This window comes from Zonotrichia leucophrys, chromosome 6, assembly GCF_028769735.1.
Source record: "Zonotrichia leucophrys gambelii isolate GWCS_2022_RI chromosome 6, RI_Zleu_2.0, whole genome shotgun sequence".
NCBI classification, from domain to species: domain Eukaryota; kingdom Metazoa; phylum Chordata; class Aves; order Passeriformes; family Passerellidae; genus Zonotrichia; species Zonotrichia leucophrys.
The window spans coordinates 35,262,751-35,531,702 of NC_088176.1; the positions used below are offsets into that span (position 1 = coordinate 35,262,751).

The following is a 268,952-nucleotide window of genomic DNA, read 5'->3' on the forward strand; positions in this document are numbered from 1 at the left end:
GTGCCATGAGGAAAGGCTGGGAGAGCTGGGATTGTTCACCTGGAGAGAAACTCCAGGGTGACTCACGTGGCCTCACTGGATGGGACATTGGGAGAGTGGGCAGGCCCTGGCACAGAGTTCCCAGAGCAGCTGGGGCTGCCCCTGGATCCCTGGCAGTGCCCAAGGCCAGGCTGGATGGGATTGGAGCAGCCTGGGACAGTGGGAGGGGTCCCTGGCCATGGCAGGGGTGGCACTGGATGGGATTTAAGGCCCCTTCCCACCCAAACCATTGTAGGATTCCATGGTTCACACAGGAATATTGATCCTGATCACCCCACCCTCTCCCCCCCATTTCCCTGGCTGTTTTGGGGTGGTTTGTGTGTGGGTCCCTGTGCTGTCACTCACCTCACACCCACAGACCTTCCTGCCTCTCCTGCCTGCTCCCCACAGGATCTGTCACGGTCTCTGAATTCTCTGTTGGGATGAAGGTTGTTCCTGCCATCCCTGCTGTGACTGAATGTGAAACAATGTGTCACAGCCCTAATCTCGGGTTTTGCCTTGCTGAAATGGGTCCCAAGTATTAAAGAGTCTTTTTCCCAGCTCCACGACGGAAGAAGAAGTTGAGATTCCTCAGTTCTGCTTTTCAAGGTTGTTTATTTTCTATTATCTGTTCCATTCTCTCTCTGACCTGCTGAGGTCTGTCCAGCAGGTTGGGTTGTGGCACAGTCACTGCCCTTGGGGTGGTGTTGGCTTTTTATACTAAAAACTACGTGTACTTTATTTACAATAATTTTCCAATACCTATCACCTGTGTTAGACAGTCTGTCTCTACTCTAAACCAATCCAGAAGTGTCACCATCACAGCAGAAGGTGGAGGACAAGAAGAAGGACAGGACATGCTCAGATTCCTCCATCTTGCCTCTTGTACCCCCCTTCTAAATCCCCAATATTCTACTTTTTCACACTGTGACAAGTTAGCTATCATTCAACTCAAACCCTTGTGGCTTGTAACTCCTCACACAAAGTTGGTAATTGTTTCCAGGGGCTAAAATCCAAGGCACAGGTGTTTGTGACTCCGTGCCAAGGTCTCTGAGCCCCGTGCCAGGGTCTGGAATCACCCAGGGCAGCCAGAGGGATGTCCCGGGTCCCGACACCCGAGCAGCCTCACCCTCCTCAGGGTGCCCTCAGCCCGTGCCGGGGGCGGTCCCTGCAGCCAGGCCCTGTTCCGAGGGCAGAACTCCATGAGGAGGAGGCTCTAATGAGGAGTTGTTAATAATCCACCCTGAGCAGGATCCCGGGCTGCCCTCTGGCGTCCCCTCCCCTGTTGGGGGCCGGCTGGGTCCCCGCACGTCTCGACCCCGGTGAATCCCGCAGAGTCCCGCCGCCTCGCCGGCCCCGGAGCCGGGCCCGCCCGCCTGAGGGCAGGGCTCCGTGACGTCATCCGTCCGCGCCCGGCCCCGCCCCTCCGCCCCCCCGCCCGGCCGCCGCCGCCATGGAGTCGAACCGGGACGAGGCGGAGCGGTGCATTGGCATTGCGCTGGCCGCTATCAAAGCCAACCAGCCCGACAAGGCCCGCCGCTTCCTGGAGAAGGCGCAGCGCTTGTACCCCTCGCAGCGGGTCCGCGGTGAGCGCCGGGCCGGGGGCGCGGCGGGGGGCCCGGGGGTGCGCGGCCTGCGCGGCCGCTGCCGGGCCTGACCTCTCACCCTCACGGCGCCTGCGCGGTGCGCGCGGGGCACGCCGGGAAAGCGAGTTCATCGGGGGGCCCGGGGCGTGTCCGGGGGTCTGGGGCTGCGGTGCCGGCCGGGACCGGGCACCGATGGGCCGGGATCGGGATCGGGACCGGGTACCGACGGCCCGCGGCCGCTGTCTTTAGTGAGGAGGGCGCTGGGAAGGGGAGCCGGCTCCGCGCTGCTGTGGCAGCCCTGAGGCGCGGGCACAGCCCCCGCTGCTGCCGGGGCAGCGCTGAGGGGAGGCAAGGGGCTCGGCAAGGCGAGGGGAAAGTTCTCGGGGAGCTGTGAAAAGCCCTTCTCCTCCTCCGACTCCTCCTTTCCTATTCCTCTATTCTTTTTCCTGTTACACTTTTCCTGCTTGTCTCCTCCTTATATTCCTCCTTTTCCTCTACTGTTCCTCCTCTCCTTCTATTCCTTTCCTCCTGTTTCTGCCCCTCTTCTCCTTCTGTTATTTTCCTCCTCCTCCTGTTCCTCTCCTCTTCCTGTTTTTCTCCTCCTCCTCCTCTTTTTCCTGTTCCTCTCCTCCTCCCATTCCTCCCCTCCCTCTCCCGTTCCTCTCCTCCCTGTTCCTGCATTCCCCCTCGTGTTCCTTCTCTCCTCCTGTTCCTCCTCATCTCTTCCTCTTATCCGTCCTCTCCTCCTCATCCTTCTCCATTCCTCCTCCTCTCCTCTTGCTGTTCCTCCCGTTTCCATCGTATTCCTGCTCTCCCTGCCCTGTTCCTGCTCTGTTTGCAGACAGACAGACAGGCCGTGGCTGAGCCCATGCTCTCACACGTGTAACAAAACAAGACTCCTCCCCAAGACTTTGTGCCACATTTTTGTTTGTTTCCATCATTTCCTGAAAGCTTTAATTCATATGGGAAGTGGTTTATGAAATCAGCCTAACTCTGCTCTTTCCCTGCGTGTTCTTACATGGCAGAATATTGTGTAAAAAGCTGTAGATTTAATTTTTTTTTATTTGTCCTCACTGAGTTTGGATTGTTTGGCTGAGCTTTGCAGCTTGTTTGCCCCGAGGCTTCCTGTAATCCTGGTTTTGGTTGCAGCAGGGCTCTCCCCTCTGCCTCAAACACAGTGTGTGCTGTGCTGTGGTTTCCCTCCCCTCCTTTTCCTCTGGAATTTATACTTTGGTGAAATTACTGGGTAGGAAAAGTGACTTCTGGAGGAAGGCAGAGGCAGCAGGGCAGGTTAATGTTAAACACAACATTTGTGCTGATTTATGGCCAAACCCAACCAAGTTTCTCATCCAAGGACCCTTTGGTCCATGTCCTGCTGGCTCTGGGTTGGGAAATGCTGCCAGAGATGCCCTGGTGGTCCCTGAGCCTCTGAGCAGCTCCTGGGAAATCTCTAAATCTCCTCCCCAGGAATTCCCCAGGGTTTGGCAACACTCTGCAAACTCTGACCCTGGCTGGGCTTTTTGGGATCAGGGGAGGGTTTTGCAAGGGGATTGCAGCAGAAATCTCCTGTGTCAGAGCACGTTGGCTGAGACACATTCACACTCTGGTCACCTTTCAGGGAGAGATGGGGAAATTTATGGGAAGTTGGGCAAATGTTGGCTAATAAGGGAAGAAAAGTGCCCCATGGCACGTGCTGGGGAGGAGCTGGGTTGGCAGAGCTGCAGTTTAATTCTGCACTCTCTGAGTTTGTGCTGTGCTGGGGCTGCAGAGGGTGCAGAAAGCAGCAGGTGTGGGGCTGTACAGCAAAATGGGACTGAGCTGTGGCCAGCTGGGGGTTTCTGTGCTTGGCTTGGGGAAATGCACCCTGGGCAGCAGAGACAGGGGGATTCTGCCCCTGTGCCCCTGGGCTCAGGTGAGACCCCACCTGCAGAGCTGCCCCAGCACAGGAAGGACCTGGAGCTGCTGCAGAGCCCAGGGGAGGCACCAGCATGGGCAGAGGGATGGAGCAGCTCTGCTGGGAGGAAAGGCTGGCACAGCTGGGGCTGTGGAAGGGTATGGGGAGACCTCACAGCTCCTTCCAGAGCCTGAAGGGGCTGCAAGAAAAATTTGAAAGGAATTTCATCAGGAACTGGAATGGCAGGACAAGGGGAATGGCTTCCACTGCCAGAAAGCAAGGATGGATGGGATATTGGGAATTAGGAATTGTTCCCTGGCAGGGTGGGCAGGCCCTGGCACAGGGTGCCCAGAGCAGCTGGGGCTGCCCCTGGATCCCTGGCAGTGCCCAAGGCCAGGCTGGATGGGATTGGAGCAGCCTGGGACAGGGGAAGGTGTCCCTGCCCATGGCAGGGTGGCACTGGATGTGCTCTAAGGCCCCTTCCAACCCAAACCATTCTGGGATCAGAATCTCCTGGCAAGCTGTAGGGAATGAAGCCCAAAGCAGCAAGAAGGGGGTAGGTGGGGAACAGCCTTGTGAGGGGAAATTTAAAATCACCTGGCAGATTGCTCCAGGTTTGGAAGGAGCAGAACCAAAGGTTATCATTCAGTGAGCACTGAAGCACTGGAAATATGAGTGAGGGAAAAGTTTACTTGTCTAAAATAAATTTATTTTAAATTTGTGTAGGTCCCAAGCCCAAAAGCTCATCCAGTTACTGCTCCCTAGCCCACTGGCCTTGGCATCCCTCATCTTCTATTGGCTTTTGGATTCCTGAGTGGATTTTCCTGCCCCCTCTGAGCACTATCCCAGATAGGATATCTTGGCTCAGCTCTTGGCCTACCAGTGTTGTTTGCACTTGCCTGAAGAAGGTGATGCCCCACAGTGCAAGGTCTGTGCTGTGCAATCCATAGGAGGAGGTGGAACATCCCTCCCAGTTCTGGGGTCTGGATAAGGGACTGCAAGCTCAGGACACTGGGGCTGTGTAAATATCCCTGGCTGGGTTTCACTGCAGCATGTGTGCCTGTTCTTTTGAGTGGGGGTGAAGAAATCAGTCTGATGTTGGGTCAAAAAGCAGATTTAAACGATGGTGCTGTGCAGCTGCACGATGGAAGGATGCTTGGAGCCTCCCTCCATTGTGTCACCTGGGTGGTTGGGCCAGGCCTGCATGTTGGAGAGGATGGAAAACAGTGCCTGAGCCTTGCAAGGAGGAGGAGGAAGAGGAAGGTGAATTTGTCCCCCCAGTAACTGAGGCAGGATGGGTTTCACAGCTGCTCCCAGCCCCCAGGCAGTGACAGGAGAACAAAGCACCTGAGTGAGGAGCTGGCAGCCAGCAGTGCTGCAGCTCTGTCCCCAGAAGGGGAGTGTCCCCATGGGATTGGCAGCCCACAGAGTTGTTTTCTAAGCTCTCTAAAGATATGGCATTGTCACATCACTTCCCCAACACTGTAGGCTCTGAAAAGCAGGAGATAAAGAAGAATAATAGACTTTATAATGTGCTAGAGGACACATTTGGACATGGTTTGCTGTCAAGGACAGATGGAAGGGAACAAAGGACAGGGAGACACTGCTTTGCTGATCTGCTGTGGCTCCTGGACTGTCTGTCTGGGTGGTGCTGGGGTTTTTGTGGAGGGTGTGTGTGCTGGGAGCAGCAGAACATCTTCAGGAGTGGCCCTCACACCTGGGTGAGAAGCAGCAGGAGCTGAGAGATTACCTGGCAGGAAAGGTGAGGCTTTTCCTGGGGAAGGATGGATGGGGGGCCTTGGGAAGGTGGCAGAGATGGAGAGGAATCTCTCCATGGGACAGCTGGAAGGGCAGGCTGAGCTTGGTGCTTTGCTCCTTATGTTTTTGTTTCTCTCCTTTCAGTTCTGCTTGAGTCACTCAACAAGAACGAGCAGTCAGCCAATGGGCAGTCCCAGCCCAGGGAATCCACCAACCCTCAGTTCAGGAAAATGAGTGGAGATTTCCCATCAGCCAACGGAGAGGCTGGGGGGGAGGCCCCCAAGGGCTACACTCAGGACCAGCTGGATGCAGTGAAGAGGTTTGTGCACAGCTCTCTGGGGCATTTGTTTGACTTTACCACATGGTACCCGTCTGCTTTTCACAGTACTTTAAAGATTTCAGCTTTGAACCACTTGGAATAGTGTTAAGAGCATGCCCAGGAGGATCTATAGCTGCAGCAGCCCTGGTGGGCAGCTGGCTTGGGTCTGCTCATTTTCCAAACCCTGTTTCAGGCTTCCTTTGTCCCATTTGCCCATCCTGGCAGCTGAAGGACTGAGCTGCAGGTGCAGTCACTTGGTAAACTTTGTTTAAGGTTATGGGCACGGCCTGAATTGTGCAAGAACCACTTCAAGGGACTTGTAGGAATGTTTGTTACATCATCCACCTCTCCAAAAACCCAGCCTGCTGGATTCTGTCTCCTCATGTGAGCAGCTGAAGCCTTGGCTGGGCTGAGTGTGCCCAGGCAGGATGGGCTGCCCACCCTGGGCTGCTCCCTCCTTCCTTCTCTGCAATTCAGCTGATGCAAGTTTTACATCTGGGAATTAGCTGAGGAGAGAGTGAGGTGGGGAGGGAAAGGCCAACATCCTTCAGGTGCTGCAGTCCTTCCCAAGCAGCCTCCATCGCAGGGACATGATGAATGTGAAATTTATTTGCCAATCACGTTCCTGTGTGGGTCTGAGGGAGGCCCTTCCTCCTGCGCTGGCCCAACTCGTTCTGTGCTGGGTCACCCTCTGAGAGCAGGGGCTGAGTAATGCACAGATCCCTGAGCAGCACCCTGAAACTGCTGCCTGAGGAGGCTCAGAGCTGACAGGTATCCAAGACAAAGGGGTTTTTACTCCTGGAACTCAGTGCTTGCTCCCCTCTCCCCTGGCAGGGTAAAGCAGTGCAAAGATTACTATGAAATTCTGGGAGTCAGCAGAGAAGCTTCTGATGAGGATCTGAAAAAGGCCTACAGGAAGCTGGCCCTGAAGTTCCACCCAGACAAGAACCACGCACCAGGGGCCACAGAGGCATTCAAAGGTAAAGCCAGCTCCACATTTGTGCTTTGCCCCCAACTCTCATTGGGTTGGGCTTGTGAGAACCCTTAAAAACAGCCCCACAAGTCAGGCAGTGACATAAAGCTGCTCTTTGTGAAGCTGCCTCCCTTCAGAGCTGCTCATGTCATGACCAAAGCATGAGCTTAAAATAATAAACACAGGCTGGCAAGGTAGGACTCACCTCTGTTGGCTGGGTAAGGAGGAGCCTTTCTTCTCTTTCCCCAGCAGCCCTTCCCTTCCCTTCCCTTCCCTTCCCTTCCCTTCCCTTCCCTTCCCTTCCCTTCCCTTCCCTTCCCTTCCCTTCCCTTCCCTTCCCTTCCCTTCCCTTCCCTTCCCTTCCCTTCCCTTCCCTTCCCTTCCCTTCCCTTCCCTTCCCTTCCCTTCCCTTCCCTTCCCTTCCCATGTTACTCCAAGCTCCTGTCTCACTGCTCAGGAGGGAATTCTGTCAGGATTAACCCAGTTACACCAGAAGCAGACTCAGGGCTCAAAAACCCCTCAGGAGAAACATTCCAGGAAGCACCCAGCTGTTTGTGGATGGAACTGGTGGATACAAATCCCAAGTGGAAGTTTCTAGGGTGGGACTGCAGCAGCCATACAAGTGAGCCCAGCCAGAACTCAGAAAAGGAGCTCTGGTTCTGCTGCAAAGAGCCCAATTCTCAGAGCCTCTCTGTAAATGCAGCAGGGATGTTTCCTGGGTAATGAGACGCCTTAAGATTGGAGAAATTTTCCAAGAGAGATGCTGTGGTTTGGAACATATAATCCCATTTTCCCCTGCAAGCTGTGGAAGTTTGATTATTGTCATTGAGCTAAACACAGTCATACAGCACTGGTTTGGAAGCCAAATAATCTGATTCTGGCCACTTTTTAGAAAGAAATTCTTTACTCAAGACAGTGCTGAGGCCCTGGCACAGGCTGCCCAGAGGAGCTGTGGCTGCCCCTGGATTCCCTGGAAGTTTTCTAGGCCAGGTGGGACATAGTTTGGAGCAACCTGGGATATTGGAAGGTGTCCTGCCCATGGCAGGGGGTGGAATGAGAGGGTCTTTAAGGCACCTTCCACGCCAGAGCAGCCAGATTTTGGGAGTGAAATGCATGAGCCCTGTGCTGGAGCAGGGAGCAGGGCTGGCCTGATGTCAGTGCACTGGTACACTATCCAGGTGAGCTCCTCACAGACGCACATTCAGCAGTAAAAGTCTTGGGTAAGGTTTGTTCAAGCCCTTTAAGACTTAAATCCTTCCCTGATAAGAGTTAGCAAATAGTGACTGAGCCCCAGCTACCTGGGAGAGCCCCTGCTGGTGTGGGGGCAGATGGAAGGGCATCTGCACACAGCTCTCAGCTCTGCCTGTGCAGTGCTCCTGCTGCACAGCTCATCCCTGGATCCCTCAGTGGCCAAAGGCAGGTTTCCTCACCTGTAATCTTGAATAATGATGTTTGCCCAAGGCTTTGGCAGGAGCTACGTGCCAGAAGTGGAGCGTTAAGCAAAGTGCCCTTTATCCCCCACTGCAGGGTTATCTCCTCCAGGCCTTGCCTCCATGGCTTCCTGTCCTTCAGCCCCTGGGCTGAGCTGAAGTCCAGCTGCTTGCTTCCAGAGGGTGAAGGGGGAAACGTGCCCTGCTGTGAGGATATGAGTTAATTTTTCCTTATGTTGATGGATCAGCTGAAGTCTTGGCATTTGCCTTCCCAGTGACACTGATAAGGTGCTGAGCCCGTGCCTCAGTGTGCAGTTCCAGCTGGCTGCAGGTTGCCTTGTGGCAGATCTGCCTCACTGCCTGCCTGCTCCTGGGAAAAGCCTTCAGCCTGGCTACTTGGAGCTAAAATCCTGCCTTGGAATGAGGCATTTCATGGGCTTTGTCAGCACTAAGTCAGATAGTGAAGAAACCCTGAACCACTCCGTTGTCATTGCTTCCCTTGTTCTTTCCAGCTGTGTGGTTGATGCACTCTGAGTCACTCCTTGTCCACCAGCTTCCCTGCCTGGCTCTAGAAATGTTTGCTCTGGGTGCACTAATTATAACCAAGAAGGAGAGGGAGTGTATTGACATTACATCCTCTGCCCTCCAAATCTCCACTCCAAGAAGAAACCGTACACCTCCATCTGACCATGGGGAAATGCTGAATCTTGGAGCTGATCTCCTCCAAATGGGCCCATCATCCCCCTTTTCCCCCTTTTCCATCCCTTCTGCCCCTGCCTTTTACACACCAGGCAGCTGCTCCCATGGGCATTTTGGGTCCTTGTGGCACAGGCAAGCCTGGGGTGGCTGGGTACAGAGGGAAGCTGGAATGTGCAGAGAGGTGAGTGCAGAAACAGGAGGGTGGCAGGCAGACATTCTGGGAAAGGGGCTCAAACTCCTGAGGCTGGAAGGAGAGGGACCAGGTACCTGGCAGGGGTTTAGTTCCAGTACATTTCCAGCTTCAGGCACTGGTTAACAGTCCTTGTAATTATGCACCTTGCATGTGGCATCTGCAAGTGCTGAAACTCTTAGCTGATGGATGCAACTTCTGGCTAATGTTTCCTTAGCAGCTTCTATGGAAAGTTTTAAAGTCCCTTTCAGGGATTTAGCCCATATTTAAATTCTTTGCTGTGTGGTGTTCACAGGGGTCTTAGGGTGAGGGAAGAGACAGATATCTGACTTTATATTTCAGAAGGCTTGATTTATTATTTTATGAGGTATATTACATTAAAACTATACTAAAAGAATAGAAGAAAAGGTTTCATCTCAGAAAGCCAGCTAAGCTAAGAAAAGGAAAGAATGATAACAAAGACAGCTGCCTCAGACTCTGTCTGAGCCAGCTGGGCTGTGATTGGCCATTAATTACAAACATCCAAGATGGGCCAATCAAAGATCTACTTGTTGCATTCTACAGCAGCAGATAACCATTGTTTACTTTATGTTCTTGAGGCTTCTTAGCTTCTCAGGAGGAAAAAATCTGAAGGAAAGGATTTTCATGAAAAGATGTCTGTGACACTTTGCAGTTCTAGTTGTAGAATAAATTCCCTTAGTGCCACTTTTGAATAAAATTTGTCAACTAAAATTTGATTTCCCTGCACAGCTGAAGGGTTTCCCTGGGGATATGCACCAAACCCTTATCATTTGAATGAATGAAGGAGTTTTTCCCTGTGTGGTTTCCTCCTGCCTGGATTTGCCCGGGTGCCCGTTGCAAAGACGTGGGGGCAGTCAGCCCGTGGCTTTGCCCAATGAGGAAGGCAATGGTGGCACTGTGCAGGGCTGCAGGGGAGGAGGGAGCCGGCTGAGCTGATTGTGCCCTGTGTGCCGCAGCCATCGGGAACGCGTACGCCGTGCTGAGCAGCCCCGAGAAGAGGAAGCAGTACGACCAGTTCGGGGACGAGAAGCTCAGCGCCGCCCGCCACGGCCACGGCCACGCCGACTTCCACCGCGGCTTCGAGGCCGACATCTCCCCCGAGGACCTCTTCAACATGTTCTTTGGGGGTGGCTTCCCTTCCAGTAAGCACCTTCAGCCCTATGTTCCTTCTCCTCCTTTCGGTGCAGCTGGGGCTCTTGAGGCTGCGCTGGGTTCCGTGAGGGGGAGTTCTCCCTCACGTGTGGCCTCAAAGTTTTTTAAATGGTTCATCCTTGGAGAGCTCAGCAGCCATCAGAGCTGGACTCCTTCCCAGCCTCAGGTGTTTGCTTGCATGCTGGCAACATCAGCTGCTGTTAGGTTGGGTTGAATGCTAGAACAAAAAGGGACTTGTTTTAAGGGTTGTTGTGGAAATAATCCTGGTTTTGAGGAAGGCTTTTCTGCCTGGTGGTTTTGGAATTTAAATCTTCTTATCAGAGCAAACTGTGGTAACACCTGGGCCTTGTTCTTGATCTCTGCTTCACCATGTAGCTAAACAGGTTCTCCAGGATCAGTGGTCACTTCCTTCTCTCCCCTGTGCCCCAAAAAAAAAAGGAAAATAATATTTCTACAGCATAACTTAGACCTTGTGAATTGAAAAATAAGTCTGCATCCTGTCTGTCCTCAGTGCTCACCATGGCTTGGGGAGCAGGAAAGAATCTGTTCCTTTACTTGCTCAAAAGACACAGATTCCATGTCAGGAGAAGAGTATTTTGGAGGACTCCTTTGTATTTGTTCCACTCATATCTGACTGGAAGTGGACACAGGGCTTCTTGACCTCTGTGGACCAACTTGAAAAAAAAATTGGTTTCATTTAAAAAAATTCACTCTGGTCGCTCTTTTCTGTCTGGAATCTGAGCACTAGCACCCCAGCACCCCAGCTCAAAAGCATCTGGAAGCTTTTTGCAGCATTTGTGCTGTGCCTGGCAGAGAGGCCAAGAAGCTGCTCCTGCAAAAACAGCATGTTGCTATTTCAGCTCAGTCTCTTTTTCCCTTTCCTCGCTGTCCCGAGAGAATTGAGGGCTGCTCTCTCAGCCTGGAAACCTTTGCAGCTGTAGCTTTGACATTTAAAACAGGACATGGGAGAGCTTTGTTGGCAGGGTGGGAAGAAGCCCAGAATGATTTCTGTTTGTGACTGGTTTTAATCTATTCCATCAGAAGGGAGAAGGCCTGTGCAAGCTGTTCTCTCTCTGTGGCTGACCCTGCTCTGGGCAGGAGGTTGAACTTCCTGAGGTCACTTCCAAGCTAAGTTTTCATACAATCCTGCAAAATCTTACAGAAGGAGCTCTGTGCCCACCCTGCACTCAAACCCCCTCAGGAATGTCCTGTTTCAGCCTGGAAGCAGGTGAAACATGGATCATGTTCATCTTTCATGGTCCCTCCCTCGCCAGGCAGCAGCACCCTCCACTCCGCACCGTGACTTTGGGGTAAGAGTTTTCTTCTCCCTGCAGGCAATGTGCACGTGTACAGCAATGGCAGGATGAGGTACACCTACCACCAGAGGCAGGACAGGAGGGAGCACCAGGGGGATGTAAGTGGAAAACACCTGGGGTCTGGGGGGCTGCAGGTTTTCCCAGCACAGCACTGGGAGCTGGTTCCTGGGCCTGGCTTGTGAACAGTCCTGCTTGTTGCCCCCCTCCCAAACAGAAAGCTGGAGTCAGGGTTATTATGGCTGTTGTCTGGGCAGAGCCAATTTTATTGTAAAAAAACAAACAAGAACTTCCTGGATATTTTTATCTCAAGCTTGAAGGTGGAACTGAAGGGGGTGAGGGAGGTGAGGGAGAGGGGGAATTATCTTCATCTGTCCAGCCCTGAAAAGGGGAGAAGCCATCCATAAAACCAGTCCTGGTCACTGGTTTGCTCTAGAAAAACGAGTTGTGGGCATGAGGCTTTTGGAATTCCCTGCCAGGGCTCCCCCTGTCACATCCCATTGTCACATCAGAGAAGAGCCAGGGGGTTTGGACCTTCAGAGTCACACTGTCCTGTGGTTTGGGTTACTCCCTGTGCAAAGCAGGAGAGAGAGGTTGTGTTGGAGCACTGGGAGGGAGGGAAGGAGGGAGGGAGGTGCCATGGGATCCTTGTCCAGCTGGGTGGGTGGCACTGCACTGTGTGTTTGTGTTCCCTCAGGGCGGCCTGGGGCTGTTTGTCCAGCTGATGCCCATCCTCATCCTCATCATCGTGTCAGCTCTCAGCCAGATGATGGTCTCCAGCCCACCCTACAGTTTGAGCCACAGGCTGTTAGTACCCATTCCTCTAAACCTTATCCACGTGGGGAGGGGGTGGGCTCTGGAGGGTGTGGTGGGGCAGGGGTCTTGCTTTGGGTTTCTTTGCTTTATCCTCTGACCCCATGGCTCCTGCTGCCAGTGAAGTCTTTGTGGTTGTCACACAGGTGTGAGATATGAGGTGCAGGGAGAGTTGGAGGGTGCTCACTGCCCTGATGGAGAGAGTTCCTTGCCAGGGACCTTCTGCAGTCCATACCCACGGCTGTGTCTGTCATGGAAAGGGATAAAATGGTCTGGGGAGGCTGCAGCCCAGCACTGAGATCCCATATGGAGCAAATTGAGGTGCAGAGTATGTAAGACAAAAGCCATGTTCTCCATGAAAGCCTTAGCACAGTGCAGTAGAGGAAGAGGATAAGGAATAAAAGTCACTCCCAGAGAAATCCCCTTTCTGAACTCTCATCTTGCCATGAAACAGCTTTGGCCAGACACTGAGGATGTGAAAGTGAAACTGCTCTGTGCTAGGTCCTGTGGAAATGCCCCCATCTGCTCCCTCTGGTGACTAATGGAACATGTCCTCATTCTTAGTCACTGTGCAGTGCTAACAAAGAGTGGGGAAACAGGCTTGATTTCTGCTGCTTGCATCATTCCTGGCAAAGGCTTGGTGCCTGTTCAGTGTGAGCTCTTATGTGCATTTAGAGAGGGCAGGCCTGGTTCCAGCCTGGTGTCCCTGCCTATTTTCACAGGTAGCAATGTTTGCCATTGATCACAGGATCCCAGAGGGCTTTGGATTGGAAGGAACCTTTAAGTTACCTTGTTCCACCCCCTGCCATGGCCATGGACACCTCCCACGAGCCCAGGCTGCTCCAAGCCCCATCTAACCAGGCCTTGAGCAATTCCAGGGGAGGGGCATGATGTTAAATACTGCAAAACCCAGCTTAGCTTTCAGATTCAGAGCAAAGACTGACATTGGTGCTTGGGACCAAAAGATGGGATGGATGGTTTTGGCACAGTTAAGGGTTATTCTGAGAGGGTGAAGGTTGTTGAGCTGTGATTTCCACAGCTGGCATTAGCATTGTAAAACTAAGCACTGTACACATGCACCAGTTTGGTTTATACTGGTCAAGAGTCTGTGGGGTGAGAAGACACAGAAGGGAGGGAGCATTTAAATGGGCAGGGATTTGCTCCCAGCCTTGCCAGAGGAAGCCATCCCTGAGCCCCAGATGTTTCTCTGCTGCCCCATTCCCTGCTCCCTGTGCTGTCCCTGTCTCTGCACACTCAGGTAGCAGCGAGCAGCCCAATTTCCAAGGCTGGATTTGGACAGGGGTGGGAAGTGAGCTCCTGCAGCCCTGCCGGAGGCTTCCCGAGCTGGAGGGTGTTTGAGCTGCTTTGAGGTGCTGCAGGGCCGGCAGGAGGAGCTGCTGCATCACTCACTGGGAAGGGAAAGCTGTGCCCCAGCTCAGGAGCAGGGGAGCAGAAGCTTTGAACCCACAGATTTAAATGCCTCTCCTCCATAGCGGAGGTGTCACTGAGGAGAGCAGAGTCCTAAAGAACCACTGTCACCTTTGTAAATCCCTTCCCAAAAGGATCTTCCTGCTGGAAGAGCTGCCTGGCTGTGGGCCTGATTGGTACTGCTCAGTAACACCTCCTGGAATTGGCCTGAGTTAATTGCATGTCTGACTGCAGGTGACAGGTTTCTGTGCCCTGATTTTCCTGCTTCACACCCCAGTGTGCTGCTGCAACCTGCCATTCCCAGTCCTTCTCCTCTGAGGGCACACTCTGTAGTCCATCTTTATCCAGGAGAGGAATATGAGCTTTGGGAGAGCTCAGGGCTCTGTCTTGACAGAGAATATAGTGAACTTGGCTTTTTCCAGGCTGCACCTCTGCCTTGAGAAATCCCAGCAGAGCTCTGTGCTCCTGTTCAGTCCCTTCAGTTACCCAGCACTGGGATCCCACCTGTATCCTCTGATGCAGACTGAAGGCTGGGCTGGATGAGTTCATGTTTAGAGCTGGCTCAAGAGCCAGGCTGCTCCCAGTGCAGCAGCAGCTGGTATTTATCTCAGGAACTTTGGGCACGTCTCCAGGTGGAGCTGTCCTGGCAAATCCAGCGTTTGGGCCCAGCTCCTGTGCTACAGCTCACACACATGCCCTAGGGAGGGTCTCTGGGTTTGCTGGGCTGTCAGGGGAAGCAGAGCAGGGCTTTGTCTGAAATGCAAATCCACTGGGCCAGGAGAGGAAGAGATTTCCTTCTGGAAAGTGCTTTCTGTGCTGGTTGATGCAGGCTGGGGCACCGAGCGGGTCCCATCTTGCGAATGGAGGAAATCACTGATTTAATAAATTAATGAAAATTCCAGGGAACATTTTATTTTAATTAATAGGCAATGTGTCTTGGAGTTATGTGTGTATTCAGAGCTCTGCCCACCTAGCTGGAGGCCTGGCAGCTTCTCTCTCCCTGTGCTGGTGGTTGGTTTCCACCTAGAAATGCTGCTCCCTCCCACCCTCCAAGCCAGTGGCTGGATGGGGTGAGGGATGTTTCCTTCTGTTTGGAATCACATCACCCAAGCTGGGGGCTTTGCTGTGCCCTTGAAACATGTCCCACACTGTTGTGCTTTTGTCCCTGCACCAGGTCTGTGGGTCACACACACAGGAGGGTCACAGAGCACTTGAAAGTCCCCTACTACGTGTCCGAGAGCTTTGCTGAGGAGTACACGGGCACGAACCTGAAGAACGTGGAGCGGAGCGTGGAGGACGACTACATAGCAAACCTTAGGAACAACTGCTGGAGGGAGAAGCAGCAGAGTGAGTAGTGAGGGGTCCATGGGCTGCCTTTGGAATGTCTGACTGAGGACTAAGTCGTGCTCAAGTTATACTTTAACACGGTGCCAGCACATTTCCTGTGTCGTTGGCTTTGTTTTTTCCAGTCTGTGACTTCATGACAGGCCCGGTATGTGGGGGTTTTTTGTTTTGTTTTGCTTTTTAATGCTGCTGCAGAACTGGTCAGACAGGAGCTGTGCCCCAGAGGTTCCCCTGCCGTGTCAGCAGGATACCTCTGATTTCCAGTGGAGGGGGAAGGTAGAACCTCTGGGATCCCTGCTAGCCCCGTGTCATATTTCAGCTGTTCAAGGACGGTGCTGGAAAGTCTGCTGCCCATGGTGTCGTGGTCCCACATCCCACCCCTGCTCCCAGGGGGCTGCCCAGGCAGCTGATCCAGCCAGACATGCTGGCAGCAGAGGGTGGTGAGGGCAGCGAGTCCAGGGGCAGCCTGTGTGCTCTGGCTGCTGTGCTGGTCACGGCTCTGGGAGCAGTGGCTGGGGTAGGATTTCAGCTCTGGAATGCCAGAGGGGCTGTGATCATCCCTGGGCGGTGCCAAACTCACAGAGCCCTGCTGGGGTAACCTTTGTGTGGGCTGTCCCTGCATGTCCTGGGACTGGAGCTGGGTTCTCCTGGCTTTTCCCAGGATGGATGAGCTGTCAGCAGCTCTTACGCCCATCCTGTCCCAAAGGGCGCGGGGCATTTCCTCATCCTCATCCTCACCCTTTGCTCCACCTTGGACAGCTGGAGGTGCCTCCTGTTCCCAGCAGAGCCTGTGGAGGAGCAGGGCCTGGCAGGGGAGTCCCTTCCAGAGGGCATTCCTGACGCTGAGCTTTTCCCTTTGCAGAGGAAGGCTTGTTGTACCGGGCACGCTACTTCGGGGACTCGGACCTGTACCAGCGGGCACAGAAGATGGGCACCCCCAGCTGTAGCAGACTGTCAGACGTCCAGGCCTCCCTGCACGGATAGTGCCAGCCCAAGTACGAGCTGGGAGCAGGGAACCCCAGTGCTTTGATCACTGAGAGCCCTGAGTGAGACACAGCCCTCCAGGAGTGTCCTCGGGGTGCACACCGCAGCCTCCCCTCCGACGGCGCTCCGCGTTAATCAGGAATCCATTGGGTTTAGTTTGCATGTCGGCACCCCCGGCTCTCTCCAGGCTCCCTCTTTTCTGTGGCCTCTAGGAGCAGGGCACAATCCCTTGGGGAGGTTGGGAGTTTCTTAGGTGCTGTGGCATTCAGCCCCCACATTTTAATGAGCGCTTGGTTTTGGTTGCTTTGTTGTCTGTTTTGCTGGGAAAGCTGTTGGCCCTGGCATGTGACAGGGAATGGAGTCCCACCCAACAGATGTTCCTTGTCCCCCCTCCTGTTGCCTTCCCATTCAAGGAGAACAAAGCAAATGTTCCCAGCAGGTTGTAGAAGTAACTTACTGGGTTAAACTGGCAATCAAAGCAAGAGCAGCTGGGGGGGAGGTCTGGAAGATTTGGGGGTTGGAGAGCTTGGATTAAGGAGAGCCCGGATAACACATGTGAGATCAGATCTGCTGGGAGAACTGCACCAAAATAATGAAAAAAAATTGCCACGGGCTTTGGAGTCCTTTTTCTGCATAAATTTTTGGGCTGATTTCACCTACCAGGTACTGCTGGGCTGCCTGTGAAATCTGCAGATCCCCAAAATTGTCCGAGCACAAGATTTCTATAGAAAAACTCCTGGGTGAAGCTTGTTCCAGGTGTTGTATGGACACCGTTCCAGCTCACAGGGACTCCTTGAGGATGCTGGCTGCTGAGCTGCTTGATTTGCACTTTTGGGGGTTGTTTTCCTCAGCATCTGAAAGTTTGGCCTTTAAAGCAAATCCTTTGGGGCACATGGGGCTTTTCCTTGGGTGTATCCTGGTTTTGGATCCGTTCCTACCTTGATCCTCCCGCTCTCTCCTTTGGATGACTGCGCCTCTTCTGGTGTTAATTACCTGCTTTTCTTTAATTCCCTCCCTGCACCCGTGGTCTGGAAGGAGCCTGGAAAAGCTGCTGCCTGTGCTGTGGGGTGGGAAGCGAGGGGGAGTCCCAGCCTGGCCTCAGACTGACACCGCTGCCGCTTTTGTTCCCAGAGCGTCCAAACGCCCGAAGACTTTGGGGAAGTGCACTGAGCCGAGGTGACAGACTTTGCTCTTTAAAAAGAATCAAACCTTATCTTAAACATGGAATTGGAGAATTAGCAACGCACAACTGCCCCTCTTTCTTCTCTCTGCCTCTCTCTGATGATGGCAGGCAGCGCTTGGGACAGGAAATCCAGCTCTCTGTCTTCCTCCTCCCCTCCCAACGCTGCTGGCGTGCTCCCAGGATCCCACAAGGATCCCACAGCCCCTGGAACAGACACACCGAGTGTGAAATAACCCAAACTAACTGCAGAAGCCTGAAGCAGGAGACCCTTCGCTGCTGCCAATGGAGAGAGAAGTGGGATTTGACACTAAAGAAAAGAAAAGAAAGAAGACACTAAAAGAAGACACTAAAGAAAAGAAAATATAATCTATTTAGCATTAATTTATAGCTGTATATATGTTGTACTTTTAAACTATGCAGGGGTTGGATGATTAAATTATTTTGGTTTTTGCCCATTTTGGGGAGCAGAGCAGCAGGAAGCCTCTTCCAGCGTGTCTCTGTCCACAGCACTTTCCTGCCTGGAAAACAGGAATCCCTTTGCAGCTGCTGTCCTTTGCTCCTGGGAGGACATTCTGTGGATGGGGACATGCATACACCTGCTCTTGGGGTTCTGATCACAGCAAACCCAAAGGTGCAGGGCTCCCAGAGAAGGGGGAGCCCGTGCAGAGCCGTGGATCTGCAGCGTCGGCGGAGCCGGGGTCAGCTGAGCCGCTCACCAGGGAAGGATTGTCCTGGATGGATTTTGCTCGTCAGTCTTTGGGTGATTTGTGCATGTAACTCCTTTTTCTGCCGAGTCTGCTGGAATTGTGCCTGGTAATCAGCGTGCTCCGTGCAGAGAGGGCTTTCCAACAGCCCTTTGTTGGGAGGTTTTGTGCTCGTCCCTCCAGGCGGGTGCAGCCTGGCCCTGCCCTCACACCCACCTCGTGTTTCCTGCAGGACACCTGAAAAGGCCACAGATCCATAAGGAACAAAGCATTCTGCTGGGGGAGATCAGGGTGTCTGATCTGCCCTGTGCCTGCCCCACCACGGGCAGGAGCAGCGTGAGCTGCCCCAGGTGCGGAGCCATCTCTTGGAAGCGAAGCCAGCACGAGCAGAGCCACCTCCCATGGAATAAACTGGATTATTTAAATTTTTGGGTTTTTTTTTTTTTTTTTTTGCTGCTCTGCAGCTCATTTGTGTCTAAAGACATTTCCAGTGCAAACCATCCCCTGGCACAGTCAGGGGAGTGAGCTGGGAGCACGGCAGCTCCCGGGTGGGCTGGCAGAGGAGGTTTTATCCCGTTGTCCTTAGGAATCCATGCGCTCTCTCTTGGCTGTTTGTTTATTTTGTGAAATCTCAGCCTCCCGTTGGCTGCAGGCCCTGTTATCCCACAGCCACCATGGCTTGGACCTGATTTTAAAGGGTTTTATTATTTCTTTTTTTTTTAATGGTTCCTCCACCTTCAGAAGAAATTGGGTGGAAGTTCAGGATTGGAAATGGCGCTCGATAGAGGCACAGGGATGATGGGGACGGGGTTAAACCAAAATCCTGCTCACAGAAGGAGCTGGATGTGTTGCCCAGTGCCATTCCCTGCCTGGAGCCTGCCTGCCAAAACCTTCAGGTTCTTTTTCCTGGTAGATACCCACGGATCACAAGGAGGGAGAAGGCATCGCTCCCAGTGGATGCTCACAGAGGCTGTATCTCTTGATTTAGTTAATTATACAATTGTACATCTATAAATAAATGTTTATAATGTGAAAGGCTCCAGCTGGGTTGGTGTCCTGTGGATTCCCTGCTCCAGCCAGCTCTGATTTTGCAGCTCCTCGGTGGTGGATGGAGTTTGGGGTCTTTGCCATCCCAAAGGTCCTGTGGGGGCTGCAGAGGGAAGGACAGGAAGGGGATGGAGAGGACGTGGTGCCCCTGGCACAGTGGCACCAAACACCCAGCAGGGCACCTTTGCTTCAGACCCGTTCTGCTGGGATGTTCCCAGAAGGGCCTTCCTCCCAATGGCCCCTCATCCTCTGGCTGAGCCTTATTCTCACCCTAGGATGCCACCTGGCAGCTTTATCCTGGCACTGGAAGGAGCCCTGTGGGCACCATCCCCATCAGGTGGGCAGGAACACTCTGGGCTGCCTTTGTTCCAGCAGAGCCACTGCCCTGGGTGCCCTTCCTGCAGGCAGTGGCTGGAATCTGCTGGCCCCAGAGCCTTGGGATGGATTTGGGATGGGTCTCTTTTCCTCCCCAGTGGAGGAAGTGGTGGAAGTACTTTTGGTACACCAAAGTGCTGGAAGCTCTGTGTGGGAATTTCCCCCTTTTCCTCCTTCTCTCAGAGGCCAAGAGTGGGAATTTCTCCCCTTTCCCTTATTTCCCTGCTCTCAGAGGCCGAGGGTCACATCCCTGCCATTTCCCCTCTGGGGTGAGTCAGCCCTGCTGGCACAGGGCACCCAGCCCAGGTTCTGGGGAGGTTTTGCTGCATTTTGGGTCATTCCCAGCCTGGAGCAATGGGAGACACTCTTGAATTTCAGGGTGTGCTGGTCCCTGCCCACTCACCAAAGCTGTGGGTGGTTTGAGCTGCCCATTAGCTCATTAACCCAAGCTTTTAATTGGAGCAGCTGCCAAAGGCAGGGAGGCACCAAAGGCAGGCAGGTGCTCCAGGAACGTCTTCCTCTGGCAGGTGGGGAGCCAAGGTGACCCCTCTTCCCCCATCACTGTTTTTGGTAGCAAAACCACGAGGGTGTAGCACTATCCTGGGATGTAAACCCTCACTTGCATTATTGCTGCTGATGCCCCCAAAAATCTCCCTTTCCTCTGCTGGCACCTGGGATCCCTGGGCTGATGCTGGTGCCACAAATAGCCCAACTCTTCCCAGGTCCCAAAATATCCCTCTGTGTAACCCCTGCCGTGGGAGACATCTGATCCAGCCTCGCTGGAAGCTTCTGCACCTCCCAGGGAGCTGCCAAACCCCAGGGACCTTGAGGCTCCCCCAAATTTCTCAGGGAAAGGCCATTTTGCTATAAATAAAAGCAAAGTTTCACCTTCATAGCTGGGGCTGTGGCTGGGTGGTGCCACACAGAATGTTTTGGTGGGCACCCCCAGGACAGAGGCTGTGCCATCGCTCTGTGTTGGCTTTTGGGAGTTTTGGTGGGGTTTTCTTTTTGTTTTCTTGGTGTGATCATTTCAAAAATTAGATGTGGAGCCCTTTGCCTTCCCTGAGAGTGGCTGGTGGGGGTGACGAGCAGGGTCACGCTGCTGTGGCAGCACAGGGGCAGGGCCGCCCCTTCAGGAGCTGGGTGTTTAAAACTCCCCGTGTTTCTGGAGCTGTAAATTCACTGCCAGAGCCAGGGGCAGGGCTGGCTGTGCTGCCAATCTCCTGCTGTGCCCTCCCCGGGATCGGCGCTGCCTCCGGCCCGGGCTGCCCCGGGAACGGCGGCTTTGGAGCTCCCTTTCCGCCCCTCCCGTGTCCCCAGGGGTGGCTTTGTGCTGGGTGACCCCACAGGGGCTGCCCCGCACGTGAAGGGGGCATGCTCTAGCATGAGATCCTTTGAGAAATGCTCCAAACCCCAGCATTTCAGGGGAAATCCTCCCCTCTTTGCACAGGTGGATGTCTGTGTAAAGGTGCATTCCCAGCTGTGTGAGCCTGGCTCTGCTCGTTGCCCTGACTGCTGCGAGGTGATATTTACACCAGTGAGCAATCTCTGCTCCAAAACTCCAGTTATGGGTCATTCATGTCAAAAACAAGGTTTTTGTGGTGAAAACGCTCATCAAAAAGTCACTGTTTGTCTGTCCACAGTGATACAGTTTGTCTGCAGGGGTATTAAAAATAAAAATCCAAACAAAAATCAACCCAAGGCTGAGCCAGGAGGAGCTCACATGTGAATGGAAATGGCTTTCCAGGCTGGTGTTATCCCCCCACACCTTCCACGGGCTCCTCGTGTGCCAAGCAGCTCAATTATCCTAGAGTGAAAGCCTCTTCCCCGAGGCCTCTAATTGCAGGTTTGGGTAATTGGCCTCGGTGTTGCAGAGGGTGTTTGGGCTGGGCCGTGCTCCCCCTCCCCGCCAGGTGTGACCCTCCTCCTCCTCCTCCTCCTCAGTCCCAGTTTGAGCCCGTTCTCCTGGGTTTCTGCCCCAATGAGGCTGCCAGGGAGGAGCAGCAGCCCCTCGCTGGGTGTTGGGGGCTCCTGGAGCAGCTCGGGGTCCTGACTCAGCCCCTGAGTCACAGCCCCGTGGCTCCCATGGGTGCACTGGGATTCCCCACCATTCCCAAAACACCCAGCTCCCACCGCAGGGCTGCCCTGCCAGGGAAAGGCTGGGAATTTCAGAGCAGGGGTTGCATCATCCCTCCCCCAGCAGAGGTGACAACAGCGAGACAGACGGCAGCTTATTAATCAAGACAAGTTTTATTAGAAAAGTAAAAAAAAACACCCGACACGATTGCATAGGAATTGTCGCACTTGAACATCAAGTGTATGAGTGTAAACTGTAACCAACGGAGCGCCCCCAGCGTGCCGGGGCCAGGGTCCTGCCCTCCGGCCCCTCTCCCGATCAAAGACACAATTCCAGCCGGGCTCGGCCTTTGATCCAGACCCTCTCGGCCGCCGCGCTCCCCTCCCCGAGACCCCATTGATTACAATCCTGGTTTACAAAAAAAACCCCATGATTGATTGATCAGGCATCGGGGGACCGGCACCCCTCCAGCAGCCCCGCTGCCGCCTCCGGAGCGCCGGGATCACCCCGCAATCACCGACGGCGGGGAGCGACCTCCGCCAGGGATGTCCCGGCTGCTCCACGGCAGGGATGTCCCGGCTCGGGCAGGGCCATGGGGAGCTCGGCCCGCCCCAGCTACTTCCACCTACAGCCCTACTCCAGCCTAACTAAACTACAGCGGCTGCAGGAGCCGCCACGCTCTGCCCGGCTCTTCCGAAGCACTCGGCAAGTGGCTCCTCCGGCGCCTCAGCACTCCTCGATCAGCAGCTGCTCGGAGCTGTACAGCTTCTTCTTCATCACCCTGAAGCCCGTGCTCAGCTTCAGCGGCGCAAAGGCCGGCCCCGAGGCGAAGAGTCCCTGGATCTTGGGCCATAGGCGGGAGTCCAGGCGGAGCACCAGGGTGAGCTGGAAGGTGGGCACCACGCCGGGGTCGGCGGCGATGTGCCCCACGTCGTGGCAGGCCTTGCCGTGCTCCACGCACAGGTCCAGGAGGGCCCCGCGCAGCCCGCAGGGTTCGCTGCACGCCAGGCGCAGCAGCTCCGCCCGCACCTGCGCCTGCAGCTGGGCCGGCATCAGGAGCCGCCAGCAGCGCTTGGAGCCCAGCGGGGCCCGGCCCAGCGCGGCCCGCACCTCGTCCAGCAGGCTGGCGCACAGCAGCTCGTCCTCGGGGTCGTGCAGCAGCTCCAGGTCCATGTCCGGCAGGGAGACACCCTCGGCGTACTCGGCATCTGCGGAGGGGACAAGGCGGGTCAGCGCCGGAGGTCTCCGAACCCCGAGACACCGATGGCAGCGGCTCAGGGCTGTACCAGGGGTGCTCTGGGACACACCGACCCACGGCTTTGGGGGCTCGGCACAGCACCTCCACCCCTCCGCCAAGGGACCCTCATCCATCCATCCATCCTCCGGCCCTTGAGGGGCCCGCACTCACCTCCCTCCGAGCCGGAGGCGCTGCCCACAGACTCGCAGTCGGAGGTCTCCAGGCGGCCCCGCTCGCCGCCCGCCAGCCGCTCCCACAGCCCGGGCATGGCTCCGGACACAGCACCACCCGCTCGGGCCCGGCTCCGCCGCCTCTCTGCCCGCACCGCCCGAGCCCCACCTTTATATAGCCGCGGCGAGCCTGGCCACGCCCCCCTCCTCACGCCCGCCAATGGGAGCGCGGGGCACGTCCGCGGCGTCTCTCCTGCCCGGTGACAGCGGAGAGGCCACGCCCCCTCCACAGGCCACGCCCCCCCGCGGCCGGGCGGCCCCGGGCGCTGCAAACGGGAGCCGTGGTTGCGTCAGGGCCGGCCCGGGTACTGGGGCTGCCCCGCACCCACCCCGGGTCCGCACAGCACCCCCGACACCCCCAGTGCCCGGGATCACCCCCGGGCCAGCCCACCGCCCGGGCACACCATCACGGTCCGGTGGGGAGGGGGACACCCGCCGCGTCCCCGCGGTCCCCGATCCTCCGTGGGCCGGGAAGCCGATGAGGGTTCCCCCATGGGTTATTGGGGTTCGATCCGCCCCGTCTGCCAGGGACGTGCTGCTGCCCTGGCACGGATGGAGCTGAGCCCTGCAGCCCCGCTCCGGGACCAGTCCCACCGGGAGAACACCGGGGTCCCGTTCCTGGCCTTGTCCCGCTTTCCTAAGGCAGGAACGGACGGTGGAGTGAACCTTGTTGGAGATCAAGGGGTGCGGGGGCAGGGCACGGCCAGGCTGGGATGGGGTTCTGTTACTGAGCAGGGCACTGGCCAGGCTCTGGTACCCCCATCTGCCATCCCTGGGGTGTCCTAAATAAGGGATGGGGTTCACTCACTGCCAGACTGGGGTAACCCCATTTGCTTTCCCTGGTGTCCCCTAAATGTGGGATAGAGTTCTGCTCAGTGCCAGGCTGTGGTCACCCCATCTGCCCCCCTACCTCCCGCCGGACACAGCCGAGCCCCGGTGTGTGCGCCGCTGTCCCCCGCGGCCGTGCCGGTCCTCCCGTCCGTGACCTTTCCCTTTCCCAGGGCAGCCCCTGCGGAGCGAAGGAGGCGGTGGCAGATAAGGGGCTTTGTTTGTCCTCCCGCCGCGCTGCCCGCGGCTTTATCGGAGGGGCTGAGCAGCCTCCGAAGGCAGCCCGGGCTCTATCTGGGCCGCTGTCCTTGCCGAGCCCGCGGGGATCAGAGCCCGGCGATAAACACGGAGCGGAGCGGGGCACACGGGGCAGAGAGGGGCACACGGGGCTCACGGGGAACACGGGACACACGGGGCACACGGAGCGGAGCGGGGCACACGGGACTCACGGGGCACACGGGGCAGAGCGGGGCACACGGGGCACAGCGGGGCACACGGGTCTCCACCCGCTGCCACCCAAAGGGGCACAAAGGGCTCCGGGCACCCCACCGACAGCTGCTGCTGCTTTTGGAGGGTCACAGCTTGAATCCATCTGCATTCTGGGCGTGGAAGTCCGGGTTGGGGAGTGGGTAGCATCCCAGGGAGCACAGGAGAGGTGTGGGGAGTTGGGAACAAGTCCTGGCTTGCACCCACAGCTTGCAGAGATACTCCCTCGGTTATTGGGACAAAAAAAATGAACAATCCCCCAGCCCCCAGCTGTTAAAAATACACCCCATTATTTGCACACTCAGCAGGATGCTGCTTGGGATCCTGTTTTTCACAAAATGCACCTCGTGGGTTATTTCTTCCCACAGCCACCAAGTCATTGGTACGAATGTCTGCTGGCTGAGGCTGAAAATAGATGAGGATCTGCTGGTTTGGGGGGTCAAAACAGGGGGGAAGCAGCAAACAAACAAAAAAGAGGTACAGGACCACAGGGAAGGCGCCCTGCTAAAAATAAGCTGGAATTCTAGAGCCAAGCATAAATATTTTTCTTTCTTTGCCATAACATCTCCTAGTAGGCAGCAGAGCAAGCAGCTCTGGTGCGATGGCAAGTTTTAAAGGGAAATGTAATTTTTGATCCCTGCAATAACCCAGCTGGGAGGGGAGGGCAGGCAATGTGGGGCTGGCAGCTCCTTCTGCTTCCCAAAAGAAGCTGGGATCCAGGCCACTCCTCTGCAGCAGGGCCTCTAGGAACGGTTTTGGGCTGGAAAGCAAAGTTTCAGCCTTGGTAATCCCTGCACTTCCCCTCCCCTGGTGCTGCTACTGGCAGCGCACCCGGCGTGGTTTCTGGGGAGGAGCAGCGTGTGTTTCCCCCTGACCTGCTGTCCTTTCTGGGAGAGCAGGGATTGAGGCTTTCTGGACAGCCTGTTCCCAGCCTGTTCCCAGCCAGCCGTGCCTGCCCCCTGTGTCCGGGCTGGGACTGACTCCCTCGCTCTGATTCCCAGCCCGGCAGTGCAAAGGGTTAAGCAGGAGCCGGGGGAGCGGCTGGCACTGGGGAGGGTCCTTGGCCGGGCCCCTGCCCCGATGTGCTGAGCTCAGCGCTTTGCAGGCTGCAGGGGAGGGGGCTGGGAAGGAGGAGTTGGAGGAGGAGGAAGGGAGATGTACTGAGGGGCTCAGCGAGTGCTCTGGCTCACGTCGCTGCACACTGTGCAGTGGGGAGCAAACTCCTGCCCCATGGGCTACTGCTATGAAGGAAACCCTGGCTTCGTTTTTTTCCCAAAAAATCGCTTTTAGTTAAATTTACACCCTGTTTTGTCACACTGGGCTGGCACTGACACCGCTGGGATCCTTTGTGTCCAAGCAACAGAGGGGCTGAGGCCATGGCTTTTTCTGTGCCGGTGGGGTGGGTGTCCCTCACAGCGGGTCCCTGGTGGTGGCTGGGGTGACAGGCACCGAGGGGTGACCCTGCACCCCCGAGCCCCTGGCCAGCCCGGCAGGTGAGCTCTGCCTGCGTGGGCCGCGGCGGCAGGTCCCGGCGTGCCGCCGGCCGGGCAGGCCTGTGCCACAGCCAAACGCTCGCCCCGGGACAGGCAGCGGCAGGAGCCGGTCGGGGAACGGGGAACGTGCAGCCATGAGGGTGGTGGCCGGGCTTTGGCAGCCGGGACGCCGAGCTGAGTGCTGGGTTGAGTGCCGGGCCGGGACCGTGTCCTTGGCAGGGTGTGGGCTGTGAAACTCCTCTCGCCGTGGGTGCTTCTGGGGGAGAAGATGGCAGAGGGTGTTTCTGGGGGTGCTGCCCCACACTGCAGCATCCTGGATGCTGGGAGAGGCCCTCCCTGCGGGCGGCCTGCCCGGGCAGCGAGGCGAGCGCGTGCCTTGGCTCCATGGCCGGCGCTGGGGCTTGGCCAGCGGCGAGAGGAGCCGGGGAGGGGAGGTGTGAGCGGGGCCTGTGCCGGTACATAACGTTCTGCTGCGAGCACCCACAGGAAAACCAACAGCAGCTCTGAACGAGGCTCTTTGTTCGGCTCTTTTTTTATTTCCCCTCCCCTCCCCGCATCAACTTTTTCTGGCAGCTGCCGGGCTCGCTCCCCCCTGCGGCCCCCCGAGCTCCTGGGACCCCGGGCCAGGGGGACGTGGGGCTTCCACACCCCAAGGAGAAATACCCACCACTGGCTCAGCCCCACCGATCTGCAAGGCAGGAAATAGGCTGGTCTGGGAGTTTCCAGCTGCCAGGGAAAACCTGGGTTTGGAGGAGGGGGAGCGTGGCAGGCTTTGCCCGTACGGATCCCTCCAGTTCTCCCTGCCTTACATAAAGTGTTTACTGAGAGGGAGGAGGGAACGGCCAACAACATGTTTTTGCATTCGTAGTACTGTACAGGGTGAACTTTTCACTTCCTCTCAATGGCTCTCACACATGTGTCTATTTTGGTGTTGGGCACACATACAAACACACCATGTACAGCACAGAGCTGGGGACGTTCCCTGCTCCTGCTCTGTCCCAGCACAAGAAACTGCTGCAAAACAAGCAATGGGAGGAGGGTGAGGGGGATAAATCTCAGCCCCGCCGTGTTCTGGATCTGGATGGGGAAGTCTGGGCAATGCTGGGGCACTGCATCCCCTGGGTAGAACTGCAGGCACGGAGCCCCTGGCATCCCAGGAGGGCTGGCAGGGTGGAAAAGTTTCCCAAGTAGAGCAGTGAAAAGGAAAAGCTCTTTCTGTGCCTGACTGCGCTGGGTCAGCGAGAGGGGTTACCGGGTGTGGGTGAGGGAGTTGGGGGGATCTGCTGCTCCACTCCCGAACCCCACAATGATATGGGGTGAGGATTTTGGCAGGTTTGGCCAAGGTAGATGTAGGTGGCTGGAGTGAGCAGGATTAAAAATAGATGCTACCGAGCAAATAAAAGTGGAGGGCTGAAGCGCTCCCTCCTTTCCCGAGCAAGCCCATCTGGGATGGATGGAGTGTGAATCCCGCCTGCCGTCACGTTTGAGCCGCTGAGTGTGCAGGAGGCCCCCGCAGAGCAGGGCCTGGCAGTTCTCCAAGGCTGGGGAGGAGGTTTTCCGGGCTGGGGCCGGGGCTGGGGCTCAGGCAGCGTGGGACAGTCTCAGCTGAGCTCAGCCCTACGTGAGAACGGCCCTGTGCCGCTCCCACAGCCGCGCGGTGAATTTCCACGGAGCTCGAATTGCGGCTTCACCCAGGCTCAGGCAGCGTGGGGCTTGGCATTGCCCACAGCTGGCTCTGGCACTGCAACTGATTTATGCACAGCAACACACACAGAAGGTGGCTGTGTGCTTTCCCCCCTCAGTTTTAGCTAATTGCTGGTGATCTGAAATGGGAACGGATCCCAGTTAATCTGTTTCAATGCAGATGCGGCTGGGCTGAAATAGTGAGTAAAAAATACAATCATCTCGTAAGTGAGATGTTGAAAATGGAAAAATTAGGCATCTGGAGCAGTAAATCAAATAATTGTTTGCATACGGTGCTGCTCCTACCCCCTGCTGGCCAGCAGAGCCATGGGGCGAAGGCTCTCATCCATGGAAAATCAACATGTTGAAATGGTTACGCCAGAACATGGAAATCCAGTTCCCTCCAAGAACAGAAGTGAAGTACAACCGAAAAACAAGACGATTAAAATAGATGGTTTTAAACCAGGGTCTTCTCCTCTGACTGAGTTAAACCTGGATTCAAATCTGACTTAAACCAAGCCAATTTTGAGTATAGTTTGGTTCCTCTCACATCGAACTTCAGTCTCCATCATGACAGTCGATCTGCCTCTGAGCTTCACTAAACCTCCTTAACTTCCAAACAGCCAATTGTTTCCCTCATCAGACCAGACAAAGAGTTTCAAAGACAGTTATTTTATTGTCACAGAGAAATCTAATACAGAACTAAGAGGACAAAGTTTCAGGGTATTAAAAGACCGAGCAGTGTCCTGCCAGCGCTACCAGAGAAACGGCGATGAGGAGGGAAGGGCTTGGGCAGTGGCCGAGGCACTGCTGCAGGAGGTGACACCGTTGTCCCCTCACCCAGCACTGGGACAGTCTGTGTCCATCCCCCAGAAGGACGGCAGGGGCCGAGGAATGCCTCTGGCACTTGCTCCAGAGGGTTTCCCCGCTCACCCAGCGCTCCGGCTGCGCTCCAGCGGCAACCCGGGCCGAGTTACGAGGCCGCCCACCCCACACTGTCCCTGTGCCCCCCTCTGTAAACAACACAGAGATTATCCAGGGGCTGTACAGCTGATCCTGCCTTCTAACTTACAGAAACCAAGCCCTGCCAGCCTGGAAGGACCTACAGAATCTTGTCATTTCCGTTTATTGGCAGCTCTACTGGGGATCCCCACTCTCAAAAAAAAACCCAAAGCCCCATCCTGCTGATGCAGCTGCCAGCATCTGATAGATGGGGGGTGTTTTGGAGCCAAGCCAGGGAACGTTTTTCTTCTGCTCCCTGACAGCAGCGATCCAGACACGCTCAGCCTGAGGAGGGAGTGAATCCCAGGAGCTGCTCTATTGGCTTGTACCTCCACTCATCTGCCTCCAGCTCTTCCACCAGACCAGCAAGTTTTTCCATCCTTGCGACTTGTTGATCTGCGAGGAGTTCAAAGGTAACTGTGGTTTGCAATGGCAGTGCAATTAAACCTTTCAATTAGATGCAAATTCCCAGCTGTCAGTGGGGAGCAGGGCAGAATGAAACCCACAGAGCCCATTTGAATTGAAACCCACTCTGTGCAAACAGTGAGGAGAAAGCAGGGACAGGCTTTTCTGCCCCAGTGTGTGTTTACCCATCCCTGCCCGTGCTACGTACATTCAAGTCCCAACAGGGAAACATTAGGCCCATTAGTGTACGGGGGTGAAAACAGGATGAAGCTCATTTCATAAAGCATAAATATTTATAGTGCAGAAGAACAGAGAAGTTCAGAGAGGGCTTGGTCAGCCCACGGTAGAGCTGGGTGCAGCAGAAGGAACTGTGCTTTTGATGAAGGTCCTTGCAGGAGGACCTGGATGAGGGTGGCAGAGAGGCTCTGCAACCAGAGCCTGCTGGTGAGAGGAAGGTCCCCAGACAACATCTTCCTCTCAGGTTTATTTATAACCAGTTGGGCACACAGGGTCCATTTCCAGTTAGATATGCTGCAGTGGTGCAGAGATGGGAACATCCCTTCTCCCAGCTCTGCTGAGGTCTAACAGTGCTGTAAGCTCACTGCAGCCTCTTGGGGAGATGGCCCAGAGCTAGCAAGAGGCGTAACATAAACTGTGTGTGATTTGTGCTGACTGCAGCAGTGGGTGCTTTAAGAGGGACTGTTCTCACCCCACCTCCTGCACCCTTTTGGAAACTGTCAAACAAACAAGCCAAAAAATTATGACCTCGATCTTTTTTTTTAAGCCCTCCACCTTTCTTACAGGGAGCAAACAGGGAGGTGCTCCACACTTCCAAAGGCTGGTGTCTGTTGGGGTGCCAGGCTGTGTAGCAGCCCCTGGTATCTACAGCCACAGCAGAGCTCTGGAAACAATGGCTCTGGAGCTCAGCTGTGCTTTCTGGTGCAGAAATACAGGATCACTGCCTTGCAAGCTGCTGCACACCCCCACAGGCGGAGGAGGACAGGAAACCTCTCCACTCAGAGACAACAGGTGGAAGTACCATTCTGGCTGACAGAGGTGGGGACCAGAGAGGATGTGACCCTCGGGCAGCAGACAGGATCTGCTGCTGGGCTCTGTGAGAACCGAAGCTGTGACACAGCCCAGCCCATGGCTGGGTCACAGGCACCTGGGCGAGGGCAAAGGGCCTGCCAGGGAAGCAGAGGCTCAAACAGGACGTCAGGCTGCTCCTTGGGGAGGCAGGGAGTGTTCTCCGCCTGTCACGCCACGCCACGCCACGCGCAGCCGCCTCCCCAGTGACTGGGGAAACCTCACCTGACCCTGCCAGGCCACGAGGGCTCAGCAGAGAAACAAAGGTGCAGTGGAGCGTCCCCGTGCCCCAGGCAGAGACACTCAGCGCCGGGCCGAGATCAGAGCGTGGGCGTTTCCTGCCCAGAGCCTCCTCCTCCTCCTCCAGCCTCACCTTGTGCTGCCACACAGCCAGGCATAAACAAGCATCGGGAGGCACAGCCTGTTCCCACCCCGCCTCTGCGGGCTCCCAGCACTTTGCATAGGGCTGGCAAAAGGACTCAGTGGTGGCCTGACTGAGCACTCACGCTGCTTTCTTGTGGCTGACAGCCCGGAGCAGGGCAGGCTTTGCCCCCGCCGCCCTCCCCGAGCCTCACGCTTACCGTGCTTCACTTGCTTCAGCGTGGATGCAACCTGAAAGCTGAACACAGACTCACACAGGAACCTCTCAGAGCCATCTGTAAACAGAATAAGGAGATGGTTGAACCCCAGTTTGAGGCTGAGCAGCCTTCAGAGCCCCTGACCTCCTGTTTTTATGTTTGAGGTGTGGGTTGACTCTTGCCTTGTTCTGACACTTTCCCCTGTGCTGAATACAGACCCTGCACAGGGCTTTGGCTGCTTCCTGATGCTGCCTGGGAAGACATCCCAGGAGGAATTCTGTTACATTCCCTCTGACAAGCAATTTTAGTCCATCTTAAATAGAAATTAAGCTAAGGAGAAGCCAGGTAATGTTATGGCAGTCTCTGATTCCCTCAGGGCTCAGACGCTCGTGTCCTTAGAATGCTTTAGGATTTCCCATGGGTTCAGACCATAACCCTACACAGAGTTTCAAATAATGTGTATCTTGCCATCCAAGTCAGTAATTGATCATGCAAGTGACTCAGAAATAAAACAATCTGGAAAACATAGCTAATTGTGTACCAAGAACTGACATAGTTTATACTGCCTCCTTCTAAAAAACCCCAAAATACCAACGGGTTTATTTAGAAACAAGTGAGATAGCCAAAGCAGCAATAAAAATCAGTCAGACAGTGGGAATTTTTGAAGAGGAAACTGCAGCTTCTCCCCTGGCAGCTGCCTGATGAAAGAATGAATGTATCACCTTTGGTGTCAGAAATTCAAAAGCCAGCCTAGAGCTTCCTGCAACAGGGACAGTGTTTGGCTGCTGCTGCCACCCAGAGCAGGTGAACTGCTGTGATCCTGGTAAAGAGGTCAGCCCAAAGCACAACCCATTTAAAGCTCTCTGCCACAACAATTAGAGAGCAGTTTCAAAGACAAAAATCTGGAAATATCTAATCCAAAGCTGAACCCCAGGAAAGAGCTGGAGTTTCACTGTGTTCAGAGCTTCCTCTCACAAGTGCTGCCCCAAATACATTGTGGAGATATCAGCAAGAACTTTTTCAGGGAAAAACACTGGAAGGGGCTGTCCAGGTATGTGGTGGAGTCACTGTCCCTGGAGGTGTGCAAGGAACAACTGGATATGGCACTCAGTGCTCTGGTGCTGCTGGCAAGGTGGGGATTGGTCACAGGCTGGACTGGATGGTCTTGGAGGCCTTTTCCAACCTAAATGTTGAATTCTCTCCTCCAATTCCCTGTCTGTCCTGCTGAGTGGCTCTCAGGAGGAACAGCTGCCTGTCTATTTGGTAACACGAGGTGCTTCATTACTTTAATTTGTTTTGAGGGCTTGTTAAGTTCTGTGAGCAAACCTTTAGTCATAATTACTTCAATAGCCTGGCATATGGGCTCTAATGTGTAATAAAAACAACCCTTCAACGGCACAGCCAGCAGCTCCCAGCTGCCCTGGGCTGCCACAGGGACACTCCAGCCGTGCCACGGTGACAAGGGAAGTTCAAGGGGAGCAGACACTGGTCTAACCCTGTCACCTGGAGGACCTGCCCTTCCTCCCTCACCCAGAGCTTCTCCTTCCACGATCCCAATGAAGCTGGGCTCGGGCACCCAGATGCAGGCTGGCAGGGAGACAAGCTGCCTCCTGGACTAACCCAGTCAAATCCAACCCAAACCAAGAAAATTACTACTTCTGCCAAGAAAAATATTCCTGTCTCAGCTATCCCCGCCGCAACCCCTGCCTGACATCAAAGGATTGGCTAACAATGAGCAATTAACACCGTCATGTTCCCTTTCAGGTAGATACTTCCTGGTCTGAAGTGTTGTCATGGAGATAAAAAGGAGGTGACAGCCAGAAAAATCCCTTCTTCATGGACTGGTGGGAAAGCCGGGACCAACCAAACCCTGGTGCTTCCTTTCTACCTCCAGCTTTTGCCAGCGAGGTGGGAAGTTCAGCAGCTGAAGGAGGAGCGGGGAAGGAGAAGGGCAGGAGCAATCACCTTCCAGCATCTCCCCAGCTCCTTTGGGGTAAGTGAAGAGGGTTTTGCGGGGCGGCGCCAGGTCCGACACGCTGAACCCCGAGCCCGTCACGGAGCTGCCGCTGACTCCGCCGGCCGAGGAGGATGAGGAGGAGGCTGCCATGGCACCCCGGGCCAGCCTGCGGGACACAGAGCAGGAGTTAGGAGGGATGAAGGCAGCGAGGGGCAGGATGAAGCCACCCCCGCTGCCCAGGCTGCCCTGTGTACGTGGGAGCTGCCTGTGCTGTCACACCCCGAAACTGAAGGCAACCCCCGCTCCGACCCCTCGGAATTCCCCTGGGAATTCATCCAGAGCGTGCACAGAGTAACGAGGTGCAGGCTGCTGGCCTGAATTCACCAGCCTTCAGCTGCCCTGGCGCCTGTCCCGCTGCCCAGGGCCATAAAAGGCGGGGTTGCTTTCCTTTTTTCCCTCCCCGTTTCCAGGAGCACAAACACAGAAGCGCTGCTGCCTCATAAAACCTGGAAGGCTGCGGGACTGCCAGTTCCAGCAGCACATCCTGCAGGGAGCCACGCCGTGCCTAACCCGCAGCAGCTGCTTTCTGCATCACTCCAGACGCGCTTTTGCCTTTAAAACATTGCTTTTGCCTTAAACTGGCAGTGCCTGAGGGTCCAGCACTGTGCAGCACAATTCCAGCTGCCTCTCGCACGCTCTCAGCCATGTTTTTAAGAGGTACTGGGTTTGTCACAACGTGGGAATTAAAACTCCTCATGTCCCTCTCTGATAGTACAAAAGGTGTCACTTGGCCCTTATCAGTAACAGCACTTGCTGCTCCTCCAAATACTTATAAGCACTTCCAAATTATCCTGCCCATTTAATTAATTTCTGTTATCGTATTTAGTACACTGCTGCAGGCTCTGTAGGGTACACACACAGTGCCCTTGGAAAGCACTCAAGGGTTTTGTGGACAAAATGGGATTTTAAGACCTTAAAGCTCATCTCATTCAACCCCCTGCCATGGACACCTTCCACTATCCCAGGGTGCTCCAAGCCCCATCCAGCCTGGCCTTGGGCACTGCCAGGGATGAGACAGCCACAGCTCCTCTGGGCACCCTGTGCCAGGGGCTCACAGGGAATCATTTCCCTTGTGCCAGGGGCTCACAGAGAATAATTTTCCAATATCCCACCTAACCCTCCCCTCTGCCAGTGGGAAGCCATTCCCTTTGTCCAGTTTCTCCATTCTTGTAAATAAGTTTCTCAAGAGTGCCCAATGTTACTGTGTGCACCACAGAAAACAGCAGCTCACAGGAGCCTGGGGGCTTAGGGGCCGTGACGAAAAACGCCTGCATAAAGCAAACTTTTATTTCTGCCACGCTACCCCCAGCAACACCTCCCTCAGCAAACCCTCAGGCTCAGCTCCCTGCTCGCAAGGGAGGTGCGACGATCGTTTGCGCTGAAACGATGCCAGCCGGGGCTCGCAGACCCGACAGATCCCCAAGTGTGGCTGCAGGGGGTTTATTTTAAACAAACACAGAGGAGAAGAGGCGGCAGGTCAGGGCGATGCCTGGGCCTGTTACAGGAACCTCCAGCCAACGCCTCAGGCGCCTCAGGAACCGCCATCTTGGGGGGGCGGAGAGCCCCGCGCTCCCGCCCCACAGACCACGCCCATATCGCTATTTGAACACCCCCAACGCTCATAGCCACGCCCCCACACAGGACACGCCTCCTCCCCGCCCTCCCGCCCATGGCCCCTCCGAGCCGCTTCCCGGTGAGTGCGGGGCCCACGCGCTGCCGCAGCCTCTGCCCTCCCCGCGCGCTCATGCCATCGTCCTTTACCTTCCGGGCCGCCGCCGCCTCCTGGCGCTCCCCAGTCCCGTTGCCGAACCCTCTCTCCTTCACCCGGGAGCCCGGACAGCGGCTCGGTGCGGGCGGCGCGCGTGGCCGCGCTCGCGGTGCATGATGGGGCGGGGCGCGCGCCACTTCCGGCGGGGGGGGGAGCGGGGACAATATGGCGGCGAAGGGAACAGGGACGGTTCGCTGCTCCCGCCGCCTTCCCGCAGCGGTGTCAGCGTAAAGCCGAGGGATTCTGCTGCTGCAGTACCCGCGGGGCCCCGGGGATTTGCGCGGTGCGGGGCCTGCCGCCCTCCCCGGCTGGCCCGGAGCCGGTTCCCGCGGAGCCCCTCTGGATGTTGCCTCAGGAGCAGCCCCTGCTGCGCTCTGCCTCCCGCTGTCGGAGGCTTTGCAGAAGTCCTTGTGTCAAAAAATTGTGACATTAAAGTATTAAAAACAACCCCCCTCCCTCCCGCCCCCGAAAACAAGCCTGTAAGCAAAAGCCCCAGCGACTGATTTTTCATGACTTTTCCCGTCATTGTGCACAGTTGACCTCTTCACTTGTTCCCTTGAGCCACAGGAATTATTACTTTTATTGAAGTGTAATGATTTTTATTGTCCTGTAAGTTCACATGATTGTGAGTCATTTCAAAAGGTGGGGCTCGAACTGAAGGGAGAAGTATTAACATTAACCTTCTCAGCCTGATGTCACTCTGTGATAAATGCTAGTTGCTTCTGTGGCCGGCTCTTGTTTTTTTCCTGTTCTGTTGCAGTGGACAGGTAATCCTTCTGATAAAGGTGAATTTTTGGGTGGAAACTTTATTTTCTGAGTAACAGATTCTGGTTAAAAATTGAGATCCAATATTAAATTAACCATGCCAGTGAATATAGAAATTTAATGCTGGGGATGTGAGGTCTCTGACAGAACACTGCTGGCTCTTTGTTTTAGCACCATTAAATGTTCTCCACTCTAAACATTTTTAACTCAGTGCCAGCTAAAGCCCAAAGAAACTATGAAATGTCACATTGCCTGAGGTTACAGTGACTTTTAGCTGAAACCTGTGAGTTTCAGAGTTACATAGCTCACACTGCTTAAATTTCCTGCTTCCACTTGATTGTGCTTTATGTACTTGTGATTTCTCATCAAATTGCTCTGTGATTGAGACACGTAAGGTTTGAGGAGGTGTTGCCTTTCTGAAGAGTCTACATGGAGGACCTTTTAGCTCAAGGAGGGGAGGCTGAGATTGAATATTAGAAAGAAATTGTTCTCTTGTGAGGATGGCAAGGCCCTGGCACAGGGTGCTCACAGAATCCCCATCAGAGCACCTGGGATAGTGGAAGGTGCCCATGGCAGGGCATTGGAATGAGCTGAGCTTTAAGGTCCCCACCAACCCAGTGTGCAAGGAGACACTGAAAGGAGCTTTTCCTTGGCCTGGGTTGGCAGAGCTGTCTGTGTTGTTGCAGTAGGAGGAGCAGGAGCAGGATGGATGTGCTGAGGCCGCCCTTGATAAGGATCGGGGGCCGAGTGTACCGCAAAAACCTCATCCAGGAGCAGCCCGTCCCACACGAGGAGGAGGAGGACTTCTGTGCAGGTAAGGGGTGATGCTCAGGGGGTGTAAACATCAGCAGTGGGGACCTGGGGCGCTCTCAGAGTCACCTCTGATGCCTTTGTGGGCAGAGACATGCCCGTGTGGTGGATTGAGGTGTTCAAGAGGGAGAGGAAGGCTTTGTGTTGGTCCCTGATGATCCTGCTGCCCAAAGTGGAAGCAGTCCCAGCTATCCCAGGTGGGTTGGCTGACTGTGCTGCTGACTGTTCTGTTTTCCTGCTGACTGTGGAAGAACTGCAGGAAAAGGGGAAGCCAGATGAGCTGTGTAGATCTGTTTTTCCCAGGTTTCTTTCTTTCCCTTACCATCTTCATTTGCAGACATGTCAGCTGCTTGCTAAAGACCCTCTGTCCTTACAATGTTTGTGCCTTTAAAACTGGCCTTTTGGTGACAAAATTCTTCCTGTCCTGGTGTATTCTTTTTTCTTTCTGCCTGTATCTTTGCTGTAGTTGTGTGTGAGTTGTCGTGGGCACAGAAGAGCTCCAGTGTTACTTTTCAGGTGGGGATGTGGCAGTTGTGTTCTGTTTCTCCTCCCACCGTGCCTTCCAGTGGATTGCACTAAGCTTTATAACCAGGTGCTTTCCATTCAAATCCTTCCCTGCTTGTGTTGGAAAGGGAATAGGCAGCATGGATTCTTCCAGGGTGTTCTGTTTGATCTGAGAACAGCCCAACGGCCTGCGGATGAAAGGCGCATCTGTTTCTAAATCACTGGCTTGAATCCTCAGACCAAAACTCTCCTCACCTTTCCTCTGTCTTCTTCTGCAGCCTTAAGTTTCTGAATTGGCTGCCAGAAGAGGCCATTCTCACTGTGTGGGAATTACACAAACTCCAGCTGAGAAAAAACCTGGCCTGTAACTACCTGCTTCCTGCGCTTCCCTCCCACCAGCTGCATTTAGAAGCTGTCATTTCTGGTAGTGAGGTGATAAATACAAAGCAGTTACCCACAGCAGAGAGAAGCCCATTCCTTCCTTCATTTCACCTTGAGAGAAGGCTGGAAGGAGACTGCTGTCCTCCATAAAGCCCTGCCAAAGGTGGCAGAGGTCTGGTTCTGATGTGGTTTTCCCGGCAGGCCCCGGTGAGGGCGCGGACGAGCCCTGCGATGCCTTTGTGGTGGAGGAGACCGAGCGAGGCTTCCAGAGCCGCCTGGAGGTTCCCAGCCCCCTGTACAAGTGAGCCTGTGGCTTATTGGGGAAGAAGTTGAGCACAGAATATTTATTTTTGGAGATTTGGATCTCTGGGATGTGCTCGGGGTTGGAGCGCTGGGGAAGGGGAAATTGGCAACGCCTTGAAGTGCGGTTGGGCCTCGCTTGACTCCTCACCGGCCCCGTGGGAGGGACAGCAGGTGGTGCTTGCTGGCTGGCAGGAGAGGCTTTGAACGTCTCTTCCCTTGAACGTAAAAGCATCAAGGAGGCTGGGAGAAGGAAGGGGAGGAAGAGCTGGAGCGAGCAGCCTGGCAGGGGGAAGTTTGTGGGAGCTTTCAGAGAAGGCACACATGACTGGAATTGGCTATTGACTCCAGTCCCTTGTTCACTGGGGAACCTGTGGTGTTCAAAGTTTTATCTAGTTATTTTTGACAGTTTTATTACTTAGATAGTTTTGCTGATATAGAGAAGGAAAAGTGGTCCATTGTGTATTTGGATGCTGGCAAATGACTACCTTGAGCAAAGCAAAAAGCAGAAAAAGAGCCCTTATTTCTTCCTCAGCTGGGATAATGGGAAAAGAGAGAACCCAGCTGAGGGAGAGGATGTGGTGGGCAGAGCTGTTGTGGCCCTACCAACTTATTTTGACTTAAACCAGTTGTGAGCCATAGCTCAGCATTGTCCCAGGCTGGACATGCGTGAGGTCCTGGGGATCACCTCTGTGCCTGCACAGGAGCTGGGTGTGTGCTTCCCTCCAGCACAGAGGCTCCAGGGCTGGACACACGTGATGGAGAGTGCCCAGTGTCACTGAGGGAAACTCCTGCACTTTCTGCCTCCAGGTACATCATTGGGAAGAAAGGGGAAACCAAGAAGAGGCTAGAAACAGAGACTCGAACCTCCATCAGCATTCCCAAGCCTGGAGTGGAGGGAGAAATTGGTGAGTAAATCCACATCCACAAAATGGATGTGCTTTTGTCTGCTCTTGCACAAGCACAGTTTAAGCAGGGAGGGAGTACTGGAGGTGTTTTCCTTTAATTCCTACTTCTTACACAGCCCTGACTCACTTTTTGGCCCTGGGAAAGTTACTTCACTTTTCTCCTCAGCTTATTTTTATTGTCTATAAATCCTTATTAAACAATGTCAGGTTTGGTTTTGTTTTTTTTTAAAGTCACTTCTAGGCATTAAATGGCTCAAGAACTTGGGTCCTGAATGTGTTGTATTTTTTGTTTTTAGTTTTGCTTTTAAAGTAGTATTCCATCAATAAGAAACTGAAATAAGCATTCAGAGAAATGCTTGTTTATCTGTGTGCAAAGTAAACATCTGCACATGCTTTAATATGAGAAGGGTTGGGATGACATTCGTGACTTTCTGCTGCTGGCACTAGAGCCCAGCAGTAAGAGCAGGGCTTCTTGTACCATATGTTCCCTCTCATCACTTCCAGGGATTTAAAGGAGACCTTGCTCATCAGGGCTGACCCTTGTGGGTTCTGCCAGAATGGGTAATTGGAGGGTTCCTTAGGCATGCTCCAGAGATTTCTGGCACAGGGATGTTTGTGACTGAGCTCTGAGGAGGAAATGCTGGGAGGATCCCACTGTGATGCTGCACAGGAACACGGTGCTGCTTCTCAAGGAGTGGGTCTTGACTTCTTCCCAAGAACTGTGAAGGACTGTTAGGAAGGTTGAGAGATGTTGAAAACATGGCATAATAGGAAGCCAAGGAAATTTTGCTCCTTGCTGTTCTTTCCTTTTGAGCTCAAGTGTTCTCTGTTTGGTGCCTTGAAGTGTGTGCACAAATAACAGAGGACAGTTATTTGATCCTTGATGGATTTCCATGGCATTCTCACTCTGTCTGCCTATCTGAAAACTTGAAATGATGCTCTAGAAATCTGAAGAGTCCCTGAATTGGTGGGTCTCAGTGTTTTTTAGGCCCTCAGAGCAGAGGGATGCTTCTGATGGCATCACCCTGTCTTTACTGAGCAAACCACAGCCGCGTCAGGCATTTTAAGCCAAGCAGGGAGTCTGGCAGGTTTCTCAGTGCATGGTTGGGGGTTTTGATTCCTGCTGCTTCTTTGGGAGGCTGGGACTAACAGCAGAGAGCTTCAGGGAAGCAGAGGGGCTGTTTTTGCTGTGTTTGCCTGCAGTGATCACGGGGCAGCAGCGGAGCGGGGTCATCTCTGCGCGGACGCGGCTCGAGGTGCTCCTGGACAGCTTCCGCAGGAGACAGCCCTTCACACACTTCCTGTCCCTGCCCCTCAACCAGCCTGCCATCCAGCAGAGCTTCCTGCACTTCAAGGAGGAGGTGCTGCACAAATGCTCTAAGGTAGGGATCCCCATGGAACAGCACTCTAATCCTGTTTCATTTATTGCGAGAGCTCTTTGGCATTTTTCTTGAAGACTTTAAGTCAATGGATCTGCTGTGAGTTTGTTGAGTGCTGTTGTGAAATTTTCTGAAAAGTTGAATGGTTTACTTAGATATCCTCCCATCTAGAAAAGTCTCTACTAACAATTCACTAAGTTTCAAGAGGGTTGGAGTTTTTTGTTTTTAATAGGAAAGTCACTAAATAATGTAGTGGACCTGTCTACATTTTATATGATTTCTACATAACCATGAAATTAGGTAAGAAGTTACAAATTTGCTGCTGCTTCTGTTTTACTTTCCTTTTGGCTCCTGCCAGTGCAGGAAGATGGGTGTCATTGCCAGAGCTGAGTGAGAATGACTTGGTAGCACATGCCATCCTGCAAATCTCATCACTTCCCTTCTTCCCCAGGAGACTTCGTGCTGACAGCACTCCTACTTGCCTTCAGATCTTGTGTTGGGAGGAGCAGGAAATAGTTAGGCATAGGGAAATGAGGAAGAAAATGAAGGGAAAGCTCTGCATTGCCTGGTTTATTTTAGTGCTTCTGGGCTGGCAGAAGTGGTGTGTCAGTGCACAGGGCTGGGCTGAGGAGAGGGAATGGTGTTATTAAATTGCCATGTTCTCTCTGTCTGCTGCAGGACATCTCTAGGCAGGAGAGAGGTCTCTCTGTGGCTGCTGCAGGTTGCATTGCAGACACACTGCAGGGCTCTGTGGCTGATACTCTTCACTTTCATCTCCATCACTTCTTCTGGTGCCTTGCTAAGGGGAAAATACAATCTTGCAGATAACACAGCTTAAGAAGTTAAGTTTCCTATGTCTTCATGCCATGGGTGTGAATTATCTGACATCTGGGGAGATAGGAGTTCTTGCTCAAGTTCTCATCGTCACTTGCACGTCAGCTGTTTCATCTCCAAGAGCAGAAATGAGCTGTCTTTGCAGTCTTGTCTTTCCTGGCAGTCGGGATTTAAGCCCCTGTTCTCCTCCCAGCTGCTTAATTCCTTGACACCTTAGGAGCTTTCTATCACCTGACATTAAACACAGCTGAAATTGGCCAGCAGTTCCAGGGATTAGCCAGTGCAGTGCCAGGAGAACCTTTCCCTCAGGCTAGGAGGATGATCTCTCTTCATTAGCCAGCAGCACTACCTTTATTAAAGCTCACCTTGATTAAAGGAATGCCCTGCAGGCAGGGGCATGGAAACATTAGCCTGGGAAGGTGTGGGCTGGACAGAGACTTGGGACCTGGGGCTGGAATCAGTGATGGCCTGGCTCCCTCTGTTGGTTTCTGCTTTGTGTGGGACACAGCAGGGTACAGTGAGAGAGGGGCTGGTGACCTGCACAGGGCTCTGTAGGGGCTGCCTGTGCCATTTGCTCTGGAATGAGGCTGTTCATCTCAGCATGGGCTTTCTCTTGCCCTTTATCCCCTTCTGCCTGGGCTTATGGCTGCTGCAGTCCTTTCACCTGGCCTTCCTGGTGATCTGGCACTGCTGTGCCTGAAGGCTTGGCATCCTGGACTCCATGTATTTGATTCTCCTCCTCCTCCAGCTGTCTGCCAGCAGGTCCTGTGGATCTCTGTGGTCCCTCCCTGTGGCCTTGCCTGCTGCAGTAACCTCAGTCTGTCCCATACCACCTACTGGCTTCTGGCTGCTCTAGTGTTGGATGAGTGTTACAAGGATCTTTCTAAGTCCTTTCAGTTTCTAAGATGTGTGTTTTGTCCACCTTTGCAGGCAGTGCTGTTGTTTGTGCTCCCCTCCAGTGTTTTCAGTCCTGCAGCACACCAGGCTCATCCAGGCCCAGCCCTTCTCCCTGCAGAACACTCATTTTCCTGCCTCCTTGGTGGGTTGCATCTCTGCAGCCCTCCTGCACTGGTGATCCTGCTTGCTCTCCAAACCCCTCCTGGTCTTGTCTGTGACATTGTGTCTCTTGTTTACTCTTAAATGTCAGTTTGCATCTCTGGGGGGAGAGGATTTGTCTGCCATCTCTTACAAACATGTTCACAGACTTTGTGCATTCCTCAAGTGCTGTCAGTCGCGTTTGGAAGGAGCTGCCTGCAAACCTTCACATGCTCCTTGTCTCAGAAAACTGCAGCAATCCAGCCTTGGTCAGGGAAGTGCTGAGACCAAGCACTGGCTATGTTCATCTTTCCTACTCCTGCCTGTCCTTCTGTCTGTCCTGCAGGTTTTGTCCTGTGTCTAGACAGCTCCAAGTCCCATAAGGGCCTGAAATGTTCCTGGCACTGCTTACATCAGCTCTAGAGTCGCAATTTTGAGTTTGAATTGTGGAACTCAGTCAGTAACAGGTATTCAGGGGGTTGCATATGCTTGGCCTAGGAATATATAGTGCTTTATTTTCCTGCTCTTCCTTCTCCTGGTATTAGCAGAAGGGTTTCTGGATATATTTATTGCTTCCTGTTAGTTGTGGAGTGCAGTGCAGCCCTGTGCCTCCCTCAATCACTCCTGCAGCCAGTAATGCCACTCTAATACCACTTTATCTCACAGCAGGGTCTGCTAGAAAGCACATCAGTAATGAAAAACAGTAATTCAAAACTGTGCCTCACAGAGCAATAAAAGAGCTTATAGATTTGTCCAAAGCAATGGGATTTCTCGGAATACTTGGGGAAATCTGAATAGGTTTCAGTGACAGAAGTGGGGTGTTTCTCTACCTGGTGCAAAACATCACAGAATGAGGTGAACTTCAGCTTTTGAATGAGGGATAATAATGGCAAGGAAGGGAAAGGAGCAGGGGTGTGTGTGTATGTTGTGTGTGTGAGAATCTCTTCTGGCCATTGAGCATTTGTGAGGGACTCTGTTTCTCTCTGAAGCAGTTACCATGACAACCATTCATTTATATTTTATAGCATTTTGTTGGTAGGTATTTGCTTTCTAAGTTTTTTTTGTGTGTGTGTCTTTAAATGCTTTTAGAAGATAAACCTTGTGCTGAAATACAGAACCCTTCAGGTGTTGTTCATGCTGTGCAGTCAGGGCTGGCAGGGAAATGAAGCAGGGCTGAGGGGAGGTTCTTTTAGGTTAATTTAATGTAAATATGGGGAGGTGGCTCACCTGGACAGGCTCATCACTGATGTGGTGCAGTGGGAGGTCTGGACAGCTGGATGACCTTGGAAGTGTCCTCTCTCTCACAGTCAGAGTGAGGAGAGCTGAGATGTCTGTCTGAGCATGCAGGTGGAAAAGGGAAGAGACTTTGCAGTGAAAAATCACAGTTGGGTCTTGGAGAGCTGTGCAGCGTTTGCAGACTGAACAGGCTGCAGCTGTAGCAGGGAAAGAAACATGATTGCTCTCATATATGGCAACCTGTAAATACCAAACATTGCTAATGAGATGTTTTATCTCAGAGTGGAAGGGACAGAAAGTGGGAGAGGTTTTTGAGCCTGTAGCTCTCCAGTCAGTCCTGTGCAAATACTGTTTTCCTGGCTCACTCCTTTGTTTGTGCATCAGGATGGCACAGGGCACAGAGGTGGCATGCAGCATCCTGCTCTTAAGGAAAAAAATCCTGAAAAACATAAATCTGTCTGCAAACATTGGGAGCTCTTAAAAGAGTAGAGAGGGCAGGGCCAGGGTGGAAGAGCTAAGGAGCTTGATCCCTGGGCTGAAGTGTGTTGTAAGTTAGGGTTTCCCTGCTACAGGGCCTTAAATTTGGAGGGACAACATGCTTGGGCTTTGCAAGGAGTTGGAGACCCCAAATAAAACTGTTTCTGTGTCCTTTCTAAAGAAGGAGAGCAGAGGGTAGCAGGGGGATGAAAAAATGACTGAGTGGAAATGAGTTGAGTTTTTTTGACCATGACAGGGCAGTGTTAGGGAGAGGCATAAGCTAAAAAGGACAGTCACCACATATGGGTGGTGCATAAAGGGATTATTCTTCCTGCCTCTCAATACATCCTAAAGAGCCCAGGTTTGAACAGTAAATTTTTGCAGAGACAACAGGGCATATTCCCCTCAGGTGACTCAGTGATTGCTGATCACACATCATGATCTGGGGTTGGAGAATTGAGTTCCAGCCTTTTTGCATCCTGGTGAGCAGCATCCAGCCAGGAAGGGCTGCTCAGACACCCCAGGAACGTTGGCTGCTCCAGGGAGAGCCAGCTCTGACGCAGCATCTCTTTTCTGTGTGGGAGAAGTGGGATCTGCTGGCCTGTGAAAGAGTAGGGAGTGCAAGCAGGGTTTTGAGGAGCTGCCTGAAATACTAGGGAGTAAAGCAGGAGGATTATCTAGGTCTGGGCCTGCTCACTGTGCGCTGCCCTTCCCTGCTGAGCTCCCCAGCAGCAGCAGTGTGGCTCATGGAGGTGACGTGCCATCCTTTGTCAGCTCAGCCCACACTCAGGTGTTGAAAACCTCAGGGGAAAATGCTGCTTTTGAGGCAGGGTCATGTTTACAGCACAAATTGTGCTGGGGCAGAAAATGAGGGCAGGCTTTGGCTTTCTGAGCTGCAGAGGGCTGTGTTGCTGTACCTCATCTGTGCACTCTGTGACCTCGGCTGGTTATCAGTGGCAAGGTTAAATCAAACCTTCTTCCAGTTTCTGCTACCCAAGCTGGTTTTTTGTGAAGGGCCAAATATTCTCTGACTGCAGATATCACTGGAGAAAAAAGGCTGACAGAGAGGAATCATGTCCTGTCATGCATGTGAACAGCAGCATGATTTAAAGAAGCCACAAAGCTTTTACTGCAGGGAGGGGAAGGCAGGAGGAAGTGAGATGGGGCCATCCCTGGTGTTTGCCAGGCTGTGGCTGCTGGAGCAAGCCCCTGGCTTCTGTTTTGCAGCCTGCCTTGTCCCTAATCCAGCCCAAAAACTGTGCTGTAGAGAAGGGTCTGCATGTGGTCATTAGGCATGAAAAATGCTGAGTGAGATGTGGGGCATGAAACTCTTGACAGGCTGAGATACTGCAGCATTTAAACGTCTGAAAGGTTTTATTTCAAACTCTGGAGCACAGTAGAAACTTGAAAGCTATTGTTCTCAGCTGGTGCACTCTTTTCAGATGCAGAAAGGCTTCCATGGCCTGGCAGGTTGGCTTCTTCTGGAGTTAAAATTGGAGGTTATTTAATGCGCTGATGGGAAGTGGCCACTAAGTGGAAATAATTGTTTTAATATGGGCGTGTTAACCATCCTTGAGGTATTTTTATAAGTATCCTAGAACAGAATTGCTCGTTTCTTAAAGCTGGATGTAACCACTGCTCCACCTGGGAGCAGTTCCTCCCCAGCAACAACACACAGCTCTTCTTATAAAGGGAATTTAAACTTAATTCACCTCAGCAAACTATAGGGTGTATGGGAAGCAGAAAAGTATAATTATCAGAGCTGGTATTAGCTGTGCTTCTGTTGTGAGGTGTAACCTGTGTTTAGACAGGATTTAGAGACCATTTAGAGCTTGTCACTACAGCTGGTCTCAGTTTTATTGCACAAGAAATGGATTGAAGTTTTAAATCTGAGCTGGCTTGTGTTGAGTTCATTGCTGGTAGCAGAAGCTGTGTCAACACTGTGGAAGTCTCCTCCCAAAAAACCCCATCCAAGTGAGTGTTGCAGGTCCTGGGTACCAAGTTACAGCCTGCTGTCCTGATCTTCAGGCTGCTGTTGAGCAGCTCTGATGGAAGAGCAGGCAGGGAGCTGTGGTGGGACTGCAGCTCATCTGCCAGGCTGAGAAATTTTCAACTTGGAGTCATTACCAACCCAACCAGAGATAAAGGGATTGATGCCAGTGACTTGGTACCTGCTTTCTGTGGTGTTTATCCCTGTGGTGGAGCAGGGTGTGTGTGGATGAGGTGAGACACCTCTGTGTGATGGATTGATTTGTAGGATCACGGGGTCAGCAGCAGCCTGTTCCAGAACCCTGCAAAGCTCCACCTGACTATCGGGACGCTGGTGCTCCTGAACGAACAAGAGATCCAGAGAGCCTGTGACCTCCTGCAGCAGTGCAAAGAGGACTTTGTGGAGTAAGTGATGGGGGAGGGATGTCATCACCAAAGCCTGGAGGGTGGGGAAAGCAGCACTCTGTCTTGATGAGGAACAGTGAAGAGAAGAGCAGCTCAGTAGTGTTCTCTCAACTCTACAAATTGAGAAAAATTTAGAAATGTTTTGAAACATTTAGAAATGTTTCAAATGGAGCAGTAGAAATCACTGAGCAGCCCCAGAGAGCCTTACAGCATCTGTAGCTCAGCTCAGACCCTCAGCATTCCCTGAAAACCTGCTCTGCTCCCTTCTCCTCCTCATGTGCATCCCTGTTCTTTGTGCCTGAGCAGTTTTTGCTGCTGTCCCCTGCCTGCAGCAGAGGGAGGGCTGAGCTCCCTTACCTTTGCTGCCTGCAGTGGGCTCTGGCTCTGGCACTCCCCTCCTGCCTCAGAGCAGATGCTGAGGTGTCCTTGACACACATTCCTGGCGAGGGGAGCCATCAGGAGCCCTGTGAGTGATCAGCCTGAAAGCGCCCGCGCTGCTCTGGGAGCGCGGCTGCCTCGCTGCCTCTTAACACCCAGCTGCAGATGTTGGGGCTTTGGCTGCAAGTGTGCTCCAGTGACACCTTAATTAGCTTATCTCTGGTCAGCTTAGTAATTGGAGATGGCCTGAGGGGGTGGTTTATTTATTTATTTATTTCTGCAACGCCTTTGCACACAGAGCACGGATCCTTTGCATTCATTCATTTGCTGCCTCAGTGCATGAAGAATTGGCCACGCTGTGCCAGCTAATATCTGTGGGAATTAATGCATGGCCAGAATTCATACCTCTGCCTTTAAAAGGATGGCTTCAGTTCAGCTGTTGAACAGAAATGCAAGTGTGTTTCCAGGGGGAGGTTCTGAATGCAATATTTGGAAAGTGCCAGCTTCCACATAAGTGGATTGAACTGATGCCGAGAAAATCATTGCTCCCTGTTTCCTTTAGTGAACGGGGAATCAACACCTGAAGGTAACTTTTAGTTTATTTCCCCTTCCACACCCAAGTAAATATACTTGGAAAATTAATTAGGCTCCCTTCCACCTACATAAACCTTCATTAGCTTTCATTTCCTTTTCTAAAGTGCAGCCAGTGCCCTCTGAAGGTAGCTGTGACCATTCTGACCGTTTTTAGAATATGTGACCTTTAGTGCTGTTAGTTTGGTGTCCATAATAGTACATTTGTGCTGTTTCCCTCCCAGTAACTATACTGGGAAGGGAAATCACGCTGCTTATTTCACTTGGGAATCTTTGCTGAGCACCTCAAAAGCTGAACAGGAGTGAGCAAGGTCAGAGCAAAGTCATATTTGCCTCGTTACCTTGTGTTAGTTACATCTGCCTGCCCAGACACTCCCTGTTCTTTGCACGAGCCCTGGGTGTTAAACAAGGCATCACTTACTCACAGGGAGCACTGGCTGTGGCACCAACCTCCCCAGGATGCTCTGCTGGGAAAGGCAAGGAGGCAGAGTGCTGGGAAGCAGGTACACTCTGCAGGGTGTTTGCAGGTGTGGGAGTGCATATTATATCCTGCATGAAGAGCTGGAGCTGATTTCAAACCAGCTCTGTTTCCTGCTGGATGGTGCACTCAGAGCTGTGTTCTGTATCAAGTGCCTTTCACAGCAAAAATCAGAGACTTTATGGTTGCTCTTTTCACAGGGAGGCAGGAGCCTCTCTGGAATGAGAACTTGGACCTTTTCCTTCTGCTGGGTTTTCTGACATGTGGATGGAGATCTCCATGTTGGCCTGGCCTGTGAACACTGACCAGTTGATTTAATGTGTGTCTGAAACACCAAATGTATGAACTCAAATTTTTTTACCACTCAGGGTGACAAGGCAACAGCAGCCATAGGCTTTTGAGTTTTAGGAATTAGGGAGACTTTTTGAGTTTGGGTTTTTGCAGTGCTAACAAGCTGAAAAATAGGGGACAGAGAAGAACTTCTGGGTGGAGTTCACTGCCCCATAGGCTCTGTATAACATTTAAGTCCCACTGTGGCAAAAGGAATATCTAATCTCATTCTCCTAGTAAGCCCAAATATTTGGTATATGCACAAGGAGCACTATGTGTTACATTTCAAGAGCTGGTGTGATGTTTTGCTTTTTAACATCAGGAATTTCTTGAATTTTAGCCAAATTACTGGAGGCCAGCCCCTGACAGTGGAGGTGGCAGGAGTGGAGTACATGAACGATGACCCTGCCATGACAGATGTCCTTTATGCCAAAGTCCACATGAAGGATGGCTCAGACAGGTGAGTTTCCTCTGCTCCTGTGTTCCCTTCTCCCCAGAGTACCAGGGAAACCCTCTGGAGCTGGTGGGTGTTCTGGCAGTCCTCAGGCCAGCAGTCACCAAGATGAAGTCATCCTTGCTTCCTGAAGCAGTCAAGGCAGTGATGTGTTTGCTCTTTAACTCACTCACTGCAGCTGAAGGATGTTATTTGTTTCTGCAGCAGTCTGTCAGGGTGAGTGATGGAGTCACAGCTCACACAGGGATGAGATGGCCAAGGAGATGCTCCTGAGAGGACTTAGAAGGCAGGAGGATTTGGCCTCTGCTGTCTGGTTCAGATTAACCTGGACAGCCTGGTGTGTTCCATTCTGCAGTACTTAATTATTCTTTAAACCCAGTTAGCCCAGAAGGTCCTCAGAAGAGCATGACCTGATTGCAGAGCTGGTTTGTGTGCCTGCAGCAGCCTGGAATGGGTGCTGGCTGTGAAATGTCTTTTGGAGCTGCTGCTGCAGGATCCTGAGGCCTGGTTGCTGTCATCTCCAGTGTTTGTGCTGGTCCCCACTGTGGCTGATGGCTTCAGCTCCAGAAACAGCCCTGCCCAGGATGTGCCAGTGTCTGGACAACTTTCCTTCATCTTGTTTTTGACAAGGACAGTGTCACCAGTGGCAGCACCAGCTTTTCTCTTGGTGCTTTCTGGCAGACTGAGGAAGCACAGGTGGGGCTTGGAGCACCCTGGTCTGGTGGAAGGTGTCTCTGCCCATGGCAGGGTTTGGAAGCAGCTGATCTGTAACACCTCTTCCAACCAAACCACTGTAGATTCTGTGATTAACACAAGAGCTGTTGTGCTCAGTGCTGCTGGGTGCCAGAACCAGGGAAGGGGAGTAGCCAAAAGAGCTTTACCTGCTGTCTCTGAGCCTCAGCCCTCTCTGCCTGCCAGCACTGCCCTTTGTTGTGTGTTCCCATTGCCAGAGGAGCATGGAGCAGTGCAGCTGGAGGAGGGAGGCAGTGAGCAGGGACTGGCTCAGGGAGGAAGGGATGTGTTCTGGCATATCCTTTCCCTGAGGGCTGAGGAGATGCTGAGGGGGGGCCCTGCTAAAGCCACACTTTGGAGGCTGTGTTGGAGTCAGAGATTGGAAGCGGGATAAGGAAATGAGGGGGAAAATGAAAAATGCAAGAGCTGCTGGGAGACAGTAGGAATTGAAGTCTTTTCTTGGCTCTTCCACTTTGAAGTCTGTCCTACCCTGGAAGAGGTGAGAGAAAAACAAATGGGGCAGGTGGGGAAGCAGGGCAAGGCAGAGATCAGCCAGGGCCAGAACACAGGGAGAAAGAGCAGAAGTGATTGGAAAGATGAGATGGAGACAGACACTGCGTGACCCAAATGTCCTTTGGTGGGTTTGCTGTAGAAAGCATCTAAAATACCAGCTCTGGGCCTCTCCTCCTGAGTCACCAAGCTCTGGCTCTCTCTGAGGTGCAAGGCTTGCCAGTCTGGTTGCATCTGAAAATAAATCTGCTGCGGCCTCAGGAGCTGGGAGAGGAATCCTGCAGAGCATAAAGCAGGGCCTGAATTGACAGTGATGTCTGCCTGCCTCTGGGGACAGCTGGAATTGTTGGCACTTGCACCCTGCTCTGTTTCAGATGCCAGCTGTGCCCTGTGTGGTGAGAACACACTTGGGCATAATGCTGGAGAAAGTGCTGATGTGCATCAGGGCTGGCAGAGCTGCTTTGGGCAGAGGAGGGAAGTGAGGTCTTCAAACCCACCTGGCCTTGAAACTGAAAACAGCACACCCACCCCCCCAAAAGGGACTGATGCCTCCACTCTCCTTCTCAGAGATCAAAACCAGACCTTGTTCTTTGCATGGCACCTGGAAACTGCCAGGCTTCTCTTCCACAGCAACTGATTTGCTTTTTGCATAGCAGCAGGCTCAGAGAGGGCCAAGCAATTTGAAGTTCTAATCCTTGGCTCAGGCTGGGGCTGCCCTCACCTGCAGGTTAATTCCCAGAATCACAGAACAGGCTGAGTTGGAAGGGAGCAATCAGGGTCATTGTGTCCAGCTCCTTGCTCTGGCCAGGACACCCCAACAACACCACTCTGTCCCTGAGAGTGGTGTCCAAGTGCTCCTGGAGCTCTGGCAGCCCTGAGGCCAGTGCCAATTCCCTGTTCAGTGCCCCATGACTATCTGGGTGAAGCACCTTCTCCTGATACCATTTACCTTGCACTTCTCCCCTTATATAGTCCTTAGCTATTAGCAAGCATCCAGAAAAACATTTAGCTTTGCAGAGGGGGAAAAAAGGATTTTTTGTATTGATGGAGAGCAGCTTTTCCTTCCTTTGAGATTCCAGCAGTCACTGTGTGGGACCAGCAGTGATTATAAAGAGAGGACAAATGGTGATGCCTCCAGAAAGCCCTGCTTTGTTTTCTGGCCGGTGACACAGGTCGTTGCTGAGCAGCTCCCTGAACCTGCTGTGCCTTGCTGAGGGAAATGGGGAAGCAGTTTCTGAGCTGCAAGGCCAATGCCAGAGGAGAGCAGCAGCCACGTGGCTTCCTGTGCTGGATCAGAGTGCTGCAGCCTGTGCTGAGAGAGGTGTGTGCCTTCCTGTCTCATGCAAGATGTCCTGTTAGCTCTGTGGAGTTCCTGGCATGGCTGAGGGGTGGAGTTCCTTCCTGATCTTTGGATGATCTTGATCAGCTTAAGCTGTAAAGCAGGAGATTTGATTTATCCTGACTTAGCTTGCATAACTGCAGACAGAATTAGGGGTTGGCAAGCCCTTCTGCACATATAATGGCTCAGATTGAAAGAGGGATCATGCTCTGATGCCTCCCACATGGCAAATAATTTCCATTATAATTCATTCTAATTTGTTTTATTTCCTTGATTAACTTTATAACGTAATAAAGCACCATTTTCACTTGAGCTATTCTCTGTTAATTTGTTTTAGTATTGTCTGTAATGATATTCATTTAATCTTTGTCATTGCTTAATTTTAAAAATCACTGAAGTAAAGCCAGAAAATAGTAAAAAGCCATGACAATTGGTAGTTTGAGAGTCTTGGTATGGTCACATGGGGGCTGGCAGCCTGTGAGGGGCAGCCCAGAGGCAGCAGTGGGGTCAGAGCTGGCAGCCCCAGGCTCTGGGGACAGGCCATGCTCTGCCACAGCTGAAACACCATGGTGGGACCTCAGAGCAGAAAGCTTCTGATCCCTGGGATGTGCTGGGGGAGGCTCAGATTCTTCTGCACAGACTGAATACCCTCTGGCCTTGTTGTCAGAGATGGGAAGCTCTCATTGTGGCATATCCTCTCCACCTTTGGTAAGAATCAGGCACTGCAGAGATTTTTGGGCACAGCAGCAGCCTGGAAGCTCCTTCAGCTCCTTAGACATGAGCACAGTGCTCTGATCCCTGTCCTAGGATGGGTCTGCCCTCAGATCCTGAGAGTCAGGGCCAGGCACAAAGGTGGGAATGAGTCCTTGGATTTTGCTTGCTCAGTAGCTCCAAAGCTGGAGTGCTCACCAGGATGTGCTGGCAGGGTTTGTGGCCCTGTCACCGCATTCCCAGACAGCAAGCCCAGGGCTGGGTTGGTTATTTGGGGCAGAGAGGAGCCAGGCTCAGCAATCCCTGAGCATATCCTGGGAGCCAAGGTGCCCAGGCCCCTGCGGGTGTGCAGATTTTAGCATTTGCAAGGAGAGTCACATTGTGTTTCCTGGCAGTAGGAAGATGCATCCTTCAGCTCCCAGTAACATCTGTCACTGTGAGTGAGCTCTGTGCTGTGCTAAATCTACCCTTCCTCCTGGAATATTTGCAGCAGAAGCGATCACAGAGGAAGCTTTGTGCAACACTCAGAACTTTTTGCATTAGAGCTGAATGCTGATGCCTCTGCTCGCTTTCCATTGGGGACTGGCTGCCTTTCCTGTGTGCAGGCAGAGACTTCATTTCACACTTGCTGCCCTTCTGGCTGGAAAGCCCAGAGCTGGTGCTGCAGAGGCTCCTTGTTTCACATGGCCCTGTTCTTTCCCTTTGCTTCCCAGGTTGCAGATGCTGGCTGATCAGCTGGTGGAGCGCTTTGTGGCCTCTGGCCTGATGCTTAAAGAGTGGGACAGGGTGAAGCTGCATGCCACAGTCATGAACACTCTCTTCAGGAAAGATCCAAGTACGTACAGAGCCTTCATCCTTGCTGCTCAATGCATTTAAAGTAGTCCTTTTGCTTAGCAGATGCTTTTGTTTGCTTTTTCAGTGTGGTTTTTCTTACTTACAGGGCTGAGGGGGAGATGTCTGCAGGTAAAACCCAGAAGAAAATAAAGCAATGAACAAAAGTCATAGATTCAAAACCTTGGCATCCTGTAGCACTCACAGGATCAGGGAAAAATACATTCAAGTAGAATCATAGAATGTCCTGAGTGGGAAGGGATCATCCAGCCCAGCTCCTGGCCCTGCCCAGGACACCCCAACAATCTCACCCTGTGCCTGAGAGCGTTGCCAAACACTCCTGGAGCTCTGACCATTTCCTGGGGAGCCTGGGCAGTGTTCCCTCTGGGCAAGGAACCTTTTCCCAATATCCAGCCTCCCCTGGCACAGCTCCAGCAGTGCCCCTGGGTCCTGTCCCTGGTCACAGAGATCAGAGCTGCTCTGCACTGCCCTTGTGAGGAAGCTGCAGACCCTGATGAGTCTGGGTCCCCTCAGTCTCCTTCAGGCTGAACAGAGCAGGTGACCTCAGCCACTCCTCATGGAGGTGAGATCTTGGGCACTCTGTATCCCAGTGTTAAATTGAAACTGGGTAACAACTCCATGTGTTGTGCTGACCTTCAAACAAGATGAAAACATAATCCTCTCTGGTTAACTTAGAGACTGCCCATTTCTTTAGGAAAGTGATGCCATTGTCTTTCTCCTTAAATCAGATGCAGACAGATGAATGTGATGCGAAGCTGAATGTGAGCTATTCTTGAGTGTATGGCGTCTGCTGTCTCTGCCAAAAGATTGTCTGCTCTGAGCTGTCTCTAGCATCACTCTGATCACATTACTTTCTAAAGCAGCCCTAAAAGCATCATCCTTGGGGAGGGGCAGTGTGTTACAGCCTGGTTCTCCATGTGCAAACGTGTGCTCTGGCCCCTGTGCACTGCAATAGGTTGTGTCAGGAATTCTTTAGTTGTTGCCTCTCTGAATCTCTGCAGGGACACTGATAACAGCAGGTGATTTGTGCCATTGTCTTCTGGGCAGATTTGGCTCTGACTGCTGCTGGAGTCAAACAAGCACACCCAGGGTGTAGAAACCCTGTAAAGAGAGGGCTCAGTTTGAGAGCCCTGGAAATGTGACCCCAGAGTGCTGCTGTGGCCCTGCACATGGGCAGCTGGTCTGGCATCCTCAGTCTATATTCTGCACAGCCCTATGAGACACGAGAGGCATTCAGACACAATGGGGAGAGCATTCCACAGGCAGCCATAGGAGTCTCTTTGTATTCCATACAGGATTTGAACAGCAAGCTGGATGTTCACAGTTAATGATGGAGATGAAAAAGAAATACTGAATATATTCACTGAGGGAGGCAGAGGTGCTGTGGAAGGCACAGATCATGTACTTGGGGATTATATAAAAACCCAGCCGTGCTCTGGGGAAATGGATCTCACATGTAGGCTTTTGGCAGCTGCTGTAGGCCTGGGTTGCTGTTCTGAATGTGTGTGTGTGGCTGTGTGCCCACCCCACAGAGGCATCCACAGCACATGTAGGGTGCAGGCAGCACAGGTTTGTGTCAGGGCTGTCCCCATCCCGCCTGGCACTGTGCTGGCACGCTCAGCCTGGGATCTGGGGCTGTTCCAGGCCATGCAAGTGCTGTCTCACACCCTGCCATGGCAGGATGAGGGATGAAAACGAGCCAGGGAGAAGCAGGTGTGTTACACTGAGCAGTCAGCCCTACAGAGTCACCACGGCAGGAGCTGTGATTTGGGGCCTTTCCTCCAGGTAATAACAGAGGTGATCCCCATAGGGACACCAGCTCCAGCCCTTTTCCTCCTAAAATCCAAGTGGAAATGGTTTTTATTTGCACTGAGAACAAGTTTAAAGATGGTTTATTAGCTGGCAGCTGACTTTAGGGAGGGACAGAGTGGGGGGTGAAGTACAGCACACAGAGTTCTCCCATCTGAAGCTCATTCTGCTGGTGGCTTTTCTCTCTACAGCTGAAGAACGAAGCAACACAATGCCTGGTAAATCATCTTTCAAGGAGCGGGAGTCATTTAATGGCCAGAATATCCTCAAGGTCAGTATGAAACAATTAGGGAAATGGAGCCAGCCATGGATATTGTATAGCCAGAAGAGGTCGAAACACCTCTTCTAAACTGCTTTTGTCTTGGGCTTATGGGATCTCCTGGGGCTTGGGAGGGGGGTAGGGGGGAAGGGGGGAATCTGTTTAGAAAATAACCAGTCCAGATCACTGGTATCTGGGAGCATTAGAGTGTTTAACAGGAGCATTCCTGGAGCTGCTGAGGCTCAGAGCAGGGATATGAAGCACGAATGCTAAGTGGGTGTTCGTGTTGTCGTTTACTTCGCTCCTGTTTTACCCTGGAGACTCAGGCTCGAGTTGATTCTCAGCCCACCAGAAAGAAGCACTTTGTTGCTCTTGTTCTACTCATATATATTTATGAAACTAAACCCCACTCTCATTTCACTTACTCTTTCCTTTTTGGGTTTTAATTTCTGCTATTGATTTGCTCCAGAAAGATACTGGGTAGTGGTAGAGAGTCCCACCAGGATCCAAGGGCTTTGGCAGTGATCAGAGGTTAGAAAACACAATCCCCCAGACTGTGCAGGTTGGGAAAGGCTCAAAGGGGAGCACACTGCAGACTCCCAGGCTTTGCCAGCCAGGGTTGGGGCTGCAGGCAGCCTCTGCTGCTCATCCAGATGGCTGTGGCAGACTGATGCTGTGCTGCTTGACCCCTGCAAGTGTCCAGAGAGAAAAGAGATGCACACAGGAGCAGAAATGGAGAACAGCACCAGCATGTAAGCAAATCTGCAATCCTCATTGTGTGAGAGGATTTGTTGCAGGCAGCTCTGATAAGAGGGAGCGAGGACAATGCATGGGTACATTTGGGAAGGGTAAGAAGATAGTCTGGCAATGAAGATACATGAGAGAGGATGCAGGCTGGGTGGGAGCTGGATGACCCAGAAGGACTTTGGAGCCCTCCCAGAGGAGGGGAAGAGTGAGCTTTATTTGTATTTATAGTCTTAATAATGTATCAGGCACTGGATGCAGGGGGGTGTGAAGGCAGGGAGTGGAACTGATTGATCTGTGTGCAGAGGACAAACAAAGGGACAAAATTAGGTTAAGCTCTCATTGTCCTCAAACGGTCTGTGCAAGCGTGGTGTCATGACTCAGCGTCACCACGTGTTGAGTGTGCAGTGTGAGACTGCAGTATTGCAAGCTGGAGCAGGGAAGCCACAGCCCTGGTCCTTTTCTTGATGTGATCTGCAGTTTTGGATAGCTCCCAGTGTTGGGAGGGGCAGCTCTGGAAGGGGGAAATTTGTGTCAGGAGCCCGGAGTGCCTGCAGGACTCCCCTTTTTCCACATTCACCTTCAGTCCTTTCTCACTTCTGTTGAACTTGTCCTCAGGCTTTAGAGACACAAAATCAAACTGTGGGTCTTCCTCCGTGCTCTCATCCCAAAGCGGGCGTGATTGGGACGGTACTAACGATGCTCCCTCTGCTGGTCACACCGTTTGTGGGGTCTGAGGATCTGGGGAAGGGTCATAGGGTGCATGGTGCTTGGAAATGCAACCGCGCTCCTTCCGAGGCTACTTCTTATTCTTGATGCTCTCGGGAATAAGAGCCCGATGCATTTTTAAAGCTCCTAATTGATTTTGTTCTGACGTAGCCAAAAGAGCTGCTGGCTGTTTGGACTGCTGGTAATTACTTCAAAGCATGTCTTGCCACAAGAAATGTCATCCTTCTCTCCCACCTCCACTACATTTCCTAACCTGCCCGCTTCGTATTTCCCTTTGGTCTCCCACGTGCCTGCAGCAGAAGGCCCGTTGGCATTAATTAATTACATGAGTCATAAATAGCTGCAGGCTCCTTACCGGAGCAGCCCAGCCTCGGTGAGGCACTGATGCATTCCAGCATGACCTTGCAGGGATGCGCCAGCTCCCTCCCAGCCTGCTTTTATATCCATTATTTATCTTCTGCTGGGGAGGCTGCCCTCTCACAAAGTGGCTTCATTAACTTTTGCACCAGGATCTAAAGGAAGGGCTGTTAATGAATATGGCTGCACTTAGGCAGGCTGGTGGGAGGGAGGGCCATGTGCCCTGCATGTGATTCCAGGTGGTGGGACTCTGTGAGAGCTCTGCTGAGTGGCTGTGTTCCCACTTGGAACGCTAACAAAGCATGGCTGCTGGTAGGAGGGGAAGTGGGAAAACTCAGGTTTCATCACTCTCACTGCCATTGTGCAGCCCTGTGGGGCCAAAGGCTCAGGGCAGGGCTGGAGCTGTTGGGGCACAGAGCAGGATGGGAGTGCTGTGGCTCTGCTGTTCCATGGTCAGAGCTGGGCTGTGTGTCTGTCTGTGTCTGTCTGTGTGTGCGTGCAGATGCGCTGGCAGCACATGTTTGCTGATAACATGCCTGTGCTACACCAGGCTCCAGCTGGTATTTTGCTTTCAGCTGAACTAATCAGAATTTTATTTAATAATCCTTTGTTCTACCCATTCCACGGAGTTAAACATACACTCCTATTTGTGCTAATAAATGGTTGTGCAGGCCGGTACCTTCCCACACTGCTCAGAAAATAGATCCTGTAGGATGACTTGCGTTTGGGAGTTTAAATTACTTCTGTCTTGAAGAATATCCCTGAAAAAGGTTTCCTGGCATAGGTGGGGCTGAGAGCCCAAGGGACTGTGTGAGATTTGTGTCCAGCAGAGCTTTGGGCATGCCAAAAAGCTGGAGATGCTTCATGGACATGGAGCCATACGTATTCCCTCTAGGCTGGCTTTGAACATCCCAGCCGTGCGCCAAAAGCGTTCTCTGGTCAGGAGAGTGGAGGGAGGAGGCAGGAAAGAGTCAGGAGAGCAGAGGGAGGAGGCAGGAAAGAGTCAGGAGAGCGGAGGGAGGAGGCAGCAATTCCTGCTGGAAGGCCCCAGCAGCACAGGCCTGGGGGAGATGCTGGGTTGGCAGAGCCCTGCCGTGTCCCTGTGCTGCAGCTGGCACCGAGGCACCCAGGGCAGCTGCTGGCATCTCCGGAGAGACGAGGCTGCGCTGCCTCCGGGCTTTTATTTGTTTTTGTTTAGGGGGAAAAAATCCAGCTAAGGCTGCAGTGAATAAATGAAAAGGAAAAGAAACGCAGAAAGGCCGGCTGGCCAAAAATTTCTGTGACACGTTTAAGGGAAAGGAAGAAAACCACCTGGACTCTCACTGGGTCAAAATTGAATGAATTTTGGCTTGAGTTGGGGTCTGAGAAGTAAATGAATGGCCTTTGCCATGCTCAGACAAGAAGGAAGCAAATTCTGAGTGCAGAAAAAGCTGAACTCTGCTGCTTAGCACAGATCCGTGCATTAACAGCTTACAAGATTAAATATTGAGGGAACAGCTACTGAGGTACATCAGCAGAAAGCTGCACATCTTATGTCTTTAGGGCATTAGGGGAGACTTTAAGCTGGGATGGAAGACTGGGAATGGGATCAGCCAAGGTGGTGACACATGCTGCTGTGCCCTAGTCCAGCAGCAGGGCTGCAAGAGTGCCCAAGGAAGGCTTCTAGGTCAAATAAAGCATTATTTGATGAGGCTCCTTCTCTTTTGAGGCCTGCATCAGTGTACTGAGTTCTGGCACTGAACCTGCCTCCACTGGGAGCAGGGGAAAGTGCATTTACTGTCTGATACTCTGGAGAGCCAGTGGTGTTCCTGCCAGCCTGTCTGTCCTGCTGGGTAGGAGCAGTGTGGTGGCTGGGGCATGCAGCAGTTCAGTTTAAAACATTGATGCAATGCCACACGGAGAGGTGCAATAGAAAAGAAAAACCTTGGCCTGAATAAACCCCTGACCCCTCAAAATACCCCAAGCCCACCAAGCTCTAAACAAATGAAGGTGTGCAGAGCCAGCTCCACTTGCAGATGAGGAGGGTGTCTTGTGTTCTGCAGCAGTTGGAACCCAGGCCTTTTGTGTAAATTTTGTTTGTGGATTTAAGGAGGCTGAGTCTTTTCCTGATCTATTTCTAAGCTGAGGTGAATCAAAGAGCCAAAGAACCGGCGTTAGGTGGGGATAAAGACTGCCTGGTTTTCAGAAAGGGTAAAAACATCTTGTTATCCTCAGCAAGGTGGTAAAGATGTAGATCCAAAGTAGGACTGACAGCTGGAACAAACACCTCACAGGAGGTGGCTGCTTGGAAAGTTTAGAGTTAAAAATACCAAACAAAGAATCCACTGAGGTGAGGGGAGACTGAGTAACAGATTGTGGTGCAACATCAGGATCTCAGAAATAAGGCAGTGCTTTCCTCACCTCGTTTTTAGAGAAGAATCAAAAGCAGAAATGAAAGGCTGTGCTGGCACTTTGCAGAGGGGAGAATTCCTGCCATTACCCAGAGGTACCGGAACAATCGAGGGGGCTCAGCAGTGTGCAATTAGAGCAACAGTGGGATGGGAGGATGTGACAGTTGAGCAGATGAGACTGGAGATCAGTTTGTATAATCACGGGGAAAAAAAGAAGGAGATTAAATTGGGGTTGCTGTGAAAATGCTTTCCTGTGAATTATATTCTTCAGGGGGAGAAAAAGCCATATTCATGTTATTTGCATTTGATGAAACAGGAATCTGAAGTGGCATTTGAAAAATCAGAGCAGACAAAGGAGGGAAGATATCTTTGTTGGAGTGTTCAGGCCTTGGAGGCAGTGTTGGAGGTTCTGGGTGAAGGCTGAGCCACAGCGCTGAGGAGAGCGCAGTGCAGAAGGTTTGTGCTGCCTTTGCATGACAGAGATCTCTTTGGTGACCTTACCAAGAAAAGGAAAAGCCTTTTTTTTTCCTCTCAGAGGTGCTCGACACCCCTCTGACTAATTTTAGCAGGATCTGTGAGAGCTGGAGGATGGTTTGGGGAGAAAAGAGCTCTGAATGCTCTTTCCCCTGCACCTCTGCGCGCCCACCCAGGCCAGCAGCTGAGCCCGTTGGAGGTTCTGTGGGTGCCCCTGCCTCCCACCCAGTGAGCATCCCCCTCCTCACTCCCCTGAGCTCCCTGCTGTGCCACCAGCCAGCCAGGGCAGTGTCACCTCTCTGATCTTAAGAGGACAGTTTTTCTCCGTGGAGCTGGCAGGGGTTGAATTACAGCAGTGCCTTAATAGAAGGCAAGGACCCAGCACATTAAATGCAAAAAAACCCCAACCCACTGATTAGCAAAAGTAGACAGTTCATCCCTAAGGTGCCATGACCCTTCTGCTGGATAATTTTCTGTGTCTGTCTGAATTAATTTCCTGGCTCTGTAGCTAGACTCCTCCTCTGGTGCTCGGTGGGCGTAGTGAGAGGTCACAGTGACGGCAGCTCCGTGTCCCTCCCCGGCCTCCTGCCATCCCTGCAGCAAAGGCAGAGCCCAGCTCTCAGAAACTGTGGCTGCATTTGCTGTAATAGGAGCCATGGGGATGAGGCTTCTGTGGAGAAATGCACTGTTTGATTATTAATTTCCTTAAGTTGTACTGCCAATCTTTCACGTTGGAGGTGTAGGTCTGGGATCTTATCAGAGCCTTTAATTTGCCGAAAGGGTTTTTATTCTTGTCTGAAAGACGTGCAAAAATCTGGTAACCTCCAAATGTCCCACTTGTATTTGTTTCTTAGTTTGCAGAATGCCTTTCACCATAGCAACTGGGGTTTGATTTCCTGAAGCACATGAATTTTCATGGATTTGTGATGGGGGGAACAGACCCAAAACTGTGAGCTAAAGCAAAGGTTTTGCAGCGTGGAAGTGGCAGGAGCACCACTAGGTTTGGCTTGTGGGGAGGGGGGATCCTGGAGGGAGGGGATCTCAGCTGAACAAAGGCCTGCACCCAGCCCTGAACAGTTCTGTTTGAAAGAAATCCAGCCTGACAGATTAATTTAGACTATTGCTGAATGTCACCCTCCCCACTGCTGCATCACCCTCTGGCAGCTGGGGTGGCTTTGCTCCAGTTTTATCAAGAGCTGAGCTGAGGTTTCACATGGCAGCAGTCACAGAAGGATCAGCTGCTTCCCTATTCACAGAGCTGGAAACCTCATGCTCATCCCACCCGTGGAGGTCAGGAGGGTGTTGAGGGCAGCATGAAATGCACTCTGAGCTCTGCAGGTGAAACCCAGCTGGGCAGAGGCAGGGATGTTGCACACGTGAGCAGGAGGGAACAGAGCTCCAAACAGTGTTGTGAAATCAGGCAGAAACAACAGGCAGCTGCAAACAAGGACAGGTCCAGGAGGGAGCTGTGGCACCGGTGTGGGATGGAGAAGTTCCTCAATACCAGCCCAACAGGCCAGGGTTTGGCTTATGGCGGGCTGCTCCTGACAGAGTCACCCCATGGAAATTAAAAAAAAAGGCAAATGTCCTTAAAGTGAACTTCTTACTATGCTTAGCTGAAGGATTTGTCCAGTTTTGGGTACCATGGATGGGTGCAAAGAGCCCAGGGGACAACAGTAAGATCCTTGGAGGGGTAGAAAATGTCTGCAAGCTGGGGATGAAAGAGTTCTTTCAAGGATAACAAAGGGAAGGAGAGCAGCATGTAGGAAAAACTCTTGAAGCTTAGAAATGCTTTTGCCAGTAATGGACGATAAAGTGATAAATAATGGGCTTAAATTGCAGCAAGGGATCAGGATAGCCTTTGTAAAGGGGAGGATAAGGAAGCACTGCTCTAGAGGAGCTGAGGAAAGGGGGTCCTGATTGTTTTGAGGGAGCAGAGGTGTTGATCCAGGATCTGCCACCACCAAGCTCCTCGTGCCTTGGAGAAGGGGAGGATGGTGGAGCTGATGACCTTCACTGGTCCTTTCTTCAGTTTGTCCCTTCATGATTCCTCCATGGAATGTGTGCAGAGCACCAATGAGATGGCATCTGGGAATCTACCAAGAGCTTCTTGGCGTTTATGTGGCATTTGCTTTGGCTCAGGAAACAAAAATACAAAAAAGAAACCTCCCATCATGTGCTTTGGATCTTTCTCCATGCACTCGCTGCTGCTTTTTATGTTGGCAGCACTTTGCCAGAGAGAGATGGTTATGTTGTTTCCAAGGGACTGCACCAGGGGTGTAATTGTAAGGGATTTTCCTGTGTCACAGAGGAGATAGCCCTGCCTTGGGTATCTCCCAAGAGAGAGGCCACTGGGACTCCTATGACACAAGATTTTCTCCCTCCTGAAGTCTGCCTGCTTTATTCTTCCTGAGGGAGATGAGGTGAAAAGGTCTCTGCTGCTGCCTTTTAAATCTTGCCAGAGGCTGGAAGAAAAGGAGAGGGGAAGGGCTGTTCCTTGTGGAAGCACTGGATGCTATATTGGGGATGGAGAGACACTCCAGAGCCAGCTGCACACTTGCAGAACAAACCAATCTGCAGCCTTGTGCTGGTGCTGCTGGGGACAGCCCAGGTGACAACTGCCCTCTCTGTCCTTCCCACCCCTCTTCCACCCTTGTGACTCTGCACAACATTCTCCAGGACTGTAACACCTGAACAGCCTTGGGAAGTGTTGCATGGCCAGCCAGCCTTCCTTTAAAAAGCCATGGAAGGGAAGCAGTTGCTAATTTGGGGAGGAGGTTGGGAATGCTGGGAAGAGCTGCCTCTCTGGGTGAATGTCTGCCTGCCTTCCCTATGCTTCCTGTGCGTTATTGCTGGCAAGCTTCCAAGCACAATTAAACCTCTGACAGATAATCATTGGTGGAGTGCTGTCCAGGGTGAATAACACAGGAATCAGGTATTTCCTTTTTTGGCACCAAATTGTTGCAGAAAATTTTGAAAGTCAAAAACAGAAGGAAAAATAATCTACTCATTTGACAAGCTCCCCAGGTTTTGACAGTTTGGCTGGTTGTGTCTCATCTTCTGGGAGCCACCAGGGGCTTTGGTTTGGGGTTTGTCTGTCATAGTTTGGGGGAGTTTGGGTCATAGCTGGGATGGGGTTTGGTGAATTTTTTGGGATGAGGAAGAAGGAGCTCTGCCAGCACATACTGCAGCCTGGGAGCTGTGACAGGTGTGGAGATAACAGATAACAGCCTTGTGGAGAGGTCCTGGCAGGCCTGTGTGGGAGGTTGCAGGACTGAGGTGCATTAAACAAGTAGGTGGGATCCCAAAAGCAAATTGGAGGCTGTGCTTTGTGCAGCACAGGAGATCAATCAGAGAAGCTCGGATGGACAGTGTTTGCTGGAGTTCAGTGGACTCTCTTAGAGTCCATCAGTGTTTCTGAGTGTTGCATTCTGTTATATTCACATTTCAGGATTTAATTTTTCAAGATTTTTAATCTTTCCATGTTTTTGCCATTTCCTCCATCAGTCCTTTTTGCCTGGTGGAGTCAGCACCTTCCTGCTGTGTCTGGCATGGGATCTGCCCTTGTGCTTTGGCCAGATGATTTGGAAGAGTGATTGTTCTCTGCTTTTCTCCAGTGTTTTCCATCCCAAGCTGTGGACATGTTATACAAACTTTAATTCAAATATATCATCCCTTAGCAGGTGGAAAGATTTCCGGGGGGAGCACAGAAATTCTGCAGACAGACTGGTTTTGTTGCTCTGTGTTGAGGCACCTCTTCAGAAACGCTGTTTAATTTTTCTCCATGCTTGTCAGTGGGTGCCTGGCGTTTGGTTTGTTCCTTCCCCAGAGGGGATAGCAGCACCATGACATGCTGATTTCCAACAGAGAGCTCCTGGCTCTCCAAGCCTGTGCCCTCATTCACCACTGCTGCCCATGGGGACACGCTGGGGCTGTGCTGCTGAGCGTTGTCATTCTGGGCAGAGCAGCTGAAGCTGTAAAGGCTGCAGATCCTCCAAAGCCTCCCTTTCATCTCTTTGGAGCTGTCCATGCACTGGGTTGTCTGTCAGCATGGTCCTCCTGCACGTGCTCTACCATGGAGGCACAGCCCAGTGGTGCTCAGGCTGTTCACACCCTTTCTGAGTGGGATCCTGGGGTGGATAAACGTCTTCCACCCAGGAGAAACAGCAGAGGAGGGATTGCTGGTGTCCCATCCTCAGCGTGGACCACGCAGCAGGAATGATGGTGAGATCATCCACAGCCATAGCTCCTGGAGCCCAGCCTCCCAGCCTCTTCCTCCCAGCCTCTCTGAAGCTGCTAATTTCTGTATTCATTCCAGACATGGAAAACAGGACCCTCCCTCAGCTCCCTGCCGAGGGCAGTGGGGTTTGTGAGGTGGATTGTCACAGGCTAATGACATTACAGTGCTGAGTCACCAGGGACAGTTTTGTGCTGTTGATCTGTAGTAGCCCAGCCCTCAGGCACTGCTTTCTGGGCTGGAGTTCACAGCAGAACTGCCTGCAGTCCAGGGAGAGGTGTGTGTGCACATCCGTTTTGTCCCAAGGTATCCCTGCTTGTGAGTGGGAATTTTTAATTGCCAGCATCGCAGTGAGTTGTTGCTCCCTCGGCATTTCCAAGGCTCTCAGCAGAGCTGCTTGGACTTTTTCATTAATTCAGGGTGGGTCTTTTTTTGGCTGCCTACTGTAAACGACGTAAGGCTTTAAAAACTGATCAATAATCCTGATGGTAGTAGCAAAATCCAGGCCAAGGCAGCATGAATGCGAGCCACAGATTACGTGAAGGAAGTTTTAAACACCTCTGACTCCCTTCCCTTCCCTGGACTTGCTTTGTCCTCCCACCTCCCCGTGCTCCTCCAGCTGGATCCATTCACATTTCTCATGCTTGTTGAGCCCATGACAGGTGATTTAAAAGCCCCAGTTTGCGTTGGCACCTCCGCTCTTCATAACCAGAGCCGAAACACATCGCTGCTGTCCTGCTGTGGATTGGCTGTGATTTATTGCTGTTGCTGGCAGGCTGGAGCACAGAGGTGCTGGCTCATTCCAGGAGGGATGGATGTCTGTGGGAAGTGAGCCCCCCGAGGAGGACAGCTTGACAAACACCCGCACTTGGGAACGCGACGTCGTTAAGGCGCCTGTTTTAACTTCTTCATTGAGGAGGCATCCTCCTCCTTGCCTCAGCAAAACTTACTTCACAGGCTTGAAAAGGGGAAGAAAATGTGGCAGAGAGGCATCCCGGGTTGATCTGTTGCTCTGCCTTTGATAAGGAAGTTGTTGTGGTTTAGGGGTTGAAGTTTGTACAAGCAGTTTTGGCTCAGGTTTGCAAGGAAAGAGCGGTTTGATGTGTGATTCTCTCTCTCTCCCAAAACAAGTCTTCAGCCTCTTGTCTTCCTTCAGAAAATGGTTGTCTCATCCCAAGGGAGGTCTGCTGGGTAATTTGTGGGTAATGGAGGGGAACAGACCTCAGAGGAAGAAGGGTTTCCAGCATCTGAACAGAATTGTCTTTAGGGAGAAAATGTGGTGTCAGAAATGACAGTGGTGCTGCTGGCTTTTCCTGGCTCAGGATAAATGACTTTGGGGGGAGAAGTGGAGGAAAACCTGCTTTCTGGGAGCTACCACAGGGCTGCCTGCCTTTCATCACGGCCTGAGTGGTGTGTCCTTGGACCCAGTCCCCAGGATGGGAGAGGGAGAGAGAGGAGCACTTGGACCTACAGTAGTTTGCAGGCTGACCTGTGAAATATGGGTTATCCATCGTGCAGTTCTCTCCTTCTCTTGAGAGCTCATGGCTTTTGGGGAGGGCAGTGTGGCTGTAGTCTGTGCCATCCCCCACAGATCCTGGGATGCTGCTGCTGCCGCTCTCCAGACACCTGCTCTGTCCCCATGGGAGATGCAGGCATCCTCTCTGAGCACTGCCCAAACCTTTGGCTGTGGCTTGAAAGGCAGGGCACATCCCTGGAGCCAGCTTGGAGGTGCTGGGTCTGGGGTTAAAAGTTAACAGTGCTCTTTCCTTATTCCATTCTAATTCAATTTGGGAAGGCAGCAGGGAGATGGAGGGCACTTAGTCCTCTAAGTGCTATTCCCTTGATGGGAGTTAGTAGCTTGCACTGCATGTGTGGTGTTGATTCTGTAAGCTGACCTTTACCTCCATCAGGTTCATTCTCATTTATAATACTTAAAAAAAAAAAATCCCGGCCTCCATCCTCTTATTTATTCCTTGGGCATCGAGGACATAAATCCTTTGGCATGTTTGGATTTATAGAATTACTGTGCTTTTGCTGAGCCTCACGTCCCACTCCAATCAAATGACACGGCTCTGCGGGTGATTGCATTTCTCCTCCCCTGCCTCCCTCCTGGCTGCTCCTGATCCACATCTCCTCATGCTCCCTGCAGCCTTTCCAGGGAAAGGTGGGCCCTTGGCAGCCACAGGGAAGGATGGGAAAGGGAGTCAGCCAGTCTTGGGGTTATCAGTGGTTGCTTCTGAAGGGCAACAACCTCCAGGTACCTCCTTCCCTGGTGCAGAATGAAAATGCTGAGATGCTTTCCCAGGAGGCATTTCATCAGCTCTGCTCCAGGGCTCCTCCAAAACCAGAGCGTTTCCGTGGTGGCTGGGGAGAGGGGGGAGTTATAAATATCTTTCTTGGCTCTGCTTGGCTTCTCCTCAAGATAAATAGAAGTGAAAGTCAAAAGCAGAGGCTTGGCTCTCTGCAATCTCTTCCCGAGTCCCCAGGGACCTGAGCGCAGGATGCTTTTGTGATGGGAAGCCACTTCCTGGTGTTCCAGAGGTGTTGGAGGGTTCCTGGTGTTCCAGAGGTGTTGAGGATGACGTTTGAGGGGCCTCTCTCCACACTGCCTGAGGCAGGTCTCAGCTGTGCTGTGATCTCCGTGCCTGGAGTCCGGTGGTTTCTGTCATGGGAAGCCTCAGGGAGCACAAGGAGCATCAGTGAGAAGCCAGCCTGAAACAAGAGCAGAAAAAAGTGTCTGTGGTTGTCCTCTAAATCTTGTAGCATGTTTACTCTCAGAAAGTACAGCTACATTACCAAAAATCAATAGTTCTAGCTGCGTTCCTCCCTGGGAAACACACAGCTGCTCGAACACACGGGAGGTGGTGAATCTTAAAAAAGCCAAGGGAATACAAAGTGCTTTGCTACAATAGCTTTGCTGCACTTTTAGCAGTGTACAAATGGAGGGCCTTTGACCTGGGCAGTGTCTTCTGGGGCTCCCCAGTCATCCTTCTGCTGTGACATGCCTGAGGCTATGTGAGGCAAGAGGGGCTTGGGGAGGGTTTGTCTCATTAACTTAGTTTTGCTTTGAAGTACATGTGTTTAGTGAGAAAAACAGGTTGTGGTGTTCAGCAACAGCATAAACAAAACTCTTCCTTTGTTATTTTGTGGAAAGGTGTGACTTCTAGCACTGCTGATGGGTCTGGCACATCCCAGCATTTAATTTGTTTTCTTCATGGAATCCTGGAATGGTTTGTGTTGGAAGGGACCTTAAAGTCCACCTTGTTCCATTGCCATGGGCAGAGACACCTTAGATCAGAGTGCTCCAAGGTCCTTCTAACCTGGCATTGCAAACTTCTAGGGATCCAGGGGCAGCCACAGATTCTCTGGGCACCCTGTGCCAGGCCTGCCCACCTCACAGGGAGGAGTTTCTTCCCGGTATCTGAATCATGCTCAGGCAGTGGGAAGCCATTCCTCTTTGTCCCATGACTCCATGCCCTTGTCCAAAGTCCCTGTCCAGCTCCCTTGGAGCCCCTTTAGGCACTGGAGGTGGCTCTTGTCAAGCCTTAGTACTCCTTGCTTCCCAGCACACCTGCCACTCCCTCTGTCAGGAATCCAGAGAGAGGTAATTTCTGTTTTTCCTGGGTGGAGAGGGCTCTGTGATGGGAAGGAGTGAACAGTGTGAGCAGCCACTGTGACAGGGACAGGTGTGAAGGATTGGGGTGAGTGGGCACAGTGCATTGCAGGCAGCCCCAAAGACCACCATCCTCCCTTCTGAGGTCAGCCAAAACAAAGAGAAAGGTGACCAACCCCTTTTTACTGCCATCTCTTATTAATGAGACATTTTATCCTAAGTCCTCCAACATGAACGGCGCAGGCTTTTGGGAACATAATTAATCTTTCTTGTATAAATCTTTAATTGTGTGAAATGGAGTTTGTGTGGCTGTCATCATTTCTCTTCCTCTCTTTTCCTCCTCTCCTGGTTTGAGATGCTTCCTTAGCACAGCTTTTTTATGCAGGCTGCTCTTCCTTAGGGCACTGACCACTCACAGTGTCCCTTGAGGCCACCACGCTGCCCTGGGGTCTCTTGCTCTGCCCCCAGATGGGCAGGGAATCACTTTCCCTATGGCTCTTCTCCTTTGTGGAGTGACAGCAAACCCAGGAATTGTCCTGAAAGAAAACTAACTGGTCTCCTCTGGAAAAAAGGGTACAGAATACTCTTGGGACAAACAACAAAAGAGCGGTTGTGCCCAAATCAGTGCCAGGCAGAGCCAAATGCCTCTTTGGAGGAGGCGAAGTGCAGCCTTTCAGATGCTAAGTAGTTATTTGGGATTTCAGTCAGTCCCTCTATGGAGGAATTGATGCACCATTGGCTCCAGGAGGATTAATGTGTTGGCTTTCCTTCTTGCCTTCTGTAAAGGGCAGCGAGGGCTGGGGGACTGTCTCAATCCCACGCCTGCAGGGACAGATACAAAACTGAATAGGAGACAGATGTAATGGACATTTTGGAGATCTCCAAGGTGGGGAGAAGCCACTGCTCAGGTTCTCGGTGACTCACAGCTCTCCTGTTAAACAGAGCTTTCCAAATTAGCATTTCCACCGAGAAGCTTTTCCTGAGGCACAGCTGATGTTCCCAGGTAGAGCAATTTCCTGCTGCTTAATGGAACGGGAGGAGCACTTTGTGCTTGGATGCGACGATGCTTTTCCAGCAGTAACTTCTTGTAAGGAATTCTGATGTCATTTTTCTTGGTCTGCTCGGTGGGTTGGATTAATGGGCAGGGCCACACCCCCTGGGCTCCGGAGCTGGCTTGCTTTCCTTAATTTGCACTCAAGTCTTTGCGGAACAAAGACGGATTTGTTGAACAAAGCGGGGTCAGTGCTGGGATGAGGAGCCCTGTGCCTCCAGCCTGCTACTTTGAATTAGGACTGAGCTGTGGCTGTTAAGTCCTGCATCCTGTGGCCTGGATTGGTGCAAACCTGCTGGCCTCAAACCTTGCTGCTGCAGAGCCTGTGACCTCGAGAGCCATCCTGGGTGGTGCCTCCAGAGCAGCGGTGCCTCCCCACGCTCCCTCAGTGACACAGGCAGCAAAACAGGGCAGGTTTCAGCAGCTGCTGCTGTAGATAAAAAGAGTTCAAGTGCTGTCTTTAGTGGGAAAAATAACCTAAAGAACACTTTGATATAAAGGCAAAGCCAATCTGTGAGGAGAGGCTTTTGACAGGGCCAGCTCCTGTGAGAGAGCCGTGGGCCAGCTGCAGGCTCCATCCCTCTGGTGCCCTTCAAGTGTTTTTTTTTCTTCTTCCTTTCAGCTCTTTGAGAACTTCCACTTCGGGGAGGTGCAGCTGGACTCGGTGCGTCTCTCCCAGAGGTTCTCCTCGGACGCCTCTGGCTACTACGCCACATCTGGGCAGCTGTGCTTCTCTTGAGGCGGCCATGGCGGGTCTGCTGTGGGCATGATCCCTCAGTGAAAGGTTTTATAGGACATGAATCTTCGATGGAAACCTGGGAACTCCAAGCTGGGATGCCTTGTGACTCCTCCAAAGCATGGGAACCATGGTATTTCCCTGCAGCTTTTTCTGCTGCCCTCTTCTTTGAGGCTGCCTTCCTCCTTCTTCCCCCAAACATCACAAAGTTTCCTCTTTGATGTCTGTGGATTGCTGGTTTTCTAAGGAAACGACTAGAACTGGGGCTTTTGGGGCATCACTGGTGTTTAAATGTGGGGTTTTTTATAGAAGAGGGAAGTTTGTTCTTAAAATAAGTATTTAAAATCCAGGAGAGCTTCACCGGAGCACGATTTAATGATATTGAGGTCAGGCATTGCTTGGATCTCCAGCAGCGTGCCTGTGTGATGTGGATCTCCAAATAAATTAATTCCCTTCAAAAGCAAAGTGTTTATCTCCTGTTGCATTGATAGTTTCTGTAATTAAACTTCCAGCACAGCACATAACTATGATAATAAGAAAGCACTGACGGTTAGAGCTCTTTCCAGTGACCGTTTCAGAGCGTGTCAAAAAACATATGCCTTGTAGGTGGTTTCTCCATTAAAAGCAGCACCAAGCTCTTTGATTCCATTGTGAATCCTTCAGAGATCTCAAGACAAAGTTGTTTTTTTCCTGTAAATCTCCACATTTGGTAAAAATAGCGACACAGGATTTCGACTTGCCCTAAGATGAACGCTTTGGAAAGTGGAAGGTGCTGGTGCTTGGGTGTTTTGTAACACACAGGTGCTGCTGCCCATTCCTAGTTGCTTCCATGGATATGGAATCATGCTGTGGTAGAGGTGGAGAGTGTCTCAGCCAGGGATAGGGGTGCTCCAGCAGCACCCACATGTCCTAGTGATCATTTCTAAGAGACCTTCACCCCTTTTCCTCCCTCCAGAGTGAGCTGGCTGCTTGGCCATGCACAAACAGCAGTGGGAGTCATTCAGGACCTGGGATTGCTTTGCTTTTTCCCTCCAAATGTATTGCTGTTTATGTTTCCCAGACCAAATTGCCTGTCTGCTTTCAAGCCTGCCTGTCAGGCAATCAAATCATCTGTGCTTTTGCTGGGTGCCCTTGCTTGTCCCCAGCCAGAGCCGTTGGGCTGTTTGTGTCCCTTTCCTTGGCGTCAGAACGCCTCTGTGCTCTCCAAAAGCCGCCTTGCAAGCGGTTCCCTCGGGGAGCAGAGCACAGCACGCACTCACGGGGAGGTGCTGAGAGCACTTAACACCAGTTGCTGTCATCTTTCCGCCAGCCTGAAGAGGTACTTGGCAAATCTCTCTGGAACAGACCCGGGAGCTGCTCACGCAGCCACCAGGAAAGGGGAGGTGCACCTTGGGAAGCTTCTGCCTGATGAGTTTTTAACAACTCTCAATGAGAAGTTGAGGCAAACACGGGTTTTTGACAATTGGAGCATGCTCCTCCCCTTCTCACTTATGTAAACATGTTTTAGTGACAATTCTTTGGGAAGTTGGTTGAATTTCGCTGGTAAGCAGCTTATCCCGCTGCTCTAGCCTGGCACAGCAAAATTCATTTCACACCTCCTTCCCCAGGCAGAATTAAGGATTCTGATCTTTTGCCTGACATCACTGGGGTTTGCTGGCAGTTTTCCTTCCCGTCCCGAGCATCCTGGCAGGGAGAGGAGAAGCTGGATGTGTGCTGTGGCATCCCCAGCTGAAGCTGTGAAGGAGCTGCAGCTGGGGTGAGTTGTCACTTGTTGCCTACCCAGATTTCCCCCTGCTCAGAAGAGGGGAAAATCCAGAAGCGAAACCTTGGGATAGGGGAGGATTCTTCCCTGGGGCCCTAAAATGCTGTGGTGGGATGGCCAAGGAATGGGAACCACAGTGTGGGCATTGCAGGGAGAGAGGTTGGAGGATGGGAGATGCCAGGGACGGGGGGCTGTGGAATGGGGGTGGGAATGGGACTGGGAATGCAGGATAGGGTGTGCAGGTGGGGATGTGGAAGGAATGGGGGATGTGTGATGGATCCATGGTAAGAGTGAGAGATGTGGGATGTCTGGTGCTGGATGGGGATGTGGCAGGGGATGCAGGATGGGGGATGTGAGATGGGCGCCTGGCAGGGACCAGGGCTGCTGGGTGAAGGATGCAGGATGAGAACATGGCAGGGACCAAGGGATGCAGGACATTGGATGTGGGATGGAGACTGGGTAGGGACCAAGGCTGCAGGATGGGGGATGCAGAATGGAGATGTGATGGGGATGGGGGATGCAGGATGGGGACTGGGTAAGGACCAGGGATGAGGGGTGCAGGATGGGGGTGTGGAATGGAGACGGGATAAAGACCAGGAATGCAGGATAGAGGATGCGGGAGGGGGTGTGTCAGGGATGGAGGATGAGGACGCGGTGGGCACCGGCAGTGCAAGACGAGAACTTCAGGATGAGGGTGTGGCAGGAGATGCGGGGCGCACGATGGGGGACGCGGGACGGGAGCAGGTCAAGGACGAGGGTGCAGGACGGTGACGGAAAGGGCCCGGTGCTGCGGCCGTGCCGAGCCGTGCCGAGCCGTGCCGGCGGCTCCCCCGCCCCGGTGTCGGCGCGCAGGTGCGGCGGGCGCGGCGGAGGCCCCGCCCCGGCCCTCCCGCCGGTGCCGCCCGGTGCCGCCCCGCGGCCGCACTCGCCGGCGGCGCCTCCCCGTGCGCACCGCACCGCTCCGCACCGCGCCCGCTCCCCCCGGCGCTGCGGCAGCATGCGGGGCTGCGGCGGGCGCCGCGCCCTGCTGGCCCTGCTGGCCCTGCTCCTGCCCGCCGCCGCCGCCGGCCCCGGGCCCGCCACCGGCCCCGCCACCGGCCCCGGGCCCGCCGCGGCGGGGGAGAGCCCCGGCAATTTCATGGAGGACGAGCAGTGGCTCTCGTCCATCTCCCAGTACGGCGGCAGGATCAAGCACTGGAACCGCTTCCGAGACGTGAGTCCGCGCCGGCGGCGGGGCGGGGGGGACGGGACGCGCTGCCGGGCACCGGGAGCCCCCTCCCCGCCTCCCCGCGCTCCCCGCCCGCCGCTGCGGCTGCCGCAGAGCGACCCTCCCCGGCCTCGGCCCCACGGCGGTGCCCGCATCCCGCCGCGGCCGTGGGCGGCTGCCGGCCCCGGTGCCCGGTGATGCTCCGCGGCCCCGGTACCCGGGGGATGCTCACCGGCTCCGGCAGCGCCGCCGCCTCCCTGCCCGACGCCAAAGCTGCGTGGCCAGGGCTTGATGCCAAAGCGACCGTCTCCGGTGACCGGGGGTGCTGTCTGCGCCCCGCACCCTCTGCCCGTGCCCCACATGGGGGTGCAGGCGGGGCTGCGCTGTGGCCTGGAGCCCTCGGTGAGAGCGCAGGGCACGGGCATCCCCCGGGACTGCGCTCCCCGAGCCCTCCGGGTGCCTCCGGAGCCCGCGCGGTGCCGCAGCCGGGGCCGGCGCTGCCTCGGCGGGTGGTGACCCCTGGGGATGGGGGGGACGCCAGAAGGGAGGATGGGGATGCAGGCAGTGCTGGAGGAGCGCTGGCACACTTGGCACAGCGGGCTCGGGATCCTGTCACCCCTCGCTGCTCCACAGCCCTTGCGAGCAGCCTCGATGGCATTCAGCTGCAGCATGCTGCTATGGAGCAGTCGGGGTTTTTCCTGGGCTCGTTTTACACCTGCTTGTGTCCCCCGGGTGGGGGACGCGGTGCTGCAGCCCCATCCTGGGGAGCCCCAGGGCACCTGCAGCAGCCGGGCGGGGAGGGGGCACAGCCCGAGCCAGCCCCCGTGGTCTTTGTTCAGATGCACACCCGGGTTCACCTTGGCATCCAGGAGGGGATGGATGGATGGATGGATGGATGGATGGATGGATGGATGGATGGATGGATGGATGGATGGCAGCAAGGGAGATGTGCCCACCGCAGGGCAGGGCAGGGGGCACCACCCCCGAAATAAACCATTTGGGGGGCAGAGCACGGGTGAGCGTGCCAAGGTGTAAATTCCTCCCCTGGAGAGCCCTGCCCACAACACCCCCGCCGGCAATGCCAGCCCCGGGCACCTCGCTGGCTGCGGTGCCCGAGGGGAGGGAGCCTTGTGGACGTGCCCCCCTGGCCCTGAGCATCCCGGGGTTCGGGGGGATGCCCGGTGCCCATCCCCAGCACACGTGGGGCCCACCCTGCCGGGGCTCGGCTGCCGTGCCGCGGGGCTGCAGCCCTCCTGGCGGTTAGCTTGGATTAATAAGCAAATCCATGGATTTGTGGGGTTTTCCGCTGAGCAGCGCCGGCGGGGGGATGCAGGGGAGGAGGCCGGGGCCGCAGGGAGCTGCCGGGCGCCGCAGCGTTACCAATCACGGCACGGGAGCGCGGCTATCGATTGCGGTGCAAACACCGCCGTGCTGGAGCGACACATCCCCTCCGGAGCTGCCTCCCGTGCCGCCGCTCCCTGCTGCCACCCCAGAGCCTGCCCGCCCTCCCCAGGCGGCGGGGATGCTCCTGCCTTGGCGCAGAGCTCAGCCCGAGCATCCCGTGGGGCGGGCGGTGCTGCTGCGGGAGGGGTCGATCCCTGCTGTCCCCCGCACCCCCGGGATGCTCTCGGGTCCTGGGGGAGCAGCTCTGCCTCCCCAGGCTGCGACATCCACCTCGGTCCCCTCCTCCTGGGCTCACCACTGTGGCAGCGCCGTGGGGATCCCCCGAGCTCCTCACTGGGCTCCCAAGGGCTCCCCTCCTCCGCCCGATGCCATTTCCATCCCCATTCCCTGGCTCTCCCAGCTGGCTGATGGGGGAAGGCGTTATCCTGTGTGGAGGCTCTCCAGGATCACAGGTCTAGAGCCAGAGATGGGGAGGCCGTTGGTGTTGGTGCCAGTGATAGCCAGGGCTGGTGGTGAGGGCTTTGGAAAGTCGGGCTGCCCCGCTGGCACAGGGTGCCTGTCACTGTGGGTTGGGGCCGGGAGCAGCGCTCTGGCTGCCCCAGAGCTGACGGTGGCACTCTTTTTTTCTTTTGTCGGTGCCGGCTGGGCCGTGTCGCTGCCGTGCCGCCAGGAGGTGGAGGTGAGCCTCGAGGGGATGGCACCCGCTCCTGGGGTCCCTGCTCCCCGTCCCTGCCCCGCGGGGGTGCCCTGGGGTGTGTGCCGATGGCCCCGAGCCGGGGGATGGCACGCCCGGCCCGGTGTCACCGTCCCCGCCACCTGCACTCATGCGGGCTCTCCCCGATTCGCAGGATGACTACATCAAGAGCTGGGAGGACAACCAGCCCGGGGATGAAGGTACCGCTGGGATGGGTTTGGGATGGAGCACTGTGGGCTCCGTGCCAGCCAGTATGGCGGGAAGGGGGCGTCGCACTCTCTGCTTGCACCCCCGGGCTTTCCCTTCCGCTCGGAGCGGTGCTGAGCTCGCTGCGGGCCAGGAGCAGCAGCTGGAGCCGGGGCTGCGGTCAGTGGCGCTTTGTGCCGGCGCTGCCGGGCTCCCCGGGGCGCCCCCCGCCCCAGCGCCTCTGTGCCCGCAGCCCTGGACACCACCAAGGACCCGTGCCAGAAGGTGAAGTGCAGCCGGCACAAGGTGTGCGTGGCGCAGGGTTACCAGCGCGCCATGTGCATCAGCCGCAAGAAGCTGGAGCACAGGTAGGAGCGGGGCAGGAGCCGGGCAGAGGGAAGGGGGCCCAGGCGGGCGCTCAGCGCCTCTCCCCCTGCAGGATCAAGCCGCTGGGCCCCAAGGCGCACGGCGGCTGCAAGCCCTGCCACGCCGCCCCGCTGGCCGCCGTCTGCGGCTCCGACGGCCACACGTACAGCTCGGCGGTAAGGACGGGGTGGCGCAGCGGGGACGGGGCCGCGGGTCCCCCCGTGTGCCCCCGCCGATATCCCGGTGCCGCCCCGCAGTGCAAGCTGGAGCAGCAGGCGTGCCTGGCCAGCAAGCAGCTAACGGTGCGCTGCGAGGGGCAGTGCCCCTGCCCGACCCCGCACAGCCCCGCCGGCGACACCAAACAAGGTGAGCGCGGTGCGGGGCGCCGGGGGAGCGTCCCGAGCTGGGCCCGGCCTGACGCTGCCCCGCTGCACCCCCAGAACTGTGCACCGGGCAGGACCTGGCCGACCTGGGCGACCGCCTGCGCGACTGGTTCCAGCTGCTGCGGGAGAACGCCAAGCAGAACGGCACCGCGGGGCTCCCCGCCAGCCCCAGCTCCGGTACCGGTCCCTGCCACACGGGGAGGGCGCGGGGGCTGCTGTCCCGGGGGGACCGGGCAGCCACGGGCTCCATCCTGCCCCGCAGCGCTGGAGAGGAGCGTGGCAGCCGCCTGCAAGGAGGCGGTGGGGTGGATGTTCGCCCGGCTGGACACCAGTGGGGACCTGTTCCTGGAGGCGGCCGAGTTGGCCGCCATCAACCTGGACAAGTACGAGGTGTGCATCCGCGCCTTCTTCAACTCCTGCGACACCTCCAAGGACGGCCGCGTGTCCGCCCCCGAGTGGTGCTTCTGCTTCTGGAGGGAAAGTGCGTCAGGACAGGGGGACACGGCGCTGAGGGCTGGGGATGGACACCACGGGGTCAGGGGGAGGCACTCCGGGCGCTGGGGGATCTGTGTCCTGTGGGATGCATGCCATGGAATGGGGAATCACTGCTGCGGGATTGGGGTTGTGCCTCGTGGGGCTGTGGGGGATCCAAGGGGTGGTAGGTGCATCACGGGGGGATGTATGTGGTGGGGTAGTGGGCAATCCTTGCTGTGGGTTTGGGATGTTTGCTTTCGGGGGAGAGGTACACCACAGAGTTTGGAGGGGCTGGAAACCATGCAGGGATGCATGCTGTGGGTCATGGGGAAGAACGGCTTGGGTGCAGGGGGATGTGCATCATGAGGGATGCACAGTGTGGGCTGGAGGGACACACACTGTGGAGCTGGGGGATGTTATCCATGGGGGATGCACACTTTGGAGTTAGGGGATGTTATCCTTGGGGGATGCACACTGTGGAGTTGGGGGATGTTATCCTTGGGGGATGCACACTGTGGAGTTGAGGGATGCACACTGTGGAGCTGGGGATGTACTCCATGGGCCAGGCTGGGTGCACACCATGGGGATGCACACAATGGGTAATGCACAATGTGGGGTCTGGGGGATTGCACTCCATGGGGAATGTGGAGTTCTGGGTGATGCACACCACAGGGACGAATGCTGTGGGTTTGGGGGCGCACACTGTGTGGGGTGAGGGGTTGCCCGCTCTAAGAGCAGCATGTGGCCTTGCTGCAGAGCCGCCCTGTCTGAGGGAGCTGGAGAAGATCCAGATCCAAGAAGCGACCAAAAAAAAGCTGGGTGAGTGGGGCAGCCCAGGGCCCTTTCCCCAGCAGTGCCCGCGCAGCCGGGCCGGGATGAGGATGGGGCCCTGCCTGGGGGTTTGGCACTGCACGTGTTTGGGGGGGTGGGGGGCCGTGGCTTCCCTGCAGGCACCTTCATCCCCAGCTGCGATGAGGATGGCTACTACCGGCGGGCGCAGTGCGAGCCGGGCGGCGGCGAGTGCTGGTGCGTGGATCAGCACGGGGCCGAGCTGACGGGCACCCGCGGGCACGGCAGCCCCGACTGCGGTGAGAGCTGCGGGGGAGCCCCCGGGGCACGGGGCTGCAGCGCGGGGCCGCCCCGAGCCTCTGCCCCTCGTCCCTGCAGATGAAGCGACGGGGTTTTCGGGAGACTTCGGCAGCAGCGTGGGCTGGGAGGACGAGGAGGAGAAGGAGCCGGAGGAGGCGGGCGAGGAAGGCGAGGAAGAGGAGGGCGAAGCAGGCGAGGGCGACGACGGCGGCTACATCTGGTAGAGGAGCAGGAGAGCCCGGTGGGCGGCACGGCCGGGAGGCAGCCCCCCAGCCGGGGGTCCCCGTGACGCCCCCGCTGCCGGTGTGGCATGGGGTGGGTGCTCCCGCTCCGGTCCCGCGTGGGACGGGGACACGGGGCGCTCGCGGGGCGGGGGGGGCCGCTCTTATGCGAATTTGAGCTTTTTTTTTTTTTTTTTGGGTAGAGCCTTGTAGGCCTAGTGTGCTGCTGCGTGGTCTTCAACCGGGCAAATGGCGCTAATAAAAGTGGGAAAAAAAGGAAAAAACAAAAAAACCCCAACATACCCCCTTATAGATAAGCTGCCCCCACTTCCTCCCCGCATCCCCCCTCATGTTGTGCTTGCGTGGCTGCCCCGGCCCCGGCGTTGTGTAGCGGCTGTGAAATAAATACCCCGTGCTGTGTCAAACGCTGGCCCGCCCGTTCCTGCCCTGTCCCGTCCTGGGGAGGGGGTGCTGCGGGGCCGTGCCCCCCGTGAGCGGGCTGGGAGCAGGTTGGGGTGGGGGTGCCCCTGTCAGTGCCCGGGTTTGGCTCCTGCACTCTGCTGCCGTAAGCTGGAATGGCCTCCCTCCCCAGGGACATGGTCCCTCCCCAGGGACATGGCCCTCTCCATGACCCCACACCTTCCCTTTCCACGGGCTCCAGAGCCATGGAATGGCTCAGAACTGTCCCCCCTCCCCCATCTTTACCCCAGCCCCAAACAAGACCCCAACCCAATCCTGCCCCTGACCCAGAGGATCCCTCACAGGACCAACCTGCCCCCTAACCCACCCCAGCCCTGGCGAGGGCCTCCACCACCCCCAGCAGCCACTGAGCACACGGGACACCAGGGCCTCAACTCACAGCATTTATGGCCCCGGGGAGAAAATAAAACAATCGTACAGACCCCAGACCTCCCCACCTGGGGCTGTCAGCAGCTGTCCAAGGCACTGTGCCATATCCCCTGCCCCGGGGTGCCCGTGCCCCACCGGCTCCGTGCAGTGCAGGCGCCTGGGCCCCGCAGCACCGGGGCTGCAGAGGGGATGGCAGCGCCACCCCCGGCACCTCGGTCCCTGCCACAGGTCCCCGGGAGGGGGCTCAGAGCTTGCTGGGGGGCCCTGGCCGCTGCTGGAGCTGCCAAGCCGCTCTCACGCCGTCCCCCGCCCGGTTGAGCCCCGCGAAGGCGGCGGGGTCGCGGGTGCGGCGGTATCGCGCCACGAGCGGCTGCAGGACCGTGATGGGGATGCAGAAGTTGAGGTGCGGGTAGGTGGCCCCCGCACTGGTGTCCCGCGTGTTGCTGGCCACGATGCCTGACGGGGAGGGAGCGACACCCGCGTCAGTGGGCCCGGCCGGGGGACACCCACCCATGGGACACCCCCGGTACGGGGACAGCCCGGGCTCACCCATGAGGCTCCCGCTGCCGGAGGACACGAGGGGGCCGCCGCTGGAGCCGCCGTGCACGGCGCAGGTGGTTTGCAGCATGACGGGGCGCCCGGCCACCGCCAGCACGGCCGAGAGGATCCCCGCGGTCACCGAGGGGCCGCACGCCCGCCCCAGCGCCCCGAAGCCCAGCACGGTCACCTCTTCCCCTGGCACGGGAGAGGCAGCAGGTGGGGACACGGGGGCGAGGCAGCCCCGATGGAACACCCCGTGTGCCCCCGGGCGTACCTGGGAGGAAGGTGCTGGCCAGGCACGGCGGGACAAAGTCTGGCACGCTCTCCTCCAGCTCCACCACGGCCACGTCGAAGGGGGACGACTCCTCGGTGGCGAACACCACACGGCCCCAGAGCACGGCGGCGGCATCCCTAAGGACACGGTTAACGGGATGTGAGGGCGGGGGACACGCAGGTTTGGGGGGTTGAGGTTTGGGGGGGCACAGCTGCACTCACTGCCCGGCGCCGGCCGCCGGTGTCACTCGGAGCGGGGCTCTGGCCTCCACCACGTGCCGGCAGGTGAGAAGCAGCCTCGGCGCCAGCAGCACCCCGGAGCCCCAGGTGGCCCCGCACTCCACCAGCGCCGTCCAGCCCAGCGGGTCCCGCCCGCCGCTCGCCGGCACCGCGGCCACCCAGGCGGGCACGGGCGGCACCGCGACCCCGGCCTCGCCCAGGACAGCGGCGCTGCAGCGCAGGATGGCGGCGAGGGAGCAGAGCAGCGTGAGCCCGACCCACTCGGCGCCCTTCCAACACAGCGAGGCGGCGATCACGGCCACGGCGCGGGGCCCGGTGGGCGAGGGCACGAAGGCGGCGCCGCCCTCGGTGCCGGGCAGGCAGCGGGCATCAGTGAGCACCAGCGCGTTCTCCTCGCCCGCCAGGTTGCTGACCACGCCGCGGCTCAGCGTATTGAGGAAGAGCTCGGGGCACAGGTCTCCGAACGGGGACCCGCAGGCCAGCAGCGCCTGTCCCTTGCGCAGGCAGCCGGCGCTGGCCCGCGCCGCCCAGCCGCCCTCGGCCGCGTCCAGCCCGGGCACCCGCAGCCAGGCGAACCAGGGCAGCGCCCGCGGGTCCGTGCCCGCCGCCTCCTCCTCGGCCCCGAACCGCCAGCGCTCCGCCCGCCCGAGACCGCGCTCCAGCGCCCGCCGGAACGGCGCGCACGGCACCAGCGCCAGCAGCCGCGCCCCGAGCTCCCGCAGCCCGCCGGCCTCGCCGCGCAGCACCACGCTGAGCCGCGGGCATGGCCGCAGCGCGGAGGGCGGCAGGGCGGAGGGCCGCGCCCAGGCGGCGGGGCCGGTGCGCAGGAACGGGGTGAAGACGGCGGCGTGGCAGAGCACCAGCCCGGGGCGGCGGCTGAGCACCAGCCCGCTACCGCCGCCATCGCCATCGCTGCCGCCCGCGCCCCGCACCCGCACCGCGCAGCACGGCGGCGCCGCCGCCATCACCGCCACGGCCGCGCCCCGCCCCCGGGCCCGCCCCGCGCGCCCATTGGCTGCGGCCCCGCCGCGCGCCCTCCCCATTGGCCGGGGCGGGGCGCGCACGTGGCGGACACGCCCCCGCGGGGCCCTCACGGGTTCCGAGGCCCGGCCCGGCCTCGCTTGCCGGGACCGCCGGGCCAGGCCGGCCCCGGGCCCGCTCCCGGGACATCAGGGGTGCCCGCTCGGAGCCCTCCCTCGGCCTCTGCGAGAAGGGGGATCACGGGCCCGCAGCCGCCCCTCCGCCCCCAGGGCCCAGCCCTGCCTCTCGGGACACCGGCAAAGCCCCCCCTTCCCCGGGACCCTTGGCCCGGACACCCCACGGCCCCGCTCGGTTCCCACCTCACCCGCAGCACGAACGAATACCAAACCTTTATTTCCAACAGAGGTACCGGGACCGGGAGAATCCCTTTGGGAGAGCTAAAATCGCCCTGGATACCGGGAGGCAGAGCCAAAGCCTCCCTGCCCCGATTCCCCCCAGCCCCTTCCTGGCTGCCTGGGCTCGGTGTGGGTTCGTCACACCAAGCGCAAAGCCCCTGCAAGCCATGAGCTCTCTCTGCTTGCCAGCCCAGAGGCAAGCAGCTCTTCCATCCTGCCTGTTTCCCTCTCTGGCTGCACCACGCAGATCACAAAACCATGGAATCACTGAATGAATATCCTGATTGGAAGCGACTAGGATTGAGTCCAGCTCCTGGCCTTGCACAGGACAGCCCCAAGAATCCCACCCTGTGCCTGAGAGCGTTGTCCAAAGGCTCCTGGAACTCTGTGGCTGGTGTTTTGATGGCCCCAAGGCCCAGCAAACACCAAGCCAGACTGAGGCTCGTTGCCCCTTCGGAGGAGAAAGACGTGTCTTTATTGAACTGAAAATGAGTGCCAGACAGCAATGAAACTTCAGACAAAAAAAAAAAAAAGTCCGTTGAGAGTATAAAAGAAACCGGTTTAGTCTACATTAATCACCTCATGATATGCAAATGTCAAACACTTCCATGCTACAGCCACCAAACAGCTCCATGGTTCGTACTGTGATGGCGTGGCCAGAGGAGCCTCGACGGAGGGTCTGGCCTGAGGGGATCCAGGCAGCCCCTTCCCACTGCACACCACCCCAACACCTGCACCAGGTGCTCCTCCCCAACTAGGAAAAAAAATAAAATAAAATTAAAATCCCTGTAAACTAAAGAAGCTGGGATTGCACACCTCAGTCCCAACGGCAGCTCGCCGTCGTCGGTCAGCGTGACACAGCACAGCCACCCTACAGCTCAGTTAAGCCCAAATGCTATGTTTATTGAGGACTTCTAATATCGTGATACCTTGCTTCAGTAATTTGTGAAATACCTAAATACTGTTAAATATATTCTTAAAAAACCCTAAACCAGACTCTGGACTAAACAAGATGAACGTTAAACTAAAAAGTTAGAAGGGACGCCATTTACATTAACACTTTCTTTAAAAAATATAATTGCTTTTTTCCTTTTCTGTTTGTTTGTTTGTTTGTTTGTTTGTTTTTGAAGTCAATTGACCACAGTGGTGAGACGTGCTCTCTTTTTCAGCTGTTACACTGCAGCGTGCAGAGTTTTGCCTTCCCAGGCTGGAGCAGCCCCGCTGTCACCCCACTGGCAGGGACAACCCAGGGACGGCGCTGCCTCCGGAAAAGAGCGGTGTCACCACTGTGCCATAGGGGCAGCTGGAAACCAGGAGTCTCTTGGACAACGCCAGGAAAGCCTTCCATGTTCTAATAGAAAAGTCCATAGGAAGCTGAAGTGAACAGGATCAGTCCAGAGGAGTTGACTCTCGCGGCCGTGGGCGTCAGTCGATGTACTGCGATAGCCAGCGGAAGCCCTCGCCGTAGCCTTGCCTCTTGAGCACGCTGCACATGAACACCTCCATGGGGCGCGCGTTCAGCTCCTTCAGTGGCACGTTTCCCTGGGGAAATCCAAACTGGAGTCACATCTGCACCCTGCTGCCCTTGGGGGAGCGCCCAGCGAGCCACAGCCATCAGGGGAGCTCCTCTCACCAGCCCTGTGTGTGCGCTGCATTCTGGACAATCCAATCCCGGCAGCCTCAGGGCAGCATCACCAAAGGGCAGCTTTGAGTGGGCAGGGACCTTAAAAATCGCCTCATTCCACCCCACTGCCTGGTCCCACTATCCCAGGGTGCTCCAAGCCCTGTCCAACCTGGCCTTGAACACTGCCAGGGATCCAGGGGCAGCCCCAGCTTCTGTGCCAGGGTATCACCGGCCAGGGGTATATGTACAAATCACAAACGGGACGGGACTGCTGTGGAACGTGCCTTGAGCTCTTTTTCTGCTGACCTATCTCATGGCTACTGCTTAGCTCTAATCACAGTTCTACTGTCTCTGAGGCCTGCCTTTTGCAGCATTCCCAAAACCCTCTGCTTTTGTGGATTCCGACACCAGGGCCTGCCCACGCTCACAGGAAGAATCTCTTCCCAATTTCCCATCTGAGCCTGCCCTCTGGCAGTGGGAAACCAGTCCCTCTTGTCCCACCACTCCATGGCTTTTAAACAGTCCCTCTCTCCTAGCCTCCCTTCAGGCACACCATCATTATTATCATTGATTAACCTGGACCAATTAATGGACAAATTCCCATCAATCCCAGCTGGATCGGGGCTCAATCCAAGGAAGCAGCCAAGGCAAGGTGTGGACGGCTCCTACCTTGCCTGTGGTCTGTCCGTAGAGCCCGAAGATCTCCCGCAGTTTCTCCTCGCTGATGGCCTCTGGTCTGTCGATTTTGTTTCCCAGGATAAGGATTGGCACGTTGGATATTGTCTCGTCTGTCATCAATGCCTGTGTGCAAGAGCCAACAAGAGTTGAGCAGAGAGGTGGAAAAAGGAGTCCTTGCCTGAAGGAAATGGTTTTGTTTAAGCTCTGGGACCAACAAGGGCTCGTTTCTGGGGCTTCCAGACTCCACAGGATCCCTGAGGCTGGAAAATCCCTCCCAGCCCATGGAGTCCCAGCTGTGCCCAACCCAGAGCACTCAGTGCCACCTCCATCCCCTCCTTGGACACCCCCAAAGCTCCCTGGGCAGCCCCTGCCAAGGCCTGAGCACCCTTTCCATGCAGGAATTCCTGCTGCTGTCCAGGCTGAGCCTCCCCTGAACCCAATGGCCAGAGCAAGGACACTCAGGCCTCTCCAGCTCTGTGAGAGATGGCTGTTATCCGTAATTCAGCTGATCAGAGGGGCTGGAGAAGGGAAAGAAGGGAAGTGGAATTACATTAAGCTCAACTTTGGATTCCATAAGCCGTGAGTGATCTGCACAGTCCACCAGGAACACAATCCCATTGATGGCAGGCAGGTAGTTCTTCCAGACCCGGCGAGCTGGAAAACACAGGGGACAAACACAGCCCTGTGAAATCCCCACACAGGGAAAAATCCACCAAACCTCAGCAAGCACGGCTGCCTTTTTAGCCAGGCTGCCTTCCTTCCAGTAGTTTTCTGTATAAAAGGGCAAAAACCCTGTGTTTAAAACTTCTAGAAAGTGCAGAAATAAAAATCCAGCAATTATCCAAACTAAATTATATCTGAGTCCTCCACAGCTAAAAATACTTCAGGCAGCAGGGCAAGAACTGGCAGCATTTCCTTCCAAGCAATCCTACAGCCAGGAGGCTGCTTCCACGTGTTGTTCCATAAATAAATCCAGGCAACAAACAATTAGGCACTGCTAATTGCTGACACCCTCAGGATCAATTTTTGGTCATTTTTTTCCTTACCTTGTTCATGTCCACCCAGATCAAAAGTCGTGAAAGTCATTCCAGCAATCGTCAGCTCCTCTGATGCTGAAATGGAAAGCACAGGTGGGATCCAGGAAAACAGGGAAGTTGTGACAGACAGAATTTCTTGGGTATCACACACACTCCTCTAGCAAGGAATTCCCTGAACTTTCTGGAGAATTCAGGAGCAGTTTCCCAAAATCACAAGCAGCAGAAAATAATTCTTCCTGCTTCCCTGTGAAGCTTCAATTATTATCCTTCTTTTCACTAGGAAAATCTTCCCTTTCTATCAATAGAACCACACCAGTTGCTGGGCATTTCTAGAGAGGAAAACACAGAACTTGAGCTGCACTGTGGTTCCCCAAGCTGAAGTGGATCTGAGACCCTCAAATCCCCCAGGCAGAGCTCCCTCCTCCACTGTGCCCCCCAATTCCAGAGGGAAAGCCACACCAGGAGGCTTTTCCCGGGACACTTACTGGGATGTAGCGTGGGGACGTGCTGGCCCAGCCTGTCATCCTTGAGCATGTGCAGCAGAGTGGTTTTCCCTGCATTATCCAAGCCCAGGAACACCAGCTTTCCAGACTTCTTGTACAAACCTGCCAGGAGGAGGAAGGAAGCAAGAGGAGAACTCCAGCGGGCTCACCCGGAATGCCACGCTGCTTTTTTTTGGGAAGGCCTTTCCCAGAGCTCTGCTGCCACCTGTGCACACTCCAGGGGCAGCAGGGAACACACACACAGCTCAAACAGCCTTTTTCCAGGGCATGTTTACAGCAATGGGCATCTCCTGAGCTCCTGCTCCATTCTTTCCTCCATCCCAGCAGTGTGCAGCACAGCATTATGGATCAGTCTGTCCCCTCAAACTGAACAAACTCGTAAAAGACAGCAGTGAGCTGTCCAGGAAAATGTGCAAAGCAGGGAACAGTGAGCTGTCTTCTTGGCATAAACTGATTTTTGTCATGTGTGCCAGAGGAAAGCTCCCAGAGGTTTCCAACATGGCTTTTTCTCACCCCATCTCTCATCCTCCCTTCAAGAGGGGATCAGGAGAATGTGCACCCCATCCTCCAGCAGGGAGTTCCACTGGAATCCAGGACTCTGGAAGGAGGATGAGGAGGATGGGGTTCCCTCCCTGGTGAGGCAGCACCTCTGCCTGGGGCTGGACAGGCCTCCAAAGGGCAACAGAAACACTGAGTGGGAACCCAACACCCCTAAATACCCCCAAAGTTTCTCTGCACCGGTGTAAAAGCCCCTTTATAGATAGAGAGCTGCCTCAGCACACTGTGCATGGCCAGAGCTGCTGCTCACCCCCAGCCCCGGCTCTTATGGGGTGCAGGCAGCGGGAGAGGCCAAACCCACCCCGAGGGGGCTGCCGGGCATTACCTAGGAACTGCAAGACGCTGCTGAAGCCGTTGTAGAGCCATTCGAAGATGAAAGACATCTCTGGAAACAAAATGCCTGCGGGGGACAAACCCCAAAGCCCGAGTTACGAAGGGTCCGTGCCCAAAGGGAGCCACGGGCAGGGGGTGCGGGACGGGGATCGGGGGTGCCGGGAGCGGGAGGGATCGGGGGGTGGAGGAGACGGGGGATGGGGGGCACCGGGTGAGGGGCACCGGCCTCAAGGGCGGGCGGCGCGGCCTGGCCCCCGCCCCGCCCCCGCTCTGCCTGCGTGTCACCCCCCGCGCCGCCGCCGCCCCTCTCCCGGGCCCGCCAGGCGGCCGCCGCCCCGCCGAGCGCCCCGCCGGGCCCGCACGGCCCGCACGGCCGCCGCCGCCGCTCACCCCCGGCTGCCCCCGGGCCGCCGCCGCCGCCGCCACCGAGTCCCGTCCGCGGCCGCCGCCAGCGCCCCGCCGGAAACGCGTCAGCGCGCGCCCCGCCCGCTTCCGGCCCCGCTGGCCCCGCGCGCCGGGGGCTGCGACGGGCGGCCCCGGGAGGCCGCGGGTTCGAGAGCGGCCCCGGGCGGGAGGAACGCGGTGTCCGCTGCTCCCGGGAGCTCCCGGCTGGACACGAGCAGGGATTTATCCGTGGAAAGGCTGATGGGACACCGAGTGGGCAGCGAGCAGCCCCGGAGCGCTCGGTACCAAGGTGGGGTAACCATCACAGGACGGACTCCATCATCTCTGAGGTCTTTCCAGCCTCAGTGGTTCTGTGATTCTGTGAGCCCTCAGCTCCAGAGAGGGAAAGGAGAGCGTGAAAAATGCGTATTTTATGATTGCCTTTTTGCAAATATTAAAATGAATATTATGTGTGTTATGTTAGAAAGTTATGCTGTATTAATTTTCTTAAGTAGTGTGTTAAATCTAGTTTTAGGTTATAACATAATGTTAAAATAGAAACTATGCTATGTAAGATACTTTTTTTAAAGGGCTTGCACTGAGATAGCAGCCACAGGACACCTGAATCTTTCAGAGAAAGAGAATTTATTGCTCCATTATCGAAGCTCTTCCTGCCTGGCTCAGCCCTGAAGACACTGTCAGGATTCAGAGGCAGGAGCTGACACTGCCCAGACAGAATCCTGTGTTTGAATGGAATTTATGCATCATGGATGAGGTGTATGAATATGCAACGGGCTGTTGCTTTTAAGGGTTAATCCTCTGTTAACGTGGGGCCTTTTTGGGGCTTATTTTGCCCAGAGGCACCCGGACTGTCTGTAACTCTTTGTTTTTATTGTCTTATATTGTCCTAATCCAAATTGTCCAAATTATTATTACTCTAATTATATTACTATTTTTATAACCATTTCATTACTATTAAACTTGTAAAATTTTAAAACCAAGTGATTGGTGTTTTTCACAGAGAGGCAGCCCCACAGCACTGGGTTCCAGTAGTTTTTTATTTCTAGATCCATACACACCCCAGGTGAGGGATCTCCTGTCACGACTTAGAGCACACCACATGACTGTGCACAAAGCAGGGTGTTTGGATTTCATAAATTATTTCTTCCAGCCTCCACCAGGCCTCAGCAGACACGTCACTGCGAGGTATGGAATTCTAATCAGCAAAGTTACAGGCAAGGTCTTCTTGCTGACAGTGAAGCTATTTTTCTGGTCTATTCCTGCGTGAGGCAGCTCCTCGGTGGGAAGGACACAGCTGTCTCACCACCATCCTCAGGACTTAGTTCTTCTGGTAGTAGAACCATTTGTCAACTGTGTGGGGCAGAGAAAAGGAGGGGGTTAGTCCCTGTGGGCCACCCAGTTATTAAGCAGTTACGTGGCAGTGTCTGTGTGTGTCACCTCCAGCTCAGGGCCTTCCCCTGCTCCTGGCAGCAGCTCCTCAGCACAGCAAACAGGTTCTGGCACAACCCTGTTTGTGTGGATTTGTTTTCCCAGGGCAGTCAGCCTTGCTCAGGCTGCCATCAGGAGCATCCATGACTTGGTGCAGGCAAGGACAGCAAGCCAGGCTTCCCTCTGGCTCAGCTGAGTCAAGGAGGCAAAGCCTCCAACTCCCATGCCCACATGCGAGACACACATTTTTAATAAAATAATAAACCTCCGCAGGTTTATTCCCCATGAAGGGATTGGAAGAGTCAGCCCAGCTCCTCTTTCTGCTCCCAACACCACCCTCAGCTGCAGCACTATCCAGGTTTAGTTCAGCCCCTCGTTTTCCTGGCTGCAGCACCATCCAGGTTTAGTTCAGACCCTCATTTTCCCAAGGACAGCTTCCCTAAGGAAGCCCCTCCTCCATGCTGGGGTCTCAGGGGGGTTTTGGGCTCACCTTCAGGTGGGATGGGGCTGGCAGTTTTACACGGCGGCGTCTGAAACAAGAAGGGTGTTTATCATCAGAGACCAGAGGTGTCCTTCACTCTCCACACAGCACTTAGGGCTGCACAAATCTTTCCTGAGCACCCTCTGAGCCCTGTGGCAGCTGTGGGGGAACAACTGAGCTCCCATGCAGTGTCCTGTCATTCCTGGAGCCTCCCCATTCCAGGGATGCCCCAGGGGCTCTGCTCCAGGGCCACTCCCAGCACAAGCAGTTCCCACTCCAGACCCTGCACAGGTGCAGGCAGCTGCTTTATGTTAACCTGCAACATTGGTTTAAAAAATATGGGGAAATAGAGGCACAAAGGCTCTTCAGAGGAGTTTCCAGAGGCTTTCTGAAAACTCCTCTGAAGAGCTTTCCCTGGTATTCAACAACCCAAGACAGAGAAAATCCCTGTCTGGTGACACAACCTCCATGAGGGCTTTCAAAAACCTCACTGAGACCCCTAATTGGGATAGCAGCACTTAAGAAAAATACACAATTGCTTTAAAGGTCTTTCCAAGGCTACAGAGAGACTCAGGTTTCCAGTTATGGAAGGGATCCAAGATTTGCATTTTGATTTTCCTGTCCCCTCCCTCTAAGCCCTTTCAGGTTGCCAACATCAGTACTCTTCAAGCCCAGGGAGACAATTAATTCCTGAGCCTGGACAGGAGAACTACACCAGGAATGTCAAGCTCTTCATCGTGAAGCTGCAAAATCCCTGGGGAATTGGACTCTCTTTTCTCAGAGGGAGACCTGCACTGTGAAGCTCTTGGAAGCCTAAACATGAAAACCCTCTCAGAACAGCTGACAGCCAAGCTACAGCTCAGAAGTTTAGCCCTCCATGCAAACTCCATTTGGGATTCCATCTCTTGGGTGACTAAGGGCAGGGAGAAGCCTCTGGGGGAATGTCTGGTTGGCTCCACATCCATCCTGTTTAACCAGAAGCAGGTGTTCAGCCACACAAAACACTCTGAGCATGCCATCCACACAGACAGGACAGCTCACCACACAAATTGCACCGTTTTCCCTGATAATAACACCAGGATCTGGCCACTCAAACTGGTACTCACTGCATCCACAGTAGCTTTTGCACAGTCTTGACTACAGCAGAAGGGGCTCTCAGACACTGTCAGGTTGGTGCTGGAAGACATTGGGTGCTTGTGAGAAGGTGCAAGCCCAGCCTCCCCCCAGGAGCAGGAAATAATGGAATATGAAGGGTCTCAGCTGCCAGGTGGAGGGGGAAGGCAGCCAGCAGCTCACAGAAAGCATGGCACCCCATCAGGAAGGGATGTTCCAGGGGTTTTAGCTCAGGGAAGAGGAAGGGGCACACAAGCATTGACCTACCAGTTGATCTCCCCTCCATCAGTTTTCTTTGTTATTAAAGCTTTCCAGTGTTCGTGGGTGCCTTTGATGACATCCAGGGCAAAATCCTGAAGTTGGAGATGAGAACAAACATCATGTCATATGGAAGCACCAGACCACCTTCTCCAGACCCTCACTCACAAGGAGCTGATTTTAGGCAGCTCTGGAAGGGGCTGGAAGAAACCTCTTCCCCTCCAGTGCTGCTCAGGAAGAGCAGAAACTCCCAGCACACAACAGCTGAAACAACCAGGACTGTGCAGCAGAATTGTTTTGCTTTCAAGATGGGAGGATCTGCCAAGGTCACAGAGTGAACTTGGGGCCAAAAGAAACTGAACAGAGTCTGGGGCCAGTGCTCCATTCTAGAAGCACCTCCACCCTGCTGCTCCTCCCACTGGCTTTGTCTCCAGCAGCTGCTGATCCAGGCCTGGCCAGGAGCTCCCTGCACTCCAGCAAACAATTCAGAGCAGCAGGAAGAGACATGAAACTGAGCTGGCTTTGCAACTACTTAAAACTCCATTTGTTTCCAGGCAGATCAAGCTCTTCCCTTAAAAAGGAGCAATATATGCTCAAGCATTAACCTGTCAGCTGGAGAAGGGAACACACAAGTTCATTGTTGGTGTGAACACCAGCACTAAATATCCTGGTTTGATACCAAAGAGAGCCAAACAAAACACTGCAGAGCATGTCTGAGGTTCTTTATCCTGATTTTCCAGTTTCCTTGATGAGTTTTACCCATCCTGAGGGGCAGCAAGGTGTTCCATCCTGACCAGCCTAGTGCTGTGCTACAGCCAAAGGGGACAAGTCCTTCATGGCTTCCATTTTCTGTTCCAGAGGGCTTTGGGAAGAGCTCCCCTCCTCTGCAGCACCTCTGGAGCCCTGGGAGTTGAGTCACCTCACTAAACCCCTCCTGGCACTCCAGGAAGGGCAGGAGTGAGGACACCAGAACAGGATTTCACCTGCTCAGGAGCAGTAACTTATCTGATCCAACCCAGAGAAGAGGCAGAGCGCTGCCAAGGCAGAGCCTTACTCACAGGGTGTGAGGGAACACTTCATGCCTGAAGGAAGAAGTGTTTTAACTCCTCAGTTAACTTTAACTTGCACCAGGTTGCAGTGGAACAAAGCCAATGGGTAAGGGAGGCAAAGGGTGATGCCAAGCTGCCTTTGCTACAGAGCTGGAGCAAACAAACCTGGTGTTTTCCACCTGGTCCTGACACCAAGGCTCCCAGCCCTGAAGTGATCCCACATGAAAAAAATATTCAACAACACCACGGTGATAAACCCGGGCATTTTTTCTGGTATTCCTGCACTCATTAGGCTGGAAAAAAACCAGCAGGATGAACTGAAAATCAACTCTCAGCACTCCATTAAAATCCATTCTCTCAGCACCTCACTCGTGTTCCCACCCAGCCTGAGCTCAGCTTTGGGACTCTGTGCACAGGAAGGTGATCCTACCTTGCCTTTGAATTCCCCATTAAAGGCAAACTGGTTTTCTGGCTTTCCATCAGGTACTTTGTATCTTCTGAACCAGTCCACGGTAGCTTCTAAGTATCCAGGCTTCATCCTTCTGACATCCTCGATGTCTGGCAGGGGACGGGGTTTGTTAGCCAGAAACAGTCACAGCATGCAGTGAATTACAGAATTTAAGTGGCTCTGCTGAGTTGTTCTGGGCTGTGCCTCTTTCAGCCCGTCCCCAGGCAGCCTTAGCCATATTTCAGACGGGTTCCCTGAGGTCCCAGTGAGTATCTCCTCAGGGAAATGAGTGTATCATCCCCAGGGTGTGCATCCCGTGTCCCCAGGAGCCTGGACACATTTAAACAGCCTGGATTAGGGGCTTGGGGGACAATCCCTTCCCTTGCCCTGTGCTGGAATGCCAGGCTGTGCAGAGGATTGGCCACATAAGACAAACAGCAGTGAAATATTTTGCTCCAGTGTCAGAGGCATCTTTTTATGAAAAATCCTTTCCTTAGGATTTCTTCCTCCTGAGAATCTGAGAAGTCTCAGGAACAAAATGTAAACAATGATTATCTGCAGCTGTGGAATGCAACAGGTGGATCTGGGATTGGTCTCATGTGGTTGTTTATTATTAATGGCCAATCACAGTCAGCTGGCTCGGACTCTCTGAGCCACAAACCTTTGTTATCATTCTTTCTTTTTCTATTCTTAGCTTAGCCATCCTTCTGAGATGAAACCTTTTCTTCTATTCTTTTAGTATAGTTTTAATGTAATATATATAATAAAATAATAAATCAAGCCTTCTGAAACATGGAGTCAGATCCTCATCTCTTCCTTCAACATAAGACCCCTGTGAACACCGTCACACTCCAGGATGGCCCTTCCAGCATCACACCTGATTGCCAGCAGGGCACAGAAGGAGCAAACCCTGTCCCCAGCTCCTGCAGGCTCCCAGGGGAGGAAGGGAAGCACTGGAACACCCCCAGAACTCACCATTGTAGCTGGCTGCCTCGGGGTCCTCAACGTTGATAGCAATGACCTTCCAGTCTGTCTCTCCTTCATCGATCAGGGCCAGCGTGCCCAGCACCTTCACTTGGATCACTTCTCCCCTGGAGCACACCTGCCAGGACAAAGGCCCTGCTGTCCATCCTGCACCCAGGGAGAGCAGGACAGGGACAAAGGCCCTGCTGCACGCAGGGAGAGCAGGACAGGGACAAAGGCCCTGCTGCACGCAGGGAGGGCAGGACAGGAGGCTGTGCAGGGGCTCAGCAGCAGGCAGCCACCATGAAATGAGCTCTGGCTGTCAGCAGCTCAGCAGCCCTGCCTCATCTCAGCAGCAATCTCCAGAGGCAGCCGAGGGAAACAGCACATTGTTAAGGGAGGGGAGGTAGGAAATGAATAATGGCCCTGGATAATTGGCTTTGCAGACATTAATTACACGTTTCAGGAGTTGTTGAGGATGTGTTACCTTGCTTCCAATCTCACACACATCAATGGGATCGTTATCTCCACAGCAACCAGTATTTTCATCCTTGTGACTTGGGTCTTCCCAAGTCTGAAAAACAAACCCCAAACCAACACCAAAATCAACCACACATAAGAATAAGAACACAGAGATTTAAAGAGATAGTAAAAAGCAGGTTTATTTTGGGCATGCAGCTGCCTGGAATAAACAGAGCATGGCCCACTTCACACCTGCTGCCAGGTCAGGTATTTGGGCTGCTGCTTCCCTTGGGCCTGGGAAGTTGGAATTCGAGTTAAAAGCTCTCATCTTCCACAAGGTAAGCAGCCCCTTCCTACCCACAAACCCCCTTCCAACAACTTTCCAGACTTCCTCCTCTGTCCCACAGCTGCATAAAGGTGAAGTTCACATCTATAAAGGGCAATTGTTGATTTGGCTTCCTGCTTGTTCCTCTCCCTATTCATTCCTTAGCAGAAGTTTCCTGAACTCCAGATAGCAGCCCAGCAGAGGTGGAAGACAGGCAGGGTGTATTGTTTCCCTTTAATTAAACAATTAAAGACACTGTTAACCCTGGAGAAGTGATAAGAATGTGAAGTCCCACTGTGCTCCCCAGTGCATCTCACCCACAGTGGTGAATGCACATTGAAGGACACGACTCCAGAGGCCAATTAATTGACTCCAAGAACAAGAGCTGTTTGAAACATGCTCCTGATCAGGAGTGAAAAGCACTCCATGCCCACTTCCATCATAAGGAAGTACTCCCTAAGGAGGCTGAGATATAAAAAGGCATATTCTTCCCAAACTTCTGTATACCAGGACAAGCCCAGTATAGTCAGGACCTTGTGATGTTCAGGAAGTGTTCAGGGAGATGTTCTGACACCTGGGTGGTGCTGTGGGGCCACAAACACAGTCACACTTCTCTAGCAGGAAGCGTTAAGCTCTTGATGCATAAACACCTTTGATCCACAAATACATGACAGGCTTCAAAAGACACAAAGAAACAGGCACCAGAACCCATTCAAGCAGGAAACAACTCAACCTGTAAAGCCACGTGGGGAAAGGACTCGACATGTGCTGCTGTCAGGAGCACAAACACCAAACTCAGAGTGTTTGCCTGTGATCTGACACTCACAGCTAATTTCTCTGCAGGAAACCCCAGCCTCAGAAAACATCACAGGCAAACAGCCTGGTTTGAAGTCCCTCTTTATCTGGCAGCCCCCAGCCATTTAGGAGCACGTGTGCAGATGTCACTATCGTGGTGCCACCCTGCCAGCTGTTTCTGGAAAGCACATCTGTGCAGTGCTGGGCGTTGGCAAGAAGAGTTTCCCATAAGGATTCAGCCTCAATCCTGCAGCCTCAGGATAAAGCCTCGTGCTCTGCCAGGCAGGAACTGAAGGCACTGCATGGCCACATGCACCATGACAGCTCCCTCCAGCCACAGAAGGAGCTGCCTGCTCCTGCCCAGCCGAGCTCCAGCAGCTGGGGGTGAGCAGCAGCAGCTCATCCTCAGGGAGCTTGTTTTTAACATCAGACAGAAGCCTAAAACCTGGAATTTCTGCTTAAAAATACCCCTGTTTTCCTTCCTGACAGGTTCTCTCCCTCAGCAGGACAACACATCCAGCTGCAAACACCACGCTCCAGACCAGACTCTCTCCTGACCTTTTTGCTCATTAATACAGGCACAGAAACCCTTCCTCCTCCCCACCAGGAGGGATGAGCCACTGGGATAAACCACAGCACCTGTGGGATGGCACCATAATTCCAGATGTAGCCCTTGTGGGGAAACACGTTCGCTACGAAGCGCAGCTTCCCCTTCTTCACATCTTGCTTAATTGGGTTCAAGGGTTCCTTGGTGGAAATCTGAAAGAAGAGTTACAAATAAATAAATAAAAAAACATTTATAAATATATAATTGCTATAATATAAATTAATATGATATAATATAAATTAATATAATATAATGTAATATAATTTAATACTGTATTACTATACTGCATTAATATACTGTATTACATTATATTACATTATGTTATGTTATATTTTTAATTATTATAATATACTCTGCCATACTATTATATTATATCATATTATAGCATAGTATAGCATATATTTAATTATTTTAATATAATATATATATACGTTTATGTAATTATATGGTATTATACACTATTATATAATTATATACTATTATACACTATATATAATAGTATATATTTAGATAATAAAATATAATATAATAATATATATAATATAATATGTATATTATGTTATATATAATATAACAATATATAATATATTTATATATTATAATATATATAATATTAAAATATATAATATGTATATTATGTTATATTATATTACATTACATTATATTATATTATATTCATAATAATGATATAAATTATTATAATATACTATTGTATTATTTATATTACTATAATTATTACTACATTATATTATATTGATATAGCTATAAATAAATCCCTATGCTTTACCCTTTTTGAATAATAAAGTAATTCTTTTTTAATGGAATTGACAAGCCAAGAGACCAGGAGATGATGCTGATGCCAGCAGCAGACATTGGACACCTCCTGTTGCAATGCCATCCCTTGGGATAGGGTTTCCAGCAGACTTACAAGCCTTGGAACCCCATGGGGCTTAGAGCCATAAAACATTGCTTTAATCAGAAGGGAGAACCCCATGGCATTCCAACATCTGCAACCTCAGCCTCCACACCAGACCTCCAGCACCAAGCACGGGCTGAGAGGAGAAGTTAGAAAGCACTCTGATTCTGGAGGTGGATCTGAGGAGGGACTGGCAAAGCCAAGGATTGGGATGGAGCTGTAAATTACCTCCATTTTAGCATTTGTCCATCGAGGCACCTCCACAACCATGTTGAACACATTCTGAAGGAAGCAGAAGAGCAGTGAGTGGGAAGGAATCTTTTAAACTAGGGAACACATACAGTGAGCAGAAAAACCAGCCAGCTCACCTGAAACCATGGTTGTTTTCTGCTTTTTTTTTTCAGTCCTAATTTTGAGACTTTTGATAAAAGTCCTGCAGCCCAGTCACCTGCCATCACTCCAAGCTGAATCCCACAGAAAATCCCAAAGTCCAGATGGAGGTTCCCACATGTTCTCCATCAGTTACCACCTACAAACATCCCCATCCCATTCCTAGGCTACAGGAACAGGTTAAATCAATGGCAAACAGCTGCACACAAACTACCCTGGACATAACAAAATGGGGTTTGGGCCATATTTATTAAATACAAAGAGCCACTCTGGCCACCCAGAAAAGACAAGACCAACACGACAAGCCATCTCTTTAATAGTGTGGGTATCCATGACAGCCCTGAATGAGTGAGACCATCACTCCCAAATATTTCAGCTATAATGTAGGGAAGAATGCCCTTTCTCCAGGTTGACACTCCTGTAACAGCAGACCTTGCTAGTGGCATGGAGTGAGGATGAAAACATGGGAGAGAAGTGCAGAACCACATCTCACTGTATCACATTTACAGGTGACACCTGAAAACATCTCCTGTTTATCCACCTGGGATGAGAGTTCAATGTCAGCCTCCTCTCCAGGAAAACAGGCTTTTCCACACCTGAACCTTCACATCTGCTGTTTGAAGAGATTATGGCTTTTTAACAAAAAGTCAAACCTTGCTCCCTGGCCTGGGCAAGGTTTCTAATCTCCACCTTAAGCAGTATTAGCATGGCAAAGTCCCTGGAACCTGTATTGCCCCATAATTGGATTGATATTGTGCAACAAGCGCTGTTACATCACTGCCTTTGCCCACACCCTTCCCCAGCAGAGCTTTATCACAGCCCCTTAATTGCAGGGGGTCACTGCTCACTTGCATTTTGCAGAAAGGCCCACAACTGGGTTTATTCCTAACTCCAGGGAAGGAATGAGGCCACTGGAACAGGCTGGGCTGGGAGCTTATGGCTTTGCAGGCAGGGAAAGATGACTTGGGGCTGCATCTTTGTAAGGACTGAAGCTCCTCCATGGTCCAGCTTGGTCAAAGACAGAGAGCAGCTCAAGGTCATCCCTTTGCAATGACACAGGTCTGGGTAAGGTCAGCACAGCCCAGCCTGAGCTGAAAAAAACACCCTGCAATCCTCTCAGCGTCTTAGGAGTCTGAGGATAAAGATCAAGGAGCCCAGACAGAGTGGGACAACCTTTTGCTCTGCACTGTGGCTGGCAGCCCACCTGCTAAGTGATGGGTAAAACTCAGTGCTGAGGCACTCCAGCCACAGAGAGAGAGCCCCGTGGGAGGGAGCAGCACTATTGTGTAACTGCAGGGACTGCGACCTTCAGCTATTGGGACTATTTTCTCTGAATGACTTGGCACAGAGGTGCTGGCAGCAGCACTGCATGCCTGAGGGCACACCAGCTTCCCCTGTGAAGCACTACCAGGTCAAGGAACTCCCCCTCACCTCTGTACTCATTCCCCTGCTCTTTCCTCCTCTGTTCTGCAGGCACCTGCAAGGTGTGGCATTATCTGGATTTTCCTTGTCTGGGTTACCTGCACTAGGAATTCCTTCCCTACTGAGTCCTGCATGACCACAATCCATTTTTCTCCTCTGTGAAGGCAAAAGCCACTACAGACTTCCCAAAGCGCCTCAGGCAGCTCCATCACCTTCACCACAGCAGCTCAATCAGCTGCTTTCTTGAGGTTCATCTCTCAGATTTTTTTCCCTTTTTCCTTTCCAGAACCACTCCCCACCTCTGAATTTCAGCTCTCTCCAACAAGTAGTAGCTGCTCCACTGCATTTCCCAAGCTGCATAGATTTATAGCCAGAGAAAGGAACAAGCTACATCAGTAAAGGAAACAGAGAGCCTGAGGCACCACTGAAAATACATTAAATGAAAACTGAAACACAACCATTTTGATTTCCTGAAGCTGGGGCATTTTTTACTCAGAACAGCCTGATTTCCCTAACCACTGGCTGCTAGAAGGATGTGAAAGCCCTGCAGCACTGCAAGGGGCAGGTTCTGCCAGGCAAGAGCTCCCAGGAGATGCTCCAGCAAGAATTTAACCTGCTCATCTTCACCCTCAGTTCTTTGCTGGATTTTACTGCAGCCAAACCCCAAGCTTGAAATACCATGCAGCACCCATAGGAATGGGGGTAGGCATTGCAAAAAAAGCATTTTCTGCTTAGCTAACCCAAAATGCCTGCATCGATGAGCTCAAGCCAGCCACTCACATCTCTGACGCAGGAAATGGGAATGAGATCATCCATTCTCTTCTCCTGGATTGCTCCACCCGAGGCCAGGATGGAGAGAAACCCATTCCTTGTAGGGTGAGCCTGCCCCAGGGGTCTCAGGCTGCAGGACCTCCCAAGTCCCTGGATGTTTCAAAACCCCTGATCCCTGTGTGTTTCCAGATCCCCTGGATGTTCCCAGATCCCCATGTCCCTTGGATGTTTCAGGACCCCCGAGCTCCTGGATGTTCCCAGATTCCCTGGTCTCCTGGATGTTTCAGGACCCCTGGACCCCTCTGTGTTCCCAGATCCCCTGAACTCCTGTGTGTTCCCAGATCCCCTGAACTCCTGTGTGTTCCTAGATCCCCTGGTTCCCTGTGTGTTCCTAGATCCCCTGGTGCCCTGTGTGTTCCTAGATTCCCTGGACTCTGGGATGTTCCCAGATCCCCTGGTCCCCAGGAGGTTCCCAGATCCCCTTGACCATGGGATGTTCTCAGATCCCCTGATCCCTTGGATATTCCAGGACCCCCTGATCTCCTGGATGGTTCAGGATCCCTGATTCCCTCTGTGTTCCCAGATCCCCTGTATGCTCTCAGATCCCCATGTCCCTTGGATGTTCCAGGACCCCTGATCCCCTGCATGTTCCCAGATCCCCTGATCCCTTGGATGTTTCAGGACTCCTGATCCCCTGTGTGTTCCCAGATCCCCTGGTCCCCTGTGTGTTCCCAGATTCCCTGGACCCTGGGATGTTCCCAGATCTCCTGATCGCCTGTGTGTTCCTAGATCTCCTGGACGTTTCCAGATCCCCTGGTTCCCTGTGTGTTCCCAGATCCCCTGGGCCCCAGGATGTTCCAGATCCCCTGATCCTCTGCGTGTCCCCAGATCCCCCGCGTGTTCCCAGACCCCCCGATCCCTCGGATGTTCCTGGACCCCGCATCTCCCGGTTGTTTCAGGACTCCCCGACGCCCTGCGTGTCTCCGGACCCGCTCTTACCTTCCCGGCGTCCGCGTACATGGGGATATCGTGGAAGGGGGAGATGTAGCGCCCGGCGCCATCCTCTGCAAGGCAAGGGGAGGGAGTCCAGTCACACACCGCGGGCACACCTGGGCGGGCTCAGGCGGGCGCCGGCGGGGTGTGAGGGGCCGCGGGGGCGGTGGGGAGCAGCGGGGAGCGGCGGGGGCGGCACTCACTGAAGAAGAGCCGGTACTCGGGGCTGTGGGGCCCGGCGCGCTCCTCCACGCCGTACCCCGACATCGCCGCGCACGCGCCCGCGCTCGCCGCCGCCGCCGCCGGGAGGGGGTGTGTGGCGGGGGCACAGTGCGCATGCGGCGCCCGCGCAGCCGGCCCGCCCCGCCCCGCGCCACGCGGCGCCGCAGGGAGTGGGAATGGTCGGTCCCGGTTGGGAATGGTAATTCCCGGTTTGGAATGGTTCTTCCCGGCTGGGAATGGTTCTTCCCGGCTGGGAATGGTCGGTCCCGGTTGGGAATGGTAATTCCCGGTTTGGAATGGTTCTTCCCGGCTGGGAATGGTTATTCCTGGCTGGGAATGGTCCGCCCTGGTTGAGAATGGCCCGGCCCGAATAGGAGTGGTCGGTCCTGGTTGGGAATGGTAATTCCTGGTTTGGAATGGTTCTTCCCGGCTGGGAATGATCCACCCTGGTTGGGAATGGCCCTGCCCGAATAGGAATGGTCGGTCCTGGTTGGGAATGGTAATTCCCGGTTTGGAATGGTTCTTCCCGGCTGGGAATGGTTATTCCTGATTTGGGAATGGTTATTCCCGGCTGGGAATGGTCATTCCTGGTTGGGAATGGCCCTGCCTGGTTTGAAATGGTTCTTCCTGGCTGGGAATGGTCCTGCCTGGCTGGGAATGGTTCTTCCCAGCTTGGAATGGTTATTCCAGGCTGGGAATGGTTCTTCCTGGTTTGGAATGGTTCCTCCTGGTTTGGAATGGTACTTCCCAGCTGGGAATGGTCATTCCTTGTTTGGAATGGTTTGTCCCAGCTGGGAATGGATCTTCCTGGTTGGGAATGGATCTTCCCGGTTGGGAATGGTTCTTCCCAGCTTGGAATGGTTCTTCCGGGCTTGGAATGGCCCTGCCTGGCTGAGAATGGTTATTCCTGGTTGGGAATGATGCTGCCCAGCTTGGAATGGTTCTGCCTGGCTTGGAATTGTCCTGCCTGGCTAGAATGGTTATTCCTGGTTTGGAATGGTTCTTCCCAGTTGGGAATGGTTCTTCCTGGAATGTAATGGCCCTGCTAGCTTGGAACGGTCCTGCTCACCATGGCCACAGCAGCCTGGGCTATCATGGACCCACACAGAGCAGTCCCAGCCCAGCATGGTTCAGCATGGCCACAGTAGCAAGGCCCAGCACAGTGTGATCCTGCCTGGCATGGCCACACAAGGGTGGGCTGGCACAATCTGGCATGGCATGGTTCGGCCCAGCATGGGTGTAACAGCATGGGGTGGCATGGACTGGCATGGCATGGGCACTGCAGTGTGGTGGGATGTGGTCAGGAATGGCCACAAATGCAAGGAGTGGCATTGTCCTGCATGGCATGGTTTGGTCTAGAAGGGTCACAACAGCATGAGATGGCTTGGTCCAGCATGGGATGGCTTGGTACAACACAGCCCCAGCATTGCCCATCCATGGAATGATCCATTCCCCATGGCCATGGAGTAGCATGGAGTGGCATGGCACAGCATGGTGCAGCACAATCCGGCTTGGTCCTGCCTGGCACAGCCATGGCAGCATGGCTTGGCACGGTCCCGCATGGCATGGTTTGGTCCAGCACAGCATGGTGCTGCATGCCTCTCCATGGCATGGCCAAGCAAGGCCAGGACAGCCCATTCTCCCACACTTCTCCTGGATCCCTGCCTTCCTTGGCCCCGTGCCTGGACTGGGCTGGATCAGGGGGGCTCTGGCAGGGCCTGGGGGCTCAGTGAGGGAAGTGGAGGAGCCTAGCCAGGAACAAGGCATCAGTCGGACACACCTTTATTTCCATGTCTCGTGGCCAATCCCCACTCCCCACCCCGCAGTCCCTCGGTGCAGAGGGGTTTGGAGGCCTCAGCCGTCCCACGCAGGGACGCCGGCGCGGCGCGGGGCCAGCGGCCCTGATTCGGACACGGCTGGCGAGGCGCTGGCCCGCGCCTGGCTGAGGATGCGGTTACGGGGGCCAAAGAGCGTCCCGGGGCCATGGCTCTGGGGGGTGTAGGGCCGGCGCTGGCAGTGCCATGAGCAGAGCGGGGCCCTGAACACCTCCTGGAAGGCACGTCGGAAGTTCTCGTTGAAGTAGCCGTAGATGATGGGGTTGGCGCTGCTGTTGAAGAAGGCCAGCCAGTGCGCCAGCGGGTACACGTAGACGGTGAGCAGGCGCAGCTGGGCCTCGCTCAGCCGCCCGTAGTCCGTCAGCAGCATCAGCGTCCAGAGGGGCAGCCAGGAGACGCTGAAGAAGAGGGCGACGATGATGAGCATGTTGATGACCTTGGCCTTCCTCCGGGAGATCCTCCTCCCCTCCGGCTCCTCTCCGCTCTGGGTGGGTGCCACCGACTTGAAGAGCTTGAAGGCGATGCGGGCGTACATGACGACGATGAGGGTGAGGGGAGCCACGTAGATGTGGGAGAAGAGGATGGTGGTATAGATCCTCCTCATGCCCGTCTCGGGCCAGGCCTCCCAGCAGGAGTAGAGAGGGTAGGAGTTGTTGTAGGTGTCCACCATGAAGTGGTGCTCCTCCCTGGTGACGGTCAGGGTGACAGCGGCCGGGCACATGATGAGCAGGGCCAGCACCCAGATGACGGCGATGGTCAGCAGGGCTTTCCTCAGCGTCAGCTTCTGCCGGAAGGGGTGGACGATGCAGCGAAACCTGGGGGGGAGAACAGCTCATGGTGGCTTTGGGCACCTGGTGGGAACATCCCTGGGGAAGGAGGGCACCAGGACCCAGGGGTGGGAATGGAGGGTGAGGTGGATGTGTCTTTACACGTGTCTTTTGGTGGCAGAGCTGGGTTGGTGTGTTCATCCCGGCGTGGGGAAGGACACCTTGCTGGAATGGCCCAGCTTTGTGGTGCTGCTGGAGAGCTATGACAGGCTCCTGACATTCCCAGAACTTTCACACAATGGGAATGGCACTGGGCACCTGGACCTGATGGAGATGGTTTGGTCCCCATGTCCCCACGTCCACACGTCCCCATGTCCCCATGCCAACGTACCTCTCCACAGCGATGGCCACCAGCGTGAAAACCGAGGCGGAGACGGACATGCCCTGCACCAGCCCACTCATTTTGCACATGGTGTTGTCAAAGGGCCAACCTGTGAGGGGACACCACGCAGGCTGTGGTTGCCTCTGGCCCACCCAGCTCCCTTCAGGTGTCCCCCCCCACTGGGTTGCTGCTGGGGGATGCTAAGTCCTGCTCCCAGCTGGTGTGGAGATAGCCTTTAGCAGCATGGATCCTTGAAGAGTAACCCCAAAATTGGTAAAAAAGATACACTTGACACTTAGAGACTCAAGGAACATGGTGGCTGTCATTTTTCCTACCGACTTTGGGACCCTCAATCAGAAGGACTTTCATCTTGTTTCTTGACCCCAATACCAATAAATACATAAATCACACCCCAAAATCAATAAATACAAACCCTGCCCTATGGCCTGGCTGCTGCTGCTGCAGCTGAACCCTTCCAACTCCCTTATCTTTGGAAAGGTAAACAGGCAGAGCTGAGCCAGCACAGGAGAAAGTGAATGCAGAAAGGAGTTTTTTTAATGTTGCTTCAAACAAATATGCAAATGCAGCATTAGGGCCAAACTTATTTTACCACAAATGGCCTGAACCTCAAATAAAAATTAAAAAAAAAGTCTTTTCCCTTCCTCTGCCCTGCTCACCTGTGATGAGGTTGTCCACCAGGGTGGTGGGCATGCAGAAGATGCCCACCAGCAGGTCGCTGATGGCCAGGTTGAGGAGAAACATGTTGGTGACCGTGCGCATCTGGCGGTTCTTCACCACCACGAAGCACACCAGGACGTTGCCGACCACGCACATGAGGAAGATGAAGGTGTAGGCCAGGATGAACATGAGGGCCACGGGGGAGGAATGCTGGTAGTACGCCAGGAAGGTGTAGTTCTCCCTCAGGAGGTGGCTGGCGCTGGAGTTGGGCCACCACCAGGTGCCATTGGAAGGGCCTGGGGAAGGGAAGGCAGGAAAATGAAGCTGGGAGAGAATAAAGCAATAATTCCCTTAATTTCTTAATGCCTCCAGAGGGGGATTTTCATATTTATTCCAGTGCCCAGACTGGCTGGGACATGTCCTGCTGGACTCTTCTTTGTGCCCCAACAAGTCTCCTCCTCCTTGGGTTACTCAGCTCCAGGCTCTGCAGCACCTCTGCTGAATTATTATTTTACGTCATTATTGTTTGATACCATCAATTTCATTATTGTTTGATAAAATCAATATCATTATTATTAGATACAATTATTGTTTGATATTGTTATTACTGGATATCATTATTATTTGCATCATTCTTTTAGAATTAGAACGGCCCAGAAGACATCCTGATCTCGTCGGCCTTTTTTTTACTTAGGGGATGATGCAAGGAAGGCAAATCCACATCCTGACACTCCAGTGCTCTGGCCTTATGGGAGCAGCATCCGCGTGGTCCCAGCCACGGCTGCCCTGGGAGCATCCCTGCTTCTCCTTGTGCTTCCAAGGTTTACAATTCCATATTCCACAAAATCTTATTCTGCCCGGCGAAGCTGCAAAAACCCGGGGAGAGGAGCTGGGGCAGAGGACCCCCTCCCCTCCCATCTAGAGCGATAATTGTCATTCTGGTCATTATCTGGTGGAGGCGGGGGTGGTATTTTGTCACTGGGGACTGAGCGGGGAGCGGGGCTCGGCAGCTCCCACCCTCGGGCTTCCCCAGCCGCTCGGGGATGCGGGAGGATGCGGGGCGTGGGCAGGAGCTGCCTGCAGCGCTGACGGGACCGGCTCCGGGAGGATCCGGGCTGCAGTGCTGAGCCCAGGAAAGGCACATCTGGGCTTTAAGCTCAGCCTGAGCGCCTGCAGGTCAGCTCTGAGCGGCTGGAGCATCCCCCATCGCTGTGCCCATGACGGTGGTCAGCTCTCCAGCCTAGATGCTTTTCCAGCCCCCGGGACCAGCGGCTTCCTCAGGGTTCGGGCAGGCAGGAGGGCCCGATCCAGCCCCTGATACCCCAGTCCTGGGCGCAGTATTTAGGCAACGCTTTTCCATTGGGCATTCAGAAAGCCGCTGGGGGGATTTACAGCCGACACGGGAGAAGGAGTCTCTTGGAGAGGCAAGGGAGTAGCGGGATGGAGGGGGCAAGATTCTCCAGATAATCAGTATCAGATCTGTGAAACAGCTTTTTAAGCAGTAGCAATAGCAAAGACTGCAATGAGATTGCCCAAAACCTGTGATATTAAGCCTGAAACTTTGCTAGACTTTATCCTTTGGGGCTGCAGTGCAGCATGAGCAGGAGGTTGGTGTCCTGTGGATTTGGATGTGGTTTTAAAGCAAGGTGGAAGATGGGGAAAGGAAAATAAGGAGCTGCTGAGCAGCCGGGTGAGTGCTGGATGGATGAGTGAGTGGATAGATGGATGAATGGGTGGAGGATGAATGGGGGGATGAATGGGTGGGTGGATGGATGGATGCAGGCGTCCTCAGGACTCACTGACACATCGGACGTGGTGACAGGGATGGGGGGACTGCACGGGGGGAATGGACCATCCGCATTCCCTGCCCAGCTGTGGGAAAGCACCGCGGGGAAAGGCTGGTCTGATGGAACAGGGGTGGGATGAGGGGCGGATCGCTTTTTGGGGGATAAAATCAATCAGGTCTCGGCACTCACCTCCGCCGGGCCGGGCCGGCTCCGGGGGCTGCATCGCTGCCGTGCAGGGGATGCGCTGCCAGGGGAGGGGGCACGGCTCGCCCTCTCCGTGCCTCGCTCCGTGCCTCCCGCCAGCTCCGGAGCCCCGGTGCCGCTTGGCGCCGCTTGCGGCTGCTCGGCGGCTGCAGCGGAGGCGGGGAGGGGGCGCGGGGGGAAACACCTCCCTCCCATCGCCATGGATACCGGGGGACCCGCACGCTGCCCCCCGGGAGAGAGGCGCGGGGGCGGGCAGCCCACGCCGGGCACGGAGACGGAGGGAAGGAGCAGGTTCACTCCCATGGCAGGTCCCGGTCTGTGTCCCCCGCGGCCGCCGAGGTCCCCGCAGTGATCTGGCAGCTGATGGACGGTGTCCCCCAGCAGCGCTCCTGGCCATCGCGGGAGGAAAATGAGCCTCAAGACGAGTGGGGGGATCCCCCATGCATCAATCCACCAGAGGGAGAAGCAGCGCGATGTTCAGGGATGCTGGTCCTGGCTTCAGGCTGCTCCGCTCAACCCAGCTCCTCCAGCATGCCCAACGTCTCTTACCATAATCTTGTACCAAAGTTTGGCAAATCTAAAAGTCAAATATTTACAGGATTTACCATTCCTGGCTGTCCCCAGCCCGCACACAGCATTGGGAAGTGTTTGTCCCTTAAATACCCAAAGGAACAAACAAGGGAGATGTTTAAACAAGGTGTTTGGAGATAACACCTGGGGTTTCTCCCAGGAAGTTTTTGAGTTTTTTTGCAGGCAGCCAGCTGCTAAGGGACATGGGTGTGCTTGGCAGAGTCCTGCCTGCCTCCAAGAAGCCGCCCTCTCCAGGACATTTCTTCCTGGGAAGGGATCAGCATAACTTGAGGACCCACAGCTCCAGAGAGGTGGGCACACACCTCTGGGGACAGCCACTGGCTTTGGGTCACTTTGGCTTCCACGGTGACACAACATGAGGGAAGAAAAGTTCCTTGGAAAACAAGGATTTTTCCAGGGAAGTACAGCTTGGGTCTGGGAGAATCCAGCCTGGAGGCTGCAGAGAGTAGCTGTGCAAAGGGGTTTCTCCAAGGACAAGGCTGGGAATTGGAATTTAATCAGACACAAACCCCCCGAGGTAACAGGAAAGCATTTAATCAGGCACTTGGCACACCACCACCGTGTCAGCAATTCCAGGGAGAACCCTTCCAGCTGCAGGGATGTCCTCCACCATCCCGATGCTCTCGGGTGGGAGGGTGCACATCCAGATCCCCCCACTCCACCCCAACCTCCCACCCCATGTGTTGCAGCTCCTCTGTACCCCCAAAACGCATAAGCAGAAGGTTGCCTGGCTCGGGATTTGGCAGAACCATCCCTCCATGGGAGAGCCCCGCTGCTTGCTTTGAATTTGGGAAAAACGAGGCACTGGCTCGGGTTTGGGACCCGCTTTGGGGCAGAAACGGGGGCGCAGCAGGGACTGAGCCAAACCAAACCCCTGTGTGGGCAGCTCCCCCTGGGGACAGCTCGGGCACCCGGGAATGCTGCCGGGATTCAGGGATGGATGGGCTCCTCTGGAGACAGCAGCAGCTCGAAGGGAACCAGGGGCCGGACCAGCAGCCGCACCTCGGGGCCCACGGGGTTGGCTCGCAGGTTGAGGCTCCGCAGCAGCGCCATGGAGGCCAATTTGTCCGTGGGCACCTCTGGAAAGAGAGCAGCGAGGTGAGAATCCGTCCTGGGGGGGTGGAGGGATGAAAGCTCCTCTTGATGGACAGCCTGAAGCAAACCTGATACAGGATGTATTTATATTTATATTTATATTTATATTTATATTTATATTTATAATTATATCTATATCTATATCTATATCTATATCTATATCTATAACTATATCTATATCTGTATCTGTATCTATTTGTCACAATTATAGTTATAATAGATATATAATATATAATTAATATAGTGTAATGTAATGTAATATAATGTAATATAATATAATTAACATCTATAATATATAATATATAATATATAATATATAATATATATCTATAAGTATATCTATATCTATATCTAACCCAAATTATTGGGTTAAAACGTGAGAAATTATAGTGACATCTGCATTAGTATTTGGTATGTTTGTAATGTAAATTGTTTTAGTACGGTGAGTTAGGTTGTAAGTTAATTTCGGTTGGTTGTGTTTTGAAACATTTTGTTTAAAAGATTTTAGGATTTGAGATTTTAGGATTTAGGCACAGACATAATTGAGTTTTTTGGAAAGTTGTTTTGTTTGGGTGTGTTTATGGGTAAAAGAAATGTAATAGTTATACGTGGTTTTGATGGAATTACTATAGGAATATAAATGTAAGAGATAAAATTATGAATTTTTTAATAATTTATTGAAATAATGGTGGGAAGGATTGAAAGTTTAAGAATTCTGCTGTTGGCTTTGCTTAGAATTAAAAAAAATCGGTTTTGTTGAAAAAAATTGGCAATTTTGGTGGGAATGCTTTTATAACAAAAATTATTTAAAAGGTGTATTAATTTTGAGGAGGCTAATTCGAATTTTGAATTTGACGGTATTGAGTTGGGATTATTTGAGGAATGGTTGATTGAGGGATAAATGATTGAGGTATTAATATTATTTGATTGGGTAATTGATTGTAAGGAGGTAATACTACTTGTGTTGAGGCATGGTTGTAATTTGAGGGGTTTTTTTTGAGTTTAACAACAAAGGTTTGCTGTTGATGTTAAGCCTGTCTGCAGGCTTTGATCAAAACAGAAAGACAATGAAATATTAATTTATCCAACTGCTCAGGCAAATGTTTGGTAAACATAGAAGTCTTTTCCAACCCAAATGACCCTGGAGTTTTAAGGAATGTGTCAGGGAGGTGCAAACACCCAGATATCCAGTGTGGGCACTGCCCCCCAGTCCTCCAGGGTAATAAAACCCCTGCCGGGACACTGGACTGGGATTCAAGCCCCTTTCCCTGATTTCCTCTCCGGTGTTGCAATGCCCAGGAGCCCTCTCCGGGCTCACAGGAAGCCTCGTGGTCTTTGCCCTGGTTGGACAGGCTGCAAATGGCTCTCAGCCACCCACGGGCCCCCTTCTGTTCTGCAGTTTCCACGAATTTGGGTGTTGGCCTTTAGAAAACACGACATTTACAAACTGTGTTTAAAAAAAAAGGGTGCAGCTCAGCTTGATGGTCCCAGTGTGAATCCACTGAGGCTGATATGAAAACCTAACCCTGATTAAGCTCATTAAAGATGACGGATTTTGCTACAATTCACAATATTTTGGGCTAGCAACGCCCACCTGTCTGATTTACCTAAACCAATTTCTTCTTTAATTTGGCCACCAAAATAACAAGAGCCTTTTCCTCCCCAGCTCTTGTTTCCTCTGCCAGCACCTGGAGCAGAATTGCAGTGTTGTAATTATATCTGGTAGATGGTTATGTGATTTTTAAACCATGAAATTTATTTTATGCTGGAAAAAGACTCAAACACTTAGATGCCTTTGTTTTTTCCCCTCTTTCTCCTCCAGAAAATGGTGATATTTTCCATACACAAATTCCCTAGGAGAGCACAGCCCACCAGGCAGAAGCTTCACATGAATTTTTTTAATAACTCTTCTTCATGGTGGATTTGTTCACTGCCATTCCCCCGTTTCATTTTGCTGGGTTTTTTTTCCCCTTGAAGCACAAAAGTAATATATTTTGTTTCATACATCTCGCTATTTAATCATCGCCTAATGCAGTGGAGAATAAGAAGTTTAATCATCCTCTTATGCAGCATGATCAAGTTAAAAGTGCTCTCACCCATTTTGCTCAGATTAGGGAGTTTAGTGTAAAGTATTCTGGGGACAAGACCTTCCCAGGCTGGGAACAGCTCAGCTCTGCACCTCAATTCCAGGTGAGGAGCAGTGACTCACCCTGGCATGAAGGGACAGGCAGGGCAGCCTGTGGCTGTAGGGTTGTGCCCTGCCAGCCTCAAATTCCTCCAAAAACAACCCAAAACATCCCTTGCTGCCTTCCCAACAGATAAGGCACTTGCATTTGAGCCTGAATTATTCATGAAGGATCTTAAGCAAAAGGCAGGGAGGGAAAAGGCTTTTTTACATACTTACAGCAGAATGTGACATGGCCTGGGTTGGAAGGGACCTTAGAGCTCATCCAGTGCACCCTGGATGGACAGAGGGACAGCTCCCACTGCCCCAGGCTGCTGTAAGCCCCATCCAGCCTGGCCCTGGGCACTGCCAGGAATGCACAGTGTCTCTGTGGCAGCATCTAGCCCCACTCTGAGTTTGAAACCACCCCCTTTGTCCCATCTCAACATCCTCAGGAGGACAAAATCAACCACAGCTGCCCCCAGCCAGCAGTGACCTCCCCAGCCTTGGCAGCAGCCTCAACATCATCCCTATTAAACCATTAATCAAGGAATAAGGGAAGGAGAAGCTGAAGCTCCGGGCACCAAAACATCCCCATGGATCTGGGAGCTTTAAAATCTGATTTGACATAACTCTAATTACCAGGGAAAGAGTTAAAAGCACTGACAGTAATATATACATAATTACAGTCCAGGGTTAAGAGCTTATTTAGATGAAAAGGGTGGCTTGTGGCACTAAAGATCTCCTTTCACGGAGCCACAGGCTCCAGGCAGGCATTAATTAATCTCCTTTCACTCCTGTTTGCCTTTGGAAAACATCACCTACCACCTCCAGCTCCATTTGTCTTAGCAAGAGTCACTCAGCAGTTTCAGCAGGAGCTTTTAAATGGGCTTTTCAGCCCTGGCATGGCACAGGGGCACAGGCAGCACCAGCACTGGCACAGCACCCCAAACCAGGGCTGCCAACACCAGCTCACCTGCAGGGAACCTGCTTGGGAAGGGCTGGTGGCAGCAGTGTGATCGCCCAGGGTTTTGTTTCCTTGGAAAACACGGGCTGAACCCCCCTGGCTTTCCTGTGTCTTCCTCTCCCCTTTCCAGAGAATGTGTGAGATAAGCTCACATCACCCATTTCTGCAGCCAGGCAGCATCATGTGCACTACCCGCACATATCCCTACAACATCCTGGCTTGGAATTGTCAATTTTTACTGTTTTTGTTTTCCCCACATCTGGAGGACACCTCCCATGCGAGGGGAACCTGATAGGAGGTGACTAAACCTGGCTTGGGAGGTGACCAAACCAAGAGAGGCCACCCTCTCCCCCAGCTTGGGTGGAACCCTGCATGAAGCCTTTCCTCCCTGCATTTTAGCTTTTAGGGAAAAAGGCACTGAAAAGCTGCATTCCCTACTTGCAGCACCCTGCTTCCACAAAACCAGCGGGGGAAATGCAGTTTGGAGACCAGCTTGGGTTGAAATCAGCCAGATGAACTCAAAAAGTGACGGAGGGAGCTAAAAGTGAGACAGGAGGCAGGAGAGAAAAAGAGGGTGAGGAAAAGCCCTGTCTTTCTCCGGCTCCTGTGGAAGTAGATTTTAATTCCAGTGTTTCTGCAGGCCCAGCTGGGGGGCAGCTGATGTGAGGCTGGTAACAAACCTCCTGCTGCAGGGAGCAGTTTCCCAGCAGCAGCTGAAGCCACCCCAGATAAAACAGCAAAACTGAGTGTACTCTGAGATTCACCTCCCTGGGGCTCCGTGGGGCTGTGGATGCTCCAGCCTGGGCTCTTTGAAGGCTGCCTGCTAAATAAATTCACTTTTATCTGTGTACAACAGCTGCCCTTTTTGCCCAGCTTTCACAGACTCCAAAGCCTTCAGGTTTTTTGCACATGAACAATTTTTCTGCCACTGCAGGGCTGAGGGATGAGCCGCTCTTGCCATTCCTTTAATTTAATTTTTAGGGGATTTTGTAGTGTTAAACAGCTGCTGTTTGTTCTGGGAAATGTTCAGGTGTCCTTCCTTAGCCTGGCAGAAAACTGGGGCTGGCTTCTGCAATCAGCTCTGTTTTTTTAATGAAATCCAAGGATTTTGGGTCACCCCAGCTGGAGGTGCCTTTAGGAGCTACATCCCAGCGTGGTGAATGGGGCAGCTTGAATGGGGCTTGGCTCCCACTGTACCTGCCGCAGTTTTGCCCTGAGAGGCAAATTTCCTTTCCTGGGAAAGGCAAGTGGCTGAGCAGGCTCTGATTATTTAGCAACAGCCCTGGGTGATGCTGGTATAGATGGATAATGAGATTATTGGCTCTTGCAATTAAAGGATAACTATTGTGTGAATATTAAGAGAAGCTTCAGTGGTGTATAAATATGTTATTATAGTACTCCCCATAGTTCCGTCTCCCCCTGTATTGCTGCCATCAGACAGCCTGGCGTATCCAGGACAGATAGAGAGGAGTCTGCACATGTGCCCCTGGCATGGGGCAGCTGGGAATGGAAAAGCTTGGTGCTTTTAGGGGGTGGACCCCCAACCCAGTTACAAAGCAGTTTGCACTGATAAATGGCAAAGGAGCTGACTGACAGACTTTAGGAAGGGCCAGGGCTGGCTGATGCAACCCCCAGGGGTATAAAAGACTGAGCACCCATCTTGAAGATGAACTGGCCATGAGGGGCAGTTCCCAGCACTGCAGCTTTTTCCTTATGTGAAAAATGCATATTCTGTGATTGGCTTTTTGCACATATTGAAATGAATATTATATGCATTGTGTTAGAAAGTTATGCTGTATTAATTCTCTTAAGTAGTGTGTTAAATATAGTTTTAGGTTATAACAAAATGTTAAAATAGAAACTATTCTGTGTAAGATACTTTTTCTAAGAAAGGACTCGCAGTGAGGTAGCAGCCACAGGACACCTAAATCTTCCAGAGAAAGAGAATTTATTGCTCCATTATCAGGAGAAACGAACTCCTTCCTGCCTCACTCAGCCCTGAAGATGCCCTTAGGATTCAGAGGCAGAAGCTGACACTGCCCAGACAGAATCCTGTGTGTGAATGGAATTTATGCACCATGTATGAGGTGTATGAATACGCAACAGGCTGGTTCTTTTAAGGGTTAATCGTCTGTTAACGTGGGTTATTTTGCCCAGAAGGAGGTACCTGGACTGTCTGTGACTCTTTTTTTTTTATTGTCTCATATTGTCCTAACCCAAATTGTCCAAATTATTATCACTCTAATTATACTGTTATTTTTATAACTATTTTATTACTATTAAGCTTTTAACATTTTAAAAACCAAGTGATTGGCGTTTTTCACACTTATATAGTCCTTTTGTTCTATTTTTGTTAAGATTTAATAAACCTCTTTAAATTTCCAAGGGGAACAGTTGTTTCTCACAGTGCTAAATCGCCTTTTTCCAGTGGGAAGGGTTCCCCTCACCTGCGATCTCGTTCTCCTCCAGGTCGATGCTCTCCAGGGCGGGCACGGTGGCCAGGGGCTCCGGGAAGCGGCGGAAGCGGTTTCGGGAGAGGTCGATGGTGCGGAGGTGCAGCAGGGACCTGATCTCCTCGGGCAGCCGGTGCAGGTAATTCCCTGCCAGGTTCAGCTCTGGGAACAGAGAAGGGAGGTGGTGGGATGCAGGGAAAAAGGTGGGAAAATAACTGATGTACAGCTTGATTCACAGCCTCTGGCCTCAATCCATCAGTGGGATTCCAGCTCCAAAAATTGGGCACTTTTTCTTTTCTTTCCTTTCTCTCTCTCTTTTTTTTTTTTTTTTTTTTTTCTGTTTTCCATGGTTGTCATTGTAGATTTGCCTGCTGGGAATACCACATTTAGGAGCAATGCTTTCCTAATGAAATTGGGCAGCCTTTTGAAAGCAGAGTCTGTAAAAAACAAGGAATATTTCCCCATAAACTCACCGCAATTACCTCCCCAATGGTCATTTGTCATGGCTTAAGGCTAGCCCTCTGTATTATTCATGTGCCTGAACCCCTTCTGAGCAATAAACAGAATGGTGGGAGAGAGGTCTTTAGCTGTGAAAAATACCTGTTTGTCACAGTTTACCCATCTGTGATGCTTTCCTGCCCTAGAAATGAGCTCCTGTGGGGCCAGGAGCGGCACTCCGGGCACAGAACCCAAATCCCGCTGTGCCAGCGCCCTTCTCCAGTGACACAGGGCTCTCTGCACTATAAATACCCACACAAGCCGCCCTGCCCCTGCTAATACCTCGTATTTATAGGTCCTGCCTTATTCAGCCTGTCCCCAGCGCTGGGGCATCTGTTCCTGCTGAGACCCAGCACAGCTCATCGCAGGAGTGAATGGTTCACTGGGGGAGAAAAGCCCTTGCTGGGAAGCAAAGTCATTTTTTGCCCTTCAGGGCTGGTTGTGCTGTCTAGAAAATGGAAATTGATTCCTTTGGTGCATGTGTTTCCTTTCCCCAACCCAGGGGTTCTCTCACAGACGATGCTGCAGCTCCGGGACAAGGGAAACCTCCCCAGGCACCCATCATAGCGGCATTTGTGTGATACCTCATAGGAATAAAATTGATTTTAGAAGCTGCCAGAGCATCCCCAGCGCCGTCCTCAGCGCTCAATCCTGCGGTGCCGGATGCCCTGGATGCTTGCATGGCCATTTTCTATCGGATTAGCCTCGGGCTGCCTTCTCTGGGAGGTGTCCCCGCCGTGCTGATGATCGCTCCCATCTCCTGCAGCGATTAGCTCTCATTGATGCCGCACTACGAGCCCTAATTAGTCGGCACAGCCGGGATTGTCATGCCTCTGTTGTTATCCCCAAGCTGCTTTTCCTGTTCTCCATCCCTGGAGGGAGCTGGGAGTGCTGAGTGACCCCACAGCAGCCTGAAACCAGTTTGGAAGTGTGGGTGAGAGCAGAACCAGTGTTCTCATCCTTCAAGGGCCAGAAGGTACAACCCAAAATGGATTTTTTGGGGTCAGAAGTAGCGCTTGCTACGAGGTGTGAGCTCAAGGGAGACTCGTGGGTGCTTTGACCCCTCTGCAGCAATCTGGGGGCTCCTGGCGTGCCCCGGAGGGTTGGAATGGCAGTGCCTTACCTCTCAGCTGGCTGAAGGTGGTGACAAACCGGCTGGTGATGGACTTGAGCTCATTGTTGGCCAGGGAGATGCGGTGGATGCCCTCGGTGACGCTCCTCACGGCTTTGTAGACTCCAACAGGGAAGGACATCAGCTTGCAGTTGGCCAGATCTGTGCAAGAGACCCAGAGACCAACAGAGATCAACAGAGACCCAGGCAAGGGTCCACAACTTCAGTCCCCTACTTCCCCTGTGTCCACAATTCCCTGGGGGCAGCTGAGCAGCCCAGGGATGCCTATTCCACTGCTGGGGGATGCAGCAGGGATTTCCCTGGGCATTCCTGGCTGGATTTCTCATGGTCATGGCTGGCTGTCCCATGGCAACCAGTGGGGAGGGGAAAAAAGATTTGGTTGTGCCTCTCACCTCGTGGCCTTCTTGTTTTGTCCTGAGTTGTTCCTCTTTCCCCTCCCCGGAGACTCCAGGGATGGAAGCCTGTATCCCAGCCCCAGGATGGGTTCTGCTTCCTGCCCCCTCCCCAAAGCCACTGTGGGGGCTGATGGAGCAAGTTCCAGCCTCCCACGTTTCTCTCAGGGGATGTGGAGAGCCTCAAAAATGAAGCTCCAGCTCCTGCCATATTCTGGTTTATATCCCAGGGCCGGGAATCCAGTGGGAATAAAAATGAGTGGCTTTCATCTCTCTCCTTTGATGAACTGCACCCTGCTCTTGGGTATTAGCTGGAAATGGGGAAACTGCAGGAAAACACAAATCTGACATGGCCACATGGGGAAAAATCTGCTCCTGCCGCTGCTCCCAAGGAGGGGACACATCCCACGGGATTACGTGAACCTGCTCTGGCTTTGAGGGCCCTTTGGGGGAGCCTTTGCCTTCTGCAGATCCGCGGGGAGGGAGCGCCGACAGCTTTTTTTAGGTTGTGGCAGTGAAACCCAGAGCCCTGCTCCGGCCACCCGATCCCTGCGCGGCCCCGGGACGGAGCGCCGGGAATCCGCTTTGTCCTCCGCCCGCCTTACCCAGGGAATCCGCCTTGTTCTCCACAGTGTCGTTCACCTTCCTGGCCACCCGGGCCACCGCCTCGCCCATCCGCCGGTGCAGGAGGGCGGCCGGGCCCGCCGGGAATGCGCTGTGCCCTGCGGGATCCAGGCTGGAGGGAGAAACCAACCTCTGTTCTCCGGGAGAGGGATGCTAAAAATAACCGATGGGATCAGTGTTCCCAGGGGAGGGAGGGAGGCTGTGCTGGGGCTGGCATGTCCCTCGGGGTGAGATTCCCAGCTTTCCAGGATGATGGTGCTTTTAGGGTATGTAGGTGCATTGTGTTCCCTGGTTTGGGATATGGGGATGTATCCCCTTTCCTGGTATGGGATATGGGGATTCGTCTCCTTTCCTTGTTTGGGAAATGAAGGTGCATCCCTTTTCCTGGTTTGAGATATTTGGATGCATTCCCCCCTCCTGGTATTGGATATGCCATTTTCCTGGCTTGGGATATGGGGATGAATCCTCTTCCCTGGTTTGGGACATGGGCATGGGTGTCCTTTCCTTGTGTGGGATATGGGGATGCAAGTCCTCTCCTGGTTTGCCATAAGGGGATGCAACCCCTTTCCTTATTTGGGATATAGGGATCCATGCCCGTTTCCTGGTTTGGGATATGGAGGTGAATGCTATTCCCTGGTATGGGATATTGGGATACAGCCCCTTTCCTGGTATGTGATATGGGGACAGAACCCCTTTCCTGATACAGGATATGGGGCTAAAACCCCTTTCCTGGTTTGGATGTGGGGCTACAACCGCTTTCCTGGTTTGGGGTATGGGGATACAACTCCTTTCCTGAGAGAGGATGTGGGGCTACAACTCATTTCCTGATATGGTATATGGGGACAGAACCCATTTCCTGATTTGGGATATTTGGATGCATTCCTTTTCCCGGTGACTTCATTCAGCTCGGTGTAGCCAAAACATTCTGCCCGAAGGCATCCTGGGCAGGACATCAGGACATCAGGACACCAGCACCCTTCCTTCCCCCCTCCCAAAAAAAAAACAAAACCCAAAAGCTCGAGCTTCCCACGCCGGGAGTCGAACCCGGGCCGCCTGGGTGAAAACCAGGAATCCTAACCGCTAGACCACGTGGGAGGCGCAAACAGGGTCGCGTGGCAACACGCCTGCCCCCTGGCGGCGGAGCGGCCGGGGCGGGCCCGGGGCGGGGCGGTCCTGAGGCGGGCCCGGGGAGGTTCCAGGGCCGGTCCCAGGGAGGGGCGGTCCCGCTCCGCCCGCCCGCTCGGTGGGGACAAAGCGCGGCGCCGAGCGGGGGCCATGTCGTCCGCAGGCGGCCGCCAGCCCAGCCAGAGCCGGGCCATCCCCACCCGCACCGTCACGCTCAGCGACGCCGCGCAGCTCCCCGCCGACTACTGCACCACCCCCGGCGGGACGCTCTTCTCCACCACGCCCGGAGGTAAAAGCGCCGCGCCCGCCGGGGCCTCCGGGGGAGCGCGCCCGGGCCAGCCTGAGCGCCGCGTGTCGCGGGCGGACCGTGCGTGCCGCGCCCGTATCCCCTCTGTATGCCGTGGGTACGGAGCGCTTTCCGCCCGCTCTCCTCCACGCACACGCGTGGGGATGGGTTTGTTGTTTTTCCGGGGCGTACCGGGAGCGCGGAGGGTCCCGGCGGGGCGGCAGCTGGCTCCCGGGACGGGCTGGCGGGGAGCTCCCGGCGGGACGCGGGCACCGGGGCTCGGTGCCTCGGCCCTGCCCCGGCCCGGTGCCGCGGGGCGGTGACACGCCTGTCCCCGTGTAGCGCAGAGGGACACGTGGTGATTCGGGGTGCCGCTTCCACCGGCATCCCCGGGACAGGGTGTGCTTGCTCGGGACAGCGTGGAGCGCCCCCGGGCAGCCGGGACCCGGTTGCGGCCGGGGTGTTTGGCCGAATTATCGCCTGTTGTGCCCAGATAAGAGCGGGCAGAGCGGCGGCGCGCACCCCCAGCCCTCCCCGCCGATCCCCGGGCGGAGAACCTTGGCCCGTCCCGCCGGGAAACTCCTTCGGCAAACATGCGCTGCCGAACCGGATTCCCCCACTCTGCTCCCGTCCTCCCCCCAGGCACCCGGATCATCTACGACCGCAAGTTCCTGCTGGACCGTCGCAACTCCCCCATGGCCAAGACCCCGCCTTGTCACCTCCCCAATATCCCCGGCGTCACCAGCCCCGGCGAGCCCGGCGAGGAGCCCAAAGTGGACACCAACAACTTGAACCACCAGGAGGGCAAGCCATCCATGGGTAAGGGACCCCCGGGGCGGGACAGGAGGGATTTGGGGTGGAGGATGACGCCCCTAACGCTGCTCTCCTTGTCTCTTGCCAGGGGACGAAGCTCAGTTCGAGATGGATATCTGAGCGGGAACCACAGAGAGGCAGCGACTCCCCAGCCCTGTGCACCCCCATTCGGCTTAGCAGGATCCGTCCCGGCGAGGTGGAGGTGGCAGTGGTCCCCACCAGCGTCCCCTCCCCGCCCTCCTCTTCCCCCTCTTTTCTGGGGGGAGTGCGGCTCTGTCTTCTCCCCCTCTGCGGGTGAGCGGTCCCAGCATGTGCCAGACGGAGCATCCCTTCTGGATCTGGCCCTGTTCCTCCTCTTCCACCTGCCAGCAGCCTGATCTCCACCAGGCTTCTTTTTAAAACATCCCTTTGCCTCTTCTGCTGCCTCGTGCCCCCACAAAATTCCCCTCTCTTGTTACCCAAGCCTCCCATGGCCAGCAGCTTGGTGTTCTGGAGCTGTGTCACCCCCTGTGCCCCCTTCTCCTGTAAAATCTGGGCAGCCTGTCAGGAGGAGGGGGAAACATCACTCCTAAAATCATGCACCTGCTTGCACCCTGGGGAGGGCATTTTTTGAGTTTCCCTGGGGTGTGTTGACATTCAGCAAAGGACAGCACTGGGACCCTGTTCCCTTCGGTGCTCCAGGGGTCCAGTGTCCCTGATGGAATCAGCCAGCGTGTCCACATCTCTCCTACGTGGATTTCTTCCATCTTGGCCCTCCAGCCAGGGGCTGTGTCCCCCACCCACCAGCCAGGACTCACAGCAATGTAGCCATGTTTTATAAAACCCCTTTGCTTTTATTTTTGGTACTAAAAAGGAGCACCTCACCCCCAACGACTTTGTATGGGCTGGGGCCGAGTGCCTCTGGGAAAGTGCTTTGTAGTGCTCGGATTTTTTACCCCCCAGCCCTTTAAAATGTGAATCCTACAGGGGGGAGATCCCTCTGGCACCGTTGGATGTCTCAGGAATCGCTGGGTGTCCCTGGGGGCTGTGGGGGCTCACCAGGCACTGCAGGGATGGGGCGCTCTCCCCCCTCGCAGGGCGCTGCCATCGATGCCACCCTCAGCTCTCAGGATGGCATTTCTCCCAGCTGGATCATGCTGTCGTGGATGAAGCATTTCCACATCGACCTCCCCTTTGCCAGCCTGGCATGGCATGGCCATCTCGAACCTCCCCTGGAGATGGGGTTTCTTTTTGCCCCTCTCTCCATGTGACTCTTGCCCTGACCAGCGGCGCTGGGCATGGCTGCGCCCCCCAGTCCCACCAGCCCCCCCAGTTCTGATTTTTTACTGTTGGGATTTTTTACTGTTGGGAGCCATCACCAGCTCTGCAAGCTTCTCAAGTGCCATTTTATCAGCCCCCACCTGAGTGCCTGCTCCATCCATGGTCCTTCCCTCGCTGGGGTCTCCCCACACCTCGTTACCCATGCTGGGGAGCGGGACACCCCACAGGCTTTGTGCACTTTCCATCCCGTAATTTATTTCTCTAGGTGTGTTTGGCACGGCGCTGATGGCCAGCTCCCATCTTCCAGCTGCTTTTCTCACAGGGAGCGGGGTCTGCCCCTCGTTTTGGGGGTGGGGAAGGCAGAAGCAAAAGCACAGCCCCAGGGGATGGGGTTGTCTTTGCCATCCTTGCCCTGGCGTGGGAGGTGAGGTGAGCGCGGCAGCCGTGGGCGCACGAGTGAGTGAGTGCGAGTGGCAGCGCGTGTGGGTGGGTGGGTGGTGATGAGACACACACAAATATATATATTATATAGAAATAAATATATTTTCCTTGAAGCCAAGATCCTAGGAGGTCGGTTAGGCCCTCGGATCGAGGGAGGGGCAGGGCAGGGGGCGAGGACATCCTTGGCAGAGGATGCAGGTAGCTGGCACCCTCGAGCACAGCTGCTCCTTTTGGGAAAAACCTGCTCTGCTAGCCAAAGGCAATCAGACCATATCCAAGGACAATGTGACTTAATGGACAGGAGCCGGAGGGAAACCTTTTTTGTCTTTTTTTTTTTTTTTCCTCTAAATGTCCCCTTTCCCAACCTCCCTGTATCTCCGTTCCCCATCCCAGCAACTTTTCTGCGCAAAGGTTCTCTTTTGTAAGCGGGCTGGGGGCTGAGCAGGGAGGAGTGCCTGGCCTCACCGGGGTGTTCCTCTGCTAGTCAGAGTCCCTCTGCTAGTCAGGGGCTCCGTTTGGGATTTCTGTTGTTTTGTACCGTCTCTTCAAGCAGGTGTTTGGGAGGAGAAAAGCTCTCGCCAGTGGTTGCTGTTACAGTGAGATCAATAAAGATTTTGGTTCTACTAAATCAGGGTGGTTTGGACTGTGATTCAGGGGGTGGAGAGGGTTTTCCCTTCCCTTTGGAGCAAACTCCCCTCATGGGCTCTCTCCCAGTCGTGCCTAGAGAGCAGGGAAGGGTCAAACCCAGAACCAGCAGCTGAGGGTGAAATTGCAAAATGTCACATACAGAGAAACCTGATTTTCCCACAGGTTTTCCATGTGCAAAACTGCCCCAAACTGATAATTTGTCCTGATCTCAGCCCTGGAAGTCTTCAAGGACTTTTTGGATGGGACTTGGAGCAATGTTAATATATGTTAATATATTGCATTGTAATATATTTTCAAAATTTTAAACCACTTTTTAACTCTTTTATACCATCTACTGTAATTGGGGAGGGGTCTGAGCAGCCAAGTCCTTTTCCCCGACTAGGGCACTGAGGGAGGGGCAGCAATGGGATGTCTGTCCCCTCCCTCTGCCTACAGAGGGTGCCTCCGAGTTTTTGTGGGTGCCTCAGCAAACCACCAGCATCACTTGGGGAATCATCCCCTGAGGGCACCTCAGCTGTGTGTGTGAAATACCACAGCAGCACATCACATTCCCAAAGCATTCACATCCCAGGGGTGAGGCTGGGGGGCGTTTCCAAGGGTTTGGGGGGCCCTCCTGGAGCACCCTGCTTTGGCTGCACTCGGAGTGGTCCTGTCATGACCTCCCGTGGATTGTGCTCATATTGCAGCAGTTTAATTCTGCAGAGTCAGGGAAATCTGGAGCGTGCGTACGGAGAGGAACACGGCGAGGAAAATTGCTGACGAGGCGTTTGGGAGCTGCTGTTCCCTGAATCTGGTTTAGGCCAGGCACTGCCAGTGACAACTGGTTCCCTCTCAGATTTTTGGGTGTTTTTAATGTGTTAATCCCAGCTATCAAAGCCCCTGTAGTGAGGAGATGTGTGTGTGAATCCCTGGGTTTTGGTGTGCTCCTCCCTAAGGGGCTTCTAGATACTGATTTGGGATCTTAAAACAGAGAATTAAAATAAATTTCAAAAGTGTTAAAATTTCAATCCAGGACTGCAAATGCAGCAGAGCAGCTGAGGGCAGGGTATTTTGGCTGGGCTGGATGCTGGGAGCCTGGCTAGGATCTCGGATCCTGAGGAACAAACTTTCCAGCCCTCCTTTCCAGCTGTTACCATTTTCGGACTAGCTCTGGGCTGCGTTTACATTCCTGGCCCTCCTTCCCAGTGCCAGTGAACGTGTTGATGCCGTTTTTCTCCTTCTCCTTCGCCCTGCTGGTGTCCTCCAAGCACTGATTGGGAGCAGCACGGCAGCCGTGGATGGTGCTGGGTGTGGGCAGGGCTGTAACGCTGGGGAGGCTCAGGGGGAGGTGGGGTTGGGGTCCTACCTGGGGGGCTCTGGGAGCCACTGTTCTAACCCCAATGGAATGTGGCAAGGCAGGTAGGAGCTAAAAGGACTGGGGTTTTGTGGATTAGCTGAAATAGCATCTTTGTGTGGCAACGAGGGGAGCCTGAAGTGGCCTGATGGATTCACTCTGTGCAGTAGTGGATCCTGAGCACAGCTGGGTGCTGGAGCTGCTGGTACTGGTGAAGCCATGGCAAGAGCCCACCACGGGGCACCCTGCAGGGTGTGGGAAGCAGCTGGGTGGGTGGGCAGCAGCCTTATTTCCCAGGAATCTGAGTGGCCTGAGCAAGGAAGGATGGCTCAGAGAGCTGGGAGAGCCCTGATGTTTCCTATGGAGCCAGGCTGGAAATGCAGGGGGTGTTGGTGTGGAGAAGAGAAAGCTCCAGGAAGACCTTAGAGCCCCTTTCAGTGCCCAAAGGGGCTCCAAGAGAGCTGCAGAGGGATTTTGGACAAGGGCATGGAGTGCCAGGAGAAAGGGGAATGGTTCTGAACAGCCAGAGGGCAGGGTATATAGAGCTTCCATCACACACATCCCCATCTACCATGTCTGGGAAGGAAAAGCACTTTTTGCCTTTGAGAGGTGCCAGCAGTGCCTTGATGTCCCCAAAACTGCAGACCTGGCTGGGGTGGTGGCATCTGACAGTCCCCTGTCTGTCCCAACCCCTCTCTGGTTTGTCACCAGGAGATGAGGGAAGGATCAGCATCTGGGTGTCCCCGAGATGATGGGGCAGCGTGTCAGGGGTCCCTAAGGGGACAGGGGCTGTGTTTGGGGGTGCTGCATGCCGGGTGTCCCTAAGGGCACGGTGGCTGTGTTTGGGGGTGCTGTGGGCCGGGTGTCCCCCAACACGATGGGACTGCATGACAGGGGTCCCTAAGGTAACAATGGCTGTGTTTGGGGATGCTGCCGGCCGAGTGTCCCCTAGAAGATAGGGACAGTGTGTCAGGGATCCCTAAGGTGACCATGGCTGTGTTTGGGGGTGCTGCGTGCCCGGTGTCCCTAAGGTGACAGTGGCTGTGTTTGGGGGTGCTGCGTGCCCGGTGTCCCTAAGGTGACAGTGGCTGTGTTTGGGGGTGCTGCATGCTGAGTGTCCCTAAGGTAACAATGACTGTGTTTGGGGGGTGCTGCGGGCTGGGTGTCCCCGAGACCATGGGGGATGCTTGTTAGGGGTCTCTAAGGTGACAGTGGCTGTGTCTGGGGGCGCTGCGTGCCCGGTGTCCCCGCGGTGCCGGTGTCCCGGCGGGGCAGGGGGCGGGGCAGGGGGCGTGTTCCCGAGGCGGGGGCGGTCCCGGCCGCCCCTCGGCCCCGTCCCGGTGCCCGCCCCGCTCCCTCCCCGCCGAGGCGCCGGCGGTCGGCGCGGCCGCGGGGCTGCGCTCCCGCCACCGCTCCCGCCGCCCCCATGGGGCGCCCGACGGCGCGGCCGGCCCGGCGCGGCAGCTGAGCCCGGAGCCCCCAGGTACCGAACCCCCGCCCGGACCGCGCATCCCCCGAGCCCAAACCGGGAATTCTTCTCCCGAGCCCCGGGACTGGGTGTTCCCCCGCTCCAGCCCCGGCTCCGGGCATCCTGCCCCGCTCCGCACCCCATCCCGGCCCCGGGCAGCCTCCCCGGGACCGGCTGCCCCTCTTATCCCTTCCTTGGGGTGCTGGGGCTCGTTTCCCGGCCCGGTGCGGTGGGAAGGGATGGATGGAGGCCCTCGAGAGTCCCCCCACCCTCCGGGGGTTTGTGATGGGCACCCGGGGGCGGGGGGCGCCCCCAAGGCAAGGCGGGCGGGACAATGGGGGAAGGTTTGTTTGCCCCTGGAGCACAGAGCCCACGGCGTGGCCATGAGGTGCCCCAGCCGTGGCAAGGAGGGTTTATCTGGAGCCGAGGGTGGGCTCCAAACCTCTGGAAAAGAGATGGATCGCTGGGGCTGAGGCCCAGCGTGCGCCCCGCCGATGGCATCCTCCCACCTCTCCTGCCTTTGGGTTGCGTTTGCTGTTTAAAAGGGGCTTTTTCTCTGCCTCTTTTGGCCTGGAAGCCAGCCCAGCACGGCTGGGAGCCCAGCACGGCTGTGGGCCGGTGCCGGCTGTGCCTTCCGCGGCTCAGAGCGAGTTTTGGGATTTGCATCTCTTGGCTGTGCCTCCCTCGCACCCCCAAAGCCGCCCGGGGAGCAGGCTCTGGGAGCGGGGAGGTGCCGGGGGATGAAGATGGAGGAGGAAGAGGAGCAGATGTAGCCGAGGTTTGGCCGGGCAGCCAAAGGCTGGGATGGGCTCCGTTCCCGCTGGCACGTGGGGATGGATGGATGGCGCCGAGCCCGGTGGGCTCCAGCCCCTGTGGCACCGAGTCACCGGCGGGAATGTCCCGGGAGCAAGGCTGCCGGCACCCGCCGAGCTCCCGCCCAGCTCCTCGGCGCTCAAAACTTCCAGAAACCCCATCCAGGCTGCCTTTCCGATGGCTGCCCGACTTTTCCGGACCTGCTTCCCTGCCCTTTGCCCGGCGCATCCTCTCGGTGCTGGGGGAGCCAGCACCCCCTCGCCTTCCCCCGGCCGTGGCACCCCTCACACCCCGAGCTTGTTTTCCTGCCCTGGGCGGGAGAAACCAGCGGGTTTTGGGGTGGCTGGGCTGGCTGAGGAGGAGGCAGGCACTGCCTGAGGAGGAGGCAGGCAGGCAGCGGCGGTGGGACATTTCCTTCCTGGAAGGCAGGAAGTGATTATGTCTGTGCACGGAGCCTAAAAATAACGGGCAGGTCTCTGCTGTGAGCGAAACCCCCCTGGGATTTGCTTGATTTTTGCTTTATTTATTAAGAGAGCGGGGCGGGAGAGAGAGGAGATCTGCGAGCTCCGAGTCCCAAACCCAAGCCACGCTGCTGGTGTGCATAAGGTGCTGCTTGTCCTGGCAAAGGTGTGGTCGGCGTGGAAAAGCGGCCCCGTGTAAACGGAGCCGTCCCTTTGCTCCGGCTGCCTTCCCCGCGTTGGGAGGGGAGCCATGGTTTGCTATGAATAGCACAAAATCACAGCCCTGGCCTTCCCAAAGGCCGGCTCCGCCTGGCGCTGCCCATCCCGGGGCTGTGCTGGGGACACAGGCTGAGATCCCCACCCTTGGGGACACCCTGCTCCCCCAGAGCGGGGTCACACCACAGAACCTCTGTCAGGGAAGAGCTTGGCAGGTCTGGTTTGGGTGTGGGGCTGTGGAGCTTCCTGGCAGGCTGGGGAATGTTTGGTGTTGGACAAAAGCTTTGCCCGCAGGTCGCTAGTCTCTTTGGAGATGCCCCCCAGCCTTTATCCTCATGTTTTACGGCTTTTTGTTTTGTTTTTTGCTTTGTGCTGCTGAAAGGAAACCCTTCAGGCAGACCTTGAGAGCACTGGCAGTGAGCTGAGGGCACTGCTGGCAGCGCTGGTGCTTCCCAGTCAGGGCTTTGTTCCTCTTTCCATGGCTGCTCCTTGGTGAAACCCCTCACCCCAACAGCAGGCAGCCCCAGCATCTCCTGCCTGCCCAAACAGCAGCAGCCCAGGGACAGATGGAACCTGCCAGCAGGCCTTAAAACGTGGGCTCTCTGCAAAACCCTGGAGCCACTCAGTGGTTTGGAAAGGACCTTAAAGGGCATCCCATCCCACCCCTCCCATGGGCAGGGACACCTTCCACCAGACCAGGCTGCTCCGAGCCCTATCCAACACTTCCAGGAATGTAATTCCTCCCAGGCTGTGCTTAGCGAGGCAAGGCTGTTTAATTAAACTGATTAATAATGCAAACCAGGTTTGTGAAGAGGGGCTGCAGCCCTGGATACCATTCCCAATGGATACTAGCATCCTCCTCATGGTGGGGAGCAGACTGGCATCCCCACTTTTGGGGTGACTTTTTTCTCCTCCATTCCTTGTCTCAAACAGCTTTTCCTGGCTTCAGGATGGGGGCTCTAAGTCGAGTAACTAAAGGCAAGTTGGTCACATGGAGGATGGGGATGTGGCACTCGGTTTTCTGCCAAAAACCAGGAGCATGTTGGGGAGGGGGTGTGAAATGCCTGATCCTCGTTGTTCTGGATGCTCCTGCTCGGATTTGGGGGCAGACATCTCACTGATGCTGTCCTGTGGTGCTCGGCAGATGCTGGTGGGGGGATTGGCAGCACCGATCCTGGCCTGACTGGGAAACACCTCTGGACTTTCCAGGAAATGCTGCTTATTTCGTTGTACTTTTGGCCATCACCACCAGCTCTCCGAGGAGCTCCTGAGGACGGAGGGCAGTCACTTTTGCTCCTTTAAAGATGTAATAAATCAGTCAAGGCTTGTAAAAGCAGAGCTGTCTGCTGCAAAGTTGCCTTTCCAGGGCCTTTTCCTGCCTGTGGCAAAGCGCTTTTAGGTTGATTTGAGGCATTTTTGTTCTTTGCCTTATTTTACCCTCACAGGACAACATATCCCAAATCATCCGCAGCTTAATGTGTTATTTCTCACCTTTATTTTTTGTTTAATTATGTGCTTTTGAGAAGCCAAGCCGCTTCCTTCCGGCATCACCTGGAACAACAGGAGCCTGGTTCCCATGCAGCCTTGGCTCTGGGACATCTCCAGGCTGTCCCACAGAAGCTGTTTGTGTGGGATTTCATTTCTGCTGGTTTTTTTGAAGAAGGGGGTTAAAGAGCACGCCGGGGCGGGGGGCTCAGCTCCAGCTCCGCTTCCTCCAGGCTCCAGTGATGCCCCTCTGGCTGCACCAGAGCTTCCTGCTGGCCTGAGGTGTTTCCTGCCTCCCTGCTTGGCTCAGCAGTGCTCCAGGGGTGCCCCTGGGTCCCTCGGAGATGCATCCATGCTGGCTCCACACTGAAAAGCCACAGGGGCTGCCCCATGCTGAGGAAAGATGGATGCATTAGGAGGATGCTGCTTCTTCCCAAAGGGCTTTGCTTTTCATTTAGAGGAGCTTTAAAAGCTATAAAATATCCCGAGGATGCACGGGAGGAGATTTATTTGATTTATTTCCTGCTGACAATGAGGCGGCCAGGCAAGTGCACGCTTCCTCCTCGGCGCGGTGGCTGGGGCAGATGCATCCTGCAGCTGCAGCCTGACCACCTCCCACTATATTTAGTCCATTGTTTGCTCCAGCTTTGAGTCCTCTCCAGGTCCCTGGGTGTGGGAGTAACCCCTGGGCCGGGTGGAGGGTGGGAGAGGTGGGAAGATGGAGGGCAGAGCGCTGTTACAGCATCGTGGCTTCTGTGGGAGAGGCTGCGGCATTGCACGCGCAGGATGCCTTGGCATGCTCGAGTGGAATTCTTGGGATGCTCCTGGTGCCTCCTCTGGTATTCCCTGTCCAGGCCTGGCAGAGCTGGGTGGTTTGAAACAGGGTCTAGAGGGGAAGGGAAGCACTTCTGCCCTGCCCACCCGGGGCTCTGGTTTCTCGTTAGGCAGCAAGAATAATTAATCGGCAGTGCTTTGAATTTAGGGAAAACACCTGGAGAGGAACACTGCTGGTTTGTTTGGTGGGATGCCCTTGTGCAGGGTGTTGGCTCTTTTGGCAGCTGGGGAGAAAATGGGCTCTTTGTTCTGGAGCCTTGGCCATGACTGGTCTTAGGCTTGGCTTTGGGGTCTGTGAAGGGATGAGCTGCCAGCTCGGGGAATATTTCTAGGGTTTGTCCCCAAAAAAGAAGGGCAGACAGGAGGCCAGGATGCTGTGCAGGGGGGTGTTGTCTCTGTGTCCTCTCTCTCCTAGGAAGGAAACCCCCAAATGCAGTGTGGTGAAAGGGAAGGGATGCTCAAAACCAACCCATGCCAGCTGACGGCTAACGACATTGTAATATCCACGTGGCTGGCTTCCCAGCCTCCTAACCTGGAATCACAGAATCCCACAATGGTTTGGGGTGGGAAGGACCTTACAGATCATGTTCCACCCCTCTGCCATGAGCAGAGACACCTTCCACTAGACCAGGTTGCTCCAAGCTCCATCCAGCCCTGAGCACTGTGAGAGGCATTAACATCTCTGGGTGTCCTGTTCCAGTGCAGGAACATCTCATGGTGCTTGCTAACAGTGACCAGCGATGGGGAAAACAGTGATATGGAAAACAATGATATTTGGGCTAATCCAGAGCCCTTTGGTGGGCTGGTCCCTGCCAGGCTGGGCCCTGGGCTCCTACTTCCCTTGGCTGGCCTGTGATAGTGGCTTCATTGCATCTCTTCCCATTGCAGCCACCAGCAATATTTGGTAAAGTTTTCAGTCAAAATCATTTTATCTGTTTTCCTGGGGTAGGGTTTTGCTTCCCTACCCATCCCAGTTTGTGTCCCAGCTTGCAGAGTGGGCACTGGGGGATGTAAATCATCCTGCTCCCATCAGATGCAGCAATACCAGTACATAGCTGCTCCCATTTGGATAACACCACAGAACTTCCCTCTTCCCGTGGCTTTTTAGAGCAGTTCCCTTGGCTTCCCTCAGCACCCATTTTGGGTAATTTTGGTACTTTTCTTGCTTGGTTTTGCGTGCCCAGCCTAAGCAGGGAGTAGGGGAAGAAGCTGAGATGTGATTTCCTCTCTCTGTTCATTTTGTGGTTTGAAAGGCAATTTCCAAATCTGCCCGGCATCTTTTATGCCTGTTATTTCTTGGTGTGGTTTGTCGGGAAAAGAAAATATCCCTGGGGGTTTTAGGGTGAAAGTGGGTGTCTGTGGGGAGGGGAGAAGGACAAAAGGCATACAGGAGCTGCCTGCCTTGGAACTGGGGGGTGCAATCTCCATCCTGCAGCATGGGCATGGCTGGAGGGATCGATCCAGCTCACTGTTGAAAAGTGCACCCATTCTGAGCAATATTAGGGAAAAAAAGCATCCTGGCTGGATTCCCCATTCCTGCTTGCTGCCTGAGCTCTCCAAAGCCTCGAGCAGTTGCTCTGAAACACTCAAAACCTCCCTGTTTGTTTTTTTTTCTTTATTTTTGCCCTCACAGTGTTTCCATGAAAGAAACACTCAAGACAACTTTGGAGAAATGGCACTGGCCTGAAACAGCTGTTTTTGTTTCCCCCCCCCTCTGCTCTTGTGTGTAAAAGAAACCAGGCTGCCTAATGGTGCAGAAAATTCACAGTAGAGCAACAAGTTTTCCGTGGAGCAGGGAAGGAAGATGGGGAGGAGGGGAAAATGTGTGCCTGGGCACAGGGGCTAGAAATAGCACATTTTCCGCAGGCTTTTCCCCCCGCTTGAAGCATTTGCAGCTGCTGGGGGCATCACATTCGCAGGGATTGCAGTGAGGGGTTGATCCTGCGCTGCCTGTGAGGCAGGAGGAGCAGCTGCAGAAGGGTTTGTAGGGGTGGGTTCAAGCCATTCCCGGGGTTAAAGCCATTCCTGGTATTCCAGCGCTGAGCATCGCTTCGGAGCAGGTACCGTCCCCTCTCGGGTGCTGCCAGGGTTATTCCCACGCAGCACAAAGGAGGTTTCACTGGGAACTGTCTCGTTAGGAGTGGGCAGAGTCCTTGTCTTTTCCAGGCTAGCCCTTTGCCTTCCCTGGCTTTGTTGGGAAGCCGGGATCCGGCCCTGGCTGGCGCAGACAGTCGGCTCATTGTCCCAGCCCGCTGGAGTGTGGCGGGATGCTCCTGGCCGCCGCCAGGCCTGGCCCTTTCCCTTCCATCCCTGTGCAGGGATGAGCTCCCTGGGGATGGAGCAGGGGCTGCTTTTGGGGTCCCTGCTGCCCTGGGTGCTCCCCTGGGATGGGGATAACCGGCTGCTTCCAGGCTGGCACACACCAAACCCCCAGTAACATGTGCTCTCTGTTCCAGAGTTTTCCACGCGGGGAGGGACTCGGGAGTGGTTTGTGGGTGCTGGGAAAGCAGGGGACGAGGCTCTGTGCAGTGCCATGTGCTGACTCAGCAGATTTTAGGGATCCGATCCAGCATTTTGCCCTTCATTCCCCCCCTCCCTCCTCAGCCCTACTTTCACCTCCCCGATGGAGCAAGCTGCATGGCAGGCAGGAATAAAGCCTTTTGTGGGAGCGGGAGGAAAGGGCTGGCTGAGCTTCCCTCCCTGGCCGCCTGTCAGCAGCGGGTTGCCCTGTGCCTGCCTGGGATTTTCCCATCCTAAATCAGCACCGGCTGAAGAATAAATTCCTCCTCCCTTTTCTTTCTTCCCCCACCTCCTTGTTTTCCGTTTTGCCTTTCCCCCTTCCATCCCCGCCCTGGCAGAGCTGCCCACGGATGATGGGTACGACGGCCAGCGCGGCGCAGCAGGCGGTCTCGGCATCGCCCCTGGAGAGCCGGGCGCCGGGAGACGGCAGCATGGAGGACCAGCACTCCCTCAGCATCCACTCCTTCCAGACCCTGGGGCTCCACAACAGCAAGGCCAAGTCCATCATCACCAACAAAGTGGCGCCCGTGGTCATCACGTAAGTCCTCGGCAGCCTTCAGAATCCTGGGTTTCTCCACCTTCTTCTCTAAATATTGGGGCTTGTTTTGATTTTGACCTATGCCATTGTTTTTTTCCCTTTACCCATCTGTGTGCGTGTGGCTCTTGCAGGTACAACTGCAGGGAGGAGTTCCAGATCCACGATGACCTGCTCAAGGCCAACTACACGGTGGGACGCATTTCTGAGGCCACGCTGGAGCACTACCTGGTGCAGGTGAGCATCTCTGCCACCGATTTCATCACCCAGCTCATTTCAGCCTGGCCTTTGGGGACCTCGGGAGTTTTTATGGGGGCTCATTTTAAAGATCATGTAGAAAAAGCCACTTTTACACTCAGCTATGTTGAAGTCCAAATCCACTGATGTCCCACTTTCTCAAATCCACTTTTGCACTGAGCTGTGTTGAAGTCCCACCTTGCTCAAATCCACCTTCTCTCTTCTGTTGTTTTGCAGGGGAAATACTTCATGGTCAGGGATGTGTATGGAAAATTGGATGTTTTGAACACTACTGGCAGCTGCGGCGCTCCCAACTTCCGTCAGGCCAAGGGAGGTTACGCCGTGTTCGGGATGGGGCAGCCCAGCCTCAATGGCTTCAAGCTCGTGCTGCAGAAGCTGCAGAGAGAAGGCCACAAGGTTGGTGGGAGAGTGGGAGCTGGGGTGGGGAAAAAGCCAGGAGAGCTTTTAGAGCTTCTCCCCCGCTCTTTGCAGGAATGTGTCTTCTTCTGTGTCCGCGAGGAGCCCGTGGTGTTCCTGCGGCTGGAGGGGGACTTTGTGTCCTACACGCCCCGGGGCAAGGAGAACCTGCACGAGAACCTGCAGCGCCTGCAGCGCGGCGTGCGGGCCGAGAGCCTTGAGCTGGCCATCCGCAAGGAGGTGAGCTGGGAGGGAATGGGGCACATCCCAGGGGTCAGAGCCAGAGGAGAGTTTGTGACGGGGCTTTTCCCGTCTCCTGCAGATTCGTGACTTCGCGCAGCTGAGCGAGAGCGTGTACTACGTGTACAACGACATCGAGCGGCTGCGCGACGAGCCCCACGCCGTGCGCGTGCACTGCGACGAGGACATCCAGGTCACCGACGAGGTCTATCGCAGGCCTGTCTTCCTCCAGCCCTCCTACAGGTCCTTCCTCCTCCTCCTCCTCCTCCTGGCAGCCCTCAGGCCGTGTGTCCCCCATGGTGGTGGGGATGGAGCCCCTCCGTGGTGCCGTCCTCACAGGGCTGTCCCGCAGGTACCACCGGCTGCCCCTGCCCGCCGAGGGAGCCCCTCTGGAGGAGCAGTTTGATGCTTTCATCCGCTGCCTCAGGGTGAGCACAGGGAAAGCAGCTGGTCCTTGGGGCCTCCTTGGGGTGGGGTTTGCTCCTGTGCTGTGTGGAGACCATGACTGCCTGAGAGCATCTTCTGGTTTTCCTTAACTTTGCCTGTTGGTGGATGTCTGTGCCTGCAGATCCCACTCCCTTTGCTGTAGGATGCTGCTGGAGATGTCAATGTTGTCCAGCAGTTCATCCCTACCCCTGGCTAGAAATGACCATCCCTGGCCACTCCAGGCAGCTTTTCCCTAAATGGCTTTGGCAGGAATGATTTGCCTTTGCTGCAAAGGTTTTCCACGTCAGAGCTGCTTTTTTTTTCCTTTAACATTCTGGAAAATGAAATGTCAGTGGGCTGGGGATGAGTGGTGGGAACATCTCTAGTGAGGTGGATGGAGAGTGCACTGGGCAGGGCAATGCAGTGGGTGGGCCACCCATTGTCCTGTTCTCCATCCACCCCATCCCCTGAGGAAAAGGGAGAGGCTACCCACCCCTCCATGCCTGGGCATGGCCTCCATCCCAGCCGCTGATGGGGCAGACCTGGCTCTCCTGGAGGCTGCTGGGGTCTCCATCCCTCCCTGTGTCTGTCCCTCCCAGGAGAGCCCCAGCCTGCTGCTGCGGGACCCCGGCCGGCCCCCGCCCGCGCTGCTCTTTGGCTGCCAGACCGGCGTGGGCAGGACCAACCTGGCCATGGCCATGGGCACCCTGGTCCTCCACCACCACCGAGGCGCTGCCCAGAAGCCTGAGTAAGCAGAGCAGCCCCCAGGGTGGGACTGGGGCCATGCCCATTCCCCCTGGGGCTGGTTTGATTTCCTCCTTCTCCCACCGCAGCTTCCCCCCCTTGCCCAAGACATCTCCCAGGGACAGGCTCCGGGTCATCCAGGCCTTCATGGAGATGGTCCCCAAAGGCCAGCAGATAGTGGAGGAGGTAAGGGGGTGATGGTGAACCCTCCAGCAGGGTGGCTGGGAGGGAGGAATGGAGTTTCCCCCCAGATCCGAGGCTTACGGAGCAATTTCCCTCTTGCTCCTTCCGAGGTGGACGGCGCCATCGCCTCCTGCTCAGAGATGCACGACATGAAGGAAGCCATCTACGAGAACAAGAAGAAGCTGGAAGGCATTGGGGAGGACTATCAGATCCAGGTAATCAGAGGAGTGCTCGGATGGGAGCCATCGGCACCGGGAAATTTATTGAGCTGTTTTTGCGCCGGGATGAGAAGAATGTAAATTCTGGCAACCCAAAGCTTCCTGTGAGCTGGAGATTTCCCAGGGATATGAAACCTGGAAGGTTGTGGAGTGTCTCTTTCTTTTTTTTTTTTCCCCCTCAGTTGTTCTAAAAGCCATAAAATGGAGCAGGCTGGGAAACTGGGGGGAAACAGACTGGTTTGGGCTTTGCTACTGCTTCTGGTAGATGACCTTGGGGGCAAATAATATCCTGTGCCCTGATTTCATCAGCTCTAAAATTGGAAAATCGATATCAGCCTGGATGGTAAAAGTCCTTGGGAGCTGAGAGGGATCATTGCAAATGTAGTCACCCAAGGTCAGGCTTTTCTAGTTGTGGATTTATGTTTTTTCCTGCTGTTTTGAAGAGCCATCAGGGTGGCTTTCCATGCTGGGGTCTTCCCTGCCCAGCCAGGGGGCTCCTCACCAGGTGATGGAAGCAGGTTGGATGCTCAGGTGGAAGTGCTGCCCTGATCTCAGTTTCTTTGGAGATTAATTTTCCCATTTAAATGTTGAACGTGCATGGGACAGGAGATTTTCCCATTGCCTTGAAGCCTTTCCCTGGCTTTTCCCTGCTGGAGAAAGCTGCTCTGTGTCATCCTGGACTCCTGGACAACAAACGGCTGGGGACTGCCGTAAATAAGCCTCAAGGAGTGTTTATTTGAAGTCTTTGTGGAGCAAGAGCAGGTTTAAACAGTGGCAAGGGGCCAGGAAAATGTGCTGGGGGCACATGGAGGATGAGGAGGGGAGAGCGGACAATGCTCAGTCCTTGGAAAACCAGCCTGACTTCTTTGTGTTGGAGTGGTGCTGGTTTGGTTCTGGGGGCAAAAAAGGCATTTCTGGGCATGGAGGAATGATGTCTGTGGGTTTCTGCCTGGGTTTGGGGGGCAGAAATGGAGATTTAAGCCCTCAGGTGATGGAGGTGCAGGTGAATCCCGGTGTGGGATGCTGGGCAGCCAGACTCCCACAATACCTGGCTTTCCATGGCTGAAACATGAGTGGATCATTCTCTTTTCCACCCTCAGGGTGTTCAAGGGGAATGTTGGGAGGTTTGCCTTGGGTGGGAGCACTGGGGTGGATTTTTTTGCAGGAATCCGAGTGCTCGGGAAGCAGCAGCACCACTCTGCTGTCGGTGCTGCCGGCAAACCTGGCACGGCTCCATCCCCACAGGCTTTGTTTTGAGTTTCCAGAGCAAATCCCACTGCCTTTCCTCTTGATAAATGACTGCAGGCCGGATTTCTCTTGTGGAGAACAAGTAAATATTCATGAGTCAGCCACGGAGTGTCCGGGATGAGCAAACCCCGCTCGCCGAGCTGAGCCCGGACACGGCCCCATCTTGGAGGGTTTTCCATCCTGGCCTGGAAATGGGTTCCACAGGCTCCTGGGGATGCTTGTGGATGCCATGCTGGGTGTCCCTTACCAGGTGCCAGGTTCATTTGTTGGATGGGGTGCTCAGAGGTACAATCACCCCCCCGCCACCATGAGGTTTCTGAATTACGGAAAATCCCGAGGGTTTGAGTTTCCTCCCTGGGAGGGGATAGCTGTGGTGGAGAATATGCTGGGTTGTGGAGGTGATGATAAAGAGGAGGAGGAGGAGGAGAACTTTCTGGAAACATAGGCATCAGGATGCTCTGGACAAGAAAAAGGGAGACACTTGGTACTGAAGGATATTGCAGGGTGTGTGGCTGGCCCAGGGATGCCACTGCCTGAGCATTTCATCCAAAGGCCATGGAGGTGGCTGGAATGGGGGCAGGACCTTGCATTTTCCAGACCCATCCCCTTGGGTTTGAATGTCCCAGCTGGACAGTGTGTCCCTGTGACAGCATGGACCGGTTGGAACTGCTCCATGTGTGTCCTTGTGCTAAGGGAAAGCTTCTGTTTTGAGCTGAAATGTGAATTTATGCCTTTGAGCATCATTTAATATGGGAAACTGGAAACGTTTCATTTAAAAATTAAAAACAATTCATCCAAAATGTCTGTAGGGCTCTTTCCCAACCTCCTGGTCTGCTGGGGGCTGCAGGGCTGGTCAGCTCTGAGCATCACAGACTCCCTGTCCTTTACTTCCAGGGGAGCAGCACCAAAGAGTATTTCCTCCAGAGGACTCTGCAGAGCCTCGAACGCTATTTCTACTTGATTGCCTTCAACTACTACCTTCATGAGCAGGTAAAAACCACCAGAACCACCCAAAACCTTCCCTGCCTTCTGTTGTTTTTGTCTCTGTCATTCGGGGGGAGGGTGGGGGCTTCCCCCTATGGTGTTACATTTTGTTTAAATGGCATGCTCTGTCTCACCCCTCCAAAATGAAAATGTAGGGTTTATTCCAAGCTTGTGGTCCTCTCCAGAAGTATCATGGATCTGTAATCCCACTGGCCCAAGACTTGAATCTCCCTGTTAAGTTGTTCAAGGGAGACGAGATGCTCTTGGCGTTTTTCTCTCCAGGCTCTCCCTCTCTCCCCTTCCCTCCCTTCTCCCTCTGGAACCATGCTGCTCCCATGGGTGGGACCCCAGTAAACTCCCATCTAATCAGCACCCTCAGAAGCCCTGTGGGGTCTCTTTCCCTGCCTGCTGCTCCCAGGGAACACACAGCTTAGGGGGCACCCCGAGGATCCCCCAAACCAGCTGCTCCATCCCCCTTGGAGTTTTCCCAGCGCGTTCTCCGGGTGGGGTGGCGGGCAGGGGGCTCAGAACCCAGGCTGATGGTGCCTCCCCCCCGGCAGTACCCCCTGGGCTTTGCCCTCAGCTTCAGCAGGTGGATGTGCCGGCGCCCGGAGCTGTACCGGCTGCAGGCCGACATGAACCGCGCCGAGCTCACCGTGACCGCCGAGCTCCTCACCAAGGGCGCCCGCGTGCTGGTGAGTCCTCCCGGGGCTTCTGCTGTCACAGCGACCCCGAGACAGGTACAAGTCTCTTTTCCCAGCCCAGCAGTTGAAGGAGGAGTCAGGATTCTTCTGTTCTTGTTCTCAAGGTTGTTTATTTTTTTGTTATGTATAACATTCTTTCTCCAACCCACCACAGGTCTGGCAGGTTGGGTTGAGGCACACTGGTGTTATCTTTTAATACTAAAACTACATGTACATTATTTACCATAACTTCCCAATACCTATCACCTATGTTAGACAGTCTGTCTCTAAACCAATCCAACAGTGCCACCATCACCCAGAAGATGGAGGCTAGGAAGAAGAAAGAATAAGGACAGGGCATGCCCAAATTCTTCCATCTTGGGACCCTGAGCCCCCATTCTCAAAAGCCCAAAAATCTATTTTTCACCCTGTGACTAACTAATTGTTATTCTGCTTAAACTCTCTTGACTTGTAATCCTTCATATAAAGGTAGTGATTTGCTCCATGGGTCATAATCAAAGTCCCAGGTGCCCTGGGCTTTGTGTCAGGGTCTCTGAGCCCCCTGGCAGGGGCTGGAGCCATCCAGGACAGCCAGAGGGATGTCCTGAGTTCTGGCAAGTGGGCACTGCACAGGTGGGAGTGGCACCTTCCTGGGGTGCTTGCCCTCACAGAGGTGTGGAGGGCTGGGAGAAATCCTTTAAAACCCCATTAAGCCTGTGATGGGCTAGCCTAAGTTGTCGCCTAACTCCTAGAGGGAGTGCTGCAGCTCCAGTGATCTGTGGTCTCATGCAGATTAAACCTGTGCTGCCTTCTGTCACCCAGTTTGCAAAGGGCCCTTGTACGGGAATAAATAATGCAGACTCCATGTTCTTCATGGGGAAAAAAGCCCCTTCTTCAGTCACATACAGTTTTTATACAGTTTTACAGACCTTATGTGTGACTCCAATTGGTCAGGAGCTTTCTTGACAATTATTTTAATGGTTATTAACAAGTTGTCACCCTGCATTGATTGGTCACTCAAACCACTGATGTCTACATGCAGGAAAAGTTGTTTGTGAGAGGTAATTTTAATTTTTTTGTCTAACAGCTTAAAAAAAGTTTGTACAGGTGCTGGTTGTCTTTTACCCAGGAATAGATTGTTATGCTAAGGAACTGCTCACACCAGGATTGCTTTCACATGGGAACTTGCAAAGGGCTAGCTTGACTTAAAATAAATGACAGACTAGCCAGAGCATGCCTGATTTTTGAGACCTTTTTCTTACAATTTTTCCACTTTACTGCAACACCCTTACAGATGGATGACAGACAGCAGGTTGCAAATTTAATAAAGGAAAAAAAGAGGAGATGTTGCCACATTATATCACGGTACAAGCTGGCTTTAATGGGCAAATGAATTCAACTCAGCCAGCTCCATAAACTAGCCCCTGGGCTGACTGACAGGAACTTCAGCCAATTACCTTCCTTCCTAAGCTGCCAGCATGTCACCGGTCCAGGATTTGGGGAGAGTAAAAAAATCAGACCTATGAGCTATGCAGACCTGTTTTTTCAAATGTCCTTTATAAAGAAAGGCTTGAGAATAAACTCTTTTTGTTTCCACATGAACATGGGGTTCTCTTTGTCCCCGACCTGCTCCCCCTGCTGTCTCACAAAGGGTTCCCTGTTGTAGGGCAGGTGTCGTGGGCTCTTGGCTCCAGCAGCTCCTGCTGGCACCCTCAGCAAGGATGGAACTAGATGGTTTTAAAGTCCCTTCCAGCCTGAGCCACATGAGGATAAATGTGTGGCCAGAGATCCCTGTGCAGGTGGATGTGTCTGGAGCGTCCCTTGACGTGAGCCTGGGTAGCAGCTCCATGGTGGGGTGGAGGAGGCCGGGGCTGTTGGTGCCTTGTGCTACAGGAAGAGCCTGTCCCACCTTGGAAACGCAGCCATGGGGCTTTGGGCCCTGGATGCTGCTGTTGGAAAGGTCTGGGGGCTTGTCCTGAGCAGTGTCTGTGGGTTGTGGAGTGCTGCAGAGCTGAGGGTGGGAAGGGACATCCCTTGCCTGGGCATTGCTCTGTTCCAGGTGGCGGATGAGCGCTTCTGCCCGGATGTGCTGAGCACTGCCAAGGAGATGAGCGTGGCCAACTTCCGCAGGGTGCCCAAGATGCCCGTCTATGGCACGGCACAGCCCAGCTCCAAGGTGAGGGACACCATCCTATGTTGGGCAGGTGTTGGATTTGTGGGGTTCCCCATGGCAGAAAGGAATGATGAACCTGACTCCATGTTCTGAGAAGGCTAATTTATTATTTTATGAATACTATCTTATATTAAAGAAAGCTATACTAAACTATACTAAAGAATACAGAAAGGATACTTACAGAATGCTAAAAAGATAATAATGAAAACTCGTGACTCTCTCCAGAGTCCCAACACAGCTTGGCACTGATTGGCCATTGAGTCAAAACAATTCACATGAAACCAATGAAACAACCAACACCTGTGGGTAAACAATCTCCAAACACATTCCAAAGCAGCAAAACACAGGAGAAGTAAATGAGATGAGAATTGTTTTCCTTTTTCTCTGAGGCTTCTCAGCTTCCCAGGAGAAAAATCCTGGGCGAAGGGATTTTTCCAGAGAATGTGAATGTGACAGGCAGGGACCCCACGTTGGCCCCGAGCCCTGCCATCACCCTTTCCCCCGTTCCCCCAGAGCCTGGGCAGCGTGCTGCGGTACCTGACGGATGCCAAGAGGAAGCACTCACGCATCCTCTGGGTCAGCCTGCGGGAGGAGGCGGTCCTGGAGGGGAACGAGCAGATCTACACCCTGCGGGAGCCTGGGCTCCTGGAGGAGCTGATCCCCGTGCCTGCTGCCTCGCCCCAGCAGCTGGAGGTGAGCTCTGGGGGTGCTGGGGGCTGTGGAGGTTCCCAGGAGCCCTCATGGGTGATTTCTGCAGGCTTTCACAGTTCCTCGCCCTCTGGAGCTGCTGGGTTTGTTTTCCTTTGGGAACAAGGGAGCAAAGCAGAGCGAGATCTACCCTGGAAGAATTTATAGCATGCCTTGAGAGCAAGGGTAAAAGGCATCTGGGGAAAGGGGAACGGATGTTCCCAGCTGGATTTCCAGGGGAGACAGGCAGTGGGGGAGCTTGGCTGCCTGCAGCAGTGCAGCTGCATGGAGGAGTGGTGTGAGAAATGATGCTCCTGGGGCTCCCATCAAACCCAGAGGGACCTGGGCAGAACTGCCAGGACCTGGTGTGGGATTTGGGGTGTTCACCTGCATCTAAAAACATTGATTAAAATCCTAATTAAAAATTAGGAGGGGTGGGTGTTACAATGAGGGTTTCTCTGTCTTCTGCAGAAACTGGAGGCTACCCTGAAGGGGGACCTGCTGAAGTGCCAGAAGTGGCTGGAGGTGTACCTGGAGTCAGAGAAGCAGATGAAGATGTTCAAGAGCTGCCTGACCACGCAGGAGATATTCAGCCAGCAGAAGAATTCCTGCCAGGGACTCACCTACCGCCGCATCCCCATCCCCGACTTCTGTGCTCCCAAGGAGCAGGTACCCAGGGAGGGAGGGTGCTGCTGCCTCCATCCCAGCCCTGCTGCTGGGCAGGAATGTCCCCTGGGTGCTCAGTGCTTGCCAGGGCAGGGGAGATCCCCAGGAGGTGCTGCACACAGAGGCTGGGTGCCTTCAGGTGGGCAAGGATGGGTCTGGCAGTGAGGAAACAGGGAGTTCAACCTGGGGGCTGTAGGACAAAGGGGACCCCAAGGTGAAGAAGCCCTGCATGCCTGAAAACCCACTGGCTTCATCCTGGCAGGACTTTGACCGGCTGCTGGAGGCCATGAAGAGCGCCCTGGCCGAGGACTCACGGGCAGCCTTCGTGTTCAACTGCTCCAGTGGCCGGGGCAGGACCACCACGGCCATGGTCATTGCTGTGCTCACCCTGTGGCACTTCAACGTGAGTCCAGGGGCTGCAACAACCCCTGCTGGGGCTCCTGGGGAAGCTCTGCAGAGCCCATGGCAGCTGTGTCACACACAGCCAGGGGGTTGGAAGGAGTGTGGGCAGGGTTGGGGTGGAATGTGGGGTGGACACCTGTCTGTGTGTTGTCATTTGCTGTGCCTGACTCCCAGTGAGCTCCAGAAGCCTGGGTGGATCCCTGGTGAGCCTTTACCCTCTTCCTGAGAGTTCCGCCCCCAGGATGAAGGGTTTAAGGGCAGGAGAGAGCATGGAATCATGGAGTGGTTTGGGTTGGAAGGAACCTTAAAGCTCATCCTGTTTCCACCACTTTGCCATGGGCAGGGACACCTTCCACTATCCCAGGTGGCTCCAAACCCTGTCCAGCCTGGCCATGGGCGCTTCCAGATATCCAGGGGCAGCCACAGCTTCTCTGGGCACCCTGAGCCAATGCCTGGAACAGTCCTGTGTCTATCCAGACATGTGCTCCCTTCTCGGGCTGGGGTAAAATATTCACGTTCTGTGCCTGGCAGAGGCAGGGTGGGGGATGCTGGGAGTCCTCCTGGGCTGGGCACAGGTTTTGCATTTTTGTGCAGCCCATAATGACCCATTTCCCTCTGGCCACCCCAGGGCATCCCTGAGATGAGCGAGGAGGAAATCGTGAGTGTCCCCGACGCCAAGTACACCAAGGGGGAGTTCGAGGTGAGTCCTGGCGCTCTCCCTCTGCTGCTCCCTCAACCACAGCTGCTTGTTTGGAGCGGGGGCAGTGGGACAGGGTGGTGAAGCTCCTGCCTGTGCTCCAGGTGGTGATGAAGGTGGTCCAGCTCCTGCCCGACGGTCACCGGATGAAGAAGGAGGTGGACATGGCACTGGACACGGTCAGCGAGACCATGACCCCCATGCACTACCACCTGAGGGAGATCATCATCTGCACCTTCCGCCAGGTGAGCCCCCTGCCCGGGCACTGGGCAGCTCCAGGGGCTGCAGCCGGGCTCAGGGACCTGCCCTGCAAAGCTGGGGTGTCTTAGTTTGGAAAGCCAGGAGTCTGCTAGGGAAGGCAGGAGCCTCCCCTGAAATGGAGAATGTAAACCCTCCCCACCCTCTGAATTGCTATAAATTTTAAATTAAGGGGCTCTCAGGCAAAGATACGGGAGCAGGAAATAACAGTTCTTTATTAGGGAAGAAAATAAAAGGATAAAATCAACAATGCAGTAAACCAAAACAAGACTGACAGAGTTAGAACACAGCCTGGCAACCTGTGGGGTGTTGGCAGCAGTCCAATTGGAATTGTGGCTGCAGTCCTCCTGCAGTGTCAGGTGTGGTTCTGCTGGAGCAGGGATCCTCTAGAAAGGTGCAGTCTCTTCCTCTGAAGATCCAGGGGAAGAGGCAGCTGCTGTTCCTCTGGGCAATCCAGTGCAGAAGGCGTGCTGGTGTTCCAGAATCTCCAGATTATATCCAGGTAGCAATGCTTGGCTCCTCCCTCTGGGCTCATATCTCCCAGTGGGATGCTGTAGTTCTTATCAGCCATGCAGTGACATTCAATAGTCTGTTATCAGCAATGTCCCCTCCCCAGAGAGGAGTGATTGTGGAAGAGATAAGGAAAACTTGACAAAAGACAGCTGCCATAAAGATGGCAGTGAATACATCCTACCTTGCAATCTGGAACATGGGTCATTCCTCAGGCTGCAGGTCTCTGGAGTGTCACCAGAGGGGTGCCAGGGTGTGGTGCTGTGAGAGTCCCCAGGACGAGGTGAGAGATGAGAATCTGATTCCAAGTTCTCAGAAGGGTGATTTATTATTTTAGGATATTCTATTATATTAAAACAAATTATATACCAAAACTATACTAAAGAAAGAGAAAGGATACTTTAGAAGGTTACAAAAGAATGATAATGAAAGCTCATGACTGACTCCTCAGAGTCCAACACAGCTGATGGTAATTGGTCATTAATTAAAAACAATCCACATGGAACCAAAAATGCACCTGTTGGTAAATGATTTCTGGACTACATTCCCAAGCAATCAGATAATTATCGTTTACTTTCTTTTCTGAGGCCTCTCAGCTTCCCAGGAGAAGATCCTGGTGAAGGGATTTTTCAGAAAATATCATGGCGACACCAGGGCCCATATGGTCATGGTCACCCTCTGATCCTGTGCTGTCCCTTGCTGTCCTGCATCCCACCCAGAGTCCAGCCTGCATCCCACGTTCCTGTACTGCAGCATCCCATCCCATTATCCCTTCCCATTATCCCATCCCATCCATGATCCCATATCCCATCCCGAGGCTCAGCCTGCAGAGGGCAGGGCTGCTCTGTCCCGCTCCACTCCCAGCCCCAGAGGCTCCTCAGAGTTTGGGAAGGAGGTTCAGCTTTGGGAAAGGAGCTGCCCCTGGGAATGGACTCATCCATGGCCAGCTGAGCCTGTGCTCCACAGCCCTGTTTCACTCTGTGGAGCTGATGAAGAAGCAAGAAGGATTATTTTAACTAGATTTGGGATGTTTCAGACCTGTGCAGCTGTATCACAGGGCAGAGGCCAGGGCCTGGTGTTATTCCTGGGGTGGTTTGTTTGTGCCACATCCCACAGGGAATCCCTCACTGCAGCTCCTGCTCCAGCTGCCACTGATCCGTGTTTTCAGTTAATGACTACCAATGATCGATGGAGGGAAGAAAAACCAAAATGTTCAATCACCACAGGAACATCTGCAGCTTCCTGGGGATTTGCCTCCTGAGATCCTCTGCATTGTTTGGGCAGCTGGGAGAGAAAACCTCTGGAGACCAAACTATTTGCAGATGTGTGATTATAAATTATTTATAGTCACATTTATTTTTGATTAATTTATCTTCATTCAGGATAAGTAATTTATTTTTGGCTTTCTTTTCTTTACTATGGGCCTGTGGCCATGTGGGGAGTTTCACCTGCTTGGCTGTCAGGCTTAGCACAGGGGGAATCCTGGGCTGTATCCCATTTCCAGGCTGCATCCTGGTGGGAAGGCAAGATAAGGAAGAGTTCATCCACTCCCTGTGCTCAGGGAAGAGCCCCTTGGCTGCTCCATCCATCCCATTTGATTTGGCTTGGCCCTGAAAAAATGCTTTAATTTTAATTTATTTTTTAGGTTTTTTTTTTCATCAGTGATGGGCAGCTTGGAGAAGAGAATGGTGGGAATTGTTGGGGTTTTGGGAGCCTGCTGGGAGATGCTTTTCAGGGTTAGGGCAAACAGAAGGGAAGGCAAAGGTGGTTTAGGGGCTTGGTTTGGTTTGTTCTGACCTCTTCCCACCCCAAACTGGGAGGAAAATGTAGGAAAATATAAATAATGGGATAAAAGGTAGGATAATAAGATGTTAAATAATAAGATAATAGAAGATAAATAAATAGGATAATAGAATAAAATGAGAAGTAATAGAGCAATAGAAGAAAATTAAATAGGATAATAGAATAAAATGAGAAGTAATAGGGTAACAGAAGAAAATTGGATAATGGAAGAAAATTAAGTAGGATATTAGAATAAAATGATAAGTAACAGAAGAAAAATAAGTAACATAATAGAATAAAACAATAAATAATAGGTTAAAAAATAAATAGGATAATACAACAACATGGTAAATAACAGGATAATAGAATGAAAAATAAATAGGGTAATACAGTACCAGGATAAATAACAGGATTATAGGATTTGCTTTCTACAAATACTGGCACACACAAATGAAGGAGACACCTTTTCCCAAGGGCAGAGGTGGAGTGAGGAATTGCTGCTTTTTGGGGTGGCTTGTGGGATCAGGGCTCTGATTTATTAGCATTTAATAATTCCTAGAAAGGGCAGCATGCAGAGCTTGAAATAATGGCAATAATAATACTAATAAAAATTACTGTATAATTACATACAATATCTACTAAAGCAATCAATAGAAATAATGAATGCATGAACACTATAATATATATAAAACATATAAGATAGGAGAGATATATTTATAATTTTTATGTATATATAATAGTATTTACATTTGTATTATATAATAGTATTTACATTTGTATATATAAAAGAGTACTGGGAGATGTGATGGCCATCAACTTCTCTTTTCTCTTTTCTCTTATATATTTATATATATAAAATAGTACTCTTTATATTTATATATGTAAAACAGTACTGGGAGATGTGATGGCCATCAACTTCTCTTTTCTCTCTTTTCTCTCTTTTCTCTCTTTTCTCTCTTTTCTCTCTTTTCTCTCTTTTCTCTCTTTTCTCCTTTCTCTCCATTCTCTCCCTTCTGTCTCTTCTCTCTTCCCTTCCTCTGGAAGTAGAGGCTGAATCCAGGTGGGAATGCCTTGCATGGAGATGTTTTTCCCTGGGGAAGTGCTTTACCTCCTGGTTTGGGGTACAGTTCTCCCTTGGCTGTCTATTCCTGCTCCTGCCCCCCACATTTAGCCCTCCCTCACCTATTTTGGAGCTCTGGGAATGTTGTTACCCACTGGAACCGCAGGGAAATGAGAACCTGGAGCGCCAAGCCCCAGCAGGAGCGGGCTGGACGGATGCACTCATTTCTGTCCCCAGAGTGTTCCTCCCTCTTCCTGTGCCCTTCCCAGGCTTCTCCCAGGGCTGGGGCTGAGGGTGGGGTGCAGGAGCCCCCCGGGGGTGCCACAGGTGCCTCAGGCAGGCTCTTGTTCCCTCCAGGGCAAGTCGAGCAAGGATGAGCGGGAGGCGCGGACGCTGCAGCTGAGGAGCCTGCAGTACCTGGAGCGCTACATCTTCCTCATCCTCTTCAACACCTACCTGCACCTGGAGAAGAAGGACTCCTGGCAGAGGTCCTTCAGCCTCTGGATGCGTGAGGTGAGGCTCTCCCAGGCTGCCACCCTGTGTTTATGTGGGAATACAGGAGTTTACTGGGAAGAAGATACCCGTCCTTAGCTTGCACCTGATTTCTGGGCTTGTTGGGGCATCATCCGTGTCCCTTTTCTCCCTGGCTTGGTGGCTCTCACGGAAACCCACTGGTGATCCCACTGGCACTGGCATCCCACCACATAGAGGGGGAGCTCTCCCACCCTAAACCTGCTCTTTTGAGTTTCCCAGGGGTTTTGTTGTGGTTGCAGCATCTCGGGCTGGGGGCCCACCAGCCAAACCTGCCTGGGCAGGACGGGTGGCACAGGGGATGGGACATGGGATGGTGGCATTGAATATCCAAGGGGATTGGGAACCAGATGGAAAAATGGAATGGGGGCGAGTGAGAGACCCTAAAGGATCCTTATGGAATGGGGGCAGGCTGGGTAAGAGACCCCAAATTACCCATATTGCCTTCTTGGGAGGGATGTAGGTGCCAGATTTATTTGGGACACATTGATTTGAATGGGAATGTTGGGAAGGGGCTGTAAATTTCCCTGGAAAAGGGACTTTGGAGGTGGTACAAGTGCTGTGGGGTGTGTGTGCTGGTGGCTGGGGGGTTCTTCTGCATGAAAGGAGAGTCAGGGGGGAGAAGGGGAAGCTGGGGACATGGCAATTTTAATAATGCTGCTATTATTATTATTATTATTATTATTATTACTCCTAGTCTTCCTATTTTTTCCTATTAATATTTTTGCATTTTAATTATTTGTATTTATTTAAATTTTATTATTGCACGACTGTATCTTACTATTTTCACTCTTAATTTTTGTTCTTTTATTGTGTTACTTCTATCGATGCACCCTATAATTTCAGTTATTTTAAAATTTATTTTATCATTTCCATCTCTTACTTCTGTTACGGTGCAGAGAGTTTTTTTCCCCCCATTCCCGGCCGGCGCTGCTAATTCCTATTGGCATCTTTGATCTGCCGGGAGATGGAAGGGCGGAGCTGGAGCGGGGCCGCCCCACCCTGGCATCCCGGCTATGCCGTGTTTGCATTGCCCGGCGGCCGCCGCTGGGGCTGGAGCAGCTTTGGTGGGGATTTGGGATGTTTGCTGCTGGCTGCATGCGGGAGGCCCGAGGTTGAGTGCAGCAGTTTTTAATGTGGTGCTTTTTGGGGCTGCATCACTTAGTGCTGCACCTTTTGGGGCTACACCTTTAATGCTGCACCTTTTAAAGTAGCACCTTTTGGGGCTGCACCTTTTAAAGCAGCACCTTTTGGGGTTGCACCTTTAATGCTGCACCTTTTAAAGCAGCACCTTTTGGGGCTGCATCCTTTAGTGCTGCATCTTTTGGGACTGCACCTTTAATGCTGAATTTTTTAAAGCAGCACCTTTTAGGGCTGCATCTTTTAGTGCCACACCTTTTGGGGCTGTACCTTTAATGCAGCACTTTTTAGGGCAGCACCTTCAATGCTGAACTTTCTTTTTGGGGCTGCATCTTTTTGGGGCTACATCCTTTACTACTGCAATTTTTTGGGGCTGCATCCTTTAATGCTGCAGCTTTTGGGGCTGTATTTTTTAAAGCAGCACCTTTTGGGGCTGCATTTCCAGCACATGGATTTACACCTGCCCTCTGTGACCACTTTTGCTGGAGCATCTTTTAGCGCCTCGTTTTCCTTTGTGTGCTGCATCTCTTTTGAGTGCAGCCCCAAAAGGTGCTGCTCCTTTTAACGCCACATCTCCTGTGTGTGGGGTTTCCATCCCCCCCTCCCCACTCCCCCTGTCTACTGGAGGGGAGGGAAAAACACCCAACCTGTGGATACAAGGAGCCTTTGACCCCCGGGGCGCCCCTTCCCGCTGCATAATCCCGGCGTTTTCAGCAAAAACAAGGCGCCATTGTAGCTTTTTGGCAGGAGGGTGCCAAAGCCAACAAACCCTGTGATGGCTGACCCCAGCAGCAAGGAAGAGGCTTAGATAGGATAGACTGGGGCTGGAAAAGGGCTGGGGGAGGTGAAGGGGGTGCTACCAGGATGGGGGGGATCTTCACCCCAGAGGTGGCAGAAGCATCCCCAGGGTGGGAGGGGGATCCAATGTCCCTTGTCCCTCTGTTTGCAGGTGGCAGCAGTGGCCGGGGTCTACGAGGTGCTGAACCAGCTGGGGTTCCCGGAGCTGGAGAGCCTGGAGGGCAGAGCCCTGTGCACGCTGCGGGGCCGCTGGCAGGCACAGGGCGCCATGGCCCGGCCCTTCCGCGGCGACTTCGTGTAGCACAAAGGGGCCCTGCTGCCTGCTCTGGGGTGGGGAAGGAAAAAAAGACTCTTTTTCCCCAAATCTGAGGGTGTGGGGAGGGAGGGGCGAGCCTCGAAGCTGCCGTAGGATGAGAGGATTTCTGGGGTTCTTTTGGATGCAATAAAAATGTTGTAAATTAAAAATCGAGACCTTCCTCGCTTTCTCCCCGAGGCAGCGCGGCATTTACACAAATTTTTATATTTGTACACACAGAGGTGTTTATGTGCATAAACACACAAATGTACATGTCTATATACACGTAAATGTATATACATATGGTTATATTTTTATGGCTCCATGTATATATGGAGCCATAAACGCCAGCAGCCAGAATTAGGACTCACAGAAATCCCAGTCACTTCAGACCTGGGTATTTTTAGGGCTTGGGCACATTTGTTGATTCTTCCCAACTCTTTTTAGCTGGGGGAATGGCAGCTGTGGTACCCAGTTTTGGGGTGCCTGCAGCAAGTTGAGTGGTGCAGAGGGGGCTTAGCTGCTCAGCAAAGGCAGAAAAGCAAAATTAATGCCAGGAGGGTTCCTTTGTTCGTTAAGGAAGAGTCCAAAGGAGGTGATATAAATGAGGGGTCCCAGTGCCCTGCTGGGCTCACAGTGGGGTGAGGGGAAGGCTCCTGGAGGGAGGAGAGGGCAGGATGGGAAGCACAAAAGCAGGAGCACGCTGTCCGTCCGTCTGTCCCGGCCGCCACTTTCATCCCCTGCCAGCGCTGGGAGGTGGCAGAAATTCAAAGGTGGAGGCTGGAAAGAAAAACAAGGTTTTAAAATAGCAAAGTGCTGCTTTTTCTTCAGCCTTGGCTGTGACAGACCTAGGTCCCAAGGGGTCCCTCACTTTCTTTTTTTTGGCTTAGCTGCACATTTGGGGGTGTGCTTTTAATTTTTTTTTTTCCTTTCTTCAGGCAGAAATACCTGCCTGAATGTTTTGCCCCTCTCCGAGTGCTGCAGTGTTTGGATAACTTGCTGCTGATGCAGTCAAACAATTGACTGAGTAATTTCAAGAGGCTGTTGATGCTATTTTCCCTCCTTTTTTTTTTCCCCTCTTATTTTAGTTTTTTACTGAGCATATCCTCTCTATCCTCACATCCCCATTTATTCTGCCTTACCAAAGCAATTACCTGCAAGCTCTTTTGCTGCAAATCCTTCTCCTGCCCCAGCAGCAGCCCTTGGAAGTCCTGCCTATTAGCCCTGTCTTAATTAGGCAGAGTTTTTAATTGCTTAGGAAATCCCAGCTTCTTTTAATCTTGGTAATGAAGGCTGGAGCTTTGCATCACCTGGTCTGAGGGGCTCAAAGGCTCCTTTCTGCTTTCCCACCATCCTAACAAGTGATTTCCAAAGCAGGGCTGCAGCAATTGCCTGGGAAAAAAAAATATCCTGGGAGATGGGAATGTGTTTGAATGTGAAAAATCAACCGTGCTGTGTTTATTCCTTGTTTTCCCCAGGCTGGGGAGGCAGAAACCCAAATCCCTCTCCTAGATGAGAAGTTAAAACCTGGCTCTGAATGGCCTGGATTTTCTGCTCCGAGGGAAAAGGATTGGCAATTCTGAAAGGATTCAGCCAGAGACAAAGCAAACAAGGGGTTATGTATCATATGTGATATATCTAAAATATAAAATCATTACTGAGTATATATTGTGAATTTTAAGTGCTGTATGTCTATAGCATAGATTTATTACATATACTGTGTATACATTATATATAAATGTATATATACATTTATATATAATGATAGAAATATATATATTTTATATATATAATAGTAGAGAATACACATTCTAGAATTATTCTATACTATGTAAATTCTAGAAATATTAAATACATTAAATATAAAATACATGTTTTAAATTCTATATAAAATATATTTATATATTATATTTAATATATATTTAAAATATTATATGTTTTAAATTCTATAAAAATATAAATTTTAATATGTAATGATAGAAAATACTCATTCTAGAATTATTCTATCCCATGTAAATTCTAGAAATATTAAATACATTAAATATTAAATACATATTTTATATTCTATATAATAACAACCTGGAGCAATCTAGGCTAGTGGGAGATGTTCCATGGCAGGAGGGTAAAAAGCAGCAATTAATTGGATGGTGTTAATGAGCTGACCTCCAGCCTCACTGGAGGTTATTCCCTGGAGGAGCAGCAGCTTTTCCCAGGGAAGCACCAGCAAGAGGCTGTATGGACTAAAATACCTGCAAAAAAAGAAGCTCAAAGTGTGTTTTTACATTAAAACACCAAGAGCTCATTGATCAATTTTATTGATTTTCATGGAAACTGCTTTTCTGCAGGTTCCTGACCCTCAGTTAACTCCTAATTCTCTACTTCCCTCACCTTGTTCAGGGCTTGGAGTGTGGGAGTACAGCCAAGGGGATCTGAGGTTGTTTTGGGGTAGAGTATTAAGTATTAAACATTAAATATTAAATATTAAATCCCAGCCAGCGGTGTTGAGAGATTGATTTCCGGGCAGGAAACACAGATCTGTGCCTGGTTGTCTCCATCTCATTTCCATGGGGACACAGGGTATCCCTGCAGCTCTGGGTGCCATCTCCCATATTTTGGGGCTTTGTTTTGTCCCCTTTTTCCCAAAGCTGCAGGCTCACAGGGAAATGGGGAAGAGCCAAGCTCTGTGTTGTAGCCAAGGGGAAGCCCCAGCAGTGCCCAAAATCACCCCACTGCACTCTTGGTTGTACACACAGCCTGGGGTGGGTCATGGAAACTCTGAATATCCCTTAAAAAAACCCAAATCTATCCATTATTCCACCTATGGAAAAAGTTATTCGTGCATTGGTGCTGCAGGTGCTTAGAAGAGGTGAAATGTGGAGAACACTGAAAGGGGGCCTGGATAAATGGTATCAGTGCCTGCTTCACCTGTGATAGAGTGGAGAGAGACTTTATTTAAATATATTTGTATGTATTGCCAGAGGGGGACTTTATTTAAATAATACTGTATGTATTGCCAGAGGAGCCTTGCCCATGTGCTCCAGGCTGCCCCACACCATTCCCCAGGATGCTGCAGCCTCAAGGGCAGTGAGGATGAATTGTCTTGGGGTGGGACCTGCCCTGAGCCCCTCCCTGGAGCTCAAACCCACACCAGGGGCACCTGTGCCCTCCCCAAATTTTCCTTTGAGTTCCCCCCTTGCTGCTCAGGAAGCACGGAGCAAAGTAGGGGATGCTCCTTCCTCCACACCAGCACACCCTGCATCATCATCATCACAGAGGATTTTTGGAGCCTGGCTGCATTGGCATGAAAGCACTGAGGGTTTAATGGCTTTTTTTCCCTTTTTTTCTGGCCGCACTGTGGGGGTAACGTGGCAATGGGGCTGTTTGTAGCTGTGCTACTGCCTAATGAGATTATATTTGACATGGATAATTAATTAATGGATTATTAATGCTTCTGCTTGCCTTCCCCATCCCTGAGGGTTTGGGCTGTGCTGACATGTCCTTTCCAGGCTTTTCTCTGTGCTGCACTCGTGTTCTTGTCCCATAGCAAAGGTCATATTTGAGGGTGTAATTAAAACATTTTGTAAATGGAGGCATGATTAACCTGTAACCATTGGCTGAATGGTGTTTGTTATTCATACAGAGACAAAACCTCTCTTTTAAATGCCTATTAAAACCTATTTTAATATAAAATACTTCCCTCAAAAATAGAAAAAAAGCTTTTTAGAACAGATTAAAACCCCTGTGACTCAATCTATGGGGAATTCCAGGTCAAAATCTGCCTTGGAAGTGGAGGCATCCCCATATTTCTTCCCCCTGTGAGGAGGTGGGTACAGAGGTGGGTACCGAGGCTCTTTCTCACTGCTCAGCCTTTGCCTTTGGGTGGAGCTTGTTTGGTGGGAGGAATATTTCAATGGAGCTTTGCACCACGTGTACCTTGGCTGGAAGGCTGCCTCCTTCCAGAGAAAGAAAAGCTTTCTGCCAGAAACTTTTTTTTTTTTTTTCTGGGAGGAGATAAGAAATAAATATATAAATCCTCTGTGTGGGTGGTGACAAGGTGGCAAGAAACATTATCCCAACCCCACCACTTCTCTGTGAAACTCTCCCCAAATAAATGGACCTGGGATATCACATTTCTTTCCAGATTATAATTTTAAATATTTTTATTTTAAAAACTTTTAATTAATTTATTATATTATATTAATTATTATTTATATTGTTATTTATGATATTTTTATTTATGTTAATTTTATTTATATTTAATTTTTAATTTTTATCCAGTTTATTTTAAAGTCTTATTTATTTTATTTAAGTTTTTATTTTGTTTTTAAATTTTTATGTTGGTTTTATTTATTTTATTTTAAATTTTTAATTTATTTTATTTTTAAGTCTTATTTATTTAATTTAAGTTTTTTATTTTGAAGTTTTTATTTATGTTGTTTTTATTTATTTTATTTTAAAGTTTTTATTTATTTTTTTTTTAATAATTTTAAATTTTATTATAATTTTCTAATTATTAATTTTATTTCAAGTACAAAAATGCAGCTGGTCTTGGCCAGGTTCTCCCTTCCTGCATCCTTGCGTCAGACAGGGGCCCTGGCAAAGGGACCTTGGGCTCCACAGAGGTGAAAGGAACAGGACTGCTCTGACCTCAGCCAGGGATTTTATTCCTGCTCCTCCTCTCGGGACTGAGCAGCAATCCCTGGAAGCTGAACTTCACGTGTCTTTGTGTTTTTTATCCATCCAAAGGGGAAAATGTGCCGAGGAGCCAATGTTCCACTGGCACATGGGGCTGCAAGGGGAAACCTGCCACAGCCCCAGCCAAATCACGGCAGCTATCAGAGCCTTCAGGGCTGTGTTTTCCCCCCCAAAATTCCCATTTTTTCCTGTTTTTCTGCCCAGCTGTGGCAGCTCTGCCAGCTGCACCCAAGTCCCAGAGCCATCAGCTTTTCAAGGCCCAGCTCAGGAGTGCTTCCCTTTCATTTTGGTGAAAATTGAGGGTGTTTGGGGTGATATAATTTCTATTTACAGCAGCAGGGGAGAAGCATGTGCTGGCTTGGGGCCACCACAAATAGCACTGGACATGAGAGCTCCTAAAATAATATTAATAATAATAATAATTTCCATGTTTTCCTTGCTGGGATGTCCCCCCTCCGGCAGAACCCCCTGATGAAACCTCTGCAGAGGGAGCACATCTGGGTTTCATTTTTACAGCTGAAGGATAGTAATTAAGATGCTTTTGCAGAGCCAGGGCTTGAAAAACTAAAAATAAAAGCCATCCAGGCACAATACCAGACCTCCAAGCAGCAGAAATTCCCTTTTTCTCCCCGTTTTCACCCTCCCAGCTCCACTGGACCCTGGGCATGGCCAAGCCCCTGTTCTGGGGAGCAGGAATAAATCATGGGCTGAAAGGGGATGGTACAGAGAAATGGGATTTTTGGCTGAAAACCCAGAAGAGCAATGGCAATGCTGACCTGTGCAGAGGGTGGCAGCAAGGGGAGGATTTCCAAAGCTCCAAAACCTACGGACATCGTGCAAAGAATCAGGCTTGGCTTTTTTTATTGCAGCAAAATGTGCATAAACCACGGAGCCCAGGCTTGGCATGACTTTCTCCTTCTATTTCTCACTTTTCTTACATGAATATTGCAGGGGAAGGGGAAAAAAAGCAGCTGTTTTCCAGCCCTCCACCACCTCAGGGTGCTTCTGGCCCCAAGCAAATGAAAAATTAATTTTCCCCAGCTCGAGCTAAAAGAGGAGATTGGGCTCAATTAAAGCACTCTCTGGCTGGTGGGGGTCATGCTGGAAAAATATCTGTGGGTTGAGGGGATGAGCAAGGCCCTGGGGACTGGGAAATGCTCAGGAGTTCGATTTAAGAGGTCAAAAAGGAAAAAAAAAGAGAAGGAATTGGGGTTTACATGGCAGTAAGCTTAATTCTGGCAGGAAGATGATAAAAAATTAATGAGATGGTCAATGTGTGGAGAGGGAAAGGCTGTTCTGGGGGAGATGCTGGGCAAGGGTAACCTAGTTTGTATCTAGTTTGTACTGAGCATCATCAGGGAGAAGAGAAAGGGAAGGGCTGGGAATGCTGAGGTAGCAGGGATGGATGAATCCCAGCTGCCATCCCCAGAGCTGAAGGGATGCTGGTGGGACTTCGGTCCTAAAGAGAGGCTTTGACACCCTGCTGGATCCCATGGACAGGGTGCACATATTTTGTCACATTCACATTTTCTGGAAAATCCCATTTCCCAGGATTTTTCTCCTTGGGAAGCTGAGAAGCCTCAGAGAAAAAGGAAAACAATTCTTATCTCATTTGCTTCTCCTGTGTTGTGCTCATCTGGAATGGGTTTGGAGATTGTTTATCCAACAAGTGGTTGTTTCACTGGATTCTGGTGTGAATTATTCGGACTTATTGGCCAATCAGCTGTGTTGGGACTCTGGAGAGAGTCACAAGTTTTCATTATTGTCTTTTAACCTTCTGTAAGTATCCTTTCTGTATTCCTTAGTATAGTTTAGTATAGCATTCTTTAATATAATATAGTACCATAAAATAATAAATTATCCTTCTGAGAACTTGAAATCAGGTTCATCAGCCTTTCCTGCCACAAACACAATAACATTTCCCTTGGATGCCACAGCCACCAGGGAGCTTTAAGGCTCTGTGCTTTTGGCAAGGAAGGTTCCATGGCTTCCCACCCATGGCAGCAGGAGCCCCTCACCCCAGTGACCACCTCAGTGCTGCTGACCTGGAGCTCAGCATCTGCTGCAGCTGTGCTTGGAAAAACAGAGATTTTGGGGATATTTTCTGCTTCCCCACGGTGGGGATGTGGCCACGCCAGCGCAGCTCTCCCTGCGGCATGGTTCCTAGAAGGAGAGCAAGTTTTTCCCTGCTCTTTTCCAAGACTCTGCTGCTGACAGTAGGGGCTGGAAGCCATCCAAAGCTGTCGGTATAAATCTCACTGACCTTGTTTCACCATCCCTTAACTCGCAGCTCAGCCGGGACCGGCGTCGGCTTCCACTTTCTGGCTCATTTATCCCTTTTCCAGCTTTACAGTTTGGGTTCCTGAGCTTGTCTGCTCATCCCTGGGTGGGCAAGGCAGTGAGGGGGGACTCCCAGCCCCTAGAAAACCTCCCAGCAGGGCTGCCAAGGCACACATCTGGCAGGAATTTGCAGATGCAGCTGTAGCTGAGGAGAAGCGATGCTCAGAGGTGCGGCGTGATGCAGTTTGGTGGGATGAGGGAAAGATGCTTCTGTTTGGATTGGGCTGAACACTGCGCTCTGATCCCAAAAAACGCTGCCTAGGTGCCATCAGGAGATGAGCCTTGGTAAGATTTGAGCTCTGCTCCCACCATGATGTGCCTAAACAGGAGTTTGCTCCTCTCCAGAGGTTTCTTGCTGTCACACTCCTGCGGTAACACGGTGTCATCTTTGTCCTGCTGCTTCCAGGGGTTTGGCTGCAGGGGAATGGCCTCCTGTCTCAGCTGTGGCATGCTGGACTCACTGAGGAAGCAGGGAGGATGGCAGCCTTTGGAAATGTGGGATGAAGAGCAGTTGGCCATGGGGAGAGGCTTGGAAGGGATGGTTTCCCACCCTGGCTGGATCAGCTGCTTGGCACACCCAGCTCTCTCTTCTGGGTCCTGGAAAAAGGAGCTTGGGTCCTCTCAGAAATCCACAGCACCGTGTGCTAAATCCTTCATTTTCCAGCTCCAGTGAAGCCTCACCTTTAAAGTGTTGTGCTGATTCCAGTGGGTTTGGGGCCTCGTGGAAGAGCTTTGCCAGTGGCTGCCATTGTCACTTGGTTCTGTGACAGCATCCAGAATCTTTGGCATGCTGGCAGGAAGAGTTTGGTAGCAGGATATACCAGGATCAGTGTTTTACCCGGGCCAAACTTGCAGATATACAGATTAACCAGGGGGAAAAGCTTTCCAGGATAAGAAAAGCAAGACTTGGCCAAAAAAAAAAAAAATAGAAAAAAAAAAAAAAAAGAAATGTTGGCTTGTGGAGGCTCCCTCCATCTTTGGAGGTCTTAAAGTAGGGATTAGGGAGAGATCTGCCAGGAATGATCGTGCCTCGGGGCAGCCGGAGACCAGATGATGTGTGTGTGTCTGTCAGCTCCCTCCCTCCCTGCCTGCCTGCCTCCAAAATCCGGGCTCCCGCTTCTCCTGCTCCTCTCCTGGACCAGCACAACATCTCCGTGACTCCCCTTCGAGTCTTGGACTCCTAAAATCCGCCCGAAAAGAGCTGAAATCCTGGAGAAGGGGCGCTTTCCGGGCAGGAGCAGCTGTGCAGAGGGAGGGGAGGATGCTCGGGGGTTTTCCCTCCCCTCCTGCCCCGGCGCTGCGGCAGCCGCTGCTCCCGGCTCTGATCCCGGCGTGGCTGAGGGATGAGGTCATGCTCGCTCACCCACAGCCCGCCGAGCTCCATCCCTCCATCCCTCCCTCCCTCCGCAGGGCAGGGGGCGATTGGAGCCTGCTGGGGCTCCCGGTCCCCGCACGGTGCCTTGGGGATGCTTCCCTGAGCAAGCAACGCCTTGCTCTGAGCGTGGAAGCGAGTGGGAATCGGGAAAACAGAAACTTCCACAGTGAAGGGTTTGATCTGCAGCTTGGGAGAAGCTTGGATTGATCTAAAAATACAATACACAGATATTAAGGAGAAAAATCATTAACTTGTGTTTCTATAGTTGTAATTAAGAATATGCCTTAAGTGAGAAACTGCACTGATAAGAAGGTGAAGGTAGAAAACTGTATTGATAAGAAGGTGAAGGGTTTATAATGTAGAAAACTGTATTGATAAGATGGTGAAGGGTTTATAATGTAGAAAACTGCACTGATAAGATGGTGAAGGGTTTATAATGTAGGGGTGTGGTTGTATGGAATAAACTGAGAGTTTAGAAGTTATAATAGAAGCATACATGTGCATGTGAGTTAGAAGCCCATTGGATAAAAATATCCACAGTGCAGTAGAAGTTAGTAAAGGCAGTAGGTTAGAAAAGCAAAATGAACCTTGTGGCATCTGTCCATTGGGTTAGAAAGTTATGTATTGCCTTGTAACAAAGAAGTTGGGACTACTTTGAGCTATGGCCGACTGCTTGCTCCTCTAAAACCTCAGTGCCTCTGAGACTGATGTTTATCTGAGCAATAAACCCTTCTGAGCCTGAAAACAGTCCCATCCTTTCATTTCTAGCAGTGACAATGATCAATGTGTTGCACCTGGGTGGGGATAAGCATCAGGTAGAGTCCCTGGCTGTGCCTCTGCCCATTTTACCTGTGCCTGGGATGCTGGGCCATCCCTCCCTGTGCTTCTTCCTTCTTCCAGCTGCTTTTAAAACCTCAGACTAACCCAAACAGCTGTAAAACACTTTCCCCCCTCCTTCTTCTCTTTTAAATTTTCTTTTTTTTTGGTGATTTGACCAGTTCTTACCAGAAATCAGCCCGTGGTGAGGAGGTGGTTGTGCAACCTGAGCTCAGGGGCAGTTGTTTCAGAGCCTTTTGGATTAACAAACAGAAGGTTTACATCTCTGGGAAGAAGACATGTGGTGAGCTAGGGCTGGAAATACAGCCCTGTCCTCTCACTCTGGTACACCCCCAGCTCCTGGCTCCCAAACCCATGATATTATGGGCAGAAAAGCCAGTTTAGGTAATTGGTGGAGATTGCTACAATTTTATTAGCCCTGATGCCCTTCCCTCCAGGAGGTTTGCACGACTGAGCAAAGCAACCACTGCCCATAAAGGCACAAAAATAGACCCAATTAAGTGGGTTTGTTGTTGGTTTTTTTGGGGTTTTGTTTTGTTTGATTTTTTTTTTTCTTGTAAGAAATCCTTCCAGCCTTTTTAAAAAGTTTTTCCAGTCCTCAAAATCAAGATTAATTGTATTTGGGGGCCAAGAGCTGCATCCACTGCTGGTGGAGGGGATTTGGAACATTTCACCTGGGCCCTGGCTCTGAGTGGTGCCTGGTGGGACAGGCAGGGCTTGGACACTGCAGCACTCCAGGATGGCCAGAAATTGGCACTGCCAGATGGAAATCAGGCTTTGGGAATACTGGCTGGAGCCTCCTGCAGGAAAAGGAGCCTGATTTGGGGTTTTGGAAACAGCAGCTGTTGTCAGCTTTCTTCTCTGGGAGCTGGAAGGAAAACCTGCTCCTCCCCAGGCCTAGAGGTCACCAAAATAATGGGAAAGTGCCCAAACCCACATCACTGGTGAATCTCCAGGCTGCAGAGGGAAGCCTTGAATCATAAAGGACTCCAGAGTGTATTACCCATGGAGGAAATGGGGGCACGAGATAAAATAGCACCCAAGGAGGGGAAAACCAGAAAAAGGAGCCATTTGGACTCCAAAATGGAAAGGAAAAGGTTAAGCCTAAAGTCAAGGAGAAGGGTGGGACAGAGTTAAAGGCTGGGAAAGGCAAAGCCGGGAGACAAAGAGGAGAATGGAGGGGCCAAAGCAGAAGGAAAGGACAAGGGGAACTTGCCTTGCTGCTTCTCTTTCCATCCTCTATAACAAGAACTGGGAAGACAAAGGCTGGAATAAACAAATTTTTCTGACTTAAATGATGGTGTATTGATAGAGATAACACCAAAATCCACACTAATATTATTATATGAATATTTCAGGCAGATAACACCAACACTTAGCGTCACTGTGTGGGTGACAAATGAACATCATCTCATCTGTAAGTCTGAGAGATCCCCTTGGAACTTGTCTTCTCACCAGGTCCAGTACGTCCCAGGTACCCAAATGTGTTTAATTATTACCTTTAGAAGGTAATAAATGAGGCAAGCTGTGTGTCAGGTCATTGCCATTGTCATTCAGCCAAGCTTTTGCTGCCAAAGCCAGATATTTGGTAACATCAGGGGAGGCATAGAGGGACTGGATGAATTCACAGATCTTGTGGATGAAGAAATAGTTTTTGCCTCTGAAAAACGGTAATTAAATGATGCTTTCCAGAGCTATTCTTCACAAGTAAAGCATGCCCTTTATTGCATGTTTCCTCATAAATCTTTTCAGCCAAACTAAGGGCTCATTCCAGCTTTGATGCTCCAGCGGGTGCGTATCTTCCAAAAGCATCCTAAATGCTCGGAGCACAAATTCTTTTTCTATCTCTTCTGCAAAGAATCTCTTGCAGATCATTTCTCCTCTTTAATTATAGATTGCACAAAGCAACAGAAGCATGAAAAGACTTAGAGTGGGAATTAAAATCTGGTTTTCTTCCAGCTTGAAATTCTCTACTTGAAGTAAGTGTATTCTTCTCTCCTTTTGGGGGAATCCTGTGTAGCTACAGGGAATTCTCGACTGGATTTTGATCACTGCAGCCTCAGCTTCTCCTCTTTGCCCCCAAACCCAACCCAGTCACCCAGTTGGAAGGCAAAGCTCTCCCCTCCTCTGGAGGGAAGCTCTGGCAGCAGGACACAGGAGAGTCATGCCTCTCCAGAAATGGCTGAAGCAGATCTCCAAGGGGTTCCCCATCTCCACCTCTGGATCCTCCTCCTGGCACCAGCAGCCCCACCACCCTCCCACACCTGCAGGGGAGGTGATCAGGGCATTTTCCCAAATACTGATCCTTTCCTACCATTCTGGGCATTGCTGTGCTGATGGAGCAAAGCTCCACTGGGGTCCTACCAAAGATGTCCCAAACCAGAATCCCAGTTCCTGATGGGAAGATTGCAGGCTGGCACGCTGTTTTCCCTGCTTGCCTTTTCCCTCGTGCTGTGGCCTGCGTGGCAGCTTGGATGAAAGTTCCTCAAGGCAGGAATCGCCTCTTGGAAAAGATTTTGGCTTGCTCAGTGTAACCCCAAGAGCTGCTGGGCCCCACGGCAGTAAAATCCCAGCACAACCAGTACAACTGGTGTTACTGCTGGTCAGCACAGTCCCTTCCCTTCTGGAGTCCTGTCCAGAAGAACAAATTAACTGGACACAGCAAATGGAAACAGTGCCAGGAGGTTTGTTGCTCTGTACTGATGGATGCCCCAGGATCCCTGGAAGTGTCCAGGGCCAGGCTGGACAGGGCTTGGAGCACCCTGGGATAGTAGAAGGTGTCCCTGCCCATGGCAAAGGGGTGGAACGAGATGATCTTCCAACCCAAACCATTCCATGGTTCCATGATGTGGGAAGTCCTTTCAGCACGGTGCTGGGTTCGTTGAGTTCTGCTGAGTTTTTTAGGGGAGTACTGGGTTTATTTGCCCCTTGTCAGGGTGGTGAGGAGGAGGAGCCTGAGGAAGCACAGCACGTATTGAGCTGTGGGCTCCCAGCTCTGGAGCTGTGGTGGTGCCCTTTGGAAAACCCAAGGAGTGTGGGTTTTCCTTGGAGAGCCAGCAAGATGGCATCCAGGAGCAAGGCCAGCACCTCCTTCTGTCTGTTTGCCCCCCAAAAACAGGAGGAGAGGGAAGAAAGAAAAATTAAATGGGATCATGGAATGGTTTGGGTTGGAAAGAACCTTAAGACTCATTGCTTTCCAACCTCCTGCCATGGGCAGGGACACCTTCCACTACCCCAGGTCGCTCCAAGCCCCATCCAACCTGGCCTTGGGCACTGCCAGGGATGGGGCATCTTCAGTTTCTCTCTTAGGGATGTTTCCACATCTGGAAGATATCTCAGCTGTTTCCAAACGGGATGTTTGCCTCCAGAGCTCACACAGCGGCAGCGCCCTGAGCTGGAGGAGGGTTTGGCTCTCCCTGTGGAGCATCTCCCTCCGTGCGGGGCCGGGGGTGCGATTTGGGGACCGGAGCAGGGCAGGAGGCGCTCCCCGGCTCCCGGCGCGTCTCGCCTTTGTTCGGGCAGCGCTGGAGCCGGGCGGCCGCGGGGCGGGGAGCGATGGGGAGGCGGGATGGTGGGACGGAGGGAGGGCTGCCCGAAAAGGCTTTTTTTTTTTTTTTTTTTAAATCTCCAAGAAAAGAACGATCCACAGGCAACGCGAGAACTTCCCCCCCCCCCCCACTCCCCCAAACCCCCCCGCTCCGCGTCTTTAGTAAGAAAACTATGTTTAAAAAAAATTTTAAAAATTCAAAGGAATTAAATTAAAACTAGCCCGACCTCCCACCCCCTGGCCCAGACCCGGCCCCCGGCCCGCCCCACGCCGCCCGGGAGGCGGCAGAAGCGGCGGCGGCGGGAGCGCCGGTGGCCCCGGCGGCGGCGGCGGCGGGGGCAGGCGGTCGCCGGGCGCCGCCCGCCCCGCATCCCGCATCCCGCCGGGCCCGCATCCCGCCGCCGGCCCCAAATGGATTATCTGCGGCTGGTGCTCTCCTGCCTCGTCCCCCTGCACGGCTGCCTGGCCGCCGGCAGCGCCCCAGGTACGGAGGCACGGGGGGCTGACAGGTGACTGCGGATGGGGAGAAGGGAGAGGGATCCCGCTGCTGCTGGGGGGAGGTTTCAGTGGGAATTGGGGGAGATGGAGGCTGGGCGAGAAATAGTTGGCGTGCTTGGCGTGCGAGGGGACGTCAGCCCGAGTTCCTTCTGCTACGCTGGACGCACCCGCTTAAAACTACAAAGCGGAGCCGGGTCGGGACGGAGAAGCTGCTGTGGGGTCCGTCGGGCCCCGAGAGGCTCCCCCGGCTGGGGCGGCCCCCGCGGGATGCTCCGTGCGTGCCCACGGCCCTTTGCTCGCCGCTGTCCCCGCAGAGCTCCTCCTGTCCGGCAAGCTCAGCGAGTATGGAGTGATCGTCCCCTTCAGCACCGACTGCCGGGGCCGCTTCCTGTCGCACGTGGTGTCCGGCGAGGCGGCGGCGGGGCTCGGGCAGCCCGCCTGTGCCCCGGAGCCAGCCCCGCTCCCGGCCCGGCCCCGGCCCCGCCGCAGCCCCCCGGAGGAGCCCCCCCAGCGCCGCCTGCTCTATTTCAACGTGACGGTGTTCGGGACGGAGCTGCACCTCCGGCTGAGCCCCAACCAGCGCCTGGTGCCGCCGGGAGCCGTGGCCGAGTGGCAGGAGGATTTCCAGGTGCTGTTCCGAGAGCCCCTCCAGCAGCGCTGCCTCTTCACCGGCGACATCTCCGGCATGCCCGGAGCTGCCGTGGCCATCAGCAATTGCGATGGGCTGGTAAGCTGGGAGCTGGTGGTTGTGGTTTGTTAGTTTGAGATTTTGTTAATTTCCAGATTTTGTTAATTTCGAGATTTTCCAGTTAGTGTGCTAGTGGGTGTGGTGGGTTTTAGAGCTGGATAATCACTTACCTTTTTGCTGTGAGGTAGGATTAGGAGAAAAGTGAAGTAAGCTCGAAACTTTTTTAGAGTATAAAGAAGAAAATATTGGCAGTAGCTAAAAGAAAGAGTAATAAAAATCACAACGAAACCTTCAGAACACTTTTCTCGCTGACAATGTAAAGAAACAAAGCGTAAAATTGTCACTTCCCTAAATGCCTCCCATGCAGAGCCACCACAGGTGCTTTCTGTGTGCTGCCTGTGTTTTGGTACCTTTTCCTCCAAAGAGATGAATCCTGATGTCCTGAAATCTGAATTTTTGGTGATGCTTTAGGTGTCTGAGCCATACGTTGCCCTTTAGGCCTTGACAGCAGCTGGTTCCCTTTCCCCTGGGTGTCACCTGCCTGCTCCATCAGGGTGGTTTGTGCACCAGTATTTATTTTAAAGGCTTGGAAAACTTGCCAGCCCTGTGCCTGAAGTGCGTGCTGCCCAGATGCTGTGGTGTCCATGGGCCCAGCCTCTGGGACAGGGACCCACACTCATGGTGATGCTGTTCCATCCTTGCCCACCCGTGTTTTACCTTGAGAATGCTCTGGAAACTTTTCCTCTGTGTTTCCCGCCTCTTAAATGATGCTGTGTGAGCTGCAGCTCCTCCTGAAATCACTGCTAGCTGCAGTCTGGCTCCCACCAAGCATCTTTTTGCAGGAGGATGTCTTTTTCTTTTTTTTTTTTCTCCCTAATCACTCAGGGGCTGGGAGGCTCTTGGCTTTCTGAGCACAGTTCAGCATCAGTAACTTGCTGCCACAGCGCTTTAATTCCTTTAAATGGCTCTGTTACCTCATTATCCCCAGCATCTGCTCTGCCTGTGGGTTCCCTACCTTTGATACACTTGGGGAAGCGCATATTTTTTAATACCCTTGGCCCGTTGCCCTTCAGATTTCCTTTGAGCCAATTTAAATCTTGTTTTAGATGCCAGAGTTTGCTGTTTTCTCCTGGTGCCACTTAAACTTACTGCTGGGTTGGAAGAAATGCCTTTTTTTGGGCCTTTTTAAAAATATTTTTTGTATATATTTCTTTTTTAGTTGCTTTATTCTGAGAGCTCCTTAAGCCAATTTTGGCCACCAGCACAAACAATTTGGCATTCCTTTCTTTTTATACAGTGCCTGATGCTACTGTACAAGCAGAAATGATAGAGCAGCACAGCTAGAAATACGTCTTTCGCCTACGTACAGGAATTAAATTTTTTTAGCACGTAATCCACACCTTTTGAAGCATCCTTTTGGGAATGGGCTGAGGCTGTGGACTCGCAGACATTTCTCTGGGACACGGATTGTGCTGGGGCTGGCCAGTGTGGGCAGGCTTGGAAGCTTTAAAGGCATTTCCTACAGACCCAGCAGAGAGTGCCGAGTCTGGAGCAGAGAGCAGGGTTTGGAGCACAGAGCAGGGTTTGGAGCGTGCAGGTTCCCTGGCAGATCTCATTCCCTTTGGCATCACGAGCTAAAGGATGCTGGAGGCCACTGGCAGCTGATCTGTGTCCTGCTGTGGCACAGCTCTGGGAGTTTTCTTCCCCAGAGCCCACTCTATTGTTAGTGTCAGTCCCAAGCAGGCTTTAATTTAACTTTTCCAGGCTTTCCTATGCTTTAGCCCCACGTTTTCCCCTCGCAGCCCCTGGCACACCTTGTTGGTTGTCATTCTTTTTGCCCTTGTTCCAGCTGGGTTAGGGTGTAGCTTGTACCACAGGATGCTTTTCCATGTGGATTTATGCAGCCATGCCCTGCCACCCATGGGTAAGTCCACCCTTTTAAGCTCATGTAAAGGAAGAAGTAACTTTTCCTCCATGATAAAGATTTTTTTTTCCCGATTTCCCACCATAAATTTATTGCTGGGTGGCCAACGAATCAATATCCTGGCTTCCACCAGGAATTTCCAGAGCTGGTCTGGTGAGGGACACGAGGCTGAGGGGACAAGCAGGTGCTCAGCTCCCTTGCCCTCGTGATAAATCCAACATCACAGTTGGTTTCTCTTTTCCATGGGCTTTCTGCTGTTTGGCCCTCTGGCTTAAGTGAGTCTGACATCTTCAATCTGCTCAGGATCTCAGCTTTGGAGGAGTGAGGAGATCAAGAGGATTCCCTAAAAGCAGTGAAAAGAGCTTGATTTAGGAAACAAAGTAAGAAACAGAACCAAATCCTGGTTCTAGGAGTGGATGGGATGGGAGGTTGATGTTGATGACCTGAGAAGCAGACAAGCATCTGGGAGGGTTGTACGTGGTCGGGAATGTTGCTGATGGGCTGGAGGAAACTCTTCCATGGGCAAGGACCCTGGAATTGCTGTGGACTTTAGCTGGGAGTTGTCCATGACCTTTGGAAGGGGATTGTGGCTCCTGCATCCGGGATAGCGCGCGTGGGAGGCACAGGGCCGCCGCTTCCTGGGCAGAGGAAGCGCTCCGGGATGCTGCAGATGAGAGCTGTGTACACAGAGAGATTAGGCTGTGTATAAACGGAGACTGAGATTATAAATAACAGGGGGGGGGAGTGCAGGAGAGGAAGAAAAAAACCCCAAAACCTGAACCCAGTTCGTGAAAAAGAGAGTCCACCCAAAGTCTTTCCTAAATCCATATTCAGCCGTGCAAGCGAGCCGATGCTTTTCCCAGATGCCAAAGCCGTGGCACGTTCCATGGCTGTCGTTCCCTGTGGGCACCCACGCGTGAGAATCTGGCCTTGCATGCTTTGCAGGGGTGTCTCGTACCAGGGTGGGAAGGTGCTGTGGCCCATAATGTAATTTCAAAGCCGATCTAAGCCACCAAATTCCTGACTGGTAAAGCAGCGTTAGGCAGGAATCTCCGCCGGCGGACACGTCTCGCTGCAGTGGAGGCATCCCAGATTATTTCCCACCGGCTTCAGCAGCGTGTGGTCGACCTTGCTTCCTTCCTGCTTTGCTGGTTTGCAGGCATGGGTGGAGGATTATCACCCACAGACACCATATTTGTGTGCCTGGCTTTGCCCTGGGGTGATTTGCTGTAGTGCTGCAAACTGTGGAGCCAGCGTTTTCCATCCCTGTGGCCCTGGCTTGCTTCAGATGGGTGGCAGCAGATAAGCAGGACCCAAAAGCCCTCAGTAAAAGAAACAGTAATTAGTGGGCAACAGGGGGAGAAACAGCCCCCCCAAAATGATGCCCCACTGAAGAAAGGGTGGCTTGGTCTTCCAGGATTTTCCTTGCAGTTCCTGAGTGGCAGGATTTTTCTGAAGAAAAGGGTGTGAGATGTCCCTTTGGTCACATAGATCCCACTGGCCTCAACTGGTGTGGGTGTTATATGGATATGAGGGCTTTTCTCCCAGGTGATAATCCCAAGTTCTGGCAGTGAGATGCAAACCAGGCCCTGTTGGGGCTGAAAACCCAATTAATTAGTGCCGAGCGTGTCTTCATGCCCTCACTCCACCAGGAGCTACATTTGAGCTCACCTGGCAAAGCCTGGTCTGTAGCCACCCCAAAAACCTCTCACCTAGCACAAAGAACAGGGAAAAGGAGTCAAGGAAGACAAAGTGCTGCGTTTGATGGGCTGCAAAGCCTGTGCTGCAGAGAGGCATGAAAATAGTGATGGAGCATCTCTGGACCATGCCTGATGCCCTCTGAATGGAAGGGGAGTGCGGTTATCTGTGGTGTCTGTGTTCACACTGCCTGGTTTTCCAGGACTTTTGTCCTAATTATGTGTGAATCTTAGAGGAAAAATACATACTGTACATGCAGCTGGATTTCCCCCTGCTGTTAGCTTCCCTGGTCGAGTGCAGCAGCTTTATTAATTTTTCCACATCTCAGCTGGGTAAAGTGTCAGAATTTTCTGAATTCTTGTGGGAGTTGGAGCTTTTTACCCAGCAGTGGAGGAGGAGTTTCTTACTCAGGGTCCTGGGGGTCCCCTTAGTGAGGCAGGGGTTCATCTCTCCCTTAGCCTGGGGAGGCACAGGAGAGCTGGAGAAGACACTTCACCCTCTGTGAGGGTGAGTTTGGTGTATGTGTTCCCTCTTTCCAGTGGAATTGTCTTTAAAGGGCCATTTTCTGGTTGGGGAGTGCCTTCACTGAGAGCTGCAGACAGCAGCTCATGTTAGGAAAAGCAGTGGTAACAGTCCCGCCAATTGATTTAATTTGATTTGGTATTATTAAACCAAATTAAAATCAAGGCTAGGAAGCATATGGCTAATTGATCACCGAGGATGGGATTGAATTCTTGGAAAAAGCCCAAGAAAAGCTAAGTGGGACTTTTTGGGTGGCATCTGACCTTTTCTGCTGCCTCTCTACCGTTATAACCCTCCCAAAATGCTGAAACACAGCCTGAGCTGCTCCTCTTTGTGGGCAGGCAGGTTGGTGCATGCCTCTTGCAATGGTGTTTTTTGGGTTGGTTTAGTTTTTTAATTTATTTTTGTGAGTGCCAGGGTGACCACTGCAGCTTCTGTTTCATTTCTTGGGCTGCTCTGATCAGATGGACACAAAAATCCCAGCATTGTCCCCTTTGCCCTCGGTCATCCCCGGAGTCGGCGGCGCGCTGCATCCCGCCTTTGGGAGAAAGTCTGGGCTGCTTTATTCCTTGAGCCAGATATAATTAGTCACGAGCTGTAGAGCAGCTCAAACCCAAGTGGGCTGTGGCTTGGGACCAGGCTCTTTCAGGTTTTAATCCAGCCTTGCAGCACAGCTTTCCTCCGGCCGCCTGACTCAGCAAGTCCCGGCTTTGGCCCTAAACCCATAAAGCGGCTTTGGGGTGCCTGGCCCCGAGTGAAACGCCCCGTGGATGGGCTGGGAGGGGGTGGTGGTGTCCCAGAAGAGCTCCTCCTGGGGCAGGGGCTGCTTCTGCTCCTTCTCTTATTGTATAATGAAGGGCAATGTTTCAGAGCTGGGAATGAGGAGAATTTCTTCATGGAAGGGGTTGTGAGGTCTGGGCACAGGTTTGTGTTCCCCATCCCTGGAGGGACTGAAAAGATGTATAAATGTGGCACTTGGGGATGTGGTTTAGTGGTGGCCTTGGCAGTGCTGGTCAATGGTTGGGCTCAATGATCTTGGAGAGCTTTTCCAACCTAAGGAATTCATGATTCTGTGCCCTGCCCCATCATCATGGCCTCACTCAGCCATCACTGAGCCTGACTGGTGGTTTAACTCCCTGGCTTGTTCCCTGCCTCATCACCACCACCCTGCCTGGTGCCCTGGTAAAACCTGGCTGTGTTCTTCATCTCCTTGGCTGAGGATGGGGGCACAATCCCTGGCTGCCCTGGTTTGACCTGGATGTCTCCTGTGGGAAGAACCTGAGATACATGTGTCAGGAAGGACTTGGATTCTTCAGGAAGGAGGTGAAACAAAACCTGCCAAAACCCCACTTTGCAGTGGAGTTAAGCAGTTAATGAAACCCAAGTAGAGCAGGAAATTTGGTGGAATCCAACAGATTGGCCAGTGCCTGATGAATCCAATGGGATGTGAACACAAAGAGGATCCAAAGAGCAAGGTGGGTTTGGAAGAGCCCCAGCCTCTGTCCAAAACACATCTCTGTATATATTTTATTTTATTTTATTTTATTTTATTTTATTTTATTTTATTTTATTTTATTTTATTAGGACCGTTCCAACACCCCAGCACCCTTATGAGGACTCACTCCAGTATGTCCACGCTGCTGGAGGCTTTGCTCCAGGAACAGATCCAAATGTTCTGCTGGTGCTTTCCAGGCAGCCCTTCAGCAGCAGGGGAAGGGACACGCGCGTGCGCCACAAAGGGAGCTGGGAAAAATGCCGAGCTGGGGGGGCTGCCCTGGGAGAGAAGCCAAATCCTGGTGATCCTTTTCCTTGCCCGAGGTCTGAGCTGGCTGGCGCTGCGGGGTGTGAGCACTCAGGCTGATGTAAGGGGGATTTGATGGGAGCTTGGTGTTAATTAGGAGCAGGTCGGTAGCCAGGACAACATTTCCAGCGATGTTTGCCCTGTCATTCATCTTCCCTGTGTTTGGGAGGTGGAGTTGTAATGCTTTCCAGCTTCTGCTCCAACGGGATTCCCCTCTGTTAATTCTCAAGTACTTTGTGGGGCAGAGAGAATGGTTTCTCTTTCCTTCTTCTTGTTGCAGCTCGTTGTGTCAGTGAAATAGCAGATATCCTAAAGGGATATGTGGGAATGGAATGGGGAGGGTTCAGGGAGGCTCAGGAGTGTCTTGGGAGCCCCTTCAGCCTTGTATCCCTGAGTTCAGGGTCCAGCACAACTCCTAGATGAGACAGAACTGACTTTTGTAGCCATATAAAGACACAAATTGAATTGCAGCCAGGTTAGGTTTTTTTTTTTGTTGCTTGCGTTTTCCTTACTTTTTTTTTTCCCCATCTACATGAGAAATTAAGGGTTGTCATAGATGAACATGGTATTAGAACCATCCTGATGTCATGGAGTAGGATCAAAACAAGATTATTTGGGATGCCTTTCCCATTTGTGTGTGCTCTACATTAATCTTTAACAAGCATAGTGAGTATGTTTGTCCCCCTACAGTTACATAAAACCACACCATTTCCCCCCTCTTTTCCTTGTTTCTTTGTGGAGTCCAGGCTGGCCTGATTCGGACAGATAGCAATGAGTTTTTCATCGAGCCCCTGGAGAGGGGCCAGCAGGACATGGAGGAGCACGGCAGGGCCCACGTGGTCTATCGGCGCTCAGCCATCCGGCAGGACGGCGCCGAGCCACCCCACGACCTCCACCCCGAAGGTAGGGGCTGCTGGAATCCAGTCTATCCCAGAAACTGGTAATCAGTATTTCACCTGGGGAGAGGACTTCTCCTTCTATGAGCCCTTGTATATCTCACCTTGTGGCTTCAGGCTCAGTTTAACTGCTAAAGTCAAGAAGAAGGAAAGGGAATGCTGGGCTGGAGGTGCTGCAGCCTAGCTTTGATCACCTGTGTTGTGAGATTGTTGAGGTACTGGAGGTTGTTGTCCAGAGAAGCTATGGCTGCCCCTGGATCCCTGGAAGTGTCCAAGGCCAGGTTGGATGGGGCTTGGAGCAGCCTGGGACAGTGGAAGTTGTCCCTGCCCATAACAAGAGGTGTAACTGGGTGAACTCTAAGGTCCCTTCCAACCCAAACCATTCTGTGATAATTCTACAAAATGTGGCCTCAATTTGACTTTTTCACAGATCATAGAATCATTTAGGATGGAAAAAACATTTAAGGTTCTCAAGTCCAATCATTAACATATCTTTTGGTGCTGGTCTTCACAATTCAGAGCCATTCAGAGCTCACCTGCCACTGGGCGAGCTGGACCAGCAACCAGCCGGACCTCAGTATCCCATTAGATTTAAATCTCATATCTGCTTTCCCTACTGAATTCCTACTTCTGTGGAGCCTCACCATGGTGTCAGGCCACCTCAAGGGCTCTTTCTTTTCCTGCCCAGGGCCCGGGGTGCAGGTGGGTGAGCTGCCCAATTCCCTGGAGCTGCTGGCGGAGCGGCTGGGGGACACGGAGCGCAAGCGGCGCCACGCCAGGAAGGACGACTACAACATCGAGGTGCTGCTGGCCGTGGATGACTCCGTGGTGCGCTTCCATGGCAAGGAGCATGTCCAGAACTACGTCCTCACCCTCATGAACATAGTAAGGCTCGGCTCTGGGGGATGTGGATCCCCACCCTGCCCTGGGTTTTAGTGCTCTTCTGGTGCTGCAGATCTGTTATCCTGGGAAGAGAAATGGGTTTGGGAGGGGGAGCAGTGCTGCAGGAAGGGCTGTGCCTTCACCGCCGGCTCTGGTGTTTAACAGCTGTGGGAATTGGAGGGATGGAAAGCAGAGCCCTTTGATGGCCATCTCCATCACCTTCCTCTTGCCAATGGCAGGGTTTGGCGTGTCAGTGCTGTCACTGTCTGTCACCTGAGTCCAAAAGTTTATCCTGGCTGAGAACATTTCCTCCTTGTCACTGAAGTCTCAGGAAACGCTAGAAAAGAGAATGGTCATGGCTTACTTAGTTAGAAATGACCAATCTGTAATTTGTTTTGCAGTGATGATGTTAATGATTTATTCTGAATACTGTTTGTTGGTAGAGGAAATATTTTTATAGGTTTTCAGGAGCTTTTTGGAAACATGCACCTGGATAACCATTCAGGATATGTTTGAAAAGGAGTTCAGAGCAGCTTTACAGGTCCTGCACCCTTCCTCACTCTGAGGCACGGGGTAGACTGTGGTGGTTCCTTACACATCTTTTCATTCCTTTCTAAGATAAAAACATCCATATTCCCTGAGTCGTGAGAGATGTGGAAGGATCAATATTTATTCATCCAGTCGTCTTGTGGGAGGTTTGCTCCTCCAGAACCTGAATGACTGCAAATAAGATCTATGCTCAAGGACCTCTTCCTCTCTCCCAGTTTTGTTTTGTTTTCCATGCTTTATTATCACCTCTATCTATTTAATTTTCTTTAAGTGTTCCTTGACATAGTGGTGGGAAATGTTCAAAAGACTCAACCAGCTCTGGAATGGCCAAGTTATAAAGATGCTCTTGGGTGCTTGGTTGTTGCTTTGGACATTATTTCTGCCACATGGCCAGCAACGAAGGGGGAATTATCAACACAGGTGGGGGGAGGATTTGTGTGATTAAAGGGTGATGAGGTGAAGGATGAGTGAAGTGGCTGGTCCTGAATAGGGAAAGTGTTGAAGAAGCAAACACCTTCATCACAATGTTTTATTCTCTGGCATGTTATCGCAATGCCTGTTGCCCGATGTTCTCAGCATCACTAAAATTCACTTTCCGAACATTAAATTAAAGGGAAGCCACCGTGTTCCCTGCTCTGCCCTCCGGCTCTTCCCACGTTTCGGGGGTCGGAGATGATGTCATTTTTCCTTTCAGATCCCGGGGGGAAGGGGGCTTGGGATGGCCAGTTTGAGCCCCAGGGATTGTCAGCTCTAATCAAAAGGTCGGTTTTCAGGCACATTTCATGGTTCCTATCCCGCGGGCAGGACTTTTCAGGGAGTGAATGCACGGGATGCTGCGCTGGGAGAAGGGAGGACCCGCTGCCTATTCAATTAAAGGCGGCGCTGGAGACTTTAATGAGGGGGGGAAAACCTCAGGATAATACAGGCAACAAATACTTCTCCCCAGCTATTATTTCCTTCTATATATTCTCTCCCTCCACCCCCTTCCCCTTCTTTCTTTCTGGTTTTTAGTGCGTTCTCTTTCCAGCTTTGCCGTGACCTCCGTCCGCCTCCTCTTCCCTTGGCACCGCCTCGTTTCCTTACCGGCTCAGATTGCCTTAAAACACCCGATTCAGCAGAAAAAAGAGAGTCCTGCTTTCTGGCCTGGGTGGCAGAGGGAGGGAGAGAGAGGAGGAGCCTGCTGGGACCACACAGCTGAACATTAATCCTATTAGTTGGAGGCAAAGGGAAGAAGGATGAGAGGCTTGGCCAGCCCTCTAACGAGGAAAGGACTTAACGAGCTGGCCTGGAGTATGTCAGGGAGCCAACTGGGAAAGTTTTCCTGTCTAGGAGCTCTCCTATCAAGATATATCCCAAGGAACGGGGGCAATGGGTTTGGGAGTAATGATAAACTCTCCTGGCTTTCCCTGAGGTCTCCACTGAGTGCTGAAGGAGCAGTGGGACGTGGATCCCTTCCCAGCGCTGCTGTAGGTAGGGTCCTGGGGCTCTTCCCAAGACACAAAACCCTTTATTAGGAACTCTGTGTCGGCTGAAGCTTGGTGATAAATGATTTGTCACAGAGGAGGTTTTTTATGAAAAGAAACAAACCCCACAGCCCTTATTTCATTGCCAGAGATGTGGATGCTTTTCAGTGAAGGGCACTGTGTCCATCCTGGGAGGCTGACATGAGGATGACTGCTCCTTTTGTGCACCTAAGAGCTTCCCTGCAGGCAGGCTGCCTTCCCTGCTAGCTCCCAGCCTGCATTCCCAGCCTGCCCTTCCCTTCTTGGCTCAGATGCTGCCCAGGAATTTGGGGTCAGGTTGGAGTGAGTGGGAAAGGCACAGCTCCCCCTCTGCCATCAGTAGCTGAGCTTTATCTCTGCTCTGAGCTGAGCTTTGCTCTGTCCACCTAACCAAAACTGGTCTGTTGGGCTCTTGGGATGAATGTTGGGTGATGTGGTGCCTCTGGAAAGCCATTCCCCTCTCTTGCTTGCTGCCTGTGGCAGGGGTTGTGATGCTACAGAAGAAAAATTGGGATCCCCCAGATGTGGTGGCTGCTGAGATCAAGGGCTGGGAACCAGAAGGGGATGCAGCACCTTGAAAAAGAGGAGGAGAGGAAATACTCAGTGCTCAGCTCTGCTTCCCAGTCTCTTGCCTTCAGGGAGTTGGGCTTCTTGGTTTTCTCCACCAGACTTCCCACTGCTCATCCCTGATCCTTTCGGGTCTGGGGTGGCTGTACTTGGAGGGGAGAAGCCAAACTGTGGCTGTGTTAAACCTGGCCCTGGCCTCAAGTGGGCTCCTGGGCTTTTGTCTGAAATTGCCCATGATTTGGTTAAGGATGCAAAGGTTTTTGGTGTTTTCCCATTGTTTCGGGTTACTAGGGAAACCCCATGAGTCAGAGCCCTCTCCAGGCTGGGACTTGCCTGGTTTCAGATGAAATTATTGTTCTCAAGGGCAGAGCAACAAAGAGTGCTACTGAGACCCCACAGAAGAGGAGGTTTGGGAACAAAAATTAAACCTTCAGCTTTAATTTTAACCTGTGAATGTTGTTTTCCTTAGGTGAGGGGTTTATGAGCCACTTCCTTGGTAACTGATAATAACAAAAATACCTCTGATGTCTCTCATGTGTCCATGCACTTTTCCCTACCCTCTGTATAGGCTTACATGTTTGTTGCTATTTTTCTGGGACAACTTTCCTTGTTCTGTAGGGAGCTCTGATCAAATCTAGTCTTGCCCTGCAGAACAATTCTCCCCTTCCTCTCTTCTTCCCCACAGATAATGTGGGTCAGCCCTCACAGAGGTGACATTATGCATTATACAAGCCCAAAAATGTGGTAAGGGAGACTTTCCCCTCCCTTCCTAACCCCCCAGCCCCAGCAAAGAGGCTCAGGGTGAATCCACCAGCGTAAAAACCGAGCAAGGGAATAAAAGAAAGGAGTTTAAAGATGACTTGGCTGTTCCGAGTAAGCGATCCCGGCGTTTTGAAATGTCAGCTATTCTGCTGCTTTGGCAAATTCTTCTCATGTCTCTCCCTTTGTTTTCCTTCCCTGAAGAACAGCGAGGTCTAGACCTCGTTGCCAGTGCGGTTTTGCTGTCGGGATCTCGTGTCTGGGGCTGCCGGCTCGGGGCTGGCCGGGCTTTGCAGGGATTTGGGGAGGCAGCCTGCCCTGCTCTCAGGGAGGAATGTTCCTGTCACTGGAAAGCAGTGCCACTGCCTCCTTGGTGTTGCAGGGCTTGGGGCCAGTCCTATGGGGTGGTTGTTCCTGCTGGTTTGCCCTTAACTCACAGCGAGCCTTAAGGGCTGGGCTCTTTATAGGTGGGAAAATTCCATTTTAAATGAAAGAGGAGAGCATTTATTGCCAGGTGATGGTGTGAAACAGGCTGAGCTTTGATGAGAGGGATAAGAAGATCTTTATCCCATAGCTTCAGGGATGTGGGTTATAAAAATTGATATTTTTTTACTGGAGCCCTTTGCTGAACAGCTGTTTTTGGGGGAAGGGGTTTCTCTGAAGACACTGGCATCTGCAGGGGGCAGGGGGAGCTGTGCCAAGCCTGCACAGGCGAATTCCCATTTCTCTCCAGGTGAATTCCCATTTCCAAGGTGATGCTCAACCCCTCCAGATCCATCCCCACTTCTTCCACAAGCCCTGCAGCACTTGGGGGAATCTGGCCCTGCTGATGTTCCCCCCCACCCCAAAATTTGGGGCCTGCAGGGTTGCAGCCCTGGCAGCAGCCAGCACCAAGCCCTTTTGGTATGATTCTTTCCCCCCCCTCAATCAATTATTTATATCTGGCTGTGAAGGGAGGTCTGTAGCCTTGGGCAGTGTGGTTCCACATCTGCTTTCTGAATTAACCCTAAAGGTCACTGCTGAACTGGTATCTGTTAGCAGATCCCTGCCTAAACCCTGAACTAAACAGGGGCTGGGCTTTAGGTTAACTCTTCATGTCAGAGGCTGAAATGGAGCACCAGGGAAGGCTGAAATGGAGTACCATACTGAGGGAGCACCAGGCCCCTGTGAGCTGGAGCAGAGTGGGATTTAGCCCTGCTTTATAGGGAAGATTTATGGAATTAAACCCCATCTTGGAATAATACAGCAGGATCTACTGAGCATCCTGCCAAAATATCCTGTGCAGCTGGGAAGGGAGAGGTCTGTGCTGCTCCACGTGGTGCTCCCTGCCACAGCAAGGTGAGGTTGTGGTTGGTAGAGGGGTCCCTAAGGCAGGAATGTGGCTCATCCTGATAGATTGAGGGGTCCTCAGGAGCAGGCAGCAAGCAGCAGAGCGCTGGTGGACAACCATAGAATCCTTAAATCATGGAGAGGTTTGGAAGGGAGATGAAAGTTCATTCTATTCCTACCCCCTGCCATGGGCAGGGACACCTTCCACCATCCCAGGCTGGTCCAAGGCAAATCAAACCTGACCTTGGACACTTCCAAGGATGTGGCAGCCACAGCTTCTCTGGGCAGCCTCTGCCAGGACCTCACCTCCCTCAGTTCCTTCCCAATATCCCATCTAACCCATCCCTCTGTTCCTTCCCAATATCCCATCTAACCTTCCCCTCAGTTTGGAGCTCCAACTCCTGGCAGCTGCTGGGGCTGAAGGAAAAGGTGTGAAGGTTTGGGAAAATGAAGGAAATGGTTGTGTTTCCTGTCCTGTTCCCCACACCACCCCCCAGCCCTGCATCTCTTCAAGCATGGCTTTTATTTCTCCCTCTCTTCCTGCTTTCCCACTCTGCCACATTATCAATATTTTTGATCAAACTTAGGATGTGGGATTTTTCTGAGATGCCAAAGCCTCCTACATGCTAAAACCCAGCCTGACATCCCTGGGGATCTGCATCTCCTTGCTGGGCTGGATCCTTCACACCTCAGTGGGTCTGGAGCCTGAGTAATGTTTGCAGCTGCAACACTGCGTGACCTTCCACCCTTCCGTGCACATCCCCAAAAAAATAGGGTTGGCATCAGAAAAAATCCATCATATCCTTATTATTCTTACAAAAGGGGGAAGGGTGAAGGGGCATTCCACCCACAGAAAGCAGGGATGAGCTGAGGGTGGGTTGACTAGCATCATCTTTCCACACTGATGGATAAAATACCCGGCGGCTCTTGCAGCTTCTGCATCCAAAGGGAAGCATTAATGGGGATGGGCTGGCAGTTCATTGATTAATTTTAATTTTTTATAATCGATTTTGCTGCATTCAAGGCTCAGGATCTGCATTACTTCTCTGCATGGCTCGGAGGCACCCCATGGGAGTATTGGTTGTCATGGGGAAAAGGTTAGCTCTGGGTTTTTGGGTTTAAAAATGGCCTGAGTGGGTATTTCAAATGGAATCCCAGACTGGAGAATGGGGGGCTTGTAAAACACTGGCTGACATGGACTTGGGCAGCAGTAAAAGGGTAGTTGTCACCCAACCCTTGATGCAAAATTGCAAAACCCCAAAGGAATGGAGGAAAAAATAGAAAAGATCCATAAATCTGACTTTATAACCTTCATCTAGTCTGGAAGGCTATGATAGAGCTGAGGCAAATTAGTCCACCCTTGGGCAAAGCCGAAAAATATTTTAATTCAAACATGAATTCTAGTCAGTATTAAAAATTGTCTTAATTCAGTTTCTTTGACTTCTGCAGTGGATCCTCGTTTGTGGAACTGTTCATTTGAGAGGCCTTTTGGGAAAAAGAAAGCTCCATTCTCAAAAATCAGGGTGTTCCTCTTCCCTGGGCTGTGTTTTCCCAGATGCTTTGCAGGAGGTGCAGGGTCTCACATGGGTCTGTGGCTGCCCACTCCGTGCCTCTCTCCATGTCACTGGGCTCAGCTCTCAAGGATATTTCCCATCTGGGTGTCCTACTCTCTTGGTAGCATTTGGGAGTAGAATTTGTTTATTCATCCTGGAAACGCAGAAGGAAGAGGTTGTAGCTGGTTATTTCCTTTGTAAGGTCATTTTTAATAGCTGAGGATGGTACAAATCCCATTGAGTCATGAGCCCTCCCTGTTCTCTCCATTGTGTTGCCTTCTCCTGGGATTTCTGGAGCCATAGGTCAGGCTTGACTCAACTGAGGAAAGCTCTGGCTTTGGGGAGAGGTAAAGGATTGTATCAAAAAGCCATTTTTCCTTTGGGTGCTGGAGTCTGGAACATTTCCATCCCTCTAAAGGATTCATATTCCAACGGCTCATTGAGAAATGTGGTGGAGGAAACCTAGCCCTTGATGGGAATGGGTGATGTCATTGACCGTCTGAGCCATTCCTGGGGAAACTTTGGCATATTCCAGCTTGGTTTTTTGGCTTTGTGCTTGTTACACGTGGGAAAATGAGTAAAAAAACCCTCCCCACAGTGGGAGGAGGGGGATGACATCTTTGCACCTGGCCTTGGAAAGCCTGGGAGGGTGTGGAATGTGGGAGCATGGAGGAGGGGCTTGAGAGCTGGGATGGCCTTAACTCCTTCCCTGTTGGATTTCCCTCCTGTGAGAGATGAGCAATGCCACGATTGATTCTCACAATTAATGGACAAATATCATGTATATAGGTTAAGAAATGTTTATAGGTTTATAGTTACGTTGTACCCCCTCACATGGTTATCAAGGGACAACTGGAGTTGGGACATCACTATGGAACACAGACCTCCAATCAGGATTTGAGGAAGAGATCTCTACTGGACAGTAAAGATGGACAAACCTTTGAGAGGGGTTAAAGGGTTAAAAAGGGTAAAACCTCGATTGTGAGGGGGCTGAGCACATGGTGGGGAAAATATTTTTCTCCCAGCGCCGTAACCTTTTTTCTTTATTCAGTCTTCTGTTGTATTTTTGACAAGGTTTCATAAACCTTCCTGAACTGTGAAAAGTGAGCAGCTGTTTCTAACGCTTCCTCCCTCAGGTGGATGAGATTTACCACGACGAGTCGCTGGGCGTGCACATCAACATCGTGCTGGTCAGGATGATCATGGTGGGATACCGCCAGGTAAATCCGGCGCTCGGGTTAGAGCAGGACGTGCTCTAATGTTTATTTAGCACTTAGGTAAGCCCAGCCTTGGGAAAACGTGGCAGTTGTCAGAGCCCAGGTGACAACTGTGCTGGGCAGGGGTGAATTTGAACCTTCTTTAGCCCGGATTTTGGGGGCTGAGGGCCCGGACAGCCCCTGAGGGAGGTGGTGGGTGGGTGGGTGTGATCTGCTGGTACCTGCTTGCTCTGGGATGTGGGGAAAACCACAGAGGCTTCCTCAGAGCTCTGAGGTGATGGGGTAGAGGTGGCCTCCCACACTGAGAGGAGAAGCTGAGGTTGGGATCTCCTTGACTCATCTCCCTGGCTGTCGTGTAGCTCTCGTGTGGCCTGGGCATGGCCAGGAAAAGCGTGGGAAGGTTTCCTGAGAAGTTTTCCTGTGGTTTCTCAGGCTGCACTTACTTTTTAATGCTTGTTCGAGCACAGCAGCCAGATTTTTCTTTAAAACAATGTGATTTTCTGTACTTTTTTGGGGCAAGCCCCTGTCCCACAGCAAGTGTTCTAGCAAGGGTGTTAATGACTCAACACAGTGATGTCTCTGTGTGTGATCTGCAAATAAGACCAGTTAGGTATTGGAAAAAAACTTCCTTATTATAGAAATATGCTTGGCTGGCAGAAACCCAAATACATCCTGGACATCCAGGGATGGTTCTGACGAGCAGGGATAAGGATGGAGGCTGGCCCATTTTTGGAGGCTTCCATGGAACCAGGGACATAATGTCTAGCTGAGAAAACCAACAATCCATTTGGCTTCATCCCAGTGACGTTTGTGCTCTGGGCTGGAGGTTGATCTGAGGAGGGGAAGGGATTTGAAGCTGTGGTGATACAGTGGGGTGGGAACTGCCAGGCTCTGTTAGGGATGATTTTTCCTCCCCAAAGCCAGCTCTGGAGACAGCTGCTTTGTCCAGCTACGTCACTTCTCAGGTTCAGGGTATGATGTAGAAAAGAAGGAATGGATGAATCTTTTTTGAATCCAGGAGAGATCTCAGCTCCCTGTTTGGATCTGATGCTTCCTGAGCGAGTCCTCCTGCAGCTTTGTCTTGGTTTGAAAGCCAGGAGTCTGCTAAGGAAGGCAGGAGCCTCCCCTGAATTGGAAAATGTAACCCCCCCCCCCAACTCTGAATTGCTATAAATTTTAAATTAAGGGGCTCTCAGGCAAAGATATGGGAGCAGGAATAACTGTTCTTTACTAGGGAAGAAAATAAAAGGATAAAATAAACAATGCAGTAAACCAAAACAACAGTGACAGAGTCAAAACACGACCTGACACCCACTTGGTCAGGGTGTTGGTGGCAGTCCCATTGGAAATGTGGCTGCAGCCCTCCTGGAGTGTCAGATGTGGTTCTGTTGGAGCAGTGATCCTGTAGAAGAGTGTAGTCTTCCTCTGAAGATCCAGTGGAAGAAGAGGCAGCTGCTGTTCCTCTGGGAAATCCAGTGGAGAAGCTGTGCTGGTGTCCCAGAATCTCAGATTATATCTGGGTAGGAATGCTTGGCTCCTCCCTCTGGGCTCACATCTCCCAGTGGGATGCTATAGTTCTTATCAGTCATGCAGGGAGCTTCAATAGCCTGTTATCAGCAGGTGACTCCCCAGAGAGATGACTGGTTGTGGAAGAGACAAGGAAAGCTGCCCACTTGACAGAAGACAACTGCCATACAGATGGCAAATAGAATACAATTTGCTTGGCGATCCAGGACAAGCTTCTTCTTCCCTCTTGGGAAATAGGAAGGAGAGGGAGGAGAAGGAGAGAGAAGGAGAGGGAGATACCCTTACCCTCTCTCAGTTGGGAACTCCAGCTCCTGACAGCTGCTAGGGGTGAAGAATGCATGAACATTTGGAAGAGTGAAGGAAATGCTTGCATTTCCTGCCTTCTTTCCCAAACCACCCCACTTGGGACAGCACCTCCTTGGCTTGCAGGGGAAGGGCAGCAGCTGTTCCTGCCCTGCCCAGCAGTGGGTTTCCCGTTGCTCTCCCTGCAGTCGGTGAGCCTGATCGAGCGGGGCAATCCGTCGCGCAGCCTGGAGCAGGTGTGCCGCTGGGCGCACTCGCAGCAGCGCCCCGACCCCGCGCACGCCGAGCACCATGACCACGCCGTCTTCCTCACCAGGCAAGATTTTGGGCCCGCAGGTATGCAAGGTACTGTATTTGTCTCGATCAGGTATGTGCAGTCTGCCCGGGGGGGGGAAAAGCCAGCGAGGGGTGAGAGGATTTTCTTGTGAGCACAGTTTCTTGGCCAGTGAGGTCCAGAAAAAGGTTATAAAGATCGGTATTTTTTTAAATTCACTTGATGAGGAAGAGAGAGACAGAGAATTAATCCAGAGCATCAGCCTGAATGGATAAAATATCTTTATTTATCCATATCCAATGGATTAAATATCTTTATTTATCCTTCGATTTCATTTACCAAGTCCTCTCCTTGGCCCAAAATGCCTTAAAATATAAAAATAAGATAAAAAAAGATGAAATACTGCAGGAAGCCCCATTGGGACAATCAATTTGTTCTGTCCCTTGGAGGACCTTTAAAGCCTGTTTTTATATGGATTTATTTCTTGGACATGGGAGCATTCAATAAATCCTGGGCCAAAGAGGAAGTTCTACTGCAGGAATCTCTCACCCTCTTGGTGCAGAGATTGTGCTGGTGTGCTCTGAGAAGTTGGAGGCCTTGCTAATAAAAGTTTTCAGGAAAACATTCTGATGTTTCATGACTTCATTAGGAAAACAGGTGCTTGGTGTTACCAGGAGAGGTGACTTTCCCTGTTCTGAGCCTGCTGCTTCCAAATTCCCATCTCCTCCTTTCCACGCTGGTGGCCAGGTCTGGATGTCCATCAGAAGGCTCCATTGATGCCGTGGATGGGGTGGGTATTGTCACCCTGATCTGTAGCACAGGTCCTCCTGGTGTGCACAGGAGGAAGGAAAGGTGGAGAAGAAAACCTGTCCTAACTTGGATGACCTCCCTGAGAAGGATCCCCCTCAGCAGGAGATGAACCTCAGGAGATATCCAGCTGGAAACCCTCCTGAGTGTGCCAGTGGTCTTGTGGCCACCAAGTAGCAGGCTTTGGGTTGTCCCAAGATGGTGTCCTGCCCTGGTCTCCTTGTCCAGAGTCACACGGGTGCAATACCAGCTTTTGTTTCGTTTTTCTAGACCCTTCCTGGCAAAGTGACTGTGTCCCAAGGCATTGGTAAATGAGAGGACCTTTTTTGGCAGAAGGGGGAGGCTCCCTAGGCTGCCCCTTGGTGGGAAGGAGTTGTGAGATCCATGGAGCAGCCCTGCTCCAGGGGTGCTCCTTCCAGCAGCTCCTTCCCCTTTTTCCTGTGGATCTGGCTCTCTGCTTGTCACACATCTCCAGGACTTTCTGCAGAATCCCCATGTCCTTGCCTGGCTGTGCTGCATGGCACAAGCAACTCCTCATCCACTGGGAATCTCCCTCTGATTGGGCTGCTGGAATAGTAACACCATGCTTGCTCTTGCCTCTTTTCCCCAAAACAAAGTCCTTGTGGACCCCCAACACTCTGTTAAGCTCAGGGATGCGTGGAATGAAGGACCAGAGCATGGCACTGCATTATCCCAAATATGCCCTTTGAAGAGAAGAGCAGTGGACAGATGGGCTGTAAACTTTAATTGCTGCTGTAGAGGTCTTGTCTCTCTGCAGTGGGTGGCGCAGAGGGGTTTTCTGGCCTGGGCTGAAGGATGCTTGTGCTCAGAATTAAATATTTTTCAGGTAGTTGCTTCTCATCATCATTCTCCTGTGGAGAACCTTTTGTTCTCCTTCCAATTCTTACTGGAGTCTCCCTTACAAAAACTTGCCTTTGTGAGCATCCACCTTTTCATATTCCTTTGTCCCATCTCCCATCTGCAGCTTCTTTGGTTGGGAATTTATCCAATTTTCATCTTGGACAAAATGAATTTGCCTTCCCCTTGTAGAGAAAGCTTCTCACGACTTTATTCTTTCTTGTGGAAAGCTTCATGGGGGTAAAAAAAAATCTTTTCAAATTATTCATCCAGGGCTTGATTTATTACTCTATGGTTAAACCCCATTATGGGAGTGACTTGGTGTGGATCAAGTATCCCACAAGGATTGGGGGGCTCTGTGGACCCCGTGGTTTGGCCAGGGTGGGTGTAGGGGATGTGCATCTCCCTCAGCTCATCAGCACCCCTCTCCTGCTGGTGCCCACTCCTGGTTGACTGAGCTCTCCCCTTGCAGCATCACAGCCCCCAGGGCACAGTTATCCAGCATGGTCCTGCCCTGCTTTTGCCTCTCTGACCTTTCAGTCCTTCCTTCACTAACTCCCTTGATGCCAAAAAGGGTCAGCCTCAACACACGTAAAAAAAACTTCGGGAGTTAATTCTGGAGTGTGCTTGTTGAGCTAATTGAATTGGGCAGAAATAAGGTGAAAAAGGAAGGAAAAGTGACCAAAATGGAGGTGATGTGTTGCTGCCTAGACAGGGGAAGATTCCTCTGCCCACAGCTACCCCACTGCACTGCACTTGATCGAGGGCTGGGTCCTGGGGCTGGGGTGGGTGCATGTGCGGGTGCGCCCCGTGGGGAGCAGGGCTGTGGTTTTGGCAGGGCTCTGGGGAGAGCCTCATGCCTTTTCTCCTCTCTCATTTTCCTTCTTTATTTGTTTTAAATGAAGAAGAATGCGGGGGAGGCCATTCCTGGGCTGGGAGGCCATGGCCACCCTTGCTGGCAGGATGTTGCTGCTGTTCCTGCCCTCCTGCCTTCCCAGGTGTGTTGGCACAAGGGCACAGTGGTGCCAGCAAGCCCCACAACAACCTCTGCTGGCTTTTGGCACACACTGGTAAGCCTGTCCTTGGGCTGCCACCCAAGTGACCTGGGCAGTGACCCCTCCCCTCCAGCGCCTTCCCCTCTGTTTACTCTCCTGTTGCAGCAAAGCCAGGTTATGCATTTGTGGGTTTCTTTTTTTTTTTCTTAATTTTTCATTTTTTCCCCTCCTCTCTTAAAGGTTTTCTCTCTCCTCTCCTCCTCTGTCCTTCCCTCCTGTCTTTGCCCCAGGCTACGCTCCGGTGACAGGGATGTGCCACCCTCTCCGCAGCTGCACCCTCAACCACGAGGATGGCTTCTCCTCGGCCTTTGTGGTGGCCCACGAGACCGGGCACGTGTAAGTCCTGGGGGCAGAGCTGGCTGGGGTGGTGCCCCTCCCTTTAAGAAGGGGGCTTTCCTTCTGCTGCTGCAGCTGTGAATCCCTTGGGATCTTCCCTTCCAGGTTGGGCATGGAGCACGACGGGCAGGGCAACCGCTGCGCCGACGAGACCAGCATGGGGAGCATCATGGCGCCGCTGGTGCAGGCCGCCTTCCACCGCTACCACTGGTCCCGCTGCAGCAAGCAGGAGCTCAACCGCTACATCCAGTACGCCCCTTCCAGCTGGGGGGACATGGCCTCCCCTCAGACCCACACTTTTGGTGGCTTTTGGTACCCAAAGGTGCTCCCAGGGCTGGAGGGCCTCTGGAGACAGGCTAGAAGAGATGAGGGTGTTCAGCCTGGAGGATGGAAGGCTCCGGGGAGGCCTTGGAGCCTCTTGCAGTGCCTAAAGGCTCCAGAGAGGGACTTTGGAGAAGGGGGAAAGGCTTCCCACTGACAGAGAGTAGGGTTAGTTGGGATATCGGGAAAAAGTTCTTTCCTGTGGGGGAGATGAGGCCCTGGCACAGGCTGCCCAGAGCAGCTGTGTCTGCCCCTGGATGCCTGGAAGTGTCCAAGGCCAGGCTGGACACTGGGGCTTGGGGCAACCTGGTTTAATAGAAGGTGTCCCTGCCCATGGCAAGGGGCTGGAACTCTACGGCCTTGAAGGACCATTCCGACCCAAGCCATTCTGCGATTCCATGATAATTCAAATTCTCTATAGCTGAATTTGGAGAGTGGCCTGGAGCTGAGGGATGGGGTGATCGCAAGAAATCCTCTGTCTGACTCTGCAGCTCCTACGACTGCCTCCTGGATGACCCCTTTGAGCACCAGTGGCCCACACTACCTGAGCTGCCAGGAATTAATTATTCCATGGACGAGCAGTGCCGCTTCGACTTCGGTGTGGGCTACAAGACCTGCACGGCAGTGAGTAGGGGCTGCATGGTCACACTGTCCCCCCTCCCTGGGGTCCCCAGCCAGCCTGGCTGCCTCCAGCCTGCTGGCACTCGCTGCTGCTGTCCCAGTCCAGCTCCTCTGTGCTCCCCAGTTCCGCACCTTCGACCCCTGCAAGCAGCTGTGGTGCAGCCACCCGGACAACCCCTACTTCTGCAAGACCAAGAAAGGGCCACCCTTGGACGGCACTGAGTGCTCTCCTGGCAAGGTAGGGGCTGGTCCCGCTTCCTGTAGGAGGGATGTGTCTGAGGGCACCATGAAGGGCACCTTCCTCCCGTGCTGTACCCTTTCTGTAGTTCTGTGGGTGCAGGAGGGCTCTCCACTGATGCGGAGTGCTTTGGAAGAGGCCTGGAACTCATTCCTTGTCCTCCCTTCCAGTGGTGCTTCAAGGGCCACTGCATCTGGAAGACGTCGGAGCAGCCTTACAGCCAGGATGGCAGCTGGAGCTCCTGGTCCAAGTTTGGCTCGTGCTCCAGGACCTGCGGGGGAGGCGTGCGGTCCCGCAGCCGCAGCTGCGACAACCCACCGTACGTCTGGGCTCTGCCTCCCTCCCTTTGCCCGCCTGGAACTGCCCACGACCCAGGGGTTCCTGGCTCCTCCCCTTGCTGGCAGGGGTGGGGACATCAGTTCCTGCAGGAGCTGTGCTATTGTATTTGTGGGGTGCCCTGTGGCAGGAAGGAATGCTGAATCTGGCTCCATGTTCTCAGAAGGCTAATTTATTATGATACTATATTATATTAAAGAATGCTATAGTATACTAAAAAATACAGAAAGGATAGTTACAGAAGGCTAAAAAGATAATAATGAAAACTCATTACTCTCTCTCCAGAGTCCAACACACCTTGACCCTGATTGGCCAATAAGTCAAAACAATTCACATGAAACCAGTGTAACAAGCCCCTGTTGGATCAACCAGTTGGATTGATCAGCACCAATTGGAACAATCTCCAAACACATTCCAAAACAGCAAAACACAGGAGAAGCAATGAGATAATTATTGTTTTCCTTTTTCTCTGAGGCTTCTCAACTTCCCAGGAGAAAAATCCTGGGCAAAGGGATTTTTCCAGAGAACATGAACGCCACACTGTGCCATGTGTTTGGGCACTGAGCCGTGCTGGGGTTGAGCACCATTCCCTCTCCAGCACTCTTACCAGCCACTGGGTTTGTTTTGCAGCCCAGCATACGGAGGGCGCCCGTGCCCGGGAGCCACCTACGAATACCAGGTGTGCAATGCTGAGGAGTGCCCAGGGCCCTTCCAGGATTTCCGTGCCCAGCAGTGCTCCAAGCGCAACTCCTACTACACCCACCAGAACAGCAAACACTCCTGGCTTCCCTATGAGCACCATGACGGTGAGTGATGGCAGGTCCTGGCAAAGGAGCAGCAGCCAGACTCCTCCAGAGGAATTCCTCTGCCCTGGTGGCCATCATCCTGGGGTGGAGACTGTGCCAGCTGCACAGATGTTGGGCTCTGGGAAGCTCCTGAGCTGGAAACTGTTGTGCAATAAGCCAACATCAGGCAGGCAGCTTTTTAAAATCACGGAATCACAGAGTGGTTTGGGTTGGAAGGGACCTTAAAGATATTCTCATTCCCACCCTGCAGCCGTCGGCAGGGACACCTTCCACTAGACCAGGTTACTCACAGTTGGAAGAACACTTCCAGGGGCAGCCACAGCTTCTCTGGGCAACCTGTGCCAGGGCCTTCCCACCTGCACAATACAGAATTTCTTTCCAATACCCCACCTAACCCTGCCTTCTGACAGTTTGAAGTCATTCCCAGTCTTCACAAGCTGAAGAGTGCTTGTGCTCAGAAGTAAATATTTTCCAGGTAGTTGCTTCTGACCATCATTCTCCTGTGGAGAACCTTTTGTACTCCTTCCAATTCTTACTGGAGTCTCCCTTACAAAAACCTGCCTTTTCATATTCCTTTGTCCCATCTCCTATCCACAGCTTCTTTGGTTGGGAATTTATCCAATTTTCATCCTAGGCAAAATGAATTTGCCTTCCCCTTGTAGAGAAAGCTTCCCACAACTTTATTCTTTCTTGTGGAAAGTTTCATGGGGGTAAAAAAAAAATCTTTTCAAATTATTCATCCAGGGCTTGATTTATTACTCTATGGTTAAACCCCATTATGGGGTTTAATGTGTCACACCTTTCACCTTGTCCAAGGTCCCTCTCCAGCTTTCTTGGAGCCCCTTCAGGCACTGGAAGGGGCTCTAAGTTCTCTCTGGAGCCTTCTGTTCTCCAGGCTGAACGCTCCCAGCTCTCCCAGCCTGTTTCCAGAGCAGAGCTGCCTACTTGCATTGCAGCCTCATGTAGCATGTCCTGTCCTTTCCTTAATTTCCTGAGTGTACCAGGAAGAAGTGCAGGCTCCTGAGCTGCAAATGGAGATCAGCCACGTGAATGTCCTGGCCTTTGGAATTGTGGCTGTGCTCAGGGGTACAAGCTGAGATGAGTTTCTGCCTTCACTCACCCTAATGAATTTCTACAACCCCCTTTTTCCTCCCACCTCTCTTTTTCTCTCCCTTCCCTTTTCCTGTGCCACAGATGCTCAGAAGTGTGAGCTGATCTGCCAGTCTGAGGGCACGGGAGATGTGGTGTTCATGAACCAGGTGGTTCACGACGGGACCCGCTGCAGCTACCGAGACCCCTACAGCGTCTGTGTCCGGGGGGAGTGCCTGGTGAGGAGCTCCTGTGGGGCTGTCTCTGTCCTTTCCCTGGCCAGGAGAGAGCTCAGCCCCTTGGGGACACAGGTTTTGTCCCTGGGGACCAAGCCCGTGTGCAGCAAAGGGGGATGGCAGAGCCATGGCCTGGGCCGCTGTCGGGTACCTGTTGCTGATTCCCCGATTTCCGTGACTCTGGCTGGGCCCTCCAAGGGTCCCAGGGCTGGACCCTCCTGGAGTGGTCTTGTGTCAGGAGAGACACACTGGACCTTTTTGGTCTTCAGGTTCTTGTTTATTGTTATCTTATCTAAGGTTTTGCACACTGTCCACACCAGGCTCAGCGCACTGGAAAAGCACTGCAAAAATGGCAAACAATCTCTTGTTCCAAGGGCTTTTAAAGCTAAACTATCCAATTAAGAACTGACACCTGGATTATTTTCCCTTTTAACCCAGTAACTGATCCCAAAGAGCTGCAATGGGGACTTTTCCACCCAATTACAAAATGCCACCCATACCCATGGAGAAGGAGGAAGAAGAAGCATGAGGAAGAAGCCCAGGATGACACCCTGTGCCCTCCATCTTGCTTCCATCCACAGCACACTAAAAATTCCAAAACCTCAATTTCTCACCAAGTGATACACCTACACTACTCTCTAAAATCTACTTCACACCCTAGTGGATTCTAGTCTGTTCTGGAGTGTAGGAAACTTTCTCCATGAATGAGGGTCCAAGTCAGTGCTCCTCTGGGTGTCAGGGCACCCCAGAGCAGACAGGGAAATATTCCCAGTGCTCTGGGTTTCCACAGGCCGCAGGGCTGTAACCCTGGGCTGGGCTGCAGGGCTGTAATCCCAGGCTGGACCTCAGGCATGTAACCCAGGCTTGTCCTCTCATCCCCCGGGTGCCAGCACGTCGGCTGTGACAAGGAGGTTGGCTCCCTGAAGCAGGATGACAAGTGTGGGGTCTGCGGGGGGGACAATTCCCACTGCCGGACGGTGAAGGGGACATTGGCCAAGACCCCCAAGCAGCCAGGTGAGAGGCGTGGGTGGGCTTGGAAGCGGATTCACGAGCTGGATTCGTGTGTCCAGTTGGAGGAAACCTGCTCTTTTTCTTCTCTCCATCCTTCTTCCCTCCCTTTCAGGTGTTTTGAAGATGTTTGAGATCCCAGCTGGAGCAAGGCACCTTCAGATAGAGGAGATAGAGCCAGCATCCCACAGCATCGGTGAGCATGCCCTAGTGCACCTTTCCCTTCACCCTTTCTCAATCCTTCTCTCATAATTCCCACTAAAGAGGGTCTTGTTTAGGTCATTCCCACCCTCCAAAGTGAGTGAAGTCCAGAGTTGGTGGCAGTCCAGAGGGAATGATATTGAAAATATCCCCTTTCTCCTCCAGCTGTTAAGAATCAAGCCACAGGGAACTTCATCCTGAATGCCAAGGGCCAAGAAGCCAAAAGCCAAGTGTTCATTGAGATGGGCTTGGAGTGGGAATACACTGTGGAACAAGGCAAGGAGAGCCTGAAAACCAGCGGTCCCCTGCATGAGGCCATCAGTGTTTTGGTAAGCCTGGCTGGCAGGTGCTCTGGGGGCTTGGGGACCACTGTCACAGACAGGGGAGCTGGTCTGAGACGTGATGTGGCAGGTGATAGAAGGATGTGGGTAGAGGAAGAGGGCATGTTATTAAATCCAGGGAATGAGCCAACGAAAAGCAAGGGGTGATGAGCTGTGAGAGGTAATGGCACACGGATATGTTGCTGCATTTTGCTCTGCAGCAATTGCTTATGACTCCAAATCCCATTTTGGTTATGCTGGTATGTGGAGAATTAGAGGTTGGGTTCCCTGGACATGCAGGGAATGGCAGGTCTGTGCTCCCATCCATCCCTGTGTCCTAGTTTTGGGCAGAGGCCACCTTGCCATGTGGTCCCTTTCCCATGGCATCATTCTTCCCCCTCTCTGACTGCTCCCTCTGTCCCTGCAGGTCATCCCTCAGGAGGAGGAGGTGAGGAGCAGCCTCATGTACAGGTACATCATCCACGAAGACCTGCTGCCCATGATTGGAAATAACAATGTCCTGCTGGAGGAGATGGATTCCTACGAGTGGGCCCTCAAGAGCTGGTCCCAGTGCTCCAAGGCGTGTGGAGGAGGTAACTTCCTCTTCATAGCAGCCTACAGGGAATGCTTGGGGGGTGCTTGGGTATGGTAGAGGGTGTGTGAGCCCCTTGGGGCATCTCTGGCATGGAGAAATTGTTGCAAAGCAGTTTGAGTGAGCATTTTAGCCGGATTTCTTACGGAAAGAGGCTTGCATGATTGTGTGTGTGTACCTTTGTCTGTCTATCCATAGACCTGCTAGGATTTTTAAATTCCTTGGCTGTTTTAGCTGGATTAGAGCCAAGAAACAGTATTTTTGAAGATGATCACTACTAAAGTTTGCACAGAAGTAGGTGTGAGGTTTTCTGGTGAAAGCCTCATTTCCATACTGGGATCTGACCCTCAGATTGTGGGGGGCACCTTGTGCTCTGGGAATCAGAGTAGTTTGGGTTGGAAGGAACCTTTAAAGGCCACCTAGTCCAAACCCCTGCCACGGGCTGGGACATTTTCCATGACCTGTCTGTACTCCACAGCAGCCTTGGGACCCTGAGGGTGGGTCCAGCAGCCACACGAGCATCCTCAGCAAACCTTGGGTCCCACCTGAGTGGTGACATCTCAGAGCACATATCCCAGCAGGATATGTGAGATATGCAGGATATCCCAGCAGGATATTATGCAGGAGAAAGATCTGGGAGATTCTGGAGGGTCTCCCACACCCATCCCCTCACTGCCCACGCTCTGCCCCTTAAGGCATCCAGTACACCAAGTACGGCTGCCGTCGGAAAAGCGACAACCGGATGGTGCATAGGAACTTCTGTGACAACAGCAAGAAGCCAAAGCCAATCCGGAGGCGCTGTAACCTCCAGGAATGCTCCCAGCCCACGTAAGTCCTCTCTGTGTGGCCCAGGGTGCTCCCACTCTTCGTTGAGGCAATTCAGGGTTGGATTGGGAGCTTTTTCAGCATAAGCATCGCCTGAAATGCCTTCTCCTTGTCCTTCTTTCCCTGCTGGCAGGTGGGTGGCTGAGGAGTGGGGCGCCTGCAGCCGCTCCTGCGGGAAGATGGGGGTGCAGGCGCGGGGGGTGCAGTGCATGCAGCGCCTGCAGGACGGCACCAACCGCACCCTGCACAGCAAGAACTGCCCCGGGCAGCGCCCCGAGACGCGCCGGCCCTGCGGCCGCCTGCCCTGCCCCACACAGTGGAGGACAGGAGCCTGGTCCGAGGTGAGGAGGAGGGTATGAGGGTGGTGTCTGGGTTTGGAAAGACAGGAGTCTGCTAAGGAAAGCAGGAGTCTCCTCTTGAAATGGAGAATGTAAACCCTCCCTGCCCCTCCAAATTGCTATAAATTTTAAATTGATGGGCTCTCGGGCAAAAATATAGGAGCAGGAAATAACAGTTCTTTAATAGGGAAGGAAAAAAATAAATTATAAAATAAACAATGCAGTACACTAGAACAACACTGACAGAGTCACAACCCAACCTGACACCCTGTGGGATGTTGGTGGCAGTCCAATTGGAAATGTGGCTGCAGTCCTCCTGAAGTGTCAGGTGTGGTTCTGTTGGAGTAGGGTTCCTGTAGAAGGGTTCAGTCTTCCTCTGAAGATCCTGTGGAAGTGATAGCTGCTGTTCCTCTGGGGAATCCCGTGGAGAAAGCCATGCTGGTGTCTCAAAAACCTCTGGATTGTATCTGGGTAGCAATGCTTGGCTCCTCCCTCTGGGCTCACATCAACCAATGGGATGTTATAGTTCTTAGCAGCCATGCAGTGATATTCAATAGTCTGTTATCAGCAATGTCCCCTCCCGAGGGAGGTGTGAATGTGGTCACTCAAAGAGAGAGATAAGGCAAACTGCCCGCTTGACAAAGGTAATCTGCCATACAGATGGTGATTGAAAACATCTTGCATTACAATCTTCAACAGGTGGGTGTGAAGGTCAGGTGCTTATAGGAGTAGAACCCTAGACTGGTTTGGTTCAAAGGGAGCTGTAAAGGTCACCTAGTCCAACCCCCACGCCATGGACAGGGACAGTTTCCATCAGACCAGGTTGCTCAGAGTCTCACCCAGCCTGACCTTGGTGGAGATAAGGGTACAAGAGACAGTGATGTTTTCACAGAATGCTGGAATGGTTTGGGTTGGAAGGGACCTTAAAGCCCATCTCATTTCAACCCCTTGGTCAGGTCACCTTCTACCAGGCCAGGTTGCTCCAAGCCTGGCTTCGAAAACTTCCATGGATAAGGGTACAAGGAAAAGTGAGAGGGGAAAGCATCCCTGTGCAGAGAGTGTGGGGGTTTGGGAGACAGGGAGGGAAACCTCACATCAGAAAGCAAAATCCACCTGAGGAACAGTCAGCAGCACATCCTGGAGGGCTGTGGGGGCTATCACTGACTGCCTGTCTGTCTGTCTGTCTGTCTGGGCGCAGTGCTCGGTGACCTGTGGGGAAGGCGTCCAGCAGCGGCAGGTGGTGTGCAAGGGCAGTGACAGCAGTGCACGCTGTGAGGGTGACAAGCCAGAGGCCATCCAGGGCTGCCACGTGGCCGTCTGCCCAGGTAAGGGGAGGAGGAAGAGGTGGCACTGGGATGGGACATGTGCTGGTGGGGATCAACGCCCATGAATGCCTCCAGCCTGCTGTGGCTTCAGGTGATGCCAGTGTACGAGGTTGGGTTGAACTTCCCTGATGTGGCTGGCAGTAAAAAAAAGTTAAACGCCAACCAAAATATTTCCCTTCTCTGCTCTTAGCCTTGGCATTGGCCGGTTTTGGATTTTCTGGCAGTTCGAACTTGTGATGGGCTGGTGGAGATGGGCCCCCTGGAGTTTATCTTGGGTGGGGTTTGAGTGGCTTAAATGCTGGGTGCGTAAGGGATTTAATTTTTAAGGAGATCCTGTAAAACGAACCAAACACCCTCCCGAGGAGTTTTGAGTGCCCTCAGCCTCCCGTGGCTGCTGGGCATTGTGCTGCTCTCTCTGCAGGGAAGCTCTCTGGCATCACCACCAGTGCCGATGCCGGTGACCACGGCACGACCAAAGGGCAGCGGGTGCCCCAGGAGGGAGCCAAAAACCCTGTGAGCAAGATCTCCTCCAGTAAGTGCCCGTGTGAGGGCGGTGCTGCCCAGGATACCCCTCCCGAGGAGCTGTGCAGGCAGGGCAGAGCTGGGAGCGCACCCAGCGCCGCTCCCGGGGAGCTCCAGCCGCCACTGCTGCCTCTGCTCCAGAGCGCGGTGCTCCATTGCCATCTCGTGGCCTGCAAGGTCCTGCAGTTTCCCTGCTGAACTCCTTTTGCCTCCTGGCTTTTATGCCCTTTCCTTTTTACTTCAGAATTTTTTAAGCAGGGAAATGGCTTCTGATTTTTCCTCCTCGGAGTCCTTCATAGCTGGGGCTCAGTGCATCTTGGTTTGCAGCATCCCTTGCTCTCTGTTTTTTCTCCATGCACAGAATCCCTCAGTGCTTTGGCTTCATTTTCCAGGTCCCTCTTGCCTGCTTCCTGTGTGGATAGGCAGCACCCTTGTCTTGGTTTGGAAAGACAGGAGTCTGCTAAGGAAGGCAGGAGCCTCCCCTGAAATGGAGAATGTAAACACACCACACCCCCCCCCAGTGGCTATAAATTTTAAATTGATGGGCTCTCAGGCAAAAATATAGGAGCAGGAAATAACAGTTCTTTAATAGGGAAGGAAAAAAATAAAATTATAAAATAAACAATGCAGTACACTAGAACAACACTGACAGAGTCACAACCCAACCTGACACCTTGTGGGATGTTGGTGGCAGTCCAATTGGAAATGTGGCTGCAGCCCTCCTGGAGTGTCAGGTGTGGTTCTGTTGGAGCGAGGAGGGTCTGTAGAGAAGGATGTATTCTTGCTCTGAAGATCCAGTGGAAAAGACAGCTGCTGTTCCTCTGGGGGACCCAGTGGAGAAAGCCGTGCTGGTGTCTCACAAACCTCTGGATTATATCTGGGTAGCAATGCTTGGCTCCTCCCTCTGGGCGGAGCATTTCACAATGGGATGTTATAGTTCTTATCAGCCATGCAGTGACATTCAATAGTCTGTTATCAGCAATGTCTCCTCCCGAGGGAGGTGTGAATGTGATCACTCAAAGAGAGAGATTAAGGCTAACTTGACAAAAGATAATCTGTCATACAGATGGTAATTGAAAACATCTTGCATTGCAATTTCCCTTTGGGAATCCTATGGGAGGAGCGCAGGGCTGGGAGCCCAATGCCACCTTATTTTGTGCTGCTCTGTCCCTCTCCAGGGGAGCCTTGCCTCGGGGACAAGTCCATCTTCTGCCAGATGGAGGTCCTGGCTCGCTACTGCTCCATCCCTGGATACAACAAGCTCTGCTGTGAATCCTGTGGGAAGAAAGCCTCCTCCACCACGGGCTCACCCCCTGCCACCAGCATTTCCCCGGGATCCACCACTCCCAGCCCTGCTCTGCCTCTCCTCCCCTACCCCACCACCCCAGCTCGGGGGGAGCCTGCTGGGGACCCCACTGTGGCACCTGGGCTATCCAGCAGTGCTTTCCCAGAGGAGCTGCCAGCCCCCAGGGAGCAGGGAAGGGGCCAGGGGGCCAGGTAACTTGCTCAGAACCACCTCCCTGTGAGGCTGGCAAAGCCTTTCTCCCCTTCCCTCCCGTTCTCTCCACCTTTTTCCTCTCCCCCAACTTCCAGCGATGGTTTTCATGGGTGGCACTGCCAGGTTTGGGAATGACCTGGCTCCACATCCAGAAATTCCTGGGAAAACCACTCATTTCCCATGGTCCTGCTTGCCCTCCCAGCTGTGCCATGGTGCTTTTTGACAGTGCTGTGGGGGAAAAAAGGTGGAAAAGAGCAAAAAAAAAGCCATGGGAACACAGGCTACTTCCTCCCAAGGTGCTAAAAAGATGTGGGAGGGACATGGCTTTAATGTTGCATTTTCCTTCCCCCTGCTCCAAGCAGCAGCACAGGATGTGCTGGACAGGAGGGTCCTGGCTTGGTGGTTCAGCCCTGGAGCTTGGCGAGAGCAATGGGAGGATCCTGGGAATCTGGTGGGGAAAACTGGAGGGGAGGTGCTGAGGTAAGGAGAGGGGAAATCCCAAACTGCTGCTTTGGGCTGTCCCTGGTGGGGTAGAGAGTTTGGGAAACGTGTCTGGGGGAAGGTGGAACGTGCCAAGCATAGAGCTGCTTCTGTCCTGGAGGCAGGAGATGGTCCAGGAGATTCCAAAGTGAGCAATAAGAACCACAGGTCAAAGACCAAAAATGGTGTCAAAAATGCCTGTCACCTGGGGGTGACTATTTTTTTAAGCCAGGACTGCCCTTGGCCAGCCCTGAGCTGATACCAATGCCCAGGATCACCAGGATCACCTTGGGCCCAGTGCCTCTGGGGCAGCAACAGCTTCCAGGGGGAAATGGGAGTGACTGGGAAGTCAGGAGTGGATTTTAGGGGCAGCCACGAGGAGAGGAGGGAGCCAAGGATTCATCTGCATCTCTCATTGCTTGGGAAGGGGTGGAGAGGGGGTGATTAATGCCATTACAAATTATTGTGCCAAGTACTAAATGTTTGCACAGCACTTTAGGAGCCTTAGGCTGCCCTCTCCTTGCTGGGTGTTGGGCCAGCTCTGGGCACAGGGTTTGCCTTGACAAGTTTCAGTCCTCAAAAACCTCCCACAAATGATGTCCCTGAGGGGGCTTCCATGGTTTTGGTACTTTGGTACCTCTGGGTGCAGTGGCAGGGGAAGGTGGGGGAGGAAGTTTTGGGAATGGGGAGGTGGAGCCCCAGGAAGGCAAGGCTGGGCAGCCAGACCAGTTTGGCATTGCAAAGAGGGATGTCCTTGGCAGCACATGCATGGTGTGGGTGCTGACCCTGAGGCTGCTCCTTCCCTGGTGTCCAAGGAGTAGGATGTGGCATCCCTAGGGACAGTGTTTGTGAGCTCTGCAGGTAACCAGGCCTGGCTGGTGAGGTGGCCTGGGTGATTTTCCCATGGATTGTGACAGGGTTGAGGTGCTTGCTTTGCCTGAAATGGATGAAGACCCCTCTGCATTCTGGATGTTTCAAGTATTGGACTCTGCATTGCTCCCCCAGAGTTTCCCCACACTCTCCTGCTGCTGAGGCACAGCTGGACAAGCTTTTTTCCAACTCCTCTTGAAGCACCTCAGGCTGGAGGTCCTTGGCCTCCTGGGTGCAGCCCTTTGGCCTTAGGTGGGCATCCCAAAACCTGGAACAAAGCCCCCCCATCTGTCTGAGCCACACAGCTGGCACACCTCCCGGGAGTGGGCACATGGAGTGCCCAGACACAGGACAGGCAGGGATTGGCACCCACAGGGGATCCTGTGGGGATACCAGCGTGGGGTTCATCCCTTGGGATGCCTCCACTTCTGCTGTGCCCCCTGCCAGCCCCTCCATGGGAGTCCCAGTATTTATTTATTGTGCCAAAGATAACGCTTTGTTTGCTCTCCAAGGAGCATAACAAAAAGACCTTCTTTTCCCTCAGAAATGGGCTGTGATGGCCTTCCTCCGAAATTCCCACTGCTCCCCTCCCTTCCCTGCTGGCCTAGGCTTTGGTGCTTTATTGCTTTAGGAATAATTGCAGTGTTCCCTCCCTACCCCTCAGGGCAGAGCTGTGGCTGGGCACTGGCCCAGTCCCTGGGGGTGTCTGGGCAGGGGGCTGCACTGCGGGTGCTGATCCTGACCTCAGGATCACCTGAGAGCTGGGGGAGATCTAAAGCAGGCTGGGATAGCCCTCCCAGCAGCTGGGGGTGCTCTGGGGTGGTGGTGCTGCAGGGCTGGCACCCAGCTCTGCGCGTCTCACAGAATCCTGGGGTGCTTTGGGCTGGAAGGAGCTGTGAAGCTCACCTGGTTCCAGCCCTCCTCACCTTTCACTAGCCCCGGCTGCTCCATCCTGGCCTTGGACACTGCCAGGGATCCAGGGGGATTTATTCCAGCTGAAGGCAGGCTGAGCTTGGGTGGCTTTGTCCTGTCTCTGGTCTTGTCTCCAGGAGGAGAGGGTGACTCTGATCCCCTGCACCCTCCTGAGGCAGGGGGATGCATAGAGTCGTTCCTGTGCTGTAACCTTGTCCAGTGTTACCTTGATGTATAAAGTTTTGTACATATGAGATTCAGAGCTTTTTAACTTTTAATATTTATTAATTTTGTTGGGTTCTTTTTTTTTTTTTTTGAACTCTAACATAATGTAAAAAAATAAAAATAAATCCACATAAAAATCTCTTGCTGTTGATCTTTTTTGGCGATGTGTGTGTGGAGGGGGAAATAAGAGCATGACCCATGTATGGTTGTTGAAATGGATTTACTTTGTGTTACTTCAACCTAGTCCCTCCTCTTTATCAACCAGAATTTCACATTGCTGTTTTGAGGAGAAAGAAAATCTCTAGAGATACACATATATAGATATCACAGACATCTTTTATGAAAAATCCTTTCCTTAGGATTTTTCCTCCTGAGAAGCTGAGAGGCCATAGGAACAAAAAGTAAACATTGATTATCTGCTGCTGTGGAATGCAGGTGATTGGCCCATGTTGGTTGTTTGTAATTAATGGCCAATCACAGTCAGCTGGCTTGGACAGAGAGTCCAAGCCACAAACCTTTGCTATCATTCCTTCCTATTCTTTTCTTAGCTGGCCTTCTGATGAAATCCTTTCTCCTATTCTTTTCGTGTAGTTTTAACGTAATATATATCATAAAATAATAAATCAAGCCTTCTGAAACATGGAGTCAGATCCTCGTCTCTTCCCTCATCCAAGAACCCCTGTGAACACTGTCATATACAGATACACACACATAAATAGTTAAACCAGTGCGAAAATAAATATTGATGTGTCACAATAGCCCCTGATGCCATGGCCATGTACAAAATGAAAACAGGTGAAACCAGGGCGGGGATGAGGCCAGAGGGAAGTGTCAGGGTGTGTTTTGGCAGCCCCCCTTCTCCTGTTTGATGCCAAACCCCAGTTCCTGTTGCTGGGGTTTTTAGGGAAACTCTCTGAAAGGTTTGGTGCTGCCTCAGTTGTCCCAGCTCATGGATGCTCCGCTCTGTCCTCAGAGCAGCAGTTCCCTCTCAAGGACCACTCCTGCCTTGCTTCCTGCCCTTTGCAGGCAGGACAGGGCTGGGAGGGGACACTTGGGTGGTCCCCAGGGCCACTCTTTCCAAGGACCATGGTGGCAATGCCCAGCTGGTGGCACCTGCATGGGAGGGAGGTGAGAACAACGTGACTTTGCCCTCAGGGCTGTGGGAGCTGCTCTAAAGTCATCTCACTCAGATTGGGGCTTCCTGTGGCAACTTCAGGTGTTGGTGATTGACTTCACTGTGATTGACAATTTACTTCTTCATTGGTGGCCATTGGTGCTGCTGCAATCCCTCAAAAAAGCCTTTATTTTCTCTTTCCTGCTTTACACCCTTTGAAATGTCTTCTGCAGCCCTCTGGTTCTCAGAGTGATGGTGGAACCACTACATCTTTTGGTGTAATAAAGTCACTCTGTCCTTCCCCTTGTGTTTTTCATGGCCCCTCCCAAAAGGTGAAACCCAGACCTCACCAGGTCATTCCTTAAATCCCAGCCACACTGGACTCCTCTGGACCTTTGCAGTGCCTGCTTTTACAAGTGCTTTGCAAATCCTGCTTGGATTTTACCATGGAAAAAATCTTCCACCTCTCTGTTGGGTGCTTCCACACAACATCACTACAGCTCATTACACCTTCAGTTCTTTAGGCTGCAGCAGCCACAATATTTGGGCAAGGAGGGATTTTGGTGTTTGTAAGGGATGGGACAGGCTTGCAGCTGGTGTTGTTGTGGCTTTTGTTGCTGGCATGGCCAGGCTAGACGAGGTTGGATGGGTCTTGGAGCAATTTGGTCTGGTGGAGGATGCCCTGCCCATGGCAGGTGGTGGAATGAGATGAGATTTAAAGTTCCTTCCAACCCAAACCAGTCAGGGATTTGGGTTCTGTGAGATGGGGCAGAGCAGGTGCTTGGAATTATGGCTGTGTCTCACCTTCTTCACTGCTCATTTTCCTACAGCAACCACTGCATCCCTTCAATACTCCCACTCTTGGCAGGATTGGAGTGGGTGGAACAGTTTTCTAGGAAAGCTTCAGCTTTCTTTCCCATGGCTTTTGCCAAAGGATTTAATCTCAGCCTTGCTGGCTCAGCTCAGCCACTTCCCTGCCTGACTCACCAGCCCTGGCCCTGAGCTTTCCCCCCAGCTTTTCCAGCAGGGATCTCCTCATGGCACAGCTGCTGTGCTTTGCTGCTGTGTCCTGTGCAGCTTCCCAGCTGTGTCCCTGCATTCCTGACAGCTGGGCAGGTTATAACAGCACTCTGCCAGCCGCTGCTCCTGGGATGCTCCAGATTGATTCCCTTGTGGCTGTCAGAGAAGCTGTGCATGTCCCAGGAATGCCCTGCAGGGATCCTGGTGTGATGTGCATGTCCCAAGGCAGCTGCCAGCCCTGCAGTGGACGTTTGGGATGTGCAGCTTCATGTGAGGTTTGCTGCTGTCACAGTTCAGTGCTGGGATTTCCACTGCTGCTTTGGTGAGTTATAAACTGAATTTGAATTTTTTTTGTTGTTTTTTTGTGGAGTTTGTGGACTCTCTGGGGGCCAGCAGTCAGGAAATACAATTCTTTGTGTTTCAGGCTGCCTAGGAAGGAGAGAGCAGTGGCTGATCAGAGAGAGCTCTGTCCAGCACTTCAGAGCTGCCTCCCCACTAAATTCCCAAGGAGAGCTGATCCTCACCATTCATTCAGCTGCATTCCCTCACTCTTCCTCGTGGTAGTTTTGTCTCTGCAGCCAGCTGGAGCAGACAGGCAGACAGACAGACACACAGACAATGTTTTATTGCCCCATTTGGAGGGCAGTGTCCATGTGCTCTCCTGAGGGCTGGAGGGGATGTCCTGGCAATAAGAGTGACTTGCAGGGGGAAAGAAAACACAAAACTGCTTGTGCTGGCAAGCCTGGATATGGAGGGGCTTGACAGCTGGCCTGCAAGCAAAGCTGAGTTAATAAAAGAAATAACAATTAATGATTTTCGAGTGTATCCATAGCAAGGAAGAAGACAAAGCTGTCAGTGTGTATCTTAGAAAAGATACATGACAATTTTTGTAAGCTAGACTACGTGCATAAGTAGATGTGTGTATGTGCCTTATTCAATTTCTGTAAAACTTCTATCAATTATACTGACCTTAATTGTTTTGCAGCAATGAATACAATAAGTTATTGTGATGTAGTAAACGACTTAATATCACACTTTGTTAAGAGTATATAAGCTGGAGAACACACAGAATAAAAAACTTATTTCTTCTTAGACCCTGATCACGCGTGTGTTTGTCACGTCCGACCTAAAGGTGACACCTGGAGGCAGGAGGGGACGGCCACCCCAAACCCGGCTCAGGGCGGTGAGAGCTGCCCAGGGCCAGCCCTGGTCCATCACAGAGGTCCCTGGAGCTCCTGTGGCGCTCGTGGGACATCCCTAGGAGCCGGAGCGAGGGTTTGGGATGCGGCTGCAGCCGCTGGAGGTCACTGCTGCTCTGCAGCTCCACACGGAATGCGGCTCCTGGAGGGGCCACAGGAGCGCTGCGACATCCCTGGGAGATGGATGGACAGAGGCTGCCCTGGGGGATCCTCACCAGCAGTCACACCTGGCACTCCAACCCTGCCCGATTGTCCCTTTCCCTCGCTGCTGGATGGAGGGACTCCTTGGGAGGCTGAGGGAACTGGCAAGGGGCTCAGCCTGGAGCAAAGGAGGCTCAGGGGGCCCTTGTGGCTCTGCGCAACTCCTGCCAGGAGGGGACAGCCAGGGGGGTCGGGCTGTGCTGCCAGGGAATAGGGACAGGAAAGGGCCTCAGGCTGTGCCAGGGGAGGCTGGAAATGAGGGAAAATTCCTTCACAGAGAGGGTTGTCAAGCACTGGAACAGGCTGGATAAAATAAATTCACATCCTGGTCCCTTTCTGCCCATCCAAACCGAGGGGACTCCATTCCAGCTCTGCGGGCACAATGTCACCGTTACTGGGGACCTGGGGCTGAGAGGTCCCTTCTGGGAGGGGTTGGAGCCATTGCCAAGGAAATGGGTGACTTCACCAAAAGGGCCATGGTCCTTCATTGCTGTTTGAGCTTCTAAACAGGACTGGGGGAAAAATAAAATCCTTGTGAGGGCTTGGAAAACATCAGGATTCAGCAGGACAGCAAAGCTTCCAGCAGCAATGCAAACTGGTGAAATCTGTATTCAGATGTCCTCACCCCTTCCAAAGGGTCTGGAAACACATTCCCAACACCAATCCCAGCTACAGGACCTGGTCCCTCTGGCAGGGCAGGTATCCTTTGGGACTAGGAGTTCAGCTGATGTGGGGTAAATATCAGCTGGATGGCAAATCTGCCTTTGTCAATCTCTAGAGGAGGAGGAAGAGGAAAGGGAGCACCCTAAATGCAGACCTAGAAAGCAGGTTCTTGCTGGAAGTACCTCCCCCTTCTGCCCTTCCATGTGTCCAGGAGACTTATGAGTCAAATAGAGACATATGAAAATACAGGACATTTATTTCTGTGCATAACCGAAGCACTTGTAATTGGTGTCTCCAGATGGAAAACCAGGCAAGCCTCCTCCCCTGAACCAGGAGACTCAGTGCTAACATTTCAGGCTCATAATTAACAGAAGAATATATACTCCATATCCCTCTTTTCTTTCCTAAAAAGCTTGTTTTGTAGCACACACACCACAAAAAAAGGGCTAAAAAGACTTCCAAGGCACATTATTATCAGGAAGGAATTGGAGAAATGCTGCTTTTCCTCACCAGCATCACTCTGATCCTGGAGGTGTTGGGTGGGGTGGATGACAACAATCCAGCTTGGGCAAGGAAGGTCATTTATTCCCTCCACTGGGGACTTCCATCCAGCTGCAGATGTGTCCCCTCCTGACAGCTTTGGTAAACAGGGAGAAAACTCAGCATTTTGGGATGCAGTCCTCCAGGAGGGTTTCTTGGGCTCTCAGAAACTCATCCACTTGCAAAACAAGACTGTTTTTCATGAGGAAAAGCTTGACTTCCAGCAAGGCCCTGGCCCATGAAAGAGAGGAGTCCAGGAGGGGGAAATCTGAGCCTTTGGGGTGTGAGGGCAGGTTTGGGGGCATGGGGTGCGTCTGTTCTTCAGCAGCTCCTCTTGTCCTTCCTCATCATCCTTCTGGTATCCTTATTGCAGCATTTTCCTCATTCAAACATGGTTGTGGAGCTGAATCCCAAGGTGCTCTGGCTCCCTATTCCTTTTCTGCAGCCAGCAGGATGTTGCAGACCTTGGAGTTGGTTTGGTGCAAGGCAAATTCCCTCCCGGGCACGGCGCCGCGCCGGCCCCTCCGAGCGGTGCTGCTCCGGCTCCCGGCAGACTGGGACACTGAGAGCACTTCCCTGTGGGACAAAGGGACAGCAGCACGGTCAGGAGCCTCTGGTGGGGGTGGTGGGTCTCACCCTTCTCCTCCCAGTCACCATCTCCTGATGGTCTCATGTGTCGCTATAGGACACGAAACAACACGAGTGCACACACCGCTGCTCTCAAGGTGAGGAAAAGGGAAATTTATTTTCTGGCTCCAACATTTATAGATTGCTAAAAGTGACAGTGGATTGGAGGGTGACAGTGTCACCTCTCCAATGACACTGGACAAACCAACAGTCAGTCAAATTTGTCCTCTTCTAAAAAAGAATGCAAAACAATCAGTTATTTACAGAAAGTGCGTGAGAAAGTTTGCTACAAGAATGTCAACATCAGAAGGCATAGAGAATCTTAAGAAATCAGAGCAACACTTATGGATGATTGTCAGAGACATCTTTTCATGAAAAATCCTTTCCTTAGGATTTTTCCTCCTGAGAAGCTGAGAGGCCACAGGAACAAAATGTAAACAATGATTATCTGCTGCTATGGAATGCAACAGGTGGATCTGTGATTGGCCCATGTTGGATGTTTGTAATTAATGGCCAATCATAGCCCAGCTGGCTTAGACAGACAGTCCTAAACAGCTGCCTTTGTTATCATTCTTTCTTTTCTATTCTTAGCCAGCCTTCTGATGAAATCCTTGTTTCTACTCTTTTAGTATAGTTGTAATGTAATATATATCATAAAATAATAAATCAAGCCTTCTGAAACATGGAGTCAGATCCTCATCTCTTCCCTCATCCAAGGGAGGTAAACACCATCACAGATGATGCTTCTGCCCATATCAGAAACTTGTGGTGCCCCTCCCTCACCCCTACCAATTCCCACCTAATAAGTGCAACCATTAATTCTCTCCTCTTCCCTCCTTTCTCTCAAGCCCACCAGGATGTTTCTGCAGGATCTGGTGCTACCTGTATGGGACCTGCTCCTCTCTCAGCTGCAGGCACATGAGCATGGGGCTGCTGGAAAACCTCAGCTGGGTGTCAAAGTGGATGGAGGTCTCCACCTCTGTCTGGCTCCTCAGGGTGGCTTGGAGCAAAGGGGAATCCAGTTCTGCCTGGAAATCCATGGCAAGGCTTCCCCTGGGAGAGAGAAGCATGTAGGGTCTGATCATGGAGCAATGGCCTGAGCTGGGCACCCAACAACTCCATAAACACCTCAGTTAGAAGTCTGGCCATGGAAAATGTCTCTGTAAACATCAGGAAAGGCTGGACCCACCAGGAGAAGAGCAGGGAGCAGTGGAAATCCACCCTTGACCCCCAGGTATTCCCATTCCCAGAGCCAGGCTGACCTGGCATTGACGCTGGTTTTCAGTTCCTGCTCCCAAATGCTCACATCCATGTCAGCTGAGATGTCCAGCCCCAGCCCACCCTGGAGTTTGACGGTCACTTGGAGGCCAGACTGCAGAGGAATGACCTGGAAGATGGAAAAGGCAGAGCTCCCTGTGGCCAGGCACTGCTCCTGGATGAGTGCTGGCACCAGCAGGGCCTTGTGGCTGCTGGGAATGTCCATCACAGCCCTGCACCTCAGCCACGGTCTCCCATGGCAGAACAAGCCATCCCACTGCTTTACCGACCCCAAGACACATCTGGCAGTGCCACCTCGCTCTTAGATCCGTGTTTGTGGTGTGCAACATCCACAGGCTCATTTGGGATGTGCAGACAGGCCACTGCTTCCTCCCCATCCAGTACCTGGTGATGGTCCATCAGCAGGAGGTTCCCCCTGACCACACAGGTGGGCTCTCCACTGCTCAGCAGGACCTTGCCCATCAGGTCTGTGTATCCCTGGAAGAAGACAATTGGCCGCAGCTGGACGTCAAAGAAGGTGGCTACCATCCCAGCCATGAGCTCTGGCTCCTCTTCTCCTTCCGAGAGGCTTTCCCCCATCATCGACTCCATCCCTTGTGCTTCAAAAGTCACCTGGAAGACAGAAGTGGACAGGAGCAGGACATCAGCGATGGAGTGACTTGGGCGAGGCATCCAAGCCATCCCTGAGCACCCTGAGGTGCCACTGAGGCATCCAAGCCATCCCTGAGCACCCCGAGGTACCAGTGTGGCATCCAAACCTTCCCTGAGCACCCTGAGGTGCCAGTGTGGCATCCTCTGGTTTTTGGGGAGCAGGGGGCTCCCCTCTCCAGAGCAGGAGTCCGGTTTCACACCAGCAATTTGGGAATTTGCCTTTTTCTGACACAGGAAGTGCTGAGCATAGAGGCGAAGCACCACGAGGAGGTGAAGAGGGGACACAGGGACAGCAGTGGCACCCCTGGGTTGTGCTGTCACCCCCCTGCAGCCCCCAGCCCCTCTCTCAGTGGCACCTGAGCTGCATGGAGCCGCTGGCCGTGGCTGAGCAGGGAGAAGTCGGAGACGCTCTTCCTCAGGAATCCACCCTCCAAAAAGAGCAGGTCCAGCCCAAAAGTGGAGGTCAGGTCCTGGGTGACTGAAGGGCAAAGAGATGCCCATGAGCACCCCTGGGTGTCTGGTGGAAGGGGTGCTAACAGGATGATCTTTAAGGTCCCTCCAACCCAAACCTGTGGTACCACTCTGCATCTTCTCAACACTCAAATGATTCAGCATTGCAAGGTTGGTTTTTCTTTTTCCCTGGCTATTCCACCTTCACTGACCCTCTGCAAGGCCAGACTGAGCTAATTTGAAGAGGGACAGAAATGAGGGGTGAAGAATTCAGCAGATATTTAGCAAGTTCTGCTTTTTGCAGTCTCTGAAATTTGATTCTTTCTTTTAAGTCTCAGTGCAAGAATCCTCCTCTCTGAAGACCTTATTAAAAATACCAATGGAACTTGTCAGGGAAAGCACGGAAACTCCCACCAGCAGCCTGCTGTTGGTTTCATTTCCAGCTGAAGTTCCTCTTTCAAACCAGCAGGATTTGGCAAAAGTTTGTGTTGGAGAAGGGCATGTTCATATCTCTGGTACTGGGGGACGTTCTCAGAAACCTCCCTGAGATTTTGGGGCATTCTACAGACCTGGATCCTCCTCTGGAAGCTGCCTTTTCCCACCAACCCGTCCTTTAACCATCTGAGGGGACCAAGGTGTCCCTTGTGCTGTCACCTGCCAGAGGTCCTGAGAAAGAAGAGGAGATGCCAGCTTTGGAGAAGAAGTTGTAATTGTTGATCCGTGGGTCTCCCATGATGTCTTTCAGTATCTTCCTGGAAAAGAGAGGGAAAGGATGTGTCAGCACTGGGAGGGAGGGAAGGCAAGAGGTCAGTGGTCACCACAGAAGGAAATATAATTTGCCAAAGTATTTCTCATGGTTGCTGAGTGCCCAGAGCAGTGTGCGTAAAAAATGAAAGCTTTAGATGTAGGCTACCCTGGAGTTTCCTTTTCCTCTGGTTTATTAGGATAAACCAGGCAGATATTTTTGTGCAGCTTTTGCTTGGCTCTGAAAAATGTGAGTGCTTGGTTTGTTCTGTGCAGACAGGAAGATTATTGCAGGCACAAATTGTGCACTGCCCTGGGAGCCAGAGCTTCAGCCTCCAAGGACTCTGCTGAACCCACAAGCCTGGGTTCTGCTGCCATGGGACAGGATGACAAAATCAGGTTCTGCCTATGTGACATCTGCATCCCTTTGATTACTCCAAGAATGTCCAGGCAGCCCCACAAAGTGATGCTAGCACATGTTAAAGATCTATTGGTCCAAACCCCAGAGCTGGATTGAGGAGGAGGAGGAGAAAAAGGTGATGCAGAGCAGAGGGAAAATGTCCCTGTGCCTGCAAGCCCCACCTTGCCAGGTGGTGGTGGTCACGCAGGCTGTTCTGCACCTTCAGCAGCAGGAACGTGGCCACCTCTGTCTCCATCTCGGTGGTGGCCAGCAGGATGTTGATGACATCCATGGGCAGGGGGTGGTTATCCAGGAGGATTTCTGCAGCTGCCAGGCGACAGGTTTTGTCATAACTCTTCCTCTTCTGGTGGAAAATCCTCCTCATCACTTGCTTCACCTGATGGGAAGGGGTAATTAAGAGTGAAGTGCACCCCGGCAGCTTGGCTTTGAGTGGGCAGGGGAGCACCAAGCCTCACACAACCTGCTCTCCTACCTTGCTGGAGATGTGGTGAGCGGGGAATCGCTGCAGGGCAGAGGTGGCAGCGGTGGTGACAGCCGTGGGACCGCCCTCAGCGTGCTCCAGGAGGGTCGGGATGGTCTCAAGGAGCCTTGCATTCCCCAGGGCCAGCAGGGAAATGACCACCCTGGGCTCCTCCTGGGCACCTCTGAGCCCCCTAAGGATGGTTTCCACCCCACGCTCCACCACCTGCTTGGGATTTGCAGGAGGAGAGGGAGGTGAGGGACAGGAGATATTCTGGGCACCCCTGAAATTGGGGGGTGTCCCAAAAACCCAAGTGTGAGGGACTGCAGAGGACCCACCTGCAGCCCACAGAGCTTCTGCTGGCACAGCTTGCCCACCAGAGAGCCCAGAGCAACTATTCCTGTCTCCCAGATCTCAGGTGCCAGCTGCTTCCCATCCAGCTTGTCCTGGGTATCAGGAAGCAGGAAAAAAGAAATTAGGGGAAAAAAAAAAAGAAAAAAAGATAAAGAGTATGCTTTACCTCTTATCTCAAAAGCAAGTCAGGTGTCACTGGCTGGGGGCTGTGTGCAAATCACAAACAGGATGGGGCTGCTGTGGAATGTGCCTTGAGCTGTTTGATTTTCCAGCATCAGTCTCATTACATGGTTATGACAATGGGAAGATGCCAGCAGCTCACATTCCAGGCAGCAGACAAAGAACTTATTGGTACAATTTACTTTATAAGCTTCTTGACCAATCACACAAAGCAAAAGCACATTGACAGTAGTTCCATCCAACCACTATAAGCACAGGTACCTTTGGTTAAAACAATTCTTGCTTATTTCAAATACAATACCTGCTTGTGAGCCTTAAACACAATGCACAGAGCTCCATTATTAAGCTTCAACCTTCCTAATATCTTGCTAGATAAACTTTTCTGTAGCTTAGGGAGTTATTCTAGACAAATGTTAATACACAAACCATTGTTCATTTGTCCTTCCTTTTCTACTTTTTAAATAATTTTTCTGCTGACCAATCTCATGGCTCCTGCTTAGCCCTAATCACAGTTCTACTGCCTCTGGGGCCTGCCTTTTGCAGCTTTCCCAAAACCCCCTAATTTTATGGATTCCCACAGTCAGGAAAAATTAGTACTTACCTGCCTTGAAGGAGGCCATGCATGATTTAATTGGATAAAATGCTTGGGCTCTAAATTGAGATTTTATTATCTTTAATGCACTGATACAAAGCATCTTCTGCTGGATTCTTTTCCTCTGGAAAGCATCTACTCCCATCCCGTTAAATGCACATGAAACAATCCCATGAGCAGGAAAATCAATTTCTACAGAAACGTTTTCCTTGTTCCATGGTGGATCCATCCCAGGATGGGGAAGAGAAGGAGATGTCCATACTCACCAGGACGAGCTGGAGAAGCTCTCCTGAAGGCCGGGGAGAGAAAGCTGCTGCATAGAGAAACTTCTCCAGGATGGATTTGGGCTCCTGGCTGAAATCCAGGAAATCTGAGAGCGCTGCCAAGGAAGCCACCGATTGTGTGGCCACCGCTGCCTCCACCAGGAAGGGGCTGGAGCAGGAGGAGGGAAGTCAGCAGAGGCACAGCCCACAAAAACCCTGCAGTGCTTGGACAGGACAGGCATTAGGAGAAGCCAGAGAGCACTGCCACTAGCCAGGATGGAGAAGCTGCCATGGAGCAGCACCAACCATCCCCGTCTGTCTTGCCCAGCGCTCGGAATTTTGGAGACACAGCTCCAGGGGTTCTCACCGTGCCTCCTCGGGGGCTCTCCTCAGCAGCTGCAGCACATCCCTCTTCTTGGCGCTGCGCAGCATCTGGATGAACCTCTGGAACTGCCAGGCTGTCGCCACCCTCGAGGTGTCTGTTCTGACTCTCTGCCTGTCAAACGCCTTCAGGAAGGCTCTCAGCTGCAAAGGTGAGGTTTGTTAGGGGGGGATTTAGCCTCTTTTCCCATGTTATCACAGGGTAACATTTGCACCAAAGCAGTCCCTCCAAAAGCACCACTGGGGTTTAACCCCAAACCCCACGAGTGCCCAGCTTGAGGGGGAGTTTTGGGGCTCAGCAGCATCACTGACCGACGGGCAGTGCGTGCAGACCCTCCTGAAGGGCAGGCTGGCCATGCCCAGGGGCTGGGGCTGTGCCCCTGTGCCAGCCAGCACATTCTCAAGGCTTTGTCCAGATGCCTCTGCCAGCCCTTGCACTGCAGGAGACACCAGCTGGAGCTGCTGCCTGTGAAGGGAGAAACAGTCAATGGGAAGTTTTGTGATTTCCACCCTCCACAGCCAGGGGTTGGGATCATCCTTCACCTTGAACTGATTTTGATGCCGGAGCGGGATCTCAGGGCTGGAGCCACCACGTGGCTTTCCTCTGCCAGGACTGACTGCAGCAGGCTGTCCCTCACCACGTACTGGCTTCTGCTGAAGGGCTGCCACTCCACTCCAAAAATCTTGGGAAAGAAAGGCAATGAGGAAAAAAGCAATCTTTTATTCCCCTTGCCCTCTCCCCAGGAGATTTCTCTCTTTACATTAGCAGGAAAAGAACTTCCCAGCCCACCAAGTCACCTACTTCACTTGGAAAATGTAGGAAAGGAAAATCCATAAGAGCACGCCTTCTTCCCAGATGTGGGAGAAGGCAACACCAGGTGAGGATCAGCAAGGGGATGCCCCCAGCCATGGCTGATGCAGGCAGACAGAGTGGTGACACCACATTGACTTGCACAACAAGGAGGTGTTGAGACCCCTGCCAGGGCCCCTGGGGTCTCCATGGGAATGTCCATTTTTACATTGAATTCAGTAGAATTTGTATATTTTCAAAAAAACTCCTAAATTTTGGTTATGGCAGGTATGACTGCATTAAGACCCACGGGATTTCATCTGTTTATATCAGGGCTGAGCACAGGCTACTGCTTTCAGCAAAACAGAATCCTGTCAAACTAATCGCCCATACAACAAGACCCAGAAACCATCCCTGCATGTCCAGCTTCCCAAGCAGGATCAGCTGCCAGCTCAGAACTGATAACAAGAGCGGGGATGGGGTGACCCAGAGCACCTTCACTGCTCCTTCCCACCTCGAGTCCCTCCTGAGGGATGTTGGTGCATCCCACTTTGGGATGGGTCTAAGAGTCCCATCCCAAGCTGCTGCAGAAGGCTGAAGCCAGCTGGGAATGGGAATCCAAGCCCACCTGCCAAAGTATTTTAGGGGTGGCCCTGCTGAGCCCCCCACAGTGAGAGCAATGGACTTGCTTTGTTCATGGAGGTGAATCCAGACTTGGGCTTCGAGCAGCTGAGGAGATCTTTGGTCTTGATGATGGAATGGTTGGACACGGTGTAGGTGACCTGGCAGCTTCCAGAGGCATCTTCCTGAAACACAAATGGGGGTGAGCATGAATATTAAACTCTATGGAGAGGACAGACACAAAGGCCAACTTAGCAAAGAGAACAGCAGCTAAAATCCAGAATGTGAGAACCATCAGGGGCTGGTTGAACAGGTCCAAGTCCATCCAGTCATCTTTGCAAATTCAGGTTCTAAATTAAGATTTAATTAACCATCTCAGTGACTGCATTTGGGGTTCTGAGGTGTTCACAGGTCATTCCAGCTGGCTGCTGGCAAAGCAAATCCTATTGGCAGGAATGCTTGTGGAGTTTCCCTCTGCTGTTCCTACTGTCCAGGGAAAGGCTATGATTTTGTAAGGGGTGCCAATTGCTGAACATTAGGTTATTTTATTTTAAGTCATCTGCCTTTCCAAGAGTCATCCTTGCTTACAGACCTGTTGGAGGAGCAGACCCAATGTTATTTATTCTGAACTTTGCCCCCTCTTCTGAAGCTCGTGGGCTGGCTGGGCTCCAGGGCCAGCTCTCCTGGTACATCTCTGGATTTTGGTCCCAGCTCTGGACCTACCTCCACTGTGGTGCTGGCATGGGGCTGAAGCTGGAACAGACTGGTGATGCCTCGTTTCAGGTTGGAGATCAGGATGTTTTCTGCTTCATTCCCGTAGAAAGCTTTGACCTGGGAGGGCAGGAGGGGGTGCCTGGCTGAGGGGACATCTCTGGGGTCCCTGCTGCCTTCCCTGACAAAAGGGAACCTGAGAACACCCTGCAGACACCTGAGGAATTTTCTCAAGGAGGCCCTTATCCCTCAATAGCATGAGGTCTGTGAATGCAGGAACACAAAATTTCCCTTTCTTTCCCACTCTGGGGTTCCACAGCCTCAGAGGAGAAGGTCAGAAAGGAGCTTATGTCCCATGGTTAGGGCTGAAGAGCTTTAACATGGGATTCTGCAGCTCCAGGTGAGTCCTTCTGGAACATGGGACTCCTTGTAGGGTCCAACATTGGCCAGTTCCTTCTGCTCTGAAATCAGAGGGGGAGCAGGAGGTCCCATGGGCTTCATAGCCCAGAAAATCTAGGATGAGACAGGAATGCTTTGCAGAGGGCATGAACAAGCCCAGGAGGTGTCCAGCTGACCTTGCCACTGCTCCAGGAGATGAACACTGGCTGCTGGAGCTCTGCCTGTGCCTCTGGGCTCAGTGCAATCTCTACAGGGGAGCCTCCAGTGCTGTCCTGGCTCCTCTCCTCTTCTGGCTGGTGTTGGGCCTTCAGGTCATGGATCTACAACAGCAGAGTATGGCAGAAAGCAGTGACCAAGTGTCTGCTCTGAGGCTGGTGTGCATTTCCCCTGCAGGCAGTGAATTTGGTCAGAGAGATCATTTTTCAGCCGCCATGGGCTAGAAATAGAGAGGGTTGTGTGGAAACCCAGAGCAGTGGGAATATTTCTCTGTGTGCTCTGGGGTGCCCTGACCCCCAGGGGAGCCCTGACATTGTCCCTCATTCATGGAGAAAGTTTCCTACACTCCAGAATGGACTGGAACCCACAAAAGTGTGCAATAGATTATAGAGAGCAGTGCAGCTGTATCACTTGGTGAGAAATTGAGGTTTTGGGATTTTTAGTGTGTTGTGGATGGAAGCAAGATGGAGGGCACAGGGTGTCATCCTGGGTTTCTTCTTCCTGCTGCTTCTTCCTCCTTCTCCATGGGTATGGGTGGCATTTTGTAATTGGGTGGAAAAGTCCCCATTGCAGCTCTGTGGGATCAGTTATTGGGTTAAAAGGGAAAATTATCCAGGTGTCAGTTCTTAATTGGATAGTTTAGTCTTAAAAGCCCTTGGAACAAGAGATTGTTGGCCATTTGGTGCCTTCTAATGAAAAGCTGCCTGTCACTGTGATATTTTCTAAAAATCCCTTCAGGATTTTTCTCCTGAGAGGCTGAGAAGCCTCAGAAAAGGAATGTAAATGATAAAAATTATCTGATTTCTTGGAATGTGGTCTGGAGGTTGCTGACCAACAGGTGCATCTTGGATTGGTTCCATATGACTTGTTTTTACTTAATGACCAATCCCAGCCAGCTGTGTTTGACTCTGTGAGTCTGTCATGAGTTTTATTATTCATTCTTGTCTAGCCTCCTGATGTCTCCTTTCTCTCTTTAGTAGAGTGTAAGAAACAAGAAGGGGACTTTAAGAAACAAGAATGGGAGGTAAGACAGAACTAGACGGGGAGGTAAGAAGAAGAAGTAATATGTAATGTACTATCAGTCTTCTAAAAACTTGCAGTCAGATTCTCATCTCTCACCTCATCCTGGGGACCCACAACACCACAACAATTGGTGACCACAGCGGCCAAACTCACAGCAGTGAGACTGTTTTACTGATAAGAAATAATAAACACCTGAATCTGAACATGAGTTACTCTCTCAAGTGCCTTCAATCCAGACCCAGAAAAACCAACAGGGTTTCAGCTCCTGGGGTGTTCCCAGCAAGAATTCCTAGCTGGGATAGCTGTACACCCCTGTATCCCCCTGTACCCACCTGAAGCTGGAGCAGTTCCTCCCCACCTGGGTCCCTCCAGAGCTGCTGCAGATGGATCAGTGCCTCAGCCTGCAGCCGGGCCCCCCACGGGGATGGTGTGGAGGCGTGCTGCAGCTGGACAGCCAGGGAGTACTGGTACTGATACAGGCTCCTGGGATGGAAAGAAGGCAGCAGATTCCCTGGGGAAAGATGGAAGCATTGGAGGGAAGCAGTCGTGGATTGTGGATGCTGAGAGAGAGAAACAGATCGTTCCCCAGGCATCGTCCTGGGAAAAGCTGTGAGAAGCTCAGAGAAAGGAATCAAACCAATTCTTATCTTAAGGTTTTGCAGCTGGTGTTTTGAACAGTTGTTTTTCATGAGGAGTTTAGAATGGTGGTCCTTTGTGGCAGCAGCTCTCTGGCTACAGAGAACAGGCACAGGCTTTCCCAGGCATTTATCCCTGGGGAAGGCTGCGAAAAAGCTCAGAGAAAGAATTGAAACAATTCTTATCTCCACCTGCTACACCTGTTACTAAGCATATATAGAATGTATTATAGAGATTTATTTACCAAAGAGTAATAGTGTTTTAATTATTTAACCAATAAGGTCAAAGCTGTATCAAACAAACTAAAGAAAGTTATGAGCTTCTTAAAAATATAATAATAATATAGTATAAAAAATAAAACAATCATTTAACCTTCTACATCTTAGAGTCAATACTAATTACACCCACATCAGAGAAGCCCCTACAACAGCAGTTCCTTAATTAACCAAGTGAGTGACAAATGTTATTAAAAACCAATCAGATTCTGGATGAATTGTGTTGGTTATAAATATAATGAGACTGTAATAAAGTAAGTTTTTGGTCTTCTGATCAGTATGGAATTGTGTCACTTCCACTGCTGTTCCTGACTCGATGGTGACAATGGATCACCTCCATCCCAGAGGGCACCTGGACTTGCAGGTGCTGATGACCTGGGTCACTCCACCCCCTGGGAGGAAAGGTTAGGTCATGGGAAGGTTTTCCTGGGCAAATATTTGTGCCTGGGGTTTGGATGTTTGGGTGATCTCCAGGCTGACAGCTGATTCCTGCTCGTGTTTCCAGCCCTGCCTCAAAAAGGATGGCTGGAGCAGCAGCTCTGCTTGGGCACTTTTAGAAATGCCAAAGAAACACACTTTAATCCTGAAGGGAAGTTTCCTGAGCATATCCATGGACAGGAGGGATATCTCCAGTGCCTTTTCAGCACTGGGCATTAACTAGGGTACAATCAACACTTTTAGGGGAGAAAAGAAGCTGAATCCTTCATCTTATGAGTTTTCAATTTGGAACTTCTAACTCCTAATTAAATCACTGTCTCAGTGCTAAGGCAAAATGAAGTTGGTGGGACAGCTTTAGTTCAAAACTCTCTGCTTTAATATTTTTTTCTAGACTTATTTGAAGTCCCTTCTCTTGCTCATACACAAGTGTGACTGAAGGGGGGATGGTTGCCTTTGCCATGACAAAACCAGTCAAATCTGTTTTCTGAAGTCACTTGAAATTCTCTTGCAAATTTGATGCACTTGCTGGACTTCTGAAATGTTTTACAGCTTTGCTGCTTTTAACAACAAATGAATCAATGGAAGTCCAGCTCAGTCCCTGGGGCTTTCCTCTGTGAGACAGACTGAGGAATTTTTAGAGTTCTGCACTGTGCATAGTTTAAAAAGCTCCCGCTCTCTGATTTTCCCCATCCCATTATGGAAAGGACTTCCACAATCCCCAGAATTTCCCAGCCTCAGGAGATGCTCACGCTGTGTGCAGTTTGCCAGAGTCTATTCCTTGCTTGGCTGCAGCCTGGGAGGATAAATGCTGGGAGAGCATCTCACCTCTCCGGGCATCCGGACCCCATCGAGTCCCTGGTCCCAAACCAGCCCAAAGCCTCTCTTACCTTTTGCTGCTCTCAGGAGGGAAAAGCAAAGCAGGCACAAGCATCCCCGAACTGCCTGTGGATCCATGGTGGGCTCCAGGGCCCATCCAGTGGGCAGGAGGCAGGGAAGGGAGGGGCCCGGGAGAGAGGAACCGCACAGCAAAAGTGCCAAGATCAGCAGTGCCGGGCGATGGGGCCCGACCTTCTCCCCGTCCCCGCCTTAACCAGGGAAAGGGAAATAATTAAACCTTTGTACCAACCCCCAGCAGCCACGGAGGGTTTGGAAATCAGCTGAGGTTAGCCAAAGGCCGGCGGGAGGGGAGGAAAGCTGGGAGAAAAAGAGCAGCCAGAAGCATTGAGGGGAGGAGGAATTGTCAGTTTGTCCTGATGCGGGAGGGGGATGCTCAGAAAGCTGCTCTGTCTTTTGGAGATCTGTCTCTTCCCATCACAGGATAGAAAACAGTTCCTTTCAAAAGAAAAGCCCCAGAAGGGGGAAGGGGGAAACAGCTTTTCCATCCTTTTAGCTGGAGACTGGGATTTGCAGCCTGGAGCTCAAGTTACTTAAAGGGCCAGGCTGGAGGGGACGGGGAGCACTGCTACCCCCAGAAAGAAATGGGAGAGGGCTTGGGAAATCCATCTCTAAACCCCTTGGCCCACTGACCATACAACATTTTTATTAGTGCATGAACCTTCTGATTGCTGAGTTAAATTGTTTTCTAAAGACACCACAGTAAGGGCTGCTGATCCAGATCAGCGTCCTGGGAAGGCTTTTTGCTAAAAAGAATGAAGTGGTGGAAGAGGGGTGCACTTCACGTGTCATTCTGGAAGTGATCTGCATATTGCAGTGGGATCAGAACCCCAGGACTTTGGTGTGTTGGCATTTTCAAGGGCAAATCTCCCAGCTCTGCATCACCACTGGGCTTTTGGGCCTCTACTGTGATCAGAAAATGAAAGCAGATCCAGCTGAGAGAAACCTGGGAAAATTCCAGTTATAGCTTTCCTATTTATGGTGTCTTCATTTGGTCTTTTGTGGTCTTTAAGCACAAATGCCCCATATTTAATTTGAATAATATAATTCTATTCAGAATTTTCATTTAGCTTTTCTAGACTCATGGAATGGTTTGAGGTGGAAGGGACCTTAAAGACCATTTTCTCTCAACCCCCTGGCAAGGGCAGAGAAGCCCATAGCCCAGAGCAGCTGTGGCTGCCCCTGGATCCCTGGAAGTGTCCAAGGCCAGGCTGGACAGGGCTTGGAGCACCCTGAGATAGTGGAAATTGTCCCTGCCCATGGCAGGGGGTTGGAATTGGGTGATTTTTAAGGTTCCTTCCAACACAACCCATGTTGCGTCTCTGGGGGATCTGTGCTCTGCAGTGCAGTGAGAGCAAAGCACACTTCGCAGAGCATAAAAACTTCCTGCTGAACACAGGAAGCCTTAGCTGTTTATCCAGCATGGGGGAAAAGGAAGTATTTCAGGGTGAGGTGGTTGTGGAGGGTCTGAGCCCTGAAGGTGAGGTCCCAGAATGTTTGCTGGCTGCAGCTCAATAAAATACCTGGAGAGGAAAGGCAAACAGAAATAGCCTGTGAAAAAACCCTGCTGATAATGAGGCCTGAAAGGGGAGCTGAACTTTGGCAGGTTGGTTGTTTAGGTCTGGCTGCCAAGACTTTCCAGAATTAGGATGTGAAAAACTGGGAGAAAACCCGGTTTTTCTTTCTCCAAACCTGCTTCTTCCTTCTGTCACTGAGAGAATCTGTGAAAAAGAATAAAGCAGAAGAAGCCAGAGGGAGTTAAAAGCTTTGTGAAGCATTCTTCTCAAATCCATCTGGGGTTGCCATGCTCTTGGAAAGGTGCCTTATGGAACTTTGGACACCTATGGGCAGATGAATGTTCTAAAATCAGTGCTGCTGGAATCCTGGGTGCTCCCCCAGCCCCTCGTGTATCGCTCCAGTGTGATCTTCCATTTCTGTCCAGTGAAGGGCCCTGGCTGCTGGACCACCAGGGGGGATCCTGGCTGCAGGGCCTGGTGTGGCAGCTCTGAAACCCATGGGCAGAGCAGGGCAGAGCAGAGCAGGGGCACTCAGAGTGCCCAGGTCACTGTGCCCAGGTCAGAGAGGCACACAGGGACCTCACCACCCTGAGCTGTGACATCAGGCTGGACTTTGACAATGGGTGGCCAGGCTGCACTCGCCTGGATGGAAGCCACAGGGGCTGCTGCATCACAGCCTGCAAACCCCAATTTCCTCCTCCTCTAAATGACCTTCAGCTCCAAAAGTCCCCCCACCCCATCCCCAGCACCTTCTCCTGCCTTGACACCTCCCTTTTTGCCATTGCAGTGGCAGGGAAAGCCCTGACTCTACCAACAAGCTCCATCAATCCTTCCCTCGAAGAGAAAAACTGAAGGGGAGTGAGCAGTTCCCACATGATTGTACTGGTGGCACTCAAAGGTCTCCAAAATCCCTGAACAGAGAGATTTCCTGGGGCTGTGTGGGTCAAGAGGCCCCAGGTGTGACCAGTGAGCACCTGAGGGCCCTAATGAGCTTTAATGACCCTAATGAGCCTCAGCTGGGGTCTCCTTAGGAGATGATTTCTACTCCTGCAAAGCAGCCAATCCCCTGCCCTGTGAGCAAGGGGAAAATATGACTGGTGCTTGTGTGAACTGGTTAAAAACCACACAATTTTAAGGAACAAAATCAATTCTGCTCAGTTAATTTTGGGGTTTGAAAGGTTTGGAGCTATATAAATATATATTTACTGGCCTAGTTTTGGACCAGACACACACACATCTATCTATCTGTCTGTCTGTCTATCTATCTATGTCTATATACATATACATATATATATATATATGTGTGTATGTATGTATATATATATATACAGACATGTATGTGTATATATGTATATATATATATATATATATAATTTTTAAGCCAGCCCACCTGAGCTGGTCTGTAAGGCAGAAATGCCCTTTCCCACCTGTATTTTTTTAAGCAGTTGTTCAGCAATTTCCTATGCAAGCATACACCTATGGATTTTGTGGAGGAAAACAGCCCACACTGGGGATGAGGCTGTGGTGAGATGTGAGATGTATAAAAAGAGCTACTCCCCCCCAGCCCTGTGAGCCCCCCACTTGCAAGGAGCTGTCCGAGTGCTTTGTGTTTCATTGTCTGGAGGTTGCCAGGCTGCACTTTCCAGGACAGCCTCCCTTTTGTCCTCCTTTGTCTTTATGTTTCTCCTTTCCTCTGCCTGGAACAAGCTGTGGAAAAGCCCCTGGTCTGGCTGGCTCCCGATGAGCTGTTGCTTGCTAAAGAGATTGGGTCAGGGAAAGGGGGAAAGTCTGAGCACAACAAAGGGACAGGAGCTGGGTTTGCATCTCAATCTGAGGCATTTCAAAGCCTGATAAGCTGAAAAAAAGACTTTGCTCTGTTAATGCACAATGATAATTTTGAGCAATTTTTGGAAAATGAGGCTTGGATCAACCTGGGGATGTTGTCTGGCCAAGTTCCCTGAGCCTGGTTTTGGCATGGGGAATGGATGCCTGACCTCTTTGCAGAGAGCTGCTGCTGATAGAGATTTCACGATTTCTCTTGTGAATTTATCCCAGTACTTTGCTACTATAAAGAAATCTCCTCTTTCTACAGCTTCCCTCTATTACCTCTAAACCCAACCCCAGCTCAGTTAGAATTTAGTCACAGCCTTTTCTTTCCTCCTCTCTTCTTTTCTCATTTTGAATTTCAAGAGGCCTCAGGGGTCTCCCTTTTTCCTTCCTCTCTCACCTTCCAGGTCCTGTTTCCCAGATCTTGTTCTTTCCTTTCAAAACCCTTGATAACCCATTCCCCACTTAAGGCTTTGTCGCATCCTTGTTTTTCTGCCTTCTGGCTGCTGTGGGTAAAGGTCTGGCTTTGAGGAGCACACCCTGCTCCAGACACCAGCCTTGCAGTTATCCCAATCTCCTGCTGCTGAGGGCTTCCTTAGGCACTTGCTGAAATGAAAACTATCCTGGATAGTTTTTCCTTTCTTGAGATTAGAATGGTTTCTGCAATTCCTAGATGATGGTTAAAACCCCACTGTGCAAGTGAAGGTTTTCCCCTTCTTTCCCCCACTCCAAGCTCCAACCTCTCCCTTATTTTGTCATCTCAACAACTGCTAAGGAAACCTTTCTCATCTTGTCGATTGGCAATGCAACTGCTCTTTAATTCAGTCTTAAAAATAGGTTTTAAAGTCACACTCTGCCCGTGCTATTGATTTGAATTTTGGATGAAGTTGTTGGCGCTTAAGTTTTGTGCTGCTTTAAAGCCTTTCTGCAAGGCTCAAAGAATGACACTGGCAGGGAGTACAGGAGCGTTGTGCACTCCTTGTTTAGAAATGGAGGGCATCAAACCAGGTTCCTTTAAAAGGCATTTTAAGTGAAATTAAGGCCCTGGAATTCCTTTGGGCAATGGTCCATTTAGGATAGAGCCACAGTGCCAGAAGCTGTTTGTCTGATGGTCAGTTCATGCTCTGATCAGTGCAGGGCAGCCCCTCAAGAAATGCATGAGCCAAAGCCAGCAAGGAGAGGAAAAGAGCCGAGCTGAGCTGAGAGAGCTGGAGAGATGAAATGGCACAGATGTGCCTGGAGCATGGCCCTCCCCAGCAGCTTTTCTTACAGTTCAGTGTTCAAAAAGCTGAAAGCTGATGCTCAGGACTTTGGGATTGGGCTTGGAACTGCAGAGGGGATGAGCTCCCTTACTGGAACCCAGGCACTGGAGTGCCACAAACCTGCAGCCACATTGCTTCTCCTTCAGTTTGAATTAAATTATTTTGTTGTTGTTTCTTTGGTTTGGTTTTTAAAATTATTCTTGGACATGCTACAATGTAAAGAAGAGAACAGAAATAGGCTGGAGCACCACTGGCACAGTAATTGATATTTTACTCTTCCTCTTTTCCTTTAAAAAATATATGTAGACAACATGAACTTTTCAACTCTGTTGTTTGGGACAAACACTCTTTTATCCCCTTCTTTGGAGAGACATGCAAGTCCTGGGAACCTGGGCCAGTGATCCCTGCATTTTATTTATGTTTTTACAATTAAACAAGGCGCAGATAAGATTGACAAGGAAGATACAACTCAGGAGCATCCTGGGCAGCAGCTTCCAAAATCTTTGGGTGATGCAAAGAGCAGTAGGGTGTGAAGGCTGCTTTCCAGTGTGAGATTAATCCATAATAACCTGCTCACTGACATCAAAGGCACTGCTTGTTATTTCGTGAGGTGCAGGAGCTGGAGCGTTTGACAAAGCCCGGGCAGAATGATGAAGAATATTCCTGTCACATTTCTGCTTCTCTCCTTGTGCCAGCAAGAGGAACCCATCCTCGTTAAGGGTTTTGTTCCTGTGTGACAGTGTGTAGTTCAGAGCTAAAGCCGTGCCCAGCAGCGTTCATTATTTAATCTGCACTGCCCCCTCAGCCGTGTGAGCTCTGAGCAGTGCGCTGGGCAGTGGGGCCGAGCCAATTTCGGGCAGTCGGGCTCGGAGCTTGAAGGGTTTGGAGTCAAGAGCGGAGGCTGAGCTCCCTCTGTGGTCAGAGAGGGGAAACACCTTCCTGCGCAGGGAACGCTTTCCCAGCCGGGTTTGCTCTCCTGATAGCTCCAGTCTCGCCTCTTCAAGAGCAGAGCACGCTGTGCCCCCAGGGCTTTGCTGCTGGGAGCACTGGGAGAGATCCTGGGAACACTTAACATTGCTCAGATCTAACTTTGCTTAATCTTACCAACACTGAAATCGTATTCAAATGAAACATAACCGAACTTACAATCAATATCCTTAAAAGTGCTGAGTACTACAAAATGTAACTTATTCTGATGCTATTAATACCAAAAGGCACTGAAAATGAACTAAACATGGTTGCAATAACAGCCTGATGGATTTACTGGAGGGATTGGAAAAGAGTGACAAATACTTTGACGCTATGTAATTTAACATTGAGAAAAACGCATGGTAAGCACAAATTTTATGGAATCGTAAGTTTACTAAGACCTTTTAAAGTGCAATTGTACTGAAAGAAACAACAATGTAGAATTTGGCAAACTGTCCAACAAACCGGGAGCTTCTCGAGATTGTATTTAGTGTAACAGCATATGGTAAATGTTATCAGCATTTCTGTTAAAGAAATTCGATTGTGTTATGCTGCACATGATAAAAATAATGAGGCACTGGATTTACCGCTCTGAATCTCTCCAGTAACAATTCTCAGAGAAATCAGAGTTCACGAAAAACACAAGATTAACTTCAAAGAAGCATTTCAGCACATGTTTACGGCATTCTAGGACACGTTCCGTGAGGCTTCAGTAGCCAGGGGCAGTCAGAGCCCTTCGGCAAATGCCGGGGGTTCGCCCCGCCGCAGGGTTGGGGAGCCACGGGAGGCAGTGAGTTCGCCCGGGGCCAAGCGGAGCCGGCGGGCAAAGCCGAGCCCCGGGAGCGGGGAAAGCGCCGGCGGCAGCGAGGGAAAAGCCGAGCGGGGAGAGCCGAGCTGGGACCCGCCCGGGGCTCGGAGGCGGCTCCAGCCCAGGTGAGACCCGCGCTCGGTTGTGCCTCGCCGCGGGCGGAGGGGGCTGCGGTGGGGTGGGGTGGAGGGCTCTGGTGAATTCCTTGTGTCCTTGTGCCGGGTTCCCCCCCTTGACAGCTGAGGAAAATGGAATTCACTGCTCAGTGTTTTTGAAAGGTCAATAATAATAATGGTCGTAATAGTAATAGGATAAAACGGGACAATATTTCCAGTGCTGGATGCTCCTGGTCAACAGCGAAAGAACACACCGGGGTATACACACAATGTTCTATTTATCTATTTATACTGTTACCTCGCTGAGGTACATGCATATTCAGGTATTTAATGTATTATTCAGACCTTTTTTCGAACTTTCTGATGTTTTGGTACCTTCTTTGCCTGACTTCTTCACCCTCTTATCTGCATAACATCCTGGGTGTCACATCCATTTGTTTTATTTCTTGTGTCTCCATTCTGTGTTTCACATCCTCTGGATAAGATTTATAGTATGTTCTCTTTAAATTTAGCATGATTGCCTCTAATTGTTCTCTGGTGCTCTGGTTTCTGTCACCGTTATTTTATCTCTTGGACAGGTTGGTCAGTGGATGGCCTTCCACTGTTTTTAGTCGCGCAAAAGTCTTTTTCACATTGTTTTCCTCAGGTCTATTACACAGTACATTCATCACACTATCATTTCCATAAGTGATACATAGACACTACATTCATTACATTACAATTTCTATGGGCAATATGGTGCCTACTTAAGCTGATAGATTATGTTATACTAACATGAAGCTAAAAAGAGTTAGAATCGATACTCTATCTAAATCATTATAATCACTGACAACATGCATAGGCTCATACATAAATGCAAAAGCCAAAATTAGGGGGTCATTTTTCCCACAGGCAGGGAGCCGCAGCGGCCGTGCCGGCGCTCGGTGTGCCCGGGCTCCGAGGCGCCGGGGCAGGGAATCATGCGGGGCACAACGGTGAGCAGCCCGGGGCTGCTGCTGCTGCTTCTTGCCCCTCGGCAGGCGGACTCCGAGCCGCAGCTGCCCCGGGCCAGCAGCAGCCGGCAGCTCCCAGGCGCTCTCAGCGCCCGGCCCGGCCCGGCCCGGAGCTGGGCTGCAGCGGCTGCAGAGCCACAGGGGCCGCGGCTGCGGCCACCGCAGAGCTGCCGGAGGCTGCGCTTGTCTCCGCACCTGCTGCCGCACCTCTGGGCAGCGGCGACAGCGCAGCCACAGCTGCCACCGCCCTCCTGAGCCCCCGCACGGCCGGCACCAGCAGCGACCTCTCATCGTGTCCCTTTCAGGGTGCCCTCAGGGCGGCTGCAAAGCTGTTCCCGAGGCCGAGCTCCCAAAGATCTGTCCACAGTCCTGATGAAGCTCCTGCATCCCTAGGAGGGACCAGCAGCCGCGGTTCCACACTTGCCTGGGGCCCAAGAAGCCTCTTGGCATAAGCAGGGGGATGCCACTTGTGAGCATGCAGTGAGTGCAGATGTGGAGAATGGATTCTGCACCTGGGATGGGAGTGTGAGGGAGCCCCTGCTCCCCAGGGCACAGGAGCAACGGGCAATGAATGCAAAAAGAACCTCAGAAGAATCCTGGGTGAGTACAGGGCCACCCCTGTGGCCTCTAGGCAGGGGCCCGTGTCCCCTCCCAAGGCCAGGGCTGGCAGGTGTGTGGCTGTTTCCCGATGTCTGGAAGAGGCCTCGTGCTCTGCTGGGCCCCATCCGTGGCTGGAAGCAAGAGCCCCAGCTGCCCCCAAGGCTGTGCAGTTCTCCTGCTGCAGCCTGTCCCCACAGCTGTGTCCCTGCCTGTGCCCACAGCTGTGTCCCTGCCTGTGGCCAGGCTCTTGGCTCTCTGGCTGCCAGCTGAGGGAGGCCCACACTGCCTCAGAGCTCCCTGCTCTGCTCCCTGGCCATGGGCTGAGCAGATTGCAGGGCCGGCTCTGCTTCTGGCAGCCAGCAGCTCTTTCCTGCTCCAGGTGAACGGTTCAGGTGCCATCCTGTGGGCACGGCGGTGCTGATTCTGCTGCTCCTGGTGCTGGTGCTGGCTTTGGGGGCGGCCGTGGCTGTGCTGGCAGGTAAGGGAGGGGCAGCAGCCTGGGCCCAGCCCCTCGGGGCAGAGCGGGCTCCCTGCTCCCTGCACAGGGGAATCCTCAGGTCTTCTCCTCTTCCCCCTGCAGCACCACAGGTTCCAGTCACACCTGTGACTCCGCTGTTGGTTCTGGGCTGTCCCCATGGCTGGCTGGGTTTCAATGCGGTCTGCTACGGCTTCTAACTGGATTGCGGCACGCGGGAGCAGGGTCAGGAACGGTGCTCCAAGCTCAATGCCTCCCTGGCCATTGCCAAGGATGAGGAGGCCATGGTGAGTGAGGGGCTGGGGGCGGTGTGGGGTGGCTGAGGGCAGCCTGGGGGCGCTCCTGGGCCGGGCTCGGTGCTCGTAAGGCCGGGGCTGCAGCCCTGGGCCGGGGCCTTGCAGGGAAGGAGCCCCGGCGTGCGGGGGCAGCCCCGGGCACGTGTCCCCCCGAGGGGCCGGGGCAGCTCCCACTCCTCTCTCCTGGGCAGGATTTGCTCTCCCGCCTCTGTGGGAACGGCGATTTCTGGCTCGGGCTGCGCAGACGGGGCGAGCGCCTGCACTGGGGGGACGGCAGCAGCTACAGCTCCCGGTGAGTGCCGGGGAGCCGGGCAGGGCCTGGGGGCACAGGGGCACAAGGGCTTCCCCTGGCAGCCAGCGCTGCCTCTGCTCCTCCCTGCAGGGTTCCTGTCCTTGGCAATTCCGACTGTGTGTACCTGGCTGAGAGGAGATTGAGGAGTGACAACTGCTCCAACGAGTGGCCGTATCTCTGCAGCAAGGCCCAAGCTCCCCTGTAACAGGGGCTGCACAAAGGACCTTCTCCACGCTGGGCAGCGCCAGCTTCACCTCTGAGCCCAGCACAGCGCTGTCCTTCCTCAGCTGCGCCCTGTGCCTTGCACTTCCTCTCAGGGTCACCTCAGTGCCTCTTCATGCCCAGTGCCAGCGCTGGGCTGGGGCTGCAAAGGAAAAGTCTCTGCAATCCATCCTGCGAAGATGCTGCCTGGAGTGTGAGTGCACTGCCCTCATGACATAACCTGCTTGAATGGGAAATCCAAATCGGCCTGGGCCCTTGGGAATCATCACTATGTGGCCAGAATGGGACACTTTTAGACTGTCTTTGGAAGAGAAAGAAGGACAGCTGACACGTTCCGAGCAGGAATCCCATTTTCAGCATCAGACACCTGACTGTGGGGAGTGGTCTGTCTGTCCTAGGTTGACTATATGATGCTTTTAGCCCCAATCATTTTGTTCTGTTTATGCTGAATAAGTTTTGCCTCTTTAGGACATGTTCCAGAGAGTGAAGAGGGGAGAGAAAAGCATGCTGTTTGTTTTCAGACACTGCTCTCACTCCTCCACATTCCTGCTCCTGGAATGTATTGTCTGTGGATGGACAGACAACGGGACTGAGCTCTCCTTTGCTTTTAGTTAGTTTAGCTAGCTGAGGCAATTAAGTTACCTTGACTCTGGGTTTTTTTCCTTTTTCCCCTTTTTCGGACCTGTTTAAACCTGCTCTGGACTGAACACCCAGAAGAGCACCAGCAACTTGCACTGGTGGCCTGCCGGGCTGGGCCTGGGCCACAACATTTCCTGCACCAGAGGGACTGATGGGAGATTCAGTGAGCTGAACTGCAACCTGGGGGGGACTTTCTTTTTTGGAGCAGCAAGGGGTTTATTGTTTAATAAATATTTTTTTTCCACTTTTCTCCAAGGAGGTATTTTCTCCCAGACTGGTTGCAGGGAGGGGCCAAATGAATCTGCTTTCCTAGAGGAGCCCAAATTTGCCCTGAACCAGGACACTGTCACAAAGGATCTGACTGTCCTCCTGTGGGAGGAATCCCAGGCTGGAGCAGTGTAGGGGGATAGAATATAAGAAAATAAAGATGGTGTAGAAAGTAATCTTACCCCTAAGGAGTTGCAGCTGGGCCAATTAGCAAAGATTAGGAACAGGCCTGATTTTAACAGGCCACAGCTGTAACCAATGAGAAGAAGAGTGCTATGAAAGAGTGGGCTGGCTGGTTGGGAAGGGGAGTCAGTTGGCTGCTTTTTGAAGAATTGAAGAGTCAGTGCTCTGAGGAGCTGCCCAGGAGAAAACACCAAGAAAGTGTGAAACTTCTGCGATAAGGAGACAACAGTATGGAACCCCTGTGATAAGGTGACAATAGAGCAGCGCAGATTTGTCTCCCTGAGGGGGAAGCAGTGACATGATGTGACTGTAACCCCCATACCTCCGTGTCACTGTATGGGGAGGAGGGAGGGAGGGAATTGTGGATAAAGTGAAGCCCAGGAAGGAGAGAACAGTGTGGAGAAGGTGCATTTTTAGGATTTGGCAGCCTACTCACTCCCTTGCTGTGATTTCTTTCATAATACATTCAATGGAAATTTATGTCCCCGCTCCAGGCTTCTTACGCCCATGTTGGGTGAGAGATCTCTGGCTGCCTTTCTTGAGAGCCCCGAGCCTTTCCTGCTGTGTTCTGTTGCCTGCCCAGGAGCAGAGGCTCAGAGCGCTTTTGCTGGCCCCGGGCACCTGGCCTGGCCCAGCCCAGCCCAAGAATCCCTGCCAGCATTCCCTGCACCATTACCCGGCCCCACGGCGGCTGCGACTCTGCGGGCAGGCGGCTCCAGGAGTTCAGAGTGGGCAAAATGGGAGCGAGGGACAGGAGGCAGCTGGTGCCAGTGGGTGAAATGGCTTTGCTGGAGCTGGCAGGGACAGGAGGAGGAGGGAGGAAGTGCTGCCAAGTAAAGGGGAGGGAAAAAGGGACAAGGTGGTGGCTTGTAATAAGTAACAATACATTTGTTCATTAATAGCTACATAATTTAAATTATAGAACAATAGCTAAATAGCTCTTGTTTAGCAGGATACATATGCGGCCTCGTATGGGAAAACTTTTAAGGAATTGCTTGGGTTACAAACCCCCCCTCTGGTAACCAGATACAGCTACATCTGGTAACAATTGCTAGCCTTGCTAGAATTGCTTGATTCGCAAAATTCCATCCCATAGATATAGGAGACTTTCTGAAACACATATGGTAACAATTATTAACCTCACAAAAATGCTTAGCTTGTAGAATTTAGACTTATAGATATGCCTTATAAGGAAAGCGGAAAAAAGAGGAAGACTTGGGACCTTCATCCCACGACCACCAGAAGGCAGAAAAAAGACCCCCTAGCAACCGGAGGAGCACGTGCAGAAGACGGACCATGTCATCCAGGAATCTGGAGAAAAAGGACAATAAAAAGCAAACTTTAAATGGGGAGAGGCGCACACCTAAGAGGAGCAAAGACTCCTGGCTGCCCAGCCCTGAATCTTGCTTACTCTTTCTTGCATAATAATAAAGATAATTGTACGGTTCTTAAATTTGGTTGATTAGTTTATCACAATTTGGTGTCGTGACTCGGATCCTGAGACAGGGTTGGTTTGAGAATTTGGGTGGGGCGCCCCCACCCCTTTGGTGGCCCTGATCTTCTCAACTGACCCCCCCTCTGGCCCGACGAACCTAAATTCGAGAATAAGCAAGGAAACACCGGTAACCCTGTAAACTTTGTGCACGAAGATCCGAGCAAAGACGCAGGACGCGTGAGTATACGCGTGAACTGCTCGGTTGGGGTTGGAATCCCAGGGCACAGTGAATGAGACGTCCAACTGAGGACGAGGCAAGAGGGACCCTCCAGTAGTGCGGTTCTCGTAGCCTGCGAGGGAGCGAGCCACGACCGAGGGGGGGGTGTGTGTGTGTGTGTGTGCGTGGAGGTGCCTTGGAAGATGGGGCAGAAGGAAAGCAAGCCTTCTGACCCCATGGGGGAGGGCCCCCGGTTACCCCCAATACCTAAGAATAGTCTGTTAGGATTAGTGATTAACTATTGGAATGATTTTCCCTCCAGAAAAGGGAAGGATAAAGCAAAAATGATAAATTATTGCATGGTAGTATGGGGGGGTAAGAAATTGGACTCAGGAAATATATACTGGCCCGTTTTCGGATCCTCCGAGGATTGGGTCTGTCAAGCCCTGAATATCTATGTGAATTCCAAAGAGCCAGAAAACCTGGAGGAGAGTGCTTATGCTAAATTGTGGTTGGTAGGAAGTAATGAGCAAATAACTAGATTGCTCCCCCTTAAGGGAAGCCAAGGGGAGGAAGATAGAAAGAAAAAGTCCCGAGTGGAGGAAGAGATTTCTATTTATCCTCCCCCATATATACCACCACCAGCCCCAGCCCCCCTGTATCCCTTTGTCCTGGTTTAGGGCAAATTTGTTAAAGAATCTACAAAGGAGGGCCCCTCCCCCCAACCGGTTCGGGGAAAAAATTCCTTGGAGAGAGGTGGAAAGAACCTGTTTATTTGACAGACACAGCACCCCCCAGCACACAAAATGAACAATACCAGATGACAACGCTTTGAGAAAGATGACAAAATCAGAAAGTCTCTTTCGGGGGTGGTTGCTCTGTTCTCAGTCCCTCCGGCACTGGGGCAACTGCTGCAGCCGAACCTTCTGTGTTCCCTGGTCCCAGTCCAGAGCAGGTTCGAGATGGTCACAGAAACAGGAGAGGAGAAACAGTCCAGGAAGGAATTTGGACTGTTTAGCTGAACTAGCTAATAAGCAGAGGCAAAAGCAGAGCAGAAGCAGAAGCAAGAGCAGAAAAGCCAGCCAGCAAAAGCAGTAAGCTAAGCAAGAAAGAAAAAAAACCAGCCCAATGTACGCTCTCTCTGTGTCCCTGATAAGAGAAACCCAAACAAACTTCCACTCTTCAGAGCCGGTCTTAAAGGCACAGAACAGAGGAATGGGGATACAAGCATCATAATGTCACCCCAGGACACCCTTCCAAACATTCCTCCGGCATCAGCCCCTGACAAACAGCAGGTCACGGACTCCCCGGATTACAGGAGGTGTACTCGGAGCCAGATGAAGACAGTAATTGAGGAAGGAGAGAACAGTGGGTTGTTCCCTCTTAGGGAGATAGCATTAGGGGGACCTCAAGCTGGGATGGGGTTTGTCACTGTCCCCTTAAACTCAGGAGATGTCCGTGAGTTTAAGAAAGAGATGGGAAAATTATTAGAAGACCCTATAGGAGTAGCAGAAAGGGTGGATCAGTTCCTGGGACCAAATGTATATACTTGGGTAGAGATACAGTCCATTCTAGGCATACTATTTACAACAGAGGAGAGAGGGATGATTAGAAGGGCAGGAATGAGAACTTGGGACGCCCAGCATGTTCAAGGTCCTGCGGCTGATGTCAAATGGCCCTTGCAAAATCCCAATTGGAAAAATCAGGACCCCAACCATCGTGGTCATATGCAGGACTTAAGAACCATTATAATCCAAGGCATACAAGAGGCTGTGCCCCGAGGACAAAATATAAGCAAGGCATTCAGAGAGTGCCAAGGAAAGGATGAGACCCCCACTGAATGGCTGGAAAGATTAAGGAAGAGTTTTCAGTTATACTCAGGGGTGGATCCAGAGACGCCTATGGGGCAAGCACTCCTGAAAACACAGTTTGTAGCTAAATCGTGGGAAGATGTTCGAAAGAAATTTAAAAAGTTAGAGGATTGGCAGGACAGAGGACTTGATGAATTACTTAAGGAGGCTCAGAAAGTATATGTTAGATGGGAGGAAGAAGTACATAAAAGGCAAGTTCGGGTGATGGTGGCAGCAGTCAGGGAGGGACAGCGAAACAACCCTCCGCCACGGGAAAGAAATGACATGAGGAGGGGTCCCCGGGATTTAGGAGGGCCCCCAGCGGGGGGAGAGAAGGAACGGTGTGCTACTACTGTGGTGGGAAAGGACACATGAAGAGGGAATGTCAAAAGAGGCTTAGGGATGAGAAAATGTTCAAAGAGGATTAGGGGGGTCAAGGGCTCTATTGGGGATTCAAATGTCATCAGAGCCCTTGGTAAAACTTAAAGTGGGTCCCCAGCAAACCCCCATAACCTTCCTTGTAGACACGGGGGCCGAGAGATCAACAGTTCAGTCTTTGCCCCCGGGATGTAAGATTTTGCCTTCAACAGTACAGGTTACTGGGGCAAAAGGGGAACCCTTCAAGGTTCCTGTAATTAAAGATGTCTTAATAGAATCAGAGAAAAAAATAGGGGTAGGATCCCTGCTACTGGTTCCTGAAGCTGGTTAAAATTTATTAGGTAGGGATTTAATGGTGGAATTAGGAATAAATATAAATATTGAAGAAAAACAGTTGAAAGTCAGACTGTGCCCCCTACGGGCCACTGACAAGGAGAAGATAAACCCGGAGGTTTGGTATACCCCTGACACAGCAGGGAGACTGAATATAGAGCCTTTCACAGTTATTATCCAAAACCCAGAAATCCCGGTGAGGATAAAACAATATCCCATGTCAGACGATGGGCGAAGGGGACTAAAACCAGAAATAGAATGGTTAATACAACAAGGGCTCTTGGAACCTTGTATGTCTCCCTTCAACACCCCCATCTTACCTGTAAAAAAACCAGATGGAAAATACTGACTAATACATGATTTAAGGGAAATAAATAAGAGAACTATTGCCCGGTTCCCTGTAGTAGCTAATCCTCATACATTGCTCAGTCAATTGAAACCTGATGACCAATGTTATAGATTTAAAAGACGCTTTTTGGGCATGCCCCTTGAAGGAAGAATGTAGGGACTATTTTGCATTTGAATGGGAAGATCCCAATACCCACCGAAAGCAACAACTAAGGTGGACTGTGCTCCCACAGGGATATACTGAGTCCCCGAATTTATTTAGGCATGCATTAGAACAGATAATGAAAACCTATACCCCAAACTCAGGAATAACCCTTGTTCAATATGTAGATGATCTGTTAATAGCTGGAAAGAGTGAGGAAGCAGTTAGGGAAGAAAGCATTAAGCTTTTAAACTTTTTGAGCATTCAGGGGCTGAAGGTGTCCAAAAATAAATTGCAATTCGTAGAAGAAGTGAAGTACCTGGGACACCGACTCAGTAAAGGAACTAAAACACTAGATCCAGAGAGGGTTAAGGGAATCCTCGCCCTTCCTCCCCCAAGAAATAAGAGACAAATTAGACAGCTATTGGGTCTCGTAGGATACTGCAGACAATGGATTGAAAACTTTAGTGGCAAGGCAAAATTCTTGTATGAAAAACTAACTACTGAAGGGTTGATTAAATGGACTGAAAAGGATGATGAATCATTAGAACAACTAAAAGAGGAGTTGGCTAATGCCCCGGTGCTAAGCCTCCCCGATGTTAGGAGACCTTTTTATTTGTTCGTTAATACTGAGGCAGGAGTAGCATTTGGGGTACTGGCTCAGGACTGGGCCAGCAGTCGAAAAGCAGTAGCATATATTTCTAAATTACTGGATCCAGTAAGTAGGGGATGGCCAACATGCTTGCAGATTATAGTAGCCACAGCCCTCTTAGTGGAGGATGCTCTCAAAATTACCTATGGAGGAGAACTGAAAGTCTTTACTCCCCATAATATACGGGCAGTATTGCAACAAAAGGCAGAGAAATGGATAACAGACTCCAGACTTTTGAAATACGAGGGCATTTTACTGTCATCCCCTCGGTTGATACTTGAAACCACCTCTCTGCAAAACCCTGCTGAATTCCTGTTTGGAGATCCACAGGAGAATTTGACTCATGATTGCTCACATAGCATAGAGAAACAAACAAAAATTAGGCCGGATCTCGAAGAAGAAGAGCTGGTAGGGGGAGAAAAGTTATTTGTGGATGGTTCCTCTAAGGTTGTTGAGGGAAAGCGAATCTCTGGATATGCCATTGTGGGAGGTGAAAACTTAGAAATAATAGAATCTGGACCTCTGAGTCCTAGTTGGTCAGCCCAGGCCTGTGAGCTTTATGCGGTATTGCGGGTTCTGAAATTCTTGGAAGCTAAGTTTGGGACCATCTATACGGATTCAAAGTATGCCTTTGGAGTGATACATACTTTTGGAAAAATTTGGGAAGAAAGAGGGTTAATAAATTCCCAAGGAAAAGAATTAATACATCGGGAACTAATCACTCAGGTATTACAAGCGTTAAGAGGCCCAAAGAGAATAGCAATAGTACATGTTAAAGGACATCAAAAGGGTCCCTCCCATCTGATCAGAGGAAACAATATAGCAGACAGAGAAGCAAAGAAAGCTGCCCTCAGAAAATTCCAGGAGCAGGGAACAAGGAGAATGCGAGATGATGAAAGAGTTTGTGTCCTGAGCTTCACAGCCCAGGAAAAGGAAAAATTAGACAGAATGGGAATAAAAGAGTGAGGGTATTCGAAAATTACCAGACAATAGGGAAGTGCTGCCAAAATCTGTAGCTCAGAGGATAGTGCAACAGTTGCATGAACAGAGTCATTGGGGAACCCAAGCCTTAGTAGATCAGTTTACTATTAAGTATATGTGTATAGGAATTTATGATATAGCAAAACAAGTAGTCAGGGGATGTATAACATGCCAGAGGGTTAATAGGCATCAAGCTCGAGAAAGGATTCCAGGAGGAAGGGAATTAGCACACCGACCTTTTTCACATGTACAAGTAGATTTCACTGAGCTACGGAAAGTAGGGAGGTACAAGTACTTATTGGTACTGGTAGATCATCTAACCCACTTTGTAGAAGCATATCCTACATCACGGGCTACTGCAAACGTGGTGATTAAAACCTTACTGGAAGAAATAATCCCTAGGTATGGATTAGTAGAAATATTAGACTCTGATAGAGGCCCCCATTTTGCAAATAAACTACTAAAAGAGGTAACCATGGCCTTAGGTACTAAATGGAAATATCGCACCCCTTGGCACCCTCAAAGCTCAGGGAGGGTAAAAAGGGCAAATGGAGAAATCAAGAAGCAACTCACTAAACTTATGGTGGAAACTAAAATGTCGTGGGTCAGATGTTTACCCATGGCGCTGCTAAACATTAGAACCCAACCTAGGACGGATGTGGGAATTTCTCCCTTTGAAATGCTCTATGGAATGCCTTATGACTTAGAGCTACCAGGAAACCATCCCTGTATCCAAGATAGTCAAATTCAGAGTTACATACAACAGCTAATGAAACGAAGGGAGGAATTAAAATAAAAAGGGCTATTGGTACAAAGACCCCCTTTGGATATAGCAATGCATAAGCTTAAACCTGGAGATAGAGTCCTAATTAAAGCTTGGAAAGAGACCTCCCTAACACCCCAATGGGAAGGTCCCTATGTTGTTCTGTTTACCACAGAAACAGCCATCCAAACTGCTGAAAAAGGCTGGACCCATGCCAGTCGAGTGAAAGGACCCATCACTGCAGACACCCCTTGGGAGGTGACCAGTCGCCCTGGAGATCTACGATTGACTCTTCGGAAAACATAAGAACGCATAGCAACTGGTAATATGAATGACTGAGAGGGAGAAACACCGACTGCAGCTACTGGTCAGAGACAATATTCAAAGGGTGGGAAAGGAACTGAAGTGTCCTCTTATTTGGCACACATGGGATGATCTGATATCAGTCGCTGAGGTCCTCGCTGAGATAAGGCGGCCACTGTCTAACAGACCTGGGTGCATTAAATGTGGTGATCCCATCTGTAGGGCATGGATAAAATATTTTGCGGGGGATGTAGGCTCAAATGGTGGGTTTTCCAATCACAATTAGGTGGGGGTATCTGGTGTCATACTTGTGATTGGGGTTGGAGGAGGGAAAACCCTTACACGGCTCTAAGCAAATTTGCAACAGCCCCAGGACAAAGAGAAATCCCTTATAGGGAAGCAATAGCATTAATTGAAAATATAGAGCAGAGGAGACATTGGGCCCTGGCCTGGGCAATACATCGCCAATCATATAGGATCATCTGCCAAAATCAGAGTGTGATATTAGACCAGGTGTGTGAAGGGAAAAAGATTCATGTCCCCATAGAGTGGCAAGTTGAGCCCCGAAATTGGGATAGTACCGTACATCGCTACTTCCGAATATATAAGAAACGAGCCCGTAAGGCTCAGAGGAAAAAACCAGACAGTGGGACTCAGGCCCTGTAAAACTCGCTAGGAACGGCAGAGAATCTGCCATAAAATAAGAGAGATCCTTTGCCTGGAGGCCTGGCAGCCTGCCTTTAGGAGTGGGGGCAGGAGTCAAAGGGATAGCCCAAATAATGCACCCCCTGAAGACTTCCCCTGCTGCCGAGAAGATAATGATCCCTGCAGACCGATGCACCTGGGCTGGCAGGCGAGGCAGAGAGGTAAGGAGTAGTGGGGGAGAGCAACGGGCCACAGGAACAGGAACGGAGCACAGCAATGCTCCAGGTAAAACAGATATGGTTATAAGAGGTGAACAAAATTTGTTGCTAGGATCCTGCCCTGCTTGGCAAGCTATTTTTATCATTATAATCCTGAGCTTCCCGACTGCCTGGGAAACCCTCATCAGCCTTACAAAGGGAACAAGATCCTAGTCAAACAGACCCTGATCACTGACTGGTCTTAGGACTTTTTGCAATTTACCGGATCTAGGGGAAATACCACAGGTTTGAGTTTACTAACATTAGTTTTGCATGACGGTCTGCCGTACGCCAAACATGAATGGAAGAGGCAGAAAACTCGGCAGTTTCAAGGAGTAGTGGGAGAACAAATTAATATTGGATGTCGAATGGTTAATGGATCAGACTATACTAACGCAATCTCAATCAGTGTTTCCATGGGTCAGGAGGATAAACAAATAAATTGTGAATACCCAGCACGAGACTGCTGGCAAAACTTCACATTAACTCACACGGCAGAGGTAGTCTGTCTCTGGACAAAAGACACACAGGGCCTTTCCTTTAAATTCACAATAAATTAAACACAATTAAAACACAATCTACTACTACTAAACCTCACATTATCACCGTTTCACCTACACCACCGGTCACACTCACACCAAAAATTTTCAAAATAGGACCTTATATAATCAGAAAAACTGGTCAACAACAAATATTATTCAATCCAGCATGGTCTCTCAAACAGGTCGAAGTGCTGATGCAGACCAATGTTTCAGAAATCCAGCCAGCTTGTTCTCTGTTTTTGCAAACATCCTTTGAAGGCTGGACTACTTGGCTCAGGAAATGCAGCTCTTTTAAAACAAGGAAACTTAGAGATGTGACTGGTGTTCTAGGCACAGGACTGGGAATTCTGAATAGCATCGATTCGGAGGTACTAATGAACAAACTGGCTGCTACGGCCAGAGATCTGTCCAAATTACAGCACCCACTGAGGTCATCTCTACTGGCTTTGGGGACATGCCAGTGGATGTTGTCAAACATTTTGCCAAACTGGGAAAGAGTAAATGTGAACGATCACAAATTGGTGATTGATGCACTTGGTGCCACACAAAATAATGTCTCCTTAGCCCTCAGCTGTATCCAGGCACAATTATGGATGCAGTCAGTCTCTGCTGCAATTATAAGAGAGGGCAAGGAAGGCACTTTCCCCACAGAAATTCGGAAAATAGTTTGGGACAATGCCACTGAATTTGAAAGGGAATTCCAATCCTGGTGGAAACTGGTAAATTTTACCTATAACCCTATTTCTAATACAGTCACTGCCTTTGTCTTGATCATACAAAATGCCTCTGTACATCTAGTTTTTCCTGTCATTGCATTAGGAATAAACCATGATGGAGCTGTCCTCTATCCTACAGAACATAGAGGATGGGCCTGTCAGTTTGGTGACAAATGGCAAACTGTTGACTTGGAATCTTGTATTGTACGAGAACAGTTGGGGTTCATCTGCGAGGGCAATGTAATTATAGCTCAAGATATCTGTTTGGACACAGAGCAAAACATTTGCCATTTTGAGATTCGCCCTAATGAGGTTTCTAAAACAGTTCTTATATACATAGGCAATGGGTGCACATGTTTTAGAACGCTCTGTGATTTTGTGCTAGTAGATAATGTTATGGTGGATACAAAGAATCACTCAAACTTCTGTGCTTGTAACTTTACCAAGATTACAGGGTGTGACACCACTTATGAAGTTACAGTTACCTCTCACCACCTATTACAATCCAACTACACGCTGATTCACAAGTTAATGCCCACCCCGATTGGGATGAACTTCTACCTAGTGAGACAACTATTGTTTCACCAGGATCTCATAAAAATTCTTGAGAAAATCAGGAAAAGCAGACAGAAGACCCTAGTAACTGTTCAACATGATGTAGAGAAAATACACCAGGTAGTAGAAAGAGTGAAGTAAGATAGCAATTATAGGTGGTGGGATACACTGTTCGGATGGTCACCTACTGCCACAGGTGTCCTAAACAGTAGGTGCCATCCCATTGTCGTTCTTTTAATTCTGATTGTGCTAGGATTTGTCAGCAGTTCAATTTATTATGAATTGGAATATGATGAAAAGACTAAAGAAATTAGCATGTATGATTAATGCACAGAGCTTAACTGATGAAATAGACCATTTAGCACTTGCTAGGAAGGAGCTAAAAAGATTTAATGAACAAAATTGGTAAAAAGAGAAATGGGGGATTGTAATAAGTAACAATACATTTGTTCATTAATAGCTAGATAATTTAAATTATAAAACAATAGCTAAATAGCTCTTGTTTAGCAGGACACCTATGTGGCCACGTACGGGAAAACTTTTAAGGAATTGCTTGGGTTACAAACCCCCCCCTCTGGTAACCAGATACAGCTACATCTGGTAACAATTCCTAACCTTGCTAGAATTGCTTGATTCGCAAAATTCCATCCCATAGATATAGGAGACTTTCTGAAACACATATGGTAACAATTATTAACCTTGCAAAAATGCTTAGCTTGTAGAATTTAGACTTATAGATATGCCTTATAAGGAAAGCGGAAAAAAGAGGAAGACTTGGGGCCTTCATCCCACGACCACCAGAAGGCAGAAAAAAGACCCCCTAGCAACTGGAGGAGCATGCGCAGAAGACGGACCATGTCATCCAGGAATCTGGAGAAAAAGGACAATAAAAAGCAAACTTTAAATGGGGAGAGGCGTGCACCTAAGAGGAGCAAAGACTCCTGGCTGCCCAGCCCTGAATCTTGCTTACTCTTTCTTGCATAATAATAAAGATAATTGTACGGTTCTTAAATTTGGTAGATTCATTTATCACATTAATTAGTTCAGTTTTTAAAGTTATTTTTACAGAGGATTGTTTATTCTTTGAGTTAGTGTAGAGGTAGAATTTTGTTGGGTTATTTCATTTTTTTTTTAGTAATGTTCAGGGTGAGTGGCACTGTCTGGAGTTTAGTAGATTGGTTTGACTTTTTTTAATACCTTTTGTAATTTCCTGTGTATGTTTCTACAGGGTTTTCTTTTATTTTGGTTCCATTTTTCAGTCGTGATGAGAATTGTTATTGAAAAGAGTGTTCTTTGTTTTTTCGCTGACACTTGTTTGGCTGTTGGAGGTATCTCGCTGTTTTTGGAAGATATTGGTGGGAATTTGATGCTGTTTGTTCTGTCATTTCATTTAGGAATTGGATTTTAAATATACAATTACAACTCTCACTATATTGAAACAAAAGAAATAGATGTGTAGAAATGGGAATGAGCCAACGTTATTTTTATATATTCGGTCAATTTTTAAAATTTAACATGTAACATAAGTCATTATATGTTACAATAAGTTTTTCTATTTTTTAATAGAGTATTGTGTATGTTTATAGATATATGAATAGAGAATATAAATGGAAATACAACCCAAACAAAAATACAAATATAGAAATGTATTGCAACTAAATGCAGATATATAAAAAATTAATAATAAATTGTAATTATAAAATAGCATAAATTGATACAATATATAATACAAGTAATACTGTATATATCTGATTAAAATATATTATAGGAAATGGATATAAAATAGATATAAATATAGTACATGGATGTGATATATCTATCATTTGTTGTATATTATGATAAATAGATATAAATATAAAAAAAATTTAGGTAGTTTAAAATAATGGATGGTTTTGTTTTTTCTTTGCCAAAGCAGGGGTTTTAGTATAAAAATTACAAATACAAATAATTTAAAGGTAGAAATCTAAGTATAGAAATATATCATAAACACATTAAATATTTATATAAAACTTAGAAATATAAGGAAAAATAAGTTGTAGCAGTATATATGGAATATAATTTAAAAAGTAATTCCCGTATATTTTTGAATAAGATGCATATTATATATAGTTATTAATATAATGCATCAATATAAACTATAAATATAAATTTGAATATAGTCATGCAAGTTATAAATACAAAAATATTTCAATATACTTTAAAAGAAGGGGTTTTTGTATTTATTGAGTTAGAAAGGGATTTGAATTTTAAATAATAAAAGTGTTATAGAAACAGAATTTTAGAAACATAAATATAGAATCAATACATAAAGATATTTATAAAAACAAAAAAGATAAATATTATTAGTAGGAATAGACATAATATAGTATAAGGAATAGACATAATATAGTGTATAAATTACATACTGCATCCATGTCCACTATAAATATGCATGTGAATATAAATACAAAAAATAGAAATATCAAAATTATTGAAATATAATTTAAAAGAACAGGGCTTGCTCGGGTCATGTCGGGTAAGAGGCAGGTTTTTGGCATTTATTTCAGAGCAGTTTTTGGCTGGCGTCGGCCCTGTTCTTTTTTGCCGCCTTCGCTGCCTGCAAACCCGAGGCGCGCTGCGACCCCGGCTGGGGCGGGGGGCAGTGCTGCCGCCTTGTGGGCAGAGCGCGGTACTGCAGCTGTGCACCAAGGGGCCGCTATCTTGGGAGCGGCGAGTCGCGGATGTCGCGGACTTTCTTGACCCTCTCGAGATGGGAGAAGAAAAGGCGCGTAAATTGAAGGCCCCAGTCCGTCCTCTGGGCTGCCTGCATGTAAGACCGAAGCCGGCGCGGCCACGGTGGGATTTTTTCTGGTGTTTTAGATGTACCCGAAACGTGCTGTGGTCTCAGAGGCGCCGCGAGCGGGCGGTACAATGGCGAGTTTGCGACAGGCATGTGGGTAAACCTGGTCTCTCTGTGCCGGAGTCCTTTCATCGCCCGCTATCCCACCCTCAGCGAGCCGAGACGGACAGAATTGTTCCAAAGAGCCCATAAGCCGAGTGGGGCTGAAAATAATTGAGTATAGCGAAAGAGACGATGATAGTCGAGTGTCACCGAGACCCAAGTGTAGTTGACATTAGCAAAGTTGGGACAAAGAACAGCATATGAACAAGGTTAGCCAGTGGCCGGGAGTGACCAGGTGGCTCCTGAAATTCCATGATAGTCAGGATGGTTCCCAGACCCAAGGTGGCACCTGTTCTAAGTCGGGCTGGTTTCATAATACCAAGTGGGTCCTGCAATCTGCCATCCAAAAGTGGGGTAGGTGAGTTTTGTTTGCCAGGGAAAAGGGCCGTGGTTTCTGCATGGGGGCCTACGGTGGGAGTGGTCGGCTGGCTCCTGAAAATCCACGACATGCAGGATGGTTCCGAGACTCAAGGTGGCACCTGTGTTATGTCGGGCTGGTGTGATACTACCAAGTGCCTCCTGCAATCTGCCATCCAGAAGCGGGGCACGTGAGTTTTGTTTCCAGGAATAAAGGGGCGTGGTTTGTGTTTCGGGTCCTGTGGCTGGGAGTGGCCGGCTGGCTCCTGAAAATCCACGATACGCAGGATTGTTCCCAGACCCATGCTGGCTCCAGTGCAATGTCAGCCTGATTTGACTGCATCAAATGTCCACTGCGTTGCTCAGTTCAAGGAAATCTTGTGTCCTAATGTTCTCACAGAAGACTGGTAAAATTTGTCTATTTTTCTGGATTTGTTTTGTACTTTTTTCTGTACCTTCGACTTCTCTCCACTGTCTGAGAACTTTGACCATTATATAAGTTGACCTAATGTAAAATTCTCAGAGTAAAGTAAGAGAAGCCCGTAAAGAAAGGCAAATTTGTTAATTACAGGTGGAAAGAGGGAGGCCAACGAAAGAAAACACAAGAACAACAATAATGAAATGCTCCCCTGTCTTCTGTGAAAAGTAGAGGCGCAGACAAGAAAGAGCAAGTGCAAAATTCTCACTAGAGAAACGCACTTTATCTGACTAAAGTAATTTCCGGTGTATTTCTTGCATTTTTCTCATGCCAAACATATTAATCATTGAAGGTGTCCCTTTCCTCTTTCTGGAATACAGCTAGGAAGATGGCTGTGTCATTGCTGACAAGCTGCTATTCTCCGAGGTGTCCAGCTGAAAGTCCTAGATCAATGGATTTCCTCTGTCACTTTGATATGGCATGACTTACAGTTTCAGCAACTGAACTTGCCAGCCTTACAATTCTTTGCCCCTTGAATGGTCAGATAGGCTCCTTGGCAACTGGCATTTGTAAGGACACGAAACTATGCAGAATTTGTACCATGAGATGATGCCAAATGAGTCACGCCGGTAGATTAACTAGGACATGCAAGGCATGAGAGCACAAGAAGAGAGTACACAAGAAGACAGTACAATCTCCTTTTTTCTGAAACACTGTAGAGATCAAATTGAACACAAATTCTCCTGGGCTAGTTCTTGCAAAAGCCTAGGAGTTCTTTTTGTGTTCACACGCCTGGAATATTTAGCTTTGGATCACAGCAGAATGCAGATGACAAAACGAGGCCTTTAAGTCACATCCAGTATGAAGCAGCATGAAAGAAGAAAGCAGCTGAGAGTGCCAACCCTGCTAGGTAATCTCAGTATTCCTCTTGAGATTAGCAGAAATTTGAAATGAGTCTCTGAAAATGACAAAGGAGGCAGAAGAAAAGGGAGCGATGACTCCTCTTGCATAGTGTTTCCTAACAGGGATCTTCAAAATGGAAAGATTGTATCATCCTTTCAGCTGAAGGAAGGTATGAAAACAACAGGAAGGAAATGGCATCACATGCTAGAAAGACTAGGAGAGAAGTACACTGGGCAGTGTACTTCTAGACAGAAAGGCCACTGATGGAAAACCAACTAAACTGGCACCAATGCAGCAGCATTGTACTAAAGCCAGAAATGTCCAGCGCTTCACTCTCTGCCGTTCCATTCAGATGCACACAGCAGCTCTGCAACAGTCCTGCTGATCATCTCCTTGGCAAACTTGGAGTTGAGGGTCCGTGGTGAAGCAGAGTCCCCAGCAAGATGCAAAGGAGAGCTGCTTTCTTGCAACTTTGCCTTTATCAGTTCCATAGCTTTAAGCCATAACAAACACCATTCAACCAACCACCATACACCAGGCTTTGAACACACGACCGTTCTAGAACTTGTTGATCTACCTCTAATTCAGCTGCCTCACCTTCCCACAGTCCTTTTCTACTTAGCCAATGGAATGGGCCTCAGCCCAAGGCCTTCCTTTTGTAAGCTTCTAGCTAGATGCAGCAGCAAACCACTACTTTCTTCTGTGCCAAGACTTCAGGTAGACGATTTGCATCTGCCCTTCCAGTGAAACCTAACGGGGAGAGAAAAGCCTCTCACAGATGTTCAGTCATTCCATTAGCTACACAGGCCAAATCAAAAGAAAAGCGAGCTATGGGTTTGTGTACTTGCTCCTGCACAACACCTGCTGCCCTCTGACAATCAACTAGCAGAAAAACAGCAAAACTGAGACTTGAGGCAAACAACCCTTTGAAGGGAATAATGATGTCAGCAATTATGACAACACATTTCCAGGCTACCGAGATACTTGAAATGTCAGCAAAGGCTGGAGACCAAAGGCTGAACTAATAGGGAAAGGGTAAAAGAATCCCAAGAAATACATGACCGAAGGTTAAAACAATTCCAAGAAAAACATAGGCAACTGACCTGTTGAAGCCTTCAGGAAATCAGTGGCCGCTGATTTACATAGGCCATTCAAGTTAGTTGACCCGCGCACCTTCCACCCCTTTTTCACCTTTCGGCACCATAGGGTGAATTGTGAGCATGAAATCACAATTCCTTGGATTCTCTTCTTACCTTGACGAGAGAAATTCAGCAACTGAAGTACCTGTTACTGATGTGATACCCAGGAACACCGAGTTGACACATTTCATTTTGTTCAAACACAGCTAGCAAATCTAAGGGGACAAGGCTGGCTTCTTTTCATGACAAATTTCTTGTTTTACAACCTGCTCTGATCCTGGTGAAACGTTTCATTAGCTTCTCTGTAAGAGCAAAAACTACAGTTCACTATCCCGTCCTACTGCTGCAAGTAAACCATTTGCATTGCCAAGACACAAAACGGAATTGGAAGGTACAGAGACGCCCGGAGCTATGAGCAGATACGGGGCACATTTCGGTAGAAGCCACCGTCTGCAGTGCACTGTGACCGGCACAATCGCCTTTGCGTGAAGAAGCCGCTTCTTCACCTCCGGAAGCCGGAGAGAGCGGCTGCCTCTGAAAGCTGAAGAATGAAGCTGCACAACACTGGGATTGTGTGCACAGCTTGCACACTGATCCAAAACAGTACCTTACCTCTCTCCACCTTTTCCAAACACATGAACATTCTGTTGGAAAGTGTTTTGGACAACATTCTTTTTCTTCCTGCAAAACACACTGCAGACTTCGCTGCAACATGTAAAATCCGATGGGAGATGTTTTCTATGCTGGCACAGTCTTTCCTTGCCAGACATCGTGGAAAAGATTTTTGCAATGATGTAGACCACAAAAGACGCTAAAGACGAAGGTACGCAGCTCCCCGGAGCTATGCCCCGGTCCCGGGCACATTTCGGCAGATGCCACCACACTGGAGTGCACTGTGACCGGTACCATCGCCTTTACGCGAAGAAGCCGCTTCTTCGCCTCCGGGAGCCGGAGAGACCAGTAGTTTCGGAAAAGTGAGAATGAAGCTGCAGAACACTGGGATAGTGTGCGCAGCTTGCAAACTGATCCAAAACAGTACCTTACCACTCTCCTACCTTTTCCAAACACATGAACATTCGATTGGAAGCTGTTTTGGAAAACTTTCTTTTTCTTCTTGCAAAACACTCAGCAGACCTCTCTGCAACATGTAAAACACCATGGGAGATGTTTTCTGTGCAGGCACAGTTTCTCCTTGCCAGACATCGTGGAAAAGTTTTTTCAATGATGTAGACCACAAAAGACGCTAAAGACGAAGGTACGCAGCTCCCCGGAGCTATGGCCGGGTCCCGGGCACATTTCGTCAGATGCCGCCGCACTGGAGTGCACTGTGACCGGCACAATCGCCTTTGCGCGAAGAAGCCGCCTCGTCGCCTCCGGCAGCTGGAGAGTGCGGCTGCTTTGGAAAGGTGAGAATGAAGCTGCACAACACTGGGATAGTGTGTGCAGCTTGCAAACTGATAGAAAACAGTACCTTACCACTTTCCTACCTTTTCCAAACACATGAATATTCGATTGGAAGTTGTTTTGGATAACTTTCTTTTTCTTCGTGCATAAACTTCTGTAGACCTCTCTGCAACATGTAAAACTCCATGGGAGATGTTTTCTGTGCTGGCACAGTTTCTCCTTGCCAGACATAGTGAAAAAACTTTCTGCAATGATGTAGACCACAAAAGTCCCGAAAGAAGCAGGTACGGATGTCCCCAGAGCTAAGCGCCAGTCCCGGGCACCTTTCAACAGAAGTCGCCGCACTGGAGTGCACTGTGACCGGCACAATCGCCTTTGCGGGAAGAAGCCGCTTCTTTGCCTCCGCGAGCCGGAGAGAGCAGCTGCTTTCAAAAAGTGAAGAATGAAGCTGCACAACACTGGGATAGTGTGCGCAGCTTGCAAACTGATTGAAAACAGTACCTTACTACTCTCCTAACTTTTGCCGACACAAGAACGTTTGATTGGAAGGTGTTTTGGAAAACTTTCTTTTTCTTCGTGCATAAACTTCTGCAGAGCTCTCTGCAACGTGTAAAACACCATGGGAGATGTTTTCTGTGCTGGCACAGTTTCACCTTGCCTAACATAGTGAAAAAACTTTCAGTAATGATGTAGACCACAAAAGACGCCAAAGACGAAGGTACGCAGCTCCCCATAGCTAAGGCCGGTCCTGGGCACATTTCGGAAGAAGCCGCCGCACTGGAGTGCACTGTGCCCGGAACAATCGCCTTTGCTTGAAGAAGCCGCTTCTTCGCCTCCGGGAGCCGGAGAGAGCTGCTGCTTCCGAAAGGTGAAGAATGAAGCTGCACAACACTGGGATAGTGTGCGCAGCTTGCAAACTGATAGAAAACAGTACCTTACCACTCTCCTACCTTTTCCAAACACATGAACATTCTGTTGGAAAGGGTTTTGGACAACTTTCTTTTTCTTCCTGCAAAACACACTGCAGACTTCGCTGCAACATGTAAAACACCAAGGGAGATGTATTCTCTGCAGAAACAGTTTCTCAATGCCAGACATAGTGGAACGGATTTTTGCAATGATGTAGACCACAAAAGACACTAAAGACGAAATACGGAGTTCCCCGGAGCTAAGCGCCGGTCCCGGGCACATTTCGTCAGATGCCGCCGCACTGGAGTGCACTGTGACCGGCACAATCGCCTTTGCGTGAAGAAGCCGCCTCTTCACCTCCGGCAGCTGGAGAGTTCGGCTGCTTCGGAAAGGTGAAGAATGAAGCTGCACAACACTGGGATAGTGTGCGCAGCTTGCAAACTGATGAAAAACAGTACCTTACTACTCTCCTAACTTTTGCCGACACAAGAACGTTCGATTGGAAGGTGTTTTGGAAAACTTTCTTTTTCTTCGTGCATAAACTTCTGCAGAGCTGTCTGCAACATGTAAAACACCATGGGAGATGTTTTCTGTGCTGGCACAGTTTCACCTTGCCTAACATAGTGAAAAAACTTTCTGTAATGATGTAGACCACAAAAGACGCTAAAGACGAAGGTACGCAGCTCCCCGGAGCTATGGCCGGGTCCTGGGCACATTTCGTCAGATGCCGCCGCACTGGAGTGCACTGTGACCGGCACAATCGCCTTTGCGCGGAGAAGCCGCTTCTTCGCCGCCGGCAGCTGGCGAGTGCGGCTGCTTCGGAATGGTGAAGAATGAAGCTGCACAACACTAGGATTGTGTGTGCAGCTTGCAAACTGATAAAAAACAGTACCTTACAACTCTCCTACCTTTTCCAAACACATGAACATTCGGTTGGAAGGTGTTGTCAACAATTTTCTTTTTCTTCTTGCAAAACGCTCAGCAGAGCTCTCTGCAACATGTAAAACACCATGGGATATGTTTTCTGTGCTGGCACAGTTTCACCTTGCCTAACATAGTGAAAAAACTTTCTGTAATGATGTAGACCACAAAAGACGCTAAAGACGAAGGTACGCAGCTCCCCGGAGCTATGGCCGGGTCCTGGGCACATTTCGTCAGATGCCGCCGCACTGGAGTGCACTGTGACCGGCACAATCGCCTTTGCGCGGAGAAGCCGCTTCTTCGCCGCCGGCAGCTGGCGAGTGCGGCTGCTTCGGAATGGTGAAGAATGAAGCTGCACAACACTGGGATAGTGTGTGCAGCTTGCAAACTGATAAAAACCAGTACCTTACAACTCTCCTACCTTTTCCAAACACATGAACATTCGGTTGGAAGGTGTTGTCAACAATTTTCTTTTTCTTCTTGCAAAACGCTCAGCAGAGCTCTCTGCAACATGTAAAACACCATGGGATATGTTTTCTGTGCTGGCACAGTTTCACCTTGCCTAACATAGTGAAAAAACTTTCTGTAATGATGTAGACCACAAAAGACGCTAAAGACGAAGGTACGCAGCTCCCCGGAGCTATGGCCGGGTCCCGGGCACATTTCGTCAGATGCCGCCGCACTGGAGTGCACTGTGACCGGTACAATCGCCTTTGCGCGAAGAAGCCGCTTCTTCGCCTCCGGGACCAGGAGAGACCAGTAGCTACGGAAAAGTGAGAATGAAGCTGCACAACACTGGGATAGTGTGCGCAGCTTGCAAACTGATTGAAAACAGTACCTTACTACTCTCCTAACTTTTCCAGACACAAGAACGTTCGATTGGAAGGTATTTTGGAAAACTTTCTTTTTCTTCGTGCATAAACTTCTGCAGAGCTCTCTGCAACGTGTAAAACACCATGGGAGATGTTTTCTGTGCTGGCACAGTTTCACCTTGCCTAACATAGTGAAAAAACTTTCAGTAATGATGTAGACCACAAAAGACGCCAAAGACGAAGGTACGCAGCTCCCCATAGCTAAGGCCGGTCCTGGGCACATTTCGGAAGAAGCCGCCGCACTGGAGTGCACTGTGCCCGGAACAATCGCCTTTGCTTGAAGAAGCCGCTTCTTCGCCTCCGGGAGCCGGAGAGAGCTGCTGCTTCCGAAAGGTGAAGAATGAAGCTGCACAACACTGGGATAGTGTGCGCAGCTTGCAAACTGATAGAAAACAGTACCTTACCACTCTCCTACCTTTTCCAAACACATGAACATTCTGTTGGAAAGGGTTTTGGACAACTTTCTTTTTCTTCCTGCAAAACACACTGCAGACTTCGCTGCAACATATAAAACACCATGGGAGATGTATTCTCTGCAGAAACAGTTTCTCAATGCCAGACATAGTGGAGCAGATTTTTGCAATGATGTAGACCACAAAAGACACTAAAGACGAAATACGGAGTTCCCCGGAGCTAAGCGCCGGTCCCGGGCACATTTCGTCAGATGCCGCTGCACTGGAGTGCACTGTGACCGGCACAATCGCCTTTGCGCGGAGAGGCCGCTTCTTCGCCGCCGGCAGCTGGAGAGTGCGGCTGCTTCGGAAAGGTGAAGAATGAAGCTGCACAACACTGGGATAGTGTGCGCAGCTTGCAAACTGATGAAAAACAGTACCTTACAACTCTCCTATATTTTGCAAACCCATGAACATTCGGTTGGAAGGTGTTTTCAACAACTTTCTTTTTCTTCTTGCAAAACACTCAGCAGAGCTCTCTGTAACATGTAAAACACGAGGGCAGATGTTTTCTGTGCTGGCACAGTTTTTCCTTGCCAGACACAGTGGAAAAGTTTTTTGCAATGATGTAGAGCACAAAAGTCCCGAAAGACGAAGGATACCGAGCTCCCTGGAGCTATGCCCTGGTCCCGGGCACATTTCGTCAGATGCCGCCGCACTGGAGTGCACTGTGACCGGTACAATCGCCTTTGAGCGAAGAAGCCGCTTCTTCGCCTCCGGGACCCGGAGAGACCAGTAGCTACGGAAAAGTGAGAATGAAGCTGCAGAACACTGGGATAGTGTGCGCAGCTTGCAAACTGATCCAAAACAGTACCTTACCACTCTCCTACCTTTTCCAAACACATGAATATTGGGTTGGACGGTGGTTTGGACAACTTTCTTTTTCTTCTATCAAAACACTCTGCAGAGCTCTCTGCAACATGTAAAACACTATGGGAGATGTTTTCTGTGCTGGCACAGTTTCTCCTTGCCAGACATAGTGGAAAACATTTCTGCAATGATGTAGACCACAAAAGTCCCGAAAGACGATGGATACGGAGCTCCCCGGAGCTAAGCGCCGGTCCCGGGCACATTTCGGCAGAAGCCGCCGCACTTTAGAGCATTGGCACCGGTACAATCACCTTTGCTCGAAGAAGCCGCTTCTTCGCCTCCGGAAGCCGTAGGGAGCAGTAGCTTCGGAAAGGTGAGAATGAAGCTGCACAACACTGGGATAGTGTGCGCAGCTTGCAAACTGGTAGAAAACAGTACCTTACTACTCTCGTAGCTTTTCCATACACATGAACATTCGGTTGGAAGGTGTTTTGGACAACTTTCTTTTTCTTCCTGCAAAACACTCTGCAGAGCTCTCTGCAGCATGTGCAACACCATGGGAGATGTTTTCAGCCCTGACCCAGATTCTGTTTGCCAGACATAGTGGAAAAACTTTTTGCGAAGTTGGAGAGGACAAGAAACGCTAAAGTCGAAAGTATGGAGTTTTCCGTAGCTAAGAATGCATGAAAGCAAAAGACTGCCCTCTTCAAAAATGGCAATTAGGAGGACTCGGAAATGTACAAATCAGCCAGCCTCTTTTTTATCCCCATGAAGTTGATGGGGCAGCTATTCCTGAAAGCCTTGCCTGGCATATGAAGGAGGACAAAGCAATGTACTCGGCATGGATTTTCCTGGGGAATTTCATGCTGAACAACTTTTTCAACACCTCTGATGAATCAACTTGACTGGTAGATGAAGGGAATATTGTCTGCGTGGCCTTCAGGGAGGTTTTTTACATTTCTCTACATGGCTGCACACATACATACGGGAAGCAATAATGCAAAAGGGAGGGAATCAGTGTCTTTTAAGTGATGCTGAGTGAAAAGACAAGAGGCAGTGGGCACACACTGAAATACAGGAGATTGCCTATGAACATCACCAAATGATGTTTTACTGTGAGGGTGACTGAACCGCGGCACAGACTGCCCAGAAAGCTTCTAAAGCCTGGATCTTAGAAGACATTAAAAGTACACCCAGATAGAATCCCGGGCAAGAGGCTCTAGGTATCCTGCTTTAACAGGGGGGTTGGGCCTGGTGAGCCCCACTGAGCCCTACCACTCTCATTCATTCTGTGTAGTGAATTCTCTTCGAGATGCATTTCAAGCACTGGCATGACAAAGTTCTGTGCAGACAGAGATCCAAATGGACATGGGATCCATGTTCCTTAAGCAGTGTTCAAGAAGAATGTAAAACTCTGGGACAAGTGTCTCTTCCCTAACTGAATCCCTTTCATGGGAAAATTTCCAGCTATAGAAAGATCTTCTGATACGCATGCTTAGGACTGACACTGGCTGAGGAAATTTCCCCCTATGTGTATCTAAGACCAGTTAGGATCATCACCCAAGACTTGTCAACATAGTCACAGAATGTCTATTGTAAAGAAGTGACAACTTACATCACAATGGCAAATATTGGTCCACAAAATGGATTAATGAATGGGAATTATCTACTTGGGTTAAAAAGAAAAATAAAGATTTGGTCTTTATTATCAATTTCGTTGCAATATTGATAACGGAAGAAAAAGACCTCAGTCCTGGATTTTCTGAACTCTAAGAAAGATTTTAAAAATTCCTTGTAGAAATCTATTATTATGACGAGATTATTCAAACAATATTAGTCGGTAAAAAAGTCCCAGATTTGTCTAGATTTGTATCCAGGGAAAAGGGCCGTGTTTTGTGTTTCTGGGCCTGGGGCTGGGAGTGGACGGCTGGATCCTGAAAATCCTCGATACGCAGGATGGCTCCCAGATCAAAGGTAGCACCAGTGACAAGTCGTGATGGTTTGATAATACAGAGTAGCTCCTGCAATCTGCCATGCAGAAGCGGGGCGGCTGAATTTTGTTTCCAGGGAATGCGGTGGTGGTTTCTGTTTGGGGGCATGTGGCAGGGAGTGGCAGGCTGGCTCCTGGAAATCCACGCAGCGCAGGATGCTTCTCAGATAAAAGGTGGCACCAGTGCCGAGTCGGACGGGTATGATAGTACAAAGTAGCTCCTGCAATCTACCATCCAGAAGCGGGGCAGCAGAGATTTTTTCCAGGAAAAAGGGACGTAGTATATGTTTGGGGGCCTGTGGCTGGGAGTGGCCGGCTGGCTCCTGAAAATCCACGATACGCAGGATGGTTCCCAGATGAAAAATGGCACATGTGCCAAGTCGGGCTGGTTAGATAGCACCAAGTGGCTCCTGCAATCTGCCAGCCAGAAGATGGGCATGTCAGTTTTACTTCCAGGGAAAAGGGCCGTAGTTAGTGTTTGGGGGCCTGTGGCTGGGAGTGGCCGGCAGGCTCCTGAAAATCCAGGATACACAGGATGGTTCCCAGATGAAAGGTGGCACCAGTGCCGAGTCGGGCTGGTTTGATAGCACCAAGTGGCTCCTGCAATCTGCCAGCCAGAAGATGGGCAGGTCAGTTTTACTTCCAGGGAAAATGGGCGCAGAATTTGTTTGGGGACCTGTGGCTGGGAGTGGCCGGCTGGCTCCTGAAAATCCACATCACGCAGGATGATTCCCAGACCTAAGGTGGCACAATTGCAAAGTCGGACTGGTATGATAGTACAAAGTGTCTCCTGCAATCTGCACGCCCAAAAATGGGCAGGTCAGTTTTACTTCCAGGGAAAAGGGCCGTAGTTTGTGTTTGGGGCTGTGGCTGGGAGTGGCCGGCTGGCTCCTGAAAATCCACGATACGCAGGATGATTCCCAGACCCAAGGGGGCACCAGTGCCGAGTCGGGCTGGTTTGATAGAGGCAAGTGGCTCCTGCAATCTGCCAGCCAGAAGATGGGCAGGTCAGTTTTACTTCCAGGGAAAATGGCCGTAGTTTGTGTTTGGGGGCCTGTGGCTGGGAGTGGCCGGCTGGCTCCTGAAAATCCACGATACGCAGGATGGTTCCCAGATGAAAGGTGGCACCAGTGCCGAGTCGGGCTGGTTTGATAGAGGCAAGTGGCTCCTGCAATCTGCCAACCAGAAGATGGGCAGGTCAGTTTTAGTTCCAGGGAAAAGTGCAGTACTTTGTGTTTGGGGGCCTGTGGCTGGGAGTGGCCGGCTGGCTCCTGAAAATCCACGATACGCAGGATGATTCCCAGACCCAACGTGGCACCACTGCCAAATAGGACGGGTTATGATAGTACAAAGTGGCTCCTGCAATCAACCATCCAGAAGTGGGTCGGATGAGTTTTGTTGGCCAGGGAAAAGGGCCGTGATTTGTGTTCAGGGGCCTGTGGCTGGGAGTGGCCGGCTGGCTCCTGAAAATCCACGATACGCAGGATGGTTCCCAGATGAAAGGTGGCAACAGTGCAAAGTCGGGCTGGTTTGATAGAGCCAAGTGGCTCCTGCAATCTGCCAGCCAGAAGATGGGCAGGTCAGTGTTACTTCGAGGGAAAAGGGCCGTAGTTTGTGTTTGGGGGCCTGTGGCTGGGCGTGGCCGGCTGGCTCCTGAAAATCCATGATACGCCGCAGGATGGTTCCCAGGTGAAAAATGGCACCAGTGCCAAGTCGGGTTGGTTTCATTGTACAAAGTGGCTCCTGCAATCTGCCAGCCGGAAGATGGGCATGTCAGTTTTACTTCCAGGGTAAAGGGCCGTAGTTTTTGTTTGGGGGCCTGTGGCTGGGAGTGGCCGGCTGGCTCCTGAAAATCCACGATACGCAGGATGGTTCCCAGATGAAAGGTGGCACCAGTGCCGAGTCGGGCTGGTTTGATAGAGCCAAGTGGCTCCTGCAATCTGCCAGCCTGAAGATAAGCAGGTCAGTTTTACTTCCAGGGAAAATGGCCGTAGTTTGTGTTTGGGGGCCTGTGGCTGGGAGTGGCCGGCTGGCTCCTGAAAATCCACGATACGCAGGATGATTCCCAGATGAAAGGTGGCACAAGTGCCAAGTCGGGCTGCTTTGATAGTACAAAGTGGCTCCTGCAATCAACCATGCAGAAGTGGGCCGGATGAATTTTGTTTGCCAGGGAAAAGGGCCGTGATGTCTGTTTGGGGGCCTGTGGCTGGGAGTGGCCGGCTGGCTCCTGAAAATCCACGATACGCAGGATGGTTCCCAGATGAAAAATGGCACCACTGCCAAGTCGGACTGGTTTGATAGTACCAAGTGTCTCCTGCAATCTGCCAGCCAGAAGATGGGCAGGTCAGTTTTACTTCCAGGGAATAGGGCCGTAGTTTGTGTTTGGGGGCCTGTGGCTGGGAGTGGCTGGCTGGCTCCTGAAAATCTAGAATACGCAGGATGATTCCCAGACAAAAGGTGGCACCACTGCCAAGTCGGACTTGAATGATAGTGCAAAGTGTCTCCTGCAATCTGCCAGCGGAAGATAAGCAGGTCAGTTTTACTTCCAGGGAAAAGGGCCGTGGTTTGTGTTCGGGGGCCTGTGGCTGGGAGTGGCTGGCTGGCTCCTGAAAATCCACGACACGCAGGATGGTTTCCAGATGAAAAATGGCACCAGTGGCAAGTCGGGCTAGTTTGATAGTACCAAGTGGCTCCTGCAATCTGCCAGCCAGAAGATGGGCAGGTCAGTTTTACTTCCAGGGAACAGGGCCGTAGTTTGTGTTCAGTGGCCTGTGGCTGGGAGTGGCTGGCTGGCTCCTGAAAATCCACATCACGCCGGATGGTTCCCAGATGAAAAATGGCACCAGTGCCAAGTCGGGCTTGTTTGATAGAGCCAAGTGGGTCCTGCAATCTGCCAGCCAGAAGATGGGCAGGTCAGTTTTACTTCCAGGGAAAAGGGGCTTTGTTTGTTTCGGGGGCCTGTGGCTGGGAGTGGACGGCTAGCTCCTGAAAATCAACGCCGCGCAGGATGGTTCCCTGACCCAAGGGGGCACCAGTGCTGAGTTGGGCTGGTTTGGTAGAGCTATGTGGCTCCTGCAATCTGCCAGCCAGAAGCGGGGCGGGTGAGTATTGTTTGCCAGGGAAAAGGGCCGCGGTTTGTGTTGGGGGCCTGTGGCTGGGAGTGGCCGGCTGGCTCCTGAAAATCCACGATACGCAGGATGGTTCCCAGATGAAAGGTGGCACCAGTGCAGAGTCGAACTGGTTTGATAGAGGCAAGTGGCTCCTGCAATCTGCCAGCCAGATGATGGGCAGGTCAGTTTTACTTCCAGGGAAAAGGGCCGTATTTTGTGTTTGGGGGCCTGTGGCTGGGAGTGGCCGGCTGGCTCCTGAAAATCCACGATACGCAGGATGGTTCCCAGACCCAAGGTGGCACAACTGCCAAATCGGGAGGGTATGATAGTACAAAGTGTCTCCTGCAGTCAACCATCCAGAAGTGGGTCGGATGAGTTTAGTGTTCCAGGGATAAGGGCCGTGGTTTGTGTTTTGGGGCCTTTGGCTGGGAGTGGCCAGCTGGCTCCTGAAAATCCACAATACGCAGGATGGTTCCCAGATGAAAGGTGGCACCAGTGCCGAGTCGGGCTGGTTTGGTAGAGCCATGTGGCTCCTGCAATCTGCCAGCCAGAAGCGGGGCGGGTGAGTTTTGTTTGCCAGGCATAAGGGCCGTGGTTTGTGTTGGGGGCCTGTGGCTGGGAGTGGCCGGCTAGCTCCTGAAAATCCACGATACGCAGGATGGTTCCCAGATGAAAGGTGGCAGCAGTGCCGAGTCGAACTGGTTTGATAGAGGCAAGGGGCTCCTGCAATCTGCCAGCCAGAAGATGGGCAGGTCAGTTTTACTTCCAGGGAAAAGGGCCGTGGTTTTTTTTTGGGGGCCTGTGGCTGGGAGTGGTCTGCTGGCTCCTGAAAATCCACGATACGCATGATGGTTCCCAGATGAAAGGTGGCACCAGTGCCGAGTCGGGCTGGTTTGATAGAGGCAAGTGGCTCCTGCAATCTGCCAGCCAGATGATGGGCATGTCAGTTTTACTTCCAGGGAAAAGGGCCGTATTTTGTGTTTGGGGGCCTGTGGCTGGGAGTGGCCGGCTGGCTCCTGAAAATCCACGATACGCAGGATGGTTCCCAGACCCAAGGTGGCACCACTGCCAAATCGGGCGGGTATGATAGTACAAAGTGTCTCCTGCAGTCAACCATCCAGAAGTGGGTCGGATGAGTTTAGTGTTCCAGGGATAAGGGCCGTGGTTTTTGTTTTGGGGCCTGTGGCTGGGAGTGGCCAGCTGGCTCATGAAAATCCACAATACGCAGGATGGTTCCCAGATGAAAGGTGGCAACAGTGCCGAGTCGGGCTGGTTTGGTAGAGCCATGTGGCTCCTGCAATCTGCCAGCCAGACGCGGGGCGGGTGAGTTTTGTTTACCAGGCATAAGGGCAGTGGTTTGTGTTGGGGGCCTGTGGCTGGGAGTGGCCGGCTAGCTCCTGAAAATCCACGATACGCAGGATGATTCCCAGATGAAAAATTGCACCAGTGCCAAGTCGGGGTGGTTTGATAGTACCATGTGGCTCCTGCAATCTGCCAGCCAGAAGATGGGCAGCTCAGTTTTACTTCCAGGGAAAAGGGCCGTGGTATATTTTTGGGGGCCTGTGGCTGGGAGTGGCCGGCTGGCTCCTTAAAATCCACGCCGCGCAGGATGGTTCCCAGACCCATGGGGCACCAGTGCCGAGACAAGGTGGTTTGATAGAGGCAAGTGGCTCCTGCAATCTTCCAGCCAGAAAATGGGCAGGTCAGTTTTACTTCCAGGGAATAGGGCCGTAGTTTGTGTTTGGGGGCCTGTGGCTGGGAGTGGCCCGCTCGCTCCTGAAAATCCACGATACGCAGGATGGTTCCCAGATGAAAGGTGGCACCAGTGCCAAGTCGGGCTGGTTTGATAGTACCAAGTGTCTCCTGCAATCTGCCAGCCAGAAGCGTGATGTGTGAGTTTTGTTTACCAGGGAAAACGGCCGTGGTTTGTATTCCGGGGCCTGTGGCTGGGAATGGCTGGCTGGCTCCTGAAAATCCACGATATGCAGGATTGTTCCCAGATGAAAGGTGGCACCAGTGCCGAGTCAGGCTGGTTTGATAGAGGCAAGTGGCTTCTGCAATCTGCCAGCCAGAAGCGGGGCGGGTGAGTTTTGTTTGCTAGGGAAAAGGGCCGTTGTTTTTGTTGGGAGACTGTGGCTGGGAGTGGCCGGCTGGCTCCTGGAAATCCACGATACGCAGGATGGTTCCCAGACCCAAGGGGGCACAAGTGCCGAGTCAGGCTGGTTTGATAGTACCAAGTGGCTCCTGCAATCTGCCAGCCAGAAGCGGGGCGGGTGAGTTTTGTTTCCTAGGGAAAAGGGCCGTGGTTTCTTTTCTGGGGCCTGTGGCAGGGAATGGCCGGCTGGCTCCTGAAAATCCACGGCGCACAGGATGGTTCGCAGACCAAAGGTGGCACCAGTGCCGAGTCGGGCTGGTTTGATAGAGCCATGTGGCTCCTGCAATCTGCCAGCCAGAAGCGGGGTGGGTGAGTTTTGTTTGCTCGGGAAAAGGGCCGTGGTATGTGTTGGGGGCCTGTGGCTGGGAGTTGCCGGGTGGCTCCTGAAAATCCACGATACGCTGGATTATTCCCAGACCCAAGGTGGCACCACTGCCTAGTCGGACTGGTCTGATAGTACAAAGTGGCTCCTGCAGTCTAAAATCCAGAAGCCGGGCAGCTGATTTTTTTTTCCATGGAAAAGGGCCTTGGTTTCTTTTCCGGGGCCTGTGGCTGGAAATAGCCGGCTGGCTCCTTAAAATCCACGCCGCGCAGGATGGTTCCCAGACCCAAGGGGGCACCAGTGCCGAGTTGGGCTGGTTTGATAGAGCCATGTGGCTCCTGCAATCTGCCAGCCTGAAGCGGGGTGGGTGAGTTTTGTTTGCCAGGGAAAAGGACCATAGTTTGTGTTTAGGGGCCCTGTGGCTGGGAGTGGCCGGCTGGCTCCTGAAAATCCACGATACGCAGGATTGTTCCCAGATGAAATGTGGCAACAGTGCCGAGTTGGGCTGGTTTGATAGAGCCAGGGGGCTCCTGCAATCTGCCAGTCTGAAGATGGGCAGGTCAGTTTTATATCCAGGGAAAAGGGCCGTAGTTTGTGTTTGGGGGCCTGTGGCTGGGAGTGGCCGGCTGGCTCCTGAAAATCCACGATACGCAAGATGATTACCAGACACAAGGGGGCACAAGTGCCAAGTACAGCTGGTTTGATAGAGCCATGTGGCTCCTGCAATTTGCCAGTCAGAAGCGGGGTGGGTGAGTTTTGTTTGCCAGGGAAAAGGGCCGTGGTTCGTTTCCGGTGGCCTGTGGCCTGGAATGGCAGGCTGGCTCCTTAAAATCCACGGCGCATAGGATGGTTCCCAGACCCAAGGTGGCACCAGTGCCGAGTTGGGCTGGTTTGATAGTAGCATGTGGCTCCTGCAATCTGCCAGACAGAAGACGGGCAGGTCAGTTTTACTTCCAGGGAAAAGGGCCGTGGTTTGTGTTCGGGGGCCTGTGGCTGGGAGTGGCTGGCTGGCTCCTGAAAATCCACGATACGCAGGATGGTTCCCAGATGAAAGGTGGCACCAGTGCCAAGTCGGGCTGGTTTGATAGAGCCAAGTGTTTCCTGCAATCTGCCAGCCAGAAGCGGGTGGGTGAGATTTGTATTCCAGGGAAAAGGGCCGTGGATTGTTTTTTGGGGCCTGTGGCGGGGTTGATCCGGCTGGCTCCTGAAAATCCATGCCGCGCAGGATGGTTCCCAGATGAAAGGTGGCACCAGTGCCGACTCGGGCTGGTTTCATAGAGCCAAGTGGCTCCTGCAATCTGCCAGCCAGAAGATGGGCAGGTCAGTTTTACTTCCAGGGAAAAAGGCCGTGGTTTTTTTTCAGGGTCCTGTGGATGGAAATGGACGGTTGGCTCCTTAAAATCCACGCCGCACAGGATGGTTCCCAGATGAAAGGTGTCACCAGTGCCGACTCGGGCTGGTTTGATAGAGCCAAGTGGGTCCTGCAATCTGCCAGCCCGAAGATGGGCAGGTCAGTTTTACTTCCAGGGAAAAGGGCCGTAGTTTGTGTTTGGGGACCTGTGGCTGGGAGTGGCCGGCTGGCTCCTTAAAATCCATGGTACGCGGGATGGTTCCCAGAAGAAAGGTGGCACCAGTGCCGAGTCGGGCTGGTTTGATAGAGCCAAGTGGCTCCTGCAATCTGTCAGCCAGAAGATGGGCAGGTCAGTTTTACTTCCAGGGAAAAGGGCCGTCGTTTGTGTTTGGGGCCCTGTGGCTGGGTGTTGACGGCTGGCTCCTGAAAATCCACAATACGCAGGATGGTTCCCAGATGAAAGTTGCCACCAGTGCAGAGTCGGGCTGGTTTGATAGAGCCAAGTGGCTCCTGCAATCTGCCAACCAGAAGATGGGCAGGTCAGTTTTACTTCCAGGGAAAAGGGTCGTAGTTTGTGTTTGGGGCCTGTGGCTGGGAGTGGCCGGCTGGCTCCTGAAAATCCACGATACGCAGGATGGTTCCCAGATGAAAGGTGGGAACAGTGCCGAGTCAGGCTGGTTTGATAGAGCCATGTGGCTCCTGCAATCTGCCAGCCAGAAGCGGGGTGGGTGAGTTTTGTTTGCCCGGGAAACGGGCCGTTGTTAGTTTTTGGGACCTGTGGCTGGGAGTGGCCGGCTGGCTCCTGAAAATCCACGATACGCAGGATGGTTCCCAGATGAAAGGTGGCACCAGTGCCAAGTCGGGCTGGTTTGATAGAGCCAATTGGCTCCTGCAATCTGCCAGCCAGAAGATGGTTAGGTCTGTTTTACTTCCAGGGAAAATGGCCATAGGTTTTGTTTGGGGCCCTGTGGCTGGGAGTGGCCGGCTGGCTCCTGAAAATCCACGATACGCAGGATAGTTCCCAGATGAAAGGTGGCACCAGTGCCGAGTCGTGCTGGTTTGTTAGAGGGAAGTGGCGCCTGCAATCTGCCAGCCAGAAGACGGGCAGGTCAGTTTTACTTCCAGGGAAAAGGGCCGTAGTTTGTGTTTGGGGCCTGTGGCTGGGAGTGGCCGGCTGGCTCCTTAAAATCCACGATACGCAGGATGGTTCCCAGATGAAAGGTGGCACCAGCGCCAAGTCGGGCTGGTTTGGTAGTACCATGTGGCTCCTGCAAACTGCCAACTAGAAGATGGGCTGGTCCGTTTTACTTCCAGGGAAAAGGGCCGTAGTTTGTGTTTGGGGGTCAGTGGCTGGCAGTGGCCGGCTGTCTGCTGAAAATCCACGATACGCAGGATTGTTCCCAGATGAAAGGTGGCACCAGTGCCGAGTCGGGCTGGTTTAATATAGCCAAGTGTCTCCTGCAATCTGCCAGCCAGAACCGGGGTGGGTGAGTTTTGTTTGGCAGGGAAAAGGGCCATGGTTCGTTTTCGGGGGCCTGTGGCCTGGAATGGCCGGCTGGCTCCTTAAAATCCACGATACGCAGGATGGTTCCCAGATGAAAGGTGGCACCAGTGCCGACTCGGGCTGGTTTGATAGAGCCAAGAGGCTCCTGCAATCTGCCCGCCAGAAGCGGGGTGTGTGAGTTTTTTTTGCTATGGAAAAGGGCCATGGTTTGTTTTTTGGGGCCTGTGGCTGGAAATGGCCGGCTGCCTCCTAAAAATTCATGCAACACAGGATGGTTCCCAGATGAAAGGTGGCACCAGTGCCGAGTCGGGCTGGTTTGATAGTACCATGTTGCTCCTGCAATCTTCCAGCCAGAAGATGGGCAGGTCAGTTTTACTTCCAGGGAAAAGGGCCGTAGTTTGTGTTTGGGGCCTGTGGCTGGGAGTGGCCGTCTGGCTCCTGAAAATCCATGATACGCAGGATGGTTCCCAGATGAAAGGTGGCACCAGTGCCGAGTCGGGCTGGTTTGATAGAGCCATGTGGCTCCTGCAATTTGCCAGCCAGAAGCGGGGTGGGTGAGTTTTGTTGGCCGGGGAAAAGGGACGTGGTTTGTGTTATGGGCCTGTGGCTGGGAGTGACCGGCTGGCTCCTGAAAATCCACGATATGCCGGATGGTTCCCAGATGAAAGGTGGCAGCAGTGCCGACTCGGGCTGGTTTTATAGAGCCAAGAGGCTCCTGCAATCTGCCCGCCAGAAGCGGGGTGTGTGAGTTTTCTTTTCCATGGAAAAGGGCCGTGGTTTGTTTTTTAGGGCCAGTGGCTGGGAATGGCCGGCTGGCTCCTTAAAATGGACGATACGCAAAATGGTTCCAACACCCAAGGTGGCACCAGTGCCGAGTCGGGCTGGTTTGATAGAGCCATGTGGCTCCTGCAATCTGCCGGCCAGAAGCGGGGTGGGTGAGTTTTCTTTTCCAGGGAAAAGGGCCGTGGTTTGTTTTAGGGGGCCTGTGGCTGGGAATGTCCGGCTGGCTCCTGAAAATCCACGCCACGCCGGATGGTTCCCAGACCCAAGGGGGCACCAGGGTCGAGTCGGTCATGTTTGATAGTACCAAGTGTCTCCTGCAATCTTCCAGCCAGAAGATAGGTAGGACAGTTTTACTTGCAGGGAAAAGAGGCGTTGTTTCTCTTGGGGCCCTGTGGCTGGGAGTGGCCGGCTGGCTCCTGAAAATCCACGATACGCAGGATGGTTCCCAGATGAAAGGTGGCACCAGTGCCGAGTCGGGCTGGTTTGATAGTACAAAGTGGCTCCTGCAATCTGCCAGCCAGAAGCGGGGTGGGTGAGATTTGTATTCCAGGGAAAAGGGCCGTGGATTGTTTTTTCGGGCCTGTGGCTGGGAAGGTCCGGCTGGCTCCTTAAAATCCATGCCGCGCAGGATGGTTCCGAGACACAAGGTGGCACCAGTGCCAAGTAGGGCTGGTTTGATAGAGCCATGTGGCTCCTGCAATCTGAAAACCAGAAGATGGGCAGGTCCGTTTTACTTCCAGGGAAAAGGGCCGTAGTTTGTGTTTGGGGGCCCGTGGCTGGGAGTGGACTGCTGGCTTCTAAAAATCCACGATACGCAGGATTGTTCCCAGATAAAAGGTGGCACCAGTGCAGAGTCGGGCTGGTTTGATAGTACCATGTGGCTCCTGCAATCTGCCAGCCAGAAGATGGTCAGGTCAGTTTTACTTCCAGGGAAAAGGGCCGTAGTTTGTGTTTGGGGGCCTGTGGCTGGGAGTGGCCAGCTGGCTCCTGAAAATCCACGATACGCAGGATGGTTCCCAGATGAAAGGTGGCACCAGTGCGAAGTCGGGCTGCTTTGATGGAGCCAAGTGGCTCCTGCAATCTGCCAGCCAGAAGCGGGGTGGGTGAGTTTTGTTTTCCAGGGAAAAGGGCCGTGTTTGTGTTTGGGGCCCTGTGGTTGGGTGTTGCCGGCTGGCTCCTGGAAATCCACGATACGCAGGATGGTTCCCAGATGAAAGGTAGCACCAGTGCCCAGTCGGGCTGGCTTGATAGAGGCAAGTGGCTCCTGCAATCTGCCAGCCAGAAGATGGGCAGGTCAGTTTTACTTCCAGGGAAAAGGGTCGTAGTTTGTGTTTGGGGGCCTGTGGCAGGGAGTTACCGGCTGGCTCCTGAAAATCCACGATACGCAGGATGTTTCCCAGATGAAAGGTGGCACCAGTGCCGAGTTGGGCTGGTTTGATAGAGCCAAGTGGCTCCTGCAATCTGCCAGCCAGAATCGGGGTGGCTGAGTTTTGTTTGCCTGGGAAAAGGGCAGTATTTTGTGTTTGGGTGCTGTGGCTGGGAGTGGCCGGTTGGCTCCTGAAAATCCACGATACACAGGATGGTTCCCAGATGAAAGGTGGCACCAGTGCGAAGTCGGGCTGCTTTGATGGAGCCAAGTGGCTCCTGCAATCTGCCAGCCAGAAGCGGGGCGGGTGAGTTTTGTTTTCCAGGGAAAAGGGCCGTGTTTGTGTTTGGGGGCGCGTGGCGGGGAGTGGCCAGTTGCCTTCTGAAATTCCACGATACGCAGGATGGTTCCCAGATGAAAGTTGGCACCAGTGCGAAGTCGGGCTGGTTTGATAGAGGGAAGTGGCTCGTGCAGTCTGCCAGCCAGATGATGGGTAGGTCAGTTTTACTTCCAGGGAAAAGGGCCGTGGTTTGTGGTAGGGGGCCAGTGGCTGGGGATTGCCAGCTGGTTCCGGAAAATCCACGATACGCAGGATGGTTCCCAGATGAAAGGTGGCACCAGTGCCGAGTCGGGCTGGATTGATAGAGGGAAGTGGCTCCTGCAATCTGCCAGCCAGAAGCGAGGCGAGTGAGTTTGGTTTGCCAGGGAAAAGGGCCGTGGTTTGTGTTCGGGGGCCTGTGGCTGCGAGTGGCCGGCTGGCTCCTGAAAATCCACGATACGCAGGATGGTTCCCAGATGAAAGGTGGCACCAGTGCAAGTCGGGCTGGTTGGATAGAGGCAAGTGGCTCGTGCAATCAGCCAGCCAGATGATGGGTAGGTCAGTTTTACTTCCAGGGAAAAGGGCCGTGGTTTGTGGTCTGGGGCCTGTGGCTGCGGGTGGCCAGCTGGTTCCTGAAAATCCACGATACGCAGGATGGTTCCCAGATGAAAGGTGGCACCAGTGCCGAGTCGGGCTGGATTGATAGAGGCACGTGGCTCGTGCAATCTTCCAGCTAGATGATGCTCTGGTCAGTTTTACTTCCAGGGAGAAGGGCCGTAGTTTGTGTTTGGGGGCCTGTGGCTGGGAGTGGCCGGCTGGCTCATGAAAATCCACGATACGCAGGATGGTTCCCAGATGAAAGTTGGCACCAGTGCCAAGTCGGGCTGGTTTGATAGAAGGAAGTGACTCCTGAAATTTGCCAGCCAGAAGCGGGCTGGGTGAGTTTTGTTTGCCAGGGAAAAGGGCCGTAGTTTGTGTTTGGGGGCCTGTGGCTGGGAGTGGCCGGCTGGCTCCTGAAAATCCACGATACGCAGGATGGTTCCCAGATGAAAGGTGGCACCAGTGCGAAGTCGCGCTGGTTTGATAGTACCAAGTGGCTCCTGCAATCTGCCAGCCAGAAGATGGTCAGGTCAGTTTTACTTCCAGGGAAAAGTTCCGTAGTTTGTGTTTGGGGCCCTGTGGTTGGGTGTTGCCGGCTGGCTCCTGAAAATCCACGATACGCAGGATGGTTCCCAGATGAAAGGTAGCACCAGTGCAGAGTCGGGCTGGTTTGATAGAGCCAAGTGGCTCCTGCAATCTGCCAGCCAGAAGATGGTCAGGTCAGTTTTACTTCCAGGGAAAAGGGCCGTGGTTTTTGCTCGGGGGTGTGTGGCTAGGACTGGTCGGCTGGCTCCTGAAAATCCACGATGCTGAGGATGGTTCCCACATGAAAGGTAGAAGCAGTGCCAAGTCAGGCTGGTTTGATAGAACCAAGTGGCTCCTGCAATCTGCCAGCCAGAAGCGGGGTGGGTGAGTATTGTTTGCTGGGGAAAAGGGCCGTGGTTTGTGTTGGGGGCCTGTGGCTGGGAGTGGCCGGCTGGCTCCTGAAAATCCACGATACGCAGGATGGTTCCCAGATGAAAGGTGGCAACAGTGCCGAGTCAGGCTGGTTTGATAGAGCCATGTGGCTCCTGCAATCTGCCAGCCAGAAGCGGGGTGGGTGAGTATTGTTTGCTGGGGAAAAGGGCCGTGGTTTGTGTTGGGGGCCTGTGGCTGGGAGTGGCCGGCTGGCTCCTGAAAATCAACGATATGCCGGATGGTTCCCAGATGAAATGTGGCACCAGTGCCAAGTCGGGCTGGTTTGATAGAGGGAAGTGGCTCCTGCAATCTGCCAGCCAGAAGATGGGCAGGTCAGTTTTACTTCCAGGGAAAAGGGCCGAAGTTTGTGTTTGGGGGCCTGTGGCTGGGAGTGGCCGGCTGGCTCCTGAAAATCCACGATACGCAGGATGGTTCCCAGATGAAAGGTGGCACCAGTGCCGAGTCGGGCTGGATTGATAGAGGGAAGTGGCTCCTGCAATCTGCCAGCCAGAAGATGGTCAGGTCAGTTTTACTTCCAGGGAAAAGGGCCGTAGTTTGTGTTTGGGGGCCTGTGGCTGGGAGTGGCCGGCTGGCTCCTGAAAATCCACGATACGCAGGATGGTTCCCAGGTGAAAGGCGGCACCAGTGGCAAGTCGGGCTGGTTTGATAGAGGCAACTGGCTCCTGCAATCTGCCAGCCAGATCATGCTCTGGTCAGTTTTATTTCCAGGGAAAAGGGCAGTAGTATTTGATTGGGTACCTGTGGCTGGGAGTGGCCGGCTGACTCCTGAAAATCCATGATACGCAGGATGGTTCCCAGATGAAAGGTGGCACCAGTACCAAGTCGGGCCGGATTGATAGAGGCATGTGGCTCCTGCAATCTGCCAGCCAGATGCGGGGCGGGTGAGTTTTGTTTGCCAGGGAAAAGGGCCGTAGTTTTTGTTTGGGGGCCTTTGGCTGGAAGTGGCCGGCTGGCTCCTGAAAATCCACGATACGCAGGATACTTCGCAGATGAAAGGTGGCACCAGCGTCGAGTCTGGCTGGTTTGATAGAGGGAAGTGGCTCCTGCAATCTGCCAGCCAGAAGCGGGGCGGGTGAGTTTTCTTTGCCAGGGAAAAGGGCCGTGGTTTGTGTTTGGGGGCCTGTGGCTGGGAGTGGCCGACTGGCTCCTGAAAATCCACGATACGCAGGATAGTTCCCAGATGAAAGGTGGCACCAGTGCCGAGTCGGGCTGGTTTGATAGAGGGAAGTGGCTCCTGCAATCTGCTAGCCAGAAGCGGGGCGGTTGAGTTTTGTTTGTCAGGGAAAAGGGCCGTGGTTTGTGTTGGGGGCCTGTGGCTGTGAGTGGCCGGCTGGCTCCTGAAAATCAACGATATGCCGGATGGTTCCCAGATGAAAGGTGGCACCAGTGCCAAGTCGGGCTGGTTTGATAGAGGGAAGTGGCTCCTGCAATCTGCCAGCCAGAAGATGGGCAGGTCAGTTTTACTTCCAGGGAAAAGGGCCGAAGTTGTGTTTGGGGCCCTGTGGCTGGGAGTGGCCGGCTGGCTCCTGAAAATCCACGATACGCAGGATGGTTCCCAGATGAAAGGTGGCACCAGTGCCGAGTCGGGCTGGTTTGATTGAGCCATGTGGCTCCTGCAATCTGCCAGCCAGAAGCGGGGTGGGTGAGTTTTTTTTGCCAGGGAAAAGGGCTGTGGTTCGTTTTCGGGGGCCTGTGGCCTGGAATGGCCGGCTGGCTCCTGAAAATCCACGATACGCAGGATGGTTCCCAGATGAAAGTTGGCACCAGTGCGAAGTCGGGCTGGTTTGATAGAGCCAAGTGGCTCCTGCAATCTGCCAGCCAGAAGATGGGCAGGTCAGTTTTACTTCCAGGGAAAAGGGCCGTAGTTTTTGTTTGGGAGACTGTAGATGGGAATGGCCGGCTGGCTCCTGAAAATCCACGATACGCAAGATGGTTCCCAGACCAAAGATGGCACCAATGCCAAGTCGGGCTGGTTTGATAGAACCACGTGGCTCCTGCAATCTGCCAGCCAGAAGATGGGCAGGTCAGTTTTACTTCCAGGGAAAAGGGCCGTAGTTTGTGTTCAGGGGCCTGTGGCTGGGAGTGGCCGGCTGGCTCCTGAAAATCCACGATACGCAGGATTGTTCCCAGATGAAAGGTGGCACCAGTGCCGAGTCGAGCTGGTTTGATTGAGCCAAGTGGCTCCTGCAATCTGCCAGCCAGAATCGGGGTGGGTGAGTTTTTTTTGCCAGGGAAAAGGGCTGTGGTTCGTTTTCGGGGGCCTGTGGCCTGGAATGGCCGGCTGGCTCCTGAAAATCCACGATACGCAGGATGGTTCCCAGATGAAAGGTGGCACCAGTGCCAAGTTGGGCTGGTTTGAGAGAGCCAAGTGGTTCCTGCCATCTGCCAGCCAGAAGATGGGCAGGTCAGTTTTACTTCCAGGGAAAGGGGCCGTAGTATTTTTTTGGGGGCCTGTGGCTGGGAGTGGCCGGCTGGCTCCTGAAAATCCACGATACGCAGGATGGTTCCCAGATGAATGGCGGCAGAAATTCCGAGTCGGACTGGTTTGATAGTACAAAGGGTCTCCTGCCATCTACCATGCAGTAGAGGGGCATCTCATTTTTTTTTGCAGGGGAAAGGGCCGTGGTTTTTGTTTGGGGGCCTTTGGCTGGGAGTGGCCGGCTGGCTCCTGAAAATCCACAATACGCAGGATGGTTCCCAGATGAATGGTGGCACCAGTTGCCATGTCGGGCTGCTTTGAGAGACCAAGTGGTTCCTGCATCTGCCAGCCAGAGCGGGGCAGGTCAGTTTTTACTTCAGGGAAAGTGCCGTAGTATTTGTTTGGGGACCTGTGGCTGGGAGTGGCCGGCTGGCACTGAAAATCCACATACGCAGGATGGTTCCCAGATGAAAGGTGGCACCAGTGTCGAGTCGGGCTGGTTTGAAGAGGGAAGTGGCTCCTGCAATCTGCTAGCCAGAATGCGGGGGGTAAGTTTTGCTTGCCAGAGAAAAGGGCCGTGGTTTTGTTTGGGGGCCTGTGGCTGGGAGTGGGCGGCTGGCTCTGAAAATCCACGATACGCAGGATGGTTCCCAGATGAAAGGTGGCACCAGTGCCAGTCGGGCTGGTTTGATAGAGGAAGTGGCTCCTGCAATCTGCCAGCCAGAAGCGGGGCGTGTGAGTTTTGTTACAAGGAAAAGGGCCATGGTTTGTGTTTGGGGGCCTGTGGCTGGGAGTGGCCGGCTGGCTCCTGAAAATCCACGATACGCAGGATGGTTCCCAGATGAAAGGTGGCACCAGTGCCGAGTCGGGCTCGATTGATAGAGGGAAGTGGCTCCTGCAATCTGCCAGCCAGAAGCGGGGCGGGTGAGTTTGTTTTGCCAGGGAAAAGGGCCGTGGTTTGTGTTCGGGGGCCTGTGGCTTGCAGTGGCCGGCTGGCTCCTGAAAATCCACGATATGCATAATGGTTCCCAGATGAAAGGTGGCACCAGTGCCAAGTCGGGCTGGTTTGATAGAGGGAAGTGGCTCGTGCAATCTGCCAGCCAGATGATGGGTAGGTCAGTTTTACTTCCAGGGAAAAGGGCCGTGGTTTGTGGTCGGGGGCCTGTGGCTGGGGGTGGCCAGCTGGTTCCTGAAAATCCACGATACGCAGGATGGTTCCCAGATGAAAGGTGGCACCAGTGCCGAGTCGGGCTGGATAGATAGAGGCACGTGGCTCCTGCAATCTGCCAGCCAGATGATGGGCAGTTCAGTTTTACTTCCAGGGAAAAGGGCCGTAGTTTGTGTTTGGGGGCCTGTGGCTGGGAGTGGCCGGCTGGCTCCTGAAAATCCACGATACCCAGGATGGTTCCCAGATGAAAGGTGGCACCAGTGCCAAGTCGGGCTGGTTTGATAATACCACGTGGCTCATGCAATCTGCCAGCACGATGATGCTCTGGTCAGTTTTATTTCCAGGGAAAAGGGCAGTAGTATTTGATTGGGTACCTGTTGTGGGAATCCATAAAGTTAGAGGGTTTTTAGTAAATGGTTAAAAAAGAGTTTTTAGGCCTAAATACAACAGAAAAGTTTCCCAAGCAACCAGAAAAGTTTCCCAAGCAGTAGACGTGACAAATAACAATAGGACTCTCTAGATGTGGCTTTAGGATGGCAACAAGTTTATTTAATGTATATCTTTAGAAAGTTACTGTGAATAGAGCTCTGTTCTTTGTCTTTTATGAACCAGTCTTTGTTTTAACTACTCTTATGTATGTTTTATAAGATTGGATGGAAAGCTTGTCAATATGTCTTGTTTTGGTGTGATTGGTTGAAATCTAAACTGAGATGGTTTTATGTCATTCCGTTTGACCCCACCTTCGGGGACATTTTCCTTTAGGTCAGCCTGCTGTTAACATCTAACAATGTTCTGAGGCTGATGTACTAATAAACAAAAAAGGCTGGTCTGAATTTGTCCAGTGTGGTCCATATTTGGACTTTTTGCCGCGGCAAGTGGGTTCCTCTCTTAAGACGTGGGTTCCTGAAACCATTGGATCTATAGCTACCCTGGTGCTCCGACAAATTGGTGCCCCGTGTGAGGAAATCCCGTGTGAGGACATCCCGTGTGAGGACATTCCGTGTGAGGACTTTCCGTGTGAGGGAACCCCGTTCGAGGACGTAGATTAGAAGAAAAAAGAAAAAATCCTGGATTTCCCGGCCGCTGGAGACCCAAGTGTTAATCAGGAGGACTGTATCATCTCTCCCGCCGGAGCCAAGAAATTTGTAAGTAACTTTTCTCGGGAGAGCGCTTGGGTAACGGGTTTTTGTGTTAAAAGAAAACAAAAATGGGAACGAACTTATCAAAAGTTGAATGGGATGTTTTTTATCAATTAGAGACATTGTTACAAGAAAAAGGGCACTCTGAAGTTTCAAAAATTGAACTTAAAAACTTACTTAAATGGGTTAAAACAAATACGCAAGATTTAAATTTACAGTCTGCCTTTACTTTTCATTTTTGGGATCAGATAAACTGGAGGATTTATAATCTAGTCACTCTTAAAAAAGATGAAAGTCTAAGAGAATTGATGCCCATTGCACGAGCCCTGATGGAATGTTTTAAACAAACTGACAATAATAAGGTGAACTCGGATTCAGAAAACCAAGCTTCTGGCTCTGTCTCTTTAAATTCCAGTAAACCTGAGACTGTGTGTGTTTCGGAGAATGTAACAAATGTTGTTTCAAATGCTGATTTGAACTCCACTGAGAAAAATCTCCCTTCTCTCTCTCTGGGAAAGAATGAGACTTTTTCGGACTCTTCGTCGCGTTGTTCTGTTAATGTAAAAATATGTGACTCTTGTAAGGGGAAAGGGACAAAATTTGTAGAAAATTTAAATGAAAAAGTGAATGTATTTCCTAAGAGTGGTTGTGCGGGGACACTGAAAGCTGGTTTAGATTGTGATATGCCTGAAGAGGATACTGAGGGTGTTTCTTCCACTCAGGAAATTTTGGTTTCTGGGAGTTCTGGGAATTCTTTTTCAGTTAAGCAAAAACCTGGTTTTTATGGTAATCGTCAATCCATAGATACAGAGAAAGAAAAATTGGCTTTGATTCAAAGGATGGAGTCCTTTGAAAGGATGGATAACTCAAAAACCTGAAAAAACACGGGTTGAGTTTTTTCCTCATTGCTGTGATCCTAATTCTTGTATTTTAAAACAAAACCATGTAAGTTTAAAACCTGGATTTGTGGATTCTTCAGCTGAGTTTTTCTTGGCAGGGAGACAATGTGAAACTTGTGGTAAAGTAGCAAATTCAAGGTTAGAGCGTGGCAGTGTTCCCAGAACAGGGGAACACGCCTCTGTCTCGGCCCCTTTGGGCCGGGCTTCGGAGGAGGCGTGTTGTTTGTTGGAGTCCACCCCTGCCTTTCATGGCAGGGTTCCAAGGGGGGCGTGTTGCTTGGAGGAATCTGAAAAAAATTTGGAGGTGTGTTCTCATGATCAGGTTGGCCGGCCTCCCAGAATTGGCCGAGCTCCCGGAATTGGCAGAATTCCCGGACAAGAGCACAGTGTTCCTCCTGTCAGAGCCAGAGTGACTGGAAGGTTTGGATTTAATGATTCAGGATCAGAAAATGTACTGATTAGAAGCAAAGGGAATGTTCATACTGTCATTGATCAAAGTGACAATTCTGATTCTCCATTAAAATTACCGGATTGGTCATACATTAATCAGAAACTAGAAAGAGATTCGGATTTAAAGAAACAATATCTTGCCTTACCAGTGAAATATGGAAGAAATGATAGAAATCCAAAATATGAAAGACTCGATCACCATGATATAAAGGAATTACGACAGGCTTTGAAAGAAAGTGGATTTTCTTCTCCCTATTTTAATAGTGTGTTGAAAAATATTTTTAACTCTTATGATTTAGTTCCTGCTGATTGCAGGAATGTGGCAACTTTAATCTTAACCAATTCACAGTATCTACTATGGGAGTTACAATGGAAAAAGTTACTTAACAAGTTGGTTGAAAGATATGCAGATACTGATTATGCCGATTTAGATGTTGCTCAGTTGGCTGGTGATTCACCTTACAATAGGTCTGAAAATCAAGCAGCTGAACTGCCTCGGCCTGTTTTAGCAGACATTAAAAATGCTGCTAGAAAGGCCTTGCTTTCACTTGAACCTGTGGGTTCACATCTGAGCTCTTATCCACTGATCAAACAAGGTGAAACTGAATCTTATGGTTCTTTTTTGGATAGATTAACTCAAGCTGTTGAAAGGCAATGTCCAGATGAACAAGCCCGCTCTTATATCATTCAAAATCTTGCTTATGTAAATGCTAATGATGAATGTAGAAAAATTATTTTAGCTTTGCCTGATCAGCCTCCAACAGTTACACAGATGCTAACAGCTTGCAGCAGACTTATGAGTTCACAAAATGCTGCAAATTCACAGGTCAATGCTTTGGAAAAAACACTGGAACACAATTTGACACAACAAATAGATAAAATTGGAAAGCTTTTGGAAAAATATGAAAAACGTTGGGAAAACTCTGTTAATGCTGTGCAAGTAGATCCTAATAAAAGGCCTGTCTGTTTTGCTTGTGGTAAATTAGGCCACCTCAAAAAGGATTGTCGTGGAACAGCAAATCAAATTTCTATTTGCCCTCGATGCCGAAAAGGAAGGCATCTTGCTAAATACTGTCACTCACTATTTGATATTAATGGGAACCCACTGTCGTTAAACTTCAAAAACAGCGCGTTCCACCGCGCTCAGACACAAATAGTGGCACCCACTGGCAACCAGATTTCGGAACAAATGATGATGGCACGTCAGCCATTTGTCTCTCAAACAGCCCACCCCCGAATGATGCCAGCTCAGCAATTCCAAACACGAGGGTTGAATTGAGTTCCTCAAAACTAATTCATCTTTTAACTAATTTTTGCTGGGTGAATATTCCTACTGGGCTGATCAACTCTTCTCAAGAAGGACAAGATTTCTTAATTATGGGTAAAGCAAACCACAAATTTCTGGGACTGTCAATCTTCCCTACTGTTGTTTCAGTAAATTATAATGAAGAGCTGATGATTTTAGCTCTTGCATTTGATGTTCCGACGGTAATTCCACCCAACACACCTATTGCTATTGCATTTCTGGCATCTGAAAATGTGTCTCCTAATACCTCAGGTGCAGAAGTTTTCTGGGTGCAATATTTGAACAGTGACCGTCCACAACTAACTTGTAGCTTGACTCACTGTGGTCAAACAATTTATGTTACAGGAATGCCTGATACTGGTGCAGATGTTACTGTGATTTCTCACATGTTTTGGCCCAATGACTGGGATTTAGTAGCTCCTTCAGGTTCTCTTTCAGGAATTGGTAGTGCTACTGTTTGTATGCAAAGTGCATCCATGATTGACATTACAGGTCCTGAAGGAAAGACTGCAACAGTGCGTCCTTTTGTTGTTCAGAAGCCTCTCACCGTCTAGGGGAGAGACGTCCTGTCCCAATGGGGAGCAAGACTGGAAGTGGGCCTGTAATGAAAACTTCGTCAAAACCTGCAACTTTAAAGCTCATCTGGAAAACCAACCATCCTGTGTGGGTCGACCAATGGCCTTTGACAGAAGAAAAGTTGAACATTCTTAATAAACTGGTAGAAGAACAATTACAGAAAGGCCACATCACTCCCACGAACAGTCCCTGGAATTCTCCAGTTTTCGTCATCCACAAGAAGACATCTAATTCCTGGAGGTTGCTACATGACCTGAGGAAAATCAATGAAGTGATTGAAGACATGGGTTCTCTTCAACCTGGACTTCCTTCGTTGCCCATGATCCCGAAGCATTGGCCTCTCGTTATAATTGATTTAAAAGATTGTTTCTTCCATATTCCACTTCACCCTGATGACGCTCCAAGATTTGCTTTTTCAGTTCCCGTCATCAACCGAAGTGAACCCGTTCGAAGATACCATTGGAAATCGCTCCCACAAGGAATGAAAAATTCGCCTGTAATTTGTCAACATTTCGTTGCCCAAGCCTTGCATCCTGCCCGGCAGAAGTTTCCAAGATCCATGATTCTACACTACATGGATGATCTTCTCATCACAGCCTCTACACAGGAAGAGATGGAAGAAACTCGAGACTGTGTTGTTGCTGAAATTCAAAAAGCTGGCCTTGAAATCTCTACAACAAAAATTCAAGAAGTTTCACCTTGGAAGTACCTGGGATGGAAGATGACTGAGATGACAATAACACCACAAAAAATTCAGATCCGAACCAGAGTCAACAACCTACAAGAGTTACAACAACTTCTAGGAGAAATAAACTGGGTCAGACCGATGTTGGGAATCACCAATGATGAACTGAGTCCACTCTTCAATTTACTGAGAGGAAGTAACGACCTTACTTCACCAAGAACTTTAACCCCTGAAGCTTGTGCTGCTCTCGACAAGATTACAGAGGCTCTTCAACAAAGACAAGCTCATCGCTGCGTTCCTGAAAACCCTTTTTTTCTTGCAATTTTAGGAGAGAAGATGCAGCTTTGTGGTCTCATTTTCCAGTGGGACGCCACAGAGCAAGATCCTTTGTTAATAATGGAATGGGTTTTTCCTCCCTACAGGTTTCCAAAGACCATTTTCACAGTTCTAGAAATGATTGCATACATAATAATCAAAGCTAGAACCAGATTGTTAACTTTAGCAGGTCAGGAATTTTCAGTTATCTATTTGCCATTGAAAAAGGATTACTTCAATTGGGCAATGCAAAATTCTGATGATCTACAATATGCATTTTTGGGTTTCCCAGGTGTGTGTTCCATACACTATCCAGCTCACAAGCTACTGCAAGCAAAATTGAGTTTCAGAGAAAAACCTAAATTAAGTGAAGAACCCTTAAATGCTGTGACTCTCTTCACTGATGGCTCTGGCAAAAGCCACAAGTCTGTTGTAACTTGGTTTAATCAAAAAACTAATGTTTGGGAATCTGATATACAAACAGTAGAGGGATCCCCTCAAATCGTTGAGCTTGCCGCAGTAGTTCGAGCATTTCAACTTTTTCCTCAGCCTTTTAATTTGGTCACAGATTCTGCTTATGTTGCTAATGCAGTTAGAAGAATAGAAGGTTCAATTTTAAAGGATGTTAGCAATGAAACTTTACATCGTTGGCTTTTATGTCTTTTTACAACTTTGCAATATAGAACTAACCCATATTTTGTTTCTCATATTAGGGCACATTCTTCACTTCCTGGATTTTTAGTGGAAGGAAACGCAAGAGCGGACAAGCTGACAATGGTCATTTCTAACACATTGCCAAACATTTTTGAACAAGCAAAATTGAGTCATGCCTTTTTCCACCAAAATGCCCAAGCACTTGTGAGAATGTTCCAAATTACTAAAAGTCAAGCTAAAGCTATCATTCATACTTGCCCTGACTGTCAATTAGTACAACCTCCTGTTTCTACAGGAGCAATCAACCCCCGAGGCTTACAAAGCCTACAGTTGTGGCAAACGGATGTTACTGAATATCCTTCTTTTGGTAAATTTAAAAATATTCATGTTTCCGTAGATACATTCTCTGGTGCAGTTTTTGCTTCCCTTCACACAGGTGAAACCGGCAATCATGCCTGTCATCATTTCCTGCAAGCTTTTGCTTCATTGGGTGTACCCCAAGAAATAAAAACTGACAATGGTCCCGCATACATATCTCAAAAATTGGCCACATTTTTAAATGAATGGGGTGTTCGGCACATTTTTGGTATTCCCCACTCTCCCACAAGCCAAGCAGTCATTGAAAGAACACATCAAACCCTAAAACGCATATTAGATCAACAGAGAGGGGGAACGGAGGTCACCCCACAGATGAGACTGAACAAGGCTCTGTATGTTTTTAATTTTCTAAACAGTTCAAGTACGGAGCCAGATCCACCAATTTTTAGACACTTTTCAAATAATAAACAGGCAAAATTAAAAGAACATCCTCCTGTTTTAATTAAAAACCCTGACTCTGGACAGATGGAAGGTCTGTTTCAATTAATAACGTGGGGCAAAGGGTATGCTTTTGTCTCCACAGATGCTGGAATTAAGTGGATTCCTGCCAAAAACGTCAAACCATATCGTACTTCAGAACCGAGGAAGCAAGTACGCAGACGTGAACCGAATCGAAAGATCCCGGGTCTCGCCTGACATCTCTTGTGCCTGACGTTCTTTGTACATCGGTGGAATCCATGAACTCTGAATTTGTGTCAATGTTGTTTATGAGTATGCTAATTGAATGCTGAATGTTTGTTTAACAGTCTTAATTTTTGGCAAAGGTTTAAATTAGAGATTTTGTGTAGAAAAGATTCTGCCAAGACTTAGTTCATGAAAGAGATGGAGCAAGTTCAAATAGTATATTTGTCTTGCTTGATTTTAATTGTTTTTTGTCGTGCAGATTTTCCTGTGGATCAACCTGTTTGGTTGGTGTGCCAGTGAAAGAGTTGCCTTTGGTCAAAAAACAATCCAATGGTAGGCCAGGTGGAATTGACAATGGAAACAATCTTTCTTTCAATTGGAACATTTGGTCCAAAAAACTTCTCAGGGCAACATCTGAACCTCAAGAATTGGAAATCCTTGGTTCTTTGACCATGGATTTTTGTTTTACTTTTATGGCTCGTGCCTGGCGAAAAGGTGATCCCCCAAAGTTTAGTGTTACTCCTCATTATTTTGCATATAAAAATTTGAGTTTTTGGTGTAATGTTTCAAATAGTTGGGATGTGTTTCCGGAGACGGATCAATATCCACGGCAATTGCCGAAAGGGTATTGGTTCATTTGCGGAGACAGGGCTTGGCAAGGTATTCCAGCTCACCTTGAAGGTGGTCCTTGTAGCATTGGTATGCTCACCATAATTGCCCCCACTGCCAAAGCAGTGATGAAAAAGAAACAAAGGAGAACAAGAGCTGTTCCTCATTATGATGAGAACTGTCAGAGTGATTTTATGCCTTGGAATGCCGCCAGAAGAGTTTCAGCAGGTATATTTTTACCCCAATTGGCCTCAGCAGTAGCATTGAAACAATTAGATAGAGTTGGATGTTGGCTGAGCAAACAAGCTAATGCCACATCCTCTGCAATCAGTGATATGTTGACCGATGTTGATAGTATTAGACACGCTACTCTTCAAAACAGAGCAGCCATTGATTTTCTTTTACTGGCACAAGGCCATGGTTGTGAGGAATTCGAAGGATTGTGTTGTATGAATTTGTCTGACCATTCTGAATCCATTCACAAAAGCATTCAAAAATTGAAGGATCTGACAGCCCAAATTAAAAAAGATGGAAGTTCCTGGTTGGATGATTTGTTTCAAAAATGGAGCTTCGCACCTTGGCTAAGGCAACTTTGCAAGATAGGTCTTTATGTACTAGGTGTTCTAATACTGATATGTATAGTGGTACCTTGTGTACTTTGTTGTGTTCGGCGAATGATGAACCGAACAGTCCGTGAAGTTTTCGTCATACAAGCAGGAGATATAGGTAATAGAAGCACAGAGAGTGTTCGGAATCTCACGAAAACAGTAGATGAAGGTAAAGACATGAACGAAGGTTTTGAATTAAGGCCTTGGAATAGACCAGAGTTTTTTGAACAATGACTTGTAACTGTTACCAAACGTGGTTCACATCTCTTTCAAGGATGGGGTCATCACAGCATTAAGTTGCTGTGCCGTAATGTAGCAGTGCTTTAGTGCAGATAGGTCTCCAAGAGATGATAAGCAGAAATTTTACAATAGAGCTATGAAACGCAAGTAGTAAGCGACAAGAAAATGAAAGATTCTGGGTCAAACAGAGAGGGGGAAATGTGGGAATCCACAAAGTTAGAGGGTTTTTAGAAAATGGTTAAAAAAGAGTTTTTAGGCCTAAATACAACAGAAAAGTTTCCCAAGCAAGCAGAAAAGTTTCCCAAGCAGTAGACGTGACAAATAACAATAGGACTCTGTAGATGTGGCTTTAGGATGGCAACAAGTTTATTTAATGTATATCTTTAGAAGGTTACTGTGAATAGAGCTCTGTTCTTTGTCTTTTATGAACCAGTCTTTGTTTTAACTACTCTTACGTATGTTTTATAAGATTGGATGGAAAGCTTGTCAATATGTCTTGTTTTGGTGTGATTGGTTGAAATCTAAACTGAGATGGTTTTATGTCATTCCGTTTGACCCCACCTTCGGGGACATTTTCCTTTAGGCCAGCATGCTGTTAACATCTAACAATGTTCTGAGGCTGATGTACTAATAAACAAAAAAGGCTGGTCTGAATTTGTCCAGTGTGGTCCATATTTGGACTTTTTGCCGCGGCAAGTGGGTTCCTCTCTTAAGACGTGGGTTCCTGAAACCATTGGATCTATAGCTACCCTGGTGCTCCGACAACCTGTGGCTGGGAGTGGCCGGCTGGCTCCTGAAAATCCATGATACTCAGGATGGTTCCCAGATGAAAGGTGGCACCAGTACCGAGTCGGGCTGGATTGATAGAGGCACGTGGCTCCTGCAATCTGCCAGCCAGAAGCGGGGCGGGTGAGTTTTGTTTGCCAGGGAAAAGGGCCCTGGTTTGTGTTCGGGGGCCTGTGGCTGGGAGTGGCCGACTGGCTCCTGAAAATCCACGAAACGCAGGATGGTTCCCAGATGAAAGGTGGCACCAGTGCCAAGTCGGGCTGGTTTGATAGAGGGAAGTGGCTCCTGCAATCTGCCAGCCAGATGCGGGGCGGGTGTGTTTTCTTTGCTAGGGAAAAGGGCTGTGATTTGTGTTTGGGGGCCTGTGGCTGGGAGTGGCCGGCTGGCTCCTGAAAATCCACGATACGCAGGATGGTTCCCAGATGAAAGGTGGCATCAGTGCCAAGTCGGGCTGGTTTGATAGAGGGAAGTGGCTCCTGCAATCTGCCAGCCAGAAGCGGGGCGGGTGAGTTTTCTTTGCCAGGGAAAAGGGCCGTAGTATCTGTTTGGGGACCTGTGGCTGGGAGTGGCCGGCTGGCTCCTGAAAATCCACAATATGCAGGATGGTTCCCCGGTGAAAGGTGGCACCAGTGTCGAGTCGGGCTGGTTTGATAGAGGGAAGTGGCTCCTGCAATCTGCTAGCCAGAAGCGGGGTGGGCAAGTTTTGTTTGCCAGGGAAAAGGCCCGTGGTTTGTGTTCGGGGGCCTGTGGCTGGGAGTGGCCGGCTGGCTCCTGAAAATCCACGATACGCAGGATGGTTCCCAGATGAAAGGTGGCACCAGTGCCGAGTTGGGCTGGTTTGATATGGGGAAGTGGCTCCTGCAATCTGGCAGCCAGAAGCGGGGCGGGTGAGTTTTGTTTGCCAGGGAAAAGGGCCGTGGTTTGTGTTCGGGGGCCTGTGGCTGGGAGTGGCCGGCTGGCTCCTGAAAATCCACGATACGCAGGGTGGTTCCCAGATGAAAGGTGGCACTAGTGCCAAGTCGGGCTGGTTTGATAGAGGCAAGTGGCTCCTGCAATCTGCCAGCCAGAAGATGGGCACGTCAGTTTTACTTCCAGGGAAAAGGGCCGTAGTATTTGTTTCGGGACCTGTGGCAGGGAGTGGCCGACTGGCTCCTGAAAATCCACGATACGCAGGATGGTTCCCAGATGAAAGGTGGCACCAATGCCGAGTCGGGCTCGTTTGATATGGGGAAGTGGCTCCTGCAATCTGCCAGCCAGAAGATGGGCAGGTCAGTATTACTTCCAGGGAAAAGGGCCGTAGTTTTTGTTTGGGGGCCTGTGGCTGGGAGTGGCCGGCTGGCTCCTGAAAATCCACGATACGCAGGATGGTTCCCAGATGAAAGGTGGCACCAGTATCGAGTCGGGCTGGATTGATAGAGGGAAGTGGCTCCTGCAATCTGCCAGCCAGAAGCGGGGCGGGTGAGTTTTCTTTGCCAGGGAAAAGGGCCGTATTTGTGTTTGGGGGCCTGTGGCTGGGAGTGGCCGGCTGGCTCCTGAATATCCACGATACGCAGGATGGTTCCCAGATGAAAGGTGGCACCAGTGCCGAGTCGGGCTGGATAGATAGAGGCACGTGGCTCCTGCAATCTGCCAGCCAGATGAAGGGCAGGTCAGTTTTACTTCCAGGGAAAAGGGCCGTAGTTTGTGTTTGGGGACCTGTGGCTGGGAGTGGCCGGCTGGCTCCTGAAAATCCACGATACGCAGGATGGTTCCCAGATGAAAGGTGGCACCAGTGCCAAGTTGGGCTGGTTTGAGAGAGCCAAGTGGTTCCTGCAATCTGCCAGCCAGAAGATGGGCAGGTCAGTTTTACTTCCAGGGAAAGGGGCCGTAGTATTTTTTTGGGGCCTGTGGCTGGGAGTGGCCGGCTGGCTCCTGAAAATCCACGATACGCAGGATGGTTCCCAGATGAAAGGCGGCAGAAGTTCCAAGTCGGACTGGTTTGATAGTACAAAGGGGCTCCTGCCATCTACCATCCAGAAGAGGGGCATCTCATTTTTTTTTGCAGGGGAAAGGGCCGTGGTTTTTTGTTTGGGGGCCTGTGGCTGGGAGTGGCCGGCTGGCTCCTGAAAATCCACGATACGCAGGATGGTTCCCAGATGAAAGGTGGCACCAGTGCTGAGTCGGGCTGGTTTGATAGAGCCAAGTGTTTCCTGCAATCTGCCAGCCAGAAGCGCGGCAGGTCAGTTTTACTTCCAGGGAAAAGTGCCGCAGTATTTGTTTGGGGACATGTGGCTGGGAGTGGCCGGCTGTCTCCTGAAAATCCACAATACGCAGGATGGTTCCCAGATGAAAGGTGGCACCAGTGTCGAGTCGGGCTGGTTTGATAGAGGGAAGTGGCTCCTGCAATCTGCTAGCCAGAAGCAGGGTGGGTAAGTTTTGATTGCCAGAGAAAAGGGCCGTGGTTTGTGTTTGGGGGCCTGTGGCTGGGAGTGGGCGGCTGGCTCCTGAAAATCCACGATACGCAGGATGGTTCCCAGATGAAAGGTGGCACCAGAGCCGAGTCGGGCTGGTTTGATATGGGGAAGTGGCTCCTGCAATCTGCCAGCCAGAAGCGGGGCGGGTGAGTTTTGTTTGCCAGGGAAAAGGGCCGTGGTTTTTGTTCAGGGGCCTGTGGCTGGGAGTGGCCGGCTGGCTCCTGAAAATCCACGATACGCAGGATGGTTCCCAGATGAAACGGGA

The 268,952-nt window shown here is 51.8% G+C and overlaps 14 protein-coding genes, 1 long non-coding RNA gene and 1 other non-coding gene across 22 annotated transcripts; 7 read left to right on the forward strand and 9 right to left on the reverse strand.

The window, feature by feature from the left end:
- Positions 1–1,456: 1,456 nt before the first annotated feature.
- DNAJB12 (DnaJ heat shock protein family (Hsp40) member B12) lies at positions 1,457–18,847 on the forward strand. Of its 2 annotated transcripts, none has more exons than XM_064716815.1 (9): positions 1,457–1,604; positions 5,401–5,575; positions 6,410–6,555; positions 9,845–10,030; positions 11,375–11,454; positions 12,051–12,160; positions 14,769–14,941; positions 15,801–15,933; positions 16,958–18,847. In XM_064716815.1, exons 1-8 carry the CDS (start codon positions 1,472–1,474, stop codon positions 15,920–15,922), a joined length of 1,125 nt encoding a protein of 374 aa, XP_064572885.1. In that variant the 5' UTR covers positions 1,457–1,471; the 3' UTR covers positions 15,923–15,933; positions 16,958–18,847. The 2 variants fall into 2 exon arrangements, with proteins under 2 accessions (XP_064572885.1, XP_064572886.1); XM_064716816.1 differs by having other exon boundaries at positions 17,054–18,847.
- A 2,615-nt stretch (positions 18,848–21,462) lies between these two features.
- On the reverse strand, positions 21,463–22,856 carry DDIT4 (DNA damage inducible transcript 4). Its single transcript, XM_064716591.1, has 2 exons — positions 22,717–22,856; positions 21,463–22,516 (listed from the first exon to the last, which is right to left on the reverse strand). The coding sequence occupies exons 1-2, from the start codon at positions 22,811–22,813 to the stop codon at positions 22,035–22,037; spliced, it is 579 nt and encodes a 192-aa protein (XP_064572661.1). The 5' UTR covers positions 22,814–22,856; the 3' UTR covers positions 21,463–22,034.
- Positions 22,857–27,921: 5,065 nt separating this feature from the next.
- On the reverse strand, positions 27,922–34,250 carry ANAPC16 (anaphase promoting complex subunit 16). Its single transcript, XM_064717358.1, has 4 exons — positions 34,115–34,250; positions 32,302–32,459; positions 30,340–30,414; positions 27,922–28,663 (listed from the first exon to the last, which is right to left on the reverse strand). Exons 2-4 carry the CDS (start codon positions 32,441–32,443, stop codon positions 28,548–28,550), a joined length of 333 nt encoding a protein of 110 aa, XP_064573428.1. The 5' UTR covers positions 32,444–32,459; positions 34,115–34,250; the 3' UTR covers positions 27,922–28,547.
- On the forward strand, positions 33,968–68,556 carry ASCC1 (activating signal cointegrator 1 complex subunit 1). 3 transcript variants are annotated; one of them, XM_064717355.1, is made up of 10 exons: positions 33,968–34,046; positions 35,573–35,700; positions 36,783–36,882; positions 37,692–37,789; positions 38,993–39,171; positions 45,008–45,144; positions 47,262–47,381; positions 51,381–51,502; positions 53,520–53,599; positions 67,805–68,556. In XM_064717355.1, the coding sequence occupies exons 2-10, from the start codon at positions 35,592–35,594 to the stop codon at positions 67,919–67,921; spliced, it is 1,062 nt and encodes a 353-aa protein (XP_064573425.1). In that variant the 5' UTR covers positions 33,968–34,046; positions 35,573–35,591; the 3' UTR covers positions 67,922–68,556. The 3 variants fall into 3 exon arrangements, with proteins under 3 accessions (XP_064573425.1, XP_064573426.1, XP_064573427.1); XM_064717356.1 differs by having other exon boundaries at positions 34,015–34,046; positions 35,576–35,700; XM_064717357.1 differs by lacking the exon at positions 33,968–34,046 and adding an exon at positions 34,075–34,200.
- Positions 68,557–70,278: 1,722 nt separating this feature from the next.
- On the forward strand, positions 70,279–76,129 carry SPOCK2 (SPARC (osteonectin), cwcv and kazal like domains proteoglycan 2). Its single transcript, XM_064717359.1, has 11 exons — positions 70,279–70,893; positions 72,962–72,970; positions 73,140–73,185; positions 73,425–73,539; positions 73,611–73,713; positions 73,795–73,903; positions 73,978–74,097; positions 74,183–74,401; positions 75,151–75,213; positions 75,345–75,482; positions 75,562–76,129. Exons 1-11 carry the CDS (start codon positions 70,294–70,296, stop codon positions 75,705–75,707), a joined length of 1,668 nt encoding a protein of 555 aa, XP_064573429.1. The 5' UTR covers positions 70,279–70,293; the 3' UTR covers positions 75,708–76,129.
- A 424-nt stretch (positions 76,130–76,553) lies between these two features.
- Positions 76,554–78,571, reverse strand: TYSND1 (trypsin like peroxisomal matrix peptidase 1). The gene is made up of 4 exons (XM_064716631.1): positions 77,589–78,571; positions 77,368–77,504; positions 77,103–77,288; positions 76,554–77,009 (listed from the first exon to the last, which is right to left on the reverse strand). Exons 1-4 carry the CDS (start codon positions 78,569–78,571, stop codon positions 76,798–76,800), a joined length of 1,518 nt encoding a protein of 505 aa, XP_064572701.1. The 3' UTR covers positions 76,554–76,797.
- Positions 78,572–79,860: 1,289 nt separating this feature from the next.
- Positions 79,861–84,187, reverse strand: SAR1A (secretion associated Ras related GTPase 1A). Its single transcript, XM_064717139.1, has 7 exons — positions 84,106–84,187; positions 83,708–83,782; positions 82,807–82,926; positions 82,331–82,396; positions 81,835–81,938; positions 81,276–81,407; positions 79,861–80,524 (listed from the first exon to the last, which is right to left on the reverse strand). Exons 2-7 carry the CDS (start codon positions 83,763–83,765, stop codon positions 80,408–80,410), a joined length of 597 nt encoding a protein of 198 aa, XP_064573209.1. The 5' UTR covers positions 83,766–83,782; positions 84,106–84,187; the 3' UTR covers positions 79,861–80,407.
- Positions 84,188–85,139: 952 nt separating this feature from the next.
- PPA1 (inorganic pyrophosphatase 1) lies at positions 85,140–96,899 on the reverse strand. The gene is made up of 11 exons (XM_064716669.1): positions 96,745–96,899; positions 96,548–96,612; positions 93,194–93,247; positions 92,082–92,201; positions 90,348–90,434; positions 89,873–89,999; positions 88,880–89,007; positions 87,410–87,495; positions 87,136–87,205; positions 86,039–86,078; positions 85,140–85,470 (listed from the first exon to the last, which is right to left on the reverse strand). The coding sequence occupies exons 1-11, from the start codon at positions 96,806–96,808 to the stop codon at positions 85,439–85,441; spliced, it is 873 nt and encodes a 290-aa protein (XP_064572739.1). The 5' UTR covers positions 96,809–96,899; the 3' UTR covers positions 85,140–85,438.
- Positions 96,900–98,529: 1,630 nt separating this feature from the next.
- Positions 98,530–102,861, reverse strand: NPFFR1 (neuropeptide FF receptor 1). Its single transcript, XM_064716614.1, has 4 exons — positions 102,402–102,861; positions 100,425–100,721; positions 99,757–99,856; positions 98,530–99,413 (listed from the first exon to the last, which is right to left on the reverse strand). The coding sequence occupies exons 1-4, from the start codon at positions 102,856–102,858 to the stop codon at positions 98,618–98,620; spliced, it is 1,650 nt and encodes a 549-aa protein (XP_064572684.1). The 5' UTR covers positions 102,859–102,861; the 3' UTR covers positions 98,530–98,617.
- A 788-nt stretch (positions 102,862–103,649) lies between these two features.
- On the reverse strand, positions 103,650–112,458 carry LRRC20 (leucine rich repeat containing 20). 2 transcript variants are annotated; one of them, XM_064716910.1, is made up of 4 exons: positions 112,314–112,458; positions 111,308–111,457; positions 109,681–109,848; positions 103,650–104,086 (listed from the first exon to the last, which is right to left on the reverse strand). In XM_064716910.1, exons 1-4 carry the CDS (start codon positions 112,381–112,383, stop codon positions 103,938–103,940), a joined length of 537 nt encoding a protein of 178 aa, XP_064572980.1. In that variant the 5' UTR covers positions 112,384–112,458; the 3' UTR covers positions 103,650–103,937. The 2 variants fall into 2 exon arrangements, with proteins under 2 accessions (XP_064572980.1, XP_064572979.1); XM_064716909.1 differs by having other exon boundaries at positions 112,351–112,429.
- An 897-nt stretch (positions 112,459–113,355) lies between these two features.
- TRNAE-UUC (transfer RNA glutamic acid (anticodon UUC)) lies at positions 113,356–113,427 on the reverse strand. Its single transcript has one exon. It is a non-coding gene; the product is annotated as a tRNA-Glu (tRNA).
- Positions 113,428–113,549: 122 nt separating this feature from the next.
- EIF4EBP2 (eukaryotic translation initiation factor 4E binding protein 2) lies at positions 113,550–116,879 on the forward strand. The gene is made up of 3 exons (XM_064717234.1): positions 113,550–113,746; positions 114,386–114,562; positions 114,645–116,879. The coding sequence occupies exons 1-3, from the start codon at positions 113,608–113,610 to the stop codon at positions 114,674–114,676; spliced, it is 348 nt and encodes a 115-aa protein (XP_064573304.1). The 5' UTR covers positions 113,550–113,607; the 3' UTR covers positions 114,677–116,879.
- A 2,720-nt stretch (positions 116,880–119,599) lies between these two features.
- On the forward strand, positions 119,600–143,109 carry PALD1 (phosphatase domain containing paladin 1). Its single transcript, XM_064716874.1, has 20 exons — positions 119,600–119,721; positions 126,374–126,573; positions 126,705–126,807; positions 127,045–127,224; positions 127,300–127,464; positions 127,547–127,707; positions 127,817–127,892; positions 128,490–128,638; positions 128,724–128,820; positions 128,928–129,032; positions 131,178–131,273; positions 131,828–131,962; positions 134,010–134,126; positions 134,637–134,816; positions 135,282–135,479; positions 135,739–135,879; positions 136,507–136,578; positions 136,680–136,820; positions 140,543–140,698; positions 142,806–143,109. Exons 2-20 carry the CDS (start codon positions 126,386–126,388, stop codon positions 142,953–142,955), a joined length of 2,610 nt encoding a protein of 869 aa, XP_064572944.1. The 5' UTR covers positions 119,600–119,721; positions 126,374–126,385; the 3' UTR covers positions 142,956–143,109.
- Positions 143,110–149,800: 6,691 nt separating this feature from the next.
- ADAMTS14 (ADAM metallopeptidase with thrombospondin type 1 motif 14) lies at positions 149,801–190,132 on the forward strand. Its single transcript, XM_064717534.1, has 23 exons — positions 149,801–149,860; positions 155,990–156,227; positions 156,556–156,968; positions 163,621–163,777; positions 164,459–164,655; positions 172,048–172,131; positions 174,147–174,294; positions 177,183–177,288; positions 177,394–177,537; positions 178,101–178,233; positions 178,355–178,468; positions 178,639–178,787; positions 179,435–179,610; positions 180,805–180,938; positions 181,826–181,949; positions 182,059–182,139; positions 182,310–182,473; positions 182,892–183,057; positions 183,752–183,884; positions 184,015–184,222; positions 185,418–185,544; positions 185,966–186,076; positions 187,245–190,132. The coding sequence occupies exons 1-23, from the start codon at positions 149,801–149,803 to the stop codon at positions 187,565–187,567; spliced, it is 3,690 nt and encodes a 1,229-aa protein (XP_064573604.1). The 3' UTR covers positions 187,568–190,132.
- A 4,354-nt stretch (positions 190,133–194,486) lies between these two features.
- On the reverse strand, positions 194,487–207,367 carry LOC135449872 (microsomal triglyceride transfer protein-like). 3 transcript variants are annotated; one of them, XM_064717266.1, is made up of 18 exons: positions 207,186–207,367; positions 205,282–205,460; positions 203,887–204,030; positions 203,324–203,431; positions 202,669–202,785; positions 201,733–201,872; positions 201,502–201,655; positions 201,176–201,333; positions 200,812–200,977; positions 199,758–199,865; positions 199,432–199,644; positions 199,121–199,335; positions 198,449–198,546; positions 197,701–197,822; positions 197,078–197,305; positions 196,678–196,802; positions 196,298–196,468; positions 194,487–195,364 (listed from the first exon to the last, which is right to left on the reverse strand). In XM_064717266.1, the coding sequence occupies exons 1-18, from the start codon at positions 207,250–207,252 to the stop codon at positions 195,217–195,219; spliced, it is 2,661 nt and encodes an 886-aa protein (XP_064573336.1). In that variant the 5' UTR covers positions 207,253–207,367; the 3' UTR covers positions 194,487–195,216. The 3 variants fall into 3 exon arrangements, with proteins under 3 accessions (XP_064573336.1, XP_064573334.1, XP_064573335.1); XM_064717264.1 differs by lacking the exon at positions 203,887–204,030 and having other exon boundaries at positions 207,186–207,360; XM_064717265.1 differs by lacking the exons at positions 203,324–203,431; positions 203,887–204,030 and having other exon boundaries at positions 195,088–195,364; positions 207,186–207,360.
- Positions 207,368–215,277: 7,910 nt separating this feature from the next.
- LOC135449539 (uncharacterized) lies at positions 215,278–217,762 on the forward strand. Its single transcript, XR_010440760.1, has 4 exons — positions 215,278–215,761; positions 215,864–216,045; positions 216,246–216,346; positions 216,437–217,762. It is a non-coding gene; the product is annotated as an uncharacterized LOC135449539 (long non-coding RNA).
- The last annotated feature ends 51,190 nt before the right edge of the window (positions 217,763–268,952 follow it).

Excerpts from the sequence above, each read along its gene's own strand:
- DNAJB12 (XM_064716815.1), top strand. The coding sequence starts at position 1,472 with ATGGAGTCGAACCGGGACGAGGCGGAGCGGTGCATTGGCATTGCGCTG. Across the intron at positions 6,556-9,844 it reads GGCCACAGAGGCATTCAAAG|CCATCGGGAACGCGTACGCC; the intron begins GTAAAGCCAGCT and ends TGTGTGCCGCAG. Across the intron at positions 11,455-12,050 it reads GGAGGGAGCACCAGGGGGAT|GGCGGCCTGGGGCTGTTTGT; the intron begins GTAAGTGGAAAA and ends GTGTTCCCTCAG.
- DDIT4 (XM_064716591.1), bottom strand. The coding sequence starts at position 22,813 with ATGCCCGGGCTGTGGGAGCGGCTGGCGGGCGGCGAGCGGGGCCGCCTG. Across the intron at positions 22,517-22,716 it reads CGCCTCCGGCTCGGAGGGAG|ATGCCGAGTACGCCGAGGGT; the intron begins GTGAGTGCGGGC and ends TCCCCTCCGCAG.
- ANAPC16 (XM_064717358.1), bottom strand. The coding sequence starts at position 32,443 with ATGGCAGCCTCCTCCTCATCCTCCTCGGCCGGCGGAGTCAGCGGCAGC. Across the intron at positions 30,415-32,301 it reads AGCTGGGGAGATGCTGGAAG|ATGGCTCTGAGAGGTTCCTG; the intron begins GTGATTGCTCCT and ends TTCTGTTTACAG. Across the intron at positions 28,664-30,339 it reads GCTGAAGCAAGTGAAGCACG|ATCAACAAGTCGCAAGGATG; the intron begins GTAAGCGTGAGG and ends AACTCCTCGCAG.
- ASCC1 (XM_064717355.1), top strand. The coding sequence starts at position 35,592 with ATGGATGTGCTGAGGCCGCCCTTGATAAGGATCGGGGGCCGAGTGTAC. Across the intron at positions 47,382-51,380 it reads ATGAAGGATGGCTCAGACAG|GTTGCAGATGCTGGCTGATC; the intron begins GTGAGTTTCCTC and ends TTTGCTTCCCAG. Across the intron at positions 53,600-67,804 it reads ATGGCCAGAATATCCTCAAG|CTCTTTGAGAACTTCCACTT; the intron begins GTCAGTATGAAA and ends TCTTCCTTTCAG.
- SPOCK2 (XM_064717359.1), top strand. The coding sequence starts at position 70,294 with ATGCGGGAGGGGGTGTGTCAGGGATGGAGGATGAGGACGCGGTGGGCA. Across the intron at positions 73,186-73,424 it reads CAACCAGCCCGGGGATGAAG|CCCTGGACACCACCAAGGAC; the intron begins GTACCGCTGGGA and ends CTGTGCCCGCAG. Across the intron at positions 73,540-73,610 it reads CGCAAGAAGCTGGAGCACAG|GATCAAGCCGCTGGGCCCCA; the intron begins GTAGGAGCGGGG and ends CTCCCCCTGCAG.
- TYSND1 (XM_064716631.1), bottom strand. The coding sequence starts at position 78,571 with ATGGCGGCGGCGCCGCCGTGCTGCGCGGTGCGGGTGCGGGGCGCGGGC. Across the intron at positions 77,505-77,588 it reads CCGGCGGCCGGCGCCGGGCA|GGATGCCGCCGCCGTGCTCT; the intron begins GTGAGTGCAGCT and ends CCGTGTCCTTAG. Across the intron at positions 77,010-77,102 it reads CGGCAGCGGGAGCCTCATGG|GCATCGTGGCCAGCAACACG; the intron begins GTGAGCCCGGGC and ends CCTCCCCGTCAG.
- SAR1A (XM_064717139.1), bottom strand. The coding sequence starts at position 83,765 with ATGTCTTTCATCTTCGAATGGCTCTACAACGGCTTCAGCAGCGTCTTG. Across the intron at positions 82,397-82,806 it reads CGTCCCCACGCTACATCCCA|CATCAGAGGAGCTGACGATT; the intron begins GTAAGTGTCCCG and ends TTTCCATTTCAG. Across the intron at positions 81,939-82,330 it reads TCTGGGTGGACATGAACAAG|CTCGCCGGGTCTGGAAGAAC; the intron begins GTAAGGAAAAAA and ends TGTGTTTTCCAG.
- PPA1 (XM_064716669.1), bottom strand. The coding sequence starts at position 96,808 with ATGTCGGGGTACGGCGTGGAGGAGCGCGCCGGGCCCCACAGCCCCGAG. Across the intron at positions 93,248-96,547 it reads TGTACGCGGACGCCGGGAAG|AATGTGTTCAACATGGTTGT; the intron begins GTAAGAGCGGGT and ends TGCTTCCTTCAG. Across the intron at positions 87,206-87,409 it reads GATGGAGGGGAGATCAACTG|CACCAACCTGACAGTGTCTG; the intron begins GTAGGTCAATGC and ends AATGTCTTCCAG.
- NPFFR1 (XM_064716614.1), bottom strand. The coding sequence starts at position 102,858 with ATGGGGGATCCCCCCACTCGTCTTGAGGCTCATTTTCCTCCCGCGATG. Across the intron at positions 100,722-102,401 it reads GCCGGCCCGGCCCGGCGGAG|GCCCTTCCAATGGCACCTGG; the intron begins GTGAGTGCCGAG and ends TCCCTTCCCCAG. Across the intron at positions 99,857-100,424 it reads GGTGGACAACCTCATCACAG|GTTGGCCCTTTGACAACACC; the intron begins GTGAGCAGGGCA and ends GTCCCCTCACAG.
- LRRC20 (XM_064716910.1), bottom strand. The coding sequence starts at position 112,383 with ATGGGCGAGGCGGTGGCCCGGGTGGCCAGGAAGGTGAACGACACTGTG. Across the intron at positions 109,849-111,307 it reads CACCTTCAGCCAGCTGAGAG|AGCTGAACCTGGCAGGGAAT; the intron begins GTAAGGCACTGC and ends CTCTGTTCCCAG. Across the intron at positions 104,087-109,680 it reads GGAGGAGAACGAGATCGCAG|AGGTGCCCACGGACAAATTG; the intron begins GTGAGGGGAACC and ends CTCTCTTTCCAG.
- EIF4EBP2 (XM_064717234.1), top strand. The coding sequence starts at position 113,608 with ATGTCGTCCGCAGGCGGCCGCCAGCCCAGCCAGAGCCGGGCCATCCCC. Across the intron at positions 113,747-114,385 it reads CTTCTCCACCACGCCCGGAG|GCACCCGGATCATCTACGAC; the intron begins GTAAAAGCGCCG and ends TCCTCCCCCCAG. Across the intron at positions 114,563-114,644 it reads GGAGGGCAAGCCATCCATGG|GGGACGAAGCTCAGTTCGAG; the intron begins GTAAGGGACCCC and ends GTCTCTTGCCAG.
- PALD1 (XM_064716874.1), top strand. The coding sequence starts at position 126,386 with ATGATGGGTACGACGGCCAGCGCGGCGCAGCAGGCGGTCTCGGCATCG. Across the intron at positions 126,574-126,704 it reads GTGGCGCCCGTGGTCATCAC|GTACAACTGCAGGGAGGAGT; the intron begins GTAAGTCCTCGG and ends TGGCTCTTGCAG. Across the intron at positions 136,821-140,542 it reads TCATCTGCACCTTCCGCCAG|GGCAAGTCGAGCAAGGATGA; the intron begins GTGAGCCCCCTG and ends TGTTCCCTCCAG.
- ADAMTS14 (XM_064717534.1), top strand. The coding sequence starts at position 149,801 with ATGGTTCCTAGAAGGAGAGCAAGTTTTTCCCTGCTCTTTTCCAAGACT. Across the intron at positions 182,140-182,309 it reads GCCAGCATCCCACAGCATCG|CTGTTAAGAATCAAGCCACA; the intron begins GTGAGCATGCCC and ends TTTCTCCTCCAG. Across the intron at positions 183,058-183,751 it reads CTCCAAGGCGTGTGGAGGAG|GCATCCAGTACACCAAGTAC; the intron begins GTAACTTCCTCT and ends CTGCCCCTTAAG.
- LOC135449872 (XM_064717266.1), bottom strand. The coding sequence starts at position 207,252 with ATGGATCCACAGGCAGTTCGGGGATGCTTGTGCCTGCTTTGCTTTTCC. Across the intron at positions 199,866-200,811 it reads AGCTTCTCCAGCTCGTCCTG|GACAAGCTGGATGGGAAGCA; the intron begins GTGAGTATGGAC and ends CCTGATACCCAG. Across the intron at positions 197,823-198,448 it reads TTTCTCAGGACCTCTGGCAG|TCACCCAGGACCTGACCTCC; the intron begins GTGACAGCACAA and ends TTTGCCCTTCAG.